Below are 288,358 nucleotides of genomic sequence, written 5' to 3' on the forward strand. Positions count from 1 at the left end.
TCTCCTCTCTTGGTCTCTGTCTCTCTCTCTGCTCGAGCTTGAGCCTGGAAATCTGTTGGTAAGACACAGCACATGTGGGCTGGAGAGATGGCTCAGAGGTTAAGAGCACCCACTGCTCTTCCGGAGGTCCTGAGTTCAATTCCCAGCAACCACATGGTGGCTCACAACCATCTGTGATGAGATCTGGTGCCCTCTTCTGTATACATAATAAATAAATAAATCTTAAAAAAAAAAAAGACACAGGACATGTGACCACCTCCTTGGGGGACTAAGCAAGGAGTCTGGCTGAACCTCAGGACCAACTTAGCAACTGAACCTTAACTGTCTTTGGGGGGTCTTAGACCATTTTTGAAAAACTGATATAGGCTCAGCATCTCCCTTGAGAGTTCTCAGGCACCCCAAGACTCCAGGCTTTGTACACGATCTTAGGGGGCCTGTGAAAGCTAGGATTACAGTGTCAAGCTAAGGGGTGTGGAATCAGATAACTTTTAATTAAGCTTTATCACCTGGAAGCCGCGCCATCCTGGGCAACCTCCCTTAGTCCTCTGAAACTGCATTTCCTTTCTGTAATGTGGATGCGAATTGTATCCACCATTACTGAATTGCAAGATAATCTATGGGGGATGTAATCCATTTGCATAGAGTATAGTAAGTGATTAATAAACATTAGCATCATTGTTAACATGAATAATAATGACGGGAACTAGCTTTAAGCCATGGAATATCTTTATGCTGCATTGATAAAATGAGAATGCTTCTCACCATTTGTACTTACCCATTTGGTTATGCCCTGCTTGTTTACCTGGGTGCATGCTTCATGAGGCTGGGGATCAGAAGGCTAGCTTATTTCACCTCTGATTTCCAGCTCCTATCCGGGTGCTTGTCATGAGCTGGGTTCTCCATGCGTATTTGTCGGTACATGGATAGGTGGAAGAACAGAAGAGGCTACAAGGTATTCCAGCTTTCCCTCTGTCCTAGTTCCCACCTATTCTAAAACATTGAGACCAAAAGCAGCTTATGGGAGAATGGGTTTGCTTCAGCTTATCTGTTCAAGTCCATAACTGAGGAAATGCGGGGCAGGGACTTAAAGCAAACAAAATCATGAGGAATGCAGTTTGCTGGCTCTCATACTGCCTCATGCTTACCTGCCACTCTTCTTCACCCCGGGACCATCTGCCCAGGGAATGGTACTGCCCATAGTGGACAGGATTCTCCTCTGTCAATGAACAATCAAGATATTCCCCCCCACATGCCACAAGACAATCTCATCTTCAGTTGAAGTTCTCTTCTCATGTGATTCTAAGTGATGTCACGTTGACAATTCATTAGGACACCAGGCAAAGTAACAACTTGCTGTGGACAGCTCCTCATAGGTGCTCAAAGGGGCAGTTAAAGGGTGGAAAAGGGGGAAATCTCTGCCTCTTGGGGCGGGGTCTGGGGAGTATCTCATCCCTTAATCAGAATCTAGGTCTCCTCTGCCAGCTCAGGACATTGCTTCTAAGGACAGAATGGAGCCTGGGGTCCTGGATACAGTCTGACCCTTTCTTTTAAGTCTTTGCCCTACTTTTCTTCCCACTGAACAGTGTGACCGTGTGCCCCATCCAGTCACTCAAGCCATCTCGAGTTCAGGAAACGATCTGATTCACTTGGATCCCCTGAGATCCCACTGGATTCTATTCTTGAGGTTATTTGCATTTTAATGACCAACGATAAAAGATTTAAGTCCAAGGAGTGATGTAGAGCTGTGGAGACTGCCCCAGCCCTTGCTTGGAAGCCCTTTCTGATGTTCAGAGGGAAGGCCTCTGGGTAGGAAAGTACTGGGCCCTGGCTGATGTCCTATGGGACAGGTTTGTGGGTCTTACGACTTTTTTCCCATCTCCATTGCTAACATCCACTGCTCCAAATTACAGAATAAGACTGAGATCTCAATGTCGGGTATTAGAGAGCATTTCAGAGCTGGGCTCTCCTTAACCTTTTTCTGCCTCTGTCCAGGCCAGCCTGGCTGGCAGCCCTGATTCTGTGTCTCTCAGAGATGTGACAGCTGCAAGGGGAAGCAGAGGTGGACCTAGAGCAGGCAGCTAAGCCAGACTGGACTGTAGTTAGGTAGGAGCTAGGAGAGGGAGGGGCCCGCTTTGCAGCCTCCTTTTAAACAGTCCCAAACCCAGGACCCCACAACTACCAGACTCTGAGAACATTGGGAGAGGCAGTAGAGCAGAGGGAGATGGGTCAGGAAAGAAGCCCTGGCATCCGAGGCAGGAAATTGCTCTCTCAGTGAAAATCCGACATGTTCCAGCCAAAGTGGCTTATCTATGCAGTGCTCACATGGCATGCACAGGAGTTCACACAGCATGCATGGGACTCACCACGGCATGCACGGGGGCTCACATGGCATGCACAGGCTGGTGTTAGCTAATGGCATAGTACCACATCTCTGGCCTGAAGAATCAACATGACTTTTCAGCCCTCTTCTCAGGCCACCCAGTGGCTTTCCATTTGTAGTGAAAAGAGCACAGATTGACAATGGCCGGGTCTGCTGGACAGGACCACACAGACAGACATCTGTTCATGTCTGCATACCCAAGCATGGTGGATGGAGTCCAGACCCCATGCCCAAGTAAGAGTGAACAGAAAAGGTAGCACCACACCCAACTGCAGATTCTTCGTGATCTATGAGGTACAGCCTATACCACAAGGTGCTAGAGAGCTAAGTCAACAAGGCTCTGGTTCAGTTCCTAGCACTTTAGACAACAATAATGAAGCAAGGTCAAGAGCCATGAGTCAAGGGCAGCTGAGAGGGAAGGACCACCTGTGTTACTATATAACTGTGACACCATACTGTGCACAGCATGAGCAGAATTCTCTCAAATCTCACAACAAACGCTCAGGACAGTGTTGCCAGTCCATTCTACTGATGAGAAAACTGAGGCTAGATAATTTGTTTAACATCAAGCAACAGAAAGGCAAAGCCCAAGTTCAGGGCAAGGTGCAAGATTCCAGCCCAAATATCAGACAGTACTTCCATGCTGCTGCCTACTGACCTTAGAGCCTCAGATGCAAAGTGAACCACCTTACCTCTCTTTCCTACAGAGTTATTGGAGGAAAGTGGGCTACACACCTTTCTGTAGATGGACAGACAGACAGATGGACATACAGAACTTTCTAAACCTTAATGTTTTTTTCCTTTTCTGTCTTGGGATTAGGGATTCAGAATGTGTGAGCTGGCAGAACATTCCAGATAATCTTACCACAAAAATCTGAGCCCGACAACTTGAGAAACTTCCTTTAGCTCATGTGATAGAGTCTAAAGGATACATGGAGATGAAGCAGCCTGTGCCAGATTTGGCAAAGTCTAAGCAGACTTGAGGGGCCATGATCCTGACGGCTTAGCCTCTCTGAGCCCTGCTCTTTCACCCAGGAAATGAGCCCATAGCCTCTTCTGCACCCACTCACCCTTTGTCTGATTGGCTCTGCTCCAAGTCACCTCTCCCAGGACCTAAGCCAATATATTAACTGTGCCTTTCCCTGAGCCAGGGACCACAGAGGAAGCCCCCCAAGTAGGTTCTCTGAGGATGGGAGATGATTGCTAGTTGGCTGTTGGCTTTGTATGTCAAAGAACTGGTCATCTAATGGACAGAACCATCAGGTATAGCTGACCTGGGAAGACTGAGGCATCAGACTTGCCATTTGGAATCTGCCCTCTCTCCCCATCGTCCCAGGTAATGGCAAAGATGCAGACATCTACAGAGCTGGTGGGGCATCTGGCTGGCCAGGCTGCCTCCTGCACTCCAGAACATTCCAGTTGTGCGCTCTCAGAGATGAGCACACTCCTAGTGAGACAGATGTTGAGAGACAGCAACGCAATGAAATTGATCACTGACAGCTTTGTCCACAGCCAGGAGGCCTCTGTGAGCAGAGTACAGAGCACTGGGGAAGGGCTCAGGCAGGGGCTGGACACGAGCCATTGGGTAAGGGCTCATCTCCTCATGCTCAGCCCCACTTTACCTGAAGAACTTTCTTCTCATCCTTTTTATTTGTTTGCTTTGTTTTCTAGATACAGTCTCTAGTAGCCCAAGCTGGTCTCCAACTCATTGTATAGGCAAAAATGGCCTTGAATTTCTGGTTCTCCTGCCTCATCTCCCAACTGGCATGTAGCACCAAACCCTGTTTGTAAGGAGCTAATATCCAAACTAAGGCTTTGTGCATGTTAGGGTAAACACTCTATCAACTTTACACGCCACCTTTTGTGAGACTCCGCTCTGTCAAATGTGTGAATATATATGTATGCTGATACATGTGTGTGCCTAAACTTACATGAGCATGCTGTGTGTGACACATGTATGAGTGAATGCATCTAACACTTGTGTGAGCTCCTAGGCCTCCTTCTGACTCCCATCCCCACCTGGGCTTCCACGTCAATTCTTGGCTCCTTCCCTCCAGAGTTTATGTTCTCCCCTGAGGCTCTCACTTTTGCCCACAGCATCCTTTCTCCTTCAGGAAACAAAACAAACCACCCAATCAAATGTGCGTCTCCAATACAGCCTTCTTCCCATGCTCTCACACCCACAGAGGATCGTCTGTACAGGTCTGAAACCTGGGAGCCCAAAACTGTCTCCTTTGGTTTTCCTAAACTCCCTGTGGACCCAATGATGCCTACATTGTCATCATCATCACCCTTCCTGGTTCCTTCACTTTCTCATCTCTGGGAAATGCACGGCTCCTTCCCATGGTCCTCTCACCAGAACCTCACTGACTCCTGACCCATCCATTCAGTCGGGGCCAAAAAAATCATTTTTAAATCACAAGTGTGGAGCCTGATGGCACATGCCTGTAATCTAAGCTACTTGGGAGGCTGACACAGGAAAGCGCCACTTCAAGGCCTACCTGGGCAACTTAGTAAGACCTCGTCTCAAAACAACAATAAACAAACAAACAAACAAACAAATAAATAAATAAAAGGAAGGCTGGGGATGTGGCTCAGTGGGCAGAAGGTTTCCCTAACATGCATAAGGCCACAGCTTCAATCTCAATTCTAAAAAACACCAAAAAAGAAAAGAAAGAAAGAAAGAAAGAAAGAAAGAAAGAAAGAAAGAAAGAAAGAAAGAAGAAAAAACTGGGTTATCTTATTTTGCATTCAGACCTGTGGCTCCTGTGGCTTGGCCCAAATCTCCCTCTGTGCTGCTGGTAACCTGTGGGAGGGAGCATGACATTCTGGGGAGACCTCCAAGAATGCCACAGAGTGATGGAAACTCAGCACAACATGGGAAAGTGCCACAAAGTGTCTTATGTAATATATATGCTGTGTAAACATGTTTTATATATTGTATAAATATGCATGTGCACTGTATAAAATATGTATTTTCTTAATTTCGGTTCTTTGGTTTGAGAGAGAAGCAGTGTAGCATGTGTGTGAATTGGCGAATGTATAAGGAAATGAGTTCTGCACGTAACAGCGTGCACAGAAAACCTGCCATTCAACTGTCCTCCACTCCTCATTCAGCATCTACTGACACCTGCTGTGTCCCATATAGTGGCTCAAATACAGACAAAGATACCAAAGTGCTGGCCTTAAGCATTTGGCACCCAGTATAAACTTCCTCTCAAACTTTAAAACCAGAGAAAAATCCAGTAATTTCTATAGAGTCCCAACCCCCTTCTGAGTTAGAGTTCATGGGTCATGGGGTTCATGGGGTCATGGGGTTCATGGGGTCATGGGGTGATAGTGTACAAAAGGAAGCCTGGCTGGCCCTGGCCCTTCTCTACAGAGGGAGCTCTCTGGGTTTTTTTTCTCCCTGGATCACCAGGCTTCACAGTCCTTTGGCAGCCTGGAAGGTTCTATAGTGTGTAAGACCTGGATAGTGCAGTTGGTGGCCCAGGTGAGGGGCAGAGAGAGGGGCAGAGAGGGCAGAGGGGGCAGACAGGGGGAGAGAAAGTGTAGAGAAAAGAGCGGAGGGGGCAGAGAGAGGGGCAGAGGGGACAGAGTGGGGAAGAGGTGGGGAGAGAGGAGCAGTCGGGGAGGTCCTTGCATGCAGAACTGGAAAAGCGGACTCTAATCGAGGGTGGGGATGGGAGGTTGAGGTTGATGAGACTCGTCAAACTGAAGTCTCTCCAATTCACTTTCAGGAAGGAGCTCCATTAACAGGAGCGTTTGGGGAAAAAGACAAAAACACTAATCACCATCCGAAATGTACATGCTATTTCCCATCTGGTGTGCGGAATTGGATCGTCTCGGGAGTCTCGGGGAAAATGCGGCAGATGGGCTGGGCTTGGAGCTCCTCTCCCCACAGGCAGTGGGGAAAAGAGGAAGTGGCTTGGCATAGGAAGCTGGCTGGAGTGAGGGATGGTGGGCCTCTCACAGGGTGCCCATCTACTGTGGCCTGGGGAAGCTGCCCCACCCTCTGATGCCCGATGCCTGCAGCAGCTGTGCTGGCTGCCCCGTGGTTTTGGATTCGATCTGGGAAGTGAGCTCCAGGTTTACTGAATCTAGGCTTAGTCTGCGGTGGTGCTGGGAAAGATTCACAGGCATCATCACGGGCATCAAACACGGCTGGTGAGCTTTTCTTGCTGTGCTCCATCACTCCCATGGGTCATAGGTGTTTGTCGGTCTCAAAGAGGTCTCAATGAGGCCCCTGTGCCTGCAGGTCGCTTCCTTCCTCAGACACCCTGATCAGGACAGCTTGGCATTCTCCATAGAGAATGGGGCCTAATGATTGATAGACTCTAGCAGGAAGAAGACCCACTCTAGAGTTCCTAGCCTGCCAGGCCAAATGAAGAGCTGTCCAGGGTCCCCATGTTGTGCCATTGCAGAGGACATGTGTCTCACAGTCGTGTGAGTGGTGTGAAGCAGGAAAGCCTCACTGGCAGCGAGCTGGAGGCCGGACCTATTCCTGGCAGGTAGAAAGAGAGAACGTGGGAGGAATAAGGAGGGTGGAAAGCAATGTCTTGGGCAGGAAGGACCAGAGAGAGCAGAGGCTTCTGGGACTATGCACTGCTAGGGTTCCATCTAGAGAGGGGATGGCCCCTCCTATGACTCACTGATGACTTCTGTCCTATCAGACAGCAGGACGCTAGCAACACTTTCTCTCTGCTGTGACTTTCACTTTTTCTCCCCTGGGCACCCCTCCTCCAGCATCTAATTAAAGGGAGGAAAGTAATTAAGGAAGGGCATGTAACATTCCCTGTAATGCTGAACCCAGTAACACCCCCAGCCCCTCCCCCACTCCCAATCCATCAATATAACGTGCAGAGCAACTCAACCCAACACCGTATTGTTTATTGCTTGCTAAGCTGGAAAGCACTTGAATTAACCTCCTGCGTAAGTGGAGTTAGTAAAGATCCCAGCGTCTTTAAAATGGAAAGAAGGTGAGAGCCAGACAGACTCCTTTAAGGGAACTGAGGATGGGGCCCCATTCACTCATTTACACCAGTGTTTTACTTGGTGTCCACTATGGACCAGATCATGTGTTCACACTCAGGATACTGAGGAGATGAGGAGATAAATTAGCATGACCCCTACAGCTGGAAACATGTGATCCTCTGCAGTTTGAAAAATGGCAGCTCAGGCCCTGGGGAGCGAAGGGCCTGCTACATTGGAGAGGAGAAAGACACTTCCTCCATTGGATCTAAAATGAGATGGATGCAAACCCTTCTGCGTAACCCCTGCCTCCTCTTGCTCCTGACTGGACCATGGCTCCTCACCAATCCTATCCTACAGTCCAGGCACTGTGGGGGCTGTGGACACTGGGTGATCATTGCCCTTGATCTGGAGGAGATCATGGTCAAACTGGGGAGCTAGACAGCGGCAAGGCATTCATTGTCATATAAGGAAATCCATTCCTTAATTGAGATGCCTGCGAAGCACAGGAGGGAGGCGGGGACTGACTTTGTCTGGGGAACTTGAAGAAAGGATCACAAAGGCACTGACATTGAAGCTGGAGTTTGAAGCATCAATGGCAATTCCCCGTAGAGGAGAGGGTGTGGGGAAAGCTAGGAGGAAAAGCTTGTGCAAAGGCCCAAAGGCATGAAAGGGTAAGTGGCTAGTTTGAGTAGAAGTAGCGGGGAGAGGAGGGGAGGTAGCGGGAGGGGAGTGAGGGGGGTGGAGGACCAGTGGACACAGAGCCATGGAAGATACAGGGCAGTCTGAAAAGTGATGTGTCTAGAGATTAAGCCATGGGAGCCAGCTGCTGGGTAAGAGCTGGGATGATCACTGTATCTCTCTGTATTATCCCTCATATGAGACTCTCAATAGGACCCACCCCATGGATGATGCTACCGAAGCTTCACGGGACCCCAGGTTTCTGGACGGTCTGCATCTTCCTAAGAGAAGAGAAGCTTGGTCTGCAGCTCCTGCTGTCTGCAGTGGCCACTCTTGGCAGGACCATCTCCGTGTTCTTTCCTTCTCCACTCACACCAGCGTTTCCCTTGTTGGGGGCTGAGACCTGCTGATGCAGAGGAGGCCTGGCCTTCCATGACCAAGTCTTGGCCTTTGCTCCCTCTGCTCGTCTCTTGGACACCAAACCCCCACCTGTCTTCATCCTGCACTGGCCTGGGCTCCAGGGGTTCCTGCTTCGCTTATGAGCCCTAGGCTTGTCTTCTGTTGTGAGTCCTCAAGTTCTCATTTGTCCCCTGCATGTGATGTCTTTGTCCTTTCCTCTGTCCCCTGGAACTCTACCCGCATCTCCTCTATCTTTGCCTGTGCACTCTGGCTTGCCCACGTCGATCTCTTGAAACCTCACTGGGACTCTCCAGCCTTCCTGTCTCCACTCAGCCCGCCTGAACTGTGCTTTTCCAGTGATGCTTGGAATACAATAATGAATGGGAGAGGGAAGCAGCTGGGCAGGTTTGGGAAGTAAATTGTACTGTGATTGGTGCTAAAGTGCTCTCCCTTGGATGGTCTGGAAACTCGCTTCTATTTTTACTCAGTGGCGTGTGTGCCGATGTGGGCATGGCCCCAAGCTTCCCAACATGGGCCTCAGGATCCTTTCTCCTTCACACCTCCGGCTTTCAGTTCCTGCCCCTGGTCAAAAGAGTAAGAATCAGCAAGCCCTTTAGCCAGGGATTCTTGACGCCCTGAGGCTCTCTCGGGACATCCAGCAGAAGAATGATGGCCGAAACCATCCTAGGCCTCTGCTGTGTTCCTCTCCTCCCTGAGGCAGGGAGGGTAAGCGGCCTGATGAAAGCAAACCACTTCAGCAGGGTGGGTCAGTAGACTGTGTCAGAGTTCCCTGGACGCCTGAGGGATGAAGAAAAGATGTCTGTTCTGTCCTCCAGCCTGGCCCCCACCTGTCCCCACACTCTGAGTATCCCAGGGCTTAGAGGGAATGTGTGTGTGTGCACACACAGGGGAAAGAGACTGGGCTGGCTGAGTTTACATAATGGAATGGAGCCAAATCAGAGAAATGAGCCTGTGTACCCAACCGAACCCAGGTGGAGGGTAGATCCTGAGATTAACTGATTGGCAGAGCCCTGTTCACTGTCACCGTGTCCTCCTGCTGCCTCAGAGATAACGGAACTGAGCCTGGCTCCAGCTGCACAACCTCCTCCATCACAGTCTCAGGTTTGCCCCTAGGCTCCTCTCCACTGCTTCTGCAGCTGCTTCCATTTCTTCTGTCCCTAGAAACACGGAGGGATGTCACATTAAGCAGCCTGGCCTTCTGCTGGCTGTTTGGGGTCTTCCAGGCCTCCATCCTAGGGATGGGGACTTCTTCTCCTTCTAAATGACTCTTCTGAAATGTCCCTTCAGCTCAGAGGTCTGGCAGCTTCCCTGGGGAGGAGTAGGGCTTGGGCTGAGACCCAGGGAAGGAACCACAGTATTAGGACAATGGGATCAAGAGGAAGCCCATGTAGGTGGGACCGAAGGCTCCATATAGAGGGAGCTAGATGTCCAAAGGTGACAACCTGGTGTGGTGGCACTTGCCTTTAATCCTAGTGCTGAGGACTTTGAGGGCAAACTGAGCTCCAGTGTAACCAAGGCTATATCGTGAGTCTCAAAAACAAAACACAAGCCGGACGGCGGTGGCACACACCTTTAATCCCAGCACTCGGGAGGCAGAGCCAGGCAGAACTCTGTGAGTTCGAGGCCAGCCTCGTCTACAGGACGAGATCCAAGACAGGCACCAAAACCTACACAGAGAAACCCTGTCTCGAAAAACAAAAAACAAACAAAACAAAACAAAAAGGTGGTAGCAACTGAAAGGCAAACTTATGTGAGTGAGTGCATATGTGTGTGGTATGTATATGTATACGTGAAAAGTATGTGTAATGTGTGTGAGTGTATAATATATAATGTGTGTGTACTATGTATGTAGTATGTATGTATGATATGTGAATATGTATGCATATGGTGTGTATAATATATATAGAGAGTGTATGGTATGTATAGTATGTGTATGTATATTTGTGGGGTGTGTGTGTGTGTGTGTGTGTGTGTGTGTGTGTGTGTGTGTGTGGTGTGTACATACATGTAGGAGCACATACAATAATACTGTACTTCCTACTAAAAGTTAGAAAAGAATGTTTCACCATGGACCCGACTCTGGAATCTGACGAGTCCAAGCAGCCAGGACAGTTGACTGCCAAGGGCTGCTTGCCTTCATAGAGTGCCGGACGCAGTCCTAAGCACACTGCACATATCAACTCACATAATCCTCCAAACGGCTCTGCAGGAAAGGTCATATTATTATTCCCATTTTACAGATAGGAAGCAGAAGCACAGAAAACCCATCAACAGCTAGGGATGCTCACCTAGGAAGGGACAGGGCTCGTTTGCAGCCATCCCATCAGAGTTTGTGGTTCCTTTCATCCTGGGTGGATAGTATGTATGTAGCATGTGTATGGATACAGTAGCATAGGCATGCATCTGCACCTGTGCGCTGTGCATGGCAAAACACAGCTCTGAGGATGGATTCTTTTGCTCACACAAGTCTGTTAGTTCCCTTTAAAGAAGTCTTGAGGGATTTCCTTCTGCCCCCATTCCCCCAGTGAGACTGTCCTTTCCCCCTCTCCAGACTGTCTCGACCTCTGGTCAGTTCTACAAGGTTCCCTGGCCTCCTAGCAACAAACAAACAAAAACACCAAGGCACATCTGCATGCAGAGGTACTTGTGTGTGGAGTGGGCATGATTCCCATCATCTGCTGTGGCTGAAATTTTGGCTGCCTTCAGCCCTATTCTGGGCACCAACCCCAAGTGTTTTTCCAGCGTTCACCCATTGCTAGAAATCTCTTCTTTCCCTGGAGCAAGGTGGGACGGGGGTGGATGTATCACTGGGGCTCTGCTATCCACGACAGCGGTGGAGTGCACAGTTAGACCTGCAACCCAATACCCACCCCTCTACGGCCTGTAGTGGGGCTGCAGCAGCATCTCCCTTAGCCTGCTGTCCCAGCCTCCTCCTTCTGAGTGTCCAGGGCACGTGCTTCTCTCTACTTGTAGCCTGGCTGCTTGCCTCTGAGCCTATCTTGGGGGCAGAGAAGCACCATACCTGTGTGCCAGAGTGGCACAGGTGTGCCCGCGCCACGCACACAGTGTACCACCTGCTGGAATCTTGGCGGAAGGCGGGCTTGGGATGGGATCCATGGGAGAGGCAGTCTGTGGCATAATTAAGAGGGAGCAAAACAGAAAACAAAACAATGTTTTCCTTCCTCTCTCTTTTCTACCACTTGCCCTAATTATTTTCCCACTTTCAAATTCTACATCAACTTTAATTAAGCTGGCCTCGGGCAGAGAAGTCTGGCAAACTTGGAGAAGTTCACTTGTTTATTTTCTTATCACTCAGTGATTGGATTTTCACAGTGCACTCTGTCTCCGCCTCTCTCTCTAAGGAGGGGTGGTGGCAGCCTCCTGCCTACAGAGGGGGTGAGAACGGCAGGTACAGCTAAGAACTGTTCTGCAGCCTTCCAGGAAGGTGCTTCTCCACCCAGGCCTACTGTTGGCTAACTTATGCTTTAGTTCTGCCTCCTGCCCTACTCCCGCCCCCACCCAGCCTGCCTCTGGCTTTGCCCTGCAAGCCCATGAAGTCATAGAGAATGCAATCTCTAAGCAGTGGAGACAGACAGCACTGGACTCGGGGGTTAGAGATGTAGGTTGGAAATTCTGTTCTGTCACTTAGTGGGGTGGGGAGCGGAATGTCATTCATGCACTAGTTCATTCATTTACGTGTTCATCCGTGTACAAATCAACTCATTCTTCATGGCTCTCTCCCTGTCACCAGCAAAGGGAATGGCCTGCTTCCCTTCTTCACTGCAAGTTCCAGGACAGAGGTTCCTTGGCTCCTCTGGGCCTGTTTCTTTGTCCCTGTATGCTTAGGTTATTTCAAGGACAAGAAGAGAGAGCTGCAACTGGAAGCCAGTGTGACTCCTGGCTCCGTATGGTGGCACTACGTGACCTCGCTAATGTTCCATCCATCACCAGGCACAGGCGCTAGGTCTTTCTGGACCTTCCTCATCTTTCTGAGGAGGACAGATGCTGAGCTCATTCCCAGGCTAAGATGCAGACTGAATCCTGAAAGTTGCTGAATTCTATAACACAGTGGGAGGCAGGAGGACCAGGGCTCTAAAGGATGCCTTGATGGGGAGCTCAGCACATTTCTGGGGTGTCTTGGGTTGGCATGGTGTCTGAGGGTCAGCCCCAAGTGACTGAGATAAGTAGCAGGCAGGTGTCTTTGCTGGGTCCGCTGGGGAAGCAATGTGAGGGTGACAGAATGAAGGAATGTGTGAATGGGCGATGGAACAAAGGACTAGTGAATGAGTGTGTTGAGTGGACAAGTGAATGAATAAAGGAGTGGATGACTGAGGGAATGTATGAATGAAGAAACTGGTGAATGTGAGAGAATGAACAAGGAAGCAAGTGAGAACTCTAGTGAGCAAATAAACAAGCAAAAGCCTCATGTAAGTGATGTCTAAGTGGATCGATGGGGGGACTGGATGAATTAATTAGGGATTGACTGTATGAATGAGTGAGGGGAGAATTTGGTAAGGGATCTGAAAAAACAATCAATGAGTGAATAACTAAGGGGATAGAAATGAATAGATGGTCTTACGAATTAATGAATGAATTATTGCATAAGTAAATTAATTAGGGATTGTGAATGATTGTTGGAGTAAGCCAACTAGTGGCTGTGGTCCCCACTGCTGGAGTCAGGAAGCCAGGAGGTGCTGGTTCCTGTGGGCACTGGGTGCCTTTCCCCCACCTCACAACACTGGGCCCCCCCACGGTGGGGCCTCTTACCTGGCAACAGCTGTTTTGTTATGTACACATATAATAAGGATCTCCGTGTACGGATATATGTGTATCATTTACTTCTCCGCCAGAACTGTGCCCTAACCATTGAAAAGCAGACGTCAGTAAAATAATGTATCTCTGGTGGCTTGTCTACCTGTCTCCCTCACCGCTGAGAAACAACTTGCAGCAGCAGGTTAAGCTGACAATAAACACAGGAATTGACTTCAGTGGGAATGAACTTGCTTGGCTGTTGACAAAAATCTAAGGTGATGCCACTTTCACTGGCTCACCGCTTGCTCAGATGGCTGTTGACCAGTGCTGCTTGCTGCTTTCTCTCTTCTTGGGACAGGGACGGCATAAAGGCCCAAGCTGACGTGCCTGTCTCTGAGCCTACAGGTCACAGTGTCCTGCATAGGGCAGAGGAGTCTTGGCTTTTGTGGTGAGCATGCATTTGGCTCACTGAAAGGGTACTGGGATATAGAGTGAGGACGGGGCATGGAGGCCACCATCTCCCTGCCTTCTGCTTGAGCAGTTAGCAGAGATCCCTTGTGGGGGTGGAGGCGTGGGGGTGGGGGTGTTAGCAATTGCCTTTTTCCAAGCCTGAACCCCTGGGGCCAGAGGGGAAAGGTATTCCCCTCCCATTCTCACTAAAGCACTAGAAGAGTGGATTGCAGAGCATAACCCCAGGAGACCCTATTCTGAGACATGGGGGGAAGGGTCTGGAGCCCCCACCCCCAGGGCAGGGTTGCACTGAAGTGTCCAGCCCATTAGCACCTGCCTTCGAAGGAGCTAACAATAAGCAGGCTTCAGCAGAGGGCACTCAAGTCCTAGGAATCTGCACTCAGGAACTGCGTGCTCTGCTCAGTGGCTTCCTGGGGAACCGGAGTCATGAATCTCAGTAACTCGAGCCCAGGGCCTCATCACTCACAGTGATTGTGGAGGGACTGAGAGCTGAGTGGATCAGTCTAAACAAAACACGCACACAGGGGACTCATCCAAAGGAGCTAGCTTGGCCACCCCTGGGGGCTCCCCTACTTAACCACAGAAGTAGGGAGTAGAGGGAGGGACTGGAGGGCTGGGGAGCCCTGAAAGTATACCCCCTTCTTCCAAGCCTTATCCACAGCCCCACCTGTGAGCCAGTGGGAGGCATGAATCTAGCTGGCAGCGGCTTGGGCCAGCTCAGCCGTTTTAGGGGATGTTAATGAAATTCGGGAGCACTTGTCCTTTCAGACAGCAGCCCCTTTTATTTGGGAATGAAAAGCTGCATTAGTCTGAATGAGGTTTGGAGGCCTCATAAATCCAGTGCTGGCTGCCTCATGGGGGAGCGGGGAGCTGAAGCCTGGCTGGTGGATAGACTTGTTTACCAACAATTCCAAAAGCCAGGATTGGCGGCTCCCAGTCTCCAGAGATGGGGCTTGAGATCTTGCCAATCCTGCTATCTGCTGGCTTTGGGGTGGCCCAAAGAGGCATGTGAGCTCTCTTAAGATTTGGGGAGTAAGAGCTCTCCAGTTTACTCCAGTTAAGGACTCCATTCCGTTTTGCTTTCTGGCCTGCCCTCAGGCAGCCAGAGGCTCCAGGAGCTTCTGCAGGGTCAAGAGGCTCTGGATGGAGCTATTCCTGCTCAGTCCAGGTGGCGAAGGGCACCACAGGGGCAGTGCTGTCAAGTTAGCAGCCTGCTGGGTCTGTGTTCGAACCCAGCCTGGCAAACAGTGATGCCTAATAAATATTAGTGGAAGGATGGAAGCCAGAAAAGAACGAAGCGAGGAAAAGAAGCAAGGAAGCTCTCTCTCTCTCTCTCTCTCTCTCTCTCTCTCTCTCTCTCTCTCTCCCCTCAGTTGTGACAGTTCTGAGTACTTTGCCTGGAACGCAGAGAACATGCAATAAACACAAGACTCATGGCTGTCATCAAGGCTGGTTTTTGTTGTGTCTGGAGTCTCACCCTTCCCCCATGGCAGAAAGGGATCCACGCTGCTGTCATTTTGGAGCTGCTGTGTTATACAATGACTTGCAGATGGGGCAAGGACAAGGGTCAGGCCCTTGGCTGGGGATAGCAACTTCTACCCAGATCTATCCCAGAGTTCCCAAAGGGGCTGTCTAAGCCTCACAACCTCTGCAGCCAGGAAGGCCGGAGACAAGCCTCTCTCCTTAGCTAGGAAAAGCCACCTGCTTGTGGAGGCCGCTGGCTGGGCTGCCTTCTTCCTGGGGGTGGTGACAAGGCTTTGGTGTCAGAGCCACACTCTCCCCCTTCGGGACAGCTCTGATTTCCCTCTCATCCATTTACTGTAACGATGCTACTGCAGCCAGCTTTTGGGGAGCCTGCTCATCTCCCCCACCCTTTAGCTTTCCCTCCAGCGGGCCTCAGAAGTGTCTCTCCCTCTGGCCACACTTCTACCTTTCTGCTACTTTGGTTTCCTGCCACGCCCCTTGTCCCAGCCTGCTCAAGTCAGGGGGTTTCTGCCTGCAGAACAGGCAGCCTACAGAATTAGCCAGCCTGGGGAACTGGTCGCTGAACTCCTTCCAGCCCTCTCCCTTTCTCCATGGGGCACAGAATTGTCTTTCGGGGAAAAAAACAGCCAGTCCTTTTGGTTCCAGGAACCAACCACACCTAGCTGTGGAGTCCAAGCTCAGGCTCAGTGTGCCTCCAATAAAGAGGCTCCCAGCTGTGTCCAGGGGTTCCTCTGCTCCGCTCTTATGCACGCTTCCATGCTGGGTCCTTGAGGCCTATCAGCTAAGATCTCCACTTCCCATGAGGAGGTGACAACTGCGGATTTGTGTTTTCCCCTGCTTCTTTGGGCAACACTTGCTGAACATGAGCCATTTTCGATCCAGGGAAGGCCCAAGTGTGGCAAATTCGGAGGCCTCCGTATAATAGCTGAACACCTACGACGTCCAGGAACAAGGCACACAGTTTCTCTTTCTCTCTCTCTCTCTCTCTCTCTCCCTCCCTCCCTCCCTCCCTCCCTCCCTCCCTCCCTCCCTCCCTCCCTCCCTCCCTCTCTCTCTCTCTCTCTCTCTCTCTCTTCTCGGGCAGAGCCCAGAAACTCTTTGCTCCCAAGGCCATCGGTGCAAGTTCAGATGAGATGGAGCCCCTTTCTATTTGCCAATTGGCTATACTGCCCCATTCACATCCCCACACAATGCCTTGGTCCCCTGCGCCCACATAGGGCGGGAAAGAAAAGACGGGAAAATTAACAGGCGGGTTTGGAGCGCAACACATTATCTATTTGTAAGAAAATTAAAGATTTGCTCTTCAGATGTAGGGGGCATGCTCTTACCAGACAGCTGGCAAATGGGAGAGATTGGAAGTGATTGAACAGATCAAATTATTTAAATGAGAAAAATAAATTCGCACACAGCCTAGCCGCTGCTCGGTGACAGATCCGTTTATTTATCTACTGTATCGGTACCGCTTTGTCTCTGTCAAAAAGGTCATTAAACTCGCCTAGCTGCGTAATTCGCTGCCTCCTGCTCCTGCCTCGCTCCACAGCCCTTCTCTTCCCTCGACACCCAGCGCCACTTGAAAAAAAAATTATTATTGGTAATAAACAACATTTATTTTTAACCCTTTTAAGGCTTGCTTCTTTGAGGATCCTACTCTGTCCCATGGAAAATCAGTTTTTCTGTATTGTTTCTCAGGAGGAATCCGGGAGGGGGCTCCAGTTCCTCCCGCATAGTTGCGGAAGAGGACTGAGATTTCAGCCGGCTCCAACTCTAGCGGCCCTCGGAAGCGAAGGCTTTGGCGGTCTTTCTCCGCAGCCCTCCTACTGATGGTGCGTGGTGGTCAAGTCTTACCTTCCACGCAGAGAGTCTGGCCTGGTCTCTCCCTCCGGGTTAGTTCCTGAAGCTCCGCACCCCCTAGCCCAGAACTGACAGTTCTCTGAATTTTATCCCCCGGCCCCCTCCCTGCCCCGCATCCTCCAAACTCAGGGCCAACCCCGCTATCCCGTGGGCTGGAGATCAGGAGGGAAACCAGCTCCGGGTCAGTCTCCTGCCGCTGCCGTCTGGCCAGCTCCGGCCTCGTGGGAGCTGAAAGGCGAGGCTCCGCAGACGGCAGGCTTTGGGTCTCGCCGCTCCCGGCGGGCGCATTTCCTCCAGCTGGTCCGGCCGCTGGGCTGTCGCCGTCTCCCGGCTTGCGGTGCCAGCTCTGCCGCTCCACGCTTGGCTCCCCGGCTCGGATCCTTGCCCTGGGGGCGGCAGGGTAGACGGGGACGTCTGAGCTGCGGAGGACAGTCTCCATCCTCCGGGCGTCCCCCCCCCCCTTCCAAACCCAGTCCAGGGTCCCCTTCCCCGCCCCCTGCGCAGGTGTGAGCGCGCGAGTGTGCACCCGGGCGAGTGTGAGTGGGAAGCGTGTGTGCGCGGGGGAGTACGCGGAGGGAGAGCGGGCGGCGGGCGGCGCGGGAGGCGGGAGGCAGGGCGCGGGGGAGGGGGCTGGGAGGGAGTGTGTGTGCGCGTGCAACTCCACTCCGGGGCTTTGTGCGAGCCCGGGCGATAGCATCGGCGGCGGCTGGAGGAGGAGCGGCCGGAGACGCGTGCAAGCCCGCCCGGCAGCCGGGGCAGGTGGGAAGCCCGCGCGGGAGCCGAGCTGACACGAGCCGGAGACGCCGCAGCCGAGTCCGAGCGGAGCCCGGGCGGAGCCCAGGAGCTCTCGCTCGCGGGCGGCCCGTGGGCGGCAGCCGAGGCGGGGCGGGCGCCGGCGGGGCGGCCCCCCAGTAAGATGTGCGCAGCGCCGCGGGGCGCCCCCTACTCGCAGAGGCGCTCGGGAGCCGGGCGGCTGGGCCAGGCGGCGCCTCGGGGGCTGCTGCGCGCCCGCGCCTAGAGCTGCCGCCCCAGGGAGCCCGCCACGGCCGCGCCCCGGGCACGCTCGGTGGCGCCCAACGATGACCGCTCCCTGGCGGCGCCTCCGGAGTCTGGTTTGGGAATACTGGGCCGGGCTCCTCGTGTGCGCCTTCTGGATCCCAGACTCGCGCGGGATGCCCCACGTCATCCGGATCGGTAAGGGCTCCCCTGGAGCCGGGGGGGGGGGTGTCTGCGCGCTCGGGTGGGGACAGGAATTGGGGTGGGGGTGCTCTGAACGTGATCCGCGAGATTGTCCCAACCTCCCTCTGGGCTGCAGGGCTTGGGTGTCTGCTGGGATCTCTTGGCGGGGAGGACAAAGTTCCAAAACCCGGGTCGCCGGCCTTACTTATGGGGAGGAGGCCACCGGGCCGCGGTGGGCGAGGGGCCCTGGGCACGCTCCGGGGAAGGCTACGCGGTGGAGTGTGGCGAAGGTTCCAGCCCCAAACCCCGCGCCACAGGGGAATTTTGTCGCGACTGTCATCACGGATGGCCGCAGACCGAGTTCTGGGACAGGCTTCCGCGCAGAGTGGGAGCCCTGGGGAAGGCGCCAACTTCTCTCCCCTAGTCGCCCCCCATGGGCGCCTTGCCGGAGCTCGGGGACAGGCACGGGCAGGGGTGCAGGGGATGGATTCGCCGGACGAGGGCAGCTGATCTCCTTGCTCCCGACTGGCCAAGGAGCGGGGCAGGAGAGGGGCAGTCCCCTGAATGTCGCTCCAGCGGGTCCCCCAGGCCCAGGCCTCTTTCGACCAGGGGTAACCGAGGCTGGGGAATGGGAGCGCAGGAGGCCGCCTAGCGCTGCCAGGGACGGCGCCCGAGGGATGCGAGTGGCTTTTAAAGTTAGCCGAAATCCCTCCGCAGCTGGCGGCGGCTGGCTGTGTACGCGCGGCTTCTGGGGCTCTGGCTTCTCCGCTTCTCTCACCGCCGCAGATTTCTTACTCTGGGCTTTAACTTTGTTGTGGCCACCCGAGGCACCCTAAGCGGCTGCTCTCAGGGCTGGGCTGGAACCGGTGCGTGTCCCTAGCCAGCTAACCCGCTGGGCTGGGCCAGGCTGGGCTACCCAGGAGCCTCTGTTACCGCGGGCCCAGCGCCTGCGTCGGGCCGGAGACATGGGCAGCCCGGGTTCGCGAGGCACCAACATCTGGTGCGCAGCCAACCGAGCTCTACCCAGCCAAAGCCACCGTCCTCCTCCTCCTCCTCCTCCTCCTCCTCCTCCTCCTCCTCCTCCTCCTCCTCCTCCTCCTCCTCCTTCTCCTGGGCTCCCCTCCAGGAGCCGACTTTGCCCCTACAAGAGCGGACTTTGGGGTGACCAGCGGTATGATGAGGATTCAGGAAACTCGGGCCAGGCTTGGTTATCTGTACTTGAGGTTTTTCCTAAGATGCAGCCCCTTCGCTCACTCTCCCTAGAGCCACGTCCTCTTGAACTCAGCTTCTGAATGGGGACAGAAATCAGTCAGCTCTGCAGACCTTGAGGTCTTCCATTGCATGCCCAGGACCCAGGACCAAGCCCGGCATGCACCCAGAGGCAGAGAATGCCAGGCACCTGAGGGGACTCTGGGGACAGCCCTCACAGTCAACCTTAACCCTTTGAAGTCTAGGTTTCTCTAGGCTAGCCAAAAATATTTTCTGTGTTCCTGCCCCAGTACTTGCTTGCTCACCATTCCAGCTAGTCCCTTAGTAGTGGGCCACTGTTTCCTTTATTCCTGTTTTCATTTCTTGTGATGTTAGGGGACCTTCATGGTAGTGTCCTTGAGATAGAAAGGGAATATCAAAAGGTGCTGTGTGCCCCTTTTAGGCTTTGCAGGTCTGCTTTTCTTGGTCTTCCCTCTATAGAGTGGGGTAGGTGTGTTTCCAGACCAGTTTCACGAATGGAAATCTTTGGAGCCCTAGAGGCAGGTAAGCAGAGCCTCTGAGGTACATGGTGCTGCAAATGGGCAGGGTATGTGGTCCTCACCTGCCCTTGTCACTGTGACAGCACATAGAGCTGTACTGGGGTCTCCTCATTGCCCTGAAGGGGAGCACATTCCAAACCTGCAGCCCTTTTTGAGCCACAGTATAATAGTGCAATTAAGGATGGCAGCCCCCCCCCACTTCTAATCTTCTTCATATTAAGCCCCAGGATTAATTAGCATGTGGGTCCAGGCCATTTATATCCAAGAGCCCTGCCATATTTGACTCCCAGCCCAAGGACTGGGGTGCTATACTGATGCCAAACGTGACTACTGGAGCAGGGCCAGCTTTGGGTGGAGAATGGAAAGGCTCTGAGGCCTCTGGGCTTCTTCGGAGCTGCCCTGGGAGCTGAGCTTCTGTCCTTCCAGAGCTTGAGGTTGAACCCCAGCTGGAGGCTGGGAAGGGGGGGAAGCTAGTGGGGGGGCACGCAACAACCCAGAGATAACTACCTTGACTAGACTGGATGCCATCTCTCTTTTCCCATCTCTGGGATCTAAGACCTCTTGGCTGGAGCTGCAGGGATTGAGGCCCTGGAAATTGGTCTCCTCTGAAGCATGCTGGGCGCTTCTGCCAGAACTGCTGGAGCTTGGAGCCCGAATCCCTTCTCCAGCAGCCAGGCATCGCTGAGCACACCGGACCAGAGAGGGTTTACCTGCAGGTGCAAGATGGGCTCTCTGGCCTGGGGAGCATAGTACCCGCCCCTTCTCTTTGTGCCTCTTTTGGGGGCTGAAATTCCTTCTTAGACAAGGAGATGGATAGCTCAGCAGTGTGACAGAGTGCTCAAACAATCTGTCTTGAATAGATGAATTGCATTGCTCTGTCTTTTTGTAATTGTGTCTATCAGAGGGAGAGGTCAAGGCATTGATTGCTTGGATGGTTTGCAAGTAACAAAGGAGAGTGGGGGAGAGAGCGAGGGAGAGAGAGTAATTGGATTGTAGTCTGCGGGGGGAAAATGATCATTGATTATTTTATATGAATATGTGGAAGATGTATTCTGTGTGTGATTATCAAGGGCTGCCATCGAAGCCTTGTGAGGCAGATTGTTCTGCATTGTATTATTATTGTTGTCCTTGTTATTGTTGTCTGAATGGATCCTGGTCTTAACTTAGGATAGGCATTTAGATGCAAGGTCTTCTCAGCCAGATGAGCTTTAGCGACCTTCTATGGGGACTTGAATTTACAGGTTCATAACCTTAAGCTGAAGAGGAGGGGTGACGGACGTAGAAGCCAGTGGCTTGGATTTTCTGTTCTTTTTGCTCTTAGTGAACTGGATCACTTTGATACAATCCTATTCTTCCCACTCAGGGGCTCAGTTTCCCCAGATGTACACAATTTGATTGACATAAACTGTGATGTCAAGTTCCCTGAAGAATGGGCTGGCAGGAGATGGTGGTTATCGTCCTTGTAGGTTTCCTGGTTATATCTTCCCTAGGACTACAGCTAAACTATAGGATTGAGGGCTGCTTGGAATTTGAAAAAGGACCCAGGCAGTGGTGGCAGCAGCTGGAGAAAACTGGGGAGTCTTCCTTGTGATGAGCAGCCGGGTGGCTGGTAGTGAACCCTGGCCAGCCAGTGGGGAAGTTCAAAACCAAATGACTGCAGAGACATAAAGCAGGTGTAAAGGGGGGTGGGGTAGGAGGGAAGGGTGCACCCAGCTCTGCATTCTTGGAGCATCCACAGACTGGGCAGTGCTAAGCCGTTTCTGAATGTACGGGGATCCAGAAACCCTTCTCTGGGGAGTGAAACCCCCCTCCCTTGTGCCACTCCTCTGACCAGATCATCCAAATTGTCCTGAACACTCGCGTCTTGAGTTTGAGAGTCACTGCGTGTAAAAAGGTGAGGGATTCTCCTGACTGGCGATGTGCGGAGACATTGCGCCTTGTAGGAACAGACAGCCGCTGAATGAAGATCAATAGGGTTTTCCCCCCAGAAGTAAATAGCTTCAGACAAAACCTGGGAGTGGCCCGAGGGGCCTTAGAAAGCATTAACTTGAGGAATTTCTGCTCACTTTTCAGCCCAGCTGCTCCTGTCAGCTCAGGCTCCCCCCACCCCACCCCCTTCTCCAGCTGGAGTTTAATTTCTCCTCGATGCGATGCTCACACTGCGCTGCCGAGCAGTCTTTTGACGGCAGGATGACCAGGGGTTTTTAGGATGGTTTATGTGGGGTGAGCCAGGCCTGGTTAAGCTTTTCCGAGGTCATGGGCATCCCCCTGTGACTGAGCATGATGGGTTGAATTTAGAAGTCTTGACCAGTAGTACTGTTTTAAAGAGGTTGATCTCTGCTCTGCACCTCTACAGAAATGCAAGAGTATTTAGCTCCCGTTGGCATCCTTTGTGACCCCTATGAGCCTCTATGTTCACACAGGCACAGTGTTCTAGCACTGGGAAGTAGAGTACCCTGTAGAGACAGAAGGCTCAGGTGAACCTGTAGGTATTAGAACTACCCTTCCTTGGGAGGCAAGGCCTATGGAAAGGAAGCAGCAGTCTTCGGGTAGTCTTGGAGAAGGAGATTTGTGCTCTATGGCTAGGGCTGTTTCTAGTGCACTGAGGCAAGGGCTCCCCTATGCTCTCACAATTGGCCACCCCTCTCTCCTTCTTTCGGCTGCAGCCTGAGCCCTGTTGTCTTTGCTCAGGACCTTCTAGAGGCAAGTGAGATCTGATAGTTTACTGGGTCATGTAAAAGCAGGTAGGGGATGGAGGTCTCCAGGCCCTGCTTGGCAACAGAGAGGACTAACATCCAAGAATAAGGACCCTGGAGTATCCTCCACAGGCTGGATTGGTGAGGTAGGAGCCGTAGGTAGAGTCCCCCAGAGGATCAGATGGAGCTGGCGCTTTGGCCTTGGCCTTGTTTCCTGGAGCGCTTTTCATCCAGGTGCTGATTCCTCAGCAGCAGCACCAGAGGGCAGTGTGTGTGTGTGCTCAGATGGCCACCAAGCCTCCTGCCTGGGGCCCCACTGAGTCTGGAGCATCATCAAAATAATAAAACAGCAACAATACCATGGCCATAGTTTATTGGGCACTTAATAGCTGCCAGGCTGTTTGGAACGCTCTCCAAACAATGACAAGTACCAGAGAGATAGTAAGTGCTCAATAAAGGTTGCTGCAACATTTTCTCCATTATCTGATTGAGCCTCTACAATTCTGCTGGTGCCCTCCCCATTTTTGCAGACAAAGAAATTCAGCTAGGTGAACTTACTTACTCAGGAGCCTGTGCCTAGTGCTTGGTAGACAAGGGACTTGAACTGCAGTCAGCCTCCAGATCTGGTGCTTGGAGCTGGCTATGTAGTTGGAAATGCAGGTCTCATGCCCATGGTTCTGGAAGCTGAGCAAGGTCTTGCTGGGTGGTTCTAGGGCTCTCACTGGCCCAGGATGATTTCTCCACCACAGTGTAGTCCCATCAGTGTGTTCGTGTGCAGCATCAGGCTGGCCTTGCTGATGAGCCATATGGTAAAATGCTTCCTTCAGTGAAAAGGGGGTGGATATCCAGGGAGATACACACTCTTGTGTTTTTCTGTGCCCCACCTAGCTTTGGCTTCTTGACGGTCCAGTGCTTTAATCCAAGCCCCAGGCTGAATTCTTCCGTGGGTGAGGCCAGTCTACGCACAGAAATCTGTCTGTTTGGAGTTTTCCAGACTATCCTCAAAGACAAGGAATGTCAAAGCTTTGAGCCCCAAGGGCCTTGTGTGTAACTCACCTCCATCCTTTATCACCCTTGTGCTAGCAAAAGAAGATATGTGGTGGGTGGGTGGGCTTCTCTTTGTTCTTCCTTCCCCGTCTGCCTCTCTTTTCCTATCCTGGTCTCATTCCCTCTCCGCTCCATCATCCTTTGCAGGCTACCGATAGTTTTTATGTTGTTCTATTTTTAAGCAAGAATCACATGCCTATCTTCTAAATGGAGTCTATTTGGTTTAGAACCGAGACTGGTGGGCAACGTGCAGGGCATGGTGGTTGCCGTCAGCAACTGCCACTCTGCTAGGAAATGGAGCTGTGTCACTCACTGCAGCAGTGACACTTTTAGGATGGGCTCGGATGGACGAGGGCTCAGCATCTCATATATTGTCCAGTTTCCCTGTCTGCAAAGTGGGGAAGTATAAAATGCTCGTCCCCCAGAGTCAGACAGTTGTGATGTCTCTCCAAAAAAGCTTAAGTGGCTCCAAAGATCGACATTAGTCCTTTGCTGTTATTCTTATAGTCAGAGACTTGGACTGGGGGGAAACTTCCAGGGTGTCAGGATTTAAGGAGGCTCCCCAAAGATGAGGACCTTGAGCTTGCCTCAATGATGCGACAGTGAGTGCTTCCTTAAGTCCTGGCTCTGCCCATCTTCTGGGTGGGCTTCTGGTTTTACTGCTCTTGGATTTAGAGATGCATAGCTGGAAGACACAGCTCTAACCAATGGGGTTTGGAGAGGTGAGACTGGAGGAGGGGCCAGGGAACTGGAGATGAGGGCAACAGGCTGCTTGATTTTTGTTTTTCTTCCCCCTTTAACGCATTTTACTGCAGCCAGGTCTCAGCCCTCTGTGCCTGTACCCTTCCCCCAACTGACTTGGCTTTATTTCTTTGGAATTGCCTCCAGAGTCCAGGCGACCTCTCCTCTACCTGCCTCCCCTCCTGCTGGCATTTTCTTTTCCTCACAGCTCATTTACAGCGTACATTCCTATGTCTGCTTCCCTTGACCTTTATACCTTGTTTGCTAGTGTTATTGACCTTGACTGTGGTTAGGCTTGGGGATGGATTTGGGCTTTCTCTAACGCTTGTGATCCTGCCACCTGCTTTAGACAAGGATCTGCCCAAGGTTGCCCACAGCCATCTTTGCCACATCGCTACCAAAATGGATGTTTCATAATGATGTATTTTGTAGATGCTAAGCTAGTTTTTTTCTTTATGTTTTCACATAGAAGCTAGCATGGGCCTCAATATGCCGTGTCTGTGTTTACTTAGGGAATTTTTTTCTTGGCACCTCTAAATAATGATGTGTCTGGGTTTGATGAGATGTAGCTGACTGCCATTTCAGTGTGAGTCCCCTCATGTGTACTTGCCTCATGACCTCGGGTGAGTCACTTCCCCTCCGAACCTCCATTTCTTCTTTGGATGAGAGAGAAGTATTAACATGTAGGGTGATTCTAGACTGTTGTTTTTGACCTACAAACACTTCGTGTGGTTGAGCCTTACAGGACTGCCTTCACAGGACTGCTTTATGGATTAAAGGAGATAAAGTCTGTGGAGCTTTGTCCAGTGACTAATGTTTAATAACTGAGAAGAAGGAAGGGTTTCCCAGGGTGGAGGCCATGTCTCTGCCATCAGATGAAGCTCTGAAGCTTGTGCTTGGTGCTTTGTGTTTATCCTGGTGCTCATACTCCACGCAGCTCCCTGTGTGGCATTGGCTCATTTCACGCAAGCCAGTGTACCCTAAAGTGGAATGGGCAGGTCCAACCGCTGGGCCAATTACAAGAGCAAGAGAGGTGCCCTTCCTAGGACACTCCTGGACGGTTATTTATCACACACCTGCAGCCTGGGGCGTTGCATTTGCAGCGGTTTAATTGAACTGCATTTTAAAAGCATGTGTTCAGAGCTGGAAAGACTCAGAGGATGGTAGTAGGATGCTCTTGAGGGATTAATCTGGGGAATTCTGGTTAGCCCGTCCTTTTTAAGTAGGGTGTTCAATGTTTGTTTTTTGGACAGGACAGGGGGGATGAGAGATGTTCTGTGGCTAGGTCAGAGGGACAGACATGGCTCTTTGGGGGAAATGCCAGGTAATAAAGGTTCCTGCAAGAGCTGGGGAGAGGAGTCCCCGTCCTCGTGGTGATGGAAGGATTGGAGATAATGAACTGGGTGAGAACTGGGGGGAGTGTCGAGCTTCTACTGCAGGTCCTTAGGTGCTATGCTGAATGATGGTTAAGGACTGCAGACGGAGAAAAGGAGCGAAGTAACCAGATTCCTGTTTGCTGTCAAGAGGGTTCCAGTCCATAGGAGACAATTAAGACTCATGCTATTCAAGAGGCGATACAGACAGGCTGCTGGTGGAAGGGGTTTTATAGAGTTCTCAGAAACACTGCAGGAACGAGCTCTTTAAATATGGCAACGCCAGGGACCTCTGCAAAGCCCCCCTGCCTCTGCTTTGCAGAACTGAATGCGCTATTCCAAAGAGCTGCCCAATTGGGCGGAAAAGCGGGAGCGGGAAGCCAAGGACTTCCCAGGGCTCCAAGCATCCCGTTTCCTGTCTACAGTGAAGAATCGCAGAATTCAGGCTGCAGAGAACTCCAGGGGTTGTTCTGGGCTTCTGGTTCTCCAATATTAGCATTCATCAGAATCGTGGAGAACTCCTTCAGACACTGACTAGACCCCAGCCAGGACCCCAGTCCCAGAGGGCTGCCACTCAACTGGTCTAGGGTGAAGCCTATGGGTATCTTTTGTTATGGGTTCCCTGATAAAGTGAGTGTTGTCAGCCTGAGATATATGCCCTTCCTTCCTTCCTTCCTTCCTTCCTTCCTTCCTTCCTTCCTTCCTTCCTTCCTAACTCTCTCTCCCCCTCCATCTTCCCGCCTCCTTTGTTTGCTTGCTTCTTTTGAGTCAATGTCTCACTTTGCAGTCCCGGCTTGCCTCAGATTCTCTGCTACTCTTTTGCCTCAGCCTCTTGAGTGCTGTGATGCTAGACCTTCATCATGCCCACCGTGAGTGCCACCCTTTGAGAGACCACTGGTGCAACATGGTGGAGGATCTCCCTGGAGCCAGTCTCTAGCTGAATACCTACAGTTTCAGGAGCTTGCAGCTTTTAGCTCCCACCCATCCTTTAGTGCAGTGTTGGCTGCAGATGCCCACCTTGGAATAAGAAATCCGTCTGCTGGCAGTTCTGGGAAGGCAATAGGACTCCTATCTTGGGAACGTGAACTCTAGCATCCAGCTATCTGGGCTTAAAATCCCTTCCTTCCTGGCTATGTGAATTTGGATGAATCACTTCTCATAGTCTAGATTCCCTCACCTGTGAAATGGGAACCAGTAGCTTTCCCCTCAAGAGATTTTGTGAGAACTAGCAGGCTTTGCATAAAGCATAGGAGGGGAGATACCCAAAAGCTTTTTCTATTGAGTGCTGTGGATAAGTTTACAGGTTCTAGAATCCAACAGACTAACTTTAAAGCCTGTCTTGTGATTTCCCACCTTTACAATCTTGGGCATACAGTTACATATTTCAAAATACTATTCACAATGATTATACCTGTCTGCTGGCAATTGGTAAGGATTGGGCTTGTTACTACATAGGAACTGCTTAGAATTCCTCATGTAGGTACTCAGTGGAGCTGCTCCCCATTGCTCTTGCTGTGAGATCACCCGGACACTGGTTGAGGTGGGCTTCCTATCTTACCGTGACAAATATAAAGGAATCTCTTTGTTCCAAAGATGCCCAGCTCCACCAGCTCATGCCTTCCATTATACTGCTTATTTATTGAAACTGGTAAGGTCACCATCTCCCTGGATCTTAGCCTTGGCCTCTAATAACGCAGCTCCTGGTTATATTAGACATTTAAGCAGCCATTTCTTTTTATTGATCTGTGTCAAGCTTGTGATCTTCTGAGATAGGAGGTGTGGCTTTTTTGTTGTTGTTTGTTTGATTTTGTTTTCTTTTGCTACAGTGTATCAAAGGATGTAGCCCTGGCTAGCCTAGAATGTACTATATAGACCAGGCTGGCCTCTAACTCATGAAGATCCATCTGTCCCTGCCTCCAGAGTGCTGTGGGATTAAAGGCGTGTCTTGCCACACCCAGCTCCTGAGGTCTTTGCCACAAGATTCATTGCCTGTCTGTAACTTCTCTCTTGGTGACAATGATCTTCTAAGCTTTAAGGCAGGAGCTGCCATTATCTCCAGGAAGTTCTGTCATTGAGTCTTCATGTAGTTTTTTTTTGTTTTTGTTTTTGTTTTTTTTCTTGTTCACTGTTGGTGGACCACCCAGGCCTGTTGCCACAGCTCTTTCTCAGAAAGGGGGTTATAATGTCACCATCCCCTCTGCCTCTGACTTTCTTCCTGGGGTCTGTAGAGATGCAATGCCTATGGGCTGGATCCTGGGACTCCTGTGCAGCAGCAAAGCTTTGGGGACTGCCTAGCATGCCTCATGCCATCAGAGCCTGGGATGGACAGGTCTTCCCTACAGTCATGTCTGTTTTGTTCCAGGACTTGGCTGACATCAGTGCCTGCTGGATTCATCATATGACCTTGGATCTTCCCAACCTAAGTCACCGTAACCAACTGCAAATAAGCACCTTCTTTGGGCCTTTGTGTTCTCCATGGCAGTGGCCACAGTCTGTGGACTCAGGCTTGGCCCATCCTCACCTCACATCTTCTGTTCCTCTCTACCAAATGTTTACGGCCCCCCAGAAGGCTCTGCTTCTCCACTCTCACCCCTGACTTCTGCCCTGCTTTCCTGTCTGGTCAATTTCTGCTCATACTCAGCTCTCAGCAAACATGTCTTTCCCTCCAGAAAGCCTTTCTTGATCTCCACTGACTTCTGCAAGTCTCCACAGCCCCCTTCACTGCCCTGGGGTAATGCTTATTACATTGTTCTTGGTCACTGCAGAGGTAAGCACAGGGAAGGCCTGGAGCATGTTGGGCTTGCTCTCTGCTGGACTCTGTATCCTGCACAGTTTGTGCTCAGCTCATCATAGACAGTGAGTAAACATTTGTCAGTCAAATGAATGCATCCATGACTACGGTCATGGGGACAGAAGGCCACTTCATGGCTTTGTCATTCAGTTCAGCACCTTTTTCTGCTTCATCCATGAGGACTTTATGAACCTACATTCTTCTCTGAAGTCAAGGGTACTCATGAGGCCTCTGGTATTCTCCCAACACACAGGTTGGCCTCTTCTTTGCCAAGACCTTTCCCATCTAGTCTACTGAGTTACACTGGAGTGGCTGGGGCAGTGAACCCTTCCTTTCCAAACCCAGGATTATTCCATTCTTTGCTTCATATCATGGTAGCTTTCCTCTTGAGAGAGACACAGCTGCTCCCTGAAGAGACTGAGGATGCAGTCATGACCCCTCAGCTTTTCTGTCCTCATCTCTCCCCTTTTCACTTGTTCATCAACATCTATGATGCTCTCTTGGAGATTGGTCCAAGGATGTGAACTTGTGCCATCCTGATCCTCAATAGGATGGTTAATCAGGACGACTGTCAGGCAGAGCTGTGGTTGGGCTGCTTGCAACTCTGCCAGTCATAGATAGACTATTCCTTCTTCTCTTTGCCACCTGTCTGGATCCTGCTAGGATGTGTAGACATAGATTGACAGGACAGCTGAGGTGTAACATGGAGATCTGTGCATCCCCGCTGGGTACTCATGTGCTACCTACTTGCCAGAGATGTCCCAAGGTGTGTGTGTGTGGGGGGGAGTGCTTCTGTAGAGCTAGATTACCAAGCTGGAGCTTTGTAGCTGCTCTTTGTCCAAAGCCCAGTGAGTGACAGCAGTCTTCCCTTTTGGATTGCTGGGAAAACTGAGGACATTGGTGATGGTCTCACTTCCTGAGTGTCTGGATGACCTGTCCACCACTGTGAGGTGAGAGTGATATGAGATCATGAAGTAGCCCTATGGATATAGCAGAGGGAGGCAACCCCCTACTGAAGCCAGGCACTCCAATGTTCTCATGTCCTTCCACAGGGAAATAGCAGCAGGAGCCTGTTGCTGACAAGGCCACTTTCCCTCCAGTTTAATAGAAGTGACAGCCGTCTATTTTACTTGTCTCATAACGTCCAATCAGTAAATAAAATATGGGGGAACTCAGGTTAAACTGAATTACAGCTGATCCCTGGGGAGTGAGGCTTGCGGGAGACTCTAACAGGAAGATTGAGTCCTTGACTTCTTGTAAGAGAAGTAGAGCCTGGGTATTTCTCCTGAATCCTGGAAGTCCCTTTTCTTGTGGGAGGGGACCAGGTCATAGTGTTCAATGTTGTCAGAGTCCATGGAAGAACCAGAGCACCAGTGGGGAATGGCCAGTGTTGGGACCACATGACCAGTGTTGGGACCACATGACCAGTGCTGGGGCCACACGACCAGTGTTGAGACCACATGGCCAGTGTTGGGACCACGTGGGCTCACTCTCATTTGTCACTGGACACTGAGGAGACAAGAAAAATGACTTGGTCTATGTTTCATGGTGAGCTGTGGGGGAGAAGTGGGCCTAAAGCATGGACTCCTGGCCCTGGCCTCTTAGCACACACACAGACACACACACACACACATACACACACACACACAGACACACACACACACACACACACACACACGACTTTGAAGCTTTAACTTCATAGGTTTATTTATTAGTAGAGACAGGATCTCACTTCTTTGCCCAGGCTGGCCTTGAACTCTTGAGTTCAGGTGATACCCCTGCACCAACGACTTGAGTAGCTTTGGCTACTAGTACAAGCCGCTGTGCTCGACTAGACATGCAGTCTTTAGAGATCTACACAGACTAGAGTTTTCCAATGTGGAAAAAAAAACACCTCTGAAATATCTTCCACAGAGAGGGAATACAGATTGGCTCTGTATGTGTTTATAAAAGCTCCCACATAATAGTCCTGCTAGACTTACTCAGAGGCAGAGGGATGGAAGGCTGCCCTGGAGCCACGGCCGCCTTCAGCACCACGGAGAGCAGCCAGTTTCTGGGTTAGGACGTTTAGGGCTTTGTTGCTCCATGGCTCTTCTTTCTAGTCTTGGTGTGGCTAAGGTCGCACTAAACAGGTAGTCTGCCTTCCAGAGCAGGTCCCCTAAGGCTCTGGTAGTCACATACATGATGGCAGTCACGAAGAAGCCCACAGCTGGTGAGGAAACACCAGGAATTTTGTTAAGCAACACATGGTTAAGGAAGGTGAACCCTCTGGGTAGAATTTCTTCTTTATTCCCCTTCCACATAAACTGTTCTTAAATCTTTGGTGCCATGTGCAGCTTGTCTGCTAGGGAGCGGTAGCAGATGACAAAATGCATGAACATCCGCCTTTCAGATAGCACACCTGATAACCACGAGCCGCTGCTTGGCCTGCCGGCGTCATCTTTCACATTGCATTTGGTAAGTGGGCTTCCGTAATGTAGTTTTATCCTGCTAAATGTGATTTCTTAAGCGTGTTTTCTGTGTTATTGTTTCCTGAGCTGTGGAGCCCTGCACACCTGTAATAGAACCTTATTTTCTGCTAATAAATACAATTACTATTCATTCAGGTGATGGGAAACCAGTGTGTCACAGCTTTACGGTGTTCCCTCAAAGAGCCCCAGCTCCAGGTGTGTCGTCACCTGGATGTGTCAGAGAAGCCTGGTGACAGGGGTGGGTGTGACAGAGGCAGCTCCTAGACAGGAAGATCCAGCCACTCGAGAGGGTCACCTGTCTCAGAGGACGGAGGATGGGGGAGCTTTTGTCCATCCGTGGGGGACTGAGAATTGGCTGGGAGTACTGGCATCAAAACCCAAAGAGACAGAGAAGGCCACACAGGTCAGAACAGCAGAATAAGTGCCATCTGGACTCTTGGGACTTCAGAGGAGAGATGGCCCCAGAGGCTTACAGCATTAGAAAGACCTAGAACGTACAGTGGGAGAGTGGGCTGTGGCAGCTGCAATTAGAGCCGCTTTGGGGGCCTTGGCTTGAGAAATGTCAGCATCAAGGGATTGGGGATTTTTCTGTTGTTGTTGCTTCCCTTAAGAAAGCAGAAGGGAAAAAAAACTGCTTTAGAAATGTGGCTATTTTTATGCTGTTTGTAATTTTGTGTTTATTTCCTGTCTTTTTCACATGGATTCTGGGCTGACTCAGTGATTCACCAAACATTAGCGGAGCGCCCACTCTGTGTCTCCGGGTACACAGGGCAGGGAACTGCAGGGGTAGGGTGCAGCTGCATCCTGAGCTAGGGAGCATCTCAGGGCCCTCCCTGGTAGATCCAGGCAGTAATAACACCAAAGTTCCTCACACTGAGGTGTGTGTGTACGGCCTACATAAAAGTCCTGCTCTTGGAGCTTCCTTGTTTTCCTGTATCCTGGAGAGGAGTAACAAGCTCAGAGAGGCTCAGAGCTGAGCTGCGTGTCACACAGCAGACATAAGAGGAAAGCCCATCTTTTTCAGCACCCTTTGCTTCTGCCTTCCTAGCGTCCCTTACCTCTTCCTGATCATTGTTTTCAGTTTGTTTTCTGCCGGGCACTATCAGGTCCCATCTTCCCCTCCAGGGTTTATTGTGGCCCTACCCTTAGACAGAAATCCTTCTAACTTTCTAGATGGGAAGAGATTAACGTGTGTGTGTGTGTGTGTGTGTGTGTGTGTGTGTGTGTGTGTGTGGTGTGTGTGATGTGTGTGATGTGTGTGTGGGGTATGTGTGTGTGTGATGTGTGTGTGTGTTGTGTGTGTGTGTGATGTGTGTGTGTGTGGTGTGTGTGTATATGTGTGTGGTGTGTGTGTGTGTGTGTGTGTGTGTGTGTGTGTGCCTGTGTGTGTGTGATGTGTGTGGGGGTGTGTTTGTGATGTGTGTGTGTGTGTGTGTGTGTGTGGTGTGTGTGTGTGTGGTGTGTGTGTGTGTGTGTGTGTGTGTGTGTGTGTGTGTGTTGTACTTGAGTGTGTGCAGCTTGGGCTAATCCATGCAAGAGTGCTTGGATGTCTTTCTTCAATTACTTCTCTACCTTAGCTTTTGAGATCGTGTCCCTCATTGAACCTGGAGTGCACCATTTTGGCCAGACTGGCCAGCCAGCAAGATCCTGGGGTTTGCTTGTCTCCACCCTCCAGCCCTGGAGTTACAGATCTTCACAGCCATGCCTGGCTTTTGCATACATGCTGGGCATCTGCACTCAGGTCTTTATGCTAGTACAACAAACACTTTACCCACTGAGCCCATCTCCTCAGCCCCCACCATCCAGTTTTTGAGTGTCTCAGAAATGTGATTCTCCATTATTTCTAGCTAATCCAGATTCTTCCTGCGGCAGGGTAAAGCTCTCTGGTCCAGGGCATGACCTGGCCTTTCCTTAGGGCATAGGAACCTCTGGCTTGAAGCGCGTTCATTTTCAAGGCTCTTGTTCCTGGAGTTACAGCAAAAAAGCTCTCAGACAATTAAATTGAAATGGCTACACACTTTCCCTCACAGGGCTTTGGACAGATTTATAATATTTTCTTTTTTAAAAAATTGGGCCTTTTTTCATGGAGACAATGATTTATGGAATAATCAATTTCTTTATCTACCTAATACATTGGAGTGATCCGTCAGTTCGGGCATCAATCTCCCTGGGGCCGGGGAGGGCCGACGGCCTAACAGCCTGGCTCATCAGGCAAAGGGCAGGTTTCCCTGTGAGTTGCTTTCCTGCTGAGACTGGACAGAGAGCCTTGGGAGGAAGGCCTAAGCCTCCTGTAGACTCTTCTTCCAGATAAGAGGTAGTGCTTTCTTATCATCAACCTACCACCCCAGGGGAATGGGTTGCAGTGCACACTATCCCCATTACGCAGATTTGGAGACTGAGTACCCGAGGAAAGAGATGGCTCAGCTGGTGAAACGCTTGCCTGGCAAGCATGAGGGCCTGAGCTTGATTCCCAGAACCTATATAAAAATGCCAGGTGAGGTGGTCCACACTGGTAATGCCAGTGATGAGAAAATGGAGACAGAAGAGTTGCTGGGCCACTGGCCAGGCAGCTGATTCTACTGATGGAGTTCCAGGAGAGTGAGAGACCCTGGAGATAAATTGTTTCAAAGGAGGTGGATGTCCTTCCTAAGGATGACACCTGAAATCATTGTTCTCTGATGTTTCATGTACATGCATCTGTGCATGTACACCTGCACACACATATATGAATGTCCAGCTTCACACACACACACACACACACACACACACACACACACACACACATACACACACACATCTATTTACACACACACACACACACACATACACACACACACATCTATTAACACCCCCCCCCACACACACACACACACACCACAGAGGGAAACAGGAAAAGGGCAGGAACTTGAAGACATGAAGCCAAGAGTGACTTTCTATAAATCTCTAGGTTCAGGCTGGTGAGTTGGATCAGCCAATAGAGCCATTTGTCAGCGAGTCTACCTGAGTTCAATCCCCAGGACCCACATGGTGGTAGGAGAGAACTGACTTCCACAAATTGTCTTCTGACCTCCACATGTGCATGCCCCCCACCAACACAGAAATGAGAGTACAATTTAAAAAAGTCTCTGAGGTCTATAGCAAGTGGGAGGCAAAGCTGGCCTGAGCGGTCCCTGCAGGATTGGGACCAGTGAGTGCTGACCAGTACCAGCCGCTTTATTTATTTTTTGTGCTATTTGAAGATTCAGTAAACTGTCTCATGGGGGTGGTGGGCTTTCTGTAATGGAGACACACACAGCTTGGCTGCGGACGTCACAGAGGAGCCCGGAATTCTCTCCCTGTGAAATTCTCAGTCTGCCCAGCTGTATGCCTAAGGCTGCTGAGGACATCCAAGTTTTCTGAGTTCCTGAAAAGGCCAAGGCTATGCCAGCTCCATCTTCTGCTAACCCCATGGAGGCCGAACTCAGGGTGATGTTTGCCGAGAACACTCAGAGCTCAGATTCCATGGCCTCCATGGCTCATCTCGTGGGGATGCCACGCACGGGTCAGTGAGGAAATGGGTTGCTGTAGCCTGCTGGAAGCCACAGCTTGCTTGGTTCCTGTCTCTGATGTAAGGAGGTTCCTTCTGCAGGAGTGGAGACTGACATCTGAAACAGAAGGCCTGAGGTCAGGCAGCAAACCGGCAGTGTGGGAGCTTCATTCACAGGGTCATGGCTCACCACAAGTGGTTTCACTGCATATTCATCGTGGGTCAGTCTAATGCCAGGTGTCAAGGTGAGCAAGGCAGGCAGGATCCTTGTCCTTCAGAAGCTCACAATCTGGCAGCAAAGGCAGATATCAAAGCAGGTTCCAGGAGGAAAGTTCGGGGTTAAGAAAATGCCATGAGACTTCAAAGCAGCAAGGGGAATGGGAAGGGGGAGGAATGGGGAAGAGCTCTCAGTTAGCAGGTGTAATAATGTGCCCAAATGCCCAAGGGGCTGGTAGTGGTGTAAGCTGGACTGTGTGAGTCTCCCAGCTTTGTAGGCAAGCACAATCAAATACTAGCAATATCACATTGCAAACTAGTGTTGAAAACCCTCAAGGAAGTCCAAGTGTGAGCAACACTCATGGACAAGTGGTCCAGGTGACCCTCCTGAAGGATGTTTGGGTGACAGTGATGGACACGTGGTCCATGTGACCCTCCTAAAGGATGTTTGAGTAACAGTAATGAGGCTGGGCAAGATCCTGAGGACACTGGGGAGCTAATGAGGACTTTGTGATGGAGAGGAACAGAACCAAATCGACACCCCTAAGAAGTCATCCTGGTGGCTGTGGGACATGATTTCAGTGGAAGCTGGGGGGCCTATTGGATGCTGTTTCAGAGGTCTAGGTGAGAAAAGAAATGCCTTTGTGGGTGGCTGGAGGGATGTTTTAGAGAGCTGAAGTCACTGTGTTGAGTTCTCCCCATAGGCCTGACTGTCCCTTTGCTCTGGGCCTAAGCAGTGGATGCAGGCTGGGTATATATGAGAGGCCTGGACCTCCTAAGAGCTCTATGTCCAAGTCTCTAGGCCTCTTCAATATGTTGTGCAGCATGGATGTCATCAGGTACAGCTAGGCCTTCAGCCCCATTCACAGCTCTCTCCTCTGAATTGAAGATCTACTTTAAGTTCTGTCCCCGGCTGACCAAGGAGCAAGCCCTGCTCACATGGCAGGCTACCTATCTCACAGCCTCCTCTGGGTATACACAGTGCCTGATGTGTCCAGCCACCATCTGGACCTGCAGTGGATCCCAGGGCCTTCCAGTGACCCGGCAGGAAGGTCTGAAAAAGAAAGTGGCAGGGTTATTGTCAGTTCTGTGGATGATTGATGGATAAATAAAGCACTGATTGGCCAGTAGCCAGGCAGGAAGTGTAGCGAGACTAACAGAGAAAAGAATTGAGAGAACAGAAAGGCAGAGAGGAGGAGATGCCAGTCTGCCATCCAGGAAACATCATGTAAAGGCAACAGGTAAAGCCACGGAACACATGGTGACATATAGATTAACAGAAATGGGCTGAGTATAAGAGTAAGAGCTAGATAATGGTAGACCTGAGCTAATGGCTGAGCAGTTTAAATAATATAAGCATCTGTATGTTTATTTTATAAATGGGTTACGGGACTGCCGGGGCTTGGCGGGACCCGGAGAGAAAACCTCTAGCTACAAATGGCACCCAACATGAGGCAAGAGTTTTTACCTAAAACCTGAGAAAAAAGATTCTAAAATGGAGCTAAAAACGGCTTCCTAGTTGTCTCTCTCAAGTTGACAGGTTCCTAGCAGGCATGTTTGACCGGCAGTATGGCAGGAATGAAGCATCTACAAGTGACAAATTATGCTATATGGTAGATTTAGTCTTTACTAGCACAAAAAAAAGAGGTTTCTGGGCTACACGCTGCTTTGATAAAAGCATAGAACCACTGTTTCTAAGAGTTGATGGCTCCCAGAGCTGGTGGTGGCCCAGGGCTGGTGGTAAACCATGTTGGAAAGCTAAGGTGGGCAGAGCCACCAACCAAAGCTGCTACTTCAGTCCTAGTAATGCTGCAGTTTAAAACAGTAGATTCACAATAGACAGATTCAGATGGAACAAGACTTTAAGTGCTTTACAATGTGTGTAAAAATGTACATAGGCTTAAAAGAGAAAAAAGAAATATATACAGTTATATAAATAGATAGATAGATAGATAGATAGATAGATAGATAGATAGACAGGTTTTTTTTTAAAGCCAGAGGCTGTGGATTTGTTCCAGATTAAGATACATCAGGTTTGACCAGCCAAGACTCCCGGAAAGGTCTCTGATGACACCATGGCCTAGATGATCCAACAACCAGCATGGTTTCAAGGCAACTGGCTCAGATGTTACACCCTCATGGACTACTCCATAATCCTAAAATTTTCTTTATGTTCCCATAAGATACAGTGCCCCCCTCCGACAGAAAGTAGTAAGAGAAGCTACGCCCAAATTTCCACATATACCAAGCTGGCTTTGGAGATGGAATTGGCTCACTCCTTCTCTAAACCCAAGCATATTACTAAAAAAAAAAAAAAAAAAAAAAAAAAAAAAAAAAAAAAAAAGGTTAAGCGATTCTTGTGTCCCATATCAAAAGAGCCTTCTAATGTGGGACAGAGAAAAACCAATATTTTTATTTAAATTAGGTTGATTATAAATGTGATCTCTTTCTAACAAAGAAAAGGGGTATGATATAAATATGATAGGATGAAAGGGTAGATTGTTGAACCTACTTTTAAAGAGCAACTTGTTTGAAACGTTTTATATTGCTATGGATTTTAGTTTATTGATACAAGTTTAAACTTAATTTTGTTATACTGTATATATATTTCTATTCTCATTTGAGGTATTATGTTTATGTAACTCATTTAAATTGTAATGGATAATTAAATACAGATTAATAATTAGTCTTATAGTCACACTTATAGTCATGTTGTTTTCTATGTATACATAGATATAATTCAATTAGGTAGGCACTCTTCAAACACTTACAGAATATGACATTTAAAATGTTTTTAAAATTTAGACTTTTTGGACAATGAGACACGTCTGCTCCTGACAGCACCAATTTACTTCAGAAAAGAGGATGGGCATTAAATACTCCATATGGAGTTTATTGTCACGTTAACAAAAATTGCCATTTGGGCAAGAAACTGTTCTTGCCTGGACTGCTTGATCAACTGGACATTCAGGACCCATAGGAAAGTGACCACTGAACTTTGCTTGGCAAAATGGTCTTTCAGGTTCCTGCTTCACAGAGGAAACTGCCAGACATTCTACAGGACACACACACACACACACACACACACACACACACACACACACAATGACTAAAAGACTCGAGGCCTGTGGGCTAAGGACAGATGCCCCAACTTTGCAAAGGAACATTAGGTGACTGTCCAGGCTGCCAGCTGTCTCTGTCTACTCTTGCAAGACTCCCAAAAGTTGCTTGCATCCTTCTCCCATTTCTCAGGTAATAATATATCCTTCTGAGGTCTTTGATGTGGTTGAAGACTAAAGTTATAATTTCCTCAGTTATGATAAAAAATAAGTTAGATTATAGAACCTTAAATTCACAAATATAAGATAGATAGGATATCTTCTTTAATATTGTAACTATAATTCTTGCTTGATAATTGTTTTGTTATATATAATTTTACTATGTTAAAGTTAAAACCTTCCTTTCAGAAAAAAAAAAAAAAGGGGGAAGTGCTATGGATGAGTGATTGATAAATAAATCACTGATTGGCCAGTAGCCAGGCAGGAAGTGTAGCGAGACTAACAGAGAAAAGAATTGAGAGAACAGAAAGGCAGAGAGGAGGAGACACCAGTCTGCCGTCCAGGAAACATTATGTAAAGGCAACAGGTAAAGCCACGGAACACATGGCGACATATAGATTAACAAAAATGGGCTAAGTATAAGAGTAAGAGCTAGATAATGGTAGGCCTGAGCTAATGGCTGAGCAGTTTAAATAATATAAGCATCTGTATGTTTATTTTATAAATGGGCTATGGGACTGCCGGGGCTTGGCGGGACCCGGGGAGAAAAACTCTAGCTACAGTCCAGCTTAACCCTTACCGTCTCCATGGGGTCTGGAGCCCTTCTGTGTGCTGAGCATGGAACAATGTTCTCTTCAGAAGATGGAGTGGAGGAGGGAGAGAACAGTCCACTGGGCAAGTGTAGGGCAGTACCAAGGATGCTGGGGCAGGAGCATCAGCTCCATGAGATCTGACTGTGTTGGGCTTTCTTCCCTTCCACTTTTAATTTCCCACCCTCTCTGCGAATACAGTACCACTTGATGAAGCCAGACAACCGTGATCCATTGACAGCAGTGACCCATTGATGACAGTGACCCATTGACAGCGCAACCCATTGCAGACTTGGCACATGCCAGGCACTGGGCTAAGAGTATTCCAGAGAGTATGTCAAGCATGCACCTTTTTTTTTTTTTTTCTTTTTGTTTTTTGGTTTTTCAAGGCAGGGTTTCTCTGTGTAGTTTTGCGCCTTTCCTGGAACTCTCTCTGTAGATCATGCTGGCCTCGAACTCACAGAGATCCGCCTGCCTCTGCCTCCTGAGTGCTGGGATTAAAGGCGTGCACCATCACCGCCCGGCTTCAGCATGTAGCACCTTTAAGAGGCAGGATGCAGTTCTGCCTGGATGAGGAGCGTGTGGACCCAGGCGTACTCATGTGGAGAGGGCTCAGTTCATTCAGCCCACATGGACGTTGTATTCCTTATCACCATTGGGCCAGAAGCTTGGTTACTTTTGAGGCAAAGTACTTTTACTTATTTCTTTGTTTAAATGTTGTTTTTTGCTCCTATGAGAAATGACGGCTGTCTATATTACCCAGGTGGAGACATAGTGCCATGTTCTGATACATTGTTGCTATTGTTATATCCAATAACAGCAGATGTGAAGACTCACTGCCCCTGCTATGCCCTGCTTGTCAGGGGTGTTCAGTGTGGTGTGTGTGTGTGTGTGTGTGTGTGTGTGTGTGTGTGTGTGTGTGTGTGTGTGTCCCCAGTGCCCTAGTGGCCCCTGCTTTCATTCCCCGTGCTGATCCCTCTCTCCTGGTCCAGCCTGGCCCCTTTAGCAGTTACAGGAGCTGACCCTGGAAGGGCAGACATTGCAGGATCCTGCTCCTTCGCTTCACCCCACCCCGCCCCACTCCCAGCCACAGGTTGCTAGGATCTCCCAGGAACCATGTCACTTCTATGGGAGCAGCTTGGCTCCAGCACAGCGCTTCCAGCTCAGGTACTGTGCCTTGTGGACACCCCCACTTGCAATGCTGCCCTCTTCTTCCTCCTGTTGAACTACTTTCTCAGACTTCATGCTGAGCAGAAGCCCTAGCACCTGCTCTGGGAAACCCTCAGAGAGGTGCATCTCACCCCCAACCCCCTAGCCTGTCCGGCGATTCCCTGGAGTGCCCTGTCCTTTTGGTCTTGTTGGAAGTCCTGGATCTCGGGACACTAAGGCTTGTGGTCCTCATGCTTGCCTCAGGCTGTTACCCTTTTAGGCTTTGTTGAGTTAGACTCATATGTTTAAGAGTTGTAGCTTTCTTTATTTGGTTTTTAGAGGTCTAGGTTGTTTTTTTTGTTTGTTTGTTTTGTTTTGTTTTGTTTTGTTTGTTTGTTTTTGTTTGTTTCAAACTTCATTTTATGTGTTGGTGTGAAGGTATCAGATCCCCTGGAAATGGAATTACAGACAGTTGTGAGCTGCCATGTGGGTGCTGGGAATTGAACTCGGGTCCCCTAGAAGAGGAGCCAGTGCTCTTAACCACTGAGCCATCTCTCCAGCCCTTCCTTTTAGGCTTTTTTAAATGATATTTTTAAACACACCCACCATGTGTCAGCCGACATTCAGACATTGGGACTTGTCCACACAGTTTGGGGGTTCATCTTCTTTCTTCACCCTCTTCAGAACCACAGTGCCCAGCCTGCTTTCTGTTCATTTCTCGTGACAGGATGTCCCTTGTCCTGCTCCAAACTGGCTTTTAGTCAAGTTCAGAGAGAAAAGGAATGTTTTGTGGATCTGTGTTTTTATTCCCAGGAGGACAAAGGACAGAGACAGGCCCGTTCTCCTCCCTGCCCTCTCTGGCCTTAACCTGCTCCCGTCGGCTGACTCCTGACCTCCCATGTGGACAGCGACTTCTCTAAGGCGGGGAGGAACTTGGTATCAGTCTGTTGTCATTTTCACAGCTGGGGAGCCTCCAGGCTCTTCCAATCTCCTGTAACCCTCATGGTCCCCTCGGATGAGTGGAATTGTCCCTGTCCCGTTCCAGATAAGGAACAAGAGCCTCGGATAAAGAAAGCCAGAGTAAGATGCCCAGGCTGGGTGTCCCCAAGATATGATTCCTGGCCTTCCTGGATGCAGTATAACCCCTTTGCTTGTTCTCAATGGCTGCTCCAGCTCGGTCCCCAGTGAGTGATTAGTAAGTACTAGTTAGTCAGGTTGAGTGGCAGTTACAAGTGAGGTGGACCAGATAGGACCTGCCCCCTCGCTGAGGTAGGGAACAAGCGGCATGTGTCTGACGTTCCCAGCTCTACCTCCCTTCATCAGAAAGTATTGTGCCTTTCTGGGGTGGTGGTTCCTTAAGTTAAGTGAACACGTGCTGGGTGGAGATACCCTGAGAGTCCCCCCCAAGCACTACCGTGTCTTTGAGGAAGGAGGACATGGTGCAGGTGTCAGGCTTGGCAGGAGCATTTTAACAACCTCTGTCCTTGTTCCCTCTCCTTAGTCCTCAAGGTGGCTGCAGGCTCATCACTCTAACCCGGTCTCAAGCAGCTAATTGGGCCCAGATAATAGGCTGTGCATGCACCCTTTCCCATTTCCTTCTGGACTGTAGAGTGGTTTTGCAAAGCATAGCCTTCTGCTTGGACAGGAGTTGAGGAGAACTGTGGCTAGAAGGCGGATGGTCCTCTGTTCGAGGCAGGCACAGGCAGGCTGCTGGCGACCTCGCATCACCCAGAGGATTCTCTGTAACAGGGGCTGTCTGTTGTCAAGAGAGCTCTGTGGACATTGTCAGAAGGTGACTGCTAGAAAGGCTTTCCACGTGCAAGCATCTGTGGATGTGCCCAGTCCTGCCATTATATCATCCCGCTGGCCCCTTGGAGCAGGTGGCATGGGGGAAGCTTTGGGCAGTGTTTCCCTGCCCAGCTCTGTGCAAGTGGATTAAGTTCTGGATCAAATAGGACCTCTCCATTTCTTGGCTTTCAGGGCTGGCTTTGCTTTTCTGCCTGCTGGGATACATGTTGGATGTGCGGATTATCCCCCGTATCTAAACTTGGGGATCCTGAGCCTCCAACTGTTCTAGTCTGGGATTCTAGACATCTGGCCTTGCTGGCCTGGAAACAACTCAGGGGATAGTGTGTCCTTGGCTGATGGTAGTGGATGTGATGTCAGAGATGTGGAGTAACTAAGTATCCTGGTCCTGATACCACCTAGGAGAGTCCCTTCTGCATGCTGCATAAGCCCTGTGTTCTTGGTCTGTGCTATGATCCCACCACTCACCATAGGAAGGGAGGGGTCTGACTCCAGGGAAGTGACAGTGGCCTGTGAGATCAGTGGAGGCTCAGCTTCTGGGAAAGTCCGTCTCAGCGCCCCTCACTGTTCCCAGTGTCTGGGAGTCATGCTGGGGTCACTTACCCACCCAGGAGGCAGCCAGTCTGTATGACCTCCACCTCCCAGATGCCTTCCCTGGGGCCTACCCCTTCCTGCTGCCTCAGCAGCCACTGTGACAGGAGGTACCAACCCTTTCCTTGGTCTCCTCTAGAGTTGGAGAGGAAAGGAGCCCACCCAAGTGGGGGTGCCCCCTGGGGTTTCTACTGTAGCACACTGTCCCCAGGGAACTGGGGCCTTTTCTTTGTCTTTCACCCATAGTGACAGATCTATCTACCCCTGTGGACCCAATCCAGGCTCCAGACCAGCACTCAACCCAAGCAAGCCAACAGAAGAACTGTACTGAAGCCCGCCGTATGGAACCACCCATGTCTGCTGAGCGTTTGTGACACACTGGCAGCGTTTCAGCACTTTCCAGCGTGTCCCCTGAATTGGCACATGAGGAAACTGAGGTCCTGTGAGATCAAGTCAAACTAGATAAAGCTGTGTCAGAAGAACCCTCCGTGTGGGGACCGTCCCTTCGCTTTTAGTTGTCCCTCTGGGGACACAAAGCCGTCCTCATCTGAAAATGCACAAGAGTCTCCAGTGTCAAAGTGTCAGGTGGAGGTGGGGGGTTTGGTGAACAGGTGCTTAGTACATGTAACCCCTATTCCACTCTGGCCTCGGCCTTGGGGGGTGGGGATGGAGCAACGTATTTTCTTTCACCCACTCATCTTCCCAGCCTCACGGGCTCTAGGTTTGCTCTCGTGACCTTGTCCGGGAAACGTCTTGATATTTGTTACCAGGTAGACAATACATCTGGAAGACTGACCCGTCTGTTTACTTCGTCCAAATGTTTTGGTGTCATGAAGATAAAGCCACAGAGATGTAACTGCCAGGGCCCAGTTCCCAGAAGGCCATAAAACACGGGTGATCCTGCTGGGCCCCGAATGCCACAATCCAGCAAAGTGCTCCTGGTATTCAACACATGGTGATTTTTTACAAAATCGCTGAACTAGCCATGTTCTCTGTATTGATCAATAAATTACTTTGATGAAAACTCAATAGGCAAAGGCCCCTGGCACTCATTCCCTCTCCAAGGAAGGGCCTGTACGCTTTTCCATCTCAAAAACCTTGCAGCTGTTTCCAGACCCATATTTTCTTTTCTGGGTGTCACTCTCAGGGACTGCCGTCTGGGCCAGCACCTACTCAGACAGGATGCTGATGGTTTGGGGGTTCACAGGCAGGGACACCTTCTGACCTAGAGCATAGAGGCTTGACGATGTGAGAGTTGATCCATCTGTCAGGCCCCCAAAGAACTGGTTTTCTTTTTTAATTTTAATTTTTTTATTTCTTGGAGACTAGGTGTACATACTGCCACTGCTGTGTCTTGGCATTGTGAGACCCATGTACTCCTGGGGTCAGTAGGTACCAACCATGTCACTGGAAGAGCCAGGAGTCAGAAGGGACTCACGGGCTGCCTCTAAAGTCATCTACTCATTCATTTATTCGTGTCACATCTTTTGAGCCCCACAACCTTGCTGGAACTTTCTGTGCATCTTGCTGAATTGGATATCCGAGATGAACTTTCTACTCCTTGGATACAACAGCCTTCATGGTGTGCATCTGAGGCAGGAAGCCCTGCGGGTTGGAGCGGGCCACAGAGCATGGCGGTTAAAACCCTGGTTCAGAGCCTGCCTCACAACCTTCCTCAAGTTCTCAACCTGACCAGTTCATCCATCTGTGAATGAGGCTACAGTCTGTGAGTGTGTTGGGGGAGGGGCAGAGTGAGGTCTCAGGGTGGGGAGCCCCATGGGAGCTGCGTTAGCCAGTTAGGATCAAATGAACAAATGCACACAGTTCACGGACCCGTGTCTGTCACCTAGAGCTGATGCACAGAAGCCAGCACCTGCTCATGGAACCGTCACACGGCTACACGGAAGTGCTGAGAAGCTCCCTGATCTGCAGATGGGAAAACCAAGACTTTCTGAGACCAGGTGGATGTCTCAGATTTTACAGGGTTGCCTTGGCCTCCGCTCACAATTTCTCCTGAGTGCTGGGCCAGTCGTAGCTCTTTGGAGTTGGAAAGGGGCTGAAGGAGGCTGGGTCAACAGCTTGAATGTGGTATGTCTGCAAGCTGACTCCCAGGGAGACTGAGAATGTACAGTCATTTCAGGGGCTCACGATGCAGTGGGCACATCTGAGTGAGTGGCAGACTGTTTGCCCTGTTGCCCCAGGGAGGTGTGAATAGAGCCCCCTCTGCTCCAGACATCTTTTTCTTTGTTACAGATGTGTGCCACCATGCCAGCCAGCATCACCTTTACCCCCACCGTGGCATAGCTGTTAAGAGAATAGGTTCTTGAATCAAAACCACTAGATTGAAATTCTGAACCCCTCACTTCACGACTTTGTCTGTTTCCCTAGGGCTATAGCAAGGGTCCAGGGGCTATGATCCAAGCAGATAGAAGTGTATAGAAAGTGCTCACTGTCTGCTTTTATATATTTACTTATTTACTTCTTATTTATTTATTTATTATACACAGAGTCTTACCATGTAGCTGGGCTCACCTTGAGCTCTTGGCCACCCTCCTACCTCAGCCTCCAGCACGCTGGGATTCCAGGCGTCTGTCACCACACTCAGCTTCATTTATCTCCCACTACAACGAAAACAGTAATTGTCCATTTTTACAGCTCTAAATATATTTCTAGCCCAGTCTGACCCCAGATAACACTGGGAGACCGAAGGGTGGAGCTTAGCTTTCTTGGGGGACTCATTCTAAGTTACACAGCTGGCCAGTGGACTAGGCAAGACTCAGGCTGCCAGCTGTGGGTGTCTTCCTCCTGCACCACATCTATCTGCCATGTCAAAGCCCCGGGCTGCAGGGGAGGCCCAGCCTCCGCAGACAGCTGGTATCTGCAGCAGAGTTGGCCTGGTCCCGTCTCCAGCCCTTGCCTGGGTAGGGTGACTCTTCCTCTCCATTGCAGTCCCCACATTAGCCACCCTTCTCCCATTAAAGGGACATTAGCTGCCCCACCAGGCCCAACACCCGTGCCCTGCTCTCTCCCGCAACATCCTCAGGACTGTGGCTTTGGGCCAAGGGACATTTTTCCCAATTACCTCGATAGCCTAAGTTCCTGCTGCAGCTGGCCAGGCCCGGCCCCATTTGCATACCATTAGCTATGATGCCATGCATTATGGATTCATATTTAATTTTAGTACTTTTTGGAGGCAACTCTAACCTAATTAAAATCTCCTTCTCCAAGAATCTGACATTTCCCCGAACTCTGGCTCTGCAGGGATGGACACACACACACACACACACACACACACACACACACACACACTCACCTTGGTTTAGCCATAGATGTAATATTGCTACTTCAGCCCTGGCTCTTTAGGTTCTTTTCTTAAACAAAAAGGAAATAATATTTTCCTCCCAAGGAAATTTGCCAGCCTCAGTTTCTCTTCCTTCTGTAAATGGTAAGAAGACAGCCATTGTAGCCCACACCATACTCATATCCTTAGCTCATTTGCACATGGGAATGATGAATTGAATTACTTTCAAGCTTCTTCCTTCCTCAAATCAAACCTAATAGCTTAATGTCTTCTGGTGCTTTGCCACATGTTAATCAGACACCTTAATTCTCACAACAGTTTGAGATTAGCATTGCTGGTTGTTACATGCCCATTTTAGAGACGGGAAGACTTGAGGCCCAAAGGGGTAAGTTCTTTTCCAGCATTGATGGAGGCTGGATTTGACCCCACACTGCTTCAGAACCTGAACCTTAACTAGACTACAGTTTTCCCCTTCCTTTTGAAGGGAAGGAATTGGAATAAAGGGCTGGAGTTGCTGTTCTGTTTCCATCCCAAGATGATGACGTCACTGTCCTCAGATGCAGACCAATGTGTGCCTGTCATTCTTCTCCCTGCCATGTCTCAGCAGTTAGCTGGTCAGGGTCAGCATCTTCTCACCTCAGAATCCTGGAGTAGCAGAGCTTGGGTGGTGCCTGGTGAGCTGGACAGACCCCTGGGTGAGGTACAGAACATGCAGTGCTCCCAGAGAGAGGGCTCAGCCCACTGCCCACCTGTTACCAGTGCTGCCTGCCCGTGCTCGGGTCCCCACTTCTTCGTGTGGACAGCAGAAGGCTGTGGGGGGCGGGGGCAGGAACTTCCTCTGGGCCTGTATGGAAGGAAGAAAATAGGGTGTTCATCACCCCCAGTGCTTAACTATGACAAACTTCCAACACGCAGAAAAGGGAGAGAAAGCCGTAGGGCACGTCCTGCGCACCCAGCCCGCTCCTGCTCTGTGTTCCAGCACGGTCCCAGATGACTCCAAACAGCCTCTTCAGTCCTTACACAGGCTCAGAGCCATGTGGCTTCTTGTTCCCATCATTCCGAGGAGCAGGTTGGGGCACAGCTGGGCAAAGGGATTTGTTCAGAGGATGAGATCCATAAGAGCCAGGGCCAGGAGTGGCCCCAGAACTCTCTACCCTCAAAGCCTCAGTCTTCCCTCTTCACCATTCTGTTGTCAATGCAGAACCAGTCCCCAGTGCAGGCAAAACCTCTCTGGGTGCTCGGTGCAGCCTGAGGAAAGACGTGGGTGCTTGTAGTACTCTGTCCAGGTAAAGACGCATGGCTTGGGAGGGAAGGCACACCTCAGCTCGGGCTGTCTGTTTCCCATAAGTTCACCCCTGCTGCTGCCACAGTGAAGGCCTGGCCTGGGCGGCATTCCAGTCTAGCCCTCCTAAGCCTTCCATGGCTCCCTCTATGTCCACCCAGGACCAAGTCTCTTCACTGCTCCTGGGGTGGCCATGCTTCTGCTGTGAGCTAAATCAGCCATAGGCGGCTGACAGGGCTGAGAAAATGCCTCAGGAGCGCTTCACCTCTGGGGTGGGGGGATGGCTCACTGGACAAAGTGCTTGCCGTACAAGCACGAAGACCCAAGTTCAGATCCCCGGCATGGAGATAAAATCCGAGTGCGGCCGTGTGAGCCTGTCACTGCTGGAGGGGCAGGTGGAGGCAGGCAGATCTCAGATGCACACTGGCCCACCACTAACTGGAACAGCAAGCTCCGGCTTCAGGAAGAGACCCTGTCTCCAAAGTATGTGGTGAGAAGACACTGTCCGTGGTTCTGAGCTACAAACATTGCGGTCTTGCCCTCTGGGTCTCTCTCTTCAACAAGTTGTATGAGGTTCCAAGACAGTGAAGGAGACTGTCAAAAGGGACAGGTCCACATCCCTGTCTCTGGGGCTTTCTAGGCAAAGAGGGAGAAGATGATGCAAGTGTCTTCGCCCTAAGTACCACTGTGGGTACCGATAGACTTTAGTTAAATCTCTTGGATACTGTTGCTTAACAAGCCCAGGCCTCAGTTTTCCCATCTGTGGAGGGGGCACACCAATGAGTTTCAGCTAGGATGCTGAGACTAGGCTATGGTCTGCCTCCATCCACTGGCTGAGTGGTTCACAGAAGGCAGGGGCAACCAGCCTCCCCATATCCTGTGCCAGGGACTCAGGGAAGGGCCCAGCATCCAATCCCCACAATGCCATCTGCCTGGTGACTCCCCTTGCCCAGGGGTAGCAGCACCAGGGAGTCCCTCAGGCCTTAGACTATGGAGGACTTTGCCCTGAAACAGTCTTCCTTCCCCAGTTTAGCCGCCACCTCCTCTCACAATGAGGCTTCGCAGAAAAGTGTTTCATGTTTCCACATGTAGAGAAAGATCCGTGGCCCTTTCTGGCCTGGCTGCTGTGATGTTGAAGGCATCAGTCCCTGTGGGATCCACCAGCCTCTGCTCCTGAGTGGCTTCAACTGCACGTGGCCTGGTGCTATATTTAGATCTTGTCAGGCCTTTGAGTCCCTCTGTCCCTCCAAGCATTATTAAGGTCACTGATTCTGTTGAAAAAAAAAAAAAAAAAAAGCCTGGAGGGCTGAGGCAAAGCCCTTACCCTAGTGAACATTAGAGGGTCTCTCCAAGGTCTGGGACTCTGAGGGAGACAGGAGAGAAAGGACAGGGCCACAGACTCTGATGTCTGATGGACAGCTTTCCACGAGAGAGGGCAGCTTCCAGCCTTGGCATGCTGTGTCTCCAAGTCACAGCCATAGGCTTAAGTCCATCCCGTTTCCTCCTTCCGTCCAGCATTCTTTCACTTTTTATGCCAGCAGATCCTGACATGGCTCTGTATGCATCCTGCCCTCATTCCAAAATCCTCAAGGGCTCCCTATTACCCATAAATGAAGCCCAGCCTGGCATTTTAGGCTTTCTATGATCTGATCCAACCTACTTCTCCATCTTCAGTAGCAGCCCTAAGCCCCTCCAAGAGTAAACCTTCACAGGGACGTAGGTTTTATCTGTGTTATCGACCACAGACTTCCTCAGAGGGTAAATAGAACACCAGTGATCTGTTAATACCTGTTGACCTAATGGCTAAAAAAAGTAAAGTGTTGGAGCCCACCAATGCTTCCTAGTGGCTTTACCCAGCAGGACTGCATAGGAGGATGATTGGGCCACAGGCCTGGGTATCAGGTGTTTGGAAGGGTCAACACTTGGTTGTATCTAGCAAGGGGGGAGGTCTTTTGCCCCGCCCCTTGGCATTGTTATAAAAAGCCCTTTTGAATAAAGTTCTGGGCTGGTTGGGTTTTGACCCAGGCCCTCGAGGCTAGCCTGTGTTTCTGTTTTTCCTCTTGTCGTCTAGGTATCTTTTTCTATCTAAATATTTCCCATTTCTCCCTGCTCAAAAGTACCCTGGTCATAAAAGTGGGGGCTGGTCTCCCACAGTGAGGTATAGTGTAGTCATCTACAGCACCCTAGCCCCATATACCATGACCTGCACCCTTCCTGGTCCTCTGTGGTAGCCCAGCTCAATGCTCTCCTTGCTGGGCATTTCTATGGCACAGCTGCTTCTATGTATGACTGACACTCCTTGAGGTCTGTGGAGAGAAGATACCTCAGCCTGTGACCTTCAACCCCTTCAACTCCTCTGTGGGTTATAGAGGATAGGGCAGAATTGGCCCTGATGGATCAGAGGGGAAGAGATGTCACCCAGGTAGGAGACAGTGCATGATCTGCTCAGGACAGATTGAGGGATTCAGAGGAGTTAGCAGCTGGCATCAGTGGGACCCCAGAAAAGCACAGCACGGAGCCTGGAGGTGGTTGAGCCCAGAGATGGAATCATGGGAGTGGGAGGGGATCAGAGGCCCAAGGCAGCAGGCAAATGCAGCTTCTGTCATCATGGAAGCTGCCTTTGGGGGTCTAAGGTGAGCCTTGGGACCTGGAAACAGGGCAGGAACTGTGTGCCACACCTGGGGTTAAGATCAGGCCTCAGCTGGCCATCAGAGGACTTTGATGGTGACTATCCTCTGTCATTCTGGGGACAACTGATCTGGGTCCTCCTGCTTCAGCTCTGCTGTGCCTGCAGGCGGGGCTTGAAGGGAGAGGGGGGAGTGTTAACAAATATGGTCTGCAGTGGCTGTTTCCACCATTGTCACCATGCCTGAGGCATGCCTGCCATCTCCCCCACTGGAAGGCATCAGAAAATGCATGCGTGTGTGTATACACACACACACACACACACATACACACACACACACACACACACTCTCTCTCTCTCTCTCTCTCTCTCTCTCTCTCGCACACACACACACACACACGAACACACACCAGAGGGTGGGGGAGATAAGACCAAGGACCCCTCCATGGCCCTGGAGACCTCTTGTTTCAGACTTGGCACCTGCCAATTTGAGAGGCAGGAGGGAGGGGTTGGGAGCCTCATGGTGAGGCCTCCACTCTAGTCATCCACATCCTCTCGGTTCACTTGGCTCTCAGAAGGGACAGTTGCAAGAACGATGCTGTCTGACCCTCATCCCTCCCCAAGATTTTTGTGTGCTTTCTCTCTGTGCACCTCTGTGATATCCAGATCACACAGTATTATCGACTGTGCTTTATAGATAAGGAAACGCACTGGAGAAGGTCCTGTGGATTGTCAGAGAGAGTGCCGAGGACGAGGAATAGTCTAGAGCAGCTGGCTTCCCTCTACTCTGATATGTAGTAGTTTTCATGTGGCCAAACTGTCCTGAAGTTACAGTATGGCAGATGGGAGCAAGGAGGACGCAGGGTGGCCACACACTCTTCTCTTCCCCTGCTGTCCCTCTCACGTTGGCTTTGGGGTCCTGACAGGTGGCAGATGCCACTCAGCCCCTCCCTCTTCCTCTGCAGGGGCAGTGTGGGACAGAAGAGCAGGCTCTGGGGAGCCTGTGGGTGAGGAGGGATGGCAGGAGGATGAGGGACAACTATGGTAGTTCCTAGGTACCCAGGTGACTTGTTAGAGGACTCCAGGTGGAAGTTAGGAAGAGTGTAAGAGGAAGACAGGTCTGTAGGGAATTGCTCATGAAGCCTCTGTGTGTGTGTGTGTGTGTGTGTGTGTGTGTGTGTGTGTGTGTGTGTGTGTGTGCCAGAGGACAACCTGAGGTGTTACACCTCCAGAAAGCCTTCCATCTGATTTGGAGACAGAGTCTTTCATTGGGCCTAGAACTAGCCAGGTATGCTAGGCTGGGTGGCAACCTCAGGACTCTCCAGTCTTCACCTTGGAGTGCACATGCCAACATACTTGGCTCTTAGGTAAGTTCTGGGGATGGAAATCATGTCCTTGTGGCTCCATGGCAGGCACTTCAGCTATCTCTCCCAGGCTCCAGACTTAAGGGAACAAATGCAAATGGGGAGAGGGGCTTCCTCTAGACAGGACGCTGAAGTTTCCTGGGGGAGCAGCTCAGAAAGCTAAGGCAGATTCGTCCACATGTCACACCCAGGAACTGGCTGGGATACCAGGAAGCTGGCCTGGGATGGTGTCTGTCTCATTTCCTGTCTGTGATTTGGCTAGTGACTGGGCCGGGTTGCTAATTAATGAGTTGGTAACCATTCCATTTCACTCCACAAAAGTAGTATGAAGTTGTTCACAAGAATTACAGTTCATGAGCTATAGGTAACCCATGTGAAGAATTCACTGCCAGGAAAAAAAAATGTTCCTCGAGAATAAAGGCAGAAGGCGTGCTTTAGTCATGGTGACATGAAGGTGCTATCACTGGGTCAGAGGGACAAGGGAAATATGGTTCCTTAAATTTTATCTCAGATTTAAAAGCCATCTTGTCAGTTCTGCCATTAACCCCTCATTTTAAAGGAAATGTTCACCCTGGTGTTTATGTGGAAGGCTCGGAGAGGCAGCATCCTTCCAACACATGGCTAGACGTCGTAAGCCACAGTCTGGTCCTGAAGGAGTCAGCTACATGGGAGTGTGAAGCTGTGATAGGGGCCATTCTTCCCTCCAGATCTCTGGCTGATACTGGCCAGTTGACGGCTGAGGCTGCCTCTGGCAGGACCTGACATCCATGCGGCTGTGGGGCCGTTCCCAATCAGTCACCAGCAGTGATTGCCAGCTTGCTTGATGACAGGCCCCGTCTAGTAAACATGACGTTCTTTACAAGTTACATGCCAATACGGCCAGGTTAATCTACATACTTCACAAATAGTGATATTGAAATAAGTAATTAAAATTCAGAGCCAGGTGTGGTGGCTCACACCTGTAGTCCTCAGATCACACTGGGGAGGCTGAAGAAGGAGAATCTTGAGTCTGAAGCCAGCCTGGGCTACACAGTGAGACCCCGTCTAAAAAAGCAATGAGATGTCCATCAGCCCAGGTAGAAGTTCTGGTGAGTTTCCTCCTCTCTTGCTGCATCCAGCCTCTTGGGGTCCTGCTGAAGCTTCCCACTGTGACTGCTGAGCACATGCTGTCGCTCAGGAGCATCATGCTGGAAGGTTAATACCTCATGCACTGGCAGGCGGGGACAGCCTTTGCAAGGACTCCTCGAGGTTCCCAGGAAATGCACCTTCTGGCTGCCCTCCTGCATCCACCTCACTTCCTCCTCCCTCACCTGTGCATCCTGAAGTCGCCTCCTAAGTGAACTACATGATCCCAGTGCTCTCAGGCTCTGAGATAGGGAAGCCCAACGAGGGCTTTCCTCTCCTTTGAGGAAATCAGGAAATCAAGTAAGGATGTTGTCCTCTGACCAACAGAAGAGGGGTTGGCTTTTCTTCCATGGAAAAACCAGTCCTCTGTCTCTTTGCCCTACCGAGAGTGGGCAGCCCTGTGCTGTGTAGTGACTCTAGCCTGGATGGTTTTCTTGTGAAAGGTTCTGGGCCCTCACAAGGATCAGGGAGAAACTCCAGGACGGCTGGGGCTGGAGCTGTATGGCTTCCCACCTGCAGATCTGTGTAGCGTGCCCTGGGAGTAACTGAGTCAAGTTGAAGGCTGAAGGGAGCTTTGAATATAAGCTCATTAAATTTGCAAGGAAAGCTGCCAAATGCAATCGATTTTTGCTTTAGGACAATTGATCTGAGCCATTTTTTTCTGACAATAGGCAGATGAAGGGCCACTTGTCTATTGCAGCCATTCTGGGGTTGTGACAATAAAACAGAGAAATCAGCCCGGAAGCTCATCATTCAGAGTCCTGGGGGCAGTGATACACAAGCATGTACATAGGTGCATACACATAGTCAGAAATAAATTCACTCATATACAAGCATGTACACACAGACACTTAGGCACATATACACATAAACACATACTACACACAGGCACACAGATGCACTTCACATGTATGTATACACAAACACATATATGCCATATACATATACACATACACAATTCACATGTATACATAGACACATAACCATGCATGCATGGACACATATACATACATACATATGTGCACATACATTACAGATGCACAGCACACACACATATACACCATACATATATTCATGCAACATTATATGTACATACACACTTATACATTACATACATGTGCAAACATGCACACACTTGTACATACATAAGCATATACATATATGTACATACATTTATGCATATATACATGCATACATAGGCATAGACACCCCAAAGCACAAATGTGCACACATACACACTCATGTGCACACTCATATATGTACATACATACAGATTTCTCACACTGATCGACTCTGATAACATTTAATTCTTTGGGTTGTCGCATCAAGATTGCTGACTGGCGATCTCAGGAGCACAGTGGAGAAGTTCCTGGTGGGAACTGGCATGGGAACTGCTGGGCCACCTCTGCATATCACCCCTACCTGCAGCGGTTCTGCTCTGTCTCAGGGACAGGTGTTACATGACTTGGGTGCCCATGCGATGCAGCCACTGTCCTCAGATGTGCCTTTCAGAGCATGGAAACCCTCACAGGCTTTTCACACCATGAAAGGGATTTAGATTTGGCCACAATTTCCAAGGCTCACCTTCTTCTTCCCAGTGTGTCCTCAGGCCCTTGAATGTCACCTCTGATGGGCTCCTACCGAGCAGTGAGCATAAGGAGGAGACAGAATTGGGATTCGGATGGCTGAGGGTGGCTTTTTGGCCCTGCGTCCTGCTCGTCTTTGAGTCATGTGCCTTTGGAATGCGGTTTCTTTTTCTGTAAACTGGAGTTATTGCCTGATAATAATAATAAAAAAAAGTCGCAGGCATCCGCAATGAAGCTCACATCAAGCGCTCAGCATGGCGTCAGGCCCAGGGCTGTGTGAGCTCAGCTATGTCTTTTTGTTTCTCTGAACTTCATTTTCTCCATTAGGCAAATTGGGTTAATAGCTTTCACCTTCTACGGTGACTGGAAAACACCAGTTAATTAGATTAAGTATGAGAAACCTTTACTGCGGGGCCTGGCATACAATGAGTGCTTATTACTGCAGGACCTAGCATACAGTAAGTGCTCAATAAAAGCCAGATATTGGCACCAAAATTATTCCCTCATGTATGCATCGGAACGAATGAAAATAAGTTTTCTTGTCTGTCTTGGCAGTGGGGGGTTGAAATGGGCCAGCATGGGGTGGGTTTGGTAGGTTAAATGACAGTAACTGGAGAGTTCCCTTGGGGACCCTGGGGGTGGGAAGAAGGAGATGGAATTGGGGTGCTTCCCCAGGAGCTGTCCATAGAGTAACCTGGAAGGCTACAGCTGTCTCGAGGCTCACTGGGCCACCATACCAGGCTCCTGCAGTATGGTTTTCTTCCCACTGAGAACGCAAGGTCTGCCCCAGCTGGGATAGTGTGTCTGATGTGCCATCCACTCTTCGGGTGCCTCCTCCATTCACAGCACCTGGGCCTTCCCCAGCCCCACCTTCCCGACTTCCTGCCCGGATTGTCAGGGCAACATACTCACCCTGACTTCCACTTTATGAACTTAGGCCTCCAACCTTGGACCACTGAGCCTTCTACCTTCCCATGTCCCCTACATTCCTATTAGTTTCTCAGAACCTCTCATTTCTGCCTTCAGTCCACAGCTCCTTCTCTCTCTCTCTCTCTCTCTCTCTCTCTCTCTCTCTCTCTCCCCCCCCCCCCCCCCGTGTGTATGTGTGTGTGTGTGTGTGTCTCCAGAAGCTCAGCAGTATAACACAAGGCTAGAGGGAACTGCAAATCCTGCCAGATAGATGTATGAGACTGTAGCTGGAGCCTAGGCTAGACCTTCCCTTACCCTGCCCCCCCCCCCACTGCCTTGAGCTGAAATCCTAGCTGCTGTTCACAGGCTTGGGGAAGGGCTCCCTCCAATACCAGGGGTCCTGGGAGACCAGGACAAGGGGGCCTTCTCTGAGCTTCAAGCTCATTTTCTGTAAAATGGTGTCAATATCTCATGTCACAAAGCCATCAGGAATGTTAGGTGATGTGGTGATTTGAATAAGAATGGTCCCCATAGGCTCATATAGTTGAATGCTTAGTCACCAGGGAGTGGCCCTATGTGAGAAGGATTAGAAGGATTAGGAGGTGTGGTCTTGTTGAAGTAGGCTTGTGTGACTATGTTGGAGGAAGTGTGTCACTGGGGGTGGGCTTTGATGTTTCAAAAGCCCATACCAGGCCCAGTGTCTCTGTCTCTCTCTGTCTCTCTCTCTCTGCTTGAGAATGAGGATATAGCTCTCAGCTACTTCTTCAGCACCATGCCTGCCATGCTCCCTGCCATGATGATAATGGACTGAGCCTCTGAAACTGTAAGCCAGCCCCAACTAAACTCCTTCTTTTATGAGTTGTCTTGGCCATGGTGTCTCTTCACGGTAATAGAACAGTGACTGAGACAGGTGAAGAGTCAGGCAGAGGCAGAGGCTCTCTGATTGGACCCTGACAAGAGCCAGCCATGGAGGCAGAGGAGGCTGCTACTCTAAGCAAGCACATCACTCCTTAAGGGTTCCTCACGTCTATGGACACACACTGGTGATCTCTCCTGCGGAGGCCTTGGCTGCCACTGGAGATGCAAACTAGACTAACCTGGTTCTGGGGAGGCTAGTGTCATCTGGAAGCTCGAGGTCCTGTGGTCAGCAATCTGTCAGGGTGCTAAGGAGCCCAGGACAGGACAGGGGCAGAGAAGGGGTGCAGTGGACATCTGTTCTACCTACCCTGGGGGCTGGTACTTCAAGGTCATAGGTAGGTAGAACAGGTATCCACTGCAAAGCGGCCTTATTGGTTCTAGTGGAGAACCATTCTTGTTGGGTGAAGTTTCTGAATGCCTGGCCAGTGGGACACAGCAGCTAGCTCAACTCGGGCTGTGTCAGATGGACCTGGACTCCACTGCCCCTTCACATTCATTCATTCATTCATTCATTCATTCATTTCTTCATTCAGCTAGACCTATCACATGCCCAACGTTATCTTCTACTTTGAACTTCATAGCAAGGAACAAAATGTACCCCTGTCCCTGGATTGGCAGAGCTTAAATTCAGGTGGAGGCAGAGGTAGCCATTAAAATGTGTTAGTCGTTCCTACCTCCTCTAGACCCCTTCTGAGACCCTGTCACTGCTGTAGTAAATCCTGATCATTCCTGGTTCGTCTGGGGATTTGACCAGGCCTGATCATCATGGCAACCCTTATGCAGGTAGGGTCACCCCAGCCCCTCTTAGGCTGAGCCTGGTTGCTCATTTCCTTTACCCTGCCTGAGAGGCAGAGACTAGCAGTGGATTTCATCTGAGGCTCCCTGCCTGAGGCTCCACGGCCCTGCACAGCTGGAGTCTGAGCCTGGGTTCATCCTTCCAGACCACACTGCCCCCTTAGCAAGGTGGAGGGGTGGGATGGAGCTCTGCAATGACATCTCCTGCCCTAACATCTGTGTGTGTTCACTGCAGCTTTACTGCCTTAAAAATGTTTTCTAATAATCCCCAGGTGTTTCTCCTGCATACAATAGCCTGGCTTGTTACAGCCCAATTAAATCCTTATTTGAGACGCTTAATTAAAACTCTGAACAGAACAAGCCATAAAGCTTGCTCCTTGCCAGCCTTCCGCCAAAAGTGCCTATCCCTACCCCCACTGCGGGCTCCTTCTAGGACATGCTGCTGATGCTTCTCTACTTCTAGTTTTGATCTGGAGGGGTGGAGGCGTCCAGCTTGTTCCCTGGGGTGGATCCTGGAGGCTGAGCTCCTGGAACCTACGAGTTCCTAGCTCCGTTTCTGGGATCCATCTCAGGCAGTCAGAAAATGACCCAGTCTCTGGGACAGTGCCCTTTGGGGCCAGATAATTTCTTGTTGGAGTTGATGTCCTGAACACACCTGGCCTCTCCTATAGAATGCTAGTGGCCTCCTCCCTGCCAGTGGTGACAACCAAAAATGTTTTCAGACATTTGCCAGATGCCTCCTGACAGGTGGGGAGGAAGTCACCCTCTCTAGGGCACTACTGTCCCAAAGGGAGGTACCATCCTTTGCTTTCCCATCAGTATCAACAAATACCTAGCAGAGACAACTTAAAGGGGGAGAGGTCTGTTTTTTTCCAGAAGGTTCTGTCCATGCTCCCAGGCTTCTTGTGTGGGTGGAATGTCCCTGCAGGGAGCCTATAGCAGAGAGTTTCCTTCACTTCTCAGCACACTGCAGGCCGAGGAAAGGGGCAAAGGTTGGAGCTTGCTTGACTTTCTGTTTCCCGTGATTCTATCTGGACCTCCAGCTCATGGGACAGTGACACCTACATCCAATTCCTCTTTCCTGGAAATGTCCTCACAGACATACCCAGAGGTGCGCCTCACCATCTCCCTGGAGCTGCTAAATCCAGCCAGGGCTGCAGCCTGAACATCAGCAAGTGAGAGTGGAGGTTGACCGCTGTTGCCACCATTGGATTGCCTGCAGTCTGGGGGAAGCAACTCCTCGGAAATGGGTTCTTGCTACCTCCCCTGCAAACTGAGAAAATTCTAACAATTGGGGGCCACAGAGGTCTCTGCCGTACACCAGTAGAGGTTCCCCAGAACCCTGGGAGAAGTACCAGGGTGGGGAAGCTGATGAGCAGGGCAGGAGGGGGCACATCTACCTACAGACCCTCTCTTGTGTCCACAGCCTTGGTCTGCCTCTGTTCCCACCTCTTCTTAGCCCAGGAAAAACTAGAGCCAAGTCACTTGTCCACACCCTCCCGGAAGTCAGGGCCTGGAAATTTGGGATTCTGATCTGGAAGCCTCCCTAGCCATGCCCGACGTGGAGACAATGGATGGTGCTGACCTCACGTCCAGAGATATAGGAGGAGGGCACTATGGGACAGCTCATACCTCTGGCCCTCAGACAGAAGCATCCCTGGTGACAGTCCGTTTCCCAGAGTGGAGAGAATGGGATGAGGAGCAGCCTGCAGTTGGATTCTGACAGACAGGGAGGTGTCTAGTGAAGGGATGTGACTCAAACATGGGAAGGAAAACACCTTGGTTACTTGTACGGTCCATATCTAGGAGGGTGTAGCTTGAACATCAGCATGAGACACTAAGGAAGGCACATGGCCAGGGGCCTGTGGTCTGGAATGGGGGGGGTTCATTTCTATCAGTGAGCACTCAGCCTTGAGCATCTGAGTTTTAGTGAACTACGGACTGGAAGCAGTTTTTATTTATTATATTTTTAAAAGTGTGTATGTGTGGTTGCCCACTGAGGCCAGATCTGGGAGTTGTAGGCAGTTGTAAGCCACCCAGTGTCTGTTCCGGGAACTGAACTGCAGTCTACTTCAAGGGCAGTATGTGCTTGTAACTGCTGACTGTCTCTCCACTGGAAGAATTTAAAAAATTGAGCCTGCACTGAACCTGCACACATTCCTTTATAATCATCTTATGGTAATCCTTAAACAATATACTTGCACAGTATGTATATTGCCTTGGGTGTTCTGTCATCTGGAGGTGACCTGAAGTGGGGGACATGTGTAGAACCACATAAGTACGAATACTATTGCATTTTTGGTAAGGGACTTGGGCAGTCCTGGATTGTGCAATCCATGGGTATTCTGGGACCAGTAGTTTGTTAGTTACTTTTCTGTCTCTGTGAGGGACTAGCTGGCAGAAACATCTTAAAGGAGAAAGGTTTACTTGGCCTCAATGGCACAGAGAAATTTGACCACAGTCCCTCCATGTAACACAAATTGCTAAACGGTCTTATAATAAAAAACCCAGAGCCAGATATTGGGGTAAAAGCTGAAAGATGAGAGAGGCAGAGCAGCAAGCCACTAGTTCTTACCCCTACGAAATCCTCCCCTGAAAGAGAGCGAGCTCTTCTCTCCACCTCGCCTTATCACTTCCTGTCTGTCTGTACAGACCTCCAGACCTCTATGGTTAACTAGTGGCTATGTCCTTCTTTTGATTTTCAGGCAAGCGTTAATTGTTAGGGTACAAATAAAATATCACCACACCTCCATCCCACTAGCTTGAGCAGAATATCATGGCAGTGGGTGTGTGTGGCAGAGGCAGACAGGAAGCAGAGAGTGTGACAGGAAGCAGATGGGGTAAGGCGCTCTCAAAGACCTGCCCCTCCATCTCAGTGACTTACTCCTTTAGCCAGGCCTCAACTCTCAAAGTTTCTAGAACCTTGCAGAATAATGCCACCATCTGGAGACCAGTTACTCAGAACTTGAGCCTGTGAGGGATATTTTTTATTCAGGTCATCAGAAAAGCCCTGTGGATACCTAGGGCCAACTAGTAAATTGATCTAAGAAAATTGGGTTTGAACTGAGTCCTGAGGAACCTGGTTTTTTGGTTTGTTTGTTTGTTTGTTTGTTTTGTTTTCTAGGAAGCTCTAGGGAGGCTGAGTCTGTAAAAGGTATATTTCAAGGAGGGAAAAGAAAGAGGGTTGATCAAAAGGGTACATGCCTGGTGACACGATTTTTGGCCACACCATTTACCAGGAGCACCTTGAGTCTGTTGCTGGAGAATGTTTTGACACAGTCACCATGAGCTGTTGTGTGTTGAGCACCTACTGTGTGTGGTGCTGAATGTTGAATGGATCACAGCTAGCCAGTCTTCACATAGCCCACAAGAAGGAGTAAGTGGGTCTCCAAATGACCTGCCCAATGTTACACTCTGGTCAGTGGTAGACAGCATGAGAGTATCTCCGCACTGACTCCGGCTCCCATCATGGTGGGGCCCCTTCCTTCCCTGTTGTTATTGGTCTTTCCTTTCTAGACAGGTGGCATTGGAATCATCTGTGTGATGGGTGCACAGTGATGGGTGTGCAGCTTGTGCTCAGCAACCCTTATGGGGTCCCTTTCCTTTTGAAGCCCCATCAGCTAATTGCACAAGGCAGAGCCATGAATGGGCTGAGGGATGGAAAGAGAATGCAGCAGAACTGGAAACAGAGATGGTCAAGGGCTTCCCAGTTCCTACTGAGAAGGGGCTTCACGTTGATGGTGACAGGTCCATTGAGATATTTCATTCTCTCCTGCACTGAGTCATGAGGAAAGGATGGGCTGAGGTGGCCCTCAGAAAGAAAAGCGAATCCCAGGTGAGCAAGGTGGGAACCCCTGAGCCTGGGTACCAGCTCATTTTCCTGAGGTTGTTGAGTGACCTGTGACCTCAGAACTGGAAGGAGCTTCCTGGAAGCCTGAGGATAGGGGAAAAGAATCTTCAACAATCACAGACCAGCAAGGCCAAATGTAGCTAAAAGTTTGTCTTTGTCCCGCCCAGTCCACAGCCACTCAGACCTAAGTAAACACACAGAGGCTTATATTAATTATAACTGCATGGCCATGGCTCAAGCCTTTTGCTAACTAGCTCTTATATCTTAAATTAGCCCATAACTATTAATCTATGGATCACCACATGTTCCATGGCTTTACCTGCATCCCATTACAGCCAAGGTTTGGAGACACTTAGCCCCTACGACAGAAACATAGCTTTGTTGAAGATCCATCTTACACCACATGCTACGTTAGGTTCACGGCCAAATTCTGCTAGCATAAGTTTGCTTTGGGGGTTTAAGGAGGCTGCTAAACTTTAGGCCAGCAGGTGCAGTGTGCCTGGATTCAGAGAAATATCTAGAAAACCTGTCTCTGGGCTCTACTGTGCACAAGATGGAGAAATGCCAAGTATCCAGGACTGTGAAGACAGGGGATGTGGTTTGTATGGTAGAGCACTTGCCTGACATGTACAAGGCCCTGGTTTCCTTCCATAGCATCATGTAAAACTGCATGTGGTGGCATGTGCCTATGATCCCAGAATTTGAGACCTGGAGACAGGACAGTTAGATGCCATCTTCCAGTGGATGACTGCATAGGGAGTTCAAGGCCAGCCTGACATAACTCGAGATTCTTCTTAAAGAAAAGAGTCAATGAGATGGATCAGTAGCTGTCCCAACTCAGTCTCCCAAGACAGATCTGTCAGTTCTGTCTGTGTGTAAAGGAGTCAGAGTGCCACAGGGCTCTGTGAGTTTTGGTTGCTAGAGATAGACTTCCTTTTGTTATCTCCAGAATGAGGGTTTGCAGCTAGACATTTGTGCATAGCACCTCCATGCCAATGTAGAGCTTGGATCTTGGGTAGAATAGAGGCTGAAAATTCAGATTGCCCCTGAAGAGCCTACAGACATGGCTTTTTACTTCTCATCTGCCACTGAGCCTGTACTCACACACTGCACCCTTTTCCTTGTGCCTGCCATTTGGGCCTGGTGTGTCATGGTCTCTCTACCTCTCATGGAATGATCTCCTAGCTCCCTTGGCCAATGGCACCACACTTCAGATTCCGAAGAGGAGGATTTGGTGGGACTATCTGCTTTTTCCATGGGTTTCGGTCAGCCAATGGATGACAGCCAACCTCAGTAGATCCTATGAAGTCTGGGTGGATGTGGAGGTTAATAGGAGGCAAAGAAAAGGCACATGAGGACTGTTCTTGGATGGAGCTGCGGCTGGAACATGACCTGTAAACAGTGGTGATAATTAGTGGTTTTGCTTGCAACCTGCTTATTAAATTCACGTGTGAGGCAAAATGGTGGGAAATTGCAGTTTCTCTGGATGACAGCAGCTACATGTCTGAGCATCTTGATAGCTCTGGAGTCTGCAGGAAATCACTCTGTCCTGTGCCCAGGCACCTGTGAGGCTCCAGGTTTCCCACTGCTTGCTTGCTCTCTGGTCCCCTCAGCTTAACGCAGGTCACTGATGGCAACTGTCCATGTTCTGTTTGTGGGGGAGCCAATCCAGGCTGACCACATCATGCCAAGTGATGGTTACAGGTGGAAAATGGTTCCTATTCCAGCAGGAATCAGATGTCTGCTGGGAAGAACTCTCTCTGTCTCTGTCTCTGTCTCTGTGTCTGTCTGTCTGTCTATATCTCTCTCTCTCTCTCTCTCTCTCTCTCTCTCTCTCTCTCTCTGTGTGTGTGTGTGTGTGTGTGTGTGTGTGTGTGCGTGTGTGTGTGTAAAACTGATAAGAATTATTCTCCAAAAATGCTAGCATTGTTAGAAATAAATAATCTAAAACAGGGGAGGTAATGGTACCCGCTTGCATTAGTCTTGGTACCACCTCATGAAAGGAGAGCTCAGAAGGTGGCAGCTGACATTTATGGAGATCTGTGTTCAAGACACTGTTCCGAGTGTAATATCACACCACCCCTAGGGGATGGATGCTATTTTACAGAAAATGAAACTGAAGAAGAGGGAGGCCAAGGCCTCATTGTACTGGGGTAGGTGGGCCAGGCCCAAGTCCGTACAGGGTTGAGTGGTCTCCTGTAGGAGGAGTGTGACTTTGAGGAACCCCAAGACAGTGCTGGGTAAAGGCTGACCCACAGCACTGAGGGTGATCTCCAGGTCATCGTGGTGGCCACCATGCCCCTTGCTGTCTCAGCCTTGGCATCCTCACATGCCTTGTCCAGATGCATCACTTCCCTGTATAGCAAGGACACCCTGGATCTCCCGTGAAAAGCAAGCCTTGAATTCCTGTTTCATCTCGTGCTCTCCAGGGCCCCTGGGGCCTGTGTTTCACTCATGTCCCCCTTGGTGGAAGAGGGGTACAGGTGCTCAAGAGTTTAAAAGGCTAGTTCAAGGACACACATCTAGTAAAACACCACGTGTGAACTCCCCAACCCGGCTCCTGACCTGACGGCTTGCAGTTCACAGAAAGTTCCCCGAGTCCCCTAGGCAGGTGACACCTGGATTTACTATGCTGATCACCTTACCCGTGGGTTAGCCACGAATGCTCCTCTCCCCTAGTGCCTCACCAAACCCAGGGCTTCACCTCCCTGTCTGTGAAGATGGTTCTAGAACACCTCTTTTCTCCCAGCTCTCCCACCCCGATGTCCCAGGATCACGTTAGACTACATCTCTGGCACTGGTACATCTGATTTTATTGTCACAGGAGGTAAAAGTCCTGATTCTGACGCTGGCTCACTGCACACTGGCTATGTTCTTAGGAAGTACTTAGTACTTAGTCTGTAGCTATGTTCTTAGGAGGTACTTAGTACTTAGTCTGTAGCTATGTTCTTAGGAGGTACTTAGTACTTAGTCTGTAGCTATGTTCTTAGGAGGTACTTAGTACTTAGTCTGTAGCTATGTCCTTAGAAGGTATTTAGCTTCTTGTCCTCAGCCATCTCAACTGTAAAATGGGGATAGTGATGGTCTGCCTATCCCATAGCACTGTTGGCTTACCTATCCCACACACATGAGCACATGCCTACACCTTTGCATGTGTGTATGTATGTATGTATGTATGTATGTATGTATGTGTGTGTATGTCAGTGCACATGCACACACAGTGCTTAGGACAGGTCTGACTTTTGCCCCCAGTGGTTTTAACAGTCCCAGGCAAAAGCAATCAGCAGGTACTCCCTCATCCTATACCTCTCATGGGACAAGTGCCTCCCCTTAGTCTTCCTGTGTCCTGAGCCTTCACCCTCAACCTCTCCCATCACCTCAGTAATATCCCCAAACTTCTCTGTTTCCTAGGAGGCTGTTCTATCCATCTTCTGTCAGCTGGCTCACAGTGTTGGGTGGTACCATAGGCATTTCCTTACGGTCCCCAGGAAGAGGTCCAGCTTGTCCAGACAGACACTGGGGGCCCTTTTCACCCACTGAACCTTCATTTCAGCCTGCTCTCAGGCCTGGCCTCACTGAAGCCCTGGCTTCTTCCTCTGTATCCCACTCTGCGGTCTTTCTCATTGATGATTTTCCACCTTGAAACTCAACCTTCTTTGCCCACATTCAGCAGGGACTGGACGGCAGTTAGCTCCTCCTTAGGCCTTTCCTTAGAGATCTGTAAGCTGTCACTCTCCCAGAGGCTCCTAACGCCAGCTAGGCCTGGCTTTGGACCTGTAGTCAAGTGTCTTTCCTTCTCTGAAACCAGCAGCCCCACCTCAGGGCCACCACCCCAGGCCCTGCAACTCTGGCTGCTACCCCAGGGCCCTGGCATAGTTCCACTGCTGCCTAGTTGCCTAGGACGTAGGATCAGTACTTTTGATGTGCCCATGCAATGCCTCCTACCCTCCTCCACAATCTCCAGATCCCATAAGGCCTGTGTTCCCCTTAGAGATGGAAGGCGTTTTGTTTTCTTCCTTTGTGAGTTGGGTTCCAGCCCAGGCATCTTTCTGGAACTCAAATATGATAAACAGCACATTCATGAGAGCTTGCCTGGGGTGCAGCCTGGGAGTCCAGATGCTCCTCTGGAACTTCTGGCTGGTCCTCCTACCGACTTGAGCCAGTCTGGATCTGGCTTCTTCTAGGAATCCTCCTGGACTCTGAGATTTGGGCACGTGGCTGGTCCTGATGCAGGGCCACTGGCCCTTCTAGGATGGAAGGGAGGCAAGGGGAGCTCTCATGATGGAGGACTAAGGTAGTAGCCCAGGAGTGGTGTACAGTTGGTGCAGGGAAAGCTTCACCCTGGAAGATCCAGCAGGATGACATAAGGATGGACAGGTATATCATCTTGACATTCCGAGTTTCCTCACTGTCAGAAGCAGGACTCTGAGGGGTCAGGGTGGAGGGTTGGGCGAAGTCTTAAGTGCTCATTAGGTGGGTGTAAGGATCTGAGGGGCTGCATCATGAATGACCAGCAGAGCTGAGTTGGGCAGCTTGCTGCCTTACTGGCATCTACCCTACCCCAACACATACACCTTGACAAGTTACTTGTCTCTCTCATCTGGAAACTGCATAAAGATCTCAGCATCTGCTCATGGGTTCTTAGTGAGGTCCCAGGGGCATTGATGATGTCTGCAAGGGCCTTGGGCATGGTACCTGGATGCCTCATGAGGTAATTACTCAATAAAGGGGGTATGGTTATTGCTGCCTATATATGCCTGCGTGAGGAAGACTGAGTTAGACTGCTCTTTCTGGCTGAGCCATGGCAACTCTGGACCTTGCATCCCATGCAGGAAGAAGACCCTGTAGTCCCCAGGTGGCTGAGCTTTTCCAGGCTGGGCTTAGGCCCATTGTGCCCTGTGCTATGGGTGTGGCTGGTAGGAGCCGAAGGGGCCTAGCCTGATCTAAAAGAGGATCCCAGTGATCCAAGCATGTGATTCACAGGGCCATTTCGCTGACAGCTTCTGCCTCACCAGACTCCAAGTAATTAACCAGCCAGGCCCCAGGGAGGGACATTTGGCGGCAATCAGGGTAACCTTGACCTCCTTTGCAATGTACAGCCAGGCTTCAAGATGCTCAAGTGCTGTTGAAGGGTGGTTCCTCCCAGCACAGAGAACTCCTCCTTCTGGGCCAGTTGGAGCAGAAGCCAGGGTCCTCTGGCTCCCCGACTCAGTCACAGACACTGACACACAGGTCTCCCACAGAGACAATTGACCTTATTTGGCCTTTACACAGGGAAGAATTTCTCATGGTCCCACATGCTTTGCTTCCTTGGAGAATTACCACCTCCTGAGCTGTGTGTGTGTGTGTGTGTGTGTGTGTGTGTGTGTGTGTGTGTGTGTGTGTGTGCGCGCGCTCCTACACGTGTGCTAGGCTACAGGATATAGAGAATGGTGCAACAGGAAAGTGAATGGAGATATGGGCGTGTCTGTGTGAGAGTAGGAGGCGTGGACTGAGCTTGGGGAGGGGGCTGCTGTGTTTGTGGAGTAGAGAGCATAAGAGCGCAAATGAGTGAGGCGGAGGGGCCGTGGCTGAGGGTGTGGGGAGGCAAGTTTGGGGATGCAATGACAGCCCTCCCCTGCCAGCCCCTCCCCAGCGGCTCAGGCCTGTATGTTTCAAATACTTCATTGTCGGCCCTGGTAAAGCCTTTATTTATAAAGCGCGGGTGTTTCATTCAGCTTAACTGAAAAGGCCTTTAAATCACCGCAGCTGGGAAGGGCTAATTGCAGTTAGAGTTGTCAAGGGCTCTCTTGTCTGCTTTCGCCATCTGTGACATAGTGAATGCAAAGATCATTTTAAACATAGGCAGTTAATGTAGAGAATAATTTGAGAGCTTTAGATATTTATGGTAAATTATTTAACTTTATAGTTGAGTTTTATTGCCTCATTATTCTATGTGTGAAGAATCTTGGCGTTTCCTGTGACTCGGCACTTTGTGGAGTTTTACTTTGCAATGCTCTGAAGGAAAGTTACCCTGCCCTGCTGAGCTTGGAGCAAACTCCATACCACCCACGGAGAGGCTATGGGTCATGTTCGTCTGGGCACAGGCTGTAGCTGCTTTTGGCCTTGGGTCGGGGTCATTAGGTGCTCTATAAGGACTTCCCTTTCTCCTGCCCTATAATGTCCCTACCTAATGCCCCTTGGCCTTGAGGTGCTGGGGTCCTGGGAGGACAGTGCCCAGGCCAGGCTTTTCATTTCATTTCAGCCCTTTGGACCCCAGGTCCACCCTTTCATCCCTGGCCTGAGTTCCATCAGGGCAGGTGTTGGTTATTCGCTTGTGTTGTCTTTTGATCATTGATCAGAGCTGAGCCTTCCTAATTACCCAGGTTTCTTTTGAATGTTCCCAAATGGAAGACTTCCCTAATCCTGGTGATAGTCCCTGCCTCCTTGCCACTTTCCCTTCCTGTTGGGGTTCTGGTGACCCTGGCCTGAGTACTATTTCTGCACCCTGTGGCACTTACATCCCAGCAGGATTTTGCTACAGGCACTTAAGACCCCACTGAGGACCTCTCCTGGCCATCTGGATCCCTGAAGCTGTAGGGGGATGACCCTCAGCCAGTGATTGCATGAATGGGAGGACAAGCACCCTATCCCTTTGCCTTCTGGCGGGATTAGCTCAGAGTACTGTCAGGGTCAGCACCGTGGTAGCTCTGATGGCCCCCAGAGGGAGTGGCACTGTTAGGAGTGTGGCCTTGTTGGTGTAGGTGTGGTGTAGGTATGGTCTTGTTGGAGGAAATATTTCACGGTGGAAGCAGGCTTTAAGGTCTGATATATATATATATATATATATAGATAGATAGATAGATAGATATAGATAGATAGATAGATAGATAGATAGATAGATAGATAGATATGTTCAAGATACCAACTGTTCCCTGCAAGATGTAGGACTCTCAGCTACTTCTCCAGCGCCATATCTGCCCGCACACCATCGAGTCCCTCCATGATGATAATGGACTGAATCTTTGACCTGTAAGTGAGCCACCCCACTTAAATGTTTTTCTTTATGAAAGTTGCTATGGTCATGGTGTCTCTTCACAGCGACAGAAACCCAAACTAAGACAGCGTGTCTCTGAGGTTTCCCTAGTAGCCAAGCCCGTCCTGCCCTTGGCTGCACCCTTCTCCTTCCCCTCCCTGTCTCACCTCCCTTTCTTTTCTTCGTCAGTATTTTCTGGAGTAAATGGCTTGGGCGCAAACCTTGTCTCAAGCTATGCTTCTAGGACAGTGGTCCTCAATCTTCCTAATGCTCTGACCCTTTAATACAGTTCCTCAGGTTGTGGTGACCCCAATCACAAAATTATTTTGTTGCCACTTTGTAGCTATAATTTTGCTACTGTCATGAATCTTTTGTAAATATCTGTGTTTTCTGATGGGCTTAGGCAACCCCTATGAAAGGGTTGTTCGATTCCCAAAGAGGTCGCAACCCATAGGTTGAGGACCACTGTTCTAGGGGTTCTTTGCCTACTGGTTGTGGAATTGAACCCCAGTACTGCGTATCCAATGACTGTAGAGTTGGGACATTGAACTCTGACTCTTTAACCTAACTTTAGAAGTCTACTGTGTTGGGCTGTGTTCCTGGTGGTCCAGCCTTTGTTAGACTTTCTTTGATAGGGCAAAGGAGTGTCCAGCTGGCCTGAGTTAAGCACAGCCTCCTATATGAGCACGCTAGGGTTCTAGGGGAAGGATGTGTCTTCAAGAGGTTTGGGTAATTACTTTCTGTGAGGCTCTGTTCCTAGTCCAAGGTCTGAAATGACTGACTGAGGTTTGGGCTTGGTGTCTGGAATGGATTTAGTTTGAACGCTAACGTTATTAGCTGTGGAACTCAGGCTGTCACAGGACACCTCTGAGGTACGTTGGAATGAGCTCTCTCCTATCCCCAGTTCCTACACTGCCTCCCATTCTTCAGGACTCAGCTTAAATGTCACTTTCTTTGCCAAGCCTTCCTTAAGTGCTCCTTCAGGCTTGGGCAGAAGTGTTTTCACAGCTCTTTGTCCACAGCTTGGTAATTGCACTCCTCACACTGACTTGTCATTTATCTGTCTCCGTGCCTTCTTCCTGACCATGCTGGGAGCTCCTTGAGGGCAGGAACAGTTTGGATTCATCTTATTTGTTCTAAGAGCCTAATGCCTGATGCAGCGCCAACTCATAGAACGTGTCCTGAATTAACAGATAGGGAAGGGATGGATGGATGGATGGATGAACAGATGGATGGATGAGTAGATGGAAAATGGATGGATGGATAGATGTATATGTTTACAGATGGATAGGTGGGTTGTGTTTTTGTTTTGCTTCTCTTGCTGTGATAAAATACCCTGACAAAATGCACCTTAGGTAAGAAAGCGTTCATTTTATCTCATAATCGCAGGTTACCATCATCACTGTGGGGACATCACAGTGGCAGGAGCTTGAGTCAGCTGGTCACATATCACATCCATAGTCAAAAATCTGAGAGAAATGGATGTATGCATGCTTGCTTGTGCTTGGCTTGAGTTCTCTATTCCTACTCAGCTCAGATCACAATTCCCTGCCTAGGGAATGGTGCCACCCACAGTGAACTGGTTTTCCTACCCCATTTAATTTAATTAAGATAATCCTGAAAGACATAGCTACAGGCCACCCCATTGTAAACAATCCTTCATTGAAACTGTTTTTAGGTGATTCTATGTTGTGTCAAGTTGACGATTAAAACTAGCAGTAGATACACAGGTGTGTGGATGAGCAGATGGATAGATGGATAATGTATGAACGGACAAGTGGATGGATGATAAACAGAATGATGGGTAGATCAACTGATGTGCGGATGAATGCAGATTGTTGTAGTTGTTACAGAATCATGGTGTTCTGTGCTCATGACAAGCCTTGGAACCCTGAAGCACCAGCTTCCTCCAGTGACTCTCTTCCTGGGCAGTGGATGCCTTAGCATTCTCCAGGGAATGAATGTCAGACATGAGGAAGCAGGAAGTCTGGGTCTCTGGATATAGGACCCTGGGTAAAACCTCCTCTAGCCTGAAGGGAAAAGTCTTCTTCCCCAGCACAGGGGCCCCACACTCTTTACAAAGATGCTACAGTGAGGAGGGAAGGGTGTCTGCATACCCGTCATTGCTGGGGGCTACTCTGTAAGAGATCAGACATAGAAGGGCCCCAAGTGGGATGCATCACAGATGGGAGGAACTCAAGCACAGTTCTAGTTTTGTAGCAGGAGGCTTGAGAGGTGGTGGGGTCAACAGCAGCCCTGAGGGGCAGGAAGCGCCAGGGCCTTTGAGGTTTAATAACAGCCCCGACACCAAGCCACTGAAAAGCCTCTTCCCTTTAGCAGTTGTGGTTTGTAAGTCAGGAAGTATGTCCCAGATTTGTCCCTTGTCCCTCAAGGAAAGCTCATGCCACACCTGATACGGCTCCAGGGACACATGGGGAAGGGACCACTGCCTTTGGTCAGCAGGGAAAAGGAGCAAAAATGCACATTCCCTTAGCCACAGGACCTTCCTCAGCCATAGGCATGCTGGGAAGACTCCTTTTGAGACCTGTGTTCTGAACATGGCTATGTGGGGAAGTAGATGGAATTGACATTGTTGTAGGCTGGCTGGTAGAAGGAGACCCAGTTGTTGGGGAACACAGGCTTTGTGGGCTTCTGGCAGCATTACTAGGGATGGACAGACAGCTCTGGGGCCTGAGGAGGGCACATGATGAGCAGAATCATAGCAGCCTACCTAAACTCTGCCTCAGTTTCCCCCTTGAAAGCTCTGAAGAGAAAGGTTCTGCTTTGCCATCTCAGGTCTGTCCTATGTCCCCAAAGTTGGGACCACCTCAGTGGTCCTAGACACCATGGTGTGGTAATTCTTTCAGAACATGCTGAATGTCAGGGACATTCTTTTCTTTTCCCTCCCTCCCTCCCTCCCTCCCTCCCTCCCTCCCTCCCTTCCTCCCTCCCATCCTTCCTTTCTTCCTTTCTTTCTCCTCCTCATTGCTCTCCTTCTTTTAAAATAAGGTCTCTCTATGTAGCCCTAGATGGCTCAGAACTTGATTTGTAGACCAGGCTGGCCTTGAACTTACAGAGTTCCACTTCCTCTGGAGTGCTGGAATTAAAGGCATGCACTGTCACACTTGGTCAAGAATGTTCTTTCTCTTCTTGCTACTGATGTGCAGAGCCCTGCCAGCCTGATCCCTTCTAACCCCCTCAGCTGCCCATTCTGCATGTGCCAAGCTCCTCCTGAGCTGTCCCCGAGGCTTGGCTTGTCCTGATTAACCCTCAGCCCTGCGCTTTGCTTGTTCATGACGGCCCTCCTGGCAGGGCTCCATGCTCATAGGCCATATGGTCAGATGATGCTGGTGTGAAGGTGCCCCTTCATCTGGCCGAGGAGGGGGCCTGGAGGGAAGGGTTCCAGCTGTTCTTCAACAGTAACTTGCTACCTTCTCCCTTCTGTCTTGGTTACTAAACCCCGAGGGTTTGTAGCTGCCCTACTCCCTTCCATCCCTACACCCCCCTTTGCTTATGCCACAAGTGTGAAGGTGGTGTGAAAGTGTGCATGGGTAGTGTCCAGTGGTTGTGTAAATGTGAGTGTGGATGAGAGTTAGCAGCTGTGTGACTGAGAGAGCGCGTGCGCGTGCGTGTGTGTATGTGTGTGTGTGTGTGTGTGTGTGTGTGTGTGTGTGTGTGTGAATATGAGGATCATGAGAGAATGTGGGGGTGTGCAAGCACGTGAGAGTCTGTTACATCCTTACTGTGTATGTGTGTATAGTTGTGCTTGCTCATGTGACAGTCTACCTGTGAGAAGGTGGAGAATGAGGATGACTTGTGGCTTCCGGTCAGTGTGTGAGGCTGGGGACCCAAGGTTCCTCACCTGCATGCTCGTGTGTGCAGAGATAAGAATATTACAATGTGGCTGTGCCGTCCATTCATTCATTATCCTGAACTCCAGATTCTTATGTGTGGGAGCTCATGTTAAAGGCAGAGTTCTCACCCCACAGTGGGCAGCAGGGGGAGAGTCAGAGACCAGGATGTTGCACCCTGGTACCTGGCAGTACTGGCACCCATTAGATGCTTTAAACAGGCGGAAGTGCAGAGGTGATCTGAGACCACGTGTCAGAGGTTATAACACAAACCAGAAGGGCAAGAAGAGCCTGTTATGAAGGTTGTATGCTGTGAACATTATACAGCCAAGTGGTAGAGAGCAGTGTTCGAGAGCTTGGGTTGTAGGCCCAGCTCTACTGGTTAATAGCTGTGTGACTCTGAGAAAATACCTCCATACCTGTGTGCCTCCAGATGAGTGGAATGAGAATGGCCATGGCCTTCTCTTCCAGGTCACAGAAGACGTGGAGAGCCCTTAGAGCAGAGTCTGGGACACAGGAAACTCTCACCAAGTGTTCATTGCAGTTATTGCTTCCCTGTGCCTGGTGCTGAGAGAGGATGGGCTGAGTAGGTACTGCATGCACCCCTATAGTGGAGTGTGCATGTGCACGGGTAAGGCAGGGTGAGGATGCCATGTTTGTGGGGAAGGGTGTGTGCATGTGTGTGTGTGTGCTCATGAGCACCAGGCCCTAGACAGGTCAAGTCCCAGAGCACAGGCGATTGTAGGGCTTGTGATGAGAGGACAGGTGAATGCATGCTTGTATGCACAAGGATTACAGTGAACATGTGACTGGCCGTGTGCAACTGTGTACAGGGCAGGCATGTGCCATGTGCAGGACTGGAGCAGGCGCCTCCACAGAAGCATGTGGGGCAGGGGCTCCTCGGGCCCATTTGGCGACAGTGGCCTGGGACTGTCATGGGAATGGCGGGCCCTGGGGGGCTCTTGGTTGTCCCGGGCCCTCTGAGAGTTCCGGGGATCCTTGCTCTACTTGTTAGCCAGCAGCTGCCCCCTCTCACCCCACTTCCTACCCTCCTCCCTCCTGCCCAGCCTCAGATCTGCCTCCGCCAGCTTTCCTTTCCCACCCCCTTTCCATGTGGCTTCCTAGGGCTGCCCTTCATCCTACCTGACCAGTGGCTGGCCTGGAAAGGTTAGTGACTGTCCCTCAGCGACTCTGCCCTACTGGGGCCAGGGCACTGTCTAGTTCCTGCATGCCCCTGGAGGTCCCTTAAATAAATGGCTTCAAGCACTTCTCCACAACTTGATCCCACAGAACGATCTGTCAGCCTTTCTAACAAGACCCTGGGTGCACACTTGGAGGAGTTAAGAGCCCAAGGCTTTTGGCTGAGGACTCAGTGGCCTTTCTCAAGGACTGCATCTCTTCCAGCTATCCTTCCTGGGTGGTGGGCTGAGCCCTGTTTCCATGGAAGTCATAGGGACAGGTGGAGTGTGAGACTGGGTGGAGACTGGAGGATTACACCCAGCACCCCTGGTCCAAACCTTAACCACCTACCCAAAGAAGCAGGGATGAACATGTATAGAAAACGTGCCTTTGGGGTACCAGCACCTGCCCTGTCTGGGTTGGGGGAGCTAACACTACCAAGGATTGAGGAGCTAGGGAGAGTGGGAGGACCTGGAGAATCTGAGGGACAGATTTTCACTATTGTCATGTGCTGGTCAAAATGCGTCCTACTGGATTCCTGACTGTCACCAACTCTCTGAACTGCCACTTATTCTCCAGAAGCGACTATTTAGTGTAATATTCTCTGTGCCTGAGAAACCTTGGCACCTAGTGGGCACACAGTGAATATAAGAAAGAAGGGCATAACCCTCCCCCATCATGTCTCTCATGTGGTGGAACAGCCAGACAAGCTTGTCAAACAGGATGCCACAGGGGCAGGTGGAGTTTGAAACCAGGGCCTGGTCTAGGTCTGGGTGCACTACCTGATTTGACTGAACCATCCCTCCAACCCCCGCTTTGTCCTTTGAAGCATCCTTTTGGCTGCTGATTCTTCCCATCAGTCCTGTAGGAATGAAGTGAGACCCTTGAAGGGAGCTCTGCTGGGAAGCCAATGAAGAGAGGCTGGGCTTGTGAGCGTGTGGAGAGCTGTGTTGGACTTGCTGAGTGGTGGCTCAAGAGGCCTTCCTCTCAAGATGTGTGCAGAGCTGGGCTGGAACCGCAAAGCCGCTGGGATCCAGGAGCTCTGGAAAACAGACTTCCTCTCTTCCTCTGTTTCTCTCCTCCACCCCTCCTCCCTTTGAGCACTGTAGCTTCGGGAACCAGTGGTACGTCCTCCTTGTCCTCTACAGGCTCTGGGCCCCATCACTGCTCTACACAGGTGATACATCTTGCCCTCTGTTGCCTGGCAATGCCTTGTGATCATCAGCAGCTTCTGCCACCACTGGCCAGCCATTCCTTTCTGTTTCTGAGTTCATAGTCCCAGGAGATGAACTGATTGACTCAAGCATTCTTTATGAGCTAGGCCATACGGCATCTGTCTTTGAGTCAAGAACTTGACCTCTTTATTCATCAGCTGAGCCCACGAGCATGGGATGCTGAGTGTGGCCTCCAAGACAGTAAGTTCCCTTGGAGAGAGGGCACACAGCACAGGCCCAGCACTAGCTCTTATACACTGTCAGCATTTCTGAACTAGACCTCTGAACTCTGACTTTTCTTTGACATCTGATGGTTCTGTGGCTTGTTCCAGGAGACCTAAACCAGCCTTTGAGTCTCTAGTGTGTCAGAAGTGGGCCATGACCCCCATCATAGTCCTAACCCTGTCCTGTAGGTTCATGAGCCATGCCATTGGTCCCAAATAAGAGAGTAAATGGCTCTTCGACGGCTTGCCACAAAGTCAGGGCTCTGTTGCAGCAAAGGTAGGGTGTCTTCATCTCCATGATGGGTGCATTTGACCAGACCTGCATAGCACACTGTGACCATTGGTAACTCATTTCTCTCTGCTGCTCCAGCTGAGTAAGATGTCATTGGAGACTGGCTAGCACCAGCCTCACTGAGGCTTTGGTTAGGTGTGCTCACAAATCTCCAGCAAGGGGCTTACAGCAGAAGGTGCAGCTCGTCACTCCTCTCTCTGCCCAGGGTCTTTGCATTGTGTCTGAGTGTCTCCTATCAAGAGGAGGAATCCAGTTCCCTCTCCTCCAATAGGGCTGCCCACTAACTATTGGCTGACTTGGCCAACAGACCATAACAGAAAGGATATTGTGCCATGTCTAAACCTAGACTTTAAGAATTCCTGCATGAGGGCTATGGAGAAATGGCTCAGTGGTTAAGAGCACCTGCTGCTTCTGAAATAACTGGGTTTGATTCCCAACACTCACGTGGTGGCTCACAGCCATCTGTACCTAGAGTTCCAGTGGATCTGATGTCTTCTTCTGACCTCCATGGGCTCCAGGCACACATGTGGTGTACATACATAACATGCAGACAAAATGGTCCTACACGTAAAATAAATAAATATTTAAGAAATAAAAAAATAAATCCCTGCATGCACATGAGCTCTCTTGGAATCCTGCTACTGCTGCACAAACCAACATGGTGTGTTAGATGATAGGAGACAAAAGGTCAAATCATCCCCTGTGGTGAAAATGTGTTCCCCAATATATTGTGCACCCTAATAAATTTATCTGGGGTCAGAGAACAGAACAGCCACGAGACAGACATAGAGGCTAGAAAATGGTGGCACTCACACCTTTAATCCTAGCCTTCTGGAGGCAGAGATTCATCCAGATCTCTGTGAGTTCAAAGCCACACTGGAAACAGCCAGGCACGGTGACACACGCCTTTAATCCCAGGAAATGATGGCAGAAAGGTATATAAGGTGTGAGGACCAGGAATTAGGTGGTTAAGCTTTTAGGCTTTTGAGCAGCACAGTTCAGCTGAGAAGCATCCAGTCTGAGGAAACAGGATCAGCTGAGGAACTGGCAAGGTGAGGTAGCTGTGGCTTGTTCTGCTTCTCTGATCTTCCAGCATTCACCCCAATACCTGGCTTCCTGTTTGATTTTTATTGATAAGACCTTTTAAGATCCTGATACAATTCCCCCATCCCTGCTCGGTACCCTGATTGATAACCAGCCCATGGTTAGGCACTAAATGAGGCCATCCTAAACGTGATAGTGGTCCCTTCAATCCCCAGACTAGCAGCCAGGGTATTAAAGAAGTTTCTCTTGAGGAACAGAACTGATAGAATATAAAAGAGAGCCATTAGATAGGCTCATGTGACTCAATCTGGGTAATCCAATGATGGCTGCACACCAGAGAGGCTGAGCCTGGTAGCTGCTCCATCCACATGCTTCAGCAAACACAGCAGTCCCCTTCTTATACTGAAGAATCAGAGGGTTCCTGGAGAGCCACTGGTCTTTGGTCCACACTGGAAACCCAAAAGAAGTTGGGTTTTAAGATCAGTGAAGGAATGTAACGGCAGTGACAGCAGCAGCAGCGGCAGCAGCAGAGTCAATGAACTCACCAACAAGACACAAAGGCAAGCAGGCAAACAAAACAAAACAAAACAAAAAAAAAACAAAGCTTTTTTTTTTCTCTGACCTCCTTTATCTAGGCTGCAACCAGAGGTGCTGCCCGCATTTAGATAGGAGTCTTCCTGATTAAGAAAATTCCTCTCAGGTCTGCCCAGCAGCTTGCCTCTTAGCTGACTCTTGATCCAACGACGATGACAACCAAGATTAGCAATCACACTCAGCCTAGGTCTACTTAGTCTGGCCCAGATCCTGAGCAATAATGCATGCTTATATCACTATAAGCTGCTGAGTCATGGAATGTTTGTTATGCAGCGATAGATAACTGCTACACCTTGCCCATCCTGAGCTCTCAGACAATGTGTTAACACTTGCTTTCCAGCTTAGCCCCTGAGACTAGGGTGGTCTGTTCTGGATAAAAATGTGTTTGGACCCAAGATGCAATGATGACTTGGTATATTGATAGATGCCCTGTAATCTGGGTGCGGAGCGTGCCAGGCAGCTGCACTTCCTGCCACTTACAGAGAATTTGCTGTAATGCATTGTGAGGCATTAGCATAATAATTGCTAAGCATTCGCAAATGAATAGCTCACTGACTGATGGATTTTGTACAGAATCTGTGAAGGTTACATCGAGGGTGAAAACATTTCACTGTGTCAATGAACATACTTAATTTCTCTGGAAGTGCTATTTAAATTGCGGCGTGCTATGACATTAGCATAACAAAGACATAATGCATTCGTTTATGCTGTAGTAGGGAACACTGCCATAATCAGCGGACATGACGAGGCAGGGTGGAGATGGGTCTGGGAGCTGCGGAGGGCAGTCCCATTGGGTCTCTTGGCCAGGCAGGGGAGGTGCTGCCCTGTGGGTCCCGCCCTCTGACTCAGCTCCAGATGGGGCTCTGGGGCTCACTGGGTGGGTGGACTCTGTTTATTGGCTTGTTTCCTTTTCACTGAATTTTCTCTTCCCGCTGCTCCGGCCACCAAGTCCTGCTAATGGGTGGGTGGGTCTTGGCTGTCATCAGAGAAATCCTCAGGAGAATTAGGAAGCATTCAAATCTGGCAGGATTCATCCGCCCCCTTCAGCAGGGCAGGACGGCCTCCCTGGAATCAGCCAGCTGGTCCAGAGAGCTGTGCCACAGGACCTCCATCTCTCCAGCCCCCTCTCCTGAAAGTGTCATCAGAGCTGCCACGAGAAGCCTCACAGGGGATGGCTTTATTACCTCAATTTTCAACATGTTCTGCATATCTGGCTCTTGGAGGGGGAGTGTTGGGGGGAAGAGATTCTGTTAATTGAGCATCTACTGTCTGCCAGGCACTGAGCTATTTTTGTACACACCAGCTCAGCTGGCTCCTCAAACAGCTGTGTACAGGATGGGGGCAGATGGGTGAGATCATGGTCCAGCATTGGCTTCCTTTTATGCAGAACTTGTCAGAGCCTTTAGTATAATCATGATTTACAGGTCTCCAAGATGCAGGCAGAAGGGGAGTTTTGAACCTTGCAAACAGCAGAGCCTGGTGTGGGAGGCACTAGCATGATTCCATTCATGACTTGGTAAAAACTGAATGAGTGAAGAGTTCTTAACCCCATTTTGGAGCTAAGGAAGTGGAGAGCCTCGAGGACATAGTTTGCAGAGAGCAGGCCAGCGACCCATGTGGGACCTGAGTCCTTGTCTGCTGGACTTCAGTGGCAGAGCTGGCTTCTGAGGAGAAAGGAGAGTGACAGCCAGCATTATTGGGTGGGACATCTGGCAGCAGTGGGGAAGCTGCTGAGCAAACCTCCTTGGACTCTTCATACCTGGTTGGTGAGGGAGACAATTGTAGATGCCGGGGATGTGGCTCACAGGAGTGCTCAGGTGGAGGGGGATGGACTAGTCCATGCTGCCCAGGAAGTAGGTCTCTAAGGAAAGGTCACAAAAGGTGCCAGCACTTTAGGACTGGGCTGGTATGGAATGGAAGGGGTGATAGACCACTCAGTCTTAGATGTGGGTAATGATTCACACTCCAGGAGGGAGGAGGGCAGAACTGGGAGATCCAAGGACCATGGTAAGGTGATTGAGATGCAGCTGGTTTCATACTTTCTGGGTTCCCATCCTCATTAGGGGGTCATGGGATCTGGAGAGTAACTGAATTTGGTGGGTGGGCTCCTTTACCCTCTCTGGCCAAGATCCCAGGTCTCTGGAAGAAGGAAGAGTTTGAGGGGTACCCTGTCCACCTGATTTTGACCCACCCTAGCCAGAGATTCTTTCTGTCTGAGAGTGCATCAGGAACTTTTCAGGAAAATGTGCGTTCATAGAGTAAGTTTTGTGTTAACATGAAAGGTTGTAAATGCCTAGGCACACAGCCCTGAATGCCCTCTTGATCTGAGACCCTAGCAACGGAGCAAAGGCAGAGAACCCTCTGTTAGTTTATAGAGAGTCACTCAGAAGTGTAAGGTGGGCCAGCAAGAACTCATCTTCTCCATCCGGCATCCTTCCTGACCACCTCACCACGTTCCTCCCATTCCCCACACCTACACCCATCCCTCCCATCTTTAGCCACACAGTAGAACACCTGGGATGCACCATTGAGCTTCCTGTTTTGTGTCTGGCCTGAGGCACTTGCTGACTTAGCGTAGCTGAAGTAACTCTTGTCTATCTTGAACTCCCCATTTCCTAGATATCTCCATACTCACGCCCCCTTCCTTTGCCTTCAACTGGCCATTTGTATTTACTGGACATATTTTACGTGCTGAAGTCTGAGACAGGGAGGAGCAGACTTGCGGGTTGCTGCTCTCACAGGACCAGTGGAGAAGCACTCAGGGAAGCAGGGAAGCATTTGGTATCACTGACACGACCAGAGGCAGATGAGGGTCTGTGTGATGTCGTTTCAGTGTCTGCAGAACGAAGCTTCTCTGATGCTGTTCACCAGGATTCCCACCATCCCAGTTTCCCCTGAATCAGCTTGCCATCTGTATTGTTGTTTACTTCCTGTTGTTTGCCTTTAAATAAGCTTCAAGTAGGCTTGTGATTTGCTGTGCTGGGCCTAAGCAACACCGCCTGTGAAGTAGTGGGTCTTGGTTTATACATTTTAAACAGAAACTTAAAAGTTTTTCATTATGGAAAAATACATATGATGTGAATTTACTATTTTTAAGTATACAGTTCTGTGGCACTGAGGGTACATTCATGGTGTACAACAGTCACCACTGTCCATTTCTAAAACTTTCCCATCATCTCAACCAGAACCACCCACTCTTCTCCCCTTTCTACTCTCCCTTCTTCCCAACACTCAGCCCCTGGTAACCTCTGCTCTGCTCCATCTCTGAGTCTACAGTAGGTACTTCCCCAAAGTGAAATAATACAATACACGTCCTGTGGTGTGTCTGGCTTGCTTTGCTTAAGATGTCTTTGAGGATAACCTGTGTGTGTCATAGTGTATATAGCATGCCATCCTTTTTGCAGGCTTAATAGCATTCCACTGTGTGTCTGGACCACACTGTCTATCCACTGGTCAGGAAGGGATGTTTGGACTACGATATACACAGTTTGTATTTTAACCTATGTTCCCACAACTCGATAACTGTTGGAAGTTCCACGTGGTTTTCTGTGATCATTGCTTCTGAAAGCAGAAGTTCAGATGAGGACATGAATGCAGGTAGCTTACTTGGGAAGAAGCAGGAGTGGAGAAGGTGACAGGAGAAGGATCAAAGTCGGTAGCATACTGAGCTGGTTATTGCTGTGGGCAATTGGGGCTCAATCTTAATAAGGTCTGAAGAACCGGGTAGACACACCTCAGACTCATCCCGCTGGAGGATAGGAGGCTGACACTCTTTGGCAGTCCCCAGCCCTGGCGGCTGCACCACCTCCTCCCCTCCAAACTGAGAAAAACAGAAGAGCAGGATGCAGGGAGCTGTCCACTACAGCTGTGCTGAAATCAGGTGAGTGCAGGCTGCTGCTCAGGGCATGGTGAGCACCTGCTGTGCTGTCTAAAAAACGTTTTGACACCTTGTCCCACATTTGGAGAGGGTTGCTCCTTAAAGTGACAGGCTAAAGGCTGAAGACAGAGCAGAGGCTGGCCTGACTGTGAAGGAAGGAGCATCTCAGGCGAAGACCCCAGGACAGACATCGAAAGCATGTGCCCTGGAGGGAAGTCCTGGGCTGTCCCCAGAGCTGTTGGAATCCCTGGGAGGATTTTAAACCTAGGAAAGGAACACATGTGTGATGTGATCGATCTTATAGAGATTGGCCATTCTTCTATTGGCTTGGGCCTTTCAAGGGGTGCTGATTCTTAACTTGCCTCCCAGGGGACCCCAGTGGGAGTCCCCCTCAGATCTTTGCACTTTGGGCGCTGATGGGCATTTGATACTCAGAGTTGACATTGATATTGGTGAGACCCTATCTGGACAAGTTGGACCCCTTGGAGCTCCTCAGCTGAGCTCAAGCCCTCTTTCAGCCCACAGTGTAGAAGTCTCTCGTAGAGTAGAGTCCTAACTCTACCATCAGCTAGCTTGAGCAAATCACATTTCTCCTCAGCCTTGATTTCCTGGTCTATTCGATGTGAGTAACAATGCCTAGTTTACATGGTTATTGGACAGACACTACGAGAAAAATATTACTATGTGCTCAAGATATGTGGCATGTACCTTCGACTATCCCCACTAAGCTTGGCTCCCTGAACCTAGGCCTGCCTGCCTGAGGGGCAGTGGAAGGAAGCCCTGGAAGTGGTAGGGACCTTATTGGGACTGATCCATTTCTCCAGGGCCTGTTCCTCCCCTGGCCCTCCCTTCTGCCATGGGATTACCAGGCAAGGCTACTGAATACATGCAGATCTTCATCTAGGAGCTGACTGGGGTAGGATGCACTTGCTATGTTCTTCCAGATGCTGACACTGAGAAGGCCTAGGCCACCCCAATAGCATCTGCCTATGTCCAACATTGTCTGGATCTTGGGGCTTGGGAAGAGTGGAGTCCTTGCAGCCTCCAGAACATTCCAGCACCTGTGAGGCTCTGTGAGGCAGTCCTTGGAGGCTCTTGGGTCTGGTAGAGTTTCTTCTGAACTAGCTTTGTTGAGTGCCAAGCATATGGAGGAGCTCCCAATGAAGATGGATCAGGAGCTCTTGAGTGTAATGTGGTTGGGATGAAGACTGCAACTAAGTAAACTGTCCATGTTTCCTCAAGTCCTCTCCTGCCTAGATCCCTGAGTCATTTCTGTTTAGAGAAGCTTTAGCATTGGTGAAGGTGTGTATGTGGGGGGGGAATGGGGGGGTTCTGATTACAATGGTGCCAGGCCCTGGGAGGGATTCCACTTTGCAGAGAGGTGCCCTGTATTCCCCTACATGCCTCCAACAGTGTTTTAGGTCTCTGTGTCTCCCAGCTCCATTTACCTAATGAACAGAAGAAAAGGAGGGGGCAGGTGGGTGGGGTGCTGGTGACTTGTTGGAGAAGACATGGCAGTACTGTCCTTTGCTCTACTATCCACCTGGAACTCTGGCATGGAGGGTCAGAGCTGCTGAGGGTCACCCCAGGAGCCTTCCTAGAATTGAGGCCAGGTTCTTGACCTCCAGGTGTAAGCACCCCTAGTGAAAGCAGAACCTCTTACTTCTTTCTCACCTCTCCACGTGGTACAAGTAGAACTCATACTTTGGTTCTAGAAGCCCAAGTCAAAATAGCTAAAGTGGAAGGAGTTAGTGGGTGGGCTGTTGCCCCTGGGCACTCTAGGTGCAGACCGCTTCAAGAATGGCTAGGCTATCAGGCCATCGCATGCTTGGCTTTGTTTCTGTGCCACCCAGAGCTAGCCTCCCTCTGCTCTTTCTATAACACAGGCTCTCTTCCATTGCAGGAGACTTTCCCTTTGCCAAGCCTCATGTAACACTCTCCACACTGGCCTGGGTTTGGTCACATGCCCATGTCCATCTTGGAGTCCATGTCTGGGCATGGAGGATGACTGCTGACTTGCCAGCTTGGACACTTACCCATTCCCATGGCTTGGAGAAAGTGCTCCATGATTGACAGCTCTGTTGGTATTCCGGGGAAGGGCTGCAGAAGAGCCAGAGTGAGCATGTCCTGGAGGTCAAGTCAGCCAAGATCACGCAGCCCCTGCTGGTGTAAAAAAGTTAGGTTTTACCAGTCTACTGGTTTTGGTTTTTGTGCGTTGGTACTTCTCGGTTGTCACAAGCACCTCACCTCCTTGTGAGTTCCTCCTGTGGCTTTCCCAGTGGTCCAGGGCCACCATGGAGGAAAAAGAAAGAAGAGCATCTTTCTTAGGGCATTTGTGGGCTGCTTGAGGGGAGAAGTCATGGAAAGCCAGTTATAAGACTAAGATCCTTATAAATGGCACCACAAAGCAGTCTGAAATCGGGCTCAATTTGTCTCCAGAGAGCAGGCAGACCCATTCCCCAGGAACTAAGAGGCATGAGTAATCATAGTGGTGCAGTAGACCTGGGGAGAAAGGATCCCAGGGGAGATGTGTCAGGAGTCAGTTTGCACAGATGGGATGGTCTGCGCAGGAGTGCCAGGCGAGCAGATGGCGTGCTACTGGATTCGGTTGCCTACCCACCTACCTGCTGGATTCATCTATTCACCCTTCTTCCATTGTAGAAGACATTTATTGACTGTGATGTATGTGTCCAGAATTGAGCTTACCATGGTGAGGAAGGCCATAGAGCCTGGGGGACAGATGATGCTTGGAATGAGGCAGCAAGGTGACAGAGTACTCTAGTGAGACAGGCTCTAGGAGGGTGGTTTGGGACAATTTCGGGACCTTTACTGTCAGACTTGAGTGTTTAAAGACCTTGAAAGGGCAGTGAGGCCTGGGAAGTCCCTGATGGTTAAGTTTTAATTGTGTGAACTTGACACAATCTAGACTCATCTGGGAAGACAGTTTTAATTTAATTGAGGGATAGTCTAGATCAGGTTGGCCCATGAGCCAGTCTGGGAGGGATTTTCATGATTGTTAATGGATGTGGGAAGACCCGGCCCACTATGGCCAGCACCATTCTCTAGGCATGGTGCCCTAAACTGTGTAAGAGAAAAGAAACAGACAAGCATTCACGCTATTATTTCTCCCTACTCTTGACTAGATGTAATGTGACTAGCTGGCTCAAGCCCCTGTCATTATGACTTCTCTGCTATGGTGGCCTGTAAGCTAAAATTGTAGGACCAACCCTTTTCTCCCCTACATTGCTTTTTTTTGTCAGGATTTTTATCACAGTGACAAAAATAAAACTAGAATAGTCCTCCTGGGTCAGACAAGGGAGTCAGAAGCAAAGTCACAGTTCTATAGTTCTACTCAGAGGGATCTTCAAGATGCAGAAACTGTGTAGTTAATCTATACAGTCACCTCTGTCCCTGTGTATTCTTACCGCACCTCTAAGAATACTGGTCCTTAGCAAACAATAGCAGCTGACATGGCCAATGGCTCTCTTGTCTTCCACATGAAGCATCTCTGTCCATCTTCTCATGCTTACCTTTTACACTGTCACTGGAGACAAGGTTCCTGGTCATGGTTTATCTCAGCTGAGTGGTTTTTGGCTCACACAATAGAGTTATATCCACATCTTCATGGGTTTCTGTGGATGGCTTTGTGACTTTATCGAGAGTACTGTACTCTAAATGTGTTTGAGAAGACTGAAGCCAGGACCCAAGACTTTAGACACTGAGCATCCTTGAGAAGTCTATATGTCTACATGTCCATTCGGCTGTCTCTTCTGCAATAAACCCTTCCTGACATCCTCAGGAAACAGTGAGTCTCTACCTCCACTCCAGGCACATGGTCACCTAATGCACTCCTCACCCTATACTTCCCTGACTTGAGGGGTTCCATTTGTCTACTAGTAAGGCTTAGCAGCATACCTTATCAGCATCAGAATGGCTGATGCCAACAAATGGTGAGTGAGTGAATGAGGAATGAATAAGGGGACAGGTCTACCGAGGACTATATGTGGGAACCTGAGGAGATAGGTCAGTTAGTAAAGTGCTTATTGTACAACATGAGGACCCGAGTTTGCACCCCAGCATCTGTGGAAAAGGCTGCATGTGAGAGTGTGTATGCATCCCAATCCTGGAGAAGCAGAGATGGGAGAGTCCCTGGGGCTTGTTAGACAGCCAGTCTAGCCAAATTGGTGAGCTCAAGGTTCAGTGAAAGACCCTGTTTCAAACTATAATGCAAAGACACTGGATGTTGACCTCTGGCCACTACACTCACACATGCACTAGCACCTGAATATACACCTGTGTGTGTGCACAAATGCCTACACATATATGTTCACAAAATGTAAATAGAAACTAAGAAGACTTTATGTGGGGGAGGTTAGCTTATAATTCTGTAGCCAAAAGCAAAAGACCCCAGACTTGCTCCCGTCTCCTGGTTACCCTGGAGCTGGTCTCAGAGTGTGTAATGGTGTCATCACCACTAGAATAAATCCCCTCTGATAGTTTTTGAGGGGATACAGTAGTCCCCTGAGTTGTCTGTGTCTATTTCTCCCTCTTCCCTGTGGCTGCCTTGCCTGGCTCCTTCTTAGACCCCAAGAAGACCCCTGGGAAGAACCCTCCCTGTGTGAACTGAGTGGTTGAAGTAGGACATTTTCTAGCAAAGTCCTTTTGTCTTGGGAGTCAGAGTCATTTTGGGCAAGAGGGGGTGACATTTGCTGTTGTCCCATGACTCTGATCTCCCGATGGAAACTGAAGGAGCAGGCTTTGGGAGCTGGCACAGTAGTGGGCACATTGATGAGGTAGGTACTGACTTAGCTTGTGCCCTGGGAGAGGGCAGGAAAGGCTCTGCTTGGCTTTTGTCTTGGGGATAAGTCACTGTGTTTTCTGACACTAAGGACTTGTCAACAGCAGGAGGAGTGCATTTCAGGTGCAGGTCTCAGTGTTGCCCAGTGGCACATCTGTCCCTGAGGAACCTGGGGTTGGGGAAATGGGCCCTGAAGCTTTCCAGTTGGTAGCCTAGAAGTCTTGGCAAGAGCCTTATGAGATCCTGGCTTTAAATGGAGCTGGGGATGGGCACAGGGAGTGGAGTTTATCCAGGGTAGAAGGAGGATGTGGCTATAGGGACTACAGGGATGCTGACAGTTGGAGGAGTCAGAAGCTGGGCCTTCGGAAGGACATGGAGCAGTTTTATTTGCACAGCTGACCATAGGAAAAGGTTAAAATGCTTGCTGCTGAGGACGAGGGATATTTTTACCTTGGATGAGGCTGCCCAACCAAACCCTTAGCAAGATAGTCTCCCAGTAGCATGCATCAACCCCGTAGCAAACAGGTATTCTGTCCTGTGGGTGATGGTGGGGCAGGGGACACTGGAAATGAAAGGGCGAGGGACAAAAGGCAAGCAGGAGAGTTAGAACACAGTCACAGAGAAGAAACACAGAGGAGACAGGGAGATAGGGATGGAGAGAGGGGGTGGGAGGCCGGAGACAGGGGAAGAAGAGGAACCTGCCATGTCCCATGGTAGGAGTTCGCAGGGGTGCTCTTACCTGAGAGATGCTGAAGATCATCTCTGTCAGTGTTGGGGCTGCCTCCATCATGCATGTCCGCTGCTACAGCTGCTGAGCCTCTCAGGCAGCCCGGGCTGACTCTGGCCTCTGCTCCAGGTTCTTGGTCCAGGCAGTGGAGGACAGGCTCCCTGACAGTGAAAGTCATTATGACAGTTGGAGATCTCATCTGCTGAGAGCTCACGGTGGCTCCCAGGTCTGTTGTCTTGATGCTCTCTAATCCTTGATTTCATGATGGAGACGAGGAAGCTGAGCCTTAGAGAGTCTCAGTAACCTGCCCATGAATGGCAAAGCTGGGCTTCTAAAGATGCGCTCTTGGGCGTCTGCTTGACCCTCTGCCTGTCAGTTCCTAGTATATACTCCTCCACCGTGTTTCCTATATGCCAAGCATCATTCTCCATTCTTGTGGCCTCCTGTATTGTCTGTCAGCTTTCCAGGCTTGGCGCTGTGGCCTTGCATCTCCTCAGCTGACCACAGCTGACCTGCACCTCTTTCTTCCCATTAACAGCACCCTGGGCTGCAGGAGACAGGAACCCCTGCCAGGCTGCAGCTGGGCCCTGCCAGCTTGGAGGTGGGAAGATGGCCAGGTCAGAGGACAATGAGTGGGAACTGCTCAGGGCTTTGTAGGGCCCAGGAGGGAGTCCTGGGCTTCCGGTTCCTCATTCCCTGATCTCTTAGTTGTCCTTGGAACAGGGAGGATAAGAGCTGGGAGTGAGAACTTGGGCCTCACAGGTTAATCTGTGTACCTGATGGCTCCTACCCTCAGTTACAGTGCTCATCTAACTGAGTCCTGTGACCCAGTGGTTAAGGCAGGCTCTGGGATCAGGATGGCTGGGGCAACATAGTAGTGTCCTCTGCTAGCTGGAGTCAGGGGCAGATTTTGATGCCATTTGCTTTATGGAGTATTTGTCTCTCTGTCTCTGTCTCTGTCTCTGTCTCTGTCTCTGTGTGTGTGTGTGTGTGTGTGTGTGTGTGTGTGTGTGTGTGTATGCACACAGGTGTCATGGAGGCCAGAGTTGATAGTTACCTTTTTCTGTCACTCCCTACCTTATTTTGGGAGATAGACTATCTCTCTAAGCCTATGGCTCATCGATTTGAAGAGCCTGGCTGGTCAGTGGGCCCGTGGATCTCCAGTTCTGATATTACAGGCACGTGCTTCTACACCTGATCTTTTATGAGCATGCTGGAGACAGCAGTCAGGTCCTCAAGCTTGCGTGGCAAGCGCTTTACCAACCAAGTCATCTCTCCATGTTGGCCTTTCAACGTCTTTAGCCTCAATCCAGAGACTTAAAGGGGACAGTCTTTTCAGAGGGGCCAACGTAAGACCTGACGTTTAGCAAGAAGTCAACAAATACTAGCGACAGCTGTCATCCGCTTACTTGCTCTCATCTATTCACGAGGTAAAACTTGGTGTGGAGAAAGTGCTGGGGTGGGGACAGGCTGGAAGAAGGGTCCTTACCTGTAAGCTACCCTTGAGTCTTTGAGAGATTCAGTGGTCTCTTAAGATACCCAGCTTCGAGAGAAAGGGGTGGATGAAGGACCAGCTTTTCTATGGAGGTCATCTGCCTTTCTTTCAAGGTAGGGACTTCTCGAGCCTTCGCGGCTCAGGTTGGTTGGACTTCTGTGGTGGTCTCTGGCCCTGCAGCATTTGAGGAGCTATCCTTGGTGGCTGACCTCCTTGCCCATCTTTGTCCTGGTAGATCGCTAAAGCAGGCTGACCCAGTCCAAGCTGGCTGTTGAACCTTCCAAGGCACCTGTTGGCTTGGCAGAGTCTTCAACCTCAGTCGAGGCCAAACCTAGGTCTGGGTGTCAGACGCCTGGCTGTTGCCTGTCTGGTTCCATCTGCTGCTTGAGATGTCACACGTCCACTCTGAGCTGCCACAGCTCTTGAGGAACTCGGCCTGTGGAGAGGGGCTAAGTGCTCATATCGGAACAACAGATAAGGTCCACAAACACCAAACGCTTAAGTGATTGGTCTTGCCTCCCGGGCTGTTCCCCTGGTCTCGTGGGACCTGGACCATATTTCTCTTCCAGCGCAAAACAGGTGTCACGGGTGTGGCTGAGAAGTGCCATCTCAGCAGGATGCTTCCCCTGCTAATGTAGCACTGTGCGGGCTCATCCCTGGAAGGACAGATTAATCATTTCCTCCCAGAGTCACCATCCAGGCCAGATTTACAGTGTCGGGAGCACCAGAGCCCCCGGACTTTATGGTCTTGTAAATTACAGGGCTGCTTGTGCAAGAGGCAGGCTGCGCTGTAAATCATGTGTAATTGCTTGTAAATTGGGAAACAAATAGTATTTTTCCTTAAATCACCCTCTTTGTAGTGGTTCTTGGGGGAAAGTGAGGTTGCATAGAGACCTTTTAACTTCCCTGGGGTGGCAATGCCCAATTGCAAAGTCTCCTGGGCCATATCCCAGGATATTTGGAGGCCTTTGGGTCAAATGGAATTGACTGTGACTGTCATAAGTCCCTCTTTTAGGTAGGTTTAAATCACTTTCTCTTAGGACTTCCTCCTCTCTCCCCCTTATCTCAAATTTATCCCAAGGGTCCTGTTTTGCCCCTGGCTATGACCTGCTCTCTCCTAGGCTCTGGGGAGACGAACAGAGGTACTCTCCATCCAATTTCACCCCTCTTTTTCCCCCACTCAAGGGCAGTGACTCACTGTGGACTGGTAAGCTTGGCCTCTGCACCAAGATGCTATTTGCTTGTATTTTCTCATCTTCTCCCATTTTGATAAAATTACATTTATAATCTTTTTTTTCCCTGCCGTGGTCAACTTTGAAGAGTCATTAAATTTGCTGATAGTCAGTCTGCTAAACTTTAATTGAATCACGAATCACCAGCTCCTAGAAGGTTCAGCCTACTGGGGACCTTGGGGACCATATAATTCAACTCCTTCATTTGACAGACTAGAAGTCTAGGATGGGTAAGAGACTTGCCCAAGGTCAGTCTCTGAGTGAGAGCAGCTCTGGGATGAGTCTGGGCCTCCCATCCCAGGTACGTCATGCTCGCCCCCACATCCTGGAGGGCCCTTCCACTCAGCTGCCACTTCTGCAGCTCTGCTGTGTGATAAACCTTGATGGGAGCAGCAGGCTTTTTTGTTATGACTGGGAGAATCAGCACCACTTCAAATCCTTCTCTTTGAAAGTGGCTCATTTAATGAGCTTGATGGAGATGGGGCCTGGAAGCCATGAGCCTTCCTGGGGACTCTCCAGAGGACTTCTTGAGTCCTTGGAGGATTCCTCTTTTCTTTGTCTGTGTGGGATATGTGTGTGTGGTGTATGTGTGGGGGGGTGTGGGTGTGTGTGTGAGTGTGAGTGGTGTGTGCCAGAGGTTGGCATCAGGTGTCATCTGTGATTGCTCTCTACCTTATTTTTTGAGGCAGAGTCTCTCAGCTGAATCGGAAGCTCACAGATTGCCCTGGCTGTTCAGCCAGCGAGCTCCAGGGATCTGTCTGTCCTTCCCACAATAGTGATGTTACAAACATGGATACTGCAGTACCCAAGTGCTGGGGATCTTAACTCAGGTCCTTATGCCTGTACAGAAAACATTTTATCGACTGAGCTATCTCCCTAGTTTGCAATTACCTTTTAAAGTGATACTTGAAACTCAAGTTTGATGCTGCTGGTGACGGGAGCACACCATGCAGGCTGTGGACGCGGCAGGACAAGGAACACACATGGCATTGATTCCAGGTTGCTGTGGATGTGTGTTTGAACAAGATGTCCTTGCCCACCAGCTTTCTCATCTGTCAAGTGGCTGCTTTATGGGGAGTGCCTGCGATGGCTGTCAGTGATGGGACATGAGTGAATTGTGAAGTCAGCTTGTCATGCAGGTAGCCCTGTCCAGGCTGGCTGTAGCCGAAGGCCAGAGATGCCGCTGAGTCATGTAAGCGTTGGGGCTTGTCGCTGGGTGCCAGATGAAGAAGAAAACGAAGAAGCAACTATGCAGAGGCCACCTTGGGTCACTTAGAATTGTTGGAGCTGATTCCCCTCACTGTCCTCATGGCTGTCAGGCTCATCGGTACCCGCCCAAATCCTGAACCCTCAGATATGCCTGCTTACGACAGAGGGTAGAACCACAGGGGGAGATGGGCAGTTCTGTACAGGCAGCTGAGGCACAGCAACCCCACACATGGCTCCATGCCCACCAGGCTGTCCCCACCCCACCCCTACCTGCCCCCCCGCCCCCGCCCCGCTGCATTCAGCCATTCATGCAGAGGTACAGGTGGGGGCATAGCAACCTGGATAGCGTGTGAGAGGTTGTATCCCTGGGGATGATTCTAAAGGCCCTGGGCATTCAGAGATGGGGAGTTCCCACAGCGAGGCCAGCACCTCCTCACCCTTCTATATAGATCACAAGGAATCTAAGATAAAAGCAGAGACTCAAATCTAGTTTCCACCACTTCCCAGCTTTGCAACTTTGGGTGAGTTCCCAAGCCTCTCTGAGCCTTAGATGTTCAAAGGGAATGAACACTGGTGTACAGCTCAGAGCTCTGGTGTGTAGACTCAATAAGATAATGCTTGGAAGAGCCCAGCACGGTGCTGGACAGGAAGTCGTCCTTGACCTCATGGCTAACTCATGAAACTCAACTACTAAAGGCTTCTTCCAGACACATGGGGAGGGGGGATCAGGAAGCATGACACGTTTGACTGCTATGATCCACCTGGTGTCCCGAGTGTCCTGGTCTCAGAAGGCTGAGCAGAGGCTGTGTTTATTCCTGGAGCTGTTTTCTCTGCTGCCTGCCTCCTGCCACCTCCTCCAGACACACAGAAAGAGCCAAGTGGGCAGGAGGCGAGGGCAAGAGCCCTGCCAGCCTGATGGAGTGGAAGGCCGAGATTAGCTCCTGTGGACAGACAGATGGGTGAGGGGGATGCTGGGCATGCAGCCTATCCCCACCCCAGGCTTCTCGCCCAGGGCCCTGACCCAGGGCTGGCTTGGCCCCAGTTAACATGGTCCCATCCTTCTCTTTCCTCCCCAAATCCTGCCCTCTTTTGTGACACCCTCTGGCTCTGTCCCTTCTCCTTTCTGTCCTTGCCACTGTCCCTTCCTAGCCCCAGCTCCTGATCTTCTCCTAGCCAGGTCTGCTGCTTGGTGTCCTTTTCCTGCTCTTTCTCCAGAATCTAGGAGTGTCATCCCTAAGAAAGGGGGTGGACTGGGGGATAGACTAACCTCCTGCTGCACATTCTTGGGGGAAATTGAACCCTCTGGAGGAGAAATAAAGGCAGGAGAGAGCCGGAGCCCCTGTGTCATGTGTTCTATGAGGCTATGTTTGGCTGGCTATGTGCTCAGGGCAGTGGCCAACAGGAGTGGAGAGAGCCATGTACTGGATCCTGTGACCTTGCCACAGTGTCCAGCATCATCAGGCCCAGACCTCTGCTCCCACTGGGAATTGTCCTTCTCTAGGTCTCTTCTTGGGCCTCCTTGCTTTAAGATATTCCCATGTCTTCTCACCCACAAACCTGGAACAACTGTTCTTTGTCTGAGTTCCCACAGTACCCTATTCTGGCCATAGACCAACTCTTAGTGTGGGAAGTCCCCTGGCCAGGTTTCTCTGCCCTTCTCCAGGCAGTGTGCACCCTGAGCAAGGACTTAGGGCTTCTACCAAGAAGCTGTGTCTACAACGGCCTTGCACAGTGCCTGGAACAGAGGAGTGCTGGACGGGTCCTGGGCTATTGCCAAAGGGAAAGGGGAATGATGTGGGACTTGTCTGAAGGAAGGCCAAGGAAGCAGCTCGAGGCTGCTGCATCCTTGGCACCTTGGACCACCAGCACCTCTTGGGTCTGATGTCTTCAGGCCTATAGGGTAGAGCCAGCAGGACCTTAGAGACCCACTTGGGGAGCTTCCTGTTGTGGGAATGGGCCTGGGGGCTCACACAGAGTCCTGGGCTGCTGGAAGGGAGGGGCTTCTTGCTGCCTGGGTCCCTGGGTGTCCCTGTTCACGCTTCTATGGTAGCCTCCTTGGAGGCTTTCATCTCCCAGTGCCTGTTGCTGTCTTTGGCTCTGCCCCTGGCTGTCTCTCTCTCTGTCACTTCCTCGTCCTGGTTTTTTTCTCCCTTCTCCTCTGATGGGATAATTATGCTAATCAGCCTGTCAGAACAAAGATAATTTGTGGTAGGCTATTTCAGACTAGAATTCAAGACGAGGTCCCTTTTCTGCTCACCTTTGAAGGCCCCTTAACCCTAGCCCAGGGACTGAGCCAGGCAGGTCTGTTCAGGGAAGGATAATGGGTCCTAGAGGGCAGGTGGGAGGGCATGTGTGTGTGTGTGTGTGTGTGTGTGTGTGTGTGTGTGTGTGTGTAGGAGGGCACATGTGCTCAGGTGCAGTATATTGCCTGAGGTTCACGTCTGTGTACCGGAGACGTCACAGCACCAAATGTCACCTGAAATCAGTGGAACACGGAGGAATGACAAGCGAGCTGCTGTCCCTGGGACGTCACTGCTAAGGATGGGGCTTCTTCCTGTGCCAGCTCCAGCTCTGGAGGGACGGACCACTGACCCCCAGCAACACAGCAACGGTGGTGACATGGGTGTTGTGGTTCCCTGACCAAGGTCGCGTCAGTGCCTTTATTCTACAGGGCTGCATTCTGTCCCAGGCCAGATCCCTGCTGGTCCTGATGTAGAAAAGGTCTGGAGTGCTCACTTCCTAGGCCTGGCTGGTTGTTGAAGGGTGAGAGAGGAAGGGTGTAGGCACCAGAGCTAACTGGAAGGGCAGCTTTGTGCTCAGGAGCTTGTCAAGGGTGAAGAGCATGACCCAGGAGCCAGGCTTTGCCGTAGAGTCCCAGAGATGCTGACTAGGAGGGTCTCATTGCTGGACAGAGATTCTCAGCTGCCTCCCTCAGACAGTCAGCTCTCTGAGAGCTGTCTGGGGAAGTGAGGAAGTGGTTGACACTGTACACAAACCATGAATGGTGCCATCTCTAGACAGAGGGTGCAACGTTTCCTTCAGAAATGCAAAGAGCAACATACTAAACTGGACCCAATAAAGCCATGTCATCTCCCAGGGCCACCATGGAGTGCTTGGGGACAGCCATGGCTGTCACTTCACCAGACGGTTTCCTTTGTCTCGGAAACTCTGCCCTGGGCCTCTCCTGAGGTTGTCTGGCAGGGTTGGCCCCAGGGCCTTTCAGAGCCTTGCTGGGCAGAGGAAGAAACAAGCCACCGAGGGCAATATGGTCCCCATGGCCCTGAGCAGCCCTTTTCCTGTGTGTCTGCCTGTACTGAGGAAGGGCTTAGCTTGTTGCCCCCCTCACGGGTGTGTTTGGAACACTGCCTCTGGGCCACCGTTCGGATAAATGGTGGCAGTTGCACTGTTGAGGCTTTGAGTCATTTAAATGGCTGCGGGGAGACATTACATTGACTGATTTAATCTTGCAAAGGAACTCTCTCCTCTTCTGGGCTTCTGCTTACACAGCACCTCAGCCCCTTCAAGCCTGTAGCTGAAGCTCCCGCCCCAGCGCACCGCGGTGCCTCCACCCCTCTTGCTTCTAGGGCTGGGCTCTCCACAGCCTGCCTGCTGAGGCATCCCAGAGATCTGAAGGAGGAGGTGTCCCAGACATATGTATGCTCAGTTCTGTCCCTTATCAGCTCCCAGTTCCAAGAATCCTTGTCTAGATGCTGCTGATCCTGTCATGGAAGGCCTTGGCTGCAGGCCACATCCAGCCTTTGTGGTCTACCAGGCAGAACTCAGCTCAAGTCTTATTGGCCGGCAGTGGGAGGGGAGGCAGTGAAGGATCCCTTAACTGACAAGCGACAGGGCTGGGGCTGTGAGCCAGAAGCCGCCGGGCACCGTAGATGTCTGTGTGCACTTGTGTGCGAGTGTGTGTCAGTGCACAGGGCATCTGTGCCCGTGCAGCATGTGTCAGGGTGTTTACCAGCCATCTGCTGTCATGCCGTGCATGTGAGCAAGCCATGTGCCGCCAGGTCCAAGCACCTCTGGTGTGGTGTGGTGTGTGTGTGTGTGTGTGTGTGTGTGTGTGTGTGTGTGTGTATACCACTGTGTCTGGGCTCTGTTGGGCAAATCAGCACTTGTTCCTCTCTGTGGTCTTGGGATTATGTCCATGCTGATGCTGTCTGTCAGTCTCCATGCATGTGTCTATACATTTGTGTGCATATCCACCATGCCCACATGTACACCATCCACCTGGGATTGGAGCCCCTTGCCTGTTCCTTCCTGCCCTGCTGACTGGGTTGATGATAGTATCACAGAGCCTTCATTAGCCGCCTATTCCTGGCTGCCATTTTAGGAGGGGAATCAGCCAGCTAGTCAGCTAGCATATCCCTGGACCTCAATGAATGGTTGAGTTGGAGGCCCCCTCTGGCCACCTTGTTACTCTGCTTTTAGGGGATGTTAGTGTTGCTGGGAGCTGAGGCTCAGGTGGATCAAGCCTGTTATCATCCTGCCTGTCACAGCCTGAAGCACCACTACCCAGGGGAGAGCTGGCTGGGGTTTCCTGCCTGTTCTGGAAGGAATGGGCTACCCTGGGGCACCTACAGGCCTATGTGTCCATGTGGCTACACATAGGGATGTCCTTCCATCCACACCTGCAGGTGCCTGTCCATTCTGTACTTCCACTTGTGGGTCAAAGCACACACACACACACACACACACACACACACACACACACACACACACCCCGCTCAGTGTGAACATGTGTGTCTGTACTTGGGTGTCTCTCTGGGGTGTCTGCACTTTTGTTTGTCATTTTGCACACAGACATGCACTCATGGGTCTCTGTGCTTCATGACGGGTACACACTCTTCTCTTACACTCTTTGGGTGGGACCACCTGTCCTTTGCCTCTGGCCTCAGCTCTCCCTCCACCTCCAAATACACTACAGGTCTCCTTGTACCACTCAAAGCTGCTCCTACACGACAGCCTTCTGTGGCTCCCGATTACTTAACTCAGGAAAGCTACATGCTTGCTGCTGGCCTCCAGGACCCAGGGCTGCTCCGGACTTCACTGTGCTTCTTTCTCAGAAGAACCGTCTGGCCTGTTGACCCTTAGCCGTCTCTGAAAGGCCAGGAGAGCACAGTGGCAAGACACCAGACCTCGGTTACAGGGAGTGTCACAGACAGTCAAGGTGGAGAGTGCTGAGGGTCAAAGTCCTCTGTCACGAAAACAATGCCCAGTCTGCACGTGGGCCAGAGAAACCCTCCCTGACCTGAGTCCCTTGCCCAGCTCCACTTTCCAGACCCATCTTTCTGTTCCCTAGCCGAAGCTGACCTTTGTACAGTCTAAACACTTAACCTTGAGCCCTGGGGGCCCCCTCTCCTGCCTTCCCTGGACTGAGCTTGTCCCCAGTAGAGGCTTGGGCCAGCATCCAATAGCGATGGAGGCCTAGGGTAGTCTGATGATGGAGGGAGCCTCTGGGAGACAAGCCTCTTGCATCCTGTCTCCTTTCCAGCAGTCTTTTCCTTTCATGCCATCGTCTCTCAAGTCCCCTTTGCCCTTCCCCTGCAGAGAACTCTTTTAGCCTCTTTTCGTTGGCAGGAAAGCTGGGGATGCCCATGCGGATACCTTTTCTCTCTACCAGAGCACACCTCCTGCCACTTGCCCCACATCTCCACTGGAATATCTCAAAGCCAGAGTCTCCAGAGATGGCCCCTTTAGGTGCCTGGATCCCAAGCTTGAAACCCATAGGCTCACTGATGATGCCTTCCTCCCCACCCCACCTTCCTGTGGCTTTGCCTTCTGCTCCCCCTGACCTCCTCTGCCACCTCCCAGCACATCCTGGCCACAGTCACTGCCATCTGAGAAGTTCTTGGGGCCCAAGCCGGCACCCCCACCCACCCTGCCCCATGTACAATCTTTTCCACCTGCAGATTCTGAATGTATGATTGGGATGCCCCTCACCTCCCCAGCTGGTATAATCTATAGCTCACCATTGTTCTCAGGATAAGACTGGAGTCCTCAGCAGGGGAGGGTCTTGTGACCTTTCATGCTTCCTCCTGGCTTGTGCTAGGACAGGTCCGTGTTGTGTTCCACTCTGCTCATGCTGGGCATGTCTTAGCACCTGCCAGAGCCCAAAGCCCAGTGTAGATCATCCGGGCACTGTTTTTGTGACTTCTGTAAGCTCTGAGAGTCAATGCCACTGTAAGTGAGGCACACTGTGAGGGCAGAGCTGAGCCCAGGGAACAGGCTGAATGGAGGTGAGGATCTGGAGAGAAACGCACAGGCGTGGGCTCTCTCCTCTCTCTTCCTTGCTGCCACCTCCTCTTCCAAGCAGTCCTCAGTCTGCAGGTCCCCTTCGGAGGACCGAATGTGGACACTTGAAGGTGACTCACAGTCTTTGCCACCCACCTCACGCTGTGTGGCTCGTGCCCTCCTCTGGGGTGCCTGGGCTTTGTCAGCTTGAGCTGGTCCACCCTGAAGCGGTCCCCTGCGCTGCACGTGAGAACTGCACACTGCATCTTCCAGCCCATCCTACGCCTGCCTTTGGCTCTTCCGATAGTTGGACCTTCATTCATCCCATGTTTATTACTGTCTCTCGTTCCCATCAACCCAGGGCCCCAAGCCCAGGGGATATGAAGGAAACAGAACTAATGGAGAGGGAGGTTGATGTGGGAAGATGGATAGGAGGCTAGGGCAGAGGAGGGAGACTCATAACTAACACTAAGTGTGTTTGAAAAAAAATATTAAAACTCACTATTGTATAGGCTTCACACACACACACACACACACACACACACACACACACACACACACACACACACCTGCTCTTGAAGTAGGGTTTTGAGGGATGAATAGGGTTGCACTGTGTGGTATTGTACATCAGGAAAGCACTGGGCCGGGTTCCAGCCATCCCTGTTGCCCTGTTCCTCATCCTGCTAAGAAAGTCTGTTCCCCTGGAGGCCTGACCATTCAGGAGCACTGGGTGCTTACTCCTGCTTTGGCAGGGTGGGGGCAAGCGAAGCTCCTTAGCGGGAATGTTCCTCCTACAAGAGAGAAAGGTTACATAGTCCCTGAAAGGGGGTTTTCCTGGTGGGGGGGGGGGCTGCTTAAAGCAGCCTCCTCCCCCCCCCCCCCGCACCCCCATCTTCTTACATACCCCTCCCCTTCTTTCTCCCTCCGGCTTCCTTCCTCTTCTCTGCCTCCCTCCCGCTTGAGGAGGAGAACACAAAGGTAGTCAGAGTTAATTTAGGCTCAAGTATTTGGTCACCTGGAAACAGGGCCAGTCCCCCAACGCAGGGCCTCAGCCTGGCCTCATTAATCTGCATGTGGCTGCCATCGTGGCAGTGGCAGGACGTAAGTAGGGCAGAGTCGGAACTCTGAGAAGGCCTGGCTCTGGCCGCTTGGCACCCCCACGGTCATGACCACAAGTGTGCCCTGGGAAGAGAGGGAGAAGGAAAGAGAAGTCCGAGACCCCAGGGTCTGCATCCCTTTGTCCACGCCCCTCCCTCCAGCCCGAGGACCCTGGATCCCGTCTGTTCTTTTCTCACGTGTGCCCCTGGTTAAAGTCTACCCTCCCTCACCTCTGCCGGTTCGTCCCTTTGCAGGGTGCTGCAGCCTGGCCATCACCTGTGTTGGGCTCAGCTCATAGGTACTGACCCTCAGAGGATGCACAGTGAGCATGCTGGGTGACCCGGAGCACTCTAGACCCTGACCCAGGTGGCACTGCCACGTCCTGGTGTTCACTTTCACTCTCGCCCTCTCCTCTATGCATTCTGGGAACTCTTACCCTTGGGTTTAGGACATTTGTTTTATTCCATCTTGGCTACTGTTTTTGGAGACCCTCTGGCTCTATGGTGGACGCCTGCCGTGCCTCACTCCAGACTTCCTGTCCTCCTCCTGTCTAGTTTCAGGCCCTGTCAAGTAAATTAAGGAGCATGTGCATTTTATTGAAAACTATTACTTTATAAAGAGAGAAGAGTGGAAGGACCTGTGCCCAGACACTAACAGGATTTTGCTGGATGGCGTCGCCACAAGTGTTAATATCTTCCCTTATGGTATTCAGTAGATGTGTGTTCAGTAAGGACTGATTGCATTTAAAAATCTGACTTTGAATGCCAATTTGATGGTGTCTCAGCTGTGCTGACTTTGGCAAGCCATCTCTCCTTTCAGAGTTCTGATGTCTGCACCTCTAGGGCTGTAATCATAACTCCGGAAAGCACGCTCACGTGTGTGTGTGTGTGTGTGCACATGCGTACATGTGTTCACACACTGAAGCAAGATCTATACACACTTGGATAGGTGTGAAGGGTGCACAGGTACAGGAGCCATTGGTGCCTGAGTTCAAACCCTGACCCTGATTACTTACCAACTGTGATTTTAGGAAGGTTGCTGGATCATTCTTTTCTTGTATCTTGTCTGTAACATGGAGTTGTGATAAAAAAAAATAAAGAGATTAATATATGTAAAGTATCTAAGATGGTGTCTGTATATAGTAAGTGCTCCCCAAAAACTATCTGTGATTGTTATTGCTCTTATTATTTTTATTTTTTAATTGTGTGTCTGTGTCTATATCTGTGTGTGTGTGTGTGTGTGTGTGTGTGTGTGTGTGTGTGAGATCCCTGAAGAGGTCAGAACAGGGATTGATCCCTTGGAGCTGGAGTTATAGCAGTTAGGGTCTGCCAACATGAATGCCAGAATTGAACCCGGGTCCTCTGGAAGAGCAGTAGGTGCTCTTAACCACTAAGCCATCTCTCCAGCCCTCTATTTTCTTTTTGAATGCATGGGTGTTGTTTGGTTTCTTGCTCTCTTCCCAGGCCATTGATATCCAAGGTCCTGTGATCCTGTGGCCGGCTTTCTCTGCTAGGCACTGTCTGCCTATCTGTTTTAGGGTGGAGAGAGTATCAGGCAGGCCTCTAGCTCCTTCAGACTATGGGTTGGAGAGGTTCTGCTAACCCTAGGGTCAGAGGTCAGGTGAGTTAAAGTCAACATCGAGGCCAAAGTCAAGACTAAGTTGGAGAAAGACTCCCCTTGCTGTCTGGGGCTGGGCTCATGTTGCTCTCTTGCTTCCCAGGAGGGCCATGCATGGCCCAGAGCCTGCTTTGCACGGCTGGGCTATGCACTCGGGATGACTTTTCCCTGGGTCCTTCACTTACCCTTTGTGCAAAGCCACCCTTGGGCCTCCAGCAGACTGTCTGATGCCTTTTGCCCATGCAATCTGAGCCAGCCTACAGTGCTGTGAACTCATAGTCAGTGGGCTCCGGGAGCTGCCTCTGTGCTCTGGGCCCTAAATGTCTTCCTTTCCAAGGAACCCCCAGCTCAGCTCAGCAGGAGGGAGCACCCCCCCCCCCCAGCACATGTGTCAAACTTTGGCTGTATTTAGAACAGCCCCTGGGCATCCACCTGGAGGAGAGTGGGCTGCAGGACTGGAGACAGGCAGGTTGGGCACACCTCCCAAGTACGACAGGTTGATGGAGGGCCCAGCTGCTCCCTAGAGCCGATCTGGGTTCCTGCTCTGGGCTGGCTGGTGAGGAGCTGTGTGCACAGATGGCCCTATGCACACTTGTAATTTGCCAGAATAAATAGTTATTATTAATCTCTCCTGTGCTCCCTTCTTCCCCTTCCTGTGCTGTTTCATGCTGTTACTGAGGCCTGAAGGTGGAGCATGTTCTTCCTCATCTTGAGGAATGATTAGCACACAGTAGGCTTCCTCTCAGCAAAACACTAACGGCCTCTCCATCATAGGAACTCACACAAGCAAGGACTATATGCAGTGGTCCAGGCTAGTGCACAATGGATGCCTCTTCTGTATGGTGTCTGGCTCATAGTAGGGGTTCTCTCAGTGTAGAACCAGACCGCAGTGGGTGTTCATCAGGCACAGTAGTGGGGTTGGACTCCAGACAAATGTTTGTGGGGTTACGTTTTGATTCATGTCTGCTACTGCGAAGGAATGCTAATCAAACATCTGGTCTGTGGTCTGATTGGTGCCAGGCACTGTGGAACATGGATGGGTGAGTCAAGTGAGATACAGACTTTCTGTTTTTGCTTAAGGAGTCCAGAGCCAGGTGCTGAAGTACAGGCCCTTTAGAAAACAGGCCATCAGGAGGTAGAAGGTATGGAGAGCTGGCTGCCTGGAGGAGGTTACCTGGAATGGGTCAAGGTTTCATTTCATCCAAATGCCACAGGCAGAAGCTGTCAGGAGTTGGGTGTGACAGGATGGCTGGGAAGCATCACCAATTAAGGGAGTGAATAACCCACGCTGTACAGGGGAAAATGAACCCACCCTGTCGGCAGGTGGGATAGTTGCATGTGTATCTGGCAAAAATGGCTGCCAGGGCAGTAGGCAGTGAAGAACACCGCACTGTGGCTCAGATGTAACCTTGACTGCTTTGGTTGGGGCAGGGGGGGGGGGGAGGACAGGAGAAGCAACAGTGTGTGAGATGGTGGCTCCTGGCAGTCCCTTGAGGAAAGGTGGGGAATGGTGGAAGACGTGAGCTCTTTGGGAATTTTCTTTAATAGAATGGCCTGAGCCCAGCGTGGAAAACTCAGCAGGGCAGGCAGGGGGAAACGGGATCTCAGAGGGTCTCTGCAGCCAGGGTGAGAATGGGGACCCGGTGATGTAGGTAGCAGCCAAACCAGGGCTTCTGAACAGCAGAGCGGTGGGAAGGCAGGCACAGGGAGGAAGGAGAAGCCATTTGTTAGCAGTGCCAAACTGGAGGACCAGTGGGGAAGGGCATGGCTGGCAGGAGGGAGAGGGTGGGCCTTGTGCTGATGCAATAGGGGAGGGGAAGAGAAGGCAGAGGCCACAGGGTCTGAAGGTGTACCAGAGTGAACCCAGCTCTGGAGTCAGAAGCGTGCACCCCAGAGTGGGCGGGGGAGCACATGGTTGTTGCCCCCTCCCCCCATCCCCATCCTCTCTGTGCCCTGTACCCTTCTTTTCTTCCTTCTGCCGCGCCACCGCTCCCAGTCACAGAAACACCTCTATCCAAATCCCCTTCTTCGCCTGTACTTGTCTTGCGTCTTGCTCTGTCCTTTCTCATTCTTTGGAGGAGATACTGAAAAATCAAATCGCCAAGTGAGGTCTCAAGGTCTTCACAGGCTAAGTGACATTCTGATGGGCAGGAACAGTGCCCGGGGCAGCAAAGTGCCCTGGTTTGGCTTTTAACTCTGCTACCATAAGCAGCCCGATGTCTGGGGAGATGTTTGATCAACCAGCTATCACACGGTCTTGTGTGAGCACAGCGTGGGGACAGATGAGGGTCTGTGAGTGACCACCGTTGCTGTTGCTATTGCTAACCCTGGTGTTGCTGGTATAGCCAACAGTAAGGCTGTTTGCCCCGATGGGGGTTGTGGGCAGTAGAGCCTCACTGTCACTGAGGTATGTGTATTTCAGAACCAGACTATCTGGAAGTCACTGTTGATGACATCATATCCAGTATCTAAGAGCCCCACTCAACTTCCCAACAGCCTCTCTGGCCACCATTTCCACAGTCACAGAAGGACCAGACCTCTCTCTCCCTACAGAGACTCAGAGGGTGCTTGCAGACTCTGTCACCTGCTGGGGCTTCACACTTTGGATTGCCTCAAGGGAAGGACCCTTTTCTGTGCCTTTCCTGTGTCCCCCCCCCCAAACCAAGGGCAAATGTCCTTCCAGGACAGAGCAAAGCTGGTGTCCAGTGTCAGGGTGCACCCTGAAGGCCCCTAGATGCAGATCATGCTCTTGGCCCTGGCTGAAGCTTCACCCTTGGGTGGAGCTGCAGCTTTTATACCACCTAACACCTGTTCTCCTGGGGGACCTCAGGCCCAACCCCCACCCAGGTGGCACTCTCCCTGGTTGCGTTCCAGAGCCATAGTTCCCTCCTCACTTCTGTTGGGAAATCTCTACCAGATAGAGACAGGGTCTGGCATGTGTCATCCAGGGGAATCCAAGGTACCCCTGAAGTTGGGTCTTCCTGGAGTACCAAGGGTGTGTCCGCCCTCTGGAATACATGGAGGATAAGAAATCTGTTGTCATCTAGCATGCAATGGTGGGAAGAGCAGGACATCCAATGCTGTTGTCCATCAGCTGTGTGACCTTAGATGTCACCTACCTTCTCTGGGCTTCTCTTTTTGGAACTTGGAAGTACAGTCATAGCTCTACCTTTTCAAGGGATGGAGTTTATACATACCCAGAGCTCCTCTGGAGCTGTGTGTGCTGAGAAATATACCTACTAACACTTGAGTTAGGAGGTTCAGACTGAGCCCCTGACTTGATGGACAATCTTGAGCCCTCTGGATTTTGTCCAGAATCTCCAGTGTCCTCCAATCTGTCCTCACGGAGGATCAGTCTAAATGATGTTGCAGGATCAGTGTAAATGATGTCGCAAGTCCCTGACAGTTTTGAAGGTCTGTGATTGACACTTGGATTTTTCCACTCCCTAGTGAGAATCCAGATGTCTAAGAACCCACCTCTGCCCAAGCAGAAGGCCCAGACCCCAAGACAGGGTCACACGCATCTCCAACAACCCCGTCTCACTCCCCAACACCCCTCTCCATCCTTTCTGCCTTTTCTACCCCAAACTGGCACGTGGTGCAGAAAACTAATAGCTTTGACTCCACCGTTTATTTGGAGACAATACAAGTCGATTGAAACTGCCACATCAGGAAAAATATGTTCCACTTAGGTCTGGAAATTGCTCGGTGCCTGCCTTTGATGAGGCCTGCTTGCGTCCACCTCGTGCTTCTCTCTGTCATTGGCCACTGTGGTCCATTTGCTTAATGAACAGTGTGGCCGGTGGCCAGGGTGTGGGCCAGCTGAGTACACCCACTGCCCACTTGCCAGAGTGGCTGGGCAGCCTGGCAGGGTGCTGCATAGCCCACCCCACCCCCAGCTCAACAGCTAACCCTTTGGGTCAGAGAGGGCACTGGGGTCAGCCCAGTCCCTGCTAATGTCTTTAATATAAAGATGGCAGCAGCCACAGTGTACTAGACTCTTCCTGGGTCGTGTGCCAGGCCTGGGCTAAGTGCCCTGCAGACGTCACCTCCTTGAAAATGAGCCACCATGAGAGGTGAAGGGCACAGCTCTCCCGTTATGCAGATGAAGAAGCAGAGAAGCCCGTCTCTGAGTCCAGAGCTGGTGTTCCTAGCCACTCCACTTCGTGACCTGGGAAGCCAAAGTGAAGCAGTTGAGGTGGACGGCTATAGGGCAGCAGGAGAGGCGGCTTCCGGGTAGGAATGGGAGACTGCAGGCAGTAGCCTTTACTTAATGTCTCCAGGGCCCAGTCCTCCCTTCTGATCTGGTTCTGCTTTAGAACATGAGAGCGAGACCACACACACACACACACACACACACACACACACACACACACTCACACTCCTTCCATCTTGTACCCCTAGTCTCCTGCTCCAGCCCAGATCCCAATACAAGGGAACTACAGAAGCCCATGGGAGGTCTGTAAGCCATCCAGCCTAAGCAAGCCTTCCAGAAAGGGTGCTCCTTGGCAGCCCTAATAATACCTGTCTCCAGGGAACAGCATCCTCTAGTGCTCTGAGTGCATCCTGCCTGTGCCTTCCAGCTGTTCTGTTTACTATCAGAGCAAGCCCAGGGAAACTGTTTTCCCTTCCCCTCCCACCTCCCTTCCCTAGCTCCTCTCCTCCTGTGCCCTGGGGATTCCTAGGGATGCGACTGCAGCCCTCTGAGGAGCCCCACCCCACCTGCCTATGCCAGCTGTGGGCGCCACAGGTGGAAGCTGCCACAACATGGTCCTGTCTTCTTGTTTCTGCCATCCCGATGCCTCATGTGAGATGCTGGGTGACAGCCTGGAGAGTAGGTATCCAGAGTAGGGGCAGATGTCTCAAGTACTGCTGTATCCAATGAGCCAGGCAGAGATCAGCTTTCACCCTGAGCCAAATCCCTGATAGCTACCTGCAGGGCTAGAAAACACAGGGTAGAGCTGGTACCCGGGGAGACCAGCTTGGGAATGGCCAGCTCAGGCCATAGAGAGGCTTCCTCAGCATCACTGGTTCCTCCCTAGCCTGCAGACACTCAAGGGCATGGCACATTCTAGATCCTCGAAGACAGCTGTACTCAGGATGCCTGGCAAGAGCAGATGATGCATGCCAGTGAACGAATGCAGGATACTATTGTTGATTCAGCGGCTAATCATTCATTTTTCTTTCATTCACTTTGCTCACTTGTTGCCTACTCTTGCCAGGAATTTTCTGGTCCAGATTCTTAATGTGTAATTATCTCCAGGGCCAGGCCAGGGAGGGACTAATGAGATGCCTCGGGCACAAAGTTGAAGGAGCTATTCCCTCTCAGGGTCACATGGGTGATTGGCCAGCTCAGTTGCCTGAGACAGTCTTGCCGGTAGGGATGGAGAGTCTCTTGTATGGATGAGGAAAACAGTGGTGAATGCTTGTTCCCAGATCTGGGTGACTTCTGTGTCTTCCTTTCTGCCTGTGGTGGTCTTCAGTTGCTCCACCTCACCCACTTAGGGGTGACAAGGCCCCTGAGCAAGGCCCTGGCCTAGGGGAATAAGGAAGAGTTACAGTAGCTTGCTGCCTTATAGTGTACATCTATCTCTCCACTCCATCACTGGCACTGGTGCTAGGGCTGCACTGTGTTCAGGACCTTCTCCTTTCTACTCTGGAAGGACGTGGCCTCCATCAGGTCACTTAAGCTCCCAGTGCTCCAGTGTCCTTCTCAGTAAAATGGAGCACAGTGATCCTCCTTATGTGGTGTGTTTCAGTGAGGACCCTGGGGAAGATGGCAGGTAATGACCTCCCATCAGCACAGTGCCTGCCACACGGTGAACTCTATGGAAACGTTACCTGTGCTAGCCTGGTTATCACGTAGAGGCTCGAGGGGCTGCAGTGAGCCCCAAACCCTTAGCCTTTGAGCCCCCAACGTTCAGTCCCCACCTTCCCAGCCATAGAACAGAATCCAATTGCTCAGGACTGGCAATCTCAAGATACCATCTCAGCCCTTCTGGGAGGTGAATAGGGGGTGAGTCTGGCCTGACTCCCTTATCCTCTCCAACTGTGGGCAAGGGAGCCTCTTTCTTAGCTCCTTCCCTGCAGCTTGAGCTCCCCTGGAATTCATGGGAGGTTTGGAGAGAGAGAGAGAGAGAGAATTCACACTTCAGTGAAAATGTGTTTCAAACAATTAGCAGGTCTTTACCACGGGAGCCTTTGAAGTCGGAGCCCAGACCCATCTCTGCGAAGGATTTCCCCAGTACTGACAGGCTGGCAGACGCTGCTCGGCCCTTGCTTGAGTGCCAGGGGCTACTGTCTCTGGGCAGGCAGCTTGGGTTCCAGTGAATCCCTGCGGTGGTTCCAGTGTGGTCCTCTCTTGCTGTGTGATGTAGAGGAGTCACATTACTGAGACCTGAGGTCATGCAGGGCAGTCAGCCTTCAGGGCAGCCTCTATCAAGAACACAGGATGTCCTGTTTTCTGAACCCAGCCCTGGGCTAGGCAGCAAACACCTTGACTGTGAACTTGCAACTCCGGCATTCTTCAATGTTGCCTGGCCGTTTATGCTATTAACAGCTGAATAACTCTGATGGATTCCTGGAAGGACACAAACTGGAAACAGATGGGCTCAGAGAGGCCTGGGCTAACTGCTCTTAAGGCTCTGAACCAGCCCAGGCTTTCCATGGAAGGACTTGTCTTACAGCAGACTAAGATTGGATCCTAATTCTCCTCTGATTGAGCTGCATGATCTTGGACAAGTTACTTTGCTCATCTCAGTTTGTTTCTCCATCTGTGAAATGGGAGAGCAGTCTTTATTTCACAGGGCCATTGTGGATCATGTGACAGGACCCTAGACAGTGCCTAGCACCATAAGTGTGTGAGACTAATTTGCAAGCAATATCTCTGCTGTATCTGACCTCAAACAGAGCCAAATTCTACCAATGGCCATGGTGGGAGGGGCTTTTGGTACAGTATCCTATCCTGGAGTTCTAGAGTGAGGAGAGAGAGAGAGATCCAGAAAGGTTGCCCCCACCCCCCTCCTGTCCCGGTAGCGCCTGGCCCAGCCCAAGCCTCTATACTTCTGTTGGATTCCTTTCCCTGACATTTCCATCCATCATCATAATTGCTTCTCCTGAAAAATGAATTTGTAGTTGATTTCTTCAAAAGAGGGAATCAGCCAACAGATAAAAAGGTTGTTTTATTTAATTTGCATGAAGAGGCTGCCTGCTGCCACCCAGCTGTGCTGGCTGGGCTGCAGGGAGGGCCTGAGTCAGCAGTGAGTGAGCACAGGTAGGTACTGGCTGCTCTCTTGATCTGGCTTCCTACCCAGGTTGCCTAGCTTTGAGTCCCAGCTATAATCCAAGGTGCCCATATTGATCATTCCACCAGGGAGATCTGTGCCTGTGGTGTACCTATCATTGTTGGGGTAAGTAAGGCTTCTAGCCAAAGAGCTTGGGGCCCAAAAAGTCACATACTCATGGAGGCAGAAACTCAATAGGCCAGGCCTTTGTCCAATCAGAGACCCAGTGCATATGGTAACCCTTTAGTGAAGTGTTCTAGGGAGGGACTGTGCCCAGGCATGGTAGTACTCAGGAGGGAGAGGCCAGAGGACTGCTGCAAGTCTAGCCAAGTCTACCTAGCAAGTTCTAGGCCGGCCAGAGCAATATAGCAGTATAATCACAATGACTAGCTTGTGCATTAAGGTCAAGTTACAAGCCACAAGCTTCTCTCCAACAAACTTCTCTCTTTACTTCATCCAACACTGTTATCTTGTCTTCCTTCAGATGAAAAACTGATGCTCCCTCTTGCCTAACTATGACAGAAGCTCCTAACATGGCAGATGGAATTCTTCCTTAGTGATCTGTGGGACAGCAGCATAAAAGGGCAGGACCAGGGCTTTGTGAGGAAGTCGGGGGTCAGACAAGTGTAGGGGAAATGAGTGGGAGATAGCTTACCCTCTGGGAAGCCCCCCTGGAATGGGGTGGCATCTAGGGGGGAGGCCCCCAGGACTTCTTGGCAGAACAAGCACATTTCTAGTAGTATGCAATACCAAAGAAGATGCCACACAACATTCTGGCACAAGATGTTCCAGGAACCCAGAGACTTGGGCATCCCATGAATGGAGGCACCATTTAACCTACCCTCTCACCATGAATGCTTCTGTGACCACAGGCTCTATTAATAATTACTCGGAGACAACAGGTGTCCACAGCAAAGGTCTCTATCAATACAAGTTGTGCTGTTACTCTATCAACCAGAGGCAGCAGAGGAAGCATCCTTCAGGAGTCACCCAAAAGGATGTTGCATGGTTTGGGACAGAGCTGCTGAACATGCCTGGGGCTTTCAGGGCCTTGGGATGGTGGTGGAGAAACAGCTGGGAAGTAGCAGCTGGGGACCCTGCCGGGTTCGATCTCCTGGGGCTACAGCCACCCTCTCTGGGCCATTTCCTCTGTGAGATGCTGAATAGGAAACTGTCTTCTATTTTTATTACAGGCTATAATTGCCTTGTTCCTTTATTTGTTTACTCTTTATTGCTTGTACCCTCGCCTGTCATTTAAGTCTTTGAGGACAGAGGCCTTGTCTGTCACATTTCCAGCTATATATCCAGCTCCCAAAACAGTAGCTAGAACAAGCAGACACTTGATAATGGATGCAGACTGGACGGCTAGCCCTGGGGCCTCATTTCCTGATGCTTCTCTAATATGACAGGGATGACTGTGTCAAGAGGGTCCAGGATGGTATCAAGGGAGGCAAGTGGACCCGGTCTCCACCCCCCAGGAAGTGGTCCTGCCTCTGCTGTGCTTATCACCCTCTCAGATTTTAATGAGATTCTTCTGCCCACATTCTGTAAGAAGGGCACTCAGACTGAGACCCAGGATCTTAGCTGCTATGGTGTGTGTGTGTGTGTGTGTGTGTGTGTGTGTGTGTGTGTGTGTGTGGTGTGGTGTGGTTTGTGTGGTGTGGTGTGTATGATGTATGTATTGTGTTATGTACCTATATGCTCATGTGTGTGCTGGTGTGTGCAGAAGTTAGAAGCCAACATTGGATATACTCCTGATTCAATCTTACATCTTTGAGACAGGTTTCTTGTTGACATGGATCTCAAAGATTCATCTAAGCTGTCTAGACTGTGTGTTCTAGGGATCCACCTACCTTCACTTCCCTAGTGCTGGGATTATAGACATGTGCTACTGTGCCTGGCTTTTATGTAGATGCTAAGGATCAAACCCACATCCCCAGGTGTAGTGGATAGCCATCCCAGCATTGGCCTGGAAGTTCCAACCCCCATTGAGGCTTCAGTAATGATCACGCCCACAAGGCGGGGCAGAGGAGGGAGCGGAAGACCGAGGATCAAGAGGAGGTTGCTCTCTTGGTTCGGGGACGCTGGGCGCAGGAGGTAGACCGAGCAGAGTTCTCCAGAGAACACCGCCGGACTGTGCTATACCTTTGCCAGACCCTGCAACCTACCCCTTCATTTGTAAGTTACCCTACAAAATAAACCTCCCTTTTAACTACGTGGAGTGGCCTTAATAATTTCACCAATATCTGGTGCCCAACGTGGGGCACGAACCCACGACCCTGAGATTAAGAGTCTCATGCTCTACCGACTGAGCTAGCCGGAACCAGCCGCCTGGGCCTTTGGAATTTGCCCCACGTGAGCGCCAGATATTGGTGAAATTATTAAGGCCACTCCACGTAGTTAAAAGGGAGGTTTATTTTGTAGGGTAACTTACAAATGAAGGGGTAGGTTGCAGGGTCTGGCAAAGGTATAGCACAGTCCGGCGGTGTTCTCTGGAGAACTCTGCTCGGTCTACCTCCTGCGCCCAGCGTCCCCGAACCAAGAGAGCAACCTCCTCTTGATCCTCGGTCTTCCGCTCCCTCCTCTGCCCCGCCTTGTGGGCGTGATCATTACTGAAGCCTCAATGGGGGTTGGAACTTCCAGGCCAATGCTGGGATGGCTATCCACTACACCCAGGCTTGTTTGGTGAATGCTTTGCCACCTGTTCCTCTCCCCAGCTCCATGACTGAAGTTATTAAGCTAGGTCTGGAGTGAGGGAAGCAGGACATTCCCTGACTATAAACTTGATGACGGGGACAATTGGATTGTTGGCAACAATAGCATACTGCTTATAACTTGATTCCAGAAAACTCAGAAAGCGTTGAGGGCACCAACTAGCTCACTGAGGTGGGTGGCAATAATTCACTTCTCTGGTTTCTTGCTTGGGTGACTCACATTGTTGCACTGTTGGTTTTTTGTTGACCTTGTCCTTCCTGAGAGGCATGGCTTCCCCCTTCTCTCCCCTGCCTAGTCCCACCTCATCTCTGAAGGCTTGGTGCATCCAGCATCAGTGGTCACTCAGTCTTAAGGGACTGAGTCTCTGCCTACAAGGCCAAGTCCACGGCTCTCTCTCCAGTGTTCCATTTGGGAGGTCCCTTCTGTCCTCTTTGTCACAGCCCTCTGGGAAAGGGCTTCTGCCTTCTCTACAGGCTGTTACCATGCCTGGGGACCAGATCTTCCCCTCAAACTCCCCTTGGGACATATGATCTCGTGACTGCAATCCCAGCACTGGGTGAATGGAAATAGGATCAGCTCTTCGTGGTCAACTTCCATAGTGTTGAAAGGATCTTGGATTTGGGGCTGCAAAAAGATTGAACCTGTATTACGAGCTCATGTGTCAGTCAGCGTGGGTACTGGTGTACAGAGCCACATGAGAGAAGGACAGGGTTAGCGTAGCTTGGGGACAGCCAAAGGCAGCAACGCAAACATTGACTCTTTCATCATCTTCTCCATGAGTCAACTTGAATCTCTGAGAGTCAGGGCCTGTGGGAGCACCAGGTTTTCATCTGCTGTACTTCCATGCCAGAAAGGACATGTTTGGAAACTCCAGGAAAGGATGCAGTTGGCTGAACTTGGGTCATCCGTTGACCCCCAACCCATTGCTTAAGTCAAGAGACTTGGGACACAGTGAAAGGATATGAGCTCCTGCTCAGAACACAGCCTGGAGCAGGCAAAGAAGAGGGCTGCTGTCCTAAAAGAAGTGTGGTCTGGGAGCGACACAGGCCTTGTTACTTAGGAATGGTGTGAGCTGTAAAGCATCCTTCCAGGTCATGGGCGACATGGGGGGTGCGTTTCATCTCCTGGCCTTTCAGCATGAAAAAAGAGAACTCTGAGAGTCAGTATAGGCTGAAAGACCCATTCCCCTAGTGAGCAGAGCCACAGCCCCATGGCATTCCTAGCTGATACCCTTGTTCCTTCCTGAGCAGCCAGGGTCAAGGTCTTTCTATTTGATCATTGCAGACTTTACAGACTGCAGCATGGTCCAGGATTCAACTACAGTTCTGGGGATGCTGTATTTAGCTGAGAGTACCACTATACTCTTTATGAAGAAAGAAATTAGATGTCTATCCCACACCATTGCCCATCCAGCATGGCTCCTGTCCCCATCCTGTCTCCACTTGGCCTGGATTAGAACTACCATCGTGAACCTAGGGACAGTGCCATCATTTTCTCCTCTAGGGACCCCAGCTCCCAACCTCAGTTCTTGATCCTTTTTCTGTTTGTTGCCTTTTCTACAGCCCCAGATGACAATGAGATGGGGTGTGTTTTTCTGTCTTGGCCCATGAGCATCTGAAGAACATTTGTCTTTAACTCATGACCCAGGATGGGCACACAGCTGTCCTTAAGGGAATGATTCTTGGGCAGTGTATGCAGGACGGTGAGGTTAACAAAGCTGGGATGTACCAGAGTTGGCTCAGTGTGGCAGGCCCTCCAGGGTGATGATGGGGAGTCTTCCAGCCACACGAGTTCACGGAGGTAGTGGTCTCTCTGTTGATATGACAGGATATCTCTTCCAACCACATGAGTCAATGGAGGTAGTGGTCCCTCTGTTCTTGTGGACTGATGTTGTATTTTATCGTTCGTTTATAAATCTGAAGTGTCCCTATCAGAAGGGCAGACTCTCAGAGCTGTTTGTTTTCTTTTGTCCTTTGTGTCTGACCAGTTTCTTCAATTCTTCTCTTGGTCAATTCCAAGAGAGCAGGAACGTGGCCTCGGTCGTCTCTGCTCGGTACCTCTAACCCTTCCCCGAATCACACAGCAATGATAGTGATGACCAGGCAAAAGGAAACTTGGAGCGTATATCTAATTCTTGGTGGACCCAGGCAGTTCCAACCAACCTTCCCTCTCTCCCTTCCTCCCTCCCATTTTCTTTGTATTTATCCTTTTGTCTTCCTGAGACAAGGCCTCAGTGTGTTGGCCAAACTGTCCTCAGACACTCAATCCTCCTGCCTCAGCTCCCAAGTGCACACAACCACACCCAGTTCACTCCTTTCTTAGGATCTGAAAGATTCTAGCCTGTCGGGGAATTAACCCACCTCAGCCTTTCCTTTCCTCAAATGCCGTGTGATCTGTCGATGCTACCCTTGGACTACTCCCCCACCTCCTGTTTCCCCCCCTTTTCCCCCCCCCCCCCCCCATGACAAGGAGTTCTTTCCAGCTGAGGCCTCAGCGAGGCAGGGCCTTGTGTTTTCTTCACCTGCTCAGATTTCCTCATCAAAGCATGCTTAGTCTCTCCCTGAAAATACATTTCTCTGATTAAGAGTCAAGAAGTTTCGCTTGGCATTATTTATCACTTCCCGCCCCCCACCAAACTAGTCCCATTCCTTGGCTCTGAAATCTATTTGTAGTTTTCTCCACCAATTCGCCCCTCCCCTCGAGATTCAAGTTTTCAGGAGAGGATGTTTAAGAGGGAAAGGGCAAGGGAAATGCACGGTGGCAGCACTTTTCCTTTTCAATTTTTGTCCTGCGATCTGGGGGAGGCGAGTCTTCAAGCGCACCATCAATTTGCAGTTAATTGGTTTAGAATTCATTAACCACATTTTTCTGCCTGCCGCTGCCTTGTCTTTGGAACGGTGCTTGAGTTTTCCGATTCTTTGAGTTGCCAAACTAATAATTCACCTACTTTATTTCCTGACTCGCAGTTAGTTTGTTTTAGTCTAAATAATGCATATTCAGCTTCATTAGCATATATTTGGATCATTTCCGACTTGAATGTATTCAATCCCATCAATTTACCATTAGTGAGATCATCCAGGAGGGAAGTTTCCAGATCTTTAATGCTTGTGTCAGTCATTCCCATCTTTTCTGGGTATGGGGGAAGGGCAGGGGAGGAGGCAATGAGGAGGGGAGCTTGTTTTCCCTAGACATGGAGATGGCACAGGGACCCCAGTACCCCAGTCTCAGAAGAGCCCTCCTCCGCTCGAGTGAAACAGACCTATGTGAATGCTGAGGCTGGGGATTCCGGAGACTAACAATTGCACAACGAGGCTGGGCGGTCAGGAGCTGTGTAGCCAGCAGCGGTGACCTTCTAACTGGGCCCTGGCACCCAGCATTGCATTTGTAGGGGCTTTAGACATTCCGGCAGAAATTAAAAACACATTCCCTTAGAGAAACATGTACCCTGACTGTGCACGGTGCCAGTTATCCTGTGGCGACCAAAGCGTCGATGAAGTTCTACACATGGAGCACACAAAGAAAACTGAGAACGTTTAACAAAATAAATGCCTGTAATAAAACTCAAATCAAGTCATTAGTAACCTTCATGAACCTTTCTGTCTTGCCTTTGAAGGATGGACAGTGGAGAAGAAGAGACTGAAGGAGTGAAGAGAGCTGAATCACTCCACATACAATGGGGAATTACAGATGTAAAACGGAAGGTCCCAGATTGGAGGAGAAGGCTGCCTCTGTGCTTGGGACTCTGGGGAAAGAGGGAGATGGCAGAGGAATTTAGGGTGCTTTTGCTGGGGGATGTGTACAGGCCCACTCTACCATCTTTGCCTGTTGAGTATCTGTGTCTTCCTTTGGGAGGGAGAGTCTCGTGAGGCCGGATCAAGGTGGCCCCGGGAGAGATCTGTCACCTTTATATCTTCCAAATACAATTACAATTTGTAATAAGTGTGATGGAGGAAAAGAACAAGGGCTGTGAGGTCAGGGAAAACCGAGCTGAAGATGTGACATTCAGGGTGAGGCCTGAAGGTGAAAGCAAGTCCAACAGAATGAGTAGGACGTCCCAGGCACAAGCCCAACACTGGGATTCCTGAGTTGGGGAGAAGCCCATCTTCTTCAGGATCAGGGTGTCCTGGGAAGAAAGAAGCTGTGGGTTTGGCATCTGAATGAAGATGAGATTCAGAGACACGTGTAGGTAACCAGGAAAAGAGAGCCTCAACACAGCAATCTGCCAGCAGGCAAGTGGGGTGAGCAGAGAGGCCTTGAGATACCAGCATGGACTGTGTGCCAGGGAAGGGCACCGAGACCCAGAGCAGCTGCAGAGGTTACTCAGGGGCAACCATACAGACTTTTGTCCAGTAAGTCCATGATATGAGAACCTTGCTTCCCCATTACCCTACGGCACAGATGCTACCAGGTCCCCAAGGCAGAACTGCTGTCCCCATTCATCCATGCACTCACAGATAGAGGCTCTGAGTCAAGAGAGCCGGGGAGGGAGGGGCTCTGGGAGTAACAGTCCTCGGGTCATGGCTGGTGAGGCATGTATCCCTGTGATCATGGTCCGGTGAACTTTGCATATTCAGATGAATGATCTCTCATTCTGTGAGGGGGTGGGACGTGATGGGTCATAGGAAGGGAGAAGCTCCTTGGAGAAGCAGAATTATAAGGGGAGGGTTGAGGTACCCCCTCCACTTCCTGAACACTGAAAACCATTCCCTCTCATCAATGGAAGACACAGACAGCCCTTTTCACGTGTAATCTTTCTAGCACTATCTCAAGCTAGAAGTTCTAACATTCAGGTACACACACTTTCATGTAGAACTCACAGCTGCCCCCAAGGAATGTTGGGGAAAAGCATGTGAGGCACATGAATGCGTCAAGTTAGCCCAAGTAGCTAGACATATTGTACTGTACCTCTGATTTCAGTACAGACACCCAGTTACCATGAGTGATTAATAGGCCTGCAGATAAACCGTGAAAAACAAATAAAAATAAAGGAACTCGTAAGCAGGCCAGAAGGGGTGTGTGTGTGTGTGTGTGTGTGTGTGTGTGTGTGTGTGTGTGTGTGAGACTGGTTGTCAGTGGTTGTGTCTTTATCTCAGGTTAACACTGTTTGGAACTAAATAGAGCCTGTTATTAGGTCCACATCATGCCCTCCCTTTCATCAGCCAGCTGAGGCAGCACACATGGCTGGGAGGGAGCACATGGGTGGAAATACCTTCCTAAGTGGCTTGGCTGTAATTTATGTGACCTGAGAGCTGACATTTAAAGCCAAGTGCAGTCACCCAGCCCAGAGGTGGTATATGGCCGGGAAAGGTGGGTCTGAAGCTGCTGGACCTAGTCATATTAGCCCACATGGGCTGCCAGAATATTAGGAAACAAAGAGCTTAGCTTGCTGGGTGACAAGCCCTGTTAGTGTAGCCTTTGTTCTCTCTTCATAGAAAAAAGGAAAAAAGGATGCTATCGCAGATGGAAACCGACTGTAACAGACTGCAGAGTGAATGGGAAATGCAGTTCCATGTTTCTGTGCTTTGGCGTGCTTGGTTATTAGTGTGAGCAGTGATCTGGGGTTTTCCATGACTCCCCCTCACCACTATCTGAGCACGTGCACCACAGTAGATTTGTGGGCGAGACACTGTGCCGGAGAGTCTATGGTTGGTAGCCGGATTCTGCCTCACATCCTCACGGCTGGAGAGACCGCTCATCAGTTAGGAGCATATTCTGTTTTTCCAGAGGACTCAAATTTCTTTCTCAGTACCCACACCAGGTAACTCACAACCATCTGTAACTCTGGTTTCCAAAGGGATCTAACTTCTCTGGAGTCTGTGGACACCTGTACGCGCCAAATTCCCTGCCAAGCCTAGAGATCAAAGGAGCAAACCAGAGGCCAGGAGACCTGGAGGTTTTGGTCCTCTGGGAAACCCAAGAAAGAACAAGATGACTCAGGAATGGGGAGGTGCCAAGTCCAAGTTGTCCATAGCACTTATCGAGATCAGGAAGGATCATGAATTAGGGAACTGGATAGGACACGGTGGGACAGAGGATCAGACAGAAAGGTTGAGGCAGAACAGAGTATCCAGGAAGACCCAGCTAGGGCCAGAGTGGACAAAGATGCCATGGGCAATCCACACCTGAGAAGTAGGGCTAACAAGGGGCAGGTTGGAGGTCAGCACCAGTCAGCCAGCTGGGAAGCAGACAGGGCTCCATACCAGATGCCTGAGACATAGCAGCTGAGAGCCAGGCAGAGGGGACACTTGGGGCAGCCGATGGAGCAGGCTGGGGAAGGGCTCACAGAGTGTAGTGCTGAGTTAGGAAGATGGACTCTCCCAGAAAGGTCTCAGCTCTCCAGCACTATGGCTAGGGTTAGAGATGCCTCTGCTCAGACAAGGACAGCCTATTTACTGAGTGCCAGCACCATATGAACACAGGAATGGAGAGGAGGATAAAACAGTCATTGTGGGACTGGGATATAGCTCAGTGGTAGAATGCTTGCCTCCCATCTCTGGCCCTGTAAAAATCAACAACAGCAAAATAGTCACTGTTCATTCCCAATGAAGCATGCAGTCTTTTAAGGGAGGGGGTAGTAAGCAGATCCATAAATGCATGTGGAAATGCAAAATGTCTTCAGTGGTAGGAATGAAACAAGTCGGCTTCATGGTGAAGAACAGAACGAGGAGAGCACAGAGAGCATGCCTAGAGGAGTGGAGCCAGAGGTTTAAGTTGAAAGGCCCAGCAGCCCTCTACCCAGGGGACAATGGACCGAGACGGAGTTACCCTGAAGAAGGATCTTCCGTTAGCATGCAGTTCCCCACCTTCTGAGTTTCCCTGTTGCTTCTGCATTTATCAAGTGTCATCTCATGCCTGCCAAGATAGCTTGACAAATTTACTTTGTGGAGATAGAGCATGTTGCTACAAAACCCGGGATACACTGAGTTTCGACAATCCGGAAGGAAAGGGAAACTCCGCTAAAATAGGCCTATGGTGACAAGACTCATCCTGGACCAAGGCTAAGATGGACAGAGTTCCTAGGAATGGGCTGTGTTCATTCAGGCCAACCCAGGGCTAGCAGGGTTAGCAGACCTCTCAGGTGTGCAGGCTTTTCTTTCCTAGCCCAGAGCAGCAGATTGTGGGACCCATGGAGCAGCTACAGCTCATACAAGGAGAGGCAGGTAGATCGCAAAGGGCCATTCTGAGAGAGAAAGCTCCTGGCTCCTAACATTCCTTTGGATGGTGATGGCAGAGTCACCCAGGAGAAAGGAACAATTCAATGACTCCATGCAGTCATTCATTCATCCAAGAGATTTCTATTTAGCGTTGGCTGGAAAAAAATGGCTACCAAGGACTGGACGCTAGTCTCTGTCACTGAAAATGAGTTATTTGAGAAAAATCCATGTATATGTCGTCATTGAGATTATGGTCACTTTCCCACATAGTAAGATGTCTGTGACTGCATAGACAAGTCTGTGAGTCCTACCCACAGCAGCAACAACTCTAATAAGGGGGCTGGAGAGATGGGTCAGTGGTTAAGAGCACTTTCTACTCCTGCAGAAATCCGGGGTTTAGTTCCCAGCACCTACACGGTAGCTCCCAATGGACTGTAATTCCCAGGGTTTCCAGTGCCCTCTTCTGACCTCTTCTGGTGTGGCATGCATGTAGTGGATATGCAGCCAAAGGTTCATACACACAAAATAAAAATCTTTTAGGAAAGTAATACTCTATCCAGACTAGAGGGTTTGCTAGTTGAGCTTATTTTAGTTGTGAATAATAGAAATCCATTTTTGCTAGCTTTATAAAGCAAATGAGAAGGGTGGGCTGGGGCTGTAGTTTTAGTTGGTAGAGTGCTTGCCTTAGCATGCATGAAGTCCTGAGAACATTGCATAAACCAGGAAACAGGAAGATCAAGAGTTCGGAGGCCGCAGAGGGCCTGTTCCATAAAATCCTTGTCCTACTCTACGGGCACAACAGATCCACTCCTCCCGTGCCTGATCTGGAGCCTGACTTGTCCTTGGCCCTGTGTGGTTAGATTTGCAGGTGGTTTCAGGGTTGACCAGGGATGAAGTTGGAAGAGGTAGATTTTGAGGAGTGTTATTTTGGCTAGGGTGACTTCTGGGCTGGATTCCTGGGTAGTGAGCAGCCACGAAGGCTTTTGAGAACAGCTAGAGCCATGCCCAGGTCTGGTGCAGCCTTTTGTGCCTGGGATGTGCCAAGTCACATGTACACACACCAAGCAGAGTGTTGTACCTGTGTGACAGGTAGTCAGCAGGGGCCGAATCCAAAACCAAGGACTCCAGAGCATCCACCTCTGTGACATTGTTCTTCTGTCCATACAAATCTGGCACACTGCTTCATGCTCATTTTTGTTTACCAAGATGACCTGTGGAGAGAGGTATGAATGGTGATATTGAGTCTGCATAGATCCTGAGGCTAGATATCCAGTCAGCTGTGGTTATGGCTGGCCTATCATTGCAGGAACCCCTCTGACTTCAGCTGCTCTGCACACCCAGGACGGCAGAGGCCAGCTGAGAATTTCCCATGAGAGTCTGCCTCCACAGCTCTCGCCTCTGTTGGCCTCTTCACTCCTCCACCCAACGCTCAGTGAGGGGGCCATCCTGCTTTCTTCACTGAGGCACAACCTTGAAAGAGCCCTGTGGATGGCCCCGCGGCCTTCCCAGCTCCCCAAGGTAGGTCCCTACTGGAAGGCTAAATGGAAGGCACCCCAACGCCCACCCAACCCTTTTCTTTACACATCACCAAAGGGCTCATACCAGCAGATCTGAAGGAGGCCAGGCAGAAATTGAGACCACCTGTTTCTTCTTGCATCTGTGAAATTGGGAATTGGAGGGCAAAGTGGGGCTTGGGGGTCTCCAATTATCTCTCTCCCCCTGCCTATCGGGGGCTTCACACTCCCCCACAGCTCAGCGCAGTCAACAGCTCTTGGAACCTGTTGAAATCCATTACCGACCTTTGGTCTCAGCCACCACAAAGGAGCTTTGCACAGTGCACAGGCGGATTAAACAGAAATGAATTGGCCAGGGGAGGCTTTGTGACCCTCTGTGTTCCTGCCTGCCTCTTCCCCTTCCACTCCTTCTATCTCACTTTTATTATTATTATTTTTTTTTGTATGGGAAGCCAACTGGGCAGAGCCAAGATAAGGCTGAAACGGTCCCGGAGGTCACAATCATCTGAATCGGATTCACTTTGTTCCTTTTGCAAAGTAGGGCATGGTGGTGCCTCTGCACGGGGCCTGTTAGTGTGGAATTCATCGCATCTAGCAAAAGTGAAAATAAAACAAAATGAAAAGCCCATAAAGTTGAACCGTTAAATATTTAGGGCTCGTGATGAACGGTGTGTCATAATATTTGTTGAATTGCATTTGCTATTCAATGCATCTTTACCACTCAAAGCCCCAGTTTTCGGAGGTAGACCAAGGAAACAACAAGAATTAGGCTGAGTCAAAAATGAAACTCGGGCTTTAATTTAACCTCAAAAGATGCATCTGGCTGTCTGCACACCCTGGGCTGCATAGCTGTTAGTGCTCACGGGCAGGGGTCTTTACCTCCCCTGGAGTCTGTTTCACTGTTCATATGCTGCTCCCTCCGTGTGTAATTAAGCAGGTGCCCTTCGACGCTGGATTTAAATTATCAAATGTCAAGACACAACACTTTATTTGTGTATGTTTTCCTTGCTTAGCAATTCAGGCGGTATCTAGGGAACAGGGATGTGTCTATGGGGCTCCCAGGAGGAGTTTCCTCCTGTGACTCAGTAAGGGATAAGATTCCTCTCTTAGGCGGGGTCACTTGTACTTCTTCATGCCCCTCCCCCTCCCCCAGGAGAACCTGCAGAGCCTCCTAGACCTACCTGTTCAGAGGGAGGGCCAGGATCTTTTCTTGGGATCCAAAAAGGGACGTGAGTATCAAATCCTGGAAGTCTGAGCTTGAGCTGTACTCATGGCCCCAGAGACAGTGTGTGTGTGGCGTGAGGTGGGGGGGAGTGAAAGAAGAGGTGATGAGGAAGAGAAGGGAGGGAAAGAGAGGAAGAGGAGGAGAATGAAGGGAGGGAGTGAAGAAGGGAGAGAGAGGGGTAAAGGGGAAAGCCTGGTGCGTGCACATTGTGAGGGCTGCCACCGTCTTCCAGGCCCTGAAGCCTGGGTCCTCTCCTTGCCAATCACCTCTTCCCTGTGCTTTTTCCCATCTCTGTTTGATCTGTGATGCTGACCAGAGGATCACGAAGTTTGCTCTGAGGGGAGGTTTGCTGCCTTATCAAGATCACCAAGTAGGGGGCAGAAGGCAGGGAGAACCTTGTAAAAGGAGAAGTGGGGTCCCAGGAATCTGAGAGTCACTGTGACCTCAGAGGTCATCTGAGAATGGTCTTGAGAATTTCTAGCTGATGACTTCTGAGATCCACATGCCATGTCTTAGTGTGTCAGAGAGCAGTGACCTAGAAAAATTAATGCAAAGCTCATCTGGGTAGAGCATTAATCTTAAGTGACCTTGGGAACTAGGAGACAGTGACCTTGAAAAGCAGTGCAGCGGTGGACCTGTAAATGAGACTCCTAAGGGTGGGGGTTCAGTACTGGCTGGAGGCTGTGGGGCTCAGTACTCACTGGGGGCTGAGAAAGTAGAGTGTTGCTCAGGAGTCCTCTACCAGATGCACACCTCAGCACTGAACACTTGTACTTACTCAGGGCTGCCAGGACCCATGCCTTCCAGAGAGCCTTGGGCACTGGGCTCTTAAGAAATCCAGATCCCAGAGGTGAACCCTCCCTTGGCTGGACTTGGCTTATGACAGTACCACCCTGCCTGTGTTGTGGCAGTGTGTCCCCAGACTTTGGAAGGGCCACTCTGTGGGGCCAAGATGGAGCCAAGTTCTATTTTAGCAGGCTTGTTTGTTTCCACACAACATCTGGGGCTTCCTGCCACCATCTGGACCTGCTCCCCGTTGGCGTCTCCCTCTCCATGGTTGCCAGGAGCTGTCATAGACGTCAGCGAAGGTAGTCTGACCAGGGCTAGATAGTTTACAGAAGGGCTCTAAGGACATGTTTGGAAGACTGGACAGAGGGTCCAGATGCCGGGAGGGAGAGCTAGGGAGCAGTCTGCTATGGGCTTGTTGGTCAAGGATATGAACAAGTGCCTATATGAGAATATGTCAATGGATTCACATGTGTGTGAGTCTAAGTCTATGCTTGTAAATGTCAGCGTACATGTGTCTGTGAGTGATCAGATGTGCATCGGTGTGCTCGTGGAGAGGATTCCGACACGTAGTGACTGCTTCATATGTAAGACAGCGAGCATGCTATCAGCCTGCGAGTGTGTGTCCACTTACTTGTGTGTCCGTGGTCCTTGTGCCCCCTCCCCCGGTTCTGTGCATCTGACTAGTAAGTCTGCATAGCCCGAGGCTCTGTGCTGGCATGCATGCCCCCTGTGAATAGGTGTGTGCATGTGCACTGGAGAGCCAGGCGTCTGCTAAATATTTGCTTTGCTGGGCTCTGGGGAGCCCAATTGGCAGAGCTGCCAGCCCTGCGTGCTGTGTTTTTGACAGCTCGAGCACGGCCTCCGAATGTGTGAACTTTCTCAGGGTAAACAGTTAATGACACTGCCTGGCATGCCTGCACTGACCCCCTCTTGGGCCTCCTTGCAGGCTGGGAGCTGTTAGGCGGAGATCAGCTGGCGCCTCCCTCCCTGTGCTCTCCCTGGAAACCCCAGGCCAGAAAGGCCTGGGATAGGGTCCTGGGACTCAACATTCCCTCCCCTCCTCTTCTCCCAGCCAGCCAACTCAGTAAAGGAGAAAAACAGCTTTTCTTAGCCAATCCCTCCTTGCCCTCAGACATCAGCTTCTCCACCTACTCTTGGGGTGGGGCAGAAGCTACCATAGCAGCCAGGCATCTATCTGCCCCTGCATTAGCACCCAGTGTGGGCAGGTCCTCTGGGCCTTGTGGGACTCCAGCCACTGTACTGCGGGTCTCTGGATCAAGGAAAGCCTTGGTTAGGATATGAATGCCTGGCTAATGAATGCAAAATCTCACTCTTGCTGGAATTGGGTCACAGCTTCCCGGAGCTCCTGAAACCCTGGCATAGAACTGATGTTACCGAGGAGAAAACTGGCCCTTAGTCTATCCTGCCAGCAGCATCCTTCCTGTGCCCCGCAGCCCTAGCACTGTCTCTGAAGGGCCCCCACCTGAGTGTGCCATCCTCTAGTCCTCGCACAATGGAGCATCATCTTTGTACTCAGCTATGTGGGACTCTGAGATGTGTGTCTGGATACAGGCTTGCTTGGATTCATATGTGTGCCTGGAAGAATCGGTCAGAGCATAGCAATGTGTGTTCAACCAACTGCTAGACTCACATGAGTGTTTTCTTGTGCCTGTGTTAACACAGAGGCTTCCTCAAAGCCATGCAAGGGCAGAAGATATCTGGGTACACACATCTCCCATGGGGCTCAGCTGCCACCAGGTTAACCACTGAGGCTGAGGACAGAGCGAACACTGGGTTCCGGCCTAGAAGCTACACGAGACAGCAAGAGTTGGAAGAGGACATTCAAGATGATCACACTCTCTTTCCCTTTTTGCAGATAAGGAAACTGAGGCCCGTTGAGCCAGCTGATTTATATAAAGTCACCAGGGACGCACCAGACCTCAGTCAATCATGGCTCTCCACAGGCATTCTTCTGTACCTGATCCAGGCCCACTGCTTTGAGCCTCCTCTAGGCCTCAAGCAAAGCAAGAACCTTGAGCAGCTCTCCATCAGGTGCAAAGAAGCTCTTGGGTTTCTCTTCCCTGCCCTGCCCAGAACCAGTCTAGCAGAGGTCCCTTTAACAGACGGATCCGGCCTCCTGCCCCCAACCCCCTGCCGCTGAGCTAACTTTTCCAGACAGCCCCTGTCTGTGTCTCATTACAGAGAAACAGCCATATTCCATTAATTCCTCATTTGCTGTGGGCAAAACGCTGATATGTACGTTTTTACCTGGGGTGGTTTTAATCAGTTAATTTAACCAGAAACATTAATAATGTATTTCTTTGCCACCCGACTGCCCATCTGTTGAACAACTTACCTGTTGGAGAGCAATGTCACCTCCTGTGACTCAGAGCCCTCGGCTGCCCAGGAACAAGATGAGATGTTGCATAGTTAATGGTTTCTCAGAGCAAGGGTGAGGGCCAGGGGTGCCACGTGGGCTCTCAGGCTGCTGTTCCGAAGCATGGTTTCTCTCCATCCTGGGGCTCTGACGAATGTCGCCTCCCACCTGTGCCTTTGATATCTGCTTTGTTGAGGGTTGTGGCTTATGAGAAAAGCTAGAAGACTGTTCACAGCTCAAGGAGGGGAAGAGGCCGGGGGAGGGGCTATCTGCTAGGGTGGATCTGAGCGTAGCATTTTATGTTGCTGGTCTTTGGTCACATAGCTCACCTGAATCATCATTGATCTCTTGACGTACCAGGAAGGTTCAGGGAGAAAGACCACTGGTTTGCTTGTTCTAGGACAGGTTCTTTCCTTGGTAAAACACTCTTGGTCCCATATCTTTGAGATCTGTCCTAGGAGGGCTGCAAGTCTTGAGTGAGCTAGGTGAACCAAGGGTCATATTCAGTACATGTAACTACCAGTTTGGAGGGTAGGAGCCTCAGGTAGCCCACACTCTACTCACATGGCCTGGCACACTAGCCATCTAGTTGCTGGATCAAGGGTGTTCAGGGAGGGGATTCATCAAGAGGGTGTTGAAGCAACTGTGGCAGCAGAGACGTTTTGAGGGGCGGTTAGAAAGCTATTTGGTTAAGGAATGGAAGGCATACCCAACCCCCTTTACCTCTTCTCTCCTGGGGTATTCATTGCCCACCTTCCCCAGAAACCACGACGCAACAAAGCTCTGGGGATCTTTGGGGAGCCCCTTCCAATGCCAAACCCACTTTCCCACTAAAGGGCCGGGGGCTGCTGGGATGGGCCTCAGCCCACGTGGCACTGCCATAGTCTACAATCTGGTTCTAGGGCCATGTGGCCCAGGAGAGATGTGTGAATGTAAAGCAAGCTTCTCTCTGAAGGCTCCCAGTGTCCCTGCCGAAGTAAGTGGAGGGCTTGTCCTGGACAAGGTCCGTGATGGGTACAGTGTACTCAGGACACAACAGGTCAGGTTCTCTGTGGAGTGCCTCCTGCCGGGGACTAGTTTGGTTTCCTAAAGCCTGAGACATTGTCAGCGATAGGCACAGACTTTCATGTACTTCCCTAAGGGGGAAAAAAAATGCCACCAATTAAACTATGACACGGTGCCTTCTTATCATCTATTGCAAGACCCATCTCGATTTCAGGGATGTTAAAGTGAAAAAAAAGAAGTGTGATGCGGGATCAGTGGAATATGGAAATGAAAATAGTGTCGCTGCCGTTTATCAAGGGTTCTGTGTGCTGGGGGCTCTGCTGAGGGCAGCAGCTCATTAGGTCCTGGAGGAACCCTGTGGTTGGAGATAGAGCTCCGAGATGTTAAGCGGTGGTGGAGAGGTCACACGGATGATCCTCCGAGAGCTCTCGAGGATGATCGTGGACTCTCAAGATCGCCTCCATCGTTGTCGTCATCGTCTTCAGTTAAGGATGATGAGACTCCTCCGTGGTTGGCCTCTCCACTGTCCTGTGATCGGCTAGCAGGGACAGAGCTGGGCTTCCAAACCTGCCCCATTTATCTCTAGCTGGTGCTCTAAAGAAAGCAAAGGCAGCCAGCCCATGAAGTGGATTCTGTCTCTGGATCCCCGCCCCTCTCATGGGACCGCTCATTTCTCAGCCCCCCCTCCATTCCTCTTCAGGCTGCCCCCAGCCTAGCCCAGCCCACCTCTAAACAAGCATCACTTTCTCTGCCAACTGCCTGGTGGAGGGTGATCCCCACCTCTCCTACCTCCTTCTGATTCCTAACAGCCAGGATATGTGAGCAGAGCAGCAGGCAGGCAAGGACGAAGCAGAAACTGAGAGCGAGAGCCGCCGCTGAAAAATCACAAATTGGTCCCAGAGAGCAATGGAGCCTCTTTTTTTGCCCATCAGCTTACTTCCCCAACCATTACCAGGCAGCTAGCATGAGGCCAGTGGCTGGAGCAAAAGCCAGGCGTGGGCGGGCATGGGGAATGGTACGGGTTAGAGTGGCTGATTTCCAGAGGAGCACAGAGACCTGGGGCTGCAGCCTAGCTCAGCATCCCCCAATAAGAACTGGGGCTGGAACAGGGGAGCTGGTGTGCTAGGGAGGCAGTACCAAGCTATACTTCAGCTAAGTCTGGATGGACAGAGGAGGTCAGGACGTACCTGATGTCTAACCAGGGACAGGTGGTGCCTCTGGCATCAGACAAGGACAGAAGATGGAGTTGAATTCAGGACTTGCAAATTCAGAGGCCAGCCTTATTGTGTAGAGTGGTATGGAATGAGAGCCTGTAGCTGGCAAGGTGCAGCCATTCTGAGCCAGGCACAAGGACATCTTCTTTTGCCCTGCCCAGCAGTCTTGGAAGGTGAATTTATTATTTCACAAATGTAAAAATTAACTTGTAGAGGGGATAAGAAACAGCCAGAGAGTAGCTGAGGTGTAAACTACACCAAACCAGCCAAGTGCCAGGCCATTGTGTTCTGGTCCTTCTGGGGAAAATGAGGCATGAAACAGAGAAGCCTGGTGGGGTGAGCTTGTGGAGGATGCCCAAAGAGAAGATCGGCCTCAGAGATGTGTCTGTTGTAGTTACTTGGATCCATGAAGAGCCTGGGATGGAACATACCTTGCTGTTGAGAACTGGGAGCCGTGTGTCACCCACTCAGCATTGGTGGCTGCAACCTGCTGTCCAGCCAGGAGGGATGTCACATCATTTCTCCCCTACTGTGTGCTCTTCTGAAGACCTTCAGATGCCCTGGCTGTGGGAAGGTCTGAGAGGCCACAAATGTCTTTGAAATACTCCTCCATACTCTTGTGCTCCTGTGCAGAGCTGGCGCTGTCTAAAGGAGAGGTACCATTGCTGTGAGCTGGCTCCCCGACAGCATGGCCACACTGTGGAAGGGAGCCGAGGTTCCCCAGGCAGAAGAGGGTTTGCCTAAGGAGAGATGGGTAGGCAGGGCGTGACTTTCACACCCAGCTACAGTGCACTCCCTCTTTGTTCCTGCTGCCCACTGGGCAGTTTCTCTCCTGCTCTGTCCACTTCTCACCCTTAAAAGGCCTTGCCTACATCCTGTCCTCTGAGGAAACTCTTGGACCTTTCCCTCTACCCTTGGTCCTCAGAGTACTGCATCCACAGCAGAGGGCCATCTTGGTGGTGGTGACTGCTTTATTTCACTCTTTCCCCCATTAGGCTATAAGCAGAGTGGTGAAGGCAGACACATGCCCATTTGCCTACTGTCTTCAGTGCCGAGGGACTGGATGTGTTTGCTGTGTCAAAGCTCTCTTGCCTCTCTCCAGAGCCTCGCCTTGCCTTCTCTCCTCTCAGTTCTTGGCACAAGAAAACGCCATCTTGAAAGCAGAGTCTGGCTCGACTTGCTTAGCTCCATGGTACATTTCCCATGCTTAGACTCGCGTGGTAGAGCAGGCATTTGGTGAATTCTCTGTTATCAATAAGGTAAGTTACAGAAGAGTTGAGTCACACAGGGCCCGAGATGGGAGCGTTGTTCACATGGATTCTGTTTACTCGCTCCTGTGTCTGGAATGAGCGGCTCATTCCTTGAGGGTTTTACTGTCTAGTTTGAGGGTTGACGTGGGCAGAGTCATGGGGCAAAATACACAAGGTCATTAATTACAGTCCATGGTGTCTGGGGGATGGAGACACTTGGCACATCTGGCTTCTAGGTGTGAGCCATGAACGAGTTGCAGTCTTGGTGAATCCTCAGCTTCTTCTTCCATGTCAGTGAGCACCTAACACTTAGAGACATAGCCCAGATGAAATAAGACGGTGTGTGTGAGGAGGCATCTGGCATGATATCGGATATGTGAAAAGTGCTGTGATACATTGTCACTACGAATAAACAAAAGCGAGGTCATGAGAAAGCCCTTAGCCTGGCTGAGCAGAACTCTGGTGTGACTAAATGGCACACTGCATGAGGAGGTTGAGGGGGAGGAAGGCAGAGCAGAGCTGGCAGCTAGATTCATGAAGGACTCCCCCCCCCCCCCCCCCCCCCCCCCCGGTCTTCTGGGAAGAGGAGGGAGAGGGAGAAAGCAAGAGGAAGCAGGGCAGATCCCAAAGCAAGGGGTGGATTGTAGTGGGTAGCCATTCCAGCCTTGGCCTGGAAGTTCCAACCCCCATTGAGGCTTCAGTAATGGTCACGCCCACAAGGCGGGGCTGAGGGAGGAAGCTGAAGACCCAGGATCAAGAGGAGAGCTAAAGGAGTTTCTGGCTTTGGGCTAAAGGAGTTCAGCTTTCTGATCTCCATGCTTCTGTAAGGAGTCTCCGTCCCCCACCCCCATCCCATTGCTTAAAGGCCTGGGTTATATTCTTAACTTTGTGCAGTGTCCCCTTCTGCCCCGCTGAGGAAGAAGCTCTGGTTCAGAACTTTACTTTCCTGGAGTTTTGCTGGCTAGCCATGGCATGCCTACATATACAAATCCCTATATGCCGTGCATATTCATTTATATCTAAGAAGTGTTTATGGAATGACTCCTCTGTTGTCGATAGACCAGATACATAGACTGACAGTTTATATCCTATTGTGCAAGGTGGAGGACAAACAGAACAAAGTAAGAGCAGATCTTTTATCATGAGCAGGGGCTGGAAAGACAACGAAGCAGGCAAAGGCACTTGTCACAAAGCTTGAGGACTTGAGTTCGATCTCTGGGACACACACTGTGGAAGGACAGAACTGGCTCCCACAAGCTGGCCTCTGGCCTCCACACGTGTGTGATGGCGCACACACACAGTCAAGTACGTAATGTAATAGAAAATTTTTAAAAGCGATCACCTGTGAAATACATTATAGATTAGGGGAATAAGCCAGATGAGTGGAGTAGAGGTCTCCTCGCCATTTTAGCAGCTTGTGGGTCAGGTGCCTGATACATGGTATTGGCTTCGCTGAGTGTTCAGTGAGGGGAGAGCCGAATGGCTGAACGTCTCCATCACTGGTGTTAGTGGATGACAAGGTCGCTGGGGATTCCTTTGAACAGCGCAAGCTTGTGAAGACTCAAGCAGCCTCATTTGCTAATGATCATAATTAAGTCAGAATCTCTTATTTCAGCCAAGGGCCCTGGGGAGAAAGGCACAAAGCGTGAGGTTGATGAATTGCCTCCCCATGCTCTCCTCCCTGCTGGGCTTACACCTCGGCAAGATGTGTGCCCACACCTGCCCAGGTGTGCACACACTTCGGCACACTAATGAGAGCCGAGTGAGTAATCATTCCTCGAAGGCTGTATTTAAAGCAGCCAGCCTCCTGGCTCTGGGAATCAGCTCAGGAGAGAGAGGGACCTGTCTCTCAGAACCCCCTGGGGACAAATAGACCCCTTGCTTCATCTTTCCCTCATTCTTTCATGTTCCTCTCTAGTGCCCAGGGGCTGAGCACCGGGTGTGTGGAGCAGACTGAGACATGGAGAATATAACCCTAGACTTCCAAGTGTCTCGTTCCTCAGAAGCGAGGGGAAGGAAAACTTTTGCCCAAATCACTGGAACACAGCGATTCCCAAAGCGCGTTTCCAGGGAAATGATCTGCCAGAAAAGGTTTCCGCGGTTGTCAAGTCGGTGTGGCGGGGTTGCGGCCCCCCATCTTAGAGGTTCACTGAATAGTGAGAGGAGCAAAGACCTGCTCATCTCCTCTCCCCCGACCCCCTGCCCGCCCTTGCCTGTAATGGTTGGGGTTGCAGTTCCATCAGGAAGCCAGAGTCGATCAATCTCTGCCCCACCCCAGGGGTCCCCAGGTGGAGTCAGAGCCTGGGGTGGGATGAAAAGAGAAAGCCAAAAGACCCTGACGTCTCCCCAGCAGGACAGAAGAGAGGATGTGCCCTTGTGCCTCGCTGGTTGAGTGTCCATTATCCAAGATACTTGGGACAGGCTGTGTAACAGAGCTCTTCATGATTTTGAAGTTTTTGCCTGAATTGTCATAGAGCATCCCTAAGTGCGAGATATGGATGGCTTCAAACTCTGAGATTCTTGGAGCATCACAGAACAACTTGAAAAGTTTCACATTTGCGGATGTTTGTATTTCACTCCCCCATAGAGGACCGGAAGCTCCCGCCCCTGCCCAAGCAGCACTGAGTTCCATTGGCCTCTCAGGCAAGCCCCGCCCACACGGGTAGGTGAAGCCTGAAGGATGCAGGGCTTCAGAAGACCAGGAATGTTGGTAGATCCTGGCTCCAGACAGCTGCACCGATGTTTGTAGCATCACACAGTCCCGCCTTTGAGGGCGCCTGTATGGGAGCAGTTTGCAGGAGAGCCCTGCCTGGGGGTGGGGCTCCTCCCCGTCAGGAACCCTGTTGGAGGAGGGGAATACGTTTGGATATCATCAAGTAGTAAAAACAACATGTGTTTTGTTGCTCCCCCAGGCCAATTTCTGTCGCTCCAGCAGCATTGTCAGAAAAGAACAAAATAAAACAGAGAGTGGAAGTTGATTCTGTAATTAGTGTAGTTTCTTCACTGTTCATTCTCCATCTCCAGAGATCAATTAGCTTGCTTTTAAGCTAAAAGGCATCTGAATAAGTATTTAACCTGCATAGCAATTGATATTTAAAACAGACGAGTGATAACACCCAACACTGTTCTCTCCACTGATCATCCCCACCTCACCTCTACCCACTCCTGTTTCCTAGTGGCCACTGGGGTAGCGCTTTTTCTCCAGGGCTGGCCCCTCTCTCCAGCAGGTGCCTGTTTGGAGTAGAGATCTATGTTACTTGGGTTATGGAACAACTCTGATGGCCACCAGGGACTAGCAGGGCCTCTCTGCAGCCACCTACCCACACATCAGTTAGTAGTCAGTGGCGTTCTCTCTGAGCACAGGTTGGTCAGGGCGTCCTTCCAAGGTATCTTATCCTCAGTTTCCTCATGTAGTAATAACTAATCAGTCCTGGGTAGGGGTGAGGAACTGCAGGCACCGGATCCTCCTGGCAGGGCGTCTTCATTGCAGATGGCCCTAAGGGTATTTGTATGTTGTCTGATTTGTCATGTAAATATCAAAGTCTGAATTGGAATTAGCCTCTTAAAGCAAACAGTGTGTGTGTGTGTGTGTGTGTGTGTGTGTGTGTGTGTGTAAGCATTTACTTAGCAATATGCCTTGACAGCCTCTCTACTGTTGTGTTAGACCCTGGCAAAGATGGGAGGTATTTGAATGCTAGAGGTGCAGGCCCCACCCTGCAGATAACAGATAACCACAGAGTAAATAGGGAGGGAGTGGAGTGGGACACACACCCTGTCTCCACAGAGTGTCACCACATGGGGAAGATACCCTCGGAGCTCAGGAAAGGTGATATGATTGGGGGTGAGTGGAGGGCCACCCTAATTCAGACAAGAGCAAGGATGTGAAAGGTTATCTGGGGAATGGCCCCAGGTAGCAGCACCCTGAGATGCAGGAAAACCAGAACAGGAAAGAAAGAACACCAGGAGGGGCTCATAAGCTGTGGGGCTGCCCTGGATGGTACTGCTGCTTTGAGTACCATCTTGCTGGAACCTCAGAACAACTGGGTGGACTGTGTGTGCTCAGCACAGAGCTCCTGGGGACTAGGAGCTGCGTGGTGGTTCACATCTCCCTCCTCCTGGCTGAAGCTGCTCCTGGGCTGGTCACTGGCTGGCACTTGTAGCCTGTCCCCTCACTGGCCAAGCCTGGTGTTTCTTAGAGAATGTCAAGAGATAGAGAATGCTAAGGGCTGCAGGCTTGGTGTCTGTAGACGGCCTCCAGACGGGGCAAAAGGAAGGCAGTGACTGCCATCCAGTCTCTGAACAGAATCGGGAGCTGGAGTAGGGATCGTGAACTGGGAGGCTGAGGAAAGTCATGAGCAAAGGGCAGTTGGGGGTGGGGATAGCGGCGATTGTGAGAGAGGGTGGTCCGTACTGTACTAAAAGCCTGGGACTAGAGAGGTGACCCAAGCCATTCATGAGAGGCTTAGCCTTTCAGCTCCTTGCAAGCCTGCAGGAGGGTGGGCTGTGGGGCTGTCCTGCACTCAGTGGAGGAGGCAGATACCCTGCTTGTCTCCATGCAGCAGCTCTAGATCTCCGATCCTGCTGCCTTCTGGCAAGGACATTCCACTGCTCCCCAGGCCCCTCCAAAGCACCTGGCACAGCCCTCTCCCCAGAAGCCAGGCTCTGGCTCCTCCGCTGGATGACAGCCCATCCCTCATCAGGGTCTCTGGGCAGCTCAGGAGCCTGCAGCCATCCTCCTGATGCGGTCGATGTTGCAGTATTTGACTTGCATGTCCCCGAGTTGTAAAGACAAAGCTCCACATATAACCAGATCAATTAAAACAACTGCCACCAGGCCCCGGGACTCAATCAGGAGATTCCCCCTGGGACCTCAGGGGTGGGTACAGACCCTCCTCAGAACTGAACTGCCATTGTTCTGGATAACTGCATCTCAGGTGAAGGCCGGAAGCTTCCATATCACCCCATAAGTGTAACTGCCCCTTACTGAGACCTGACCCAGCCTGTTTGTTGAATGTATGCTGCTGAAGTTTTAGGGTACCATGTGTGGTAAGCACCATCAGTGTCCCCATTTCTGACAAATCAACAGAAGCATGGGGCCACAGAGAAAATTGATCCAGATCATGTGGGTAGAGAAGTGCAAGGTGACGTAATGTGCAAGGTCCTTGCTTAAGCCTTGGGGTCTTCTTCCATACATCCGTTTCCTTCTCAGAGCCCGCTCAGCTCACCACCGGCCAATCCTAGAATAGCAATCCCTGTAGCACACACCTCCATCCTCCTTCCTTCTCTCCCTACTGGCCCTGCCCAAGCAGCACAAGTCCTTCTCATCATGACAGACCAAGGCCAGTCTCCTGCCCCTGGCTGTCATGCTTCTCCCACATCTAGGCTCAGGGCAGGTCACAGGTTGGCTCCCCTGTAATGTCCACGGCCCTGTTCCTCCTGGGTCTCTTGCCATTTCAAGTGATCTCATCACAGAAGAGTTGGAACTCTTATAGTGCTTTTTTTTTAACAGCCCACAGTCATTTCCTGCCAGAGCCCTGAGCTCCTGCAGTGCCAGGATGCTTTTACGGCTCATACTCACCTGGTACCTGCACTATGCCCTCCTGCTCATAGTTGTAGTCAGTATTTGGCTGTGTAATGAATGAGTATGCAAATGATTGAATGAATGAATGAGTGAGTGAGTGAATGAAAAGGGAGATACACATCTCCTGTCTCCTTTTCCAGAATAGCAGAAAGCCCATCCCTGGACTTCTCTGCTGGGTACTGTTCAGCCTTTCTAAACCATGTACAGATGCCCCTCTACTTCCAAGGGGTCATGTCCTTCTTCTGAACTCATCATAAGTTGAAAATGCATCTCGTACATGCAGCCTCCTGCACTGAATTGAAGCTGAGCACACAGGGCACTGGTATATCAATCATTTCCCTCTTGCCGGTGGGTGCAGCTGACTGAGGACTGCCACTCATTGCTTCCAGCGTCACAAGAATGATCCATGTACCACTATGCCAGGACAAGAGCAGAATTCCAAGACAGTGACTACTTAATATGTCTTCCTCTCATACCATCATAAACTTGACAAACTGTTGTAAGTCAGGATCATCTGTGTGGTGTCCAGCAGGGAAAGCTAGTCACCGTATCTTTCTAACCTTCCTCCCACAAAGGTCAGGACCCAGAGAAGCTCAGGAAGCAAGTTCAGAGGTACACACCCCCTCACCCCACTCCGTGTGCACATGAAGGGTTGCCGGAGTGAGATCAGAGCCAGATTCTCCCAGGCCATGGTGGTTCAAGGGGCTGCGGGAGCTGTGGCAGGGAGAAGGGGAGAGAAAGGGTCTGAAAAAGAGGAGTTAGCAAAAATCTCACTCACCAGCAGCATCTCAGTTTATCTCTAGGGCACGTGAGAAACTTCACAAAGAGAACAAAGTAACCTGGATAGAAAGAGCAGGGCTGTCGCCTGAGGACAGGCCAATCCCAGGGCGGGTACTAGAAACATGAGCGTCTCTCCTGGGCCCGGCTGCTAGACAACTCGCTGCCTGCATCTCTCAGGCTCACCGTGTTCAGGGACCAGTTGGCTCAGCTGCTTCTGCAAGGACCAAATTAAAGAGAAACCTCAGCAAGGAGGCTAGCCTTTTGTCCCACCTGCCTAGAGACTCTTTGGTGCCATCTTGATTACAAGGAGTTGGAGGTATGGGATAGTGGTCCTCCTCTTGGGCCGTAGTCTTGATGACAAACTGTGCAGAGCCAACAACAGTGATGGTATTTACAGTTACAGCCAACTTGACTATGCTGTCATAACATCTTCATTTGGAAGACAGATTCTACCACATGGGTACGTTCCTAGGGGGTTAAAAAGCAGTCTTGAAAATAAATCTAGGAACTGGGCTGGGCAGAGAGCTAGCCAGTAAAATGCTTGCAACGCAAACATGAGGCACCGAGTGTAATCCTCCAGAACCCATGTGAAAAAGCCAGCCTGGTGGCATGTACTTACAGTGCCAGTGATGGGGAGGAGGCAGAGACCAGCAGATCCCTGAAACTGGCTGGCTAGCCAAGCCTACTCGGTGAACTCCAGGTCAATGGGAGAGCCTGTCTCCAAATAAGGTGAACGGTGTTCCCGAGAAAGACACCCAAGGTTGCTCTCTGGCCTTCATATGCACCCACATACATATGCACACAGACCCACAAACATGCACACACAAACCTAACCCACGATGTTTCTGAAAATACACTCTCACATACTGAAGGAGAAAGGAACAAGATGGAGGTCTGTCCAGGGCCTCAGTGAGTTCTGTCCCTCCTTCCCCTCCTGCCCTGGATCAGGTGTGAAAGATAAGCAGTGCTTTGCACCCCTGTGCAGGATGGAGCCCCCATAGCTGCAGGGCTCCTCGGAGGCTGAGCCTTCTCAGAGCCCAGGCAATGAAACACATTTGAACAGCATCCTGCTGATAAAGCACTGTCCACAGAGCAAACCCCTTTGGTAGTTTCTGCTGATTTCTGTGGTGTCCGTTCTCTGGCTATGGCTGCCTTCAAGTCCTCACCAGCATAAGCTCTGGCTTCAAAAGACCCTGAAGATTTAATTCCTGACTCAAAAGCTGGCAACATCTCTGCCTTTGGTGGCAGGAGAGAATTTGCCGCTTAGGCATACTCACAATGCACTTAGCGATCATGGGCCTCTCCTCTTGTATAAAATGGGGCAACATTAGTTTCTGTCTCTCGGGACTGTAGATGTTGTCAGGAGTGTGTGACAAGGGGGGTTGGGACTCAGGGTCTTCCTCTTGAATGACAGGTTTCTGTCAGGTCTGTCATTTGTTTTACACACTAGGCTTTCAGGAACGGGTTTGTTTGAAGAAAGCGATCCAGCTGTACCCCAAGCCACCCATGCTCGCATCTTCTGGGACACCACACACACACACACAGACACACACACCCTATCCCATTTTCTCGGCAGCCCTGGTGTCATTGCTCCGTTTTTATTAAAGCAGAAAGCAGTGACAATTATTTTCATAATGAACTGGCTCTTCAAATTAATGCCAATTACACTATGCAATCATGATTAAGATTGTGCATTAATCAACGGTGCCAACCTACTTATTAGCCTCTTTAAATACTGCTCATGAGGAATGTATGGGAAGGGAGAGAATGGAGATGAGCCAGGGGAATTGAGGAGCTGCCTCCAAGTGGGCAGGAGCGTTCTCCAGAAGTCAAAGCCCAAAGGAGCTTGTGCTCCACAGGGGCGGAGCTTGTGCTCCACAGGGGCGGAGCTTGTGCTCCACAGGGGCGGAGTTTGTGCTTCACGGGGGCGGAGTTTGTGCTTCACAGAGGCAGAGCTTTGCTCCACAGGGATCAGAACCCAGGCCATGGGACACCTGGGCTTCTGAAACTGAGAACTGTGCAAAGGGTGGGAAGACCAAGGAGGGAGAGCATAGAGAGGGACCCTTGATTGTTTATCACTGAATAAGATTAAACCCCTTTTTCCTCCCCCAACTAAAGAGAAAATATTATGAATTATAATGTATATCTGATGTGCGACTCCTGTAAAAGGTGGAGACCCACAGGTTGAGAACCACTGCTCTAGAGCATCCAATGTCTGCTGATCACCTCTTTCTCCAGTTTCTCTGCTATGTTTCTGTCCCCACACCCCCATCCCTGCTGCCCTGGTCCTTTTTCTGTCCAGATTCACCGATGCTGTATGTTGCCATTTTCTCCAAAAGAGGGCTCCAGAAGGGAGAATGGCAAAGAACCATCTCCACAGTCTCAAAAACACCAGACTTCATGCTTCCTCAACAGCTTCCCCTTGACTTCTCCTAGAGCCCTGGCTTCCAGTTCCCTCCTTTCTCCCTCTTAAGCCCATTTCAAGCCCCCTCACTCTTGGGCTGTCTCCATCTCTTCATGCCTCGCTGCCTGTATACCCCCTGTTTCTTTGGCACAACAACTTGTCACCTGCTGATTTAACCACCACCCCAGTAGTGCTTTTCTTAAGGAAATAATCTCTACAAGAAGGCCACCTTTCCTGAAAATTGGGGTATAGACCACAGCCCAATGGTGAATCTGCTGTACTGTTTTTGTCAATAAAGTTTTATTGAAACTTCCATTGATTTATATGTTATCTGTGGGTGTCTTCCTGTTACAATGGCAGAGTTGAGTCACTGCAACAAAGATTAGCTGGCCCAGGAGGGCAGAAATGTTTACTCTCTGGATATCTACAAGAAAATGCTGTCAGCAGTTGCCCTGGGATATGGAGGCTCAAATTAATTCCATTTTTCTAAATCACACCGTTTTCCTCCTGTAATGGCTGTCTTTTGAGACCTCAGCATGTCAACACACTCAGCTTGGCTAGTGTAGTTCTTCCTCAGAGCCGTCAACCTTTGGATGTTTACCCCACTCTGAGCATGGAAAAACAAGTCTTGGAAATAGGGAGGAGCTTCCTTTGGTGGCAATGGCTGGGTCTGGACCAAGCCATGCTGTCGCTGAAGCCTGATGGGGAATCTTTCTATTGTTGTGTGTAAGAATGGAGCCACACACTTGCTGGCACCCGTTAGTCATGGTCAACAGTGCTGGACTGAGCACTGTTGGAAAACAGGACCTATGCTGATGAGGATCCAGTGACAGGTTGGCACACAGAGCAATGGGTTTTCATGGAACTGAATGATCTAGGCTAAGTTTCAGCCTGTGTGGAGTCCTATGAAAAGGGCTGTGTCCCACAGCCTTGGGATGCACAGGGAGAGTTTTCTTCAAATATGAAGCAACCAGACTCCAGGAGCTCTTGGTTTTATTTCATTTCATTTATTTATTTGTTTGTTTATTTGTTTATTATCTTTTTAATTTGCTTCAATTTTTATTTGGTGTTTATCCATTTCTTTGCTTTTGTATTTAGCATATATGTGTGTGCAGAGGCTGGAAGACTTCCCGTGTTTTGCTGTCAGTCCCTGCCTCTTTCCCTTGATACAGGGGCACTCACTGAGCCCAGAGCAAGCTCTCTGTAGCCCCCAACCCCCACATCACTGGAGCTACAGGCACAAGGACTCCTAGCTTTTTACAGAGATGCTAGAACTCAGATTTCAGCCCTCATGCCTACACACAGCAAGTGCTCTTACCCACGGAGCCACCACACACACATACACACACGTTTTTTAAAATAAAATATTTTGAAGCAACAGTACATATTTGCTATAAATAACTTGGAAAACTCAAGAAAATATGAAGATCAAAATAATCCATTAACCTCTTCTACCCAGACTAGTCTATAGTAACATTTGGATACAAATCCTTGCAGGGTTTTGGTTTTTTGTTTTTTTTTTTCCTGTAGCTATATTTTAAACCCACTTGATAAACAAGGATCATGTGATATTATTTGCAGGTTTTTGAGGGAAGAAGATGGCTGTTTTCTATGCTATTAAATATTCTTTAAGGGCACTTTAAAACTTCCCTCAATTTCCAAGCCTTTCCTCAATGTGGAAGGCTTGCCAGACAACAGCCAAAGCACATGCTCCATTATGCTTTGACTTTCTAGAAAGTACCACTGTTAACATTTTGGTGTGTGTCCTTCTCGTGTGTCCTTTTTGATTTTAATTGGAATAGCATTAAATTTATAAATTAATTTAAGGAGAACTGACATCTTTATAATATTGAGCCAACCCTTCTGGGAGTAAGTTATGTCTCCCCATTCATTCAAGTCTTCTTTTATGTCCCCCAGTAAAGTTTTGTACTTGGCTGGATGGAGGAATTGCACATTTATTGTAAAGCATTTTATTGTTATTATTATTATTTTGCGGGGGCTTTTGCGAGTAGGGTCTCTTTTATTTCTTTCAATTCCTTGCTGTTTATGGCTAATCCGTAGGAAGGCTATATGTTTTGGGTTATTCGTATGCTGGCCCTGGAACGAGCTTTTGGCTTAGTTGCTTCTGTTTTCATGTGATTTCCTTGAGTTTTTAAGAGAACATTAATAAGCATCATCTACAAGCAGTGTGTGTGTGTGTGTGTGTTAGAGATATGCATGAGTGTGCACATATGTGTACATCAATGCATGGAGGCCAAAGTAGGTTGTTGAGTGTCTCTCACCAAACCTGGAACTCAGAGGGTTTTGTTGTTGTTGTTGTTTTGGTTTTTGGGTTTTTTTTTTACTTTTTTGGCTATGCTGGAGGCCAGCAAGCCTGAGCAATCCTACCATCTCTCTGTCCCCTTCCCTTCATCTCTGCTCCAGTGATGGGGTTGCAAGCTGTGGTAATTTGATTGTAATTGGCCCCCATAAGCTCATAGGGAGTAGTGGCACTATTAGGAAGTGTGGCTTTGTTGGAGGAAGTATACCATTGTAGGGGTGAGCTTTGAGGTCTCATATATGCCCGAGCCACACCCAGTGTCTCACTCAGTCTACTTCCTGCATATCAACACGTAGCAGCTTCTTCTCCAGCATCATGTCTGCCTGCACACCACCATGTCCCACCATACTGATAATGGACTCTGAACTGTAAGCAAACCACCACAGTGAAATATTTTCCTTTCTAAGAGTTGCTGTGGTTATGATTTCCCTTCACAGCAATAGAAACCCTAACTAAGACACGGGTAAGCAATGACATACCTGGCTCTTTTTATTTTTTAAAGACAAGTGCTTGGAATCTGCACTCAGGTCCTCTATGATTGCCCAGCAGGTACTGCCACCCACTGAGCCACCTCCTCGGCCTCTTCAAACAATGTAAATTATGTCTTTTCTGATGGCGACTCCATGAGTCTTTTGCATCTTATTTTTACCATGATCATACCAAAAAGAGTTTTGTTGTGAAGACTATATCACAATTCTAGGGAGATCAATCAGCTACATCTGCATGTGCCCCTCCTGTGGCCTGCCTCTCTGGACCCATGGTCCCTCCCATCCTTCACTTCAGCTCTTCCTGTATTTTAAAGCAAATTCACTGTATTTCATTATTCTTTATCCTCATTGTTATGCTCAGGACCTGTTCTACTGTGCAGGTGAGTTTTAATATACTGAGCAATCCCTTGCTTTGGGACACTGAGGAGATTGTATTTTTTAATATTACTTGAAGATATCCTTACATATAAATGTATTTAGACATGGAATTACCATGTCATGTGGTATTTTGATCATTTATTTTCCATTAAGCACATAAACACAGTGGTGTGATGACTTTTCTCATTAGAAATGGTGCACATGCTCAGTGCAGAACTTTCTGGAGCACACAGAGAAGGAAATGAGTGATCCAGAGACGACCACTCAGAGACAATGACTCTTCACCATCTGACACATTCTTCTCATCTTTTTTATGCTTGTTTGAGAAGATTTATGCGCACCCACACAGGATCACAAGCATGTGACCTCATGTGTTACAACTAGGCTAAGGTCCTCTGGGAAGGGATGGATTTGCTTTTTACTTTTTTAACATATTCACTATCTCCCCACCCCTGCCCCGATTTCCCTTTGGCTTGTATTATTTTTATTTATTTTAACCTGTTTATGTTGGGGGGGGGGTGCCCCTGTGCTCACTCACACAAGCACATGTTCATGTACACGCATATTCACATGCTCATATGTATATGTGCACGGCAGAGGACAAACTCAGGTGTAAAAAAAAGGGGCTATCCACCTTTTTTTTAATCAAGGTTTTTCACAGGCCTGGAACTCACCTAGTAGGCTGAGCTGGCTTGCCATGGAGCCCCATGGACCCTTCTATCTCAGCCTCTCTGAGACTGGGATTATAAGCACACACCATTATGCCTTTAGTTTGGGGATGTAATTTTTGTTGTTTGTTACATGGTGTCCAGGGATTAAACTCAGATCCTCATGACTGCAAAGGAAATATTTTACTGGCTAAACTATCCCTCCACCCCTTCATTTCTCTTTTCAATAGACTTAATTTGAGGGAGGCAGTTTTAGGCTCACAGAAGGCACGGAGCAGAAGGCACGGAGATTTCCCACACGCCCTGTTCTTACACACGTTCATAACCTCTTCCATTGCCATTGCCAGGCACTGGAGTGAGTGGCACGTTCCTTACAGGTGCTCAACTTGCATTGACACACTGTCTCCCATTGTGTGATCTAGGGTAAGCTTCACTCTTAGTATTGAACATTCTATGGCTTTGACAAATCCGTAGTGACTGGAGTTCACTATTGCAGTGCTATGCAGTGATCTCACTGTCCTAAAATGCCTCTGTGTTTCCTCCTACACAGCTCTCTGGTCCACAACCCCTGGGAACCACTGATCATTTTACTGTCTCCATACCATCCCTTCCCAGAATACTGCTGGAATATCCGGTTTGTGGCCTCAGGCTGGCCTCTGTCTCTGTGTAAGATGTACCTAAGTTTCCTCTGTATCTTTTCATTCTTTCCATAGTTTGATGTCTCGTTCATGTAAGCATGGACCAGTATCTCACTGTGTGCATGTACTGGGTTGTTTGTCCATTCACCTAGTGAAGAGCATCATGATTGCCTCCCAGTTTGAGCAATCTGAAATAAACCTGAAGTAAACACCTTTGTCCGGGCTTCTAAGTTATCTTAAGTCAGCAGCGGCTTCAGGTAAATTCCAAAGAGCATTGCCGCTGGAGTAAATAACAAGGACATGTTTGGTTTTCTTGGAAGGCTAAGGCCGGAGGGTTGGGTTATTATGAGTTTGAGACCAGCCTGGGGTAGCCTCATAATAGGTTCCAGGCCAATCTGGGCCATGGAGTGAGACCTTGACCAAAAAAAAAGTGCAATGAGTTTTGTAAGAATCCAAGTCATGCTGGAACCCGAGTTCTGCCTTCCCACCAGCGGTGACTGTGCTTGCACGCCTCATCTTCACTGGCACTTGCTTCTGTCAGCATGTTAGTTCCCTTTTTCATCGATGTGACCAAACACCTGCCAGGAAGCGGCTTAAGCGGGGAAGGGCTTATCTTGGCTTGTGATTTGGGGAGATATAGTCCATGACAGCAGGGAAGGCATGGCAGGGGCGTGAGATGGGTGGTTATACCACACCCATGATCAGAAGCAGAGACATGAATGTTAGAGCTCAGCTCACTTCTGTTGTCTCCTCTTTTTATTCTGTCTGGGACTTCAGCCTAAAGATGGTGTCACCCACATTCAGGACAGGTCTTTTCTTCTTAATGCCTTCTGGAAACACCATCACAGGCACAACCAGAGGTGTGTCTCCTCGGTGATTCTAAGTCCAGTCCAGCTGTTGATGCAGATGAGCCATCCCAATCGGTGTTGTGGATTGGGGCTATTGTAATGGCCATGGCATTGCTTCAGTTTACAAGGATGCTATAGGACATGGAGCATCTTTTTATGTATTTTTATTGCTTGCTTTTCTTCTGTGTATCTTCTGTGATGAGCTACTTATTAATTCTTTGGTCCATTCTCATGTTTCTTTTCTTACATTAAGTGTGTTTTGGATAACTGTCCTTTACCAAAAGCATCCTAGCCCATAGCTTGTCTTCTCGTTCTTCTTAGCACAAACACTTTAATGTTTATCATGTCCAGCATATCAAGTCTTTGTTTCCTGGAGCATGCCTTTGATACTATACTAAAAAGTCATTGCCAAAGCCAAGGTCCAAACTTTGTTCTTGTGACCTTCTAGGGTGTCATAGTCCACAGGATTCATCTTATTTTGTGAAAGACGTAGGATCCATGTCCAGATCTTTTTCTTTTGCATGTGGATACCCAGTTCTTCTGTTCCCATCTGTTAGAAAAGCCCGTGTCTTCTCCATTGCCTTTGCTCCTGCAGCAAAGATCAGCTGGCCATACTTGATGCTCATCTACTCAGAGCTTCCCTGTGCTTTCTGAACTGTTTATCCTCCTGCTGTCTTGATTATTGTAGCTTTATTGTGATCTGTGTGTGTGTGTGTGTGTGTGTGTGTGTGTGCATATTCATGTGTGTGACTGCAAGTGTTCATGTGCCACAGTGCACATGTGGATGGACGTCAGAGAACTGTGGGTGCCAGTTCTCACCATCCAGCTTGTTTGAGACAGGGTATCTTTGATGCTTTCCCACTCTATATGCCAGATTAGCTGACCCGGAGCCTTCGGTGGGTTCTCAGTCTCAGCCTCTCATGTCCCCATAGGGGTTCTGGGATAACAGATGTTCATACTCTGCCCCTCGGGTTCTCGAGATCCAAACTCAGCTCCTCATGCTTGCTCAGCAAGCACCTTTATCCACTGAGCCGTCTTCTCAGCTCCCCATCGTCAGTCTTGAAGTGGAGTGGTAATAGTCCTATGGCTCGGCCCGCTTTCAATTGGGCTAGCTCCACAACCCCTGCTACACAGTGTTGTAGACCACAGCTGTGCACCATTATGAAGAGTACCTCTTGTCTCTCCGTGCACAGTGTGGACTCGTTCTGCTAACAGCCACAAAATACCTTGCTGTGGGATTTTGATTGAGACTGCATTGAACTTATAGATTAAGTCAGAAGTGCAGTAACAATATTGACTCTTTCTATCCGGGATCATGGGTTAGTTCTCCATTTTTTAAAATTACTCCTTTGATTCCTTTATCAGAGCTTTGTCATCTTCTTCAAAGAGATCCTATACAACTATTTCTAGATTTATTAACTATTCCTTTTCTCTGACTGCTAATGTGGGTAGTAAATATTATGGGTTTTTTTTTCAATTTTTCAAATTGCCATTCTTTGCTGGCCTATTGGAAAGCAATTGGTAGTGTTTGACTTCGTGGGTTAATTTTACTTAGCATGATGTCCTCCTTGTCCATCTATGTCATAGCTTGTGTCAGAAATTTATTCCCTTTTTATAACTGAATAATATTCTCTTGCATATATGTGCCACATTTTGCTTAACGTCTTATCTTCTGATGTACACCTTGGCTTTTCCCTGTGTTTTTGCCATTCTGAATAAAACAGCTATTTGCATGGGTGTGTACATATACCTGCTTGCATCCCTGCTCTCTGTTCTTTGAGAATGTTCTAATATATAATATGCAATATTATATAATATATATCCCATATCAATATATGTAATCAACATTATAATTCTATTTCTGCTATACAGAGTAACGGGATCATTTTATATCTCCATCAACAGAGTACACAAGTCCCAATTTTCCAAACCTTCATCTAAATTTTGTATTTATTTTATTTTATCATTTTTAATTGCATTTAGATAGGTATTGTCTATGTGTGGGAGGGTGTGTGTGTGTGTGTGTGTGTGTGTGTGTGTGTGTGTGCCACAGTGCACACTCATAGACATCAGAGGACAACTTGTGGGAGTCAATTCTTCATTCCACAATGTGGAACCTGAGGATTGAACTCAAGTTGTCAGGCTTGGTGGCAAGTGTGCTTACCAGCTGAGCCATCTCACCAGATCACTTAGCAACCTTTTTAATAGTGTCTGTTAAGGAGTGCAGGCACTTATGTCACTGTGGTTTTCATTTGTATTTCCCTAATGATTAGTGATGTTAAGCATCTTTCAGGTACTTGTTGGCCATCTCTGTATCTTCTTTGAAAAACAAAGTGCCTACTAAAGCTTTTATCTACTGTATTGGTCAGATTTTCTGTCCTCATTTATTCATAGATTTTTTTTTTTTGCTTTTGGAACATTTATTTTTATTTTATGTGTGTCTTAATTGGAGCTTCTGTTTCTGTGATAAAACACCATGACCAAAAGCAACTTGAGGAGGAAAGGGCTTGTCTATAAGTCACAGCCTACTGAGAGAAACCAAGGCAGAAACTCAAACAGGGCAGGATTGTGGATACAGAAGCCATGGAGGAGTGCTACTTACTGGCTTGCTCCTTGTGCTTTGCTCAACCTGTGTTTTCTTAGAACCCAGAACCATCAGCCCAAAGTGGCATTACTCACAATGGGTGAGGCCCTCCCCCACCAATCACTCATTAAGAAAAGGCCCTCCAGGTCTGCCTACAGCCTGATCTTAGGGAGGCATTTTCTCAGGTGAAGTTCCCTCCTCTCAGATGTCTGTAACTTGTGTCAAGCTGACATAAAACTAGCCAGGACAATGTGTATGGGTGTTCTGCCTACCTGTATGTCTACTCACTATGTGCATGCAGGGCCCATGGAGGCCAGAAGAAGGCATTGACTCCCTAGGATGGGAGTTACAGATGGTTGTGAGCTGCCATGTGGATGCTGGAAACCCAACCCAGATCCTCTGGAAGAGCAGCCAGTGCTCTTAACCATTGAGCCATCTCTCCGGCCTCCTCCTGTCCTTCTTAAATGCCTAAGGGAAACACCTTAAAGAAGGAAGAGCTGGTTGTCTTGGCTCTGAGTGTTAGAGATGTCAGTCTGTGGTTGGTGGGTTCTGCTGCTGTGGACTTGAGGTGACACTGAACAGCTAGTGGTGGAGCAAAGCAGCTCACTTCCTGGCTGACAGGAAGCAGGAAGAGGGCCAGGAAATGACAAAGGCAAGACAAAGCCCAAGGAGTCATCCCAGTGGCATTCACAGCAAGGCCACAGCCCCTCCAGTTCTCAGCCAGATTAGTCTCACCAGCTGGAGACTAGACTTCACCAGGGGAGCCTGATGAGCAGGGCAGTGCGGGGGTGTGTAATATTAAAATCACAACATCAGGTTTGGTTTGATTTGGTTCTTTTGGTTTTAGGAGGGTTTGTTTATTTGTTTTTTAAAGACAGGGTTTCTCTGTGTAGCCCTGGCTGTCCTGGAACTCACTCTAGCCCAGGCTGGCCTCGAACTCACAGAGATCTGCCTGCCTCTGCCTTCTGAGTGCTGGGATTAAAGGCATGTGCCACCATAGCCAGGCTAACATCCAGGTTTTTAAAAAATGATTTATTTATTTTATTTTGCATGTGAGTGTTTTGCCTGCAAGCTTCTATGCACACCATTTGTGTGCCTGGTGCCCCTGGAGGCTGGAAGAGGGCCTCTGATTCCCCTCTGGAACTAGAGTTACAGATAGTCATGAGCTGCCTTGGGGGTACTGGGAATTGAACTCAGGTCCTGTGGAAGAGGAGCCAGTGCCCTTAACCACTGAGCCATCCCTCAACACTATAACACCCACTTTTTTTTTTTTTTTTTTTTTTTTTTGCCAGAGCTGAGGACCGAACCCAGGGCCTTGTGCTTGCTAGGCAAATGCTTTACCACTGAGCTAGATCCCCAGCCCCAACACCCACTTTTAAATTAGATTTTTGTTATTGAGTTTTAGAAGTTCCCTGTATATCCTAGATATTAATCTTTTGTCAGTTATGGCCAGTAAATACTCACCATGCTCCAGGTTGTCTTTTTTCACTCTTTTAATTGTGACTTTGGATGCACACTTAATTTTTGTTTTCATGAAGCCCAGGTTGTCTGGTTTTTCTTCTCTTGCTAGCACTTTTGACGTTTGAATCCAAGAAAACCACTGCCGAGTCCCATGTCGTAATGCTCCTGCTTCTGCCCTATGTCTTTCTCTGAGTCTGTAGTTTTGGACATTATATTTAGGAAGTAGAAAGTTTGAAATCAGGAACTTAGAGCTTTCTAAATTTGTTCTCTTTCAAGACTGTTTTGGTTATTCGAAGTTCAGTGAGCGTCTGTTGATTATAGGATGGAGTTTTCTGTTTTATAAAAAAAACAAAAAAGCATCAGGATTTTTACTAGATTGCATTAACTCTGTAGATTGTTTGGCGCAATATTGATACCTTGATATCATGTTGTTCTACCCATACCCATAGGATGTTTTTCTATTTATTTATATTTTCTTTTTTTAAAAAAAAGACTTAATTTATCTATCAGTGTTCTATCTGCATGTATGACTTTATGCCAGAAGAGGGCATCAGATCCCACTGTTGATGGTTGTGGACCACCATGCGTTTGCTGGGAATTGAACTCAGGACCTCTGGAAGAGTAGCCAGTGCTCTTAACTGCTGAGCCATCTCTCCAGCCCCTGTTTACATTTTCTTTAACTTTGTTCAGTAATATTTTGTAGTTTTCATCATGCAAGTTATCTCCTTGGCTAAGTTAAATTTTAACTATTACACAGTTTAAAAAATATTAATATAGGGATTGGAGAGATGGCTCGGTGCTTAAAAGCACATACAACTCTTGCAGGGGGTTGGAGTTTGGTTCCTACATCCATATGGGGTGTCTCACAATCTCCTGTAACTCCAGCTCCAGGGGATCTGACAACCTCTTCTGGATTTGCAGCTATCAGCTTGCGCGCGCGTACACACACACACACACACACACACACACACACACACACCACATGCAGATACACATAATTTAAAACTTTTAAATCTTAATGATACATTTTCATTCTTTTTGATGTTATTATAAATGGAGTTGTTTTTATAATTTTCTTCTAGATCATTCATTATTAATATATAGAAATGCAACTGTATCATTTTGACTTTGTACTCTGCTTTACAAAACTTGCTAGTTCTAAGAGTTTTTATGAACTATTCAGAATTTCCTTCATACAAAATCACATCTGTGAATAGAGATGATCTTATTTTTCTTTTCTAGTTCAGGTGTCTATTTCTTTTTCTTGCCTAATTGCTTTGGACAGAACTGTCACTAATACATTCAATACTAGAGACAAGAGTAGGTACCTGTATTAGGTTATTTTATAACTGACAAAATGTCCAAGAGAAGTGAGTTAAAAGTAGGTAGATTTATTTGGTTTACAGTTCTAAGGAATTTCAAGTCCTCCGTGGCAAAGATGATTCTGTGGCTGCAGTAGGTTAGCCTGTGGGGAGGAGCTTGCTGCTGTGGCTTCTTACATGGTCCTGAGTAGGAAGAAGATGCAGAGCCAAAGCAGGATATAACCCCTCAAATGCCTGCTCACATTCACCTACCTTCACCAGCCAAGTGTCCCAACCCCAAAGGTCCCACAGCCTCCCAAACAGCAGATGTTCAAACACACAAGCCAATGATGAATATCACATATTCAGTCCACAACGGCATCCTGTCTTGTTCCCAGTCTTTGAGAGAAGCGTCCATTCTTTCACCACTGACTATGTTTGCTGTGGGTTTTTCAGATACAACTTTTACTCAGCTCATAGTTTCTCAAGTATTTTTATAAAAAAAATGAGCTGAATTTTTCAAAATCTTTCTCTTTGAGCCTTAATAATCATATGAGGTTCTCTGCTTCATTTGGTTAATGCAATGTATGACCTTGATCAAGTTTTGTATTTTGAACTATCCTTGCATTCCAACAATAAATTCCACTGACCATTCTCTGTTCACTCTTACTCTGCATGCCTTTACTTCAAGTACTTTCTTGCAGACAATAAGCAGCTGGGGCTTATTTTCTTTTACTCAATGGCTTTTGTAGATGTATTTGAGCCATTGATGTTCAGAGCCAAAGTTGCTATTGTTAGGTTAATACATCCATGTTTCTCCCCGCTCTCTGCCCTTGTTGTAATATTTTAGTTTTCTACTCTGCCTCTGCCTTTTGCTTTAGTCAAACAGATTTTATGGTTCCAGTACCTTCCATCTTTTCGAGTGTCAGGTGTACTTCTCTTCTCTTTTGTGGTTGCCCCACAGTTTGTAAGGTACATTTACACCTAACCCAAGCCCTCTCCCAAGTAACATTCCATCTCTCACAAAGCAAGTGCCAACCTTGCATTGGTGAGGTCACTGATTTGGCTTATAAATAAGTGTGTGTGTGTGTGTGTGTGTGTGTGTGTGTGTGTGTGTGTAATTTTAACTAGCACTTCAAACAAGCAGCTATTTGTTAAATCAATTCTGAATACGAAACACATTATTTTGCCTCCACTTAATTTCTTTCTAGTATTTTTCATTCTCTGTTTTGGTCCCCATTTCTGACCAACATCATTTTCCTCCTCTCTAGATGTCTTTTTGCATTTCCTGACGTGCAGGTCCACTGTAAATAAATTCCTTCCGCTTTTGTTATTGTTTCTCTTCACATTTGAAGGATAATTTCTCCAGGTAAAGATCTCTAGGTTGGCGCTTGTTTCCCACTGCACTTTAAATGCTGCATTCCACTCTCTTCCTTTAAGGCGGGCCCTGAGGAAGTCAGACATAAGTCCCGTCTTCTCTCGTCCATAGGGAAGGTGTGTTTTGCCTGTCTTCTGACAGGATTCTTTTTAATCTTTCACTTCCCGCTGTTGGAAAATGTTATGCTTAGGTGTGACTGGGGCAGGTAGCCTACGTGGTGTTTTCCAAGCATCCTGAACCTGCATTAATTTGGGAAACATTTTCAGCAGTTCCTGTTTCCATTATTTCTTCTTTTCATAACTCTCTTCTGCTATTTCCACTTGGTTTTAACTTGAAACAACCTGCAGCTCTCAGATATTGATATTGTGTCCTGTTGCTTTCTCCTCCCTATCCCCCACCCATCCCGCTTCAGTTTTTGGTTTGGAGATTTCTGTTGAGATTTCCTCAAACTCATGGTCCACCTGCTAGGAGTCCGTCACGGTGTTCTTCATTTCTGTTACAGTGCTGTGCTCTCAGAATTTCTTTTGTCTCTCTTTCTCAGAAGTTCATGGTCTTCTATATTGCCCACGTTACCATGAGAGCCCTCAGCATACTGACACAGTTGTTTTACATTCCTAGTGGGACAATCCAACAAATTTAAGATCTCTGTGTCTGAGTCTGATATCTGTCTAGATGTTTTTGCTAGTATGTGTGTATGAGAGAGACAGAGACAGAGACAGAAGTACTAGATAAAGGAACTGATGTATATTTTGATGTGTGTCTGGTGTGTGTGTGTGTGTGTGTGTGTGTGTGTGTGTGTGTGTGTGGTGTAATGTTCTCTCGTCCTGTGATTAGAATCAGTCTTTTTCTCTTCTTTTGTTTTTGGGAGTGTCTTCATGCACCTTGCACATATACGCATACACAAGTGGAGACCTGAGGCTGATGCTCAGTCTTTCTCAAGTACTCATCTTATTCGCTGAGGCAGATTTCTTTAGTTGAATCCGGAGCTCGCTGGCTCTGGCTACCCAGCTTATTCCAGGGGTCTCTGTCTCTGCCTTCTAAGTGCTGGAATTACAGGTGTCTGTCCTTCCCACCTGGCTTTTACGTGGGTGCTGGGGAATGGCTGAGCCTGAATCTTCTCTCCCTCGGGTCCATTAGGATCCAATCAAGGCTCCAGTCAACTAATTTCACTTGAGACAAACCTTATGAAGAAGAAGAAAAATTTTGAACATGTTTTAAAATCAGTTCTGTTCCCTTCCACTGTTGAATACACATGGGGACCTCTCCACCCCAGTTCACTGTAAGAACCTAGAAGGGCTCAGGGAGTGAAACCCAGAAATGTGGGAACCTGATAAATGGTACTCCCTGGAGATTTTGTCCCTCAGGATTATCTACAGTAAGTCTTCAGCAACTTGTCAATTGCAATTTGGGTTTTCCTTCTGGATCCCATGCTGGTTTCATGCTCCCAGGTCGCTATTGCTGTAGACTTCCCTCGTAGATAGAGCAAAACACCCAACAGAAGCAACGTAGTGAAAGAAGGCTTTATTTTTGGTTTACAGTTTCATGGTGGGTGAGGTTCAGCATCGGGACTCCATCTGCAGCAGCAGGAACTGGTAGATGGCTTGTTATGTCTTGGGTCAGGTCGGGAACCTGGAAGCTGAGACCTCCAGCTGAAATTGGGGCCAGCTATAACCGTCTAGCCCCTCCTTATGGTTTTACGCCTGATAGCTAGACCCTGTGTCCAAAAGATTCCACAGCCTCCCAAAACAGTGCCCCCAACTGAGGACCAAGTATTCAAGCACTTCCCATCAACGATTCCAGTATACTGGGATTATTCTGTTCTCCAGCCGCTCTGGCCAGTTTGGGGGGAATATGATTGCTCTATGACTTCACGCTTATAGACTCAAGAAAAAGTTGATATTTCAGTTGCTTCTCAGGTGGAGTGATGGCTTACTTCCAAGTTTTGCATACAGCAGACCAGAAACTAGAAGCCATTTTTTTTTTCTTTTCATTTCCCCAAATAATGAAAACAATCCGAACACCCCTCGACTGGCATATGGATAAACAAAATGCGGCATATCTATGCACAGTAATGACGGTTAACAATGAAACAGAACCAAGTGCTCAGACATGCTACACATCGATAAACCTCAAACCTGCTGAGCACAAGAAGCCAGACCCAGAAGAACACCCAGGATGTGATTCTATTTGTATGAAATGTTCAGGGGAGAAAAAAAAATAAAATCTTTGGAGACAAAAAGCAAATTAGTGGTTCCCTGAGGCTGCTGGCGCAAACAGGAAATAGTCGCAGGGGGGATCACTGGAAGATGGAGAAGTTCTAAAATTAGGTTATGGTATGCTCACATGAATTCCTCACTTCCTCAAAACCACCATAGACACAAAACAGGTCAGTTTTGAGGAGTACAGATAATATCTCAAGAAAGCTGGTTACTGAAAAGTATGAAGGTTTGTCTATAAACGCTTGACAGTATTAAATAAGCAATGGTTCCCTTACCCAGTGCCTCAAGCCTACGCCCTGCCCTATCTCACTCTTCTTTCTTTCCTGCATTTCTGCAGTGACAACAACAAACACAACACATCATGCACATTTTCCATATCACTGCAGTTCTTGAAAATAGCCACACATGGTGGCACCTGCCTTTAGTCCCAGCACTTGGGAGGTGGATCTCTGAGTTCCAGGACAGCCTAGACTACAGAGTGAGTTCCAGGACAGCCAGGACTACACAAAGAAACTCTGTCTCAATGGGAGGGGGCGGTGAAATGTAATATAATTACATCATTTCCCCCCTTCTCTTGCCTCCCTTCACCCCCTTCCCATGTACTTCCTTTGCTCTCACTCAAATTCATGGTCTTTTTCTTTCATTGTTGTTACACACACACACACACACACACACACACACACACACACACACACACACCACCCCTAAATATAGAAATATAACCTGCTCAGTCTGTGTAATACATGTATATGTTTCCAGGGCTGGCCATTTGATATTGGATAACCAACCTGTGTACACGTCCCTGGGGAAGACTGTTTCTCCTGTTATCAGCATCCTTGGTTGCCTGTGGTTCTTGTCTATGGGTTGAGGCCTGGTGAACTTTTCCTCTTCCCTGTTAGCATCTCTGACAAGGTGGCATCCTTGTTCAGGTCTTGTTTAGGCAGCCCTGTTGGTGAGACTTCTTGGATATAGCTTCTCTGATATTTCTAGGAGACACAAGCTCACAGCTTGTCCTGGTCCTCTGGCTCTTTCTGCCCCCTTTGCAATGCTTTAGGTACAGGAGTTGTAGTGAGGTGGTGTTCACCAGGACTGATTCCACAACTCTACATTTTGATTGGTTGTGATTTTCTGTAATGGTCTCCATCTGTCCTGGCTGATTCTGTGTGTCAACTTGACACAGCTGGAGTCATCAGAGGAAGGAGATTCAGGTGAGGAAATGCCTCCATGAGCTCCAACGGTAAGGCATTTTCTCATTTAGTGACCAATGGGGGAAGACCCAGCCCATGGTGGGTGGGGTTATCCCTGGGCTGGTGGTGGTGTGTCCGGGTCACAAGACCCCCAAGCAAGACCACCACAGAGCCATTATCTGATGCAAACACACAGCTTTTTATTAACAAAACAAGCAAGCTTGGTCTGCCTACATCCAACACAGCAGGTGGAGGAGAACGCCCTGAGCACTCACTTTAAGGGGTTTATATAGGAAAAGTTTACATGCAGCTTGGGACCGGACAAAGGGGCTAGGGATAAGGTAGTTCTTTGAAGTTACTGGCTGAACTATAATCATGAGGTTACTGAAGGCTAACAGGATTCAGGGTATCTACAGAGACATAAATTTTTTACTCCCTATGTCCTGCTTTTGTTGAACCCAGGATATACACATTCAGATTTATTGTTGCAGTCCTGCTCTCCTCTGAGGTCAACTTCTGGTCAGTTGAGCCCATTACTCCCCATATCTTGTTTTGCCAAGTCCAGGATACATAGATTTATTATCCCAGCCTTAAGTTCAATTTCTGATCACTTCTAACACTGCTAGTCAGCAAATACCTTTGGAGGAGGGGAGGGGAAAGCATCTCTCAAGATGGCTACTGATTTTTCCCTTTCAGTGGTACTGGGTTCTAATATTAAAAATAAATAAATAAATAAAAGCAGGCTGAGCAAGCCACAGGAAGCAAGCCAGTAAGCAGCTCCCCTTCCTGGCCTCTGCATCAGCTCCTGCCTCCAGGTTCCTGCCCTGCTTGAGTTCCTGTCCTGACTTCCTCCAAAGATGAACTATGATCTAAAATTGTAAGCCAAAGGATGCTCCACCCCACCCCCAGCAACTTGCTTTTTGGTCCTGGTGTTTTGTTGCAGCAACAGAGACCCTGACTAAAGCACCATCTGTTACAAAGAGAAGTTTCTCTGATGAGGAGTCATACTATGAAATTTTTACAGTTCCATGGCTATTCACGGCTTTCTGTCCCCTGGTTGAGTGTGTCTAGATCTTCTCCGTATATGGCCATTATGAAAAACAGTATGAGAGGCCCCCAGTGCCACCAAGATGAATGGAGAGGTGTTGGAGAGGCAGGAAAGAAGGAGAAGCAGAGAGAGTTCTTGTTGTTGTTTTTGTTTTGGTTTTGGTATTTGTTGTTTGTTTACTTGCTTGCTTACTCTGCTTTGTTTTCTTTTGTTGGGAGGAGCTGCAGGGGTGAGGGAAGGATATTGGGGGGGGAACCAGGAGGTGAGTGGAATTGATGTGCATGATGTGAAACTCTCAAAGAGCCAATGAAGAAGTTAAATTTAAAAAAAGAAAAGGAAAAGCCTTGTGTGCCCCCTTCCCCATCTGCCAACAGTGAAGCAGGGGCCCCTCCCTGAGTTAGAATCTGCCTTCCTCCTATGCCCATCAGATGAGCTAAACCAGCATCTCTTTGTTGATTTCAGTTGAGTATTTAGTCAGGAGGAAAGGTGACACCTCTCTCCACCTGCTAATAGCTTGTTTGCATTTTGTTGTTGTTAATGGAGTACCCATACTTTTCCTTCGCACCTGCTTACACAGGCGTATCTGTCACTTTTGCTCTGCATCGAAGTGCTTTGTATAACATCAACTTTTATGCTGCTGTCTCTGGTGCAGATATTTCAAGTCAGCCCCTCGCCATTCAGTGTTGCCTGTGGTGATTTTGGTTCCTGGAAATCACTTGCTTAGCAGTCTTTCTCCCACATCTTCTGATTCCATTGAAGTACTTAGACAGGCTTTTTCTAGCCCACTATTATATACTGTTCACCCCTATTTTCTATTTTTGGCAGTTTTATAGCGTTCTCCCCCCCCCTTTCTCTTATTTTCTTGCTAATCTTTAATTCATCTGGAAATGGTTTTGATATGTGGATTAAGATTGGAATCTGGAGAACCAGGCATGTGTCTCAGTGGTAGTGCGCTTGTATGAAATCCTTGATTCAATCCTCGTATGTCAAAAAAGAAAAAAAAAAAAAAACCTGAAATCCCAAATAATAGAATAATTGTCAGGACACAATTAATGAATAATTCATTCTTTTGCCACTGCTGCAAAGCATCTCCCCATTCATGTTTTAGATACTTGTCTCTGCTTGAGCCTCTTTCTAAGGCTTTTTATCTCATTTTCTTGATCTCCTGTGTTTTCAGACGCTATTACAACATGGTTTTAATTATTTTGGCTTAATGATATATTTTAAAATCTGATAATACAAGTCACCTTTCATCATTCCTGTAAAGGCATTTTTTTCAATCATTATCTTATGTTTAGCTTTCATGTTTTAGAGTCATTTTGTCTAAGTGAAAGAGAAGACTTTTGTGGTTGTGATTGGAGTTGAATTAAATTGAAAAATGACTTTGGAGAAAATTGAGACCTGAATTTTTACTTTTCCAAGGAACAGCAGCATTGGAGCTATGTGTGTATGTCTCTGTGTCTCTGTCTCACTGCCTCCCACCAGGATCTCACTATGTAACCCTGGCATGTCTCTGAAACTCACAGAGATCCACCAGCCCCTGCCTCCTGAGTGCTGGGATTAAAGTCATGTGCCACCACTTCTGGCTTGGTTATCTCTCTTGCTTAAGATGTTTAATTCGTTTGCACCGTAGACTATTAGAATTGCATCTTTGTATTTGGGTTATTATTTGTTGTTAATATGTGTGCTGATGTTGTTAAGAGGGACCTTTTGCTGTTGGGTGTCCTTATGAGTTCTCACTGATATAACGAGGCACTGTTTATACGTGCTAACTAGTTATTGAACTCTCCCTAACCATTCTCACCTGTCTTCATGGCTGAGGGTTGATTTTTTTTTTCCATTGCACCCACGGATGTAATAGTAGCACTGATGTTCCAGGCGTAGCCAACCAATTCCTGATTGGATCTGAGGCCTGCTCCATGGAAAAGAATTTATGCCTTATGCTATAAACTTGCTCTAAAACCTATAACTAGGCATATACAGGGCCTTACAGAGAGAAATCTACTACTGATGATTTGATAAATTGTCATGCAGTTAAGCTGCCTTATAATTTTTCCTGTTTATATCCATAGATTAGAGCAACCTTGGTCAGAAAAGCCTCAGTGGGCTCTATGCAGTGGTCAGAGCAGAGACTCATAATTGGTCAAAGTGCTAAGAATAAGTGTGTGTGTGTATTCATCCCTAAACAGGACATCCACATTAGCCCGGTGAGGCCCAGGGAATGTAGCTGAAGACGGGGTGGAAAGACAGGAAGAGCCAGAGGCCAGGGAGGAGCTCTGGGAAGTGCTGACTTATGGGTGTGGCATGGTCACTGCAAGCACTACCGTGCAGCAACCACAACCATCTACACAAGACTGGTATATACATGAGAAAAGAAAAGTCACAATAGAGACAATAGAGCGTGAGCTCATGGGGAGTGAATACGATCACAATATATTAACATTTATACCATGTGCAAATAAGAATTTGCACCTTTGCAGAAGTCATGCCTCTCAGTTCACTTTCTGTCTCGTTTTACAGGTTAGTGGTGTAGTGTGAATCTTTACCAACACTTTTTTTTTTTTTAATTCTTCCTTTAACAAGAACGCCTCTAGTGTTTCATTAGATATTAGTTACTGCAATATTAAGGCTGATGTGAGCTAAAGTTGCTCGAAGGAAGTGTCTTTCCTGCTGCTGTCTTATTAAACATTCTTTATGGTAGTAGACACTGGATTTCATCAGATGCCTTCCTGAATTTTGAGAGTTGATCATATTTTTATCTCCTTCGAGCTATTGATGTGGTGGAATGGTATTCACAGATTCCTTTATATTGAACTGGTCTTGTATTCCTGAAATAAAACTATGTGGTCATGGTATGTTAGCCTTGTAATATTCTGGTAGATTCTACTTGCCAGAACTCTATTAAGAATTTTCATAGCAGTATTAAGTTGGTAATCTTATTTTGGCCTGTCAGATTTTGTTAGCAGAAATTTGCTAGTTGGGTAAAATGTATAATTTTTGAACATGGAAATTATCTAGAATCTTATTGAACACTGGACTGGGAAGACCTTGTCTATATAACCTGAATGGAGCATCCTTGCTCCAGCTCCATCCTTCCTTCCCACACACAGCTCTGTCATCTCTCACAGGAGGAATCTTTGAGTATGCGGACGGCCCCAACGCCCAGGTCATGAACGCCGAGGAACATGCCTTTCGATTTTCTGCCAACATCATCAACAGGAACAGGACTCTGCTGCCCAACACAACCTTGACTTATGACATTCAAAGGATTCATTTCCACGACAGCTTTGAGGCGACCAAGAAGGGTGAGCATGCAAATCCTCACCGTGCACTTCCAAATTGGGGGTGGGGGACGTTGAAGCCTTTCCTGCTTGGTCTGGGAGCCTGATGCTTTTTCTTGCCTAGAGCACCCTACGCTAATCCCCCAGGAGCAGGGGTGGGGCCTGAGAGGAAGTCCTAGGCTAGCCAGGCATAGTGCTATAGCCTATAATGCCAAAAGCCAGGAAGCCAAGGGAAGATCATGAGCTCCAGGCCAGTCTGGGCTATCTAGCAAGTCCGAGGTCAGCCTGAACTACACAGCAGGACCCTGGGAGGCTATGAAGGGTGATTGACAAGTGGAGGAAAGCTAGGCAGGGCCTGGGATTGCCTGAGAGGAAGCCAGCCAAGGTCTCCAGGACCTTTGAACCAACATGAACATTTTCAAACCTGATTTTTCTTTTCTATTAGTTTTATTTTTAATGGACACATATTATTTATGGTGTAGGATGTGCTGTTTGGATACATGTGTGCCTTACATATTGCTCAAATCAGAGGACCCCACACATCCATCACATCTAACATTCATAATTTCTTTATGGTAAGAACATTGCAAATCCTCTCTTTTAGCTATTTCAAAATATGCAATACATTATTATTAACCATAGTCACCTTGCTATGGAACTTATTTTATCTTTCATTAGTATCCTACTCAAGTAGCAATAGGTAGCATACATATAAAACAGATATAGTATTAGCCAGAGAGCACACCATCTGCCTGCCATAAAAAGACCTCATGAACATAGCACACAGCTCAGGGCCTGCAGTGACTTGACCCCAGTACAGATGAGCCCTGAGTCTGACCCTGGTCCCATACTCAGTGTGTGTCTGTAGTTTCTGTTGCCGACATCATCACTAGAAAGTCCTGGCTCGCAGAAGCAAGTTGTGGTGAGTCTAGTTCAGGTTGTCCCATACCTGAATTCTTAAAAATAGGTAAAAACAGATTAAAAGAGAGTGAAATACCACTGTCCACAGGTATACACACACACACACACACACACACACACACACACACACACACACACACACCAGTAACTAACTTCTCAGTTCCTGGGTGAGTAGCCAGTTGCCAGTGTGCTACACAGCACACCCAAGTGCACGGTGGGTTTTTGTTGTTGTTGTTGTTGTTGGTACTACGTTCTTTAGAGATTTATTTACTTTTGTTTTATGTGTATGAGTGATTACTTTCATGTGTGTGGGCACCACATGCATACACATGCATACACATACATACCTGCAGAAGCCAGAAAAGGGTGTCAGACCCCCATGGAAATGGAGTTTGATTATGAGCTGCCATGTGGGTGCTGGGAACTGAACTTGGGTCCTCTGCTAGAGCAACCAGTGCTCTTAACCACTGAGCCATCTCTCTAGCCCCATTTTAATGTCTTTTAAAAGACAGCTCATATACATAATCTCATGTATGTATGCCAGCCCTCCAGGCCCATAAGCTCTATGTCTACGATTTCAACCATGGACCAAAAACGCCAAGAGGAAAAAAAAAAAAAAAAAGAATTTCTTCTGTACTAAACATATATAGACTTTTCTGTGTCATTTTCCCTAAACAATAAGCACAGCGCCTATTTACACAGCATTTGCATTGCATTGTGGGATGAGGCGTCTTGAGACGATAGAGCATAAGGCATAGTGTGTGGAAGATATATGCAAATACCAAACCCCTCTGTGCCAGGGACCCAGCATCTGCAAGTCTGATATCTGCAGGGGGTCCTGGAACCAATTCCCTGCGGATCCCGAGGGAGACTGCATATCTGAACTATATTTTTACATATATATTTAATTCAAATTCAACTTAAAGGCTTAGATAACTGGAAATAGCTTCCATAGAACCTTAGATTTCCATGTAACCATTTAAAGATCTCAAGCCTAAGGAATCTCATTTCCAAAATGACTAGGTCATCCTTTCCGAAATATGATATCATAACCCATCAAAGCGGCTCATATCACAATTTTTAGTTAAATCATTGGGTTTTTAATGTACTTTCTCTTCTCCCTCATATGACTGAAGGAACACTCTCTTGATATTTGCTCTGTTTCTGGGGCACCTGAAGGATAAGGAACTATAGTAACTGCTCAGTGAAGTAATTGTAGAATGTATTGGTGAATGATGAGAACCGAAGAGTCGTTGTCTTAGGACCGCTATAAACTGAGGCTAGGGGTTAGCCTCATCCATGGCAGGCTGAGACTCGCCCACAAGCTAGCCTCGTCTCTCTAAGGAGTTCCTGGTTTCTAAGTCATTTGATCTCCCAGGCTGCCAGGAGCAGGGCCTCCAGGATGTTACCTGCTAGTGACTCTGTTTTCTAAAGTCCCACTGTGGGTTAGCTTTTGAGCTCAGGGAGTCTGCAGAGGATGCACACTAACATCCTACAACTCTGACCTCAGCTGTGTTGGACAGAGTGCCTCTCTCTATTAAGTGCTTAGGACTGTGTCTGACACTCTAATAATAAACAGGACTTTGCTGTGGGTGCACTCAGCTCCCCGGCCCTCCACATACTAGGCCATCAAGGCCAGGCCTGACTCCCACAGGGGCTTTCCCTCTTCTCCGGCTCCCTGAGGTTGTGCTCTTCATGTCTGACATTTGTGAGCCTCACTCCACCCTCCCTGGCTTAGTCCTGAACCCTGCCTCCCTGAACTAGTTAGTCTTCTTGATTGTTCCCAGCATACCCTGCGGCCAGCACCAGGAAGCAAACATCTGACTCCCTGCCATGCTGACACTCATGTGTTAATGACTGCACTGGATCAGACCTAGCCACAGAAATTTCAGAACTCAGCAAACGCCTGGAGTCAGATCAGAGGCCCTCATGGGTTCAGCAAGCCCAGAGGCTATGCTGTCTGGCTAGTGATGCTTTGTGACCCAGCATAGGCACCTTCCCCAGCCTGGTGGCAGTGTAGCACAGTTTGGGAGCCTTCCCAGGGCACTTCCTCTCAGGACTTATACTTCCTATGCATTAGTGTCAGGTGTCCACAAAGACCAGAGACAGAACCATCTACTCCCAGGAGCCAGCCATCATCTCCTTCCATATCAGACCACACAGCTCCCCTAGAGCCTTAGATAGTGTGCCCCATCCTCAGGTCATCAGTAGATCCTGGCCAATGTAGCCCCAGCTTGACCTTCCAGCTACATCTGGGCACCCAGTCCCTTAGACTCAGTTATGCATTCTAGCTCTATCTTCCTCCTCGGGGCTTTTGTACATCCTGTTCCCCTTGCTTCAAATACACCCACCCTACCTGCACCCAGCCTTGCTGGTGTTGAACTAACTCATTCTTCTCCGTATATTCTTGATAAGGTAAGGTCAGGCCTCCTCACCTCCATTTTTATAACCCTAGACGTTTTTGCAATCTCAACTCTTAGGTCTGTCTCTCTGTCTCTGTCTCTGTCTCTCTGTCTCTGTCTCTGTCTCTCTGTCTCTCTGTCTCTCTCTCTCTCTCTGTCTGTCTGTCTCTCTCTGTCTCTCTCTCTCTCTGTCTCTCTGTCTCTCTGTCTCTCTCTCTCTCTCTCTCTCTCTCTCTCTCTCTCTCTCTCTGTGTGTGTGTGTGTGTGTGTGTGTGTGTGTGTGTGTGTGAGTTTCTCTTCCAATAGACTACAGTCCCTATTAAAGTCCCTATTACTGTACTATGTAACCTAGTTTGCTTTAGTTACTATGATAAAACACTGACCAAATCCAATTTGGAGGGAAGCCAAGGCAGGGACTAGAGGCAGGAACTGAAGCAGAAACCATGTTCACTGCTTCTCTTCCCCTGCTTATGCTCACCTGCTTTCTTATTGGATCCTGGACCACCTGCCAGGGGTGGCACCACCCACAGTAGGCTGGGCCCTCTTGCATCATTAATCAAGGCAATAGCCCACAGACGCCTCCCAAGTGTCTCTAGTTTGAGTCAAGTTGACAAAACTAACCAGCTCACCTATCATGGACCTGTACAAAGTCATTAGTGAGGGTCTGAGCTGATATACGAGTGAGAGACAGTATGAACGAACTCCCGGTATGTTGAAGTCACTTTAAATTTCTCCTGATGATCTCAGAGGGAGATGAAGCTTTGCCCCTCTACAGGTCACAGCCAAGATATTAGGAAGTTGGGTCATAGGACCAACAGTCATGACAGACAGAGAATTGCCATGATCCACACAAGTGCTGGCACAAGCAGGAGGACTTCCTGGAGTAAGAGGTATCTCAGCTGAGTTCTGAAGGATGATGGGAAACAGTAAGGACAAGGGTAACATGGACAACAGAGTGGATTTGCAGGAGGACAGGAATGCACTTGAGTAATCCTGGTGAGTGTTTGCTGTGTGATAGAAGTTAGAGGTCACAAGGTGAGAAAGGGGGAGGTGGCCAGTCCCTGCCATTGCAGAACTTCGGGTTATCGTGGCTGGGAAGATGGAGCCAGGCCTGGGAACCACAGAGAATAATGCAGGAGAAAACAGTCCAGCCTGGGCTTGGCCAGGGAGTACTCAGAAGACACAAACCTGTCTAAGCCAGTTCAGGACCGCATCCCTAGCACCCAGGTGAAGCCAGCGAGCCAGGGCCTCTGGGAGCCCCTGTGACTGTGCTGTCTACCTATGGCTGCCATCTCTCCATGCTGATAACATGCACTGCTTCAACCTGGCCTCAGAGGTCCTGAGGGTAGGTTAGAGTCACTCAGCATCTCCTTTATGAGCTTTGCTTATTGGGTTCCACGACCCATCACCTGCAATGGCGAACCCGGCAGTACTCGTGGGTCATCAGGATGGATGGCCCTTTGAGAACTGCCATCTCACTCTCCACAAGCCCTTGAGTTGCTCCCACTCGGGAGTTACTACTGCAGTGTTTCTGTGAACGGCTGTGTGCTTGTCTTCAGGGGCGTGGGTACCCAGTTTTGTTGAGTGCGTTTTTAGGAGCTGAAGCATGGGGTCACAGTGTTCAGCCAAACAGTTTCATAGGTGGTTGCACACATTTGCACTCCCACGGCCGCACACAAGGCTGGCAGGTGTTCTACACCTGTGCTGACATGCAGGAAGGTCAGTTAGACTTTTTAAGTTTTTTTTTTTTTTTAGAGATTTTAAGCCATTATGTTGATTTGTTAAGTGGTTGTCTTACTGTGGTTTTCTTTTGTATTTATCAGATGGTTAGACAATGGAAGTCCCTTTTAATGGGGAAAGGCCTCGTAGGGCTCAGGGCAGAAGGAAGGACTAATTCAGCCAGAGCCGGTCGGGTAGGTGGTGCCAGGTTTTGTGCTTCTGTGTCCCATTGCCCCATAAGACCTAACATGCCCCACTGTGCTAATTTGAATATTGAATAGGTCATTTGAATATTATTTTTCTCCCCCTTTTTTTGGAGTGCTTTTTTTGAACCTTTCAATGACCTTTTTAAAAATTGCGCTGCTTGTTATTTCCTTGTTGGCTTAAAGGAGTTTTTTATGTATTCTGGTAAGAGTCATTTTGGGTGTGTGTGACTATGTACATTTCTATAAGTATTCTATCCATTGTATGTGGGATTGCCTTTAGTGCTCTCTTAGTAGTTGTACTTCATGAGAAACAAAGCTTTTCATTGTCACAAGTCTGATTTATTAATAATTCCCATAGTGTGTTCTGGTTAAGAAGTCTTTCTTCGTCTATCCCAAAGACAGTCTCCCCTGTTTTCTTCTAGGAGTCCTGTGGTTGTGTCTTTCATGGTTGGCTCGCTGATTTGTCTCTGTGTGTGGTGAGACGTGACTGCTGAGATTTGTTTCTTGTACACAAGGCTGGTAGGATGGATTCAGCTTCACCATACCATTGTTTGCATGTATTTATGTGTCTTAGTTAGGATTTCTGTTGCTGTGAAGAGACACCATGACCATGGCAACTCTTATAAAGAAAACATTTAATTGGGGCTGGCTTACAGTTTTAGAGGTTTAGTCCATTATCTTCATGGTGGGACATGGTGACGTGCAGGGAAATGTGGTGCTGGAGAAGGAGCTGAGAGTTCTACCTCTTGATCTGCAGGCAACAGGAAGTGAATTGTGTTCCACACTGGGCATAGCTTGAACATAGGGGAACTCAAATTCCACCCCCAGAGTGACACACTTCCTCCAACAAGGCCATACCTACTCCAACAAGGCCATACTTCCTAAAGTGCTGCTCCCTATGGGGGCCAATTTCTTTCAAACCACCACACTATGCATCTACCAAACCTTTTGCAAAGAAAGATATTTCTATCTAGTCATTTTTCTGTTAACAGCCATAAGCTAGAAATGGATGAAAGGACCATCTATAAGAGAACAGACAGATTGGCACATAATTAAACAATAGAATTTTAATCAGCCATAAAGGAATACACTCAGGTAGGAGTGTGGCCCAGTGCTGGAGCGCTCATCTGGCATATGCCTTGGATTCTATCTCCAACACATACACACACAGACATAGGCAGGGGGCTTTAGTGTACGGCACTGTATCTCGGGTTTTCAAATCTGGCAGGTAGCCTCTCTCTTCCATAGATGGAGACAATGCTGCCTGATCCTCCAGGTTTTCTTCTGCTGGGCTAGATCCCACTGAACACTCCTGTCTTCCCCAGGAGCTGCACACTCCCCTGGTCTGTACTCCTTTTGAGCTTTGATTTCCAGGTTGCCTTCCTTAGGCGCTTCGTTAGGACCCTTCCAAGGAGATGGACTTAGGCCCAATTCTGAGGAACCCAGTGATAAGTAATTGTTTCTAGATGGACGTTACCACCACCACCACCACCACCACCACCACCACCACCACCACCACCCCAAGCTGGATCCAACCACCTTAGGTCACGTGGGGCAAGGAACACAGGAACACAAAACCTGGCACCGTCTACCCCACCAGCTCCGGCTGAATTCATCCTTCCTCCTGCCGGGGGCCCAGGAGGCCTTTCCCTATTAAAAGGGACTTTCACTATTGCCTTTATTTTGAAGTGTTTTGTGGAAAATTAAAAGAAGAATGTCTGCCAAGCAGGACCTGAGCCAGCAGCTCGGGAAGCACTGTGTTTTCTTCCAAGCCTGGCCAGAGCAGGCTGGAATCGACCCAGCACTCCCCAGGCTCCTCTGCCTGCACTTATTCTCTGGGTGGCTCAATTCCTTTTAAGACACAAATTGATTGGGATAATTTCAGCTATAGCTACAATTGTCGTGGAAGGGAGGGTGTATTCAGGCTGGGGACTCCTACAATGACTGTGAACCATCGAGTTACTGTAAAATGACCAGAAAATGGATTCAAAATTGAAGCCACAAATAATGTAATTACTGCAGTGTATGCACAGGACTGCCAGGACAAGGTTGGCTGCTGCCCTGGAAACATCTGGAAGGAAGCAAAGCTGCTGGTGTTGCTGCTGCTGCTCTGACAACCTCTGTCCTGGGCCTTGTTGGTAGCAGAGTTCTTCCATCCTGGAAGATTCTTAGAGGTGGAAGGAACATGGAGGGACTAGAAAACAGATGTAGAGAGGGGACAAGGAGAAAAGGGAAGTGGAAGTCAGGAAGGAGCCCAAGCAGGTCTAGACTCTGCACTCGTGGGAGAATGGAGTCTAGTGTGGACATTGCTGTCATCATGGCCTCCGCAAACGTCAGAACCACAATTCTCGTCATCCCTATCCATGCTGTCACCTCCATCCCTACCTCTACTGCCCTCATCCCCATTGTTGCTATGACAACATCGTCCGTCACCACCAGTCTTGTCAACATCAACATCATCCCTCCTCCTGCCAACACCATCATTTCCCTGACAGCATCTCTATCAGCAGCACCATCTCACTGACACAGTGCTCCACAGAAGCTCCATTTTTATCTCCTTTTCTCTCTCCACTCACATCTCTTGCCACCCCCGCTGGCTTCGTCTCCATGACTGCGATGCCACAGACTTTATCTTTATCGCCAGCCGTGCCCTCCACACCAACATCAGCATCTCAACACTGTCTGGAAGCTGGGATGCCACCTCCAAAAACATCACAGTTGTATAGCATGCTTATAGAGTCAGTGTCCTCCACAGCTGGGCTTATATTTGTTCCTTCTTACCTCTCTGGTGTCAGATGAAGGAAAGACTGTTACAGCCCCCTTGCTCAGATGAGAAAACTGAGACTTCATGAGTTGTTCTCACCCACCCACTCCCAGCTTCCCTCTGGACCTTTCCCCTATGTGTTCATGGGATTGTCAAAATCACTGCCCACCACCAGTATGCACAGCACCTCACTGATCCCTGTGTTCCCCTCCATTCTGTTGCAGCCTGTGACCAGTTGGCCCTGGGTGTAGTAGCCATCTTTGGACCATCACAGGGTTCCTGCACCAATGCCGTCCAGTCCATCTGCAACGCCTTGGAGGTGCCCCACATCCAACTTCGCTGGAAGCACCATCCCCTGGACAACAAAGATACCTTCTATGTGAACCTCTACCCTGACTACGCCTCTCTCAGCCATGCCATCCTCGACTTGGTCCAGTCCCTCAAGTGGCGGTCAGCAACCGTGGTCTATGATGACAGCACAGGTGAGTGGCTGGGCCTGCCGAGCCTGGGGAAGGGGAGGTGAGGGAGCAGAGCCCTAAGATTAGGGTTGTCTGCCTGACTAGCAGAGCTGCCTCGGAGGAGAAGGTCACGTCTGACCCCAGACACCAGCAAGCAGCCAGTTACACCGACACGTGCCCCTAGGGTCTCTCACACCCGTGCACACCAGCCACACACATACCACCCGACTCTCCCCCCCTCCAGCATGCTTGCATCATCTTCTGCAGCAGAGTACTGAGATCTGCGATGGGCACCTGCCAAGCCTTGGCCTGTGCTCACACTTCCATAGCCACCTGCCGCCGCTGGCCTGCACTCCTACACCTGTACCCTCCCAAGTGCAGGAGGCGTGTCCTATTCTCCACACCCATTCACAGTTTACTCATTGTGTGGCCTGGTGTAGTGTGTTTGTGCTGTGTGTAAATCCCTGCTCTCCTGCCTGCTGGGCTGGGCTGCTACTCCGTGTCTTCTTCTCCTCATAAGGAGGCTCCAGAATAAAGAGGGAAGAGTATATATAGAAACCTGGCTTGAAGTGCAGGGGAGGTTAGTTCCGGATCCTTGGGACGCCTGCACACAGCACCCTTCCCCCATTCTTTGCCTCCCCTCAGGCACCGCTGTTCTTGCCTCTCTGTGCTCAGATACCAACTTCCTTCCTACTTACATGATTGCTGGCCCCAGCCAGGACCAGGGCCATAGAAATGAGCTCCGGGCTTGGGTCACATGCTCTAGCAAGGAAGAAGGAAGAGCCTGGGCTGGACCCCCTGGTGCAGAGGTGCCCATCTTACGCTCATGCCTTGCCCGACTGGGATCATACAGCATCCATTCCTCTGCACAGGGGCTGCTTTAGCCCATTCCTGCCTAGCCATCCAAACCTATCATGGTACTCACCTTCCAGAACCCTCTTAGTAGAGTGTGTTACCCTTTACTTCCCAAGTCCTGGGCCCCCTGGTGTAGGCCTAGAGCAGGTGGCCACTATGGGCTCCATCAAATGTTCTGGGCCTTGCCTTTGGACCTTGTGATCTGTGACAACTCTTCAGCCATGGTCTTTTGTTATGAGTGAACACAGAGAGTGTCAGAGGAAGAAAGAAAAGAGTGACTGCCAGACCCTGCCTTCGCCTTCAGCTGCCCCCTGGAGGTTCCCTCTCTGGAGACAGAGCGGGCATTCCTCCAGATGAGTCATGGGAGAGATTGCTGCTCTATGTACCAGGAGTCAAGCAGTGCCAGGATAGTCTTCTTTAATTCCACAAGTCTCTCAGTGACTCTATGGGGTGGTAAATCAGAACAAAGATTCAGCAAGGTAACAGACCCCACCCACTGTCAGCAGAGGGTATCACAACCCACACCATCCTGCAGGCCTGTCTGAGCCCAAGGCCACTACTGTTAGCCAGCGCGGAGCTGGTTCCTCTTTCTTTCCCAAGACTTGAGTCTCAAAACAATTCTTAGCCCAGCCTCTTCAGCAACAGTGACCTTGGCAAGTCACTTAACCCGTCTGGCCTGTCTCTTCCCACGAGTCTCAAGAGGTAGCACATCAAGCCTTGAAAAGCCCTCCAGCTCTCAGCTACCTGTGCTCCATGTCAGCTCTTGATTACCTCCTAATGGGGGTTGAGAATAGCAGGATGCAAGCCCACAGACAAGATGAATCAGGATGCTGTTTATCCATCTCAGAGTTCTGTGAACAGCTACGGAGTTCCATGTTACTGACAGTCCTCAAAAACCGGCCCATCCCCTGAGATCCCAGCATGAGGCTCCGTCACCATGGAGCACTCCATGGTGCCCAATCCTCTCTAGTGTCTCTGCAACTTGGTGGTCTTACCTTTCTAAACCAGTGGTTCTCAGCCTTTCTAATGCTGTAACCCTTTAATAAAGTCCTCATGTTGTCGTGACCCCTCCATGCATAAAATTATTTTTGTTGCTACTTCATAACTATAATTTTGCTACTGTTATGAATTGCAATTAAGTATCTGGTATTTAGAATATCTGATAGAGGACCCCTGTGGAGTTTGTGACCCACAGGTTGAGAACTACTGGGGAAAAAAAAATTTATGAGCCCATTTCTGCTTCCAGATCATAGGTTCTCTGTGCCTCTAGGAGTCAGCACAAGCTTGGTACAATGTGGACATGTTTAAAGCATTGGTTGAACTGACTTGGGGTGAGCTGAAAATCACGTTGAATTAAACTCTGAGTCTTGCAGGAAAAGGGTGCAGAAATGAAGATACCCCTACCCTATTTTTTGAGGAGTTACATCATATTCTAGGAGACAGGTGCCTCACCATAGGGCCATGGTAACTCTCGGCCATCAGAGCTAAGAATCAAGTGTCAAGGACAAGTAGTCAGAGGTCCAGGTCCCAGGGTGCAAGAGAGCTCTGTGGCCTTGCCTAGTGTGTGCTGGTTACTGGGAGAGGAGAGACTTTTGCCCTGAGCCTTGATGATAAAGGTGTAGAAGGACAGAATCGGGCCTGTTGTGGGCATCGCAGATGAGAGGAACGTGAGCGGAGGAGAGGAGGTAGGGCAGGGTGGGGCAGTGTTCTGGAGATGCCAGCCTGGCTGGGAAGAGGATTGAGTATGGAGTGTGAGCAGGGAAAGTGAGACAGACGGGATTCGGCTGGCTGTGCAGGGCTGACATCCAGCCTCAGGCTTCAGACTTTACGTTGTGTGTAACGGAGCACCACTGAGTGCTGTCAAGCGTAGCCTTGGAATAATGAAAGCCGAGTTTCAGTCGACACCCGGGAGAGCCGAGTGTGAGAAGGGTCGGAATGAGAGCAAAAAGCTGGAGGGACTGAAGGGTCCCCCCGGAACAAAGGAAGCCAGACTTGACCTCAAGGAGTTGCCGGGAAGAGAACTTGGGAGCAGCATGGACGAGAAGAAACAGATAGAGGCAGTGTGACTGCAGTGTCACGGGTAAGTGGACAGAGCAGATTCTAGCTTGAAACATTGCCCAGGGGTGCAGGGCCTCTAGGTGGGGTAGGGGTGCGGGGACACAAGGCTTTGCAAGGACATAGGCCAGCATGACAGGCACCTGCTAGTGGCACTGCTCAGAGCCGATGCTGAAGTCTGCAGCTTCCTGTCTTTGAGCCCTAGGTCTACCCACAAATTCATGCTGCTTGGTCCTCGGCTCTGATGGCCTGGAATTGCCAGTGACCTCCAGATGGTACCCTTCCCTCCACTCTTTTTTTTTTGTACAAGATGCTAGAAATCAAATCCAGGGCCTTGTGCATCCTGGGCCAGCACCTTATCACTGAGATACACTCCCAGCACCCCGACTCTCCTATAATCTGATTAACCATTCAAAAAATATGGGCTAACCATGCCTTAATTTCTTCACCTTCCCAGTGCCTAATATACTGTTTCTTGAAATATTTCATTAGCGTCTAATTCAGCTTGGTTTTCAATTTGTCTCAGTTTAGTTTCGTTTAAAAGGCACTTAGAGTGGAGGCAATGAGAGATGGGGTTGGGTCAAGAAAACAGTGAGCTCTAGGATTCAGGTTTGCATTAACCCGAGCATAACATTGAAAACAGGTAGTGGGAAGCAGAAGCCATACTCCTCCAACCAAGACATTTCACCAGGCTGGACCACCACCAGGTGGGAAGCACACGTCCAGTAGCACATTTTGGCTGACGGACCAACCCAATTCAAATCAACTCAAGCAATCGCCACTTTCTTTTCTGGTGGATAGAGGTTGTGGGCTGGGTCCTTCTCAGGCTTGGTTAGCAGCTCAACCAGGTCAGAGTGCCGTGTGGGTATCATGACACCTCTCTTGACCTTCGCTTCCTGGGCACAGTAGTGTTAATGCAACTCCAGACAACACCAGATGCCAACACCCTGAGCAGGAAGGAGACAAAGGGATTTGTCTTAATGTGACCCACACCCCTTATCAACAAGAAAGGTCTGTTTTTCTACCTTCTAGAAGACAGTCTTCTACAGTTCATGGAACCCATGCCTACTACCCCTTGGCACTGTCAAATGGGAGTAAGATCAACACTGACTGGCTCCTAACCGCCATGAGGACCGGCACATTGCCACCCTCCTTTTGGCATGCCAGCCAAGGATGCATCTGTTAGCTCTTTCTATAATAAGCTGTGTAACAAACCACCCCCCAAAATCCAGTGGCCTAAAACAACAAACATTGCTTTAGCTCCTCAGTCTACCAGGTCAACGGCTTACTGGGCCTGGCCAGCTGCTTCTTTGGTTTCAGCTGGCTTACTCGCCTGCCTGCTGGTGGCTATAGACTGCCCTTGGCTCTCTTCCATGTGTTTCTGTTCTTCAGCAGGCTAACCCAAGCATTGTTGTCCTAACCATGGCCAAGGAGCAAGAGAATCAGCCAGTGTGGAGTTCCATCATGCTTGTTAATATCCCACTGAACAAACCAAATGACAATGTTGAGCCTGGTGGGTGGGCACTGCCCAGCTCCATGCAAACGGGGTATGGATCTAGGAAGGGGTGAGGAGTTTGGCTCATCCTTTTCACAGTGGTAGCCTCAAGGAGAGTGGCTGTGGAGGTGGTGACCTTTGAGCTGTGCCATGTTTCCACCTTCCTAATCCAATCTGTGCACAAACTCCTGCCAGGGCTGAAAGGAAAAGGTTTAGGGAGGGGGAATGCCCTAGGGTGTAGAAAAGGTCTCTGCCTAGAAGGCAGAATACTGCTTCTCAAAACCTGATCCTGTTTGTGGCATGGTTCAGAATTAAGGGTGGTCCCTTAACTTCTCTGGCCCTCTGATTCCTTACCTACTCCCCCAGCATAAAGGTTCCTGTTCTGCATGCCTCCCAGGATCCGGAGATGGTTAAATGGGGCTACGGGCACAGAAGTGCTTCGTAAGTGAAAAATGCCATTCCAACAACCGTGATTCAGTGCGGATATTCTGGGAGGGATTGATTAAGGAGGCAGGCAAAGGAAAGCTCGGTCTCAGGCAAACACAGACAGCCCGGTCCTCTGGAGGTGGGCCAGAAGAAGCCTCAGTCTCCTTGGGGACTACACTGATGGGAAGGAAGTCTGACATTTGCTGCTGGAGAATGTGGGTCGTTATGCATTACACAGGGTGATATGCTTGGCTGACAAGACAGCCCTGGTGGCTTCCACTCCAGCATCCAGCCTGTCCCTGTCCTCATGATCTGGGTCTCCAGAGCCCACAGGCTGGCTAATGCTGGACAAGAGTCAGAAAAATGAGTGGGCAGGAGTGAAGTGGGCATGGAGGGCCTCCAGGGAATGGATGGAAGAGGCCAGCAGTAGCTGTGGAAGAACCCAGAACTACTGGAGAAGTCGGGGTTCTGGGTATGACAGGAGTAGCTCATGGCCCCTCCTTTGCTGAAGTCTGCTGACCCCCTCCCCTCCCTTATCTCCTCTGGTGGCAGGATTCCGAGGCCTGTTTGAAGCAGAGTTCTTCCACCTGTACATCCAGAATCCAGGAAAGTTTTGGAGCTCTTTTGGGGGGTTGGGTTACAGCCTCCCTGGCACAGGAGGCTGGTAGAAGCAAACCCCTAGGAATGAGAGAGCTAGATAGCCTTACACTGGGTACGAGGGATTGCTTTGGAAACTGGGGTTCCATTGGAAGGATCCTAGAGTTGAATGACAGGGTAGGGAGATAGTGTCCAGATGGGAAGCACTGTAATAGGTGATTAGGAAGTTAATTCACTGCACGATAGCTTAAGAAACACAGGTATGAGTATGCGTGTGTGGTTCTTTAGAAACAATATTTTGCTGTTGTTATTTTATTTATTTATTTATTTATTTATTTTTATTTATTTATTTTGAGACAGGATTTCTCTGTGTAGCTCTGGCTGTGCTAAAACTCGCTCTGTAGACCAGGCTGGCCTCAAACTCACAGAGATCAGCCTTCCTCTGCCTCCCGAGTGCTAGGATTAAAAGCATGCACCATCACCGCCTAGACTCTTGTGTGTGTAGTTCTTATTGGTAGCCTTTACTAAGACATTGGAGGACAGCATCAGTTTACAGTACTGTTTGACCCAGAGGTTCAAATGGTGTCATTAGGACATGCTTTCTTCCCACCCCCATCTTTTCTGACATCTACCCCATGGATCCTACCTTCAGTTGACCCCAGACTTACATCCTCCTTGCTTGCATAAAAAGGGTTGTTTCTTACCTGCCACTAGTTAATCACAGAATCCCTGTGTTCCTATTCCCAGGGAACATGCTGATTGGTCAGGTCGGGGCCATGCACTTTGTTCCCTGAGCTGGGATGGATCCTTCTCAAGTATATAAACTCAGAGTGGGGAAGAGGTGCTCCCTGCAAGAGAGTTGGGATAAGTGAGTGGGGGATGGAACATGGGTGTGGGAACCATGGTCTATGGAACATGGGTGTGGGAACCGGGTACAGCTGCTGAGCCTGTGCTGAGGGCTCAATGCAGGGAGGGAGAGGACACCTGCTGCTCAGCCTCCTTCGATGGTCCTGGGTCCGGGCAATGGAGAGCAGCCAGCAGCCTCCCTCCCAGAATCCACAGAGGAGTCAGCAAGAACAGAGCTCGAAATAGGGAAGGAAATGAACTTAATTAGACCTAAGCAAGCCATTTGTCTCCAGGAAGTGACATTCCGTTTTCCCTGGAAGTCCCCAGATTAAGTGGTTTTTACAAAATGCCAAGGTGGAGGATAGATTTTTCAGTGCAGGGAGAAGCAAACAGTAAGTCAATCCAATTACAGAAATGTTGTTTGAGTACTTCCTAAGTGTCAAGGCCCTGGGCCAGGTGCTATGGGGCGCTAGTCACAGCAGAATGAGGAGGCAACAGGGGGCTAAGGGAAGAGCCCTCTAAGCTGCCGTGGATATTGGGGGATGTTTGAGGGTAGGGAATCGTTTCTGAACAGAGAAAACAAAGAATGCTTCATGGAGGTATCTGAGTAGATGCCTGAGATGTTTTATACGTGCATGTACATGTGTGTCTTCTGTATCCTGGGCCCCCCAGGTCTCATCCGGCTGCAGGAGCTCATCATGGCCCCATCCAGGTACAACATTCGCCTGAAGATCCGCCAGCTCCCCATCGACTCGGATGACTCTCGGCCCTTGCTCAAGGAGATGAAGCGGGGCCGGGAATTTCGCATCATCTTCGATTGCAGCCATACCATGGCAGCCCAGATCCTCAAGCAGGTGGGTGAGCACTGTCCAAGATGAGGGGTTAGGGTTGGGGCCTGCCATGGCTCTACCTCCTCTTTTCCAGGCACAGAGCTTGACCTCAGTAAGCATCCTAGCTGCCTCTCTAGCTCCCTGTTTGACCTTGGGTGCCAGCCACTATGGCTCTGTGCCTCAGTAGCACCAGCAGTATTATGGTTCTTTTACTCCCATTGTGTTAAAGATGTATAATCTGCCCCCATGTCATGTCCTAGTATTCAGAGCGCCCCAGTAAACACTGCCTCCTAGCCCACTTCCACCAGGCTGCCAAGAGGCATGAGAACATCCCTGGTGGAGTGTAGGGGATGCAAAGAGGGCCTCAGCTTCTCTGTACAGTCCCCAGATGCCTCGCTGCCTCTCCCAATGACTAATTCACCACAGCACCTGCCTATGACTGGGAGATTGCTCATTAAACAATCTGCTGAGCTTTGTAATGATGGCAGAGGAGGAACATGGTTCTCTAGCCTGGATGGTCCTCCATTCCCAAACAGGACTCGTGCTGGCAAGGAAAGCCAAGCCCTGCCAGCCACTTAAAAAAGTAACACATGCCTTTAATCCCAGCACTTGGGAGGCAGAGGCAGGGGGATCTCTGAGTTTGAGGCCAGCCTTGTCTATAAAGTGAGTTCCAGGATAGCCTGGGCTATAGAGAGAAACTGTCTCAGGAAGGAAGGAAAGAAAGCAAGCAAGCACCAAAGGACCTACAACCTACTGCAGGCCACCACAGTGAAACCCCAGCCATTGGATCAAGCTTGTGCTCTTGTAAAGGGCCATTTGTTATCCCCGAAAGTGTTCCAGGTGACTGGAGGGACTTCGACACAGGAGCAAGAGAAACCCCAAGAATCAAAGACACAAGGTGATGCAGGTCTTTCGAGAGGAGGGTTGCCAAGCAGGGACTGGGACATTTTCAAAGCCCTGATGGGCTCTAGTACCACCCTTCATTTGGAGTACCCATCCTGACTAGCAGCCTCCATATCTGTACCCTGCAAAGGAAGAAAAAGCAAGAGGATCATGGTTCAAGGCCAGCCTGGGCTATATAGTGATGTTTGGTGTTAAGAGATAAAGAGACACCTGAGTCCTGAGGATATCGCTCAATTGGTAGAGTACTTACTTAGAATACACAAGGCCCCAAGTTCAGTCCCCTGCACCACATGAGCCACGGGTGCTGGTGCATGCCTGTAGTCTCAGCAGTCAGGAGGTAGAGTCAGAACATCAGAAATTCATCTCCAGCCATCCTGCAAGTTCAGGGCCAGCTCGGGATACATGCAGCCCTGCCTAAGAGGGAGAAAAATTTCCTACTGTTCTGCCTCTCCCCTACATGTTACAGGATGGGGTCACCACCATCACCACTTCCTCCTCTGTGGGCAGAGTTCATTCAGAATCCCTCCTCAGACATCTCTGGGGATGTCAATGAGATGGGACAGCAGAGAGGGGGGTTCTGATGTTGGGCCAGCAGAGGCCCTGGGGTCATCTATGCAGAGCCCTGTAACCTTCACTGTCCTGGGGCTTCCCCTCTCTTCCCTGCATGTGTGACAGAATAACAGTCATAGCATTGGTTGGTTACCAAAGAGTCACTCGGCAGGTATCTGTCCCTCCTCATTGACCCGGGAAGTAGAGGCTTATTACTACAGCCAACTGACAGGCGAAGAGACCAAGGCTGAAGAGAAAGCAGCAGGCCTGAGGTCATCCGGCTAGATGTTCAGATTAGTCCCAGGTCTGTCTGCCCACAAAGCATGGAGAGTTACAGATGAAGACCCTGGGCTGAGCTCAAAGTGGATTAAAGGGGGTCAAGGCCTTTCCCGGCTGCTGGCCTCTTCCCAACCCTCCCAGCACCGATGAGGGTGACAGAGGACATGCAGCAAGCAGTTCAAGGTATATTTGACCCTGTGACATTTTCCTCCAGAACCCTTGGTGGGCGCTGCTTTCTGAGGAACTCTGTAGAAAATGCATTAATAGTCATTAGCGTTATAGATTACAGACCTTTACTAAAACACACAAGATACATCACACAGAGAGACCTCATACTGCTGTGCAAGAATAATCCCAGAGGAACATGTGGTATGTTGTGTGGCCTGGTGGGATCAGGGAAGCGCAGAGGTTTTGTTACTCCTGGTCGACACTCATGCTAAGGACATCCTCCCTCGAGCCTGGCTGACTGGGAGAGCCCCACCATGTAGAGCCAGGCTCTTGAGGCGCCTCAGTCTTCTGTCAGCATGTGTGAGTGACAGGCCCAGAGACACAGACTGAAAGTCCAGACAGCTGGACATCTCCCTGCTGCCCCGCAGAACTGGGGATTTGGAGAGAATGTGACCCCAAAACCCCCACACTGGAGATCCCCCCAGTGTGCTTTTGCTACACACTGGAGTGGGAACCCACTGTTGTCTGCCAGCCAGTCTGTGTCTTAATCACAAGGTCTCAGTGGACACCCTAGGTCTGAGCAGACAGCTTCACACAGCCCACGGCCTGTCCCATCCCCCAACTCCCTTGCCCCTGATGAATGGAGGGTGAATGAATGCTGGAGTGTTCCATGCCCCCAGCTAACACTCTGCTTCCCCACAGGCCATGGCTATGGGCATGATGACTGAGTATTACCACTTCATCTTCACCACTCTGGTAACGTACCGCCGGGTCCCGTGAGGAAGGGTGGGACCTCTGTTCAGGAGATGGGCCTGGGCCAGCCTGCTGGGGACAGTGCTAGAGTTGGAGCAGACCCAAGCCTTCTTAAGGTGGTAGATGTTGCTCCAGGTGAAACTACAATGATATCGCTGTGAACTGCCCACTTTTGAAAAGTCACGGGCCTGGTCTCTGGAGCCAGAGTGGAGAAGAACAACTCTGCTGACTAGTATGGGGACCCTGAGTAAGTCACCAGACTTCCCATGCCTCTGTTTCTTCCTCTGCAAAATGGGCTTCTACCTCCTTGGGAGGCCTAGTAATCTGGTAAGGCCTGGGGGTGAGAGCAGAGCTTGGTTGGTTTAGAGCTGGAGAGAGTGGCTATTAGTACTCTTTAGACTGCCCTCCCACTCAAACACCTGTCAAAGGCCTCCCATCACACCTGCAATGACCACCTTGGATCCTGCACCATCCATTCTGAAGTCAGCCCCTTGTCACTGGGGACAGCCCACCTGCTGGCTCCAGATGGGTCCTGTCCAAACTCTGAGAACATTTAGGGCCATTTAAACCCATTAGAATAATTAGTTGTGATCTGAGATCAGCAGAATCACGGTGTCCTGGGCCAAAGAGGGCACCACTGCTGAGCTGCCTGGCCTTGGAGCCAGCCGCACCCTCCCTCCCTGCCCTCCCCACTTCAGGGACCTGTAGTCCCACCCTGTAGCCCCGCCCCTGCAGCCTCACAATCCTCTAGATGATTTTTTTCATTTACAGAGCACCAGTCACCCGTCTTCACCCAGCATCTGGGCTAAGCTGGCAATTTCAAGATGGTAGGACTGAGGCCTTCCAGTCCATCTTCCTCTACATATCTGGCTCTGATACAGCTGACCTTTGACCTCAGGCAGACAGCCATAGGGCACAGCACAAGGAGATGTTAGCAGTTGTAGGGCTGGTAGCAGGTGGGAAGTTAGGCAGGCTTTCTAGAAAAAGCAGGTGTTTGAGCTAGGCTTTGAAGGATCAATAGGCGCTTACTAATAGGTGGGGGAAAGAGAAAGGGTATTCTGCAGAGAAGGAACAGTGTGGGCAAAGGCAAAGAGGCAGGTCGGCTCTTCGGTGATGCGTTGGAGTTGGCTCGCACTGGAGTTGGAGAATCAGCCATGTTCTCACAGCTCCATGCTGTATTCATTGCTTGCAGTCAGCCACGTGAGCACTTCCACCACAGCAGTGGGCCACTGCCGCCAGCACGGGTTTCTCTCCGGCACGGAGTAGTCACCAGCACACCTTGATTGTTACACAGCCTCCATTCACAGCACCCTGTGCCCAGGCAGCGCTCAGGGCCCCTTCTGCTGCTTATAAATCAGACCTGGGCGCCTGATGAAAATACCATGGGGAGACAGGGTCCCTGAGAACTGGGGACTGAGACCGGGCACCTTCTCCCTAAGGGCTCACCTCACCCTTGTCTTCATCTGTCATTCTGTGTCCTAGATAGTCACCAGGAGCTTAGGGCAAGGTGCTCGATCCCTGGCAGCATTCCAGAACAAGACTAGAGATGATAGCCCCTTGGCCCCGGTGTCCTCTGCAGTGACGCCATTTTCCATGGTGGTCGAGATCAAAGGTCTCAGAAACAGACTCCTAGCACCCCAGACCTCCCCTGCAGCCTCATGCAGTGCCCATTTATCCTAGGCCTTGCTTCCTTGATGTGGCTGTTCCTGTTTTCACTTACCCATCCACAAATGCTGAGGTCCCCAGCTCTGAGCTGGGAGGATGAACAGAGATGAACCCAACACAAAACTCACACACAAGCTCCAAAACTCCCTTCTGTGAGCAAGGCTGTCTGTCAGTAGTGCCCACAGAATACCTGGCCCGCAGCAGGTGCTTTGTGATGCCCGAGTGGGAGACGAGTGGATGAATGACCACCATGCAAATTAGATTGTAATCAGCATGATCAATACTCATCATCTCTTGCAACAGGCAGTTCAGACCATGGGCTCTGGTGTGTCTCACTGGGATTAAGATGCTTCATTGTTTGGGGGTGGGGGGTGGGAGATGCCTCAGGGGTTAAGAGCACTTATAGCTCAAGCATGGGAACTGAGTTCAAATCCCCAGGACCCACATAAAAAGCTGGGTGTGGCTACACACACTTACAACCTCAGCTGTGGCTGTAGCATGTGGGGACAGAAAGTCCCTGAGGCTTCCTGGCCTCCAGCCTAGCTCCAAGTTCAAGATCCTGTCTCAAAGGTGTAAGGTTGAGAGGGATAGAGCAGATCACCCAACGTCTTCCTCTGGTCTCTGCACAGACATGTGCATACACACTATGTACATACCACTCACACACCACTTCCTTAGGCAAGGTGCTGCCTTCTCTTTGCCTCATGCCTGTGTCTGTGAAACAGAGACAATAGCAGTGTTGCTTGAGAGGGTCAGTGTTAAAAGCACGGACAGTGACAAGGTGCTTAGAAGGACATTGGAACTTACTACCCTGTAAATGTCAAATAAATTCATCAAGCACCTCCTGCCTTTGCTTCCTGTGTGTCCTCATCCCTCAAAAATGAACGTCCATGGGAGCTGTGACTCTCCCATTTCCCCCCCCCTAAAAAAATGGAAACTGAGGCTCAGAGAGGTGAGTCAGCAACAAACAGACAACAGGGATTTTCCACACAAGCTTTCCAGCTGCCAAACCCTCTGCCGCCAACTGCCACTACAGCGTCCCCAGGCTCCTCCAGCAGGTAGACTCTTCATGATGCCTGGCCATAATGGTCCAGCATGGTGATTGACACTAATGGGATAAACAGAGCCTTCGTGAATTCCCAGCAGTGCCCACACTTGTATCCTTTGCCTACATCCTCTAATTTTCCCTTTGAGGCCACAAGGGGAGAGTGTGCTTTTTACTCCACACCAAGAGAGATCCCATGACTCTCCCAGAGTCTCACGACAGATCAATGATACTGGCTTAGGCTCTCACTCAGGCTCTTGCCCATGGCTGCTTCAGGGTACTGTTCTCCCTCCCTCCCCTTTCTGAGGCATAGGAGACCAGGCTCTTACAGGAAGATGTGGCTCCATAATGCAGACAGCTTTATGGTGGAGTGTGTATCGGCAATCCCAGTAGCCCTGGCATGTCACGGCATCCTCTGTGTTCCCCTCTGTCCTCTTGGCTGGTCACAGCCTGTTGCCAGCTTCAGGATCTTCCTTCCAGCCCCGTTGGCTCAGGGCTCTACCTCGTGACTCCCCCTTTTCATGCCCATTGGTCAGTGGTGGCTATATTGGGAAGGGGAATGGTATTTGGCATTTATCTTAGGAAATGCACATCATCAACCCTTCCCCTCAAAAAATGTCTCCAAACTCACTTCTCCCATGCAGAAGACATTTTAATTACCCCAGCTGCCATTATCAATGTCAGCCAGCTTTGAGCCATTCCCAGATAACCCTGTGCTAATCAGCCCCAGCTGAGCCCCTGGTGCATGTCATGTGTAGGTAAGAGCCTGGAGGTGAAGAAAAAAAAAAGAATTATAATAAATTAATAGATAAGCAATCACAATTAATGCCACTTCCCGGCAATAACAGTTACATCATGGGAAAGATATTTTCATCTGTCGTTCCTTGAGGCCATGTTTTCCGAGCATCGGCTTCTTCCCATTCAGACCCATGGGGTGCTAATGAATTAGTCTATTATGTTATGCTGAATGTTTCTAAAAGGTCCCCAGTCGACACTGAATTCAGTGTGTCAACATTTGGCATCGGAAATGCAACTTTTTGCCAAGCTGCAAAGTTGCCCACAGTTCACCGTGTTGAGCACTTAGGGTCTTGGCCCAGGGCAGTTTGAACAAAAAAACAGTAGCAGGAGCTGGACAAAGAGGCCTCTTCACCAGCTCCTCCCTGTCACTACCCTCTTGTCACAGGGATGGGGGAACTCAGCGTCACTGGCCCCTAGGAAACGCTGTAGGAAAGCCCAGACCAGAGAATGGTATGAAGGGAAGTGACTCCAGCCTTGCCGCTCGATAGAACCTGTTAGGAATTCAGTCTAGAATGTCCCCTGACTAGCTCAGCTCGGGCTTTGGATACTTGTTCCATAGCTGGGGACAGTATTTTTTGGAGGCTGTAGGACCCTTTTTAGGAGGTAGGGCCAGCTGCTAGACGTAGGTACTTCAAGGTCATCCCAGCCCGCAGTTGCTGCTGTCCTTTCTACTTCCAGACCTGCCACAGTGTGAACTGTTGTTGAAAAACACTCCAATCTTTGTGGTGTCAACTGCTTTTCCATCCGTTCCCCTGACTACGCATCTGTTACTATGATGAAACACCTTGACCAAAAGCAGCTTTGGGAGGAAAGGGTTTGTTTTCATTTCCGCTTCCACATCCAGTCCATCATGGAAAGAAGTCAGGGCAAGAACTCAAGCAGGCCAGGAACCTCCTGGAGGCAGGAGCCGATACAGAGGACATAAAGGAGTGCTGCTTACTGGCTAGTTCTCTTGTGACTTGCTCCGCCTGCTTTCTTATAGAACCCAGGAACACCCGCCAAAGGGTGGCCCCACCCACTGTGGGCTTCCCCTCCCCCACATCAATCATTAATCCCGACAATACCCCATAGAGTTGCATACAGGCCAATCTTATGGGAGCATTTTCTCAATCATGGTTCTTCTCAGATGATTCTAGCTTGTGTCAAGTTGACATAAAACTAGCCAGCACAATGTTCAAGTCTCTTGTATACAATTGCATCGTATTTACATATTATTAAATACATGCTCTTATCTCCCTTAAGTCAATTCTAGATAACTTACAGTACTCAATGCAATGAAAATGCTGTGTAATTCATGACATTGTTAGGGAATTGGGGAGAGAAAGAAAGTCTGCATGTTCGATGTAGATGGGCAATTAAATTATAGATACACACACATACATACATACACGGTTGGTTGAATTCATAGATGCACAGACTTGGAAGGCTGGTTGTATTTGTTTGAGTGGTTTAAGATGAGACTTTCTTGCCTGGGCTCCAAGCCCTCCTCTTCTCTGCAAAGGGGATATGAATGCACACAGTGCCTTTGAGAAAGGGTCCGTCTGGGCATGCAGAGGAGCAGGAGTTTAGCACCAAGAAGGGGCGTCTCCGAGGCCACGGGACACCAAGCATTGTGCAAGATCTGCTGTATGGGCTGCAGCCTGTGTCCCTTTTGATTATCTGAGGTTGGCACTAAGCTAAGGGTAGAGGTGGGGGTAGGCTTCAGGTTCAAGATGGAAGGCAGCTCAGTGAAGGGAAGCGGGGAAATATGGATAAGGAACCCAATGTCCCCAGTCCTAGCTGGCAAACATTGTCCAAGTTATTTGTTTTTGAAAATCAAAACATTAGTCTGAAGTTAGTGTAGGTTTGGACATGTTTCTAAGTCTGGAGGGAACAGTCTGTTGGTGAAGCAGAGAATTTGAGGAACAGAGTGGGTAGCAGGGTTTTAAGGGGGGAAGGGACATAGAGTAGAACAGTTACACACAAAATAGATTAATCTCCTGCAAAGCAATAAAACCGCCGCTTTAAGGATGACCTTTTTGTGCCAGACACAAATCTCATGTTAAGCAGAAGCTTGGGCTTTACCCAGTGTTAACAGAAGTTCCTAACCCAGTGGAGTTAGGAAGCCCCTAGAGATCTGTAAGCAGCCATCCCGAGTATTGAAAGCACATGACACTTCTCTTGTGGCTCCTTGAATTTGGAGGCATTTTGAGCCTGTGGTGCTCTGCTTGGCTCCTGTGAAGGCTAACTGCCCCTCCACACGCTGTCTTCTCTGCTGAGGGACAGCTGGCCATGTCCACTGCTTCTCCTCTTGACTCCTTGCCTCACCAGCTCATTGACCTGCAAGAGAGGCCAGGGATGGTTGGGCTTTAAGACCCTGTTCTCCTGGGCTGTCAGCCAAGACCTGCCCATCTACCAGGCTACGTGGGACCTGACTATGGAGAGTCCTCTAGACAGATGTTCCTAGGAGGCGGGGTGAAAAAGCCCTGCCTGTGACTTCCAGAAGAGTAAGGGAAGGAGGTAGTGGATTTCTTTGGTCCTCATTTGGACCCCTCTGTGAAGGGGAAAAAGGTACTCTGGCTTTTCTGCCTCCTTCAGTGTCACTTGGAGATGCCCAGGCCCAGCACCCTTTGTCCTCCCAAAGTGAGAGGGGTCTTCTGGGCTCTGTAAAGGGGAGAAATCCCCATTTTACAGATGAAGAAACAGGATGATGACCCCATGGCATGTGAGGTCCGTATCAGGAGATCCAAGTGGTGGACTCTGCGTTCAGTCCACTTGTGGGCACTCCAGGCACCTTTCATGCACAGGGCTCTGCAGGGAGCCACAGCTCAGGCCCAGGGGTGCCCAGGTCTGGAGGGTGAGGGAGAACTGGACCAGCCCTTAACCACATCAAGCTCTCTTTCTTTAGGATCTCTACGCACTAGACCTGGAACCTTACCGCTACTCGGGGGTGAACCTGACTGGGTTCCGCATACTCAATGTGGACAACCCCCATGTCTCAGCCATTGTGGAGAAGTGGTCCATGGAGCGGCTCCAGGCAGCTCCCCGGGCGGAGTCTGGCCTGTTGGATGGAGTGATGATGGTACAGTGGGCAGATGGATAGATAGGCCCCAAGGGCTCTCCTCCCTCCTTCCTTCTTTCCTTCCTTCTTCCTTGTCCCTCTTCCTTTCTTCCTTTTCTCCTTCCTTCCCTCCATCTCCTCATACAACACTTCATTTTGTAAGGTCTGCCATATATCAGCCAGAGCCCCGGGGACAACAGCCCCACCCTAAGGGCTGCCTCTGATGGAGCCATACGATGGTTAAAAATGGATTACATTAAAAAAAATAAAAATAAAATAAAAACCTAAAGACCATGGGGGACTTAAGCTGTGACTGGCAGGTATGAGGCTAAGGAGGCAAGAAAGGAGTAAAAAGTGGGTGAGATGAGGTAATGGGTTGGGAGGGAGGTCTGGAGAGAGAGAGCCTGAGCTGCAGAAAAGAGGGGGGCACTGGGGTATCCATAAGGCCATACCAAGGCTGGCCTTTCTCCACGTAAAAGGACCTCTGGGCCTGTTCCCCGCTCAGGACACCATGAGCATGTAGTGGGGCTGGGGCAGGTGGGGCCAGAGCTGAGGATACCACGCTGCAGCCCTCAGGCAGGCCTGTGCCCTCTGCAGACTGACGCAGCCCTGCTCTACGATGCTGTCCACATCGTGTCTGTGTGCTACCAGCGGGCGCCGCAGATGACCGTGAACTCTCTACAGTGCCATCGGCACAAGGCCTGGCGCTTTGGCGGCCGCTTTATGAACTTCATCAAGGAGGTGAGTCCAGGCCCCTCCAGGGATGCCCCCTGCAGCTGAGAGCTGGAGTGCCCAGATGTGGGAGCCCGAGAAGTGGTTTCTGTTATGTACACACTTGGGCAGGTCGCCTCTCTGAGCCTCAGTTTCCCCAGTCTCAAAGGGGATTGAGAAGCCCGGGTGGTCAAAGGATTCTCTCTCTGTCACTGTCCTCGCTGCTGTCACTCTGGATGCAGGGTTTATGGCTCCCATCTACAGACAAACTCACTCAGTCCGGGCCTCACTTGCCAGTGCGTTGCCCCTGGCTAAGTGGCTTGGTGAGATGACCGTCTCTCTGATCCTCAGTTCAGAATTGTTGGGAAGACAGAGTAAAACCCGGGGTCAGACCAGCTTCTACTCTCAGTTACTAGCAAGAAGAAAAGGCTATAAAGGACGAGATCTAGGCAGGGCTATCCTGGGCTAAAGTGAGTGGTCCAACACCAAGGGGCTCAGGTGAAGCCCTCTAGGAAGGCCCAGACTCTCTCTCTGTTCTGTGCGCGTGCGCGCACACACACACACACACACACACTTTCAGAGACTATATCAGAAGCAAGCAGTCTTGGAGTTCTTTCATCTATGACAGCCATTGGCTGAGGGTTGGTCTCAAAACTGTGCCCCACCTGGCACAGCAGGTGTGACAGCTCTGATTTTTCAGTCACCATCATCTGGAGTTACTCTAACTTCCTTTTGGGTAGTGGGTTCCAGCCATAGGGCCTGCAGCCCACCCTGCTTCAAGGACCCTACATCTTCACCCCTTGCCCCTTGGAAAGCATGAGGCTTAGCCATGAATGCCCAAGGGGAGTACATTCCCCACTGCCCAGCCTAGAAAGAGAGGTCCCATCCCGCTCCTGGAACTCTCCTACCCAGACTGGGGCGGACACTCCCATCCCTTGCCGAGCTCCTTCTGTTCTTAGGGCCATGGGGGCCAGGCAGGAGTAGCTACAAAACGCTCATGGTCCATAACTGGCCACTTGGAGGCCCCAGGTACCCTGCAGAGTCCAGTCTTCCCTTTGTCCATTTCCAAGTTGCCCATCTCCTTCTGACTGCGAGACAGTAAATCATTTTAAAGACTTGGCATTTCCGAGAGGAGCTGGAAAATACCAGGCCGGAGTTCAGAGCGTGTGAAGCATCTTTCATTTAGCGAGTCCTGAGCTGCGGCTAGAGGGGGCGGGTGGGCTGGGAAATGTCACGGGGAGGAGCTGCCCGTGGCTCCCTGCCCTGCCCCTGCCCACCCGCCCCCAGACAGGCCGCACCTGCTGGCATTTAATTCCTCTGGCACTGACAGGGAGGAAAGCCTCCTCTGTAGGAGCAAGGCAGCAGAAGACACCTGCTGAGATTTCCCTGGGGGCCCACAGATAGCCAGAGGGTGTGGGCTGTAGCAGAGAGATGGAAGCCTTAGAGGGGTGGGGGAGCCAACCTGAGGGAAGCCGGGCCACCCTATGAAGTCATAAACAGAGCTGTTCACCTTCTCTGATGTGGCTTTTAATCTCTGTCCCCTTGGCTCCGTGTGTGTGTGTGTGTGTGTGTGTGTGTGTGTGTGTGTGTGTGTGTGTGTGTGTGTGTCTGTCTGTCTGCAGGTGTACATTCATGTAGAAACCAGAGATATCTTCTATTATATCTCTCTTCCTTGGTATTTTTGGAGCCTGGCTCTCTCACTGAACCTGGCATTCACCAATTAGGTATGCTAGAGTGAGAAGATCCACTCACCCCACACCCACACTCTGATGCCTGCAGCCACACCTGACATTTTTATGTGAGCACAAGGGATCCAACTCAGGACCTCATGCTTCCGTGTCAGGCATTTTAACTAACTGAACTATCTCTTCAGTACCTCAGTCCATCTTTGAACCTCAGTATTTACATCTGGGAAATGGAGACAGTGATGAGTCCCACTTCGCAGGGTCACAATGAAAGTTCAGTGGGCTCCCTAAGGGTGGGATTGTAATTCTCTGCTGGAAGTTTCCTCCTTGATCCTGGCCTTGTCCAAAGTCCTTCTCTTAGTCCACTGAGGACCACCTCCATTTCCAGGAGCCCCTGGGGCTCCAGACCCACAAAGGAAACATGATAATCCATAACACTCGTCGTGATCATACACGCAGGCATGGTACTGAGCACTTTACCCACCTCATTAAGGGCCTGCACACTGGTGGGTTGTTAGATAGATTGAGCCTCTTTGTTCTCTAGCCTTCTGGGGCTCCAGGATGTTGCCTCTGAGTTAGGACACCTTTTGTCAATCTACTTTTTGGGGAGGAGGGAGCAGAGGAGGGCTTGAGACAGAACCTTAGTAAGCAGCCCAGACTGGCTGGAATTACAATCCTCCTTCCTCTCACCCAGCTATCATCTACCATTATCTGTGAAAGTCTACAGGAACTCCAAGCTGCCCAGGAGCAGGGAGACCCTCTAGGTCATAAGGTGGGATCCAAAGACGAGCTTCTGGGGACCAGGAATTTGAGAAGTAGGGACCATGTGATGATGGGTGCTGCTGCTCATCCCGGGAGAGGCCAGGAGCCTTGCTCACAATACAGGGTGAGCAGGAACCTGTTATGCCCAAACCAGAATCAGACCTCCTGCTGTCCACACCTCTCCTCTGGATACCTCATTTCTCCCCTCCACTCACTAGCCTGGCTGGGGACCCCCACTGGCTGTTTCCTTCCTATTTCCCAGGACCCCAGGATGGACGATGGGTCATCTTCTCCCAGATGCAGAAATCTAACTGCAAAATACCCACCAGCACCAGCCCCACGGAGAAAGAGGGAAAGGGCCCAAAGCAAGTGATGAGGCCCTAGGACTAGGGGTCTAGCTTGGCTCTGCCTATTGTGTAGGGGAAGCTTTAGGGCTCCCAAGACCCTCTTCCTCCAGGCCTGTTTCCCCATCTGTTACATGGAATCATGTTCCTCACTGGGCCAGCCCTCAGGGCTGCTGGGGAAGTTGAGTGACATCACCTGGGGGTCGTGTCTTATGGAATCACCTCTCTGGCTAGCACCATGACTCCACCAGTGACGAGCCTGCTACTCAAGCATGAGAATCGAAGTTTGAGCTCCCAGCACCCACATATAAAGCTGGGTGCAGTGTACCTCCATAATGCCAGTGCTAGGAAAGCAGGCAGATGGGTCCATAGAACTTCCAGGCCTGCCATCCTAGCTGAATCAGTGAGCTCCAGATTCAGTGAGAGATACTCTCTTAAAATAGAAGACGGAAGGGCTGGAGAGGTGGCAGGTAAGAGCTCTTTCTGTGCAACGCTAAGGATCTGAGTTCAAATCCAGTACTCACATAAAAGCTAGGTGTGGCTGCACCTGTCTGTAGCTCAGGCATTGAGGAGCAGACAGGTAGAGCCCAGGAGCTTGTTCATCAGCTACCCTAGACAAGAGGGCAAGCTTCAGGTTCAGTGAGAAACCCTGTCTAAAGAGAATATGGTGGAGAGCAATAGAGGAAGACAACTCTCGTCTCCAAGTGGCCATGGGCACCCACACATGTATATGCAACACACATGTTTATATTATTATTGATAATTTTATTTTAAATAAGATGAAGAGTGACTGAGGGGAACATCCAGCATTGACCTCACACATCTGCATACACATGCACACATTTCTACAGGCACACATATACAAACCCACAGGATACGTACACCACACACCCTGGTGTGCACAAAGAATGATTACTCTGGACCCCTAGAAAAGAGACAGTCTATAATAGCCGACACTGGCAAATCTGGAGGTAGCAGGACTCCACACTAGATGGGAAGGAATGGCTGTGGACTCATCCAAGCACAGGCCATGGCCAGACTGGCTCACCCTGGCCTAGAAAATAGTCTATAGCTGGGTAGTGGTGCTGCACCATCCAGCCCTTGGGAGGCAGAGCCAGGTGGATCTCTGTGAGTTCGAGGCCAGCCTGGTCTACAGAGCAAGATCCAGGACAGGCACCAAAACTACACAGAGAAACCCTGTCTCGAAAAAAAAAAAAAAAAAAAAGTCTGCATTAAGTCACACCTGCCTCTGTCTGTATTAATGACACCAGAATGACAGAAATTGCCATTTATCCAGAACCTGCATTAGCCCAGGCTCTTCTCTCTGTTTTCCCTGGCTTATTTCACTCTCACATTTTGGAAATATGGATACCTTGACTAGTTCCATTTCATAGCCGAGGAAACTGAGGCAGAAAGTACTCTAGGTCACAGAGCTAGTGGAGTTGAACCCAGCGTTCGGACCCCAGAGTTCTCAGCTGCAGGTTGAGGAACTTTGTCCAGCTCCCTCCCTCTCTGGGGCAATGCTCCAAGGATATGGCTCTGTAAACAGAGCCAACTGGGCCTGGAGGCATTTCTATCTCTTGGTGGGTCTCATGCGCTCCAGCTCTGCTCACCTGCCTCCCTGGATCCCTCTCCAGGGATCTGACACGGGCTCCCCCTTCCCAGGGCTTCGAGGCGGGGGCTCGTTTGAGCGCATCCGAGATCGATGTTGTACACGAGAAGGTGCAGATGTAGAGCTGGCTAAAGAGCGTAATAGAATTTATGGAAATCGCTGGCTCGCACCACAGCCCGAGCAATGATGGAGGTGATTATTAATTAATCATGGTCTTGGGGGAACAGTATCAGTGCAAGGAGTAATTAAAATGAAGCATTGTACAGTTGTACCGAATGATGATTTATGAGCTTGAGGAATTGCCGCTCTGCCCTCTCCACTCTGCAGGCTCAATGGGAAGGATTAACTGGACGGATTGTTTTCAACAAAACCAGTGGTTTGCGGACTGATTTTGATCTGGACATCATCAGCCTGAAGGAAGATGGCCTGGAGAAGGTGCGTAGGCTCTGGAGAAGGTTCCGCTGAGGCCCAGGGATATTGGAAGTGCCTTCCACAAGCTCCAGGCAGAAGCACAAGGTCCACTGCAGGCAACCCCTTGAGACTGAACCAACCCAGCATGACCTCTGCAGAGCTGTGGGCTTTAGGAGACCCTAGGGTCCTGTTACCCCTGAAGGTGCCAAGTGGGCTGGCCTAGCTAGAACAGACACCTATGCCATTACTCGTGAGTTAGGCCTGTCAGGGAAACACAATCAAAGACATGTGGCACAAACTGACTGTCTCTAAGATCCTGCAGGGCTGGGTCAAGGATAAGGATATATATGTTCTTAAGTTAAACTTTCCTCCATAGACTGCCTGACTTGGGGTAGCAAACTCATGGTCCCTGGAGACATTTAAGCAAATATGCAGAGATTTCTTTGTATGGGAGACTAAGAAAATCCTTACCCCAAAGAGATTTTTAAATTTTGGGAGTCTGGGCTCCCCTACAATTCCAGCTTCTCAGACCGCTGATTCCAACATTTGGTCCAAGAAAGCAATCCTATCTAGACTTAGGGCCTCTCATCTGGCCAACATGGAAATCTTCTAATGAGGCCTTCTCTGGTCCCCAGGAACCTTCAGCATGTGCTATTAAAGTCAGGCTGCTGTGCCAAGAAGGGGCTTTAACCTGAGGTCCTAGTTTTCAGCATCTGGAGGAGCCGGCAGCTCAGCCACACCCATCCCACTGCATCTGGTCCCTGAGAGCCATCTGAGTTCCCCTCCATCCCTGAGATACGGCATTTATAAGATACAGAGAGCAGTGACCAGGAGGCTAGAGGGTCCTTCAGGGGTCTCCTATCCTCCCTTCCTGTATGCGCGGTTCAGCCTCTCCTGAGGCCTCTTTTAACACTCCCCTCTGCCTTCCGCCTCCCTCATCCATCCTGACTGTACACACAGATGGAGCCTCACCACGCCCAGCTCTGCCCTGCCGATGGCTCCACAGTTCCAAGTCAGTAAGCTGCTGCCCCTTGAGACTGAGAGTTTCCTCAGCTGGCCTCCCCACCCAGCCCAATCTCTTCTGCTCCCTGAAATGCCCTGAAGTTGACTCATGATCCCGCCCGCCCCCCTCCCCAACACTTCTGAGTGTGATCCCACCCTGGTGCCCTTGCTGTGGAAGTGACATCTGTCCTCCCAGGCACGGATCTGGCTCTGCTTAGCCTCAAGTACTGGCCTCCATATACCCATGGCCATGGCTCCCGGATTCTCTCCTGTGTCCTCCCATTCACCGAATAGAGAGGGGTGGCCAGGAATCCTCATGATTCATGCACAACGACTTCATGCCATGGACATTCATTCCCAAGGACAGGAGCTGAAACCTCCATTTCTAAGATCACCAAGGCCACTCTTCCAGGTACACTCCACGAGTCCCGTCAATCATTGTTCAAGTCCCCCAGTGATGGTGAGCAGCCTCCCCACTGGGCGGTGGCATGGATGACATGGTGCTCACAGGTAGCTCCCCTGCTAGCTTTGCCCTCTCAGCCACCCATCTCTGGGGACAACATCAAATTCTAGGGATAGTAGATAGATGGCACACGTGCTGTCGCTTTCCGCTCCTGTGCCCATGGCAGGCATCAGTAATTGATCACTGGAGCACTCTTTCATCTGAGCCCACCCTGCAGCATCTATCTCCCAGCAGCCCTCCAGGTAGCTGGTACAAATTGACCGTAGCTAATACTCAAGGAAAACTCTATTATCCCTGGATGGAGCTTGGCCTGCAGGGTGCCCACCAGAGGCTCCTGGTCATAGCCACCTGGGCCTGTGAGCAAGCCACCCTTTCACTCCTGTTCTTCCATTCCCATCATGCCTGGCATCCTTCAGGGCTTAGAAGAGCTTGCCGGCCTGAAGCCCCCTGCTGTTTACACACCTCTGGACAGATGTTTGCTGAGTGCCTCCTGCACCTAGCCCTCTTGCTCAGCACCCAGCCCTCTGCTCAGCATCTCCACACTGAGCTCATTAAAGAAGAACTCTCCAGTCCCACCTTCCCATCCCCGTGGCCCCAGTGGTCCATACAGGCAGAGAGCGTGCTGAACCCCCACCCCAGCCACAGCCTCTCATTGCCTTATTCTGTTTGCTGAGCTGGGTCAGAGCTGATCCAGCTAGCTCCAGCCGGTGGCTTTGGGAGGATTAAGGCAGAATTATCCAAGCATAATTACGTATCTTCCTGCTATCTGTTGTGCACAGCTCTCTGAGTGGGATGTTTGCTCTTGGCCTCACTGTTTAATTGATTAGGTTTTCTGAGTACCCCCAACTGGGCCAAGGACAGAGTGGGCGTGCTGATGCCTTCCCTGAGAGAGGAGCCAAGATGAGGCCCAGCTGGGTGGTTTGCTCAAAATGCACCTGCAAGAGGCCCAGGGCTTTAGAATGACTTATAAAAAACATGTATTGCATTTATTTATTCATCGTGTGTGCATGTATGGAATCATGCCACTGTACACCAGTGAGGACCAAAGGACAGCTTTCAGGAATCAGTTCTCTCCTCCTACCATGTAGGTCGTAGGGATAGTGCTCAGGTTATCAGACTTGGCAGCATGGGCCTTTACCGGCTGAGCCGTCTCATCGCCCTGGGATGACTTTTAAACCCTTCCTCTCCTTCCTTGACTTTAACCTCTAACTTCATATTGCTAAGGATGCTGTGAGGAGTTTCCCATGACAGCCAGGGTATACACCCATTTTAGAGGGGAAACCATAAAGCAAATTGCCTTCAACCTTAGTGCAGCTCACGGGACTTCCGTTCTCACCCAAAACCCAAGGCTGGCCTGCTGCCTGTTCACCCAAAGCTCCTCCTTCCCTAAGTCCACATGCTTCTCCCTCTTCCCAATGGGGGCATCGCCCTCATTCCAGGGTGAGCGGGCCTTTGCAGGTGTCTGGCCTGGAAGGGACCCATTGAGTAAGCAGCTGTGTGCCCGGTGTCTTGTCAGGAGGAGGCCCTGACCTAGCCTGGCACCCCCTGGCCCTTCTATCCCTGCTGGGTATTCACTCTATCTCCCAGCTCCCTGCAGCTCCTCTGCATTTCTCCTTCAGCTGAGCCTTTATCAGCAAGAGGAAAAGGAAAGATTTGCACCTTGAAGTCTCCTCGGAGGAAGGAGGGCAGAGGGGTTGTCATCGGAATTGTTCACTCAAAACGCATCCTTACAGTGACAGCAGCGATGGCTGTAATGACTGGAAGCAGATGGCTTTGGTGTGGAGAAAGGAAGCACTCAGTACCTGTTTTTTTGTCTGTCTGTCCATCCAGGTTGGGGTGTGGAGTCCAGCTGACGGTCTCAACATCACTGAGGTTGCCAAAGGCCGAGGTCCTAATGTCACCGACTCTCTGACCAACAGGTCGCTCATTGTCACCACTGTGCTGGTAAGAGCCTCAGGCCCTGCTGGAAAGGCTGTCTGACCTAGGCGTGGACTGGCCTGGCCATCTGACCTAAGAGACCCCTCCATCCCCCACTTGTCACATCTTGGAGTACCCCTTAGGAGGCTCCCAGGAGAAAGTAGCAAAGTGGATCACAAGAAAGTAAAAACTTCCAGGAAGGTTCAGAAAGCTCCTAGAAGGAGATTGGAACCCAGGACCTCTCCCCATCCCCCAAGAGAAACCTGTGTTTGCTGTCTCACTTAAGGGCACATCAGAGTCCCTACATTCTCAATAGGACCACAAAAGAGTGACTGCTCGTCACAGCTAGGGGCTGCTCTCCCACCTCAAGTCCCTGGGCCAAGGCCCTTCGCATGAACCCCTCCAGCTGTGTCACACCAGAGAGCCCCAGGAGACGGTACACATGCCACACTGCACAGGGCTTATAAATCCCGAGAGCTGGAAGCTGCAACCTCTCCCCTTGGATAGAGCCACATCCCACCTTCCTTTTGTGAGGAGTCAGTGGGTCTCATCTTTCCAGGATACTTAGATGTGGGTAAGGCTCCTACCTGCCTTGTTCTCCTCTTGTCCTCATTCTCCCGGCGCCTTCAACCAAGGAGTGACTACTCATGGACTCTCCCAGGCTCCCTGCACCTTGCAGCCTGCAGCCACTGCCCTCCCCTTACTGACTGGTGCTGTACCCATTCTTCATGTGCAGCTGCCCCCTGGGAGACTACCATGTCACAGCACTGCTCTTGGGGACAGTTCCCTACTTCCCCCACGGCCACCCTTGGAGAAAGGAGCCTCACCACAGCCAAGCAGAAGCTGACCCCTTTGAGAACAGTTTTGGCCCAAGTCAACCTTTTAGAATATAACAACTAAATCTGTAAGACCCATACCTGGATACCTGGGCTTGTTCCTCTACACATTAGGATTAAGAAAGCCTTCCATGGATGAGGCCTGGACCCAACCATTGGGAGCTTTCCATGATGGTTGGATGGAGGTGGCTTTCCCTACGTCCCCTCCTGAGGCAGTTCAGCCAGGCCAAGCTAGACCATCCTCCCCTCTACCATCAAGGTGCCCACCAAGCATAGATTCAGTGGTTGGGTGGTGGGCACCATGAAACAGTGAAGCAATTATAAAATACCCCCATTCTTCCAGGAATCTCAAAGACTCTGCAGTACTATACATGTTGAGGGGAATTTTAAACATTGGGGTCTCATTTCCAGCCCCTAGGGTCATGGTCACTGAGAAATCCCATTAAAGCCAATAGAGATTGAATGAGTGTTACGGACAGGCTGCTGACAGAGCCACACAGGAAAAGAGCCAGGGAGGGGTCATCCCGCCTTTAGGGGGGCGGTGAGGACCCCCAGGGGGTCTTCCAAATAATCATATAACCTTCTAGTCTTTAGGGATCCGCTTTTTATTAAGGAGACAAATACTAAAGCCGTAAGTCTAAAAGAGCTCAATAGGAACAGGAGAAAAACTAACGTAAAAGATAAATGATAAAAATAAACAAAAAGCACCCGGGGACTTAAGGGAGACTGATGAGCAATTAAAGGAATATGGATGTGGATAAAAATAGGAAAGATAAAGGCAGAAAGAGGGGAGTTAAATGGAAAGGGTGGAGGGGGGAATAATGAAGTAAGGAGAGAGATAAAAAGGGAAGATATTAAGAAAAATTAAATAATTTACAGTGCTGGCTAGACAAGGTAAAAAATGTTCAAGCAAAAAAAAAAAAATGTCAGAAAGCAAAGGGATGAAAGTGTGGCAACGCCGGAATATAAAAGGGTAAAAATAAAATAATAAAAAGGTGGTAAAAGATTAAAAGCAGAATTGCATGAAATGTGAGATATAAATAAAACACTTTTTGCAAGGCAAGATTAAAACGAGGTGAGAGAAATATGATTTAAGAGATGAGGAGGGGGGATGATTACAGGAGCTGAGGGGAGACAGCCGCGAAACAAGACCCCAAAGGGAGCCCGCGCTAAAGACTCCCCAACAGGATGCAAAACACAGCCCCTGGAAGGCCACAGGGTCACACTTCACTGAAATGGCAGCAGCTCTGTTTCAAGGATGTGGAAGGCTGGGGCTTGGTGGTGAATGCACTTAGAAGGCAGAGGCAGGTGTATCTCTGTGAGTTCAAGGCCACCCTGGCTACATAGTGAGTTCCAGGATAGCCACCCACCGCCCCCTACACACAAAGAGCATATTCTGCAGAGGCACAAGGTCTTTTTTTTTTTTTTTTTAAGAGCTGAGTTAGGCAAACAACCCATGCTCTTGACCTGTCAATCTTCACCATAGTAACATTGGTCCTCAATTTGCTGGGCTTACTCCATTACTAGAGGTCCCATCTCCAGAACTGGCTGGCTCCCAGGAATCCCAGGAGGACATGAAGGGAGAAAAGGCCCTCTTGAGTCTTGGCTTCTAGCCTGGACACAGCTCCATCTGTCCCTCTGCCCCTCAGCCCCAAGTCAGCTGGGTAGAAATGGCCCAACAGCTCTTGGGTGCCTGTAGGAATGGGGAATGAGCAACAGCTAAGAGACTTTGGGGTTGAGTCCTGGCTTCTCTACTGACACAGTGTATGGCCCTGAGACACGGTTTTCTTGCTCTATGCCTGTGGCCTATCCGATGGGGAAAATATGGGAGCGATCACACCTACTTCCTCAAGTGAAGAGGGTGGATGTTGATGAACTCATTGCGGGGCGAGTGCAGCTATTGTAATGATTGCTGTTGATCCAGGACCAACCATGTACGGCCACAGACAGAGCCCTGAACTTCACCAAAGGCAGCATAGTCAGAGCGGCGATTCCTGGCAGTGGTGCACACATTGTGTTACGAACTTTCAATTGGCACTTGAACATTTTTCAAGCCCAGTGAGCTCTCCTGTGTAGACGAAGTTCTAAATGGTCTTATTAATAGAAAACACGGAGCCAGGGAAATAGAGAGATCAGGGAAATAGGGAAAGCCACAGCTAACCTCACCTCACCAACTTTGGAAGCTGCGGAGGTTAGGAAATAGGTTTGCCTGTTTCCCTGATCTTTCAGGTTTTCACCCCTATATCTGGCTCCATGTTTTCTATTAATAAGACTGTTTAGAAATTTGTCTACACTCCTGGGCCTACCCGCCATCCCCCACTGCCCCAGGTTTACACTCTACTGTATAGTTTTAAGACTTATCACTTCTACCCAAGACCTTCTCAGAGCCCTATCCTCTCAGACACAATGCCCCAGGTTGGCCTCTGTGTCCTCCCCTCCATTGGCCATAGAATGAGCTCCTGGCCCTAGGATCAGGCTGATTACCTATCCCTGGGACACCTACACACATCCTAGGGAGTGACTCAGCCTGGCACTGGCTGAACTGTCCTGGTTGAAAACTTAGCCCCTTACTTGGCTTGCCTCTATGCAGGGCCAGCACCTCCTGCTGAGAGCACAGGGCCCCTGCCTGTCATGCCTTGGCGTTGTCAAGGCAACCACACTTTGAGTGATAGGCAGGTACCAAAGCACAGGATCAGAACATCAAACTGTTCTGCCCCAGGGGACCAGGACCTGGAGGTGAGAACCCTGATGAGAAGGGCACCTGTCTTCCTGGGATGTGGCAGGCCACAGCAGCCTGTGTGGGCTCACCAACCCCATCTTCTGCTCTCACTGTTCTAAACCTCTGGGGTTAGGTACTCAGGGTGCTCTTCCCTGAACGGACAGATAGACAGGAGCCTGACTGTGCCCTCTGGCCACTCAGAGCACAGGGCAGATCCCCATTCCAAAGCTGGAAGCCTACCCCACCACCCTCCCTGCAGGCCCAGCCTCTCTTCTGGCTCTGCTGCTCTTCACAATCTCATGAAAAATTCATGCACCCAAACCTCAGCTCACACCAAGAAAGCTCACACAATGTGCTCCTGGGGCCCTGCTTTTGAAGGTTCAAGGTACTTTCAGCGGTAGATATGAGCAGTAATTGGGGTGCATGTGGGTGGGTGTGAATTCTTGGGTACACACCAGTCCAGTGTGCATATTGTGACCCACATAGACTCAACTGCCAGGGAAGCTGGCCCCCAGCACCCAGGAGCCGGAGAAGGGGAAAACCAAAGCCAGAATGTGGGCCAGGAAGACCAAGCCAGGCCAGGGGCCAGTCTGGATCTCCCCACTCGAGAAATGTGACTTTGAATGCCCTGTCTTTTCTGAGCTGCAGCAGCCAAGGCCTTGGGTCTAGGTTCTTGGTCTGTGTCTAAGCAGGGTCATAGGCAGCACACAGAAGCATATGGGCCATATTGCCAGTGTGCATACATGTGCGCGTGTGCATGACCGTTGGGAGACATGGCCTAAGTCAGGGCACTCGGGCCCAGCTATCTGGTGGCTAATCCCTGAACTCTTCTCCTCTGGGGGGTTGCCCCCTCCCTGTCTCCTCTTTCAACCTTCTGGCCCTGTATCTCAGAGAAGCTTAGCTCTAGGCCTGGCTTCTCTATTGCTAAGTGATCGTAGCGAGCCCAGATGGAGAGCCTTGTGACAGAAAGTGGGGAAAGGTTATTTTTCTGGACCCCTGTTTTCGGTGACTTGTTGAGGAGAAATATTACCCCTGGTCCCACGGCTCTTCTCCCGGAGCAATAGGAGAGCGTGAAGTTATGAAATTGAGGGCACCTTCACTGAGCAATCGATTAGCAGCTGAGGAGCCGGTGAACTGGCTGTCTGGACATTTCCAGTAATAAATTGTGAAATAGTCCATGAATAAGTAGTCTCGGAGTTGAGAATTACCCCCTAGGAAATGTTGCTGGGCTGGAGACGCATTACTAAGGCGAGCACCATTTTAATGCCCTGGGCTTCAGCTGTTAAATATGTATGCCCTCCGCAAAGCACTTCCCGAAATTAATGGCATTTTGCAGCTGCTCCGAAGGCAGCGTATTTAGATGGAGATGTATAGATTCTGGGTCTGTGGTGGCTTCACAAATGAAGTGCTAATTTTAGAGGCTAAGACCCAGGAGAGGCGTGGAGGGGGCAGGTCAGGAAGTGAGCAGTCTTAAGGGCTTTCCCCAAATGATTTCCCTCCACTTCCCCTGGTAGCCATGATTGTTACCGTTTGATGGCATAGGGTGTGGTCTCCGAGAGGGACTGGTCACTGAAGTAACAGGCCAGTCAGTACACAGGAAGAAGGGCTGAGTGTGAATAGTAATAAGAAGAATAATAGTCATAGTGGCAGCTGACATGTGCCAGGCACTAAGGGCTTCTCCCAGGTGGGTTCATCTTATCCTTATTCCTGTGAGGATAACTTTTGTCAAAATCTCCATTCTACATAAGAGGGGTGGGCATCTCTTCCCATCTGGGCAATTTCCCTGGGAAAGATGATACCCTCTCTCTAATTCTTTGCCTAATTTAAATAAGGTCAGGGCTGGCAGGTACAGTGGTGCAGCTTGTCCACTACACAAGAGCGTCCATCAAAGGGGTAGGTGGACTGACAGGCCACCCACACCCATGCCCAGGGTGTGGGGGCACTATTACCTGGGGAAGGGTCAATGTTCCCTTGCCTCCATTCAGCCTGAACCCCTGACCCAGGTCCACATGGGCTTCCCTTTCCCGTGTTGAGCTGCTTGTATTGGTAAAATTATTAAGGCCACTCCACGTAGTTAAAAGGGAGGTTTATTTTTAAGGGCAGCTTACAAATGAAGGGATAGGTTGCAGGGTCTGGGAAAGGGATGGCACAGTCCAGTGGTGTTTTCTGGAGAACTCTGCTCTGTCTACCTCCAGTGTCCAGGGTCCTGGAACCAAGAGAAGCCTCTCCTCTTGACCCTGGGTCTTCAGCATCCTCTCTCAGCCCTTCCTTGTAGGCGTGACCATTACTGAAGCCTCAGTGGGGGTTAGAACTTCCAGGCCAAGGCTGGAATGGCTACCCACCACATGCTTGTCTGGCTCCTGGCTGCGGGTAGCACCAGAGGCCCTGAGATCTAGATAGAGCTAACCCAAAGGTCCATGTTTCCATGTGATTACACCAGAAAGCATTTATTCAGACTCCCTGGATGGTCAGAAACCCCTTCAAGATGCCAACGCCCTTTGGCTCTTTCTCAGAAGCCCCTGAACTATTTATTGTCAACTGCTGTGTGGCTTTGGGTAATATAGTGACCCTCTCTGAGTCTTTCTCTTCACGTATCAGATGGGGATAAGACCATCTATTTTGCATGCTAATAAAACTTAAACAAAACGAACTTACAAAAGTCAAAGGTGCATGGTACACAGTAGTAATTCAACAGATGTGGAGTTTGCAGGTGACGGGGGGAGGGAAGTGGTGGTGGGGGAATTCCGATCAGCCATCCCCAGACTTCACCATAGGAGCTGTGGGTGGGGATGGGTGCTTGAGGCCCACAGAATCCTGGACTTGCTTTTTTTTTTTTTTTTTTTTTTCCCTGGGTTCTGGGGCATCTGGATCTTGGCACATCTGAGCATCTCCAACTGGATGCTGTCGGTTCAGTCAGTCCTCCCCATGGGCTTCCCGCCTCTTCCCCTAGTTTTTCGTTTGTGGTGCAGCCAGAACTGTGTTTCTCAGGAGTCAGGCGGTGCTACGCCTTGCTCTACGCCTCCCACTGGCTTCCCAGCACCTGACACAGGACAGGCATCTCTGGACCCACAAACTGCCTTCTTGAGGACCAGCTGACCCCTGGGAGAGGCACTGCCACAAGCAGAGGGGGCTACTGCTGGAGTCAGTGTTGGCTCCCTGCCAGGTCCTTGCTTGGGGCACTGAGGGAACCTTGGGGACAGAGCGGTGTCAGGAGCCGTGTCTGATTCGCAACAAGTCGGGAAGGCGCCATACCTGCTGAAGGGCTTTGGCTGCACCGCCCTCCAACTTGAGTGGACACTGGGCTCACCCACAGCTCCTGCCTCAGTGGGTCTAGTGTGAAGCCCAGGAGTGATTTTCTAACAGGTTCTAAGGTCAGGCTGATGCTGGCCTGGGACACTGAATCAGGTAGTCCCTGCCCCACCACTTGATAGCTCTGGAGTCACTGGCACTTAAGTTAGTCAGCACCAGCAGAGCCCTGTCCCCTCATGCTGGGATTGTCCCTGCAGGTGCCATTGCATGGCACCGAGTTGGTTTTCAGAAAATGGACTTGCTCTCTCCTGGTTTCCGGGCTGTTGATTCAAGCCATTTGAAATGTTTTCAGAAACAAGACTCCAGGGCCTGAGGAGATGGATGGCTGTTGGTAAAGTGCTTTGTGGTATAAGCAGGAGGCCGGAGTTTGATCCTTGGAACCACATAAAAAGCCAGGTGTGGTGGCTTATGCTTGAAATCCCAGTGCTGGGGAGGCAGAGGCAGGAGGAGCCCTGGGGTGCTGCGGCTAGCCAGTCTAGCTTCCTCAGCAGGCTCCAGGCCAGTGATGGGCCCCCTGCCCTCCCACCCCATCCTACACCCCCACGTCACAAAAACAGGGTGCATGGTGGTGTGTGATAGCCACTCCATCCCACTGAAGCAAAGTGAACTTCAAGTGTTTAACCCTGATTACATGAATATGTGTAACTTTCCTTTTACTGGGATTTTTTTTTGTTGTTAGCGTCTCACTATTATCACCCTGCCTGACCTGGAACTCTATGTAGACCAGGCTGGCTTCAGACTCACAGAGATCCTCCTGCCTCTGCGTCCAGAGTGCTAGGATTAAAGGCACAAACCACCATGTCTGGCTGGGGGAATATCTGAAAATATTGTCTACATTGAATGCATGTTAGTTTTTTTATTATTATTAAAATGGAAGTAATTTTTTAAAAGTTGATGATATTTGAACAATGACACCCAAGTTTGACCTCTGTCCTCCACGTGTGTCCTTGCACTCATATGCACATGGACACATTACACACATAGGTACCCACTGAACATTTGTGTGTGTGTGTGTGTGTGTGTACACAAGATCCTAGACCAGGTATGGGGCACATGCCTGTAACTCCAGCATTTGGGAGGTGGAGGCAGGAAGATTAGGGGGTTTTAGATCACCCTTAACTACTCAGAGACCTCGAGGTCAGCCTGAACTACAGAACCCTCACCCCAGCCACTTGGCCTAGCACCCTCTCTCCCTTCTGTCCACACAGGAGGAGCCCTTTGTCATGTTCCGCAAGTCCGACCGGACCCTGTACGGCAATGACCGCTTTGAGGGCTACTGCATTGACTTGCTCAAGGAGCTGGCGCACATCCTGGGCTTCTCCTATGAGATCCGGCTGGTGGAAGATGGCAAGTACGGGGCACAGGATGACAAGGGCCAGTGGAACGGCATGGTCAAGGAGCTCATTGACCACGTAAGCCAGGGCTCGGGCCTGGAGGCTGGGGTAAGGACAGGGTGGGATGCTCTAGCGAAGCACCATTTGAACATCTGGGTGCCCCAGCAGGTGAAGATCTAAGGGCTGGGGAGATGGGGGTGAAGGGTGTGTTCTTGGGGACCGGTCAAGGTCTTGCCTAGCCTGGGCTGTCCACCTCCCAACATGCCCACTGCATACACAGATCGGGCCCTCTGATGATGGGCCCTCCCCGGGCATCTTTGGTGAGGTTGCTGTGGAGAGAATTCCTGGATCTTCTCAGCCTTTTGCTCCTTGAAGGATGCCCCCGCCCTGGGACTGAGGAACCTAAACGAACATACTATCCAACTCAAGGATATGAAAACAGATCTGTCACATCTTCTGGTCACTGTGGGTCCACAGGTGACACAGATGATTCAAGACATGGGCTTAGGACTGGCAGGATGGGGTTAGTAAGATACACTGCGCAGCACCAAGAGCCTCGCACTCTGCCTGGGACAGGGAAGACGTGGCGAGTAAGGAGCCATGCAGGCAGGGTGAAGGGGAAGAAGCCCATGGGAGGAGACTGGGTTGGCAGACCATGAGGAAAAGGACGAGGAATTCATAGGCCAAGAGAGGAATTGGGGCCCTCAGCTATGAGCACAGGCACAAGTCACCCAGCCTCTGAGCACCTTCCTCCTCAACGAAATGTGTGGGTCCCTGCAACTCCCCCCCATCCCCACCAGGAACGCTGGAACGGTGGTGCAGGGCCACAGGAGCCTGTGCGATACAAAAGTCCAGGCTCAGGACCAGCAGATCTGAGGTTTGAAAGCTAGCTTTTAGGGTTAGCATGTGTATAACCTAGGAAGTTCTTCAGTATACACACACACACACACATACACACACCAGCTCCGTGTCTTCCTTTTGCCTACAGGAGTAGTTAGTGGCTGCCAAGGCCACTAAGGAAAGTGTGGGAATATAGCCAGGTACTGTTTATCAGGCTCACAGGGCACAGATGAAAGATTCTTCACCTTCCATCTCAGGGTCCTGAGCAGCACAGAAGCAGCAGCTATCTGGAAGAGATCCTGCCTGCAGTTAAAGGAGGCAAGGACCACATCTGCCCTGGATGCCCTAGACCTGCTCTCCCCGATCCTTAGAACAGCCCACTGAGGCAGTTACAGAGACTGAGCAGAGGCAGCAGGGAGATAGGATCCAGGCCTCAGATACCCAGTCGTGGACTGGATTCAAAGCAAGAGAGTCTTCAAGGCGATGTGCCTAAGTGGTCCTGGACTTTGATCTCTCTAGAGAGACCACACTGGTCCAGAGCCAGGATGGAGGTGCATTCATGGCTGGCACAGTCTCCAATGCCCTATAGGGTCCCTGGCCTGGCAAACATGGTCTGCATGGAAGCCTGGTGGAAGGGATAATGCCGAAGAGCCCGTACTGATGCAGCCACTGGTAGTTATGTGTCCCTGGACAGTCTGGATGTGTCTGTCCCCTTACCTGTAAAGGGGGATGACAGGCACAGAACTCGTCTCCCAGGGGTACTGTGAGGACTCGGTTAGCAGGTGTGCCTGGTGTAGTTGGCAGAGCATCAGTCCTTGATGCCACTGTTTTTATTTTTACCCCCACAGTTGTTCCTTGGAGACTGAGGAGGGAGTTGTTCAGGACTCCTTTTGTGTCCTCAAGCTCCAGTTTCCTGCCTCCACAGTGAGAAAGATGCTAACTGTCTCCACTTTTCCCTGCCCACTGTGAGGCTGGAAAGAGACAATGGATGGGAAGGGGGTTCTGAGCTACAGGCTTCTGTGTAACTGGGGAACCGTGTTGTCATTGTTATTAGTAATAACTGTAATTATTATGGAAATGAGCCAGCAGGACCGGACGCATCTTCTCTTACCCGCTCCCCCAAGCCTTGTGAGTGGGACTCTGGAGCCTGGCATTTGCAGAGGGAACATGAATGGAGAGGACAGAGCTCCTGTAAGAGGGATAGCTAAGACCACACGTAGAAGGAGCTGAACAGTCAGTCCTGCCACCACTGCGCCTTGGTGGCCCACAAACTTTGAAGAGCTGACTTTTTAAAGGGACATGATGAGAAAGGCCAGCAGCAACCAGACCCTCAGTGCCCCTCTACTGGGAAACCACTGGGAACCTCATCCACAGCCTCCGTCCTGCTGGGCAGTGCTTTGGAGGTTCAGTACCCATCAAGGCCAGGAGCCTGGATGGGACATGCAGGGGACCTTGTTAAACCCAATTCCCTACAATTGATGAGCCTGTTAATCCTAGCTTGGTGCCATTTTTAATAACATCATAACCATTTATTAGTGTCGTCAGATAATTAGTCTTCTCACTAGCTCATAGAGAGCGTGGTAAAGACTTGGCAATATTATTACTTCCTTATTAGGGATCCGAATGGCAGTGTAAAGATGATGGATTCCCACCTCTGGAAACATCTACCCCCCGAGGTCCATTTGGAGGTCCTGGGCAGACCCTCCAACCAAAGAACTTAAAAACGTCCTTCCCTGACACTCCGCTAGCCTCTGGTCCCTGCCACATGGCTATTCAAGGAGCTGGCATTATGGGAGGTGGGCCCCAGGAGCATGCAAACCCTTCCTGCAGACACACTCCCCTCCCCTGGGTTTCTGTTAATCACACAGCAGCAACTGCTATTCCATCACAGTCTCTCCTGACCTCTCCATCACTGCTGCCTGCTCCCTCCCTCTCATCCCTTCCCAGGTGTCTCTGCTCGCCCCCCTGCCTGCAACTCTAGCATCCGAGGGAAATAGATTCAGATTCCAGGTTGGGAATTTCAGTTCACACAAGAAGAGTCCTTCAACCTGTCTGGCTTCCATCCCCCCCCCCCCCCCCCCCCCCCCCCCGCCGCCGCTGCAAATGATAACAGAGCCTCAATCTTGGTTCATGCTCAGTGAGCGTTCATACATGAGAGTCGTCCTACTCAGTCCTAGCTGTACCAAGTGCAGCCTCCCCATCTAATGTGTCTGTCCTCAAACGTGGTAGCCGTGGGAGAAGTAGTCCATTAACCATAGTCATCCTGCTAGACAAGATGTAACCAAACCCGACTAGGACCTCAACCCTTCCCACCTGACTCTAAATAGGCGGTCTTGGAAGCTGACTCACATCCGTCCAACTCATAGGGAACTGAGGCATACAGTAAAGTACCACTCTGCTTGGAATATTGTTGTTTTCTTACACCAGGAACCCCCACCCACCATCTAGAGCTTCCCTGGCCTGCTACAGGTACCCAGGAGCCTACTTGAGAGGTGTGAAGGAAACCCCCAAGAAGGGAAAGCCCGAAGCCAATGAAGGGTCACAGATGGAGAGAAAGATGAGATATTATTAGCCTTGAGAACTGAGTTGTTTAATGTTTTTCCCATTCTGGGGATGGATCCTGGGACTTTACACATGCTAGGCAATTATTCTACCACTGAGCTCCATACCCAGCCAAGTCATTTAACTTTGAGAGCTACAGAGCACCAGTAGAGGCTGTGGAGCGGAGGGTAACAGCCTGTCTCTAGAGGAACAGTTCTCCACTCTTGAGTCAAGCTGGAGCTGGCCTGGGCGTGTGGCTGAGGCTTGGATGAGAGGGGAGGGTGCAAGGGGGAAGGAGGAAGCTGGAGGCCCGTTGAGGAGCCATGAAGGCTGAGAACTGGTGATTGGAGGGCTGGGGAAGGGTGGTGAAGGACCAGGCAGTATCTCTAGGGAGACACTGGTTCTTTCTCCAGGTTTCAGGCCTCCTAGAGAAGTCACTTGATGCATGTTAGGACCCTATTCTCAGCAGGTGGCTAACCATAGGCTATGAGGAGGAAGCCAGACCATAGTGAAGGGGGAGACTGCCCAGGATGCTTAGCCTGGCAAGGAGAAGAACCAGGAGAGACTGGGTAGGGATGCCACTGAGACCAGGCTCATGCCTGAGATGTATGGCATAGTTTTCCCTGGTTTGTAGATAAGCTTACACCAGGATAGGGGACAAAGAATGATCATAGGTGACCTTGATACATCGCCACTCCTTTGTGAAGAAATAGCCATGCCCAGACGTCCCGTCTACCCACCTATCACAGAGTACAGCCAGGGAAAGTGGCACAGCCAGGAGAGTCAGTGTCCTCTGCTGGACTCTTCAGACAGAAGTCCCTGATGCACTTAGCTTGGCCACTGCCCAGCACTTGGACGCAAAGCAGGCATTGGTGAATGAAAGACTCGGAAGTGGGCATGGACTGCTCATCCTGCCCGGACACATAGCTGTAGGTCACGACTCAGCTTCACATCCCAAACGTACGTGAGGAGGGTCTGGTGTCAAAGCTGTGACCTCATCACCTAATGGGTCCACTGTTTTCCTTCTAGTGTTGGACTCAAGCCCGATTCTTGTGTCCAGAGGAGGCTCTGCACAACCTACCTCATTCAGGCTGGGCAGATGCACTTGAACACAAGGGGCAGGTCAGAATGCTTCAGGGATAGGGCGGTTAGGGCAGGGGAAGCCAATGGCAAAAGTGGACTGTTGTCAAGGCAGTAGATTGCCCAGAGCTCGCCCTAAAGAGTGTTGGGAGACAGACGTTCAAGAGGTTGTCAGAGTAAATATGGGGAGGACCGGGGGGTTAGGCGGGTCGGGGAGGCAGGAAGGACAGAGCATCCCTCTGAGATTTCCCACATAACTTACAGCTCTAGAAGGCAGCCTAGGAAGAGGCCTGCAAATGGGTCAGGTGAACAGGTGCCAAGGAGGACCAGGCACAGGACAGCTCATAGATGGAGGGCAAGAGGTCCAGTGGCTGAGACAGGATAGGTCCTCTGCAGGGAATCATGGGCCTGTTCATCCAGCCGAAAGATCTTGAGTGCCACTGTCACCTTGGGTGTGTAGAGTGCAGAGCCACACAAATGCCTGCCGTTACTCATCTAGGGAGGGAGACGCTGAAGAAGATGGAGCCAAGCAAGAGAAGCTCCAGCTGTGAGACAGCGTTAGTTATTTTTCTCATCGTTGTGACAAAATACTTGACCTTTTGGGCTCATAGTTCGAAGGTGTCCACCGTGGCAGGAGCAACGTGGCATCGGGAGCTCAAGGCAGCTGGTCACACTGCCTACACAGCCACGAAGCAGAGAGAAATGAGTGTCTGTGTTCAGCTTGCCTTCTCCTTTTTACTCATTCCAGGACCCCAGCCCATGGGTTGTGCCACCCTCATTCAGGGCAAGTCTCCCCACCTCTGATAACCCAGTTTAGATGCTCCCTCGCAAACATACCCAGAGGTTTGTCCCCTAGCTGATGCTAGAGCCTGTCAAGTTGACAGTATTAACCAGCACAGTGACAAGTGGATCCATCTGTGACTCTGTACCTGAGAAAAGTCCTATAATGTCTTGAGACCATCCCACATGTTAAGGAGAGGCAGAGGTAGGTTCATGCATTGGCCCTGACTTTTGTGCAGCTTGGCTGGACTTGGTGGATATAAGAACTATCCAACAGACTGGTGTGCCCCTGCCATCTCGGGGCGAGTACCTCTTCGAGAGGCTCACTCTCAAGCATGACTAGGAGGCCTCACCTTCCAAGGGGCTCCCTCCTCTGCTCTGCACCAGCTGGCCTCAGGACCTTCACCTGAAACTCTAGGCAGCTTTGTAACCGCTCTGGAGCCCCTCCCAAGTCTTGGGACCAAGTGAAAATAAAGCATTTTGAAATAGCAACAAAAAAAAAAGAACTATCCAGAACCCTGCAGCAGTGTACACCAGAGCCCTGGAGCTGGGGTGAGATGCACCTAGACCATACCTTCATGAGATTGGCCTCAGCCAGAAGGTTTGAACTGATGTAGGAAGGTGTCTGAACCCAGCCCTGACCCAGCCAGGTGCAGTGTCAGGTGTGACCAAGCCAGAATGGATCAGACGGGGTTGGGGATTTAGCTCAGTGGTAGAGTGCTTGCCTAGCAAGCACAAGGCCCTGGGTTTGGTCCTCAGCTCTGGCAAAAAAAAAAAAAAAAAAAAGCCAGAATGGATCAGATAAGAGAAATGTCATCGGGGTTTTGGCCACTAATGCAAAAGGAGTATGGGGGTGCCTGGAAGAAACTAAAACAGAGGACAGTTGTAGGCAGAAGTTTCTGTCCTGCCTGGTCCCACAGCCATTCAGTCCCAAATAAACACACAGAGGCTTATATTAATTATAAACTGTTTGGCCTATTGCTGAGGCTTATAACTAACTGGCTCTTACACTTAAATTAACCCATAATTCTTGTCTGTGTTTAGCCACGTGGCTTGGTGCCTCTTCTCAGTCCAACATTCTCATCTCACTTCCTCTGCATCTGGCTGGCGACTCTGTTTCTGCCTTTACTCTTTCCAGAATACTGCGTACACTTCCTGCCTGGCTACTGGCCAATCAGCATTTTATTAAACCAGTATGAGTGACAAATCTTTACAGTGTACAAGAGCATTATCCCACAGCAGACAGTGGCACGAATTTGTCCTATCTGTGACTTGGAAAAGGAGAAAGAGGTGCCCAGGCTTGCATAGGGTGTTTACTGAGGTGGTCACAGCCAAGGTTGCTGAAGTCAGGGCCTGGCTGAGGCTATAGCTGGGTGCCAGTTCTCAGTGCATGCAGCTCAGAAGGCCTTGGGGATCTTAATCCTGTGCATGTGATGGAGTGAGAAAGAAAAGATTCTTTTAGGAATGGTAATACAGCGTGTGTACCATGACACAGGAAACCTGTCCAGCCAACCATCTCTGAGTCAGGTACAGTGCCCTCCCTGGAGACTCGGGGAGTCACACAGCTATCCCAGGCATAGGAGAGTCCACTGCCAGGCATTCTGTGCCTAGGAGGCCTGTGCATGCCCCACAGATGGAGGGCTTGACAGTTGACATTTGGGGATTTTCCAGAACCTGTCCCCCATCTAGTTAGATTTATGTGAACTGTTCAGAATGCCAGTTCTTGGTGGCCACAGTGCTCACTGTCAACATTGGCAGATGGTTCAGGGTGTCATAGAAAACACCATCCACGACTCAGCGCACTTCTGAGAGCATCATTGTGTTGCATCTCAGGAGGGGCTTGCTGAGTGGCTTTTTTTTTTTTTTCTTTTTTGAAGCCTTCCAGTGTTCACAGTGGTCATTTGGTAAATATCACCTGAAGCCTCGTGCTAGATGCTGTGGACGCAGGAGAAAACACAGGCAAGGTCCGCTATCCCCCAGCCTCAGGATTTTGCATTCTAGCCTGGGAAATGGGTAGTAGACTATGAACGGATAACTGGATGTGCGTCTCCAGCCACAGGAAGTGTTCATCTCTAAGCAGGATGTGGAGTTGAGTGTCCAGCCAGGCTGATGCTGTGGATGTGAAAGCAGCTGACCAGGAGAGCTTCTCTCTGGCTCTGTGGACTGAAAGAGTTACTGTGACTTGTCCCAGAAAGCCTTAGAGCTGTGGTCTTCAACCTTCCTAATGCTGCAACCCTTTAATATAGTTCCTCACGGTGTGGTGACCCCCAACCATAAAATTATTTGTGTTGCTACTTCATAACTGTCATTTTGTTACTGTTATGAATCATAATGTAAATATTTTTGCTGGTAGAGGTTTGCCGGTAGGGTTGCAGCCCACAGGTGAGAATCGCTGCCCTAGAGAAGGTCTGAGAGACTCATGCGAGGCAGAAGGAGGTCATTGCAGTCCCCTTGACCAGCAGCAGTTAGATTAACACAAGGAAGACATGAGGTCATTTCTGGTCCCTGGTGCAGACTGTGGTAATAAATATGGCGAAGGAACACAGGACTTGGGAAGCTCTACTCTGCAGAAGTCATGGCCACAGGGCTATGAGCATTGCTCTCCCAGCCTCCAGGTGTGAAAGGAGTAGCAGCTGACAGAGAGACACTCTTACTGCTTGGATTGTATGCTGTCCCTTACCTCCCCAGAACCAGACCTTGCTTCTGGCCCATGTGCCAGGGAGGGCTCTACTCAAGCCTGTCCCCAGCCCTGAACCAGCACAGTTCAGAGCAAGTCATGATGCACTCTCACCCAGAGGTGGGACAGGCAGGTGGAAGGAGTAAAAACAGACAACACCGGACAGCGCTGCAGATGAAGATGGTCTGTGGTGGGATCCATTAAGATCCACATTGGAGAGGAACCAAGTGCAGGGCAGTCCATCAGGGCCAGCACATAGTTCCCACTCTGGGAAGATGCAGCAAATGTTCAGAGTCAATTTGACATCAGGCGAAGTATGCATGCTGAGTGGGGAAACTGAGACCAGGATCAATCCATTAGACTGGGGGGGAAGGGCAAAGTAGGAGCTTTGGCAGGTAGGTCTTTATTATTTTACAGAGAGAGAGAGAGAGAGAGAGAGAAAGAAAGAAGGAGGAGGAGGAGGAGGATTGAGTGTGTGTGTGTGTGTGTGTGTGTGTCCATGCACACGCTCATGCATGTGCGCACAATGTGTATGTGGTGGTGGTGGTGGGGTGTCCTGGGGATCAAACTCAGTTGGGTGGGTATTCTAATGTTCGTTTTCCTCCACCTTATGTTGGGTTTTGCACTAATCCTGAGAGGTACGTCAGGGAGGGAACAAGCTTAATCCTTGCCCTCCTGGGGTTTGTATACTGATGGAGAAACCAGAGATTAAACAATAGCTTGCAAAGGAAAATTCTGTTGTGATCAGAGTGGCAAGGAGCAGAGCAGCAAGGAGCAAGTAGGAAGGAGAGCTGTGGGATGTCTCCTGGGAACCCGACTTACTTCAAAGAGAGGGGGTCACAGCTCCATCCCCCTTGGGCTCTGCTAGGGCAGATCCCACCCTGTCCAGGTTGATACCACTATCAGGACTGTGGAGTTTGGGGAGAGGGCTCCAAGTGACAGAAGATGGGTCATCTATCCCAGTCTCTAGTGACTGTGAGGCAGACTGAACCTGCTAGTCTTCCTGAGAGACATTGGCACAGGATGGAACCTGCGGGGCAGCAGGAATGGGGCCTCCCAGGCCTTGGAATGGTATACACATCATTGCTCAGTGAGTCGTCAAGGCTGTTGTCAGTTCTGGCAGTGGACAGGTGGATCATGGAGGCTGGCCTGGCAGCTCCCTGGGTCTGTACAAACATGCAGGGACTCGGGAGATGTTTGGTCAGGTTGCTATCCATGCTCTTCCAGTGGTACCTTGTTTTCCTCTGCCTGGATGGAAAGCATCTAGTTAGGGCAACAGCACTTGAGAGACAGTGCAATAGCTGAATTCTGAGAATGCCCTGGGTGAATCAAGTTTTTCATTGCGGTGATAAACAGGAAACACATTCCTTTAGAAATCTGTATTGTGTGGATGCGTGTGCATGCCTGGCTGCTGACACTCTCGAGCTATTGGTGTGCATGTGGAAGTCAGAGGACAACCCTGGATGCTGGTCCCCCCTTCCACTTCGTTTGAGACGGTCTCTTGTTCACTGCTGAATACGCTAAGCTGGCCCATGAACTTCCCAGGATTCTCCTACTCTCCTTTCCATCCCACAGGGGGAGCACAGGAGTTGTAGATGTGTGCTACCATGGCTTCCTGTGGGCTCTGAGGCTTCAGACTCAAGCCCTGGTGCTCCCATGGCAAGTGCTTGGGAGAAACACTTCAGTGGGGGATTACAGCTTCAGAAATTTCAACAGCTTGGTCAGCTTGGCCCACTGCTGTTTGTCTGTGGTGAGGCAGGACATCTTGGCTGCAAAAGCATGGAGCAGATTTACCTCCTAGCTCTTGCTAAACAGAAAGCAGAGACAAAACACCCTTCACAGGCACACCCCCAGTCACCTACTTCCCTCAAGGCCTCCGTTTCTAATAACTCTATTAAAGTGTGACTCTATCAATGGATTGGTCCTTTGATATGTTCAAGGCACTCATTATCCAGTCATGAGGATCTCGATGACTAGATCCACCCACTGGGGACAAGCTTTCAACATATGAACCTTTGGGGGGATGCTTCATATCCAAGCTGGAACACCCAATACCAGAGACATGGGAGGGAGGGAGCAGACAGAGTTCCTGGGACAAGTCAAGTCCCTTCATGGTTATCAGAAAGGGACTTGTCATGGATGGTTTTCTTGGGAACTGTAGAGGCAGAAGAGGGATCTGGAAGGCTTTAGGACTCCAAACCCCATCAAGTGCTACAAAAGGAATCCCGGCAAAGCCCCAGTGACAGGTGTGGTCAGAGTAAAATTCAGGTGTCTAGGAATGCAGCATGGGGCTTAGGACAGGACCCAGTGAGCACAGCCAGCAGGGCCGAGAGCAGACAATGGAAGGAACTCTGTTCTCCACACAGTCTCTAAGTGACGGCTGTTTTAGTTTTCTTGCTATAACAAATGATAGCCAACCAGGCGCCTTAAAAACACAGAAATGTATCCTCCTGTGGGAGAGAAATGAGAAACCGGTGTCAGTAGAGGCTCTGAAGGTGAATGGGCTCCATGTTCCCAGGTTCTAATGTGGCCAGCAGCCCTTGGTGCTCCTTGACTTGTGTCTGGGCTGTCCCCACCCCGTCTCCATTGTCACACTCCTTCCTGTGTGTATCTGTGTCTCCTCTTATAAGAGCACCAGTTGTTGGGAGGAGGCCATCCTAATTCAGTATGATGCCATCTTAACTTCATGACATTGTTCTGCAAGAATATTATCTGCAAGACCTTATTCCAAATTAGCTCACAGTCACAGAACTGGAATGTAATTAAGGCTATATGCCACTGCCGTATCACCCCACTATACTTGGCTTGTACAACCAACCGTGTGGTAAAATGTTGGGTTTTAAAGTCATAATGAATCGGGTCCTAGAACTGGCTCAGCCACTCACCAGCTTGAACAAGATCCTGCCTGCTCTAGCCACCAAATCAGTCATCTGAAATGTGGTAATGCCTGCTGCCTCCTGAGGCTCTAGGGAGGAATTCATGAGGCACTTGACGACGCTTGGCCTGTAGGCAGCATCCTGTGATGATGGCAGCTCTTCATAGTTTAACTTAACAGTTGACTGTCTGGGCAGGCAGGCACACTGGGAGAGCATAGAGATATGGAACCAGCGGTGACTGTACTGAAGAATCCAACAGGAAGTGCCAACGGAACACCAAACAGCAGGGGCCCTGGGGACTAGACCTTAGCCTCCAAAGAAGATTTCTTGTCCTAAGGCAAAGCCAGGTGGTGACATGGTGCCAGCACTAAGACCATGAGATCTAGCCCATTCCTAGCCTGATGGGAGGTGGCCCAGGTTTTATTATAGGAACAAGTTCAGGGTCCAGACTAAAGTCAGGAGTACTGAATATCAAGGGCCAAAATACAGAGCTGGAGGTGGGTAATCATGTCATCCATGTAGGATCTGGGGCTGGAACCAAGTAGACCAGACCAAATGGCTTCATGCATGGAAGGGAGGTTGACCAGGGTTGGATTGGGTGCCTCCCAACAAAACTTTGCAAGTGGAAAGCTACCTATAGGGATAAAACCATGTCTTCAGAAGGCATCCTGCCTGGCCTAGATGTTTAGAAGATATGCAGAAAGGAAGTTAGTAAGACAGGAGAGGAACAGTATCACCTATAAGATGGTGAAGGTATCAGGGGACAAGTCAAAGTTTGGTTTGGTTTGGTTCAAGGTCATGATTTTTGTAACATGAGAGGAACAAACAAACTTCTCCAAGCCTCAGTTTCCCTCTGTAATGTGGGGTTGGAGCAGATGTTCCTGAAGGTCTCTCGTCCAACTCTGACAGCCTGTGATTTCATGAATCACACTGGAAGAAGTATGCATGAGTGGGAAGAGCCGCCAAGACTGGGCCTTTCATTCTGAGTAATGAACCGAAACCGCGAAGGCTTGACATCTGTTCCAATCTTTCAAGGGAAGTTGGACAAAATAATGCCTTTTTCAGGGAAATCGTTACCAACAGTAAAATATAGTATTTTCTGCCTAAGCCAAAAATGAAGTGGAGAATGCCAGCTTTCTTGAAGCCCAAGGGAGAACACTCATCTGAACTCCCAGAGAAGGTCACGTTGGCCAATTACCTTGCTGCCGTAGGCACAGAATGCCATGGACATCGCTGCTGCCCAACCCCATTAGAGCCAGAAAGCAGGAAGAGTGGAAGGGAGATGCTGAAGGCGCTGAGAAAGACCGCTCCAGGGCCTGTGGCTGACTTCTTCCCCAGCCCCTGGGACAGTCTTGCAGAATGAATAAGCATTGTGCACAGACACCTTGATCTCATGTATCTTGCTGTCAAAAGTCCAAGGAGGATCCTCCACCACTGACTTAGAGGTTCTGTCAAGAAGCCACTGCAAACCCAGAGGCCATTCTCAGAGACCAGTGCATTCTACCTTTGGAGTCAAACAGAGCCTACCAATACAGTGTCCTCTGAAGGGACTAGGCTAGGGGAGGCAGGAATCTAGACACAAATACCACTAGATCCCTCTCACACCATCACTGTAGATGATCCTAGAACTTTAGGACTATAGGAGGCCTTCAGGGTGCTCACCTCAATTCATGTACTACCCAGGAATCATGTCTATATCTAAAACAAGAACTCACTGTACCAGGTCTCTGGTTCATTCTTGTATCCCAGCTAGGCCAGTGTCTGAGCACAGTATGTCTTGATCAAGTATGTACTAGACAGTCTAATTAAAATGTCCCTGAGCATTCTTGCCCCCATCCATCTGTTCATGCCCTGAACTGAGAGGGGTCCAGTAGCTAAGGTAGCTGCCCTGTCCCTTTTTCTGTGCCTATAAAGCCAGGCAAGTTCTAACTTACACACACAAAAATCTATAAACATATAGGCTTCAGTATAATGGGTCTTTTCCATAGCTTCACCTCCCTCTATCCCCTGGGGTTAATCTGTTTCACACTTATTTGTCTGTCTATTGCATCTGTGCATGTGGGTACATGCTCATGTATACATGTCATGTCTCACGTTTGGAGATTAGAGAACAAATTGTGGGACTTGGTTCTCTCCTTCTACCATATAGGTTCCAGGGATCCAACTCAGGTCATCATTAATCTTCCTGGCAGGTGCCTTGTACTTCATGGGCTATCTTTCTGGCATTTTCCTGGATTTTGAAGTTTACCAAATCCTTGGGCCCCGAATATCCCTGTTGGGGAGTAGAGGTGGTATTAGCAAGAGAAACACTGGGAATATCAGTATCAGAGTGTCTCCTGGTTCCCCCAAGCCTGGGGTACTCACAGAGTGGTCTAGACTAGGATCTCACACACAGTAGCCTTCTCTCCTGATAGGATTGCTATTGAAATACTTGTTCCTATTCTGAGATAAGTGGAGTCTGAGTTAGTGCTGATGTAATAAATTATTTGATTGATACCCATGTCCCCTACTAGACCTTAAGAGCCACGAGAGCAGAAACTGTGCCTGTGACAGCTCTGTCTCTCTAGTTCCTGATGGATCTCATAAAATAGTGGGTGGGTGGAAAGATGGGTGGGCTGGTGAATGGATGGACGGCTGATTGGTGTCTAGGTTGGTAGACATATGATAAATAGATGATGGATAGATAAAGGGATAAGTGGGTGATGGATGGTCAAGTAGGTGGGTGGGCAGAAGAATGGATAGAGGGATAATGGATGGATGGATAAATAGATGGGTCAATCCAGCAAGTGGCTGCCTTAGTTAGAGGCATTGCCTTGCAGAGTCTTTACGAAGCATGCTCCTTCCTGGCAAAGGGTCTTCAGTGCTGGCCTTAGCATCCCTCTCCCCTTCAGTTGTGCCCATGTATGGAAGGGAAGTTATACCTTGATTCATAATTGAGACACAGATACCCACAGGAGCCTAAGGGGCATCCTTTTCCAGGGAAGCATTACTAAATATTGCAGAGTCTAAGGAGGGGCTTTGAGATGAGGAGAAAACAGTGGGTCAACCTCATGAGTATGTGTATAAGCAGATGCATGCTTGCTGACATGCAGCCATGCACACCAAGAAGTGCAGACCTTCCCTTGGGAAAGAGCAAGCTTTGTGAGAACCGAGAATTTAAGACTGCCAGGGAGGGATCTCAAAGAGGCAGCATGTGTGAAATAATATGAACAATAGGAAGAATTAGACAAGGAGAGGGGACTGTGGGCCAACTGTGGAGGTGAAGAAAGGGGCATAGGAACAGGACAGTGTTTAATGGACCCTTGTGTTATGAGAACCACAGGTAAGATGCAGAGGGAGGATTTTTAAATTTTTAATCAGGAAAACCTCAGACCAAATTTTAGAACACCCCTCCTTAAATTTGTGATGCAATGTTCTGTATTAACATATCCTATCTCTAGCCTTCCCACTCCTGACTCTATGTTAACCCCTGCTAGTGAGGCCTTGGACTTGCTCATTCGGTTTCTTGTCCACCCACACCCTCTAAGGAGGGTGCTTTTGTTTGTTTTGTTTGTTGTGTGTGTGTTTGGTAGTGGATGTGTGTCCATGCATGTGTGTGTGAATATCAGTTATCTTCTTCAATAACACTCCACTTTATTTTATGAGACAGGATCTCTCTTTGAACCTGGAGCTGACCAACTAGCTAGACAAACTGTCCAATGAGCTCTGGGGCCTGGTTATGGACTCTCTTGGGGACCAGCTTTTTACATGAGTGTTGGGGATTCAAACTCAGGTCCTCAAGCTTGCACAGCAAGTATTTGGCTGACTGAGCCATCTCCCCAGTTCCCAAGGAGAGCATTATCTTTGTCTAAGTAGCTTTGGAGCAGGTTTTAGGATCCAGTGACCATCCTGGGTGGGCTAACGTGGTCAGGAAGTGATTGAGAGGGGGAAACTGAGTTCATTTGACACAGTGCCATCTTGAGAAGGGGCCTCATAGGTATCCATTCTCTCTATGCTTTTGTCCCGGCCCTCTTCTTCATACATCAGCTCTTGAACAACAAAGCTTAAGTTGTCCTGTATTAATGTATGTACATCCTTGTCTCCCCCAAACCCTGGACACGGCCCAGCCATGGGAGTCAGTCAGTTTTGAAACTGAGCTGTGAATAAGCAGGCTGCAGAGAAGTTTCAGTCAAAGGCCCGTGTTCCATCCCCAGAACCCATGTGGGGAAAGAGGCCAGGTGTAGGGGCAGTGCCAGGGAGGCAGAAACAGGCAGAGCCCTGGCGTTTGATTACCAGCCAGCAATACCCTCCTGGGGGAGTTCCAGGCCAGTGAGAGGGTCTGCCTTAGAAAAGAAGGTCAGGGCTGGGGAGATGGCTCATCTGTTAAAGGCTAAGGCTCACAATCAAAATATAAGGGCAGTTGAAACTGAGAAATGACACTAAGGTTGTCCTCTGGCCTCCATACTTACACACACATGCACACGTGCGCATGAGCGTGCACACACGCACACACTGTACGCGCACAGGAGTCACTTTGGACAACTGGCACCCCTTCAATCTGTGATACATGAGGGGGTTCTCCACCACCTCTAGCCCAAGGTTTTGCTCATTGTCTGTCTGCCTGTGGTCTTGTTACAGAAAGCAGATCTGGCCGTGGCTCCCCTAACCATCACCCATGTCCGAGAGAAGGCCATCGACTTCTCTAAGCCTTTTATGACCCTCGGAGTGAGCATCTTATATCGCAAGCCCAATGGCACCAACCCCAGTGTCTTCTCCTTCCTCAACCCCCTTTCCCCAGACATCTGGATGTACGTGCTCCTCGCCTACCTGGGTGTCAGCTGTGTCCTCTTCGTCATCGCCAGGTAAGGCTGTGCCTTGGCCGACGCTCTGGGCTGAGATGGAAAGCATAGGAAGCTAAGCAAGTGCCCCTTGGCTCAGAAGGCCCAAGGTTTGGATTACTGTGGCACCTGACATTCTCTTATTCCCTGTGGCTCTGATCCTTTATCCCTTCAGGGGATGTTCCATGACTCCCTGGGCGTGAATCATCCAATTGTCCTTCTGTTCCATGTCCATGACTCTGTTATGGTCATTGCACCCACCCTGGTGCCCAGAACAGGCTGGGAGAAGCCTGACCATTGCCCAGAATGGCACCACCTGAGCTAGGCACCTTAGGATGGCAGACTAGACCCAAGTGCATTGCATGGCCTATTGAGTGGCTTAAAACATGGAAAACAAACTGTACCTAAGCCGTCCACACAGCAGGAGAACCAGTCGCCACCAGCTATGCGCATGCCACATGCAGAAACATGGCACACACACATGCATGCCCGGGATCCATGCTTATGCACTGCCTCATTTACATGTGTGCGTCACATGTGAGAATCGACTCTTGAACCGAGGCTACCCTTGTTGTGTTGTTCATTGGAAACAGATGAAGTACACCCTTGCTAGTGGTTATTGGAAATGGGTCACGAGGGAAGCAGATTTAGCCCATGTTTATTAAATGCTCGGTGTTTGCCAAGCACCCTGTTCTGCACCTTGCCACCTTTCCGTTTTCTCTGATGGCCTCTCTAAAAGACACCCAAGACCCACTGAGACCATACAAGCGATAAGTTCACATCTAGGATGTGAACTTAGTGTCCCTGAGGGTTTGTCTGTGATGCATTCCTCTGTCCACTGCTCCACCTCCCACCTCAAGCTCCCCAGCCCTTCACAGATGAGCTCTCTGCCCCTCCCTCCAAGCCCCATCCTTGCATCTGCCCTGGGTCCTTTTTCTCTAAAGCCTGACATGGTGTAAAGAGAAACTTCTCTGGAGAGGCAATTTGAGATCCAAGGACCTGGTGTTTCGCCTTTTTCCTCTAGAGCTTCCTTTGAAAGCCCCCCTTTCCTCTGCACCCTTCACGCTCTGCCCCCTCCCACCCAGAGAGAGACCAAAGGAAAAATGTGAGAGGCGAAATCACCCAGCCTCCCAAGCCTTTGCTGCAGAACCCAGTGCTGTGGCAGCTGCCCTGCCTCCTCAGCCCAGCCAACAGTGGAGGAGCCATCACAGAGAGACCTTCATCACGCCTCTCCTCACTAATGGTCTAACAAGCCTTTGAAAGCGGCGCTGCTCTCTTGTGCTCTCAATGTAATTTTCTCGAAGCTCCAGTGGCCTCTCAGCCACCCATCCCTCCGAGACAGGAGCATTTCCAGCATTAGTTCTGTCTGTTTGATGTGTGTCTCTATCCCCCTCAGATGTGAGCCATCCATCCATCCTCTGCAGGCAGCGGGGTATATGTCCAGCCTCTCCTTCCTGGCTAGAAAGACAGGAGGAGCGCCCCGCCTCCCCTCCCCAAACACACACACTAACGCTACTTTGGGATGCTTAGGAAAACTGGAGTTTTCTAGAGTGGCCAAGATGCTCTGAGGGTACCCTCAGAGGAAGGAGAGGGATGAAATTCTGGGCCGTGGAGCTGACAAACGGCATCTAAGTGCACTGGTCACCCCATGGAACACTCCCACAGCATGACTTACAACCATCATGGCTGCCCTTTACAGTAGTCCTGTAAGGTGAGGAGAACCATCCCCATGTTACAGAAGCAGAAACTGAGGCTCAGAGAGGTTAAGTCAATATCCAAAGTCACCAAGCTTTGCTTGACAAGGTCCTGATTTAAATCAAGCTCAGGATTGGGCGTTAGGGAGCTGCAAACTGCAGTGCACACAGATGGCTTAGGGGGTGCCACTGGGCACCTGACCACATATGGTACCCTTGCCCAGTGGTCATCCATCCCCTCTTGTCTCTGCACCGTAAGAAGTTCCAGTGCCCTCCTATGCTGTGAAATGGGTGCTTGGTGCTGAGAGCCTTTCTTTGGTGGGGGAAACCTTAGCCTTTGAAAACATTTCTTCACCAAAAGGCCCCTTCTGGAATCAGCTACATTTATCAGAATAAGCAGTTCTGTCTCTGGGAACTCGTCCTATTAAAGGTTCACCATTGAATGACACTTTGGAACCTAAAACGCCTACAGCAGAGCCCAAAGGACCCAGCTACCCTTTGGTGTCAGCGGCCAGAGAGGTGTGCCCAGGTTGTTTTTTGGGGGGGAGGGGGAGCTTTTTATCCCAGTGGTGGGAACTGGGTCAGCTTCAGTGCCCACCAGTAGGGAGGTGTTAAGACACATGTGAGTGGTCAGAGGGCACAGGCTGGTTCAGAGGGGCTGATCTGGAAAGGGGTAACGTCACAGCTTTCTACATAGAAATTTCTATGACAGGATCTTGGGGTTATGTGGCATTTTATGTTAAAATTGTGTGTGTGTGTGTGTGTGTGTGTGTGTGTGTGTGTGTGTGTCTACATGTATGTCTGTCTGTCTTGTCTATCTGTGTCTGTGTGTTAAATTAAGAGCAAGACCTAGGGCCAATGAGCCGGCTCAACTGGTCAAGGCACGCTTGGTGCCAAACCTGAAGCCCTGAATTATATTCCAGAGTCTCACATAGTAGAGAGAACTGACTCCTGCCAGTATCCTCTGACCCCCACATGCATGCCGTGGCACACACACATGCGTACCATAAACAAACAAATGTAATACAGATCTTAATAATATGAATAAAGAGCTGAACCCCTGAGTGCTGCTCAGAACTCATCTTTCCTCTGATCCCAGCCCTCCAGCCAGGAGAGGTCCCGGAGGAGTCTGGTCCCCAGTACAAACCATCACAGGCCGTGGCCTTTGGTTCCCTGTCAGGTTGGTTCTAGGTGTCCCTGAGCCACACAGCTTGTTTCTATCTAGAAGCTGAAGGCTGAGGTTTTTATAGACTTCGTGAGATTCCTGCCTTAGCTCCTTTTTAATTTCTCCATTAGCGCCAAGCTGGGCCTCCCAGGGCCATGCCTCCTTAGGTAGCCCCTTCCTCCCCATGCTCTGGGTTTCCAGTGGCAGATGGCCTCTGCCTACTGAAGTCCATTGCTTTTCTAACAAGGAGCCAAGGCAGACCTTGACTAAGTTCCAGTCCGTGTGTGCTCAGTGGGGAGGCATTGTGTAGCCAGTTCCCCTAGATCTGGTGGACTCTGGGCCCAGAGCAGGGACTCTTCTAACCTACAACACAAGCACCTCCCAGGCCCTGCCCTGCAGACAGCTCAGGTTCGCCTGCTCTGCCACAAAATGCACACAGCATTCATTCTGAGCACCCAGCTCATCCCCTCCCCCAAATGTCTCTCAGCCCTCTCCCCTGAACCTCAGCCTCTCCCTTGGGCATTGCAAGCCTCTTACCAGCTTCTGCTCATCCCCCTTTGACAGTCCTCCACTCGGTTTGAAGTCTCAAGGGGACATTTCCTGTCTGAGGGAGCACCCTGCTTCCTGAGAACGGAACTGTCCTCACCTGAGCCCTGGGAGTAGTGGGTGATAGATAACACCCCCGCTTTGAGAAGGAACCTTGAAAAGGCATGACACAAGGTACCATAAAGGGCTTCACACTAAAAAGTGAAACAAAATCTGGCTTTGTTTAAAAAGAAAAGGAAAGGAACGGAACGGAAAGGAAAGGAAAGGAAAGGAAAGGAAAGGAAAGGAAAGGAAAGGAAAGGAAAGGAAAGGAAAGGAAAGACAAAGTCTGCCTGTCTTTGCTTCCTGAATCCTACCCCATCCCATCCCCAATACACACATACAGCTGCCCCGATCCAGGAACTGCTCAGTCTCTCCATCTCTCTGCATCTCCAAACTGGCTCATTTGTAAGTAGAATTCAGCCAATCAGCCAGGCTTCCTTCCCTCACTTGGGAATCCTCTTCCTTAGAAGCGGGTGGTGTGGAATAGGGGCTTTCAACAAATTTTTCCTGTCAGACATACGTTTGTATACTCAAACACAAAACTCTGAAATGAAATCCCACATTGTTCTCACCATGGGGTAGGATTCTGAGGCATTTGTGCCTTCTCATCTTATTCTTGTATACTATTTGAATATTTTATAATGAATATCTTTTCACTTTTTTATTATACAAGAAATTCAAATGCATTTTTTCATTTTCAAAAAATTCCTGTAGGCAACAGGTTTGGCTAAAATTCCTTTTGCCCTTCTTAGCCCCCTCCCCAGAGACACACACTGATAATTTTATAGATGGAAACTTCCAGACCTCTTAGTATACATTCACATACATATTTACCTCTGGAGCTGTATGGCTGTCTTAAGAAATCTATAGAAGTGTGACTGTTCTGTTTTTCACTTTTGATCGCTTGTCATCTGATAGTCTGTGACGAAGATCTTCCCCTGCAGAGGAGCACCTGGAAGCACCTGTTCTCTTTAACAGCTGTGTGATAGTTCGGTGTGGCTGTGGCATGGCGTGTTTAATCATTCCTATGCTGAAGGACATTTAGGTTATTTTCCGGTTTTTGTCATTGCAAACAACACTTTGATAAACATCCTTGAGGACTTCCCTTTATGTGCCTGTAGGAGTGTTTCCCCTATATAGATAATGACTTCAGCTTCCCGAGGTAGAAGGGCATGCATGCTTTTAATTTGAAAAGGTGCTTTCAAAGTACTTTATAACCAGAAAAGGGTTACTCTTCTGCACTGGCAATAAAGGATGGGAAGAAACCCGGTTTCAACTGGCCCTGGCCTATCACTCCAGCCAGACAGTAAGGAAAGGGCCCCTGGAGTGGTCGGCAGTCCACGCTGGTACTTGTTACTCCCTGGCAGCCTCCTGCAGCTTGGACTCTTTGCTTCCCTCTGCCCTGCAGATTCAGCCCTTACGAGTGGTATGATGCCCACCCTTGCAACCCCGGTTCCGAGGTGGTGGAGAATAACTTCACACTGCTCAACAGCTTCTGGTTTGGAATGGGCTCCCTCATGCAACAAGGTGAGTGTCTGCCCTCTCCGAGCCTTCTAGTCTGAAGAAGGTAGCTTTCTTCCCCAGCGGGTCCTTTGGCCTCTCTGGAGTTAGCTGCCCTCAGGAGGCAGCCTCAGGCCCACTAAGCTGTCAGAAGGTTAGAGACACTGAGGATACCTGTTATGTGCCTTCACCCCAGATTCACACCCTACTCCACTGCTCTGGCCCAAAGCCTGCTCAGGATGAAAAGCAGGTCAGCCACCCCAACCTGTGGCGTGTGAGATGCATTCCCAGTACTTTCTACAGTTGTTGGGATAGACCAGAACATGCTGCCTGCTGGATTGACCCTGGTGACTTCTCCCCAGCTGAGCATAGCTGATCCAACCAAGCTGGGGGCTGGGACCACAGAGGCAGAGGGTGGGCAGGAGGCTGCAGAATAGTGCTGTGAGGGTAAATGGCTGGAGAGACTAAGAGTACTCCAGTAGTTAGGTCAGGGCTCGGTGAGGCTGACTGAGGTTGGGACTCCTGCCCAAGTACATCAGAGACAGGGTCCATGGTAGAAGACTGTCTTCCATCTTGGAGGTCCTGAACATGGATTTTGCTCTTTGGAATGTCTGGAGATGCTTAAATATCTAGGAAACAGCCGAGCATGGTAGCGCACATCTGTGATTCCAGCATTTGGGTGACTGGGACTGGAGGATTACTGTGAGTTCAAGACAAGCAAGACCCTGTCTCAAAAGGTGGGAGGGTCCAGCACGGTAACTCAATGGGTGAAGGTGCTTGCTGCCAAGCCTTGATGACCCGATGGGAAGCCGCACATCGCCTACTCTAACTACAAGGCCCTTGACCTTCACACTCCCATGTGGAGCCTCAAGACCCAGCACAAACTTCTGGTCTTCAGAAGTCATGAGAAGATGCCAGATGAATGAGGGAGAGAAGGAAGGAAGGGAGGAAGGAAGGAAGGGAGGGAGGGAGGGAGGAAGTTAGGAAGGGAGGAAGGGAGGGAGGGAGGAAGGGCATTCTCCTTAGTGCCCATCACACGGCTATGCTAAGAGCACTGTAGAGCTGAGTGTAGCAGAAGAGGAAAAAGACCTGTTTATCTGCCGATCCATGGGCTCCAGCAGCTGGGAAGTGACAGGCAGCTTTCATGGCAAGTGCCTCCATCTGTCCCCGCTATTAACAAGCGTCCTGAAGCCTCACCTTCCTTCTTTGCCCATCGTCTTTGTTCGGTGACAGTTGAGAAAGACCTGGAAGCCCCTTCGCTGCAGTAATAACTTCTCTGCTGCTGCCTGCCGCTACTCACGTCCAGGCCCCCCAACGCATTCCCCCGCATGGTTTTGATTAGGAGGGGAAAAAAAACTAGGTATGTATTTGAAAAACTCTCCCTTGAGTGACTTCTTTGAGAAAGGAAAAAAAATCATCCATATCAAAGCAGATGCTTTCAGATTGCGAGTCCAAATATTCCAGAAAGTTCAGGGGTCACTCACTATTTAAATCTCTTGAAAGCCGTCTAGTTAATTACTTCAGTTAGAAGGGTTCATCTGAATTGTGCTCCGCACCCAAGGTCGGGGAGGAAGAGTGATATATTTCAGCAAAGAGCTTCCAAAAATGTTGATTTTTCTTCTCCTTCCAAGTGCCTCAGAGCAATCTCATCTTTGTATACTGCTCGTATTTCTGATGCATCTCTCTTCAAATTACACCATTGCGGCATCACAGTATTTCCGTGAGGCTGGGGCAGAGGAAGGACAATTCTTCAACCTTTGCAGAGTCCAGAACAAGAGAACTGTCTGGCCTAAGATCACTCAGAGAACTGGGAACAGGATTTTCTTTTAGAACCCTTGGTTTCAACCCCTATTCTGTGGTCCATGGATAGGCATTAGAGGGTCTGAGGAACTTCTGAGATGGAGTGTGTGTGTGTGTGTGTGTGTGTGTGTGTGTGTGTGTGTGTGTATTGAGAATGTAAATTATCAAATATCAGCCTGAATCAAACTCACTTGAAGTTTGAGTGCACATACTGCTCATCCCTCCCGCCCCCTTCCCTCCAGTTATTGACTCTTGAAGTGAATCAAAGAATTTGCTTTTCAATCAAGTTTCCAGTGATATTGAGGAACCCTGGAGCTGATCTGCTAGTCTCAAGAAAGGGTCTCAGCGCCTGTGTGAGTATCCAGGTCATGTCATGGGCTATACATTGTAAGGCCTCTCCTCCCTTCTCCCAGGCTCTGAACTAATGCCCAAAGCTCTGTCTACCCGAATCATCGGTGGCATCTGGTGGTTCTTCACACTCATTATCATCTCGTCCTACACGGCCAACCTGGCTGCCTTCCTGACTGTGGAGCGCATGGAGTCACCCATCGACTCTGCTGATGACCTGGCCAAGCAGACCAAAATTGAGTATGGTGCTGTCAAGGATGGGGCCACCATGACCTTCTTCAAGGTGAGAGTCTCTTCTTCTGTGCATCACCTGGAGCTCACCTGCCTGGACTCTTTACTGAGTAGAAAAGGGGAGCTCTGCCCATCCCTCCATCCTTCACTCACTCACTCACTCATTCACTCACACACTCACTCACTCACTCACTCACAAACTACTCAGAATCTAGGGGCGCAAAACCACAGATCTCAGACCCTCCCTGTTGAAACCAGTTAAGTCTAAGGAGCTATGATGATGAGCCATGTAGATTGGTCTCAAGTTCTGAAAGCCATGTGAATCATTGGAGGAAGATAAACAGAAAAGATTGGATGAGGCAAGAAGAAGAGATGGCCCAGTCCCAGACAGTTCTGGGACCATTGGTTCCCTGCTCTTGGCTTGGGGTCTTAATCCGTCCATCTCTAAGAGGCAGACTTGGGGTGGATGAGCTGCCCATTTCCAATAGCAAAAGGCACATTTCCTCCTCTTAGAATGCCAGTGTCTTCAGAGAAGGTCCCTGTCACTTGCCCAGGTGACAGCTTTCACAGGAGCCATGGCTTTGTTGCTCCCCCAGCTTTGAAAGTGTTGGCTCAGTTCCACTGTTTACCCCTTTTGTCTTCCTAGTTGAGGTCAAGGGGACTCTGCCTGACCCCAAGAAGCAGTAGGTTCAGCATGCTTCTAGACAAGTAACAATAGCTGTAGCCCTGAGCACTCACAGTGGGCCAGACTCTGTTCCTTGCTTGGTCTCCATTAACCTTCTTAACCCCTGTGAAATGAACACTGTAATTATTCCCAATCCACGTGTGGCAACTGAACCCCCAACAGATCAATGGCTGGTCTGAGGATTCACATCTGAAGGAACTGGGCCCCATCCTCATCTGCTTCTCCCCAAAACTTAGATGCTAAACCAGTGGTGGTGGGGCTTGAATGTGTGTCTGAATGGCACAGAGCCTGTGTCATCAGAAAGGACTGGGCATCGGTACACACACACACACACACACACACACACACACACACACACACACACACACGTCTGACTCAGGAGGCCTAGGGTGAACTCATAACGAGTCTTCTGGGCTGAGGCTATGTCTAATTTGGCAGAGTGCTTGCCTATTGTGCAAAAACCTCTAGGTTCAATCTCAGCAGAGCAAAAGCAGTATAGCCGTACACACCTGTAATCTGGGCTCTAGGGAGGTAGGAGCAGAGGGTCAGCAGCTCAAGGTCATCCTCGGCTACATAGGAGCCATCCTGGACCACATGAGGCCCTGGAGAGAGAAGGGGATGGGGAGAGAGAGTGAGGGAAAATATTCTAACAAGTTCCCAGATGCTGCTGGAGCTGCAGCTGGGGATGTTTTGAGAAGTGGTTCTCTAACTACCCCTTGAAAGCATCAGGCTTTGGGATGGGAGCTGGGCGGTGCATCCATCGGCTTATTCATCAGCCGCCCTCTGCCAGTCTGGAAGCCTGTGTGTCTCCCTTTACTCTGGGCTCTGGTTCTTCATCCCTGAGCCCTTGCCTCTTTGGAGACTTCAAGAAAAGGAATGAGCCCCAGTGGGGCTTGAGGAAATAAAAGAAGAAGTTAGAGTGTAAAATGCCTCCATCCCATGGGCGCTCAAACCCTGGCACTTCCTGCCTGTATCTCTCCTGAGGCTGGGGGCAGCTACTTAGTGAAGAGGGGGAGGGAGGGAAAGGAACTTATCCTTGCCCACGGCTACTGCCACCGGAAGCCGGTCACATCATCTGCTGGGGAAGACTCAGTGTGCACTGAGGTCAAAGGGAAGTAAAATGTCACATTAGGCACTTGTTGAAACTCCATGAGTGTGAGCAAGGCTGACAGTATGTACATACATGTATGACTGCATAGAGTAGATGACACACGTAAATGAGCATTTTGCTCATGCACACGTGACATGCATGAGCGTCTGCCTGTATGTGCACAGGTAGATCTGTGCTTGGATGTGAATGTTTGCATCTGTATGTGTATGTGTGCCAAAGAACAAATTGCATGATCACCATCTAGGAACATAGATATGCATCTGTGAGTACACACAAGTACATGCCAGAGTATCTGTGTGTATGTGTATGCAGAATATTGTATACTTAAATGTCCCTCTGTGTGTGTGTGTGTGTGTGTGTGTGTGTGTGTGTGATGACCTATGTACGCATGTGTGCCTCTGTCTGTATATGTGTGCCTGCGCACGAACCTGCCTGCTCACACTCCCTGTCCTCAGGCCACAGCCCAGCCCTTTGACTACCAGAGTTTCTCATGAATTAGGCATGAGCCCCGATCTAAGCAGGGCTCCCGATCAAAGCGAAGAGGCATAAATAAGCCCAGTGCAGGCTCATCTCGGCTGATTGGAGGCCCCCGCCTCCCTCCATGCAGAAATGCTCAGATTGCCTTTTCAGAGCCCAGTCCCAGCTCCCCACCCAGCCTCAGTCCTCAGCATCAAGCAGCCACTGCACCCTCACCCTCTTCTCCTGCAGACAGCCCAGGAAAGAGGGCAGGGAAAGGACACAGAACCTGCTCCCCAGCCAGGACTCTGGGGCTCCAGGGCCCATCAGCCAGAAACAGCAGCTGAGTGTCCCCAGGCAGGACCAGCCCCACATCCATGCTCTCCTGACATCACTTAATCCTTCTCTGCAACCAGTCACGTGGTCCCAGGTGTGTGCCCACACTTCACCTGTTTCTCTGTCGTTCTCCTCGTGACATCCCTATAAGACAGATGAGTATTATCCCCTCCATGTTACACATAGTGGAAGCAAGGCTCAGAGAGGCTAACTAACTTGCCTACTGACACGCAGCTAAGAAACTGCAGAGCTGGGATTTGAACCACACTTGACTGTAAAGCCTGTGTTCTTTGTCCTTTCAATCGGTTTCTCTCAGGATCCCACCACAGTCCTCAGCAGTCTCCCTTGGGGAAGAACAAAGCCATGGTTGTGTTGGGCCATGGCCATGGCCAGCACAGTCTTGACACATTGTAGTGGCTCAGAGGATTAATAAAGTTGGGTGTTTGGTGCTGTGGAAGGGTTGAAATTGAAAGGTGGCAAAGCCAAGAGAAGCCAGTACAAGAGGCAGTGGTGAGCACAGGCACCAAGCAGGCAGCACCCCGCCACACACACCCCAGATATCCCAAGTTTAAAACAAGATAACTTTATTTCTGTGGTTTGCATATTCCTGGTTAGGCAGTACACAGGGGCTAAGGAGATGGCTCAGTCAGTAAAGAGTTTGCCATGTAAACATGAAGACCTGAGTTCATATCCCCAGCACCTATAAAAAAGCTAGGCATGGGGCTGGAGAGATGGCTCAGTGGTTAAGAGCACTGGCTGCTCTTCCAGAGGACCTGAGTTCAATTCCCAGCAACCACACAGCAGCTCATAACTGTCTGTAACTCAAGTTCCAGTGAATTCGACTCCCTTAAATAGATGTGCAGCTCAAACACCAATGCATATAAAAAAAATTTTTAATTAAAAAAAAAAAGCTAGGCCTGTTGGAATTCACCTGTAACCAAGCATTGGGTGTGGGGTCAATATTGAAGGATCCCTGTACCTCGGTGGCCAGACTGCCTGGGTGAATCAGTAAAGCTTCATGTTCAGTGAGAGACCTTGTCTCAAGAAATAAAGAACAACTGGGAAGTATACCAGATATTGGCCTCTAGCTTTCACAAGCATGCATATATGCGTGGCATGTGCGCTTGCACACATGGCGCACACACAGACTCACAGACACACACACACACACACACACACACACACAAGAGCATGTAGATGAACCCCAAAATAAATAAATAAACAAACTCCAATGGCAAAGAGCAAAACACAAGAGAGGGAGCCGCAGGAAGCAGGACATCCAACTCTTGGGCCCCAGGCCCCCAGAGCTCAGCCAGCTTTTGCAGGAAGCTGTGGCTAGAGTCTGCCCCTTGGCTCCGAAGGAGGTTGGCTGGGAGAATTGTCAGGGAGCAGCAGATATCACAAACACCGTCTCCTGTGTTGTCCTCCCTCCTTCTTGGAAGATAAAAATTAATTAGGAGATGAAAAAGGAGGCCTTTGAAAGCACTGTTTGGTTGTAAAAATATGTAGGCAAAAAAATGTAAAGGAGGCCGTGGGGGAGGTGAGTTCCTTGCAGGGGAGCTGGGCGGCTTTGAAGGGAGAAGATGCTGTAAGAGATTCTGCAGGGATTGTGGCCTCTTTGAGTGGTGGAGCTGGGAGCTCAGCACAGTGGGGCTGCTGAAGGAAAGCATGGGAATCTGGAGCCTCAAAAGCAGGGCTCCCCAGCCCTGGGTATGGCTGAGCCCTCCCCCTTACACAGCCTCAACTGTAGCATCCTACCTGGAAGGGGCTTGGAGGGGGTGTCCTGCATCCCTAGGCGCCAGCTGAATAGTGATGCTTCTTCCCCAAGCTGGAGGGCTCAGGATGCTACCCAGTACCTCCAGCCCCTTCCTCTGCTGCCCTCCTTCACAGCCCTCGACCCCGGCTTGCAGCAGAAGCAGGGTGGGAGGACCAGGCAGCAGCCAGTCTGGTCCGGCCTGGTGTAATCAAACACCAGGCTTTAAAATCAGACCCACCCAGATGTGTCCTGGGTGGTGTCTCTGATGGTTGACTTTGAGCAAGTCACCTCATTGTTCCAAGCCCCAACTTGCTCACCTGGATTCCTACCTATGATTGTCCCCTAGAGGATTCAGTGAGCTCCTAGACCTTCAGTGTTCATCAGGGATCGAGGAGATCTTGTCCCTAACCCCACCCCCGGACAGGCAACTCAAGCAGAAAGCATCTTTGACACCTGGAGACTCCCTTTCTCCAGGTCCTCAGGACTGGGCTTTGGGGTAGATTTCAGTGCCTCTCCTCATGACCTGTGCTTTTGCACAGAAAACAGAGGAAACTGGGAGTCACCTCCTAAAACCAAAGGATTCTATCCCTGGGAAGGCAGAGACAGGCAGATCTCTGTGAGTTCAGGGTTAGCTTGGTCTACATAATGAGTTCCAGGCCAGCGAGGGCTACATTGCGAGACCCTGTCTCCAGAAAAAAAGAAGAGATCCTAGAAGGACTTTGCAGAAAGACAGCAACAGGTACGGCCAAGGTTAAGGGTGATAGGGAAGTCATTGAAGACTCCCAAGCTTCTGAAGAACTCCCTGGGCCTCAGTGTCCCCTTCTGTGAACTGGGTGTGATATTGTCCTCAGTGTTACGAAGTTACTGAGATGATTAACTAGGGGGATTCCTAGTTGAGCTTATAAGGGTTTCTGTTCTACAGGAGATATCCCCTGATGCTGAGTAGCCTTATTTACTAATACAAACTGGTGGCACAGGCCCATCTGCCCAATAGACATGATTCTGGGGCCATCCGTTGCTTGCTTTGATGCAGAAATATTTTTTAAGCTAGTTGTCAGCATTTTGAAATCTAGAGACTTTTGCATTTGAAATATTCACAACTCCAGTCTCTTGGAAATGTGAACGATCTGGCATCTCCAAGCTGGCGCTCCTGCAGAGCAGCTCCTGGAGCACAGAGGCAATATTAGCCGGCTCTGGCTCTGGCTTCCAGTCCCTAGCCTCGTGCCTTTTCCCATGCTAGGGTTGACCCTGTCAGCACTTGAGTTTCGTGTGTGTGTGTGTGTGTGTGTGTGTATGTGTGTGTGTGTGTGTGTGTGTGTGTGTGTGTGTGGTGGGGAGGACCCAAGTGCATGTGCACCAATGTTCGAGTGTATGTGTGTGCAGGCCCACCTCAGGCAGATTCTTCCTAAGGCTCCATCCATTTCATTTTGAGACAGGGTCTCTTCCTGGCCTGGAACTTGCCAGATAGGCTAGGCTGAGACCAGTGAGCCCCAATATCCACCTATCTCTGTTTCCCTAGTGCTGAGCTTATAATAAGCTACATGCCACCATGCCCAACTTTAAAAAAAAAAATCATGGGCTCTGGACGTCAAACTTGGGTCCTTGTGTTTGCAAAGTGAGCACTTTCCCAACTGAGCTAACCCCCAGAGTCCCTTCCCCTCAGTTTTGTGTCATTTCTGTTCTGTAACTGCCCTGCACTGTAAAGATTCCCCACTCTTTCTAAGTGGGGAAACTAGGCTTTTCAGAGAATTGAGGATTGGTGCAGGCCACATAGAGAGCCTTAGGGTCAGGCTCCTGTGTTCATTAGTGCCCCCATGCCTTTCCTCTGCTGACTTTGATGATAGCCAGGTGCAGTAAGCATCCTCAAAGGCCCCATTTGACAGACGTGGGAGGTGAGGCTCCGAGTGTGCTGAGATGGGAGGAGCTGTCATTTGAGCACAGGCTGGTGTGACACTAGGGTCCATGCAGAGGAGCTGACTCCTCCTCCCTAGAGTCCCTCTGAAAGAAAAGCTGCAGGCTCTCTTGGGACTGTACTAACAGAGGCTGGGCACTCAGAGGGACCTCCTGGTGCCCACAGAAATAAACCAGGAGGTGTGATTCACTGCTCCTGGACATGGTTCTGATGGGGCCAAAGATGCCCCCCCCCCCCGCCCTCATCCTGGGATAGGCAAGCTAATTAATCTGGGAAAAGGTTTCTTCTCCAGAATGGAAAATAACCGAAGTCTCACATGGAGCCACGCCGCAGCTGCCTCTCTGCACACATTCCCTGAGATTTAGTTGCGTTCAAAGATGATAGATATGTGTTTATATATGCATATATAGCTCCATATACATTCTCTTGTACAGAAATGTTAAATTCTCAAGATTAAGTGTCTTCAGTTGGGGAAAATCAATTCACTTCTTTGAGGAGGCTGAAATGGAGAGTCGTGAGCCTGGAACTCCCTTTCTTGCCAATTTTTCCTGATATAAAAAGCATCTTCATCCTGGCAGATCGCCCTGTGTTGGCTGCTCCAAACGATTCCATTAATTGATTTAGGTGACTGGCTTTGCAGTAACCCTTATTAAGGTTCCCACCAGAGCCAGGACAGCAGATGACTTCGGAGCCACCAGTATGCGGGACTCCACTCCCAAGTGAGGTGACTACAGCTTGGACAGGCAGTGGGAACTCAGGCCTCTGGTGAGGAGGGCTTTGCTTCTTTCTATGGTGGACATATCAGGAGTTGGGGGCTGTGCTCCAGAATCTCTGAACTGTTCAAGGATAAAACATAGTGGGGAGAGACAGTGAGCAGGTGTATCTGACAATGGGGCCCAAGGTCTGGGTCAAGGAACGGTGGGGGACATCCAAGGGAAGCAGGTTGCGTACTCATGTGACAACAAGCCAAAAGACATTGAGTTTGGAGCCCTGGAACTGGAAGGTGGAACTCTTGAAAGGCATGTCACAGCGGCTTCTGCTTCGTGTCCTCTCCCATCTTAACTTACCTGTACTCTCTGGTACCCTTCCTTGTCCCTTCACCCACCGGTTATCTCTGTGTGTCTCCTCAGAGCCTGTCTCCCTCAGTACACCCTCTGGGCTCAACTGAGCCTTAGACTGTGATCCAGGAAAACCATCTCTGTTGTCATCAGGCAGAGGCCTGTGGGTAGGAGGAATGGGAGGGTAGAGGGTGCAAAGTGGAGCTGAGACAGAAAGGTATCAGGCACGGGGAGGAGGGGAGACTGACAGGAAGGTTCACTGGTCATTCTTGCCAAGACCAAGAAGCTATAAATGACGAGTTGCAAGGGAGAGTAAGTGGATATGATGGGCGAGAGAGGAAGAGGGCCTGGGTGGCTAATGGATAGATGGGGAGGAGGAAGGATAGATAGACATATGTAAAAAGAACAGACAAATAAAGTAGTTACAGGTTGGATGAGGAGGATGGTAGTGTGGGGTAGGGAAAATGAGCAGATGGTCAATGAGAAGAGGAAAGGAGTGGATACATGCATGAGTGGATTAGTGGAGTGGATAGATAGATGGACTGCTAGGTGGCTGGACTAAAGGGTACGTGCATACATGGGTGGGTGCATGGATAGATTGTTGGACGAATGGATGTATGCATGGATTGACGGTGAACTCATAGGTAGATGCATCAGGAGGTAAAAGAGAGTCTTGGTGCCTCATCCAACCCTGGTTCCCACCTCTGTAGAAAACAGAATTTGGGAAGCAGGAGGCAGGAGTGTAATGCAGGTGAGGAGCTGGATTCTTGGGAGGGAGAACAGCAGTTAGATCAGAATGCCATCAAGTCTGGGGAGCAGTGCGTCCGGCAAAGTGAAGGTGGTTGGTCTTGGATGATTTGATCACAGGAAGAGCTGGAGTTCAGGATTGTCCGGAACAGTACAGCTCCCAGGAGCACATGTGTGAGAGTGTGTTAGTTATCCACTGCTTAACAAATTACCCCAAACTTCATGTCTTAAAGCAAAATCTGTTGCTTGGTGGCTTGAGGTCAGGAATCCAGTGGGGCTTTGAGAGCAACTTTGGTTCTAAGCTCCCTGAGGGCTGTGATCTAGCTATCATACAAGACTGCCGCCACTCTGAGGCATGGCTTCTAAGCTCAAGGCATGTGCACATGCTCAGTTCCTCTGGGATTGTTGGACTGAGCAAGAGAAGTACTGTTTTACTAAGAGTTGGCCAGATGCTGTTCTCTGCCCTTGCCATGGGGATCTCTTCTTCTTTTTTTTTAATTAATTAATTTATTTACTTGATTTTTTTTTTTTTCGAGACAGGTTTCTCTGTGTAGTTTTGGAGCCCGTCCTGGGTCTTGCTCTGTAGACCAGGCTGGTCTCGAACTCACAGAGATCTGCCTGGCTCTGCCTCCTGAGTGCTGGGATTAAAGACGTGCGCGGCTGCCGCCACCACCTGGCCGGGGGTCTCTTCTTAAGGCAATTCATAGTGAGACAGTACCGACACTACCACCTGGAAGGAGAGCCGAGAAACGCACAGAGAGATGAAGACAAAGTCATGTTACTCAGGCGTGGCATCCCAGCCCTTCCAGAGAGTGACGCAGAAGCAAGCCAAGAGGTCTAGTCCACACTTAGGAGGAGGAGACAGAACTAGGGTGTGTCTGCCAGGAAATGGGGGTCGTTAGAAACTGTGCAGAGCTCAGGGAAGAGGTGTGCAGAGCAGGCAAGAGGGGCCAAGAGAGGCTGATGGAGGAGAATCTGCATATCAGAAATTACCTGGAAAATGAGAAACATCTGGGGCACAGCAAAGCCAGCGATGAGAGTCATCGTGGAGGGAGAGGTGTTAGCGGGTTAGCGGGGGAACACTTGGGGATGAGCTGAGGTGGAAAGACAGCTGGAAGGCGGCAAGCTGCAGAGGGGGGCAGAAGGCGAAGGCTTTGGAGGGGGAGCCGCTGAGAGCAGGGATGGCCGCAGGCAAGAGCAGTTGGGTGAAGCCTGGAGAGTCATCGTGTCAGAACCCTGTGTGCGTTGGCTCTGAGGCAAGTGAGTTTGCAGGCAAGGGAACGACTACTCTGTGAAGAGTTTCATGCCCTGTAGCGCTCAGTTGACTCCATCTAAGATGGAGTCCAAAGGCTCCCGTCTACTACTCCGATGCCCTCTCCTGTGCCATGGCCTCCTCCCCTGGGGCGTGTTGTGGGCTTTGGCAGCCAGTTTCAGAGGGCCCATCCCTTGCCAGAGCCAAGAAGCACCCAGAGAGAAGAAAGTACACATTCCTCTGGGGCTCCCTGCCCCCTTCTGACAGGCATGGCCTGATTCCCTGCCCTTCCCCCCAAGCCTGTGCCAGCCTGTGGGAGTGCACCCATGTTGTCACGTGCACCAGAGCTGGGCTGGGTGCCAATCAGACAGGCTGACATCACAGAAAGCCACAGCCAGGCTTGGAAACAGCCGACACAATGGGGCTCTCAGAGCCATCTCCCCCCCTGGGACCGAGGCAGGGCTGGTCTCTGTTGGGACCAGGCAGCTGGCATACATTAAGTTCCCAGGAAGGTTCGTGAACACCTAGCATGCCCAGACAACAGGAGACACTCATGCTCATCCCTTTCTCCTAGTCCCAAGGAACCCTTGAATCTCCAGGGCAGACGCAGCAGCCCACCCACCAGCCTGCCCATCCTGCTCAATGCCTTTGGTCTTGGCATAGGGACCTGCAGACCTCACCTTTCTCTCTACCTGCAATTCCCACTGCGCCTCTCTCAGTACAGAGAAGACCAGACCAGAACCACACTTAAGTCCTCCACTGACACAGAATATGAAAAGGGGGACAGCTTTGCCTGGAGTGAAAGTGGGGAGTCAAAGTCCGCTGAGCTTTGCCTTCATGGGTCCCCCAGTGGTTCCTGGGACACAATGCAGCTGTATGGGTAGGCACATGGGTTGTCTCCAGAGGGTCTGGATTTGAAGCCTGGCTCTGCCATCTAGTCTCTGTATAGTCTTGGGTGAATTACTTAACAGTGCCTCAGCGTCCCCATCTGCAAAATGGGACTAGTTAACACCTACTTCCTGTGATTTCGGTGAGGGACCCATGAGTGAATACAGATAGGGCCCTTAGAACAAGACCTCTACTTGTTCATTGACCAACAAACGCTGGAGAAAACGCCTCGTGAAGAAGTCAGTCTGAGAACAGCAGGTAGGTCAGTAGAGTGCCTGCCTCATATACAGGAAGCCCTGTTCAATCCCCAGCACCACAGAAACCAGATACGGTGGCACACACCTGTAATCCCAGCACTTGGAAAGCCGAGGCAGGAGGGTCAGTCGGTTCAAGTCATCCTCGGCTAACGTGGGAAAATTAATTAAATTCCAAAGACCGTTTGTGCTCTGGCTAAAATGCAGGGTTACCAGGAAGTGGGCCAGAGTCTGAACCTCAGCTTTAGTACCCTCCAACTTCCACACCTCGCCTCCCAGGGCCTCAGTCTCTATACCCATGCAATGGGTGGTGCTCCCCAGCCCCGCAAAAAGTATTGACCCCGAGTTGGCTAACTGCAGCCATGCTGAGTGAGCAAAGGGAGCGGAGCATGCTGGGGTGGGGCTCCGTAACTTTGGCTTCAACATTCCCATCCCTTGCCACCCAGAAATCCAAGATCTCTACCTTCGAGAAGATGTGGGCCTTCATGAGCAGCAAGCCCTCAGCACTGGTGAAGAACAACGAGGAAGGGATCCAGCGAACGCTCACAGCCGACTATGCTCTGCTCATGGAGTCCACTACCATAGAGTACATCACACAGAGGAACTGCAACCTCACCCAGATCGGTGGCCTCATTGACTCCAAGGGCTATGGCATTGGCACACCCATGGGTGAGCGGGGGGGCCCAGGGAGAGGGGTGTGGTGCAGACAGAGGTCCTCAAGCCCTTCCATCCTCCTCACACACACATACACACAGTCCTGAGGATCATTCCACTGAGCCTGGGAAGGTGGTGTTCCCTCAGCCAGGAGCAGAGGGATGGAGCCACACCCCTGGCTTGGTTAGCCCTATCCTTGAGCAGTGAGAGCTGGGACCCTTGCCCGGTCCCTGTGGATACACCCACATACTGAGGGCCTCCTGGGGCCAGAGGACCCATACCCGGTGAGCAAGGCCTCCTAACCAAGATACCTTACCTGGTCTTGGAGGCGGGCCTCAGTGAGAGGAACCCTTGTTTTAAGTTAGCAGAGGCTTAGTCATGGTAGCTGGCTCTGGTAAGCAGCCCTCACTGACAACGCCCCCTCCCCGCTCCCTCCACAGGCTCCCCCTACCGGGACAAAATCACAATTGCCATTCTGCAGCTGCAGGAAGAGGACAAGCTTCATATCATGAAGGAGAAGTGGTGGCGAGGCAGCGGGTGTCCTGAGGAAGAGAACAAGGAGGCCAGCGCCCTGGGCATCCAGAAGATCGGCGGCATCTTCATCGTCCTGGCTGCCGGCTTAGTCCTGTCCGTGTTGGTGGCAGTGGGCGAGTTTATATACAAACTCCGCAAGACAGCGGAGCGGGAGCAGGTGAGGCCCTGGCGGAGGCTACGTTGGACAGGGAAGGAAGGCAAGGGCAAGATTAAACTGGTTTCTCCCTCCTAAGGGCATGCGCTGTCTCATCTCGAGGTCCTGACCACCATCACAATCCAGCCATGTTTTCCCATCAACCCCTGCTCCACTCCATCCCCAGCCAGTGTACTGTCAAAGCAGCCTCCACACTGATGCCCCAGCCCCCACACCTTCCCTTTTGCCTTGGCCTGGAAGCTCCATGCCTCTCATCTACTCGGCCCCCCCAGCTTCCACTCCTCTTCTCCATGTCAACCTGCCCTCCAGGCTGACTTTCCAACCTCCAGTGTTTCCTGCCCACCACATTTCTCCACCGCCATCTACAAGCTCCCTGGCAGCCAGTGAGTGCCCTGTCTCAAACTTAATTCAAACCATGTCAGCATCCTAAACCCCCAGGGTAATTGTTGAAGCTGGGTGACAGAGGCACGGGGATTCATTATATTGTACCCTCTACTTTCGCATATATTGGGAAATTTCCATAATGAAAAGTTTAAAAAAGAAAAGTTCTGAGGGATGGCCCGAGTGTGCAGATAGTGTAGCTAGTCTTCCCCTGCCTGATTAATTCAAGCGTGGTCAGGGCAGGAGCCCTGGGTACCGTGGCAAATTAGAAGCATGGAGAGAGAGTTTTAAGTGCTAATACCCTGGCCTCACTCCCAGAGACTCTGTTTAATTGGCCCATGGTAGAGCCCAGCTCTAGAGTCTGCAGAAGGCCCACAGGGTGAACTAAGCATGCACCTGAGCCAAGAGCTTCTGGGCTGGGGAATCGCCTCTCCGGTGGAAGTTCAAAAGCATCCAAGCCCAGTGTGGCTGACAGGAGCCTGCCGCTGGGTCACATGTGGAAGGCCTATTACAATCAGTGTCTGATAGATCCATCAAAATGAACTGGAGTTGTTTAACAATCAGCAAGCCTAAATCAACTGAGAGAAGGGAGAGACAGCACTGGCTGTGTGAGTTAACCACGGCCTTAGAGAAGCCTGAAAAGGTAGCATCCCAGACGACCGCCCCATTGGAAATCAGCTGTGCAATTGACTAGTGGTTGTCTGCCGTGGTCAAGAATATGGATTGTTTTGCTCACAAGGATGTTTGTCTAAGTGTGAGCCACACGTGAAACACCAGGGGAATACCTAAATGTTTAACAGGGAATGGTTCAAAACAGAACACCTACCAGGGTTTTTAGGAATCCCTGTTAAAAATGAAGTAAATTCTGAATTTCACTGAAAAATATACAGGACCTGGCCTTGGCTCACCTCTCAGACCTACTCTTTCCCATCCCCATCCTTTACTTTCCCTCACACATGACCCCTTTTGAGTCCATGACACACCCAACATGTTTCTGCCTCAGGACCTTTGCACATGTTCCACCTACCTGGAGGGCACCGCCTGAAGTACTTAGGTTTCATTTGGCCATTAGATTTTAACTCATCACCTCCTTAAATAGCCTTCCCTAGTCTCCACACCCCATACTTCCCTCTTCCACATCACGGCTTTAGCCTTTTAATAGCGGGCATGACTGGCTGGAGGATTTCCTTATTTGCATGCTTGTTGTCTGTTCCCATCCCATTGCTGGACCCTGGCTCCCTGGTCAAGTTCTCACTGGCTTTACCACTGTTCTGTGCTAACTCCCAGCATGCGGCCTTGCGTGTAGGAAATACTTGCAGGATGCAGAAAGACAATAGAGCAGGAAAGGTGGGGGGCCTGCCCGGTGCCACAGCCTGTGTGCATCCTCCTGGTGCTGATGCTCCATAGGCATGCTGTCTGAGTTGGGCCATCAGCCTGCCCCACTGGGCACCACCTAAGTCCAGGGCCACCTTCAGTAGCTGGTTTCAGAAGCCACTGCCACTAGATACCTGTGGGAATGCCACACTCCTGCTGTCCCTCTGGCTAGCTGCAGGGACCATGCTCAGAAGGCCCTTAAAGGGACCTATTCACTGAGTACCCACCTTAGACACGGGCTGAACTCCTGAGCAGGAAGCAGCAGTTAAAGACACATCAAGATGGGTTCCCCATGTGTGTCTCAAGGGTTTTTGCAGCCCTAACTCCAGGCTAGGCCTACTATTAGATTCATGGGAACAAAACCTTAGAGTCTAGGGGATCCCCCAACAGGTTCTTAAAAGCCCCTTAAGCTCTGTGCATATATGGCATTTGGGGTGCTGTGGGCTCCTCTGTGAAACGGAGAGGGGATACCACCTGCCCCTCCCCCCTCTGAGAACTTTTCCAGGCATCTTTCTGGGGCTCAAGAGGTTGGTGGCCTCAGTGCAGGGTCAGGAGGAGGAGAGGATCTGTCTCACTCTGCCCCTTCTCCCTCCCCAGCGCTCCTTCTGCAGCACAGTAGCCGATGAGATCCATTTCTCCCTCACCTGCCAGCGCCGTCTCAAGCACAAGCCGCAGCCTCCTCTGATGGTCAAGACTGACGCGGTCATCAACATGCACACATTTAACGACCGCAGGCTTCCAGGCAAGGATAGCATGAGCTGTAGCACTTCGCTAGCCCCCGTCTTCCCCTAGACGTGGGTACAGCGGGGACATCAGGCCTGGTCCACGCAGAGGAAAGCAAAGGAGACCGGAAGGGACATCCTCATCTCATGCTGGCCTTGGGGGTGGAGCTGCTGCCTGCATCCAGCTGTGGACCATCCAGCTGTGGACCATCAGCTCTTACCTACCAGGAAACCAGTGGGCCCTAGGCCAGCAGCTTGGGCTTCATCTCCTCTTGTCTTTTCTGTGGCTTTCTAAAGCTGTGAAGGCCAGCGAAAGCACATGCCTCTCAGGCTCCACTCGCCACCCCTCTCTTCTCCATAGCCAGGTATTTCTGCCATGGCTCTGCGAGGCCTCTGAAGATAGCTCTTATACTCTCTTCCTTTCCCTCAAGCCTGGGACCTTCTCGCATGCAGCCATGAGAGCAGAGACGCCAGCTTTGAACACCTTCAGGATGTTCTGATGAGGCTGCCTGTGGAAGTCCAAAGGCAGCCGTCCATCCATCTATGAATGGAAGCAAGGTTTCATGAGCCTTTAAGGGCTGTTCACCTCGGTCTGGTCTTCTCAACCTGGATTCACCCACAGCAGCCCCTTGGCAACATGGGAAGAAGTGTGGAAAGGAGGAGTTTGGTATGGGAGAAGGAGAGCGCACAGATGGAGGCTGCAGTCTCAGATGCTAAAGTCCAGTGTCCCAAGGCAAGGGTGTTTAGGAAGTCTCCGAGAACGTGAGTGAGGTAGCAACCACGGCAAATTCATCTCCACTTCTGAACCAGAGAAGAGAAGACATCCTCTCTCATAAGGAGTGTCCAAAGACTCAATTGACATTGGAAAGTCAGCCGAAGAAATACGGATACTATGAAAATCCCAAAGGCCCTTGATCAAGTGGACCGACTTTGTGGGTAAACAAACCAGCATTCAGGACACTGGGTTTTCCACCATCTACTCATTGGCGAGTCCCTGTCCCTGCCCATTTGAATTTGACCTCCCTCTGTCATCCCGAAAAGAGAAGAGCAGCCTCAAGTGACATGCAAGTCAAGTCAAAAGAGGGGTTGGTGTTCCCCTGCACAGACAAACTTTGGGGTAGGTGGGAGGAGCCAGGGGGACCTGAAGAACCTTCTGGGCATGCCCAATCTAAAGAGCCCCCTGGAGAAAGAAAGCTTTCAGAGGACCCCAGGCTGGGGAGGGAGAAGCTGCCTCCTGGAAAATTAACCAAAGACCCAACACAGAGATGCAAGGCCATCCTGGCCCCTGGTCTCTTTTCTGGAGCAGCTATGGTCTTAGGGGATTTGGGGCAGAAGAGAAGAAGCAGAGGTGAAGCCAGGGAGGGGACAGCCAAAGGGGTGAGTAGGTGACCTGTGGTTCCCACTCTGGAGGTTTGAAACTATAAAAGTCTTAGGAAAGATTCAGATGTGAGGGGTTAGGCAAAAAGTGTCCTTACAGAGAGCATGACAGGGCCATCAGGGCCCCCACAGCTAAGGGTGGAAGTTGATCTCTGATGAGGGACCAGGGTGGGCAACATGGCTGAGAACTGGGGGACTCTAGTCCCACACTCCCCCACTTTTCTGGTGCTGCCAGGCTTGGATGAGCTACATCTAGATCTCAAGAGCCCTCTCAGCAGAGGTGAAGGAACCCTTCAGCCAAGCACCCTTCCACACTAGCATGGGTGATTAATCCCATCATGCTGGTTCTCGGGAGCTCTGGCTGTTTGTCTGCACTGGAGGGAGGGAGGAGAGACTTGCAGCCAAGCCCAGTGCATACAAAAATAGGAAAAGCCATGCTGGCAGGAGGGAGGAGCATGCACATATCTGTGTGTTTGACTTTGTATGTATAAGTTTCGGGGGCTGATGATGAAGGACAGACATGATGGATATATAACATAGTCCATAGCAGGCAATAATAGGGGCCTCCTTTGGGACGTGTGTGTGTGTGTGTGTGTGTGTGTGTGTGTGTGTGTGTGTTCATGAGTGAAATGGGGAAGAAGGTGCCCAATCAGGACTAGCAATGGAGCCTCATCTTTGAAAAACCAGGAGAAGCCATGTTGAGATGGGGTTCTGATGAATATATGGATGGATGCAAGTGTGCATGAATTTGTGTGTGTGTGTGCACATGTGCAGTCGTGTGTGCACACACACACACATATGCATACATCTGTGTACTGAATGACAGGTTGGGGAGCAGGATACAACCTGCAGGATAGCCAAAAAATGTAAAAGGAGAAGCCATGTCATCAGAGATCCTTGTATGAGTGTATGTGCACACACACACACACACACACACACACACACACAGGTGTGCAGGCTTGTGTGTGTGCCCTAAAAACAGCAGGGGAGGTCAGATGAGATTGCTGTGCCCTGTGGGTGAATGTGTGCTATTCAGGAGTCGTGTGAAAATGGTGTGTGTATGTGTGTGCTGTGTGTGTGTGTGCGCGCTCATACCCAAGTATGTGTGTGTGTGTATGTGTACGCATACCCAAGTGCATGAGTGTGTGTGTGTGTGTACTCATACCCAAGTGTGTGTGTGTGTGTGTGTGTGTGTGCGCGTGCGCGCACACGCGCGCGCGTGCGCTCATACCCATGCATGTGCAGACGTGTACCTAAATTCCAATTCCCATCATGAGTTGAGGCAGCAGAGCAATCAGTAAGGCAGGACACTGAGGTTTGTTTTCGTGCCTATTGTAGGAGGGTCATTTGCCACAGCTTTCCTGAGGCTCCCTGGGAAAGTGCACAGGGACTTTTGGGGCTCACAACTGGTGACTCCTTTGCTGTTTGTAGTATCCTGTTGGGAGGAAAAACATCCCCTTTTTCTTTTCTTTCTTTTTTCTTTTCTTTTTTTTTTTTTAAACCAACCAACCAACCCTGCTGTCAGGATCCCAATGAAACCATTCTCCAGTCTGTTCTCATCCACTGTATTCATTAACCACCGTCTTATGTTGTCCAATACAGTTTTATAACACACCCACATCTGTGTTCATATCACACATGTGCTTTTGTGCATGACACGGCAGATGTGTCATGTTCTTCTGAGGCTATGCACATACATAGACTGTGATGGGAAAAGGAACAGGACATGGTGGGAAGGATGTTCATAAAGGTAACGAAGCATGAGGGTGATGGCACTGGGTTGGTTTATGGACTCATAGGGGTAAGAGGGGTGGCATGCTGCAGGATCTCCCCTTCCGCTCGAGCCTTACATCCAGAAGTGTGGCTAATGCCTGCCCTCTGGCTGAAGCCCTGTGTTTGTCCTAGAGACCAGCCCAGTGCCAAGCCCCCTGGAGACCACCCTGCCCAGCCGAGCTGTGTCTCTCCCAGGGTAGGGATGGAAGTCAAGAAGGAGGCAGATCAAGTGGTAACCTGTCCCAACCCCCTAAAGGGTGCACAGAGTTGGGGATGGAGCACACAGAGGCACTGAGGAACTATGGGAAACACCAAAACTGGTGTGGATGGAGCAAATGGGGCATACCTAAGCAGGTGCCAGCTGGTTGTCTCTGTCTGATCCTATAGACCAGCCCTGAATGGAAGAGCACCTCATGCCACTATGTCTGGGCCTGAGCCCCATCTGTATGTACTAGCCCAGTGGAGGGGCAGCACCTACCTTGTCCAGGCCCTGGGGGCCATTATACAGTGAGCCTCCTTCTGCAGCTACCTTGACCTACATCCAGTTTCTCTGCTATGGACAGATGATGAAACCTGAGCACTCTGGGTGATCAGGTGGCTCCTGTCTGCAGATGTCTTACAAGAGGGGAAAATGAGGTGTTGGTCAGTGTGCTATACTTAGAATCCCTGAGGTAGGAGACTGCCCCTCCTCAGCCTGGACTGCATCTCAGCGGGAAGAGCACTTCCTGGGTCCTGCCCTTGTAGCATGCAATGGGGGAGGGGTGAACAGATTAAATACATCCATGGGGGAGCAGAAGTCAGACTGGGCCCACAGTCCCCAAGTATCGTCTGTCCCTCCTTACCTTTCTTTATGGTCCGGGGAGGGCTGAAGGTGGGATACAGCTGCAGCTGCTTCATGTTGCATGAGGTCATGCCACACACACACTCCAGAGACATTCCCTATTGCAGGCACCAGCATCTGAACATGACAGCTCCATGGTCCTCCTCTGGAATTGCCCTGCGTGTATGCCCACCTGGAGGGCCCTCATGTCATGGACAAAGAACTGTATGGCATTAACAACTGGAACCCACACAGCCCAGTGGACAGATTCAAGAATTGGGCCCAGCCCTGTGGGCAGGTCTTTAAGTTAGATATATCTGGACATCCCAGGTTGTTGGGGCAGGGTGCACATCTGGAATAGGCCTAGCCACTTGCTGCGGTGGAACTTGCTGCAGTGGAAGGGGCCTTGCCCTCTGTCTCCATGTTCTGGAGTTGAAATTTTAGAGCTGAGGTATATGTGAAGTTACAGAACTGTTTTAGGTAGAAGGCTAATGTTCTGTACAATATATATATGAATGTAAAATATATATATGCTTATATATATATGCACAGTGTATATATGACCCACAACCCCTGTGTATACAACCCTTCCCTGCACGTCTGCACACAGTGTACAGAACCCAGCCAGTATGGGTGGGGACCCAGTGAGAGATGGGGGCTTCAGCAGAAAAGTCAGGTTTACTTATACAGCCCTCTGGAACCGGCCTTGCCAGCATCCATGTTATAGACCATGGCAAAGAGGGGCAGACTAGTGTGGAGCTGGCAGGTGAACTGGGGAAGGGCCAGCCATGGATGAGAGTCTCCACCTGGGAGTCTCTAAGGCAGGGCAGTGGGCATGTCTGGGAAGCACGGTCCTCGGTCCTTTGGGTCCTTGATCTCTGAGCCAGCATCACAATGGAGCCTCAGTGCTAGGGAGAAGAGTGAGGGGGGGGGGGGCGTCGGTGCCCCAGGCCTACCCTTACACCTGCCTGCAGAACGGTCTGGAAGGCGTCAGGCTGTATCTGAAACATCCTAGATGTCAGAGGACCCTGGGTCGCCAAGGCCTCATGTATGCAAGTTACCCACAGCTCATGGCTAGAGTGAGTCTCTTTTGAAGAGAAAGGCCCAAGGGCACTGCTGACATGCCCATTCAGCACCCTGATAACCCAGTTATGGATCTGGCTCTCATTCTCCTGCCTTCTAGAATAATGGTCCTCAAATCACCCCATAGTTTTCTGTTGTACTTTTCTAGACCAAAATTCTGAGGTCTCCCAGTAGAAGGAAGAACTATAGATTCAGTTAGAGACTAGCCAAGAGGCTGCCCCGTTCATTCTGACAGTGTAAGATGTGAGGGGGTTATCAAGGAACCAGAGAGATGGGAGATGAGAGATTCAGGAAGGTGGCGCCTGACCTTGCATAGCCCCTTACTGTCTGCCGGTCTTTCACTCTGTTGCTTCTTCCCAAAGAGGGCAGCTGGCAGCGAGCCCTTGACAGGCAGGCCACAGACCTCTGTCCCTGCCTCACCTGGATCTGTCTATTGCCAGTAATTTGAGGCCTTCCTGGGTCCAAGCATCAGCGCTAGAGTGTGCTGGGGAGAGGAGACCTGGGTTTTGCTTCTGTGTGGTCTGCAGCCTGCCCTCTGCTTCAGCCCCAGCCCTCAGGCCATCTGCACTTAAAGGCCAGGCCCGCTCCTGCAGCCATGGCCAAGCGCATCTAAATCCAGCCGCTGAGGAGGGTCCTGACCTGGCTCCATAGAGACCAGAGGCTCCAGGAGCCCTCACGCCACTGTGCTCTGAAACCCCAGCCCATCCCTGCCTGGGCTGACTTCCTGGCTGGGCCTCCGTGGTGGGGACCTGAGCCCCCAGACAGCACCATGGGACTCCAAGAGTCCTGGCCTGTCCCACTACCCAGACCAGAGTGCCTGGACAACCCCCCCCACTCCCACTCAACAAGGTTCCCACACACTGGTCTCTGGGCCATTCAGGGGGTGCCCTTTGTGGACATGCAGAATTTCTATGAATATAGTTTTTTGTAAACATTTTGTAACAATTTGGGTTTCATAGTAACTGTGTTACTTGCCAATCATTCTAAGCTGATGTAAATAAATTTCCAAACAAATCTGATTATTTTCCTTTTTAAGACACTGTGATATATCAAAAGTGCACAGTTTGCTGTATGAAGTAATATGGTTTTAAATTTTAAATAAATGTTTTTAGAAAATGGGTTCCTCCTGAGGTATGTTTTCTGTTCTTCATCTCCCTTCAGAACCAGAGGTCACAGGCAGTTCATGCTGGCCATCTTCCTCCCAGGAATGACAGTTTCCAGGGAAAGAGATCCTGTGCTGAGCAGGTAGCTCCTTCCAGCCCAGGCTCCTGGTTCCATGGCTACAATGTCACCTGGCTGATCTCTGTCTTCACCCCTCTTAGGCTTGTGCCTCTTCAGCTCACTATCATCACAGGTTCTGAAGGAGCTGCTATATCCCTAGGTGACCCTGTCCCTTTGGTCATAGTTGATGAGGTCAGATGAACATGTGACAAGAGGTTTGCTGGTCAGATCACTCCCGAGTTATTCTCGTCTGGGAGGGAGAAGACCCTGTAGGTTACCCTCTGGGGATGGAAATGTGATGTGCAAGTTCAGAGTGATTATTTTAAGCAGGGAGAATTGGGTGTCAGAGGAAGAGATGAGAAGCAAGGTCAGTGGGGGCCCCCAGGAATGGTTCCTAAGAGAGTACAGAGCTGGTCCAGGTGGAGAGCCATCTCCTCCCTCTAAGCCTGGCACAAGAGCTTGGTGGGAAAAACACAGGAGTCTCAATTAAAAAGATACTACCATCACAACCCCTATTATAATTGCATCTCACTGTCCAGGAAGCTGGAGGTGGGTAGCGGATGGATGCTGCTAACACTCTCTGGTTCTCAGGACAACACATTCCAGATGGGAGTGAGAAGGGAGTGTCTGCACCCCCTCTGCCTCTCAGACTCACACAGATAGATTCACTTAGAGACTGCATTCCCTCAGAACCCTCCACATTGCTCTATGGCGTGAGCAGAAAACAGCCAATATGTGCTGAGGGTTTCTCACTGGGCAGGCCTGCCCTAAACTCTCCGAATGGGTAGGCTCGTGTTAAGCAATCAAGCCTGTGTAATTGTAATTCCCAGGAGAGTGGCTATGATTGAAGCAGTTGGCTCAGGTGGCCACTTGTGGTCCCAGAAGCTGTGCCCTAAGGAAAGAGAGAAGTCACTAAGTATAATCATGAGATATAGGCTCATAATTTTAGAGGGACTGAAGGATCTGGAGGGTCCTAAAGGCCGTGTGGACTGGCAGCATCCTGAAAAACTTTGCCATCCTGTCCCATGACCGGGCAAGGGTCAGGCAAGACCCCAACAATCTCAGTGGACGGAGAAGCACCCGTCACCCTATGGACTACAGTGGCAGAGAACTTTTGTTAAACCTGGAGCTACAGCCTGGCAAGGAGGCATAGAAAGATCCTGGATCGAAGGATGTCTGTCCATCATCGGGAGAAGTCCTGGGGGTGAGCACACCAGGCTTCGGGGAGGACTCCAGGTCCAGCAGAGCGTGAGGAGAAAGGAGGCCCTGGTAGGGCTAAGGGAGAGCAGTGACTACTCACCCATCCATTCCTTCATTGAAGACTTGAACATTTCGTGCAAGAGTTCTGGCCCTACTGCAGGTGTGACCTTGAACAACCAACTGAGTACCCTCAGTTCAGTTTCTTCATCTGTGAAACACATGGTTATAAGGACTGTCCACTCGGAGTGATAGTGTAAACTGCTTGTCACAGGCCCAACCTGTCGGAAGCCAACAATACACGAACCTTCTTCTCTTTGACCATCTCCCAAGGCAGCCAGGACAGATGACATGGACTTGGAGTGGGGTAGGAGTCTCAAATCCTCCCGACCCTGCCTTGATGTTCACAGGTGGCTGCACAACTCATAGCTTTGGGGTGGTTCTCCTGTGGGACGGGAATGCCCACTTTGCTGCCTTAGGGAGCTCACACTGACAGGAAACAAAAGATTCAAAAGCCGAGTTGAGAGTGTGATGTGAGAGGGCTGTTCTCCAGGGGGCTTTCTGACCCTCAGCCAGGGCCTGGTTCCTTGCTTTTGTCTCCGGTGAATTCCCAGGAGCAAGGCAAGGAGAGGAAGTCAAGGCCGGGGCACTGGGACTGCAAGCTGGCCTGGATCCTGCCCGCAGGGCCTTGATGGTTCTTTCTCAGAAAACAGAGGCTGAGTATTTAAGAAGCATCTGTCATTATGGAAACGAAGTTGCCAGGCCATTTTTTTTTTCCTTTTCCTATTTTTACTGCGGGTTCATTATCTTATGCAAATGAGGCTGCTGATGAGGCCTTTCTGCTGGGTGGCCCATGCTGGGACCAGCTCCACCAAGGGGATTTATTGTCTGCCTCAACTCCAGACACAGGATCCAGGATGTGAAGACCCACAGCGATGGCTTCCAGAGCGGCAACCCCGACCTGAAACAAGCCTTCCTCTGTACCCAAAGCAAGGCCCTGGACAGTTCCTGGCATGTCGAGAACCTTAAACTACGAAGGCCCAACTATCGGTCGCACAGGATTCTGAGATAGCTTAGACTCACCGATATCTAGAGCCTAGCAGACTGAGTGGCCATCCCCAACACGACAGAAGGAAGACAAAATACCATGAGAAAGGTGCAGTGTCAGCCTGTCTCTGGAACAAGGCCTTGGGCAGCCTAGACCATGTAACTTAAGAGTTCTCAACTCAAGGGCAAGAGAGCTGGGGTGTGCAGCCACTAAGGTCCTTACCAGCTTTGACTGACCCCCAGAGCCCGCCAATCCCAAATACTTGTGGCATACCATTAGGTAACAAGGGAACCCTGAACCAGGACAACGCCTCAGGCAGAGCATGGCTGCAGGAACACTGTAAGCACAGGAGATGTGTGTTGACGGTGTCTGCTGTGGGGTCATTATATTGATGAAGAAACTGAGGCTCAGAGAGACCAGTCTGGGGAACAGTTCACAGACTAACTCAGGACTCTCTGCCTCTCCAAATGGCCCACAGCACCTCACCCCCTTTTAGCCTCCCTGCTGCTCACAGCTCAAGCATCAGGTCCCTTGCCTAGCCCTCCCCCACTCCTGCAGTGGCTGGCTCTAGGCTGTCTCCCCGGCCATCTTTTCGGTGATAAGCATGTTGACAAAGCACACATTCTCCCCAGGGAGCCCAGCAGCTTCCACGTGCAGAGAACATTTTCTTCCAGAGACTGTGAGCCTCTATTGGGTCCCCAAGCCTCCAGCCCTGACTTTCACTTCCTTGTGAGGACCAGCATCCTCTGTGTATTCAATGACATTGTTTCTACACCTCATAACACAGCTGAGCCAGGCTAACTTTATAACGAAAAGAGGCTTGTTGGTCTCACTGTTTGGAAGTTTAGAGGCATGGTGGCTGTACAGGTGCTTCACCTCGCTTTGGTGAGGGCCATTCAGCCACATGACATCATGGCCAATGGCATCAGTGGAAATGGGGTGGGGCAGTAAGGAGTCACATTGAGCACCAAGGCACTGAGCTCTTACAACAAACAGTCCACCCATAGGAACTTCCCAGGGGTACACCCCCAACTGACCTACAACTTATCTTTTAAAAGCTCCACCCCCAACATAGCCACCAAAACCCTGACTCCCAACACATTACCCTTTTAAAACACATTCAAGCCATAGCACCCTGCTTTGCTACAACTCAGTCTCTAACCTGGTAACTCATGTCCTGGAACAGGAACACAGGCAAGTATTTCCTAAGAGCCTTCTAAGCACTGCACCTTGGGTGGATACATTCCCCTGCTGGCAGCTCAGACCCTCACCACATTCCCCAGAGGCTGGGCAAGAGAAATGGAAGATAGGAAAAAACAGAAGTTTCCCGATCCTCCAGCTGAGGGTGGGGGAGGAAATTATAGCAGTCTCAAGACCCAATGTCACCACCTCTGTGCCCTCCCGAGTGACCTAGACTTCTAGCCCTGAAGGTCTAGGGACACTCAGAATCCCCTCCTGTCGGAGGATAGATCTAAGGGCTCTTAGTGCCTGACACTACTAAAGCAGGAGGACGTGCCACAGATGGTAATAATAAATTCATTTGGTGGCCACTAGTTGAGGCCCCTGCACGCCACCACTCACAAGATTTTCACATCACTCTGAGCTTTGGGATGCCATCCCCATACTGCAGATGTACAAAGTGCAAGAGAAGAATCTCCCACAATAAGAAGAGGACCTCCAGTCCGAGGCCTCTATTTTGTAGATGTGGCAAAGGAAAAGCTAAATGAACAAAGGAATGAATTGGAAAGCAGTCCACAGCAAGGCTGTTTAGATACCATACAAAGGGGGGGGGGGGAGATCCAAACTTGATTAGACCCAAAAATGCGAATTACTAATTACAGTCACTCTCAGGAACGACCTACCATTTATGCCTAATTGCAGTGCAACCCAATAACAATTATGCACATCAATAAATGTGTCAGATTAACTTGGTTGCAAGTTTTATTTGATCACTGACACTAAACCCCATTTACTGGTTGTTCCAACTTGGGTGGCTGTGGCCACCCTGCCTGGTCCTGCCGGTCATTTCCAGCTCACCAAGAAGGACATTGATGCTGGGAAGGAAGCAGAAGGTGAAAGAGGAAGGAAATGCCTCCTTCTTTCTCTACCGAAGCCGGTTGGGTCTGGCAAGCTCTGAGAGAGCGGTTCAGCAGGGGGTCTTTGCAGGGTGTGCAGACCGCATCCCAGGCCTCCCCTCCCTTCCTCGATGCCAAAGGCAGCTTCCTAATTAGAACATCCATAACCCTCAGCATCTGCTCCAAGAGAATTCAGCTGCTGCTCTGAGACGGAGAAGTCCATTAACTTTATTGCACAGAACGTCAGACGTGCTTCTAGACAGAGCATCACTGCCAAGTGAGATAAACTACCCGGACTTGCCAGAGGGAAGGGCCTCAGCTGGGTCCTCGGGACTCTCCTTTCACTGTCCAGTGACCTAGGTAGTCATATCATGCTACCCTGGGAGGAGGCACCCAGGAAAATGGTGACTTCCAAACACAGGTGCAGCCCAAGCACCCAGCCATCACTGCGCAAACCCGCAGTCTGCTGGATGTCAGCCCCAGACAGCTCCATCTGACTCCCAGAATGCACCGGGCTGCCACCCAGACATAGCCAGGCAGCTCGTTCTACCTCAGCAGACATTGGAAGAGCCCTTGTCACCAGAAGCAGAAGAGCAGGGCGGCTCAGAGTGGCACTTGGAAGCAGAATCCCCTGTGACTATGCAAAATTGAGGATCATCCTGAGCCTGGCCCATAAAACAGGCCAGCGCCCACCTCTAAAACGATGGATGCCTGGAACCTTTAGTGCAAAGCCTGGCGCATGCGGAGTGGAGCTCTCTAAATGAGGGCAGTTCCTTCCCTGTCCCCGTGTGGTAACCGAAAGGAGAGACAGCCACTTACAGGGACAAAGCAAGCACCGCTGTAGAGTCAGACAGCCTCGCTTACAATCCCAGCTCTACCATGTGACTTCATCCCCTAGGTCTTCAGCTTCCTCATCTGTAAAATGGAGTTGGTGTCCCCTGGCCGCTCTTCCTCACGGGCAAATCAAGAAGATGGAGAAACGCTTGGAGACCACCCAAGGGGTCCTCTGGCGAGAAGCCTTCCCGCTCCAGTTACTAAAGGCTGGCATTTCTAATGTCTAATATTCCCCGGGATGTGCCAGGCCCGTGTTAGTTGGGCCATTCCCAACTCTCCAGCCTGGAATCCATCTCTCTGTGAACACCCCACACATTGGGCCTCCCACCTCCTCCTGGGTGGCCCAGATCCCGGCGGGAAGCAGCCACCAACTCCTAGTCCTGATGGATGACTCCCCCAGTGGGCCTCCCAGCCTCCCTTCTCAGACTCAGATTCCTTCTTAATATGAATAATTAGCAGAAACACTCAGAGGGGGAGACAGCAGCCATAGCAATCGACCCCAGTGATTTCCGAGCCTCGGGGAGAGCCCAATTTTGCTCCAATCCGGGTGCTGTAAATTCCCATCAAGCTAAGAAAATATAGTGCAATTTAGAAACACTGATACGGCAATAAAACACAGATCTCCAGCAAATGGAATTCGGCAACATCTAAAAATGGAGCCATACATTATTGGGCCTGTGACTCCCTCCGGGGACGTGGTGCTGGGAGAGGCTGGGGGAACGTCATGCTCAAGTGGATCTTTCTGTTCTGGATGAAGGCAGGGCCACCCACAGATGGCCCCTGCTTCCCCTTGGGCAGGACCTCTCTCTGGATTCAGCAATGGGTCCCAGAAGGGTCTCCTCAGAGGGAGAGGACCTAAGGTTCCTCCTGTCTCCAGTGGCTGTTGCGGGAGCATTCAGAGTGGGATGGCTGGAAGAACTCACCAGGAGTCCTCACAAGTGGCTTTCCGAGGAAATGTGATCGTTTCGTTTATCAAATGAAGACACACAGCCAAGACTTGCTCAAGGTCACCGTGGGAGAACTGGCTAAATCAGAATTGAACATGTCTCTGTCTGCCTATTTTACCCAACTTGGGACCCAGCCCTTGGATTAGCAAAAATCAAAACCAAGCCCAGAAGCACGGCTGTGTTCTGGGCCAGCAGCAGGCCTGGGGTGTAGCAAGTATCACAGTGGGTGGGGTCCTGCTGAACTGTGAGGAGGGGAGGCTTTGGAATGGATGAGGAAGACCAGCCATGCTCAACACTTCCACTTCCCCTGGTTGGGGGAAGTATTTGCTCTCCCTGTGGTCCTCTCCTTCTCTCCTTATCACCTTCCGTTCCCTCGCTGGCCCTCTCTGCACCGTTCTTTCATGCACATGCATGTTTGTGCCCACACATACCTGTGCCATGCGGTCCCAGCTTCACACCTATGCCCCACTGTGTCCTCCACCCACGTGACAACTCCATAGAGCAGCGGCTCATCACGTGCCCGAAAGCCCTTGATTCTCTCTTCCTCCTTGAACTAAACACAGCTCATGGACTCTACTCAGGTTTGGAACACTTATGGACAGCTTCCATGTACTCAGGGATACCTGGAGCCTAATAGGGCAGAAAAGCCAACAGCCTGCAATTGGGGCAATTAACAATGACTGTTCTGGAGTCCGGCTGACCTGGGCTTCAGTTCCAGCTCTACTACTGACCGGTTGTGTGACAACCTGTGGAAGGTTGCTCCAAGGACTTGGGAGATGGTGTGTGATGAGCATTTAAGCATGATATAGTCATTCCTGGGGTCCATGGCTATTGCTTCCAGAACTTTCCCAGTACAGCCTGCAAATGCCCAAGTCCCTAATGTGAAGTGGCATGGCATCTGTACAGAATTGGCACAAACCCTCTCTTGGCTTTAATTCATCTTGACATGACTTATAATATCTAAATATATTATGCAAATTCTGTGTCAATAATCATGATATTGTATTGCCTGGGGAACCATCTACATGTTAGGTTCAGATACTATTGTTTTCTAATTTTTCAATCTGTAATTGGGTAAACCCATGGGTGGGGAGAGTTGGCTGAACCTGGCACATGATAGGTGATTAATAAACAGTAATTGCATTAATTGGGATATGGTAGGCTATGCTGAGACCACCGGTCCCTCTAGTGGTTTAACGTAGACATCTTTATTTCTTGCATGAATTTATCCTTCTGTGCCCTATTGTGAAGAGCAGCCATGGCAGGTTTGGAGAGCTAAGGCAATCTTGTGTCTCAACCATCTCGACAGGGAGCCTTCTTCATCACTGCCTAACTAGAGCTGGAGTAAATGTGCTAAAGAGCCACGCTTCTTTCTGCCTCTGCCTAGCAGAGACAGCCCTGCCACCTAGACCTCAGAGACAAGAGCTGTCTATACCAACAGCTAGTACCAGGAAAGTATCTCCCACACATCCAGGAGGGATAAGAGGCTGGCCACAGATGGGCCTCGGTGGACTCTCCCTGCGTGCTCACTGGCATAGGCCTGTTTACACACCTCTCTGAGATCCACAGCCAGCTCTCAGCCATACTCAGGTTCCTTCACTCCTCCCTTCCCTTCTGTCCTGTGTTCTCCCAAAGTGCAGCAGAGAAAATAACCTATGCTGGCCTCTGAGAGATGCTGCATTCAGAAGGGGAGCTATTCCTGAAGCCTCCCCTTTGGCTCCCATTCTGTGGCTGAAGGAACTGTCATTAATTTGGTGACACCCCAGCATGTAGGCCTCCAGTATCTGACTGTAGTATGGCCTCTGAGAGTTGGGGACAAACATCTGTCATCACCAGAAGGTTGCACATGGAGGAGGTCTTGGTCAAGACCTCGGAGGATGTAGATCTCTCCCCATTGAGGTGCTCCCATGAACTTCAGCTTGGGTAGTTGATGCTCCTGGTGGCCGGCCGCCAGACAGACCAGAAACCAAGAAGGAGGAGCTTCCTGTGAGGAGGGTGTGTGCCATGGAGCCTCAGCCCACAGGTGAGTCAGCATCTGGCAGTTAAGAGCTGTGCACTCTTGGACCAACAGCACAATCTCTCTGAGATCCTTTCATGAAGAGATCTTGTGAGCTGGTGATGTGCACACCCATTTGCTTTGACTCACAGTTCATTAGCCTGGGGAAGAGGAGGAGAATACCATTCCAGAGGTGCAGAACCACCACAGTAGGCCGGGTTGCCCCTTCCCCAACCTGATCCCTTCAACAGCACACTTACCCTTGCATTGCTCTGGATTCCCAGCAGTCCCCTCCCCCGGGCACATTTGTCCTCATGAGATTTTACTTCCCTTCCCCCATCTGCATTGTTAAAGGATGCTCAGCCAGTTGCTTAGGAGATATAGCCTTAGGAAGGCTCCTGAGATGAAATGCTGTGGGCTCTTCATTCCAGAGCAGTGGATCCCAGCCTTCCTAATGCTACGGCCCTTTACTATAGTTCCTTGTGTTGTGGTGACCCCACCACCACAAAATTACTACTTGTTGCTACTTCATAATTTTGCTACTGTTGTGAATCATAATGTAAACATCCCCGTTTTCCAATGGTTTTAGGCCTTCCGTTAAAGGGTCATTGCACCCCTCCCCCGCAAAGGGTCACAACCCACAGGCTGAGAACCACTGTTCTAGAGCCTGATGACGTCTGCAGCTATTCCTGCTGTAACTTCCTCCTTGCCTAGCTTCAGGATTAGCCTCTTGGGGTTTCCCCCAACTGCTGTGGGATGTTCTGTATGTCAAATGTGTTGCTCTGATTGGTTAGTAAATAAAACACTGATTGGCCAGTAGCCAGGCAGGAAGTATAGGCAGGACAAGGAAAAAGGAAAATTCTGGAAAGTAAAAGGCTGAGGAGGGAGACACTGCCAGCCGCCCCCATGACAAGCAAGATGTAAGGTACCGGTAAGCCACAAGCCACGTGACAAAGTATAGATTAATAGAAATGGGTTAATTTAAGATAAAAAGAAATAGATAACAAGAAGCCTGCCACGGCCATACGTTTATAAGTAATATAAGCGTCTAAATGATTATTTTATAAATGGGTTGTGGGACTACAGGGGCTTGGTGGGAGATGAAGAAAAAACTCCAGCTACAAACGGCTCATAACGGCTCGTTTCCACCAACTCCAGCTACACCCAACCTCTTCTTCCTGAGAGCCCTCCCCCAAGCACAACAGCTACCCTGCCCCATCTCAGGCCCATCGTCTGGCATCTAGAGAACAGAAATGGGGCTCCAAGAATGGGCACAGAGGCTCACAGGTGACCCTAAATTCCAGTCATGACTCAAGGCTGGACTTGTTGAGCAACGGATAGGTTTGATGCCCAGATGCTGAGGCCTGTGGTGACCCCTGACCCCTGACTGAGGTCTGTGGTGACCTCTGACCCCTGACTGAGGGCCTTGCCCCAGCTGCTGTGAGTTGGAGCTTCAAGGGGAGAGAGGGGGAAAGACAGAGGAAGAGGAAGCACACAACTCCTCAACTCTTCTATTTATTGCTTTATTCATGGAAGGCTTATCCCCATGTACTTAAACAGGATTTGAGGGGCTTAAAACTAAACACATTTAAAAGGAAACGATTGTGGAAGCAAAATAGCATGGAACTGTGTCGAAGGAGCGCAGTGTTTTATTTCCTGGGAGGCCTGCAGAGATAACGAAGCCAGAACCTCTTACCCAGGAGAGCAGACCACAGGGAATGGGTTTCTGAAGAGTCAACAGATCCCTGGGTTCCCTGGGAATTCAACGTTGGTCCTCATCTAGAGACCACCATCCCGAGCGCTTTCACATCCCGGAGCCCACGAGGTACCTCTGATTAGAGGGCAGCCCCTAGTGCTGACAGTGAGCATCCTGGTGCAGGGGAGACATGGGTGCCTGTGCCACTTAAAAGGCATTTTTGAAAAATGCTGGGGCAGGATTAGTAGGTGGTGTCTGTTCCCGCTGGTGTCCAGCTCTCTGTGCTCTCAGACAAACAGCATCTCCCGAAGAGTACCGGGTAAATGTTCCAGATGTTGTTGCACCCTGCGGGTGGTAAGTCTCAGTGGAATCCAAGGCAGGTGGTACTCATTCAGGCTGGCATCAGAAGCTTCAAGAATAGTGTTTGTACACTTGGCATTTCCAGAGCCCCAGAGAAATCCTGCAGCCCTGACCCGTGGGTGATGGTGCTGCTGCTCATTACTACCCTCCCTCAGCTGGGTAAAGGAAGGCTTGAAGGAAGCAAAGGCATAAAGACGACTGTCAAGAAGGTGGGTACTGCTGTGTGTGGTGCTCACACCTGAAATCCCAGCACTGGGGAGACAGAGGCAGAGGACTGAGAGTTTTGAAGCCAACCTGAGCTATATACTGAGATCCTATTTCAAACAGAAGAAAATCAAGGAGAAGAAAGGGAGGAGTCGAGGTACTGAACCACAGTCAGGGTCAAGTCACAGCTTTGCCTTCTCCCATGTTGATTCCCATAGTTTCTGTGACCCCATTTTCTCTCCTGTGATACAAGAGAAATAAACCGGGCATGGTGGTGCACACCTACAATTTCAGCACTCAGGAGACTGAGGCAGGGGGATCCCCATGAGTCTGAGGCAAATCTGGACTACACAGTGCATTCCGGGCCAGCTTGAACAGCCTGCCTAAAAAGTGGGGATGAGATCGAAAGAGAACAAAAGAGAGGAGGGTGGAGTTCTCCTGGGGAGAGCTGTGTGAATTAGACGGAAAAATCCTGCTGCAGTTCAGACTCTGGGTGCTCAGCAGACAGTGAGTGGCCTTGATGATTGGTGAATTGTTGAGGTCAGTTCAGCTCAGTATTAACTGACCACTTGGTGGAGTCATTAGGGAACACGGTCAAAGAGCCCATTCTCCACTCCTGGGGATGATAATGACAGCCTTTTCCCAGGGCCAGTTGCTCTAGTAGAAGGTGTAAAGGGTACACTACTTTGGGATCTTGTAACACCTGGCAAATCAGAGTCCATCATTCTGTCCCACTGGCTTCAGAATGTCTGCAAAAGGCCTGGGGAACAGAGGGGAAAAAACAAGTAGAAAGAAAACATCAGGATCCCAAGGAGACCGTGGCAGGTTGGGATTCCGAAATGAACCTCAAGAGGTAAGAAATGGAGCTGAGTTTTAGGGGTACCAAGTCAAGACTCAAGGGGTGAAGTCTAAAGAGAGATCTTCGATGTGCCCCCACGAGGTCCACTACTGGAGGTCAGAGCCAGGCTAGCTCTGGATAATGGGGGGGCTGGGCCTGTCTTAGGAAGTGTGGTAGCTTCTTATTGCTGTAGTGAATTACGATAGATGTACTAACTTTAAAACAATTTCCCTCCCTTTGGATCTGGCACCAGAGATTGAACCCAAGGCCTTGTGCATGCTAGGCAAGTGCTCTACCACTGAGCTATTTTGCTTTTTAAAAAATATTAGCACCGTCTCACTAAGTAGCCCAGGCAGGCCTTGAATTTGCAAACCAACTACCTCAGCCACACACACCAGGCTCCCCAAAACAATGCAAATTTTAATGATCTAGGGGGTGTTCCTTTCTTTAAACATGTACACATGTACGCACACCTGCTCTCTTGTGTCTTACAGTTCTAGAAGCCAAAAGTCCCAGATTAGCTTCACAAGGCCAAAGTCAAGGTATTGGGCACTCTGTGGTTATTTCTGTCTCTCCCCACCCTGCCTCATCCCTCCCACCTCTCCCTTCTCTTCCCCTACCCCTAACTCCACCCATCTCAGCCACCCCCTCTTCCTCTTCTTAGGTGGGGCTGACATGGCCTGGTATCTGCAGCTCCTGGGCAGCAGGCAGGTGGAGATTCTTGGCTTTGAAGCAGTTCTGCCGTCAGAAAAATAAATTGCAAGGGACATTTCCTGCCACCTGTTTTTCATAAATTCCAGACAGTTTTACTGGCTGTTGAGCTCTGAGCTGGGTACAAGGACCCAACAGCAAGTCCGACTGAGCAGGTCTTGTAGGTGGCTCCCAGACCCCCTCTGTGGGCTGTAGGATCAGGCACACACTGCCCCATGGGAGTCCATCATTCATCTTCCAAGGATTTTCAGGCCAGCTGTTAAATGCACCCATGACTAGAAATCCAATTAGATTAACTTACAGTTAAATAAATTGCATCAGAGACAAAGGTAAGGAGAAAGCGCAAATCTGTGGTGATGCCTTTGCTGTGTTGCTGTACCGTTGTCCTGTGACCTGTGCTCTCGAGGTTGTGTGGAATCTGGAGGCTGGAAATAGCATGGCACCTGTGCAGCGTTTCGTCTCTTCCTGACTCTGTGCTCAGTGGCACCACCACTGCTACTTTGAAATTGCAAGTGTTTACTGTCTAGAGCCTGGCAGACACCACACATCAGCCTTTGCTTGGAGAGCCCGTTACTAAACATTTACAGCACGCTGCCACCTGTTCCCACTGCAGAGCCCAGCCCATCTTAGACCATCCTCCTCAAACTGGAAGCTGTGAGGCGGGTGGAGGTGTCCTCCTTACTCCCCCCAAGTTGGTGAGTCCTTAGTTCTCCATCTCCCGACGAGGGCTGCTCAGTCTCACCTCCCCAAAGGAGGAGCCAAGGCTTGCTGCTCCATCAGCTAACAGCTGTTCCCCCAAAGCTTGCAGGCCTTAATTCCGATTACAGACACAGCTGGACCACAGCTCCCAGGCCGACATGTAACTAACTTTCACTTTACTCACATTCTCAGGAAAATTGACGATTTTCTGCCGTTTTATTACACTCGATGATAATTTAAAAGGCAGGTTAGTGCACCCATAAAACCGACTTTGCAACAAGCTTGTGGTAGTAGAAAAATACATTTGGCCAAGACATTGTTTGCAGTCATAAAACAGAGGCCAGGGGCTTCCTCCCACTCCAGTCATCCCCCAACCCATCATGTTCTTGGGAAGTGGAGGGCTGGGTCTTTCTCTGCTGTCCCCATCTCAGGAGACTGAGCATAATGATGTGGACCCCATTCCTGAGGACGCCAATGGACCATGCGGCTGGGAAAGTCCCCAGAGTCCTAGGGCCTGAGGGCCAGGACACTCCACAGAAGGCCTCCAAGGGCAAAGCTGGCTTCCAAAAGGGAGTTTATAGCCGGCTAATCAAAACTTAATTACAGCAGCTCAGCGGGCTCCAGCAGGAACTCCGGCCGTGGTGGTTTTGCTCAGAAACTTTTTACAAGCTTAAGCAGAAGCAGCAAATTAGCAGGAAGGAAAGGAAAATCATCCTGCCTTCACGGTGTTCCTGGAGCTGGAAATCTGCATTCACCCTGCAGAATAAGGCTCTGGTGCAGTGGGGAGGAGTGAAGGTCGGTTTCTGGGAGGTACCCTATGGTTCTTGGGCTGCTGGGGAACACCCTGATACCTTCTCCCCTCTCAGTGGTCACTGGTCAAGATTACATTCCATGTAGTGTGTGTGTTTGTGTGTGTGTGTGTGTGTGTGTGTGTGTGTGTGTGTGTGTGTGTGTGTGTTGGGGGGGGGGCGGTGTCCCATTCCTAAGCATCCCAGTACACTCCTAGATTCTGGGCTCCTCTGGGCTTCTGACGAACAAGTTCCTCTCCCTCCCCTGCACGCTGCATAATTCCTCTGCTCTATGTAAAGCCCAGCTCCCGTCTCTACTCCTCAGGTGGGCCTCCAGATTCCCCCTCCACACCAGACAGCTGAATGTTCTAGAATGCACTTCCTTTCTTCCTCTGGCACTTCTCAGAGAAACTAGTCTGTGGCCGTTTAGAATCACACAAATCTGGGTTTGAATCCCATCACTGCCCCTTAACTAAAATGTGCTAAGCAAGTGGCTCAGCCTGACTGGACCTCAGTGTCTCTGTCTGGAAAATGGAAACAATGAAAGCCATAGTAGGAAGTGGCTGGGAGACATTCCATTAGGTAACCTGTGGGCAGGGAAATGCCACAACCTGCACTGTGGCTTTAAAACAAAAGGAGAGTTCGGGCTGACAGAGCCCAGTGGTGGAGCGCTTGCCTAGCATGTAGAAGAGCTTAGATGACCTTCTCAGCACATAAGAAAGAGAAGAAGAGACAAAGGAAGAGAGGAGAGGTGGGGTGGAGGGGAGATGGAGGGGAAAAGTGCTTCATGTACTAACTTGGGGATCTGAGTTTGAATCCCAGCCCCCATGTAAAAAGCCAAGTACAGTGGTGCATGGCTGCATTGCACTGGGGAGACAGAAACAGCCAGCCTGGCTGAACTGGAGAGCCCCAGGTCCTAGTGAGAGATCCTATCTCAAAAGCCAAAGCTGAAAGTTCCTGAGAAACGGCACCCAAGGTTGGTCTCTGGCTTCCACACTCACCTGTACACATGTACATATGTACCTATACACACACACACCTGTACACATGTACACATGTACCTGTACACACACGCACCTGTACATATGTACCTGTACACACACGCACCTGTACATATGTACCTGTACACACACGCACCTGTACTCATGTACATATGTACCTGTACACACACGCACCTGTACACATGTACCTGTACACACACGCACCTGTACTCATGTACATATGTACCTGTACACACATGCACCTGCACACATGTACCTATACATACACGCACCTGTACACATGTACATATGTACCTGTACACACATGCACCTGCACACATGTACCTGTACACACAGGCACCTGTACTCATGTACATATGTACCTGTACACACACGCACCTGTACACATGTACCTGTACACACATGCACCTGTACACATGTACATATGTACCTGTACCTGAAGTGGAAGAGGAGGAGGGGGAGGCGGAAGAGAGAAAAAGAAAAACACTTAACATCCACAGAGCTCTATCTCTCTTGCTCCCTGAAAGAAGACCCGGGTTCTAGAAACAAGTAGAAGAGTTCCCCACCTTGTGCTGTCAACAGTCCTAACAAAAATTCCCCATCCTGGAGGCAGATTGAAGAGAGTCTCCAGGAGGGAGTGGGTGGGAATCAGCGTGGAAAAGAGCAGCTGAAATCTGGGGGCAGGCAGGAACAAAAGACCGCAGGCCCTTGTCTGCTGTGGAGGCCCCAGGGCAGGGGACCCCTGCTGGGGGTGAGGAGAGTGGCAGAAAGCAACACCGGGGTCCAAGCCAGGGGGAGGGGCCAGGAGGACTGGTTTCAATTGCCAATTCAAGTAGGCCTCTGCAACTCATCATTTTATTGGTGAGTTACAGACTGAATGCTGCTTTGTGCTCTCACAGCCCACGGAGATGCTCCCTTTCAACTTTATGAACTTCGCTGACAATGAATAAAAGCGCTCTGGCATGACAGGCGCCTGCATTATTCTGTGCAATTCCTGGTTCCTAATGTCATCAATTACAATAATCAGATCACCATAACACAAGGCTGGAGCGGGGAGACCACAGCGGGGCAGGCGTGCGCGACCACGGCTGTTCCGAACGGCTCACTCGTGTTTCCAAAACGTCGTAGATAGCTGGGAAATGTGATTGCCCTTAAGTTTCAAATTACCTGCAATCATTAAAATAATCTAGTTCATATTCATAAAGCCGTGATTATATTTCGCATTCCCAGTAAACACTTTATGAGAAAAACCCACAATTCTGCAGCGAAATAAAGAGGCGAGATCTGGCGGTGTCAAAATGGTAAATCGTGTTGGCGTGAAATGTGTTACAAACATGGAGCTGGGACTTGAATGCTGTCCACGGAGCACATTCCAGGCCACGGTGGTGGGTGGTAGGGTGTGTTTTTTGCATGTAGAGCAAGCAGGAAAAGGAAAGAGCTCTTTATTTTTTTAATGAAATGCTTTTTAATGTCAGTGTGTGTCACGTATATGTGAGGATGAGGCTGTATGTGAGTACACATATGAGCACATGCATATAGAGACCCAAGGTCAACTCTGGATGCCTTCCTTGGTTGCCCTCCACCTTATTTTCTGAGGCAGAATCTCTTGCTGAACCTGGAACTTATTTGCTAGACTGGCTGGCCAGTGAGCTCCAGGAGTCCTCCTGTCTCTGGTCCCCTAGCACTGGGGCTTCAGATACATCCAGCCATGCCCAAATTTTATGTGGGTTTAGGGATTGAATTCAGGTAGGTCCTCATGCAAGCATGTTACCAACTGGGTTGTCTCCCTGTCCCCTAACACCAACGTTTCAGAAGAACACACACACACACACACACACACACACACACACACACACACACACACACGATCGATTGGTAGGTAGATAGACAGACAGACAGACAGATAGATAAAAGCACATCCATTTCTTCCAAATAGGACCACATCAAATAAAAATTCCCACTTTAGTGCAAAGGTGAATACAATCCAGGAGTAAGAGACTCCTATCTTTAAGATGAGCCCCATTGAAACCAACCTACTTCCTGAAAACGCAGCCCCACCACTCTTGGGCAGACTGCACCACCAAAGGAAGGAGAAAAAATGGCAGCAGGCTGGTGGAGCCCAGAGGGGTGGGACTTGAGCTGAGCATGCCCAGTGCTTTCTCCTAAGCCTACCAAAGAAGTACCTGCTCTTCCCAAGATGATTCGAAGGTGAAGGAATGCAGATCCAGGTCCACCCACGCAGCTCTTGCTATGCAAAGATTCTCCCTGGAAACCAGTGGTGTGCACGCTGGCCCCTCCCACCCCACAAACTAAAGAAAAACTGAGATTGAGAGAATAAGAGGGAGAGGGAAACATTTCTAACCCCTCGGCTCCCCAGCATTTGCCCAGTACACCCTCTCTTGGCCCCTCTGTGTATTTTAGATGATGATACAGCCAGTGGTCACATTCATGGCCTTCAAGGCCAGCTGCCATGAGGCCCAGAAGCCATCCTGAGCATATCCGTCCCTGGTAGAACCTCCATGGCACAGAAGCTCTTCCATGACATGCCCTTCACTTCTTGACGACAGCAAGCTCTTTCAGAAGGAGTGGTTACGAAGAGCTCTGTGGCCATCATTGGAATCCCCAGCAGTTAGGGGCTCACCCACCCTGGACTCAGTTTATCCTTCCCAGGTACACTCTGTACCCAGCTATGCACCTGGTCTGAGGATAACTTTGGCTGGGAAATAACAAAGATTCTGGGGAAGTCTGAGGGGCAGAGGTGGCTTTGGCCTATGTGCACATATCTGGAGAATCAGAGAATATGGCTGCTCTTCCAGAGGTCTTGAGTTCAATTCCCAGCAACTACATGGTGGCTCACAGCCATCTGTCATAAGATCTGGTGCCCTCTTCTGGTGTGCAGGCCCTACATGCATACAAAATAAATAAATAAACTTAAAAAAAGAGGAGAGAGAGAGAGAGAGAGAGAGAGAGAGAGAGAGAGAGAGAGAAGAAAAGAAGGAAGGAAGGGAGAAAGAAAGAAAGAAAGAAAGAAAGAAAGAAAGAAAGAAAGAAAGAAAGAAAGAAAGAAAGGCATTAAAATTCCATAGAAGGTCAGAGCCTGCGCATCCTGCACTGAAGGTGCCTCAGGAGTCTTCCACATACCTGCAGCCAGATATGAGACTCTAGAGCCCTGGGACTGACATTCTAGGACCCCAGAGAAAGTGATACCAATGGTTGTGGTGAATGGTGGGTTCTCTCTCCTCCATCCATGGGTTAAAACTTAACAGTCAATGAAGCAACATTAAGAGGCAGTCTCAGGAGGTGATGGAGTCATGGGGGAGCCCTGGTGCCTGGGTTTAGGTCCTCACTGCAGAGACTTCCCACCACACCCACTCATTCCTGCCCTTCCACCTTCTACCATTTGAAGGCACAATGACTGAAGTGTCACCTTGGAAGCAGAGAACAGCTCTTCTAGACAATGCCAGCCCCTTGACTTTGAACTCCCAGCATCTGTGAGAACCAAATGTCTAGTAATCACAAATTACCCATTTGGCAGCGTTTGCTTGTGGAAGCACAACAGACTGAGACACCCAGGTCACCTGAAAGACAGCTGCCAAGTGTCCTGACACCCACCCACACTCTCCTGGGCTCAGAGGCGGATTGACCCTGCCCCACGGTGACAAATGCAGCTGGTCTCTGTGCCACAGCCACTCCATTAGTGATGGCCGCCTCATGGCTGTGACAGGAGGATGCGGGGACTTCCCAAAGCACAAGCTGGCCCGGGTTCTGGGAAGGTCTGTCAGGCTGAGGGCAAGGCAAGAGTATCAGATGGGGTCCTGAGAGGACAGAGAGCCTAGCCCCTCTCCCAGCTCTTCTACCAAGTTGTAACAGCTATCTCAGGTTCACCTGCCCTTCCCTGTACTCATCCACCATCTAAGCCATCCTCTCCCATTGAGACTCTTCCAACTACAATCTCCTAACTGCTCTCCCAGCCTCTATTCTTGTCTTCCAGAAGGACATCTAAATCCACAAACTTAGCATGTTTTAAAACTCTCCTGGACATAATCCAATCTCTGGCCACCCCACCCCACCACCTACCCCACCCTGAGCTAGCTATGAAGCCCCCTGACTCCCTGTCCCAGGGAAAGGTACACAGTGGCTTCTTCTGAGTTTAGGCCCGGGCTCCCTAGAGCATCTGGAGAGAAGAAAAAGGTTAAATGAAGCAAACCCATCCAGTCACTCCTCAGGGAGGGGTGGGATGGGCAGAGTGATGAGGACTTTCCCCCTGAAGGGACACTTCTTGGAAACAGGGTTCTCCCTGACTCCCTTCCTACTTCAGCGACTCCATGCACCCTCTTCCCACCACCATCCACTTCCACTGACCCTTCACTTACTGGGTTCCCATGTGCCTGGGACTCAGCTTGAGACCCTTGGACCCCAAGTAGTTCCCCATTTCCCATGCCAGGTGCTACGTGGCCATGCCATGCTCCTTCATATCACCCACCATGATCAGTAAAGTCATGACTTGGCATCAGGATCCCCATTAGGAATGAAGAACATAGCAGGGTCCTTCCCCACTAGGCTGTTTCCCAGGGGAGTCAGAGACCTGGCTTTAGGAGAAACCATTGGGTACTTCTGGGTGATAGGTGGGCAGTCTTTGGTTCAAGGTCAAGTTATAGGTGGTGGCAAGCAACTCCAGGGTCTCAGGAAGCTAAAACACCAAAGAGCTGTTCATGCCACAAGGTCCCTCTCTGAACTCAGGCTGCTGTGCATGCACCTGCCACTGCTGGCCCCTGGGACAATAGATAGGCCACCTGAGTCAATTGCACACTGGCTCATAAAGTTAGGAAGATGGGTAGCAGGTAAAGTGCTTGCCATGTGATCATGAAGACCTGAGCTGAGATCCCCAGCATCCACAGAAAAAGGTTTGACATGTTCTTTTATGTTCTTGCAATAGAGAGGCAGGAACCAGGACATCCTTGGGGCTTGCTGGCCAGCTCAAGTAGCCAAATCAGCCAGCTCCAAGTTTAGGGCAATACTCTGTCAAAAAAGAAGAAGAAGAAGAAGAAGAAGAAGAAGAAGAAGAAGAAGAAGATGAAGTGGTGGATCGTGATTGAGGAAGACACCCACTGTCAAATTCTGGCCTCCCACACAGATGCGTGCCCATGTACATGAATGCACACATGCACACGAGCACACACACACAGAGTGGGAGAGAGAAAGCTTCATGCACCCCTCCCTGTTCCATCACTTATATTGGTAAATTGTCATGTGCGGTCTGAGCTCAACACAAAGCTGGCTCCGGAGGCAGGGTTGATCCACACACTCAGACCTGAGCATATTTATTGCTAGTCTTCTCTAAGAACCCTTGTCTAGGGACAGGCTGGCCCCCGTGGCTCTGTAACTAGGAGAAGGAAGATGAGCCAAATAGCCCAAGAGTAAAAACATTGTCTCCTGAAGACAGCCAGAGGGCAGACCATTGCCAACAGAGGCTACTATTATTTATCCCACGATATTAAAAGTGTCTGCAGTGAGAACAGGAAGCTCAGCCATGGGAGCTCATCCACAGCTGAGAGAGCCCAACTGACAGCTCCGGCTGCCTGCCTCAACTTCCCCAGTTCACCAGATGCTCTGAACACCCTGTTTGGTGATGATCTTTCTGCTGTGATTTGTCATTTTACTTGGAAGCCTCATCCAAGGGGACACTCTGCTCTGCCCAGACTCTCTCAGTCCAGCTGGAAGCCTTCATGGGGCCTCCCAGTCAGTGTAAACACCCATGCTGGGTGTTTACATGCTTCTGACTGCATGCTGTTAGCTTTCCTTCGCTCTCTTAGTGTGGCCATGTTGGTTGTCTCCTCTGGGTTTGTGAGCAGATGATGTTCTGCTGTCTGTCTGCTGTCTGTCCATCTGCCACTTGCTATTTCTTTCTTTCTTTTTTTTTTTTCCAGACAGGGTTTCTCTGTGTAGCTTTGGAGTCTGCCCTGGAACTCATTCTGTAAACCAGGCTACCCTCAAACTCACAAGAGATCTGCCTGCCTCTGCCTCACGAGTGCTGGGATTAAAGGCGTGCACCATGCCTGGCTCGAGTTTATTTCTAATGGACTTTTATACACTAGCAAGGGTAAAGGCAAAAAGACCTCCCCCGTCAAGATCAAAGCACAACGTACAACCAAGTGTAGACCCTTCAAAACACCTGGTAACCACACTTCATGGCAAAGCATCTTGTGATTAGGCCTTGAAATATAAAACACCTGGTAACCATGCCTTTGCACCCTATTATCCAGCCTTGGAGAGCAACATAAACTCTGACTCTAACCACAAGTTGGAATCTTTGTGGGCTCCATGGGAACTTAACCCAGGTCCTCTTCAAGAGCAGCAAATACTGTTCACGGCTGAGCCCTCTCTCCAGCCCACTTGCATAAAACTTGTTTTTGCTAATGCATTTACTAGATCTGGACTGTAAAAGTCCCGCACAGGTCCACACGGTGAAGGCTTGCTTCCCAGCATGGTGCTACTGGGAAGTGGTAGAAATGCTAAGAGGCGGGGCCTCACAAGAGGTCTTTAAGTCATTGGGGGGAGGGGTGTATCCTCAAAGGGGGTGGTGGGACCTTGCTTTCTTTTCCCTTCAGGCCTTTCTGGTAAGGAGCTTTACTCTGTCATGTGCTCTCCTCCACGGAGGTCTGGCACATTTTACCACAGACCTAGGAAGACTCAGTGTACCACATCTACAACCTCCAAAAGCAGAGTCAAACAACCCTATTTAGATTTCTTTCCTTCCTTTTGTCTTTCCTTTTTTGTATGTTTGTTTTTGGAAGGGTCTCATGAAGAAGGGTCTCATGTCTTAAATTCACTATGTAACCCAGGATGGCTTTGAACTCCGATACTTCTGCCTTCCCCTCCTGAGTATTGGGATCCCAGGGATTCGTCGCCATGCCTGGTTTATGGGATGTTGGGGATGGAACCCAAAGTTTTGTTCACGTTAGGCAAGCACTCTGCTAACTGAGCCGCATCCCCAATCCCAAACCATTTCTCTTGATAAGCTGAGATTTCAGGCTTTAGTGACAGAAAACTCCTACCACAGTGAGATAACACATAGGACGCCAGGAGTTAAGGGAGGGACATTGTTACGTTCAGTCACAGGCTGATGTGACCTTTTTGAGCGTGGCTCCGAAAATTTTTAAAGGGACTCAATGGCTTTGCCTTGGTGGCGGGCTCACGCTGGATTTCTGTTGCGATATGGCTGCTCAGTCCAGCAGCTCTGACTCTAGGCCCTGAGCATGGCAGTGAGCGTGGCTGGAAGCCCTCTGCCCAGCTGTGACATGGGGAGGAGCCAGCCACAGCTGGATTCCTTCCAGATCACAGTTGGTCCTGCCCGCCACTGGGCCACAGCCTCAGCCCTGGACCCCGTGGCTCTTGCCGGGGCCCCTGGCTGTGGGAGCTTCTCTGCCACAGCCTGGCTGCCTGAGGAGCTGCTGCCAAGGAGTCTCTCTCGCCTCAGAGAAGTGTTAATAAATATTTACTGAGCCCTTTGACAGTGCCCAGGGAGAATACAAATCAGACCCAGCAGGCACTGGACCGGCCTCCCCAGGGCTGTGGTGAGGCCCCAGCGGCGCAGGGTCTGGCAGTCTGCTGACCCTGCCCCATGTGGCCCCGCAGCTCCGTTTACAGAAGCTGTGAAATAGGATCGTCTCTCTCTATTGATTTTCGTGGCTCTCCACACAACCGCCGCCCTCGATAACTCACACCATATGGATTTTTCTATAAACCCCCAAATTAATATCTGCAGTGGGTGGGAATATACTACTGCCGGGTATGGGGAAGTCTCCTGGCTGGCACGCTGAGGACCGGAGGACATAGTGCCTGTGGCTGCCTTGCTGTGCCTGGGCTTGAGCAGGCTGACCTTTGCTTTATAGGCATGAGAACAGGGAAATGTGTGCTGAGTGTGAATGAGGTTGTATGTACAGGATACATGGGCCTCCCGGGGACCCTACAGTCATTAAAAAAGAGACTCTTCAAGATGGCGGAGAACGGACAAGGGCTGTGAAAGAACATCCAGTCAGTTCACACCCAGCTCTGCCGCCAACCTTCTGTGTGACCAAATAAGGCTGCTTAACCTCCCTGTGCCTCAGTTTCCCCATCTACAAAATCAGGCTAGTCTAATAGAACCACAGGGTTGTTGTGGAGATCTCCGACTTATCCAGCAAATGCCGACCACGGCAGTTTCCACATGGATAAGGTTTAAATGAGAAACAAGCAGGGTGACCCCCAAAGGGGAAACCTGGGAAGCCCCCCTCCCCTGAGGTGGGTGCTCTGGAAGAACAAAGAGGTGACCCTGAAGATCAGACATGGAGAGTGGAAGATGCCACCCAGGCCAAGGGCTGCAGAAGAATGTGCCAGGCCATGGAGATCACAAGAAAGCCAGTCATGAAGCATGCCCACACCTTCCCTTATGGGAAGCCAGAGGCTGGAGATCTGGGGGTGATGTTCCCACTTCAGCTTGGCGGTCAGTGGATGAAGTGAGATTCAGTCTCACTGTTCTCTAGCCACACCCTTCCACCCTCCTGCTCTTCCAAGCTCAGGCACAAACCTCCTGGGATCTGTGTCTCCTGGGTAGGGGCTAAGAGGTAAGGCGCTGTCCCCGGGCCGTGGAGAGAAGGTGAGTGGGCAAGCTGAAGAGAGAAGCCCGCAGGCAGAGTGTGATAGCCAAGGATGGCTGATTGAGACAGGAGCAGGGGTGGATGAAGGATTCAGCCCCCACCCCCACCCCCACACTACTCCTGCTTAAGCCAAGTCAACACTCGCAGCAGACGCCTCTAATCCAATTGTCTTTAATAAAACTGCTAATTGGGTTGGGGATCTCCATGGGGCCTGGCCAAGCCAGCAGGCTGTTCAGCTGCTCCTGGGTAACCCCACCCGTGGTCCCTCCTCTGCTGCCTTGAATTCATCCAGCCTGACATTCCAAGGAGCACAGAGGCAGGTCAGAGCCAAGAAGTCTCATGGATGGGCAGGCCTGAGCACAGGTAGTTTAGGCATTCATTCACAGGTGCGTTCTTTGGGACATAGATGATTCTCTGGATGCATGGGTGATGTATATGCCCATGAGTGTGCCTCTAGATGCACAGGTATGTTCTGGAGCCAGCCTCCTTGGGTCTCATCTCGGCTCTCCCACACCTGACACTGCTTACCCTGCTCTGGTTTCCTTGTTTGTAAATGAAAGGGCTCTTACTGGGATAAGGCCCACAAGACCATTCAAGCCAAAGCCACAAGCACCTGCTTTCTGGATGGATGGCTGATCCTGCCAGGCATGGTCCTGGGCCTCAGTGTCCTAATAAGGACATGCATGCTTCTGTGCCTGCTCTGTTAGGCCTAAACCCTCATGCCCTTATCCCCGCCTTTTCTCCCCACCTTCCCCAAGCAGGCCAGCCTCTGCCACTGTAGCTATGTTCCCCAACCAGGCACCGGTGCCCAGTTGGTCCTCTGGGTGACTCTGAGCTCCTAGCCTCAGAGACAAAAGAAGTGGGTTTCTCCCATGGGACACAAGACCCTCTGCTGCTAACCCTGCCTTCATTCCCGTCCCGCTCCCCACACTCCCTCTCCTGTTCTACACCCAAGACTGTTCCCATCCGTGTCCACTGCACCTGTGTCCATGTGTGAACTGGCACACAGGTGTGACCCCTGAGTGTGTACCGAGAACGTCCAAGGAGATGGGAACAGGGTTGGAGGTGGGTCAGTTAGCAGACACAGAGTGGAAAAAAGACAACAACCATGCAGTGTGGACAGGTCAGGGTGGCCTAAGACAGAGCCACTCTCCTGGGCAGGAGAGGTGAACCCGGCACACCCAAGGCAGGTGAGGCAGGGTGGGCACCGCAGCAAGAGAAAAGGCTGGCAGAAATCTGGCCATGGGAGGAGGACTCTCTATGTAAGCAATGCTTACACTTCAGCTTTGCTGGGGGCGAGGACAGACTGGACCGAACTGAACTGGTCTCAGCATGAGTGAGAGGCAACTGGGCCCCAAGGAGAAAGTCTCAAGGAAGGGCCCTGAGCAGTGTCTGTCACCAGGAAGGTAAAGATGGCAAGGGAAGTGACAGGGAGGGAACACAGTTTGGGGAGGAGGCAGACATGGATGCCCCTGTGCCTAAAATCAAGCAGACAAAAAAGCCAGCATCCCCAAAGTACAAACAGATGACCATCGATCGGAGCTGACATGAGCAGAGGCCTGGAACTTGCTCCTATGGTCCCAGTGAGACTCGGGATTACACAGATGAGGGTTGGGGGTGGGGAGTGGATAGTCTTGTCTGGGTGACAGGTAGAGGACATAGGAATCCATGTGTGACTAGGCTTCACCAGTGTAGAAGGGAATCAGGGCAGTGAGCAGGTGGCCAGGCGACATGCTCAGTGGCTTTAGGCTGAGTGAGGAGAGGTAACAACCTGGAGGACACGGGACGGACAGCCAGGAAGGTGGCATCTAGAGGGTGCCATGCTGAGCACCTGGCATCAGCAAAGCTCTTCATTAACAGGTTCAGCCTGCAGCCACCCCCTGCAAGGCAGGCATCCTCAGACCCCTGCAGAGGGAAGGAAGTGAGCTAGGTGACCCACGTGGAATCACACTGCTCATTACTTCTACCAAGTGACTAGAAAGGACACTTAAAGGGCAGGAGACATGGTCAGAGAGGGTAAACAGCTAAGGACTTGAGGCTGTATCGGTTCTAAGCAACTAGAAGGTCTAGCATAGATAGTTCAGGGACTCAGAGGCTGGAGAGACAAGGTATGTGGCTGCTGAGCCCCTGATGGTATAGGACTTACTGTGCTCTCCTTCTCTCCTCCACTCTCTCTCCTCTCCTCTCTCTCCCTCTTTCTCCCCCACCCCTCTTTATTCTCTTCCTCCTTGCCTTCTTTTCTTTTATTCCCTTTCAGCCACTCAGCATTTTATCAGGCACCAAGGGTCTACCCAGAGCTAGCTGCAGCAGCCCCTCTCACTGAAGAACATATATATGGTAGACGGGGGCAATATGAAAACAAGCCGACAAAATAATTCCATTTGGATTCGACCCATGAAGACAAGAGAATGACGCACTGAGAGAGTGCTCAAACTCAATGCCTAGCGAAGTTTCTCCTGCTTAAGAACCAGCTGGGGGAAGGAGCTAACCTTGTGGAGACCTGCAGGGAGAGCATTGCAGACACAGGAGAGGAGGCAAAGGCCAGAGAAGACTTCTGGGAAGGAAACTCAGGGCCAGGAGGACTTGAGGGTTTTCAGGGCTGGTACCCGACAAGGCCAGATCAGGGTCTACTGCAGTGGGAATCCACTGGAAGCTTTTAATTAGGAAAGGAAGGAGGTGTTGATCTGCCTTTTAGGAAACCCACTCTGCCTGCTGAATGACCGAAGTATCTCAAGATGTTCCTCCTGGGGGAGGGCTAGGCAACATCTACCTCCCTCCTCACAAGGTTCCAATGACAAACCAAAGTTCTATTCCATCAAAGTTCACCCTGGGGAACCAATGAGTTTAGTAATCTTATTTACAGAGCAGTGAGTGAGGGGTTATGGGTGCCTTTAAAATGGCCATATTGGAAGTTCAGTACACAGAATAAACGATGACGCCCCTATGGGAGGGATGTGCGTATGGAACCCTTTCCCAGTTTTCCTAGCCTATATCCTTTAGATTCCCCCTCCCACAGACCCTTGGGTGAGGGTCTCAAATCCTCCCTGCCCATCCTATGACAGCAGGTCAGCAGTCATCAATTTCAGCTCTGATGATCTTATGCACAGATGAACTCATGAAGATGTGGTAGATTGGCTTGGAGACAGTCCTGTACAGCAGAGGGCCAGCAGAGAAGACAGAGCTAGCAGTGGGCATGCTTGCACGTTCTGGCCCACCCAGGGAACAGAGAAGCTGCTGTCTGGGACAGGGGGCACCAAAGCAGAAGGTCCACTAAGTGGCTGTGAATTTCTGTGTTTTCCTATGCCCTCTGTGTCCATGCCACTCATTCATCCATTAGTGTCTACTATGACCCGGAGATTGTGGGGGACACAGCATCCAACCAAAGAGACAAGGCTCTCTCCAGTCTGTAGGAAGTAAAAACAGGTAGCAAGAGCTGAGGGAGAACATACGAGACAGGTGAGGGAGGGAGATGAGAGGGATTGTCATTTGGAACCAGATGGCTGGGAAAGGCTCACAGAAATGGGGACACGTGGTGAGGATCTGCATTTGCTGAAGGAGACAAATGTGTGGACATCTGGGGAAAGGCATTCTAGGCAGAGGGAACAGCAGGTGCAAAGGCCCTGAGGTTGCAGGGTGAGCCTGGCCTGCTGAGCGAGCAAAGTGCCTAGTGTGGCTGAAACAGACTGAGCAAGGGGAAGAGGCTTCAAACTGTAGTGGGAGATGTGGAGGTTATTTGTAGAACTCCCAGATACACCACTGCTTCCCACTGTTGGTTTCACAACGGAGCATGGGGAGAGATTATTCCCTATGGTCCATACAGCAGGCAGAGTGGGTTTCCTAAAAGGCTGATCAATGCCTTCCTTTCCTAATTAAAAGCTTCCAGTGCATTCCCACTGTAATAGCCACAGCTCTGGCCCTGCCAGGTGCCATCCCTGGAAACTTCTCAAATCCCCTCCTGTCTTGGGGTCCCCACAGTCTCCCCTGGCAGTCTGGTCTGCAGTATGACCCAGAGACAGGATGTAAGCACAAGCTGATTCCCAAGCCAGTTCATCCTGGAAGTACATGCTGCTGTTATCACCATGGGCTCCAAATAGGAAGGGGGCAAGATGAGGGATGCCTCCATGGCCACCTAGTGAGTATCAGCCAAGTGCTATGACTCTGGCTTCCCAAGTTCTCTTCCATAGAGCTGAAGTGCATTGCCTAAGGCAGAGCTGGGCTTTATGGAAGCTCTGTCTGACCCCAGCACCCACACTGGCTCTAGGTCCCATGATAGAGGATGCCTTCAGAAGGACAGAGGAGGACCTCAGCCCAGAAAAAGCTTGCAGGAACTAGGTAGCCTCCCTATGCTCTTGTGTTGGGATTTGCCTTAGGGTTCAATCCACCCATCTGTCCAACTGTCTATATATCTGACCAACTCATTCTTCCATCTATCCATCTGTCCATTTATCATTCATCTATCCACCCATCTAGCCATTTACCCATCTGTCTAGCCACCTATACATTCATGTATGCATCTAGTTGTCCACCTAGCCATTCTTCCATCCATCCACATATTCATAACTTGCCCATCCATCCTTCCATCCATCCACCCATCCATCCATCCATCTATTCATCTGTCTAGTCGCCCACTCATTTGTGCATCTGTCCATTCATCTTTCCATTTGTCCATCTATCCATCCATTATTCCATCCTTCTATCCACTCACATGGTTGTCTGGCTCTGTACTGAGAATCTGCTCACCGACCATAGTTAAAAGATTCCCTGTAGTTGATAGGGCACATTTGGGGCTGACTGACCCTCGGGTCACTTCCTTGCCACACTCTAGAGCCAGTTAGATGGCTCCACCCACCATCTGCCCATCAGAATGACATGTCTTAGGACTTCTTGTCATTTCCCATCCAAGATTCTATTACGAGGTGTGATTGCTGAAGTAATAGACAGATAGCGGATCTGTGTGAGCCCCGCCTTCGCATCGGGCAGCTGCCGAGTTTTTCCCATTAGCCACAGGGCTTGACGGACAGTAATGGATTTCATACTGATGCGGAGCCTGCAGCGGATAATTCTGTGATAACGGTTTATCAGGCACTGACGGGAGTAATAGGTAATCACCAGGCAGAAAGCAAACCCGTTAGGGAGCCTGGCCTCCGCCCAGCCAGCCGCACCTCTGTTGTGCCAACTGCCACCTTCTCAGTCTGCGGGCAGCTCCCGTCTGTGTCCTGAAGGATGGCTGAGTGGCTGGTACGTGGCCAAGCCCAGCTGGGGCCTCAGAAACCACTTTCAAAGATTTGAGTTTGAGACATCATCCCAGGAAGCCCCTCCACCTCCTTGGGACATGCAGTCATCTTGGAAGAACAGATGGAGTTAAAGACACCATGATTCAGGAGGCCCCCAGCCCTCAGTTTGGTCACAGTCCTGTGTCTGGGTGAGGATATGGAGGGAAACTGACTGCAACATCCATGTGGCCTAAATAACTGTTCCTTGGAGCCTGGGGGTGGCCATCGGCCCCCTCTCACCATCTCTGTGGTCCCCCTGCCCCATCCACATCCTTGCAAACACTTGACTGTGCCATCTGTAACTTACTAAGGCTTCACATAGCATCTGTCTTACAAAAACCTATAGTAAAAGAAGAAAAATTGCGGGGCGGTGGTGGCGCACGCCTTTAATCCCAGCACTCGGGAGGCAGAGGCAGGTGGGTCTCTGTGAGTTCGAGGCCAGCCTGGTCTCCAAAGGGAGTTCCAGGAGAGGCACAAAGCTACACAGAGAAACCCTGTCTTGAAAAACCAAAAAGGAAAAAAAAGAAGAAAAATTAAATAATCCCTTTTAATTTCTTTTAAACATCTAAGTCCTTCTCTGTCATTTGACTCTCCAAAGAGAATTAAGCCAATAACCAAGGAGTGAATGTTACAGACACTCACTGATCTCTCCTACCCTGTCATGTGTTCTGTGGGCTTCTTTCTTGCTCTGTATTCTCATGTGGCTAGGTTTTTCCAGTATTTGGGGAAGTTGTCCATCTCATTAAACTGAGCAAATAGGTCCCAACTATTTCTTTTTAATTCATCATTGTTGTTGTTGTTGTTATATTTGTTTGCATAATATATGTATGGGTACATTTGCTGCGGTCAGAGAACAACTTTATGGAGTCAATCCTCTCCTCCTACCTCTATGTGGGGTCCAGGGACTCGAACTCAGGTTGTCAGGCTTAAGTGGCAAGCACCTTTAGCTGCTAAGCCATCTCAACAACCCTCCATCTAAAAATTCTTGAGTTACAAGTTGGAAATGAAAACCCTGTTCTGAAAAAAAATTGAGTTATTGAGATCTGGGCTGATTGAGGATTTCCAAGGCTGTCTCTTTGAAGATCTGGACACAGGGAATGGGATGGCTCTAGCTGTGGGTCATAGACAAAAGACTGCCTAAGAGTCCCAGAGTGTCATTCTAGAGACCAGGGGGGAGTCAGAGTAGTTGGCTGAGCTCAGGAAAGGGATGAGCCTGGGGGTGAGTGTCCAGAGTCCAGAGGGGGCTACACAGGCCATGAGCGATAGCTATTATCAAGGTCCAGCAGGTAGTATGAGACACTTCCTATGTGGGGACACCATCCTAAGGCTTTACAAGCTGGCCTGCTTCCACCTTCCTGCCTTTCCAGGATGGAGTTAGATTTATTTACCATTTCTGCCCCTCCAGCACAAATGAGAACATGAAGCATAGGACAGAGATGTGACCTGCTGCTGTAGGATGGTCATTCTGTATGCTGTGAATGTGCTGCTACCATTGGTTAATAAAAAAAGGTGCTCTGGCCTATGGCACGATAGGTGGCAAAACATAGATTAATAGAAATGGGTTGATTTAAGATGAAATAGCTAGCTAGCAAGAAGCCTGAGCCATAGCCCTAACAGTTTGTAATTAATATTAAGCCTCTGACTGGTTATTTGGGTACTGGCAGGCGGGAGAGATTCATCTAGCTACAACCTGCCCACAGTCACACAGCTAGTGATAGCAGGTTCCAACCAGGATTCCAAGCCAGGAGGCAATCCCTTGGAGCCCTGGCTCTCAGCTTGAACCAGTGTCGCTTATCCCAAACAGCAGCCCTGACCTCAGGCCCAGTGTGGTGCAGACCAGACTATGAACCCCAGTGCTATCTGGTTCTGGTCACAGTGGAGCATTTCTGGGAGTGGGGTGCTGGAGCTGACCCAAATGGCTCTCTCAGGAAATGACTGTGTGTTGCTACACCGGATCTGCATTCTGTCTTCTTGGGTGTGCAGCTTGTCCAGCTATGTGGACCTGGTGACTGAACTGGCCCACACCACAAGGGGGCCTTTTCTCATCTGGAGAGCCCAGTGTTAACTGTGTGTTAACATACCACCGGCTCAGGGGGCCAGGAGAAAGCAGGCATCTGTGCAGGGTGTATGAGCAAAGAGGAGGACTGGGTAAATCTGAGTCAGGACCCTCAGTATTGCAGGGATGATGCATGAGCCAAAGGCCCTTCATACCTCCACTCACTCACGCATTCAGAGCACACACTGAGTTAGCTCACACAGTGGCAAGGGAATCCCAGGGATGGGAGGTGAGGATGGGGAGACAGGGTAGCGCTGTAACAGATGGAGCTCTGCTATCTTTCAAATGTAAAGCTGATCCAGGACCCGCCTGGAGTCTGCAAGGACTTCTAGCGGTTTCCAGACTCAGGTGGACTAGACACCAAGGAGGCCTGTCCTGGTTTGGCCTCAGCTGGTACTGACTCCCACCTATGCAGCCTCCTTCCAGTGCACAGGTGCTATGCTCTCTCTCATCTCCCACCTTCACCCAGAGTTCCCTCTGCCTTGAATGTCACACCTGTACACAGACATACAAAACGCACATACACGTGCAAACACATTCACCTAGGCATCTCCCATCCCACTTCAAATCTCAAGTCCGATGCCAGCTCCTGGGGAGCCTTCCTTGACTGTCTGTACTCTCCAGCAACCACATCAAGACCCACTCACCCAGCACCACACATTTCTCAGAACACATCTCACAGTCTATGATTAAATATTCACACATCAGACTGTTGGATCAACATCTGATGCCCACCCATGGACCAAAGCTCCAGAGGGCAGAGCTTTTGTGTCTGAAACTCCACCCAGCCAACAGTGGATCTCAATAGTTATTTGATAGGTGCATGGATGCACGGATGAACAGACAGACAGAATGGCATGCACCCACATAGATGAAAGCCTGAGGCAGCGAAGGAACCTGTGTGAGCACCCCAGGGTGTTCTGGAAAGAGGATGGATTCAGAGCTCAATAGAGAGCATGAGGCCCTGATCCTATCCTTTATGCTTGGGAGAAGGGCTGGGTCAGAGGGACAAACAGATTGGACGTACAAACTGATGGCCCGCCCAGCTGACATGGAGAGGTCAGAGGCCAGTGCTAGAAAAATGCTGCCCTCCCCTCCTCCCTCTCTGCCCTGGGCCAAGCACCAGGCCTAATTAAACTGGGTTTGCTCAGCCAGGCCCTGGAGGAGTCAGCTCCAAGCATTCCAGATGGGCTCTGTTTGTCAATTTGAAAACTAATCTTTGACTATTTAAACAGCAGCTTAGCAGGCCCAGACCAGGATTAGCATTTGGCACCTTGACTGCAGAAAGTAGGGAGTACTCCCAGGTGTTAGAACGGATTGGGGGTATGCTTCCTATAGAAGGAGGGGGCGCCCAGTGACTCCTGGCCCTTGCTTCTCTCTGCCATATCTTGGCCACATTTCCATCCTACAGCCCAGGAGGCATGAGAACCTGCAGACATCTTGATTTTGGCCTCAAGCCCTTTGAACAGTAAGAGAATAAACTGCTGTTTTAAGCCACTGGTTTGAAGCCATTTGTTACAACAGCTCTAGGAATTTGACCCAAGCTCTCTACTAGTTCTGACCTTTGAAATAGCCGGAGAAACCAAATGACATGATTGACACCCCAGAGGCTAATGCAGACAGTTTATGGGGCCCAGGCCTGAGGTTTCCCTGTTCTCTCTCCACCTTCTGTCCTAGGGAACCGTATCCAGAAATACACCACTAGGCACTTTCTATAAACCAAAGACGCCCAGTCCCTAGTCCCCTCTCTGGACCTTGAACTCAGTGAAGCACCTGACTACTGGGCAGTTCCATGGGCTGAAGCATCCCAGACTTCCTACCTGTGTGAAACTGCTGGGCTGCCTCCCAGGTCCTCTGCCCCAGACCTTCTACCTCAGTCTCTCTGCCCCAGTCCTCTCTGGTTCAATGCATGGCAACTCAGGATCCCTGGCCAGCTTTCCTTCCTGTCTCCGGGCCCTTCGCAAACCCTGCTGACACCAAATCCAGAACATCCCTTCCCCCACTACGGCAGCCACTGTCCTGGCTCTGGCTATGATCACCATCAAGCCTGCTTGGACTGTTGCCCGGCTTCCCTCCTTCCAAGCTTTTCTATACACTTCCCTCCCCATCATCCTTATGGTGGCCAGGAGAAGCTGGTAAAAAACGTGAGTGGAATCGTACCACACCCTGCGAGCCATTAATGGTGTCTAAGTGCAAAATCCAATGAGAGCCAGGTGTGGTGGCACACACATGTAATTCTAGCATGTAAGGAACAGAAATAGGAGGATTGCTTGCTGCTAGTATGAGGTCATCCTGAACTATAGAATGAGATCTTGTCTTAGAAAAACAAAACACAGACAAAGAAAAAAATATCTTCAGTAAGTCCTAAGTCCCTAAGGCCAGCCCACATCCCTGTCCACACTGGGGACCCCAGCTCCCTGCCCCACACTGGCGCTCACCAGCCATAGCTCCTGCAAGCCAGCTCTTCCTCACTACTCCTGCCTCCTCTCCCCACATCTGCAGCATCCCCTGCCCGGAACTCTCCTGCGTACCTACAGGTGCCTCTGTCCTTCTCGGTTTTCAGTGTGTGCTCACAAGGGACCTCATGGGCATTCCTACCAGGCAGCCCGAGACTCTGAGCTTCACACTCAGCAGCACTGGCCTGATGGGCAATGTCCTGTATGCACTTGGGTATCTCTGTGCATCTGTGTGTCTGGGTATCCTAGTTGTTGAAGATGCGTTGTGTGTCAGTGTCTGTGTATGTCTGTCTCTGTGTATCCGTGTATATCCGTGTGTCTGTATGTCCTGGGTCTGCATCCATATGTTTGTATGGATCTGGTTCTGTCTTTCTTGTACTCATGGCCATGTATGCCTGAGAAAGAGAGAAATGGGGGAGGGAGAGATAGGAAGGGAGGGAGGGAGAGCATGAGAGAGAGAGAGAGAGAGAGAGAGAGAGAGAGAGAGAGAGAGAGAGAGAGATCCATCTACCCTGTGCCAGGGACATCATAAGCCCCAGTTACTTCCACAGAGGAAAGTGTCAGGTATGTATTAGTGGCCAAGTGACATTTGTTGAATTCCTGAAGATGGGTGAGAAAGCATTTGCTGAGACTGATGTTTAGGCTGAGGCCTGAGTGATGAGGGGATGATGAGGCCAAGGTGGGGATGAAGGTGGGCACTGCTGACACATTCCAGAAACAGAGAAGGTCCACATGGCTGGGACCTAATGGAGCCCACACCATTCAGTGAGGAGACAGAAGGGAGCCTTCCAGCCTCCCTGGCTATGCTGTCCAGAGGCCACCTCAGGTGCCCTCTCCTAGACGTCTCCTGATCCTGGGTACTACAGTTCTCATGTATTACAAAGAGCAGGGGTACCAAGGTTGGCCTGAGGAGCCCTGGCCCTGCCCTCTCTAAGACAGATGCAAACACTATTGTCACTCATGAGCTGAGCCTGTCTGTGTATGACCTGAGCACCACCCAGAGTAGAGTGAAGTCAAGGGCCGCAGTAGGAAATCACCCTCTTTCAGCATCTTCAGTGGTACAAGAACCGCTAGAGTGGGGTTCAGAGGCCTTCCTCCATCCCTGTCTTAGTTAGGATTACTATTGCTGTGACAAAACACCATGAACAAAGCAACATGGGGAGGAAAGGGTTTACTTGGCTTATGCTTTCAAATCACAGTTCATCACTGAAGGAAGTCAGGACAGGAACTCAAGCAGGGCAGGAACCTGGAGGCAGGAGCTGATGCAGAGGCCATGGAGGGGTGCTGCTTATTGGCTTGCTCCCCATGGCTTGCTCAGCCTGCTTTCTTTCAGAACCCAGAACCACCAGCCCAGGGGTGGCCCCACCCACAATGGCTTGGGCCCTGCCACATCGATCACTAATTAAGAAAACACCCATAGGCTTGCCTACAGCCTGTATGAACTTCCCTCCCTGAGGCCGTTTCCCCATCTGTACAATGACAAGTGAGATATCTTAGCAAAAACAGCCAAGTTCTACTTGTTTCCTCAGAGGAGATCCAAGGCTGAGTATTGGGGCTGAGTTTCAGAGCCCCTGGCATTCCTGGGGCCCTTTTGGTCATCGTTCAGGTGACCGAAAAGGAAGTTGCTAGCAGAGCTTCAGGTGTGGCTCCATCCGGGTCTCGAGGGGGATGGAGAGCCATGAGACATTTTCATCAGGGAGTGACATGGCTGGATTTGAGCCCCCAGAGCCAGCAGTACTTCTTGCCACCATTATCGTGGACCCAGACTGGGTCTTCCGGATGCCTACCACCTGAACTCTAGCCCTCCATGGTAGGTTTCTCCTCTGACCTCTGTGCCACCCCCAGGCCTGTGCACCTCTGCCTGGCCCTGTGATGACTCAGAAAACAGCTACAGGTCCAGAGTCTGGTGTGGAGGGCTGGGGGAAAAGGTAAAAGGAGAGAAGGCTGGTAGAACGGTGGGCTTAGGGAGCCAGACATGTTCCTCCTTACCCTCATTTGGGGGGTTCTGAGGCTATGGGACAGAGAAGCCACCTGTGACCGGTCTTCTGAAGTGAGTGAGACTCCAGAGAGAAAGAGAAAGCTTCAAGAGGAGGTCAGAAAGGTATATGATATAAGTACCAGGGCTCTCAGGACAGGGGAGCTGGTCTCCTGGTTAATTTAAGACAGCAATGAGCTCTTTGATGCACCTCCTGTTAGGAGGTGGAATCTGTATTCTTTCTTGCTTTGGTACAAACTATATGACACCTCTGATTGGGGTGGGGTGGCAATGTAAGTGGTCCAGTGCTACTTTCATGCATGGCTTGAGAAATTGGCAACATCCAACTTCTGCTCCCATGGAGCCTGGAGTTGCTATAAAGGTGTCCAACAGCCCAGACTACATGTGGTCTGCACCAAGACTGTAAGAAAGAGGAAGAGGGTAAAGCTTGGGCCTCTATGCTATCAAACATTAGAGAAAAGCTGACCTTCACCCCTGAGCAGGTCACTCATTAGCCAAATCCCCCCACCCCAAAGAATCCCAGCCAAGGCCCCACTGAGCAGAAGAACCACCCAGCAGAGCCCTGAGCAGTGAGAAACAGTAAAACAATATTGAAGTCACTACGTTTGCTGGAATTTGTTAACAAGAAGTATACAGAACACCTACCAGCCTTGATAGACTTTAATAAATGTGTTTACTTATAAAATGATCATGAGTTTGTGATATTAATCAGAGAGGTGACTATACAGCCTGGCATCTGACACAGAGTTGGAATTTGTTAGTTGAACATATTCTAATATGGTTATCAGGAGAATATAAGGGCACAGGCCAGCCAACAGAGTACCAACTGCGAATGGGTTGGCTTTGGGGGGTCCCCATCCAATGATATATGAGCAAGATGATAGGCTCTGGAGTCACACACCTGAATATGTATTCCCAGCTCTACCTCCTCATACAGGATGAATTTAATCATTTCACCACCTCTTTGAGATTCAGCCTCTTCACTGGTAATGTAGAGAAAACTCCCTCATAGGATGGGTAGAAGAACGAAGTGATTGATTCCATACAGAGCAGTTAGAACCATGCCTAATATTCTGTCAATCACATCAACTATTGGTTGTGTTGTTGTTGTTGTTGTTGTTATGATCACTTTAATTATCTGGGTGAAGGAGTCTGGGACTCCTAGGCTAAAGAAAGGAGACAGGAAGAAAAGCAAGGAGATCCTTGATAGGCAACCTCATGAGTCCTACTGTTCAAGCTAGTGTCCTCAGAGACTGGGTCTGCAACAGGGGCTTCCTGGCTCCCTGAGGCAGACCCTGAAGAAGTGCAAAATCCATCCTTTAATGAGCCGGGATAAGGATTTGAAGGACACTTCCCTGAGCTCTCAAAGTCGGTACAGCTAGGCTGGGGGTGTGGCTCAGGGGTAGAATGCTTGCCCAGCATGTGGAAGACCCAGGTTTGATCCCCAACACCAAATGAAAAGAAACAAAGACTGGATACAGCTCCCTAACCCTAGTTGTGGTACCTCAGGGACCTACCTGTGTCATCATGGCCTGCACCGCGGCCAGCGTCATAATGAGGAGCAGTGTCCACATCCCAACACTCACTCCCCTCATTGCTTCAAGTGTTGAGGGAACACTGGTAACCAACCACTCATAGCTCAAGGCATTCTTTAGAAATTACCCTCAAGGAAAACTACCACACCCAAGGCTAGGCCTGCTCTACCACACCCAGTGAGATAGAGGACAATGCTGCAAGGTGGGGTGACAAGTTCATTTCATTTTTCCCAGTGATTTCCAATTCTAAGCACCCAGAGCCCTGGGATGCCCTTGGTGCTGTACAAACTAGGTCATCCCATCACCTGACTGCTGGTGTATCCCAGTTCTGCTGCTCCTGTGGGCTGAGGCCCTCACTGCAACCGCAGCACCATTAAAGGTATTTCTCTGCCCAGTTCTGCTGACCTCCCCCTGCCCTCCACTGCCTGAAATAAGTTCATCTGTCAATGCGTCTTCCTGGGACTCCCACCAAAGTCTGTACTTCCTCCAGGCCACGTATTGTGCTGGGCTGTGCTCTGCCCTGCTCCATTGTCATTGGTAGTCCCGGAAGTGGGTAATACTGTCCCCTAGGACACCAAGGCTCACAGACACAAGGCTCAATTCAGTCCTTTCCACATGCACATGGAATGCTCTGAGCCTTTGCTAGTTAACTTTTCTCTTCTATACTTTGTCCAACTGTTCTTTATCTGTCTTGAAAATAAGTCAAAGCATTTGAGATCGAATTTCTCCTCTCTTTGGCTCCTTTGGCCTGAAATCGGCAAGAAAAAGTAAGCATTTGCCCCTGATACCCAGAAGTGAGCAAGGGCACCTTCCTGGTCTGCCAGCAGAGTGGGGGTGCTAAGCGGGGCTCTGGAAGGCAGCTACAGGCTGGTCACACCCAGTACTTACTTCTCCATGGCCCCCCGAACTGTGTGTCTCTCCTTTCTTTGGAGGAAAGATGAGCTCAGCCCTGAGGAGTAAGCAAGCTCCATGCTTTCACCCGCAGTCACAGGGGAGCAGCTCAGCCCCTCATGTGCCCATCCCTGTCCCTGTTCTCATCTAACTCTCATTTCCCCCTTGAAGATCTAGGAGCAGCTATTCTCAAGGGGCAAGAGTGGTGTCTCTTTCTTCCTTCCTGTCCTCTGTCCTGTCCGCACCTTGTCTTCCCACCCCATCTCCTTTTACTGTCCTGCCTTCTTTCTGCCCCTCCTCCAATAACCATTCACTCCTACTCTCTCTCTCTCTCTCTCTCTCTCTCTCTCTCTCTCTCACACACACACACACACACACACACACACACACACACACACACACACTGTTTCATCCTTCTCTCAATTCTTTCCTCCTTTCTTCTTCTCTCTCCTTCTGGTCCATTCCGTGTGTGTGTGTGTGTGTGTGTGTGTGTGTGTGTGTGTGTGTGTGTGTGTGTGTGTGTTTGCAGAAGCCAGAGGCAGATAAATACCCAGTGTCTTAGTCTCTCTGCTCTATCCCCTTGAGGCAGAGTCTCTCACTGGAACTCATGATTTCCCAGCTAGGCTAATTAGCCAGCAATCCTCTTATCTCCCCCTTCACACAAGCACATCCCCCATCCACCCCCACCCCACCGCCACCTAATGCTAGGGTTACAGGCCTGCATGGCCATGCCCAGTTTTACATGTATGCTGAGGATCTGAACACAGCTCATGCGTGCACAGCAAGTGTTCTTATCCTCCAAACCATCTCCGCCATTACCCAGGTCCTTGGAGCCCTGAAAGGGGACCTGAAGTTTACGCGCCCCAGTTCTCACTGCCTCTGTTTTCTGTAAACCCGAGGCAGAGCAGACCTACTTCTCAGGATTGTCATGGGAATCCAGTGCCACTGTGTAGGTGGCAGTCTTGCCTGGGACACAGCACATAGAAGCATACCCTCTAATTCCAGGCCCATCTTTCCAAAGTGCATGACACAGGCCTGGAGCCTCCTCGCAAGGGAGGAGGTGACCCAGAAAGGTCCCCTCATCTCATTAGCTTTCTTCCATTTGCTGAGAGAGAGGCTGCCCCCCAGACTTCACCCACCCCTCTCCAACACTTCCCAGCCTTTCTCCTGGGGTTGGGAGTAACTCCTGGAATAGGCTCCTCCAGCACCAGCCATCAAAGTGCTACCAGCACCATCTGGTCTACCCACATCCTCACCCGGGATTTATTACCTATTCCCTCCATTAGCATAAATAATATGGAGCTTGGTTTTCATGATGGTTTACATAATAAATAAAACAGGTCAATTGCCCACAAAACTAGTCTCTGTGAACAGTAACAGATTTAATTAGATTTATTTTACCCTGGGTTTTCTGGAGTGAGGCGGATGTCTCTTGTGCCAAGGATAAAACTTTCCCATCAACTTCTATTTCTGGGAAGGCAGCTCCCATCCTCCAAGGAGACAAGAGGGAAGGGGAAACAGAGGAAAGAGAGAGTGGAAAATAGAAGACAGCCAGGAGAAGACGGTACAGGAAAAGAGAGGTGTGGGCCTGAACTACCTGTCGTTAGTCACCTGGTCCCTCCATCCACTAAGTGAAAGCCCTCACCTGAGTAGCCCCAGCTACATGACCACAACCTGAGGGAACCACACAGACCCCTCTACTGGCTCCTCACCACCTAAGATCACGTTTAAGACTCTCCCTACTAGGGGCTCTCCTTCCTATAATTCTTTTTTTTTTTTTTTAGATTTATTTTATTTATTTATTTATTATGCATATCATGTTCTACCTGCATGTATGCCTGCACACCAGAAGAGGGCACCAGATCTCATTACAGATGGTTGTGAGCCACCATATGGTTGCTGGGAATTGAACTCAGGACCTCTGGAAGAACAGCCAGTGCTCTTAACTGCTGAGCCATCTCTCCAGCCCCCGGCCCCTATAACTCTTCACAACCAACTCCTTAGACCTCATAAACACCATCTCCTCTCATTGTCCATCCCCATGGAGACACTCAGCCTCATGTCTGTCCGTGCATGGAAAGTTACCAACTGGTCTCTGCTCCCTCAGCCATCTCCTAACAGGAACATTGTCTTAGTTAGGGTTTCTATTGCTGTGAAGAGACACTATGATTACGGCAACTCTTATAAAAGAAAGCATTTAATTGGGATTAGCTTACAGTTTCAGAAGTTTAGTCCATAATCGTCATGGTGGGACATAGCAGTGTGCAGGCAGACATGGTGCTGGAGAAGGAGCTGAGAGTTCTGTATCTGCACAGGCAACAGGAAGTGAACTGTGACACTGAGTGTAGCTTGAGCATAGACGACCTCAAAGCCCACCCCCACAGTGACACACTTTCTCTGACAAGACCACACCTCCTAATAGTGCCACTCCCATTTTCTTTTAAACCATCACAAATATCCACCTCTGAGCCTCTCCCGAGGGTCCCAGCCACCCTTCCTGTCTCAAGGCCCTCTCATTTCCAAAGACCTTCCAGGTGGCCTCAGTGGGATCCCTTGGTGCTGTGACCTCCCAACTCCAGTGTTCACTGTGTCTACACTTGTACTCTCCCACAGAGAGCAGAAGGTCTTGGAGATAGCCACAGTGGGGTCACTGTTTGGTTGCCTGGACCAATATCGAGTTTGGCCCTTGTGTTCAATCTCTATCTTAGGTACCCAACAGCCAGTGGCAGGCCATGCCTTCCAAGGCCTGTGTGGTAGATTCATGACTCTGCCTGGGGTGATTAAGCTGTGGAGTCCCCAGCCACTGAGGGATCCATGAAGAGATGGTCCTGAGATGGACCAGCACCATCTTTGGGACAGCAGTGAGCACAGTGAGCCTGTGAAGGTCCCCTGACATGTCTCAGTTTGAAAAGCTGACTTGAGGGGTTTTTGTCACTACAGCCCAAAAGATGGTAGCTGATACCTCTCCTCTGATGAGGAAATTTCACTTGCAGAAAGAAATGCATCCCAAAGAAAATGTTGAAGATGGCTACTGATGTGGCCTTTTAGAGCAAGTCAGACTGTGGCCCCCTGCAGACCCTTCCTCCCCAGATAGAACAGGGTGACCTCCCCTTGTGTCTCATGTCTCTTCCTGTGCTGGCTGGTCTTCTGTGAACATGACACACAAACTGGAGTTCTCTGAAAGGAAGGGATCTTAATTGAGAAAATGCCTCTATAGGATCCATCGGTAAGGCATTTTCTTAATTAGTTACTGATGGAAGGGCCCAGCCCATGGTGGGTGGTGCCACCATGGGCTGGTGGTCCTGGGTTCTATAAGGAAGCAGGCTGAGCAAGCATGGGAAGCAAGCCAGTAAGCAGCACTCCTCCATGGCCTCTGTATCAGCTCCTGCCTCCAGGTTCCTGCTCTGCCTTCCTCCAATGATGAACAGCAATATGGAGTGTAAGCCAAACAAACTCTTTCTTCCCCAGCTTGCTTTTGGCCATGGTGCTTCATCACAGCAGCAGAAACTCTAAGACATCTCCCCAATAGCCTCTGTCACCAGCCTGGCCCTGCTTGTCAGTGGCATACTGCAAAAGGAGACCACAGGGCAGGGAAGTAGTAATTATCATAAGCTGGATGACCCACCATTGTATTCTAGTACAAGAGCCTTGTACACCTCCAAGCATTTGCTCTGAACACACCCACTGATGTCTTCCCGAGCTCCTTCCTTGGGCAGCTATACCACCTCACCTCAAGACTCTGCTAGAGGTGCCAGCTCCTTCAGGCCAGACAGAGACCACCATGGGAGCCTCTTGGAAGCAGGGTCTATCCTTTTTCCATTAAGTCCTCAGAAATTTGAGTCCACTCTAGCTGTCCCCATCCTCCTTACACCCTCTTCCAATTTCCACTCACTCTTTCACTGTCCTACCCTGTGCCCCCAGGATGGTGAGCAAGGTCATTGGAGGCAGCAAGGGAAGCTCCAAAGAGTACCCTTCAGCCACCGTAAGCTGGGGCCTCCCAGGCATACAATCCCAGAACACGCGTGAACATGACCTTGAGTAGGTCTCCTGCCTGGCTTCTGCCTGCTCCACAAGGCAGCAAACAGTTCAACTCAGTCCAGGCCCAACAGAGGGAGGCCCAGTGAAGAAAGGGACTCTCCTTCCTGGTACTCCAATCCATATTTCTCCTCCCAGCCTTGGTCAATTTCCAGGATAGTTGAGAAAGGAAAGCCGAGAACCAGGAGAAAGGACTTTGACAAGATCACATACCAGCCAGGCTGAGCCAAAGGCTTGCAGGGAATGCCAACGAGGCTGTCCCTACACAGAGACTTGTGATGTTTCAGGTAGGGTGATTCAGGCTCCGCTCTAGCCCTGCCGTGTCCCTGATGCTGCCACTGCCCTGTGGCATCCTCCCCACAAAGGTTGGCTCAAGGAGACCAGCAGGATGCCTGCCTGTGCAGCGCAGACCTGCGGTGGCAGGAAGTTACTGATTGCCCTGAGATAATTTCAGGAATGAGGGGAGGAAGCCAAGGACACCAGCCAACCCCAGCAGCTTCCTTTGGGGTGCTTGTCTCTGCAGAATGGTGCATCCTTCTTGGCTATAGCTCTGCCGACTTCTCAGGTGCACTCGGCCTGTGAGGGCCTGAGCTGGGTGGTAGGAAAGGGCAAGGAAGGCTTGGGGTAAGAAAGAAATTGGCAGAATGAGGTCTCTGGATAAATCAACCATTCTTCCCACCTCTAACACATTCCTAGACACTCTTCAGGGCAATTAAGGGTATGAAATGTCCCTGTTTGGACTTCTTTAGTCTCGTCTCCTCTGTCCTTGTCAGCACAGCTGGCTCAACATCTGGAGGACTGGCCCTTTTTCTGGAGTAGAGTTTCTTCTCCAGGCTCTCAAAGACATGGGCTATCTCTTCTACCAGATTCCCCAAGGCTGTGAACTGCCCCCTGGGTACCGAAACAAAATTCCCTCATGTTGTTCCTTGTGCTCACAGGGTCTACAGAGACACTAGCCGGCCAGGCCTGGCCAAGAATGAGATGAAAAGCAGGGTAGAACATGAGTGTCCTTGTTTGAAATTAGAAAAATGGCGACAAGATAGACTGAATAATACCCACCTTAATTATGGCTAAACACCTGATTTACATAGAAATTTTTTCCATTCAAAATTGGAAAGGAAGAAAAAATCGGGCATGGTGGTACACAGCTGTAATGCTAGCACACTAAACTTGGGCAAGGGTGTGGTGAGTTTGAGGCTAGTCTGGGTTATAGTAAGAACCTGGACTAGTCTGGGCTGAGGCAAGAACCTGTCTCAAAAATACAAGCACAAACCTGGAGATGGTAAATTCCAGCCTCACACATTTTAGGTTCTGTGGTGCAGACAGCAGCCAAGCTGCTGCATGCATCCCAGGAAGGGCTCTCTATGACAACAATTCCCTGAAGGAAGCAGAAGGCATTTTTAGAATGGCCTTCAATTTTGCTTTGGCTTATTTTTTTAATTGACCCATCTTTTCTCTGTCCCCGCCTTTCCTTTTCCAGAATGCCATGTGCATCACATAAATTTTCCCCAAATACAAAGGGACTAGACATTGTTTAGGTATTTATTGCTTGTATATATGGTATATAGTTATTGTACTTTGTATATAGTTTTTCTTATATTAGTTATAACTTTTTTCCTTTTTTCTTTTTATTAAAATAGAAAAGGGGAAATATGGTGATATTTTATTTGTACTGAAATGTGATTTTATTTGTATGTTAATAAATAAAGTTGCCTGGGGGGTCAGAGCTAATAGCAAGCCATAGCAGAAGACGATGGGCAGTGGTGGTGCACGCCTTTAATCCCAGCACTTGGGAGGCAGAGCCAGGCGGATCTCTGTGTGTTCAAGGATACAGCCAGCATGGAGATACACACCTTTAATCTCAATACCAACCTTAGAAGACCTGGAGGTCTGTACAGACAGGCAGTGACGAGGAGGTCATGTGGTTGGGTTTACAACCAATGAGAAGGCAGAACAGAAAGTCAATAAAATGACAGATACACAGGAAATAGGCCCCTTTGCTGAGGGGAAGGACAGCAGTGGCAGAGAGGGTAAGAAAGGGTTTTTAGCTCTTAGCTACTGCTCTGACCTCTTGGGCTTTTAATTCTGCAATTGGCTCTGTGTTTCTTATTTAATAAGACTGTTTGTTCATCTACACCCTCTGGTGACTTTCTGGGTGCTATGGCAGATGAATATTTGACTTCATAAAATTTGTACTGTTTGTGAAAGGGGCTGTACCATTTTTGGTCTCTGATCTGCACTGTACCAGAGTGCCAGAGTTTCTGCATCCTCACCAACACATGGTATTATCAATTTTACTTTCTTTTTATAACCTTGGAGTTCTAGTAGGTTTGGAGCATTCTACCACAGTGATTTTACAAAACATCCCTTTAAAACAAAAGGTAAGACTCCACCAACTTCCATTTTAAAATTCTGTTTATTGAATATAAAAATAGTCTTATCCATTTAACTAATAAACATGCAAGTTTGAAATAGTCTTGAGATGTCTGGTATATTAGTGAGCTACTGTGTAACTGTGCCGTAGTAAACTGTGTCACAAACAGCCCAAAATGTCATGAGAAATATAGTAAGTTTGATTCTGAGGCTCACAGTCTGAAGACTGGCTGGGGTGCTTTTGCCTCAGGCTGTGGGCTTATGTGTTAATTGGAATGGATCCATGTCTCATTCAGAGCCACTGCCCACCTAAGACATAACAGAGGTCGAAGTTCACTGGCAGGCAAGAAGGAACATCATAACACAAAAGTTGAGGCTCAAGACTCATCTGTGGTCGCTGAGGCCTCAAAACCACTGACCAGAGCTGGTAATGTGACCAAACTTAAAGAAGACAAATCCACAGTTTGAGATGAATCACTAAGTAGCACACAAAAAAAATTCTGAACACTGTAGTATTTAGACTTAAACACATCCCAGCTCTCTCTCCTTTCAGGTGCTGGAGATCAAACCTGGGCCCTCACATGTGCTAAGCACAAGTCCACCAATGAGCTACATCCTTGCTCCCAAATTTAATTAAAAAATATTTTTATTATTTATGTGTGTGTGTGTGTGTGTGTGTGTGTGTGTGTGTGTGTGTATGAGAGAGAGAGAGAGAGAGAGAGAGAGAGAGAGAGAGAGAGAGAGAGAGAGAGCAATTGTGAGCTGCCTGATGTGGGTGCTGGCAATGGAATTTGGGTCGTCTGCAAGTAACTACTGAGCCATCTCTCCAGCAGCCCCCCCCCATTTAAATTTTTAATAGAAAAAAATGATTGCTTCAAAGAAACTATCTCAAAGAGCAGCACTGACTGAGGGTCCCTGAGCACCTGCAGCGTGGCCAGTCTGCTCTGAAGGAGAAGGTGATTCACATCAGGTTGTGATTGTGGCCCTGGTCATCCACTGTGAAGTAGTCAGTCATTCCCATGTCAGTTATATGTTGAAATGTTTTGAATATGTTGACTCTAATTGAACACGTTGATGTCATCTGTTCCCTATTTTACCGTGGGCACCAGAGCATTTTAGGTTATGTTCATGTCCCACATTGTGTGTTTAACAGAAAATGATGCCCTATAAAGGGCTTGGCAAACTGAGAGTCAGAGATCAGATCAGATCACCATTTGCTTCATCAACAAACCTCTACTGGGACATCGCCACACTCATCCATGGGTGTACCAGGCTTTCTTTTGGGCCACCAACCAGCTCCCAAATCATGACATGGAGACTTCTTATTAGTTATGAGTGCTCGCCCTTAGTTTAGCTCTTATTTTAATATATTTCTCTTTATCTGTGTTTTACCTCTGGGCTGTTTGTTTGTTTTTGTTTTTTTGAGACAGGGTTTCTCTGTGTAGCTTTGTGCCTTTCCTGGAACTCGCTTTGTAGCTCAGGGTGGCCTCGAACTCACAGAGATCCGCCTGCCTCTGCCTCCCAGAGTGCTGGAATTAAAGGCGTGCACCGCCACCACCTGGTGCCTCAGGGCTTTTTACCCTTCTTTCTTTCTGTATATCTTACTTGCCTGCTGTCTCCATGTCTGGCTGGCAGCTGCCTGGCTTCTGGCTCCAGGCATACCCCTCTTTTTCTCCCTCTCCTTCTCTCCCTTCTCTACATTTCTCCTCCTACTTATTCTCCCTGCCTTCCAGCCTCGCCTTTCCCTCTGCTGCCTAGCTATCGGCCACTCAATTTTGTATTAGACCAATCCCGTGCCTTAGGCAGGCAAGGTGAAACAAATGCAACACATCTTTACATAATTAAACAAATGCAGCATAAAGAAATGTAACACACCTTTACATCGTTAAAATAATACTCCACCACACATGGGAACAAATATTGTCTGTAGTCTGTCACATGCTGATGGCAGAATGGACAAGCTGCAGTGGAGGCCAAAGGTGGGGAAGGCAGGAAATGTGTGTCACCTCATTGGTCACAGAGTGGGCTAGCCTCTGCCCAGAGCCTCAGACACTGAAAGTGAGAGTCTCAAGCTGGGTTTGAGATGAAAATGTCGGATAACTTCACAACAGTGTCGAAGTCTCGATTATGGGTTTTTATGGTTGGGTTTGGGGAGGAGCTGGGGCTTTGCTTCCTTCTCTTCTTTCCTTCCTCCCTTTCTTTTGGTAGAACTGGGCACTAAGTCTAAGACTTTGCTATATCTCAGCCCCGCCCCTTCCACTTTTGTGGTTGTTGTTTTGAAATAAGGTTTCCCTAAGATATCCAGGATGGCCTTGAACTCACTCTGTAGATAAAGCAGGCCTTGAACCTGTGACCATCCTGTTTCAACTTCCCAAGTGGCTGGACTTATAAGCCTGCACCATTCATGCTTGTTCAAATGAGTAGAGATGTCCTTCATTCCTTCTTGGAATGGCATGGATAAGAGCTGATAGAAATGGATACTTTCATCCATGTCTGTAGAGTGAGAGTGCCCCTGTCCTTCTGGGTGGCCATCAGCAGCACCACTCTAGAGTTCTCAGGTAGGACCTACTTTATATGAGTGTGAAAATTCTGGACCTTTTTGTTTATTTATCTACAAAAACGTTTGTTGTAATTGTGTGTGTACACATATGTGTGGAGGCAGGGACATTGGGTGTCTTCCTCACTGTCCACTTTGTTTATTTTTTTGTTTTGCTTTGTTTTTTATTTATTTTACATCTTTATTTACTTTGCATCCAGACCACAGTTTCCCCTCCCTCCTCTCTTCCCATTCCTTCTCCCCCTCCTCCCCACCCCTAGTCCACTCCTCCTCTGTTTCTGTTCAGAAAGGGGCACTCCTCCCATGGGTACAACAAAGCATGATACATCAAGTTGAGGTATGACTAAGCACCTCCCCTTGTATAAAGGCTGGGCAAGGCAATCCAGTATTCGGAACAGGTTCCCAAGAGCCAGCTAGAGCTTTAGGGACAGCCCTGCTCCCATTGTTAGGAGTCCCACAAGTAGACCAAGCTGCACAACTGTCACATATATCCAGAGGGCCAAGGTTGGTCTCATGCAGGCTCCCTGGTTGTCGTTCAGATTCTCTGAGTTCCAATGAGCCCAGTTAGTTGTTTCTGTTGGTTTTCTTATAACGTACTCGACCCTTCTGCCTCCTGCAATCAATCCTTCCTCGCTCTCTTCAGCAGGATCCCCCGAGCTCAGCCTAATGTTTGGCTGTGCGTTTCTGCATCTGTTTCCATCAGTTACTGGATGAAGGCTCTCTGATGACAATTGGGTTAGTCACCAATCTGATTACAGGAGATAGTCAGTTCAGGCTAGGTCTCCACTATTGCTAGGAGTCTTAGCTGGGGTAATCCTTGTAGATATATGGGAGTTTCCCTTGCACCAGGTTTCTACCTGACCCCAAAATGCCCCTCCTTTCCAGTAATCTCTTTCAATACTCTCCCCTCCACCCACCCCCAACCTAATCCTTCAAGTTCCCATCTTCACCCACCCCTAGTCCACACAGGAGATTTCTTCTACTTCCCCTTTCTAGGGAGATCTACGTGCCACACCCCTTAGGCCCTCCTTGTTACCTAGACTCTCTGGATCTGTGGATTGTAGCATAACCAGTTATCCTTTACTTTATAGCTAATATCCACTTATGAGTGAGTATACACCATGTCTGTCTTTCTGGGTCTGGGTTACTTCACTCAGGATGATTTTTTTCTAGTTCCATCCATTTGCTTTCAAATTTTCTGATGTCATTGTTTTTAATAACTGAGTAATACTTCATTGAGCAAATATACCACATTTTCTTTATCCATTCTTTGGTTGAGGGCATCTAGGTTGTTTCCAGGTTCTGGATATTACAAACAAAGCTGCTATGAACATAGTTGAGCAAATGCCCTTGTGGTATGATTGAGCAGTCTTTGGGTATATGCCTAAGAGTGGTATAGCTGGGTCTTGAGATAGATTAATTTCCAATTTTCTGAGAAACTGCCATATTGATTTCCAAAGATGGCTGTACAAGTTTGCACTCCCACCAGCAGTGAAGGAGTAGCCCCCTTTCTCCACATCCTATCCAGCATGAGCTGTCACTTGTGTTATTGATCTTAGCCTTTCTGACAGGTATAAGATGGAATCTCAGAGCCATTTTGATTTGCATGTCATGGTGGCTAAGAGTATTGAACATTTCTTTAAGTGTTCCTTTGCCATCTGAGAGTCTTCTGCTGAGAACTCTCTGTTTATAGACCTTTATGTTTACCAACTCTAACTGAAATGTTTCCCTTGGTTATGAATGTGGGCATGACCTCCATTGAGACCCAAATCTGCATTAATCTGGGTATATAAGACCTAATAAAACCTGCAGCATCTTACAGGTGTGACTGAATCAAGGGTATTGAGATGGAGAGATGATATTGGCACCCAATGTGGGGCAATTCCATCCACATTAAACATGAGAGAGCTTTTAAAAAAATGTTCTAAAATGGAGCCAAGAGCAGCTTCCTAGTTCATGTCTCTTATTTGGGCTATGATACAGAGATGCATACCCTGACTGTAGTGTGCATGCTAAAGCTGCAACATAGCAGATTCCCATCGGCTCACAGGGCCTGTAATATAAGCACCCACTGCATGGCAGGTTTAAAGCGTTTGCTCAGACAAATGAAAAGGTTAAAAAGATACACAATAAAAAGAGGTCTCAACCACAAAATCCTCTAAATAGGTTCCAGTATGTTTTACAATATGTGTAGGCTTAAGAAAGAAATAAAAATGGTATAGACAGTTATAGAAAGGAATAAATAATTTAAAAAATAATATAATGAAGTCTTTAAAGAGAGAAGTAAAATAATTAAAAAGAATAAGCCTCATAGAGATGGAAAATACATGGGGAGTCTGGATCCTGTATGTTATTGTGTTGATTTTAAATTTTTTTTTGATGGCTGATGGGCAAGAGACAGTGCTGGGAGACACGGGATTGAAAAAGAGACTGATGAAATATTTTAATATTTTAAGAACACCTTAACTTTAAACCAGACATCAAAAACTACATTTGTAAAATGGAACTTAAAAGATGCATTGCTTTGGAGAAGTGGTTTTTGCTTTTGTTTCCACTGGAAACAAGAGGCTGTGAATTTGTTCCAGGTTAAGATGGATCAGATTTGATCAAGTGAGACCTCCTGAACCTTGACAGGTGATATCTATAACAAAAGGTTATAGCTGGTCTTCACAAGACTCAGCCATTATCTCACCAAGGAACTTCCAGAAGGAGGCAGGAGAGCTAAAGTCTAAGAAGAAGCTATGATGCAGAGGCCCAGGTAACGACGGACTGTGAGCCACAGAATGCCAGCAGGCTCTGGCTGGTGGAAGAAACAAGTGTTAGGGTCGGCGTCCAAAACAGAGAGCTTCACTCCAATATCGGGTCACAAAAGAAGCTTTATTTAACACGAGCTCGTGGGCCACCAGCACGAGACGTAGCCGGTGACCCCGAGTCTAAGGCTCGCAGGCCTTTTATGAGGCGGTTCTATCAGGGCGGGGGAGCGGGGTCATCCAGAGTGCAGACATCTGGAGGCCAGATGTCTCCGAGATCTTCCTCAGAGTCTGGGTGGGTAAACGAATTCCAAGCTTATCTTGCAAGGGGTTATTTTGCAAGCATTCTTCTCAAGCAATTTATCTTGCAAGCACAACCGCAGGCAGTTATCCTGCAAGCATCCTGTTAGCACAGCATGATGGACTAACTTTCTGGTATGGGGCGTGGGGGCAGAGTGCAGTATTTTCCACTGAATCTACAATTAGCAGAGCTAGTGGGGGGGGGGGCTTATTTCCCTTACAATGGCCTTTCACAAGGAAAGATCCTCCCCTAGGGCTCCAAAAGGAACACAGGTCCACAGACACCTTGATGTTAGCCCTTCATGCTGGTTTTGACTTCTAACCCCTCAAGCCCAAGTGTGTGGTACTTTATCACAGTAGCCCTATGGCAGACAATAATAATAATAATTAAAAATCTCACTTCAGATTTTGCAGGGAACTCAAAACACTGCTTCCGGTCACCTTTAAACTTTTAGTTGTTAGTAGACAGGCAGCTAGATCTCAATATTAAGTATATAATAAAAGTGTGCCTATAGCACCATATCAGATTTTTAATGGTATAATCATTAACAATTTTACTTTTCTATTGCTGTGGGAAGGTCTTTCTGTGTGCTGTGAATATGTGTTGCTACTGTTGGTTAATTAAAAAGCTGTTTTGGCCTATGGTAACACAGGATATAGCCAAGAGGGAAATCCAAGAGAGATACAGGGAAAAGAAAGGCAGAGTCAGGGAGACGCTGTGAGCCTCCAGAGGTGCAAGATGTAATAGAACACAGGTAAAGCCACAAAATGCATGGGGATACATAGAAATGGGTTAATTTAAGATGTAATAGCTAGCTAGCAATAAGCCTGAGCCATAGACCAAACAGTTTGAGTTTGTCATTAATATTAAGCTTCAGGGTGATTATTTTATAAAAAATGGCTGCTGCCCAGGTGGGACTGAGCAGGACCGAGAGGGACCAAGAAACTTCAGTCTACGTTTCATCCTATGTCTTTTG

At 49.9% G+C, this 288,358-nt stretch overlaps 1 protein-coding gene across 1 annotated transcript; it reads left to right on the forward strand.

The window, feature by feature from the left end:
• Positions 1-17,646: 17,646 nt before the first annotated feature.
• Grik3 (glutamate ionotropic receptor kainate type subunit 3) lies at positions 17,647-234,331 on the forward strand. Its single transcript, XM_036177903.1, has 16 exons — positions 17,647-18,205; positions 152,613-152,789; positions 161,002-161,259; positions 168,182-168,363; positions 170,941-170,994; positions 177,387-177,560; positions 178,137-178,280; positions 182,981-183,088; positions 186,360-186,473; positions 194,519-194,722; positions 210,056-210,279; positions 215,111-215,229; positions 217,416-217,633; positions 228,483-228,705; positions 229,131-229,381; positions 231,731-234,331. Exons 1-16 carry the CDS (start codon positions 18,091-18,093, stop codon positions 231,923-231,925), a joined length of 2,760 nt encoding a protein of 919 aa, XP_036033796.1. The 5' UTR covers positions 17,647-18,090; the 3' UTR covers positions 231,926-234,331.
• The last annotated feature ends 54,027 nt before the right edge of the window (positions 234,332-288,358 follow it).

Source organism: Onychomys torridus, chromosome 2 (genome assembly GCF_903995425.1).
Source record: "Onychomys torridus chromosome 2, mOncTor1.1, whole genome shotgun sequence".
NCBI classification, from domain to species: domain Eukaryota; kingdom Metazoa; phylum Chordata; class Mammalia; order Rodentia; family Cricetidae; genus Onychomys; species Onychomys torridus.

Bases quoted from the DNA above. Each gene is read 5' to 3' on its own strand.
- Grik3 (XM_036177903.1), top strand. From the start codon at position 18,091: ATGACCGCTCCCTGGCGGCGCCTCCGGAGTCTGGTTTGGGAATACTGG. The intron at 161,260-168,181 runs GTGAGTGGCTGG...TGGGCCCCCCAG, and splicing joins GGTCTATGATGACAGCACAG to GTCTCATCCGGCTGCAGGAG. The intron at 229,382-231,730 runs GTGAGGCCCTGG...CTCCCTCCCCAG, and splicing joins AGACAGCGGAGCGGGAGCAG to CGCTCCTTCTGCAGCACAGT.